At 42.1% G+C, this 288,358-nt stretch overlaps 2 protein-coding genes across 4 annotated transcripts; one reads left to right on the top strand and one right to left on the bottom strand.

Annotated features, from left to right (window-relative positions):
* Positions 1-38,522: 38,522 nt before the first annotated feature.
* On the top strand, positions 38,523-40,189 carry wu:fj16a03 (uncharacterized protein LOC335475 homolog). Its single transcript, XM_060924651.1, has 3 exons — positions 38,523-38,617; positions 39,439-39,546; positions 39,929-40,189. Exons 1-3 carry the CDS (start codon positions 38,572-38,574, stop codon positions 40,012-40,014), a joined length of 240 nt encoding a protein of 79 aa, XP_060780634.1. The 5' UTR covers positions 38,523-38,571; the 3' UTR covers positions 40,015-40,189.
* Positions 40,190-58,648: 18,459 nt separating this feature from the next.
* On the bottom strand, positions 58,649-279,380 carry LOC132889264 (echinoderm microtubule-associated protein-like 4). Of its 3 annotated transcripts, none has more exons than XM_060925584.1 (24): positions 279,073-279,380; positions 131,100-131,276; positions 112,390-112,522; positions 111,732-111,929; positions 104,043-104,183; positions 103,925-103,950; positions 103,732-103,764; positions 101,889-102,012; positions 97,994-98,143; positions 95,360-95,429; positions 92,396-92,506; positions 90,008-90,103; positions 89,544-89,678; positions 88,784-88,919; positions 87,679-87,827; positions 87,282-87,407; positions 85,385-85,516; positions 83,115-83,182; positions 82,909-82,997; positions 79,551-79,648; positions 73,425-73,512; positions 73,072-73,170; positions 65,969-66,099; positions 58,649-61,212 (listed from the first exon to the last, which is right to left on the bottom strand). In XM_060925584.1, the coding sequence occupies exons 1-24, from the start codon at positions 279,095-279,097 to the stop codon at positions 60,793-60,795; spliced, it is 2,955 nt and encodes a 984-aa protein (XP_060781567.1). In that variant the 5' UTR covers positions 279,098-279,380; the 3' UTR covers positions 58,649-60,792. The 3 variants fall into 3 exon arrangements, with proteins under 3 accessions (XP_060781567.1, XP_060781566.1, XP_060781568.1); XM_060925583.1 differs by lacking the exon at positions 279,073-279,380 and adding an exon at positions 180,203-180,528; XM_060925585.1 differs by lacking the exons at positions 131,100-131,276; positions 279,073-279,380 and adding an exon at positions 128,688-128,692 and having other exon boundaries at positions 112,390-112,524.
* Between the last annotated feature and the right edge of the window lie 8,978 nt (positions 279,381-288,358).

Genomic DNA, 288,358 nt, shown 5'->3' with positions numbered 1-288,358 from the left:
CAGGAGCAGCACGCAGCCCCCGAGTGTCCGGAGGGCTGGAAGCGGCCGAGTGCAGAACTCCGTCCGGCGACCCTCAGCGCCCCGCACCGCCTCCTTTTGCCCCAGCATCGCACCTTCACTCTTCCCTCACACTGCTTTAGCAAACCCTCAGGCTCTACCCTCATCCAAAACTTGAGTGGCCTCCGGTGGGCAGCATTCCTATAGTAGGTGTTGAGAACAACGCTCACAAAAACCCCGCTCCGTCTCCAGCCTGTTGTCCAGTGCTTCCTGGCCGAGCTAACCGTAACGCTAACGACGCCAGCCAGCTAGCTAACTTTGTTCAAGTCTTCAAGACTCGGGTCACATAAAGGTTACTCTCGCGTTATGCATAATGGGCTTTTTTTTATTATTATTGGTACCGCTTAACCTAGGGTAGGTTATTATGCGCACGTGTGGCTCATTGGAGTTGCCTATGGATAATGTGGTAATGTGGTCCTACCCCCCCCCCCCAAAAAAAAAACGAATTTGCATGATTCACGAGGGTCGCATTTTTATGCCTGAAAATCCGGAATTCCGGAAAAATCTGGAAGAATCACATCCTCGCTGCGTGGGTTTCCTCCGGGTGCTCCGGTTTCCCCCACAGTCCAAAGACATGCAGGTTAGGTTAACTGGTGACTCTAAATTGACCGTAGGTGTGAATGTGAGTGTGAATGGTTGTCTGTGTCTATGTGTCAGTCCTGTGATGACCTGGCGACTTGTCCAGGGTGTACCCCGCCTTTCACCCGTAGTCAGCTGGGATAGGCTCCAGCTTGCCTGCGAGTCTGTAGAACAGGATAAAGCGGCTAGAGATAATGAGATGAGATTATTATCGTTAGTAGCAGTAGTACTAGTTGCAGTATTTAAACTTAAAGGTCTCCTTGCATCGTTTTTTCTTTAATTGTGCGGTGGTCTCTAGTATGAATGAATGCCCTGTGAGCAGGTTTTGGTGAAAAAAAAAATGCTGTGGTTCTCCTGTTTCAGGCTGTTCTAGCTTGCTGGAGGAGTGGGTGGCGGGAGAACGACAGGATTTCAGCTCTTACTCATTAATATTCATGACATGTAAACGTCTTACCTCTGATTGGCTAATAGCACTGTGACGCTACCTCCAGTGAGTCAGAACAAGCAAGATGTGGATGTCTTACTATGGCGAGAGAGAAGGAACAAACCGCGAAGGGAAAAATACCGCGCGCTGACGTCATTGAGGTGCGACGAGAGAAAATAAGAAAAATTCAACAAATGTTTGGGTTTTTACTGAACAAACAAACGAATAAAATGAACGAGTGACAAAAAAAGAATGTGGATGTCTTTGTAAAAACTGTTTTGATTGGCTATTATGGTCTCAACGTCGATGTTTTGACCAATAACAATGTAGATAACACGAATTTTACATCACATTCAACGAGATTTAAACGAGACTAAAGATGGCGACTTACAAATAATGTGTAAGCATCGTTGGAGTTAATAAAGTTTGAACAGCATGAAGGGACATACCCCAACCCACCAAAATTAATTTAAAAAAATTCTCAACGGATTTGGCATAATATAAAAAGGTTGTTTTTTACTCAGAAAAAGCGGAAAACTCTCATCCCTGCCTAGCTTGTGACCATGTCATGCATGCTAACGTGGAGAATATGAACATGCTATTTTGCAACAAAAACCTTCGAACAAAAAGTTCATGTTTTACTTACAGCTTGTGAGCTGGTGGTCGATCGTCTTGACGGTGTCACGGTCTGAATTTACCACCAGTCTGAATTTACCAGGTAATTTTATACTTTAGCAGCCACGGTCTCAATTTACCGCAGTATAAATTTACCAACTTGGTCTAATTGGGCCTAGTCTGAATTTACCAGCCTAATATGAGATTTACGTTCATGTTCATACTTGAATTATTTACACTTTACCTTGATGAATATTGATTTGTTTAAGTAAGACTCCTCATGATTATAATAATTTAGTTATTCTCTCAAATTTACCAACTTGGTATAATTAGACTCCTGTCATTGGACCTAGTCAGAATTTACCAGCCCAATATGATATGGGATTTATGATCATACTTGATCCACAAATAAATTTTCACTTTATCTTGATGAATGAATGAATGAATGAATGAATGAATGAATGACCCGTGTTTTAGTTCCAGTTTATGCACTAAGTAGGCTGATCAGGACCAGCCAGCAGCCAGGAATGATGAACTTTATCTTCATGAATATTGATTTGTTTAAGTATATATGAAAGAACGAAGTCAGAATGTAAAGTGTTTTGAACAACTTTATTAACTTCATTTACACATATACTAATAAAATTCAATCCAAACCATTCTTGTCTACTGATAATCAAATCTCACAATTGTAGTCACAATTCGTGTTCTATTAGTCCACAAATGTGTTGAAATGCTCGGTACAAAATCGCAGCAAGAAATGGTAAATTTAGACTTCCCGGAAGTTTTGTTTTCACACAAGTTGTGACTCATTGCGTGGTAATGTTGGTGCATTGTGTGGTATGTTGGTGTAAAAACATGACCTACGTAGAACTAGTTCACATTGTCACACATACATTAGTGTAGTAAACAGTATATACAGAACAATTAAATTCAAACTAGATGCAGTTTTGCTCATTTGTACACCAGTCGCCTTGATGTCATTGTGGCCAAATATCCAGATCTAAGAAAGAAAGAAAACTTTATTGATTCCTGAAGAAAAAAGGTCTTCTCAGAAAACTAGACATTCAGATAAATCACTAAAGATAAATTCACAAAGGGCAGCACAGTGGTGTAGTGGTTAACACTGTCACCTCACAGCAAGAAGGTTCTGGGTTCGAGCCCAATGGCTGACAGGGGCCTTTCTGTGCGGAGTTTGCATGTTCTCCCCGTGTCTGTGTGCAGGGATGTGATTGGCCAAGGACAAAAAAAAGCAGGAAAATATACAGACCCATAATGCGACACGGCAGCAGTTTGGTGTGGTATAAACAGACAGTTTCAGAGAACTTTACCCATGAGATGTTATAATGACTCAGCACCCCGTTAATGGCCAAATGGAATTCAAGGTGAGCAGTTTAACTCCACACAGAAAGGCCCTTGCCGGCCACGCGGCTCGAACCCAGGACCTTCTTGTTGTGAGGCAACAGTGCTAACCACTACACCACCGTGCAGTCTAATAATAATAATTATTATTATATAATTATATCATATAATTATCATCATGATTATGAACAGGCCAAATCCCAAACGGCTCCTGGTTGAAGACGGAGTGCACTACTGTAGAAGCCTTTTTATACTTTCTATAGGGCGGTTTTGGAGAGAGCTGGGGGGCATTTGGGATTCAGTTAATTATTATTATTATTATTATTATTATTAACAAAAGAGCAGCTAGCTGTGGCTGAATCCCAAATGCCTCCCAGCTCTCTCCAAAACCGCCCTATAGAAAATATAAAAAGGCTTCTACAGTAGTGCACTCCGTCTCCAACCAGGAGCCGTTTGGGATTCGGCCTGTTCATACGCATGCGTAATAGCACTCGTTTATAGATGTGTTACTAACTAACTAACTGAGGTGGAAAGAGTACTAAAATATTATACTCAAGTACAAGTAGTGTTACTCTGATGAAATTTTACTTAAGTACAAGTAAAGTTACCAGACAAAAAAATCTACTCAAGTAAAAGTAAAAAGTAGATCATTTAAAATGTACTTTGAGTAAAAGTAAAACGTTACTTTTAACAATGGGTGTTTTCTGCCTCCATTGTGTTGTGCAAAAATGAAAAAGAAGAGGAAACAAGGATATATGTACATCTCAACCCAGATGTTTTATTTAAAGGAAGTGTATCAAATTGAATGCTTAGGATAATGCTGCATTAAAACTGAGACAAACAAAAAAGGTCAATACACACAGTCATGTCGTTTACATCGCCCTGACCACACACAAAGCATTGTACACGAAATATGAAAGTGAAATGTTGCACCGAAATCTCGTAGCTTGCCTGTGTGCACTGTGTGCTATTGAACAATTCAATTCAAACATTATTTGTTTTGCTTAGTATTCCTTTCTGGCCTGTTGGATGTAGAATGGTAGGAGGACTGATCACGTCAGGTTGGCGAGCTAACTTGCTTGCATGATTAGCCAACCGAATAACAGACTAGTTACCATTATGTTACAGTACCAACAGGTTGCTACTTCAACATTGGCAATGCCATCCACTATTTTTGGAATATAACCAGCCTATTGTCGGTTTTACTATGGAAAGGAAACATTATGATCAGGGGCGCAGATACGTTTTTTGAACTGGGGGGGACAAAAAACTGGGGGGGACAAAGCTGCCAGCAAACCAACCCCAACCCCGATATGCCTGTCAAACTTGTTGTGGGTAACCATAGCAACCAAGCTTGAGCTCGCAACCTGTGCAGTCTGCGCAGCTCAACCAACCGAATATCAGTCTTTGTTTTGTTTTATGTGAGTTGTTGCAACTATGTATACACTGCTGTGCACCTCAATAAACCGAATGGTAATTAGTCTTTTGATTTTTCCGTGAGGTTTGCCTTATGCAAAGAAAGACAGCATAGACGTTTTTTCCTCCCTATAAGTGGGGGGGACCGAACGAGGTGAATTTAAATCTGGGTGGGACGAATCCCACCCGTCCCACCCTCTATCTGCGCCCGTGATTATGATGCCAATGACAATACTTACCTCAACATGCTTGCGCAGATTAGACGTCGAATTTTTGTATGCCGCAATGGTTGTCTTCTTGGGCACACATAATCTGCATTGCATAATGAAACTGTCACCCCTTTTCTCTACGAAGCTGAAGTGATCACGTATGTAGGGCCAGGGGTGCACTTCATTACTGGAAGAAATTGCGTTTTCTGCAGGGTCGTCCACCACAGGTTCCTCAGTCTCCTCCATGTCCGCAGGGGCACTTTATCAACACCCGTGGCCCAGGGGCTAGGCCCCTCATAGGCTACCTGTCAACCCTACCCTTACCGTTGGCCAGGAAAACACTCTTATTTTATTTGCAATACGTGTCAAGCATTTACAGTGTAAGCGCGTAATTAGCCTAGAAGCCTACGATAGGTTACGTTTGGCTCAGCGTAGCTGCGCAAGGCCCACGCTCACATCGCTCAACACATCCGACCACAGAGGGAGAGAAGAACGCGCGCATTATCATTACAGAGCCGGTTCTGATTATTACCACGGACAGGACAGTGATACTGCATAACTTTCACGCAGGGGCATAGCCAGAGATAACCACACAAGCGCGCGTGCGCTAATGTAGACCTATGTGTTGTAAACATAAAACACACACACCTACAGACAAGTCCTTTTAAAAAATAAAATACATAAAAATAGCTCGGCGGCATGAAAACAAACATTCACTGCAAGACAAGGTGCCCTAGAATCGCCATCAGTTTTTAATATCTATATGGACTTTGTTGTCAGGATTGCACAGCATGAGATATCAAAACTGTACCCAGATACAGGCTTCAAGTTCAGATATTGCATTCCAAATGAGGTATCCACAAGAGAAATGCGTACGAAAGCACGAGCATCAGGAGAGGGTTGCATAACAGAGATTCTATACGCAGATGATCAGGCCATACTCGCTGGATCCATCGAGGAGCTTCAGAACATTCTTCAGTTGTATGATAAGACCTACACCCGCTTTGGTTTACAAATATCATATGTCAAAACAGAAACAATGGCTTTTAACGTCAATGAGGATATCAAATGTAAACCAAGTATCATTTCCCTTGGCGGCACTAATATTAAAAACGTCCGCACCTTTAAATATCTTGGTTATAATGTCAGCAACTGTGATGAATCCTCACACTTCCTGCATGCTAGGATAAGTGCTGCATTCATGAAATGGAATGAACTGAAACACGTTCTAACCGACCACCGAATACTACTAAGAACCCGTATAAAGTTCCTAGTGGCATGCGTTCAATCTCGTCTCCTGTACAGCACACAGGCATGGCAACTATCATCCAGTGAAATTCACAAAATTGAGGTAGTGTGGCACGGCTTCCTAAGGAAAATGATTAAAGGTGGATATAAACGAAAGAATGCCCCTGACCAAAAGAACACTACAAATGAAGATATAGACTGGAGCTACAAGATGTCCAATGCTGACCTCCGGAAACTGACAGGAACCCAGGATATAAAACTATCCTGCTACGTACAACAACTAAAATATATTGCTCATGTTTGCCGGATGGGCAATAACCAAGTGCAAAAGCAGCTCCTGTTTGACAAAAATGGTTACAAATGGACGAAATGGGAAAATCTGCTGGGCATAGACACCCAACAGATAAGACGTACGATGATGGACAAATCAAACTTTGAGCAACTGCTGCAACTGCTACAGCAGAAGCACCCCTAGAGAGTTTAACTTTTGACAGGGGAACATGATGATGATGATGATGAAGGTACTTGGCTCGGCGGCCACATGAAATGTAAACACCATGGACAGCGGCCAAACTCATAACTCTACAGACCGAAATACACGAAACCAAGTCCTACTAGGGTCTATTTTACCGATCTGTGTTCAAGCATCATGCAAGTCTTCCTTCTCCTTGAATAAGACCGTGCATTCAACTGCCTTTTTGACATGACTGCATCGAAATACCACTTGCAACAATATTTCACGCACTCCATCAAGAAAAAAGTTAAACATGATGAACACGGGCATACTGTTTTGAGCATACGATTTTTTAAAAAGAAACTAGCTACATCAAAGTCCTTCAATAAACCCATCCTTTAGCGCAAATGAGCTTAACCTAGTTCAAAGCATGACGCTAGCAGTAGTTGCATAAGGCAAAATCATGTGGGCCTTTCGTCAACAACAAGCCATGGCAGGCAAACATTAATAATCAAGTGTCCTTACCTTAAAACATTGTCTTGACCAGAGAACTTCTCAAGTATTTCACTTAAATCCACACGGGTTAACAACACACCCAACACAGCTAGCGAGAAATGTGGATCTGCGCTAGCTTTGTATTGCTATTCCCCTCAGTATGCTTACTCTGTCTGCTGCCCGAACTGTGACAATTATAGGCTACAATCTTTTCATCAATTTCTTCAGTAGATGCCGTTTTAGACATTTTATTATCCCCATCGAAATATACTATTATACTAACAGGATTATAACTCAAATTACACGACACGTATTCAAATCACAACTGATTTATTTTACTGTTGGACAGATCATAGCATATCTAGCCTAGCTGCACATAGCCTAGCTGCTGGTAGGCTGATAACTGATAAGTAGCTGATATTCTGAACAGATTGGTGATCCTTACCTTAAAGTCTGTGACTTTAGGCAACGATTCTATCATTACCTGCATCTCTTTTTTTTTCCTTTTATGTGCCCCGCTAACATGTGAACGCTTCATCTTTCAAAGCCTCTAAATTTGTGTCTCAGTAGTCTGTAGTCTGCAGTCTTTGGCGCGCTTTCGTGCGTGACGTTACATTTTGTTACATTTTATTCTGGTCCAGTTGTGGGTGTTCATTTCGCAAACCACATCCACCATGTCTCTTACAGCAGGCTACTGTGCGCTCATTTATTTCTAACCTTATTTCTATCTGTACATTAATGTAGGCCCACGATTCCGACAGTTTATTATTTTATTAATATTACAAGGCCCCTGATTGGCTGTGGCCCAGGGGCTTGAGCCCCCCGAAGGCCCCCCCCCCCTTAAAGTGCCGGTGCATGTCCGCCATCGTCTGTGTGAGACTCGCGCGTGCGACAACTGTCCTTCCCGTGATTCATTTCCAGAACGCATTTCCCCTTCTCCGTTTTAGCCTTTTGTTATTTTTTATTTATTTTTTTTTTTTTACTCAGTAACGGTTGTGATGTAAAATGTACCGAAGTACACTACTTAAAAGAAAACATACTTAAGTAAAAGTACACGCTTTAAAAATTACTTGAAAAAGTATAAGTACACAAAAAAGCTACTCAAGTACAGTAACGCGAGTAATGTAATTCGTTACTTTCCACCTCTGCTAACTAACTACAATTTCCAGTGAATTCAAACTGGGACACACTTTAAAACTACTACCTGGAAAACAAAACTGTTGATGAATTAACAAACTGATTAATTCCTAACTTCACTCGTGTGTACTTATGTTAGGGTGACCAGATTTCCCTAGTCTGAAACTGGGACACTTTTGCGCGCGACCATGCTCGTGCTCGCACACCTTTTTTTTACGTAAACGTGACTCAGAGAGGTGCTCTTATCATTTTGTTGAAGCTCACATTTATCAACATCTCACATGAAATAAAACAAACAGGCATTTTGTTATCTAGTAGCATAGTGGTATACAGATCAGTTAAATTATGGTCAGACAACAGATTTTGTAATGGCTGAGAATAGGCCAGGCTATGTCCATAGGCCAAATTTAAACTGATTTATTTCACCTGTTTGTGAGAACACCAAGAAGAATGCATATGCACATGTAGGCTATATCTCTAAAATTGTATGCACTATAGCATGAACTTAAAAAGCAGATATTTGACCTCAACATAGCCTAGGTCAGAATCAACCTTACTAACCATTCCCCACAACTGAATGAATAAAGCAAGAAGATGTGGACAAAAGTGAACACTTTAATGGAAGGTGCAACAAGCTGTTCAACACAGCAATATGGCCAAACTGTCAGAATGGTATGTTAAACAGAAACAAAAAAGAGACAAGTGATTTGAGAATATATACTACGGAAGCCGAGAGAGGCCCTTCATATAATCCTTTTTTTTTATTCACCTTATCCCGAGATAACGACATAATTAATTCAGGATCTCGAGAAAACAACACAACTAATTCGAGATCTCAAGAAAACAAACTGTTATTCCGAGATCTCGAGAAAACAAAACAATTATTTCATGATCTCGAGTAAACAGCTGAGAAATGGTTCATTCAGGTGCACCAAGAGACTTGTGATATGCGACTTTGGGGCTATTTCTCATTCTGTATAGACGCAACTTGGGTCATTAGAATGTCTGGAATAATCGATCACCTAATAAGGCAATATTTTGATCATGGGTTGACACAGGGAGAGATTGCATTAAGTCTTTTAATAAGGGATAATTTCAAAATTAGTTTGCGGCACCTCCGCAGAAGACTGGCCCGGCTTCGTCTCTACCGACAGAGATACAGTGATCCAGCTGAGATCATGAAATAATTGTTTTGTTTTCTCGAGATCACGGAATAATTGTTTTGTTTTCTTGAGATCTCGAAATAACGGTTTTATTTTCTCGAGATCTCGAATTAGTTGTGTTGTTTCCTGGAGATCCTGAATTAATTATGGCGTTATCTCGGGATAACAAGGTGAATAAAAAAAGATTATATGAAGGGCCTCTCTCAGCAGTAAAGGAGGAGAGGGGCGACAGCCCGAGGAAAGCCCCCACAGGAGCGCACAGCATTTGCAGCATAGGCTACCCAACTCAGTACAAGAACAAAACACTTACAGTGTGTGCAGTAAGCTTCGTGCGCATTGTTCTGCACCTCTCGGAGGAAGGGATAGGTGCCCTGTAAATCTCTGGAAAAGGTACATTTTCTTTTCGGCAAAATTGCTGCGGCATTACTGCTGCTAGCTGCTAGACAAAGAACATTCGCGCCAGTTAATGTTCATTTTATTGTTGCATGGCAACACGTTCTGTTGTCTGGAATAATGTGGCTAAATAAACACCCATGCCACAGGGCCAGGGGGCAGTAACCAGGAAAGTTTGCGATTCCTGTCAACTCATCAAAATAGTAAATGCAGACATTTCTCCACTAATGATTCCCACGCTGCTTAGTCGCAAACGTCACGAGTGGCGAAAACCGGGACATATCCATGTCCCGACAGACTTTTGTCGGGACTCGGGACACACAACCCCAAATCGGGACTGTCCCGGTAAAACCGGGACGTCTGGTCACCCTAACTTATGTAAAGTATTAAATTAGTTTGCAAGCTAACAGTGTAATGTGTTTCTACATCCAGGCTGCTTTAGCACACACACACACACACACACACAGCCAACATGGACTGAGAGAGGAACCCCCCCACACACACACACACACTCACCCAGAAGTTTCTTCACCTCATCTTCACTCATGTAAACGTTGACACTTGGGTGGTTGTCATGGCTGTTGGTGCTGATTATCCCGCTGGGTCTGGCGAGGCACAGGGCCGCCTGGAGCAGCAGGAGCAGCACGCAGCCCCCGAGTGTCCGGAGGGCTGGAAGCGGCCGAGTGCAGAACTCCGTCCGGCGACCCTCAGCGCCCCGCACCGCCTCCTTTTGCCCCAGCATCGCACCTTCACTCTTCCCTCACACTGCTTTAGCAAACCCTCAGGCTCTACCCTCATCCAAAACTTGAGTGGCCTCCGGTGGGCAGCATTCCTATAGTAGGTGTTGAGAACAACGCTCACAAAAACCCCGCTCCGTCTCCAGCCTGTTGTCCAGTGCTTCCTGGCCGAGCTAACCGTAACGCTAACGACGCCAGCCAGCTAGCTAACTTTGTTCAAGTCTTCAAGACTCGGGTCACATAAAGGTTACTCTCGCGTTATGCATAATGGGCTTTTTTTTATTATTATTGGTACCGCTTAACCTAGGGTAGGTTATTATGCGCACGTGTGGCTCATTGGAGTTGCCTATGGATAATGTGGTAATGTGGTCCTACCCCCCCCCAAAAAAAAACGAATTTGCATGATTCACGAGGGTCGCATTTTTATGCCTGAAAATCCGGAATTCCGGAAAAATCTGGAAGAATCACATCCTCGCTGCGTGGGTTTCCTCTGGGTGCTCCGGTTTCCCCCACAGTCCAAAGACATGCAGGTTAGGTTAACTGGTGACTCTAAATTGACCGTAGGTGTGAATGTGAGTGTGAATGGTTGTCTGTGTCTATGTGTCAGTCCTGTGATGACCTGGCGACTTGTCCAGGGTGTACCCCGCCTTTCACCCGTAGTCAGCTGGGATAGGCTCCAGCTTGCCTGCGAGTCTGTAGAACAGGATAAAGCGGCTAGAGATAATGAGATGAGATTATTATCGTTAGTAGCAGTAGTACTAGTTGCAGTATTTAAACTTAAAGGTCTCCTTGCATCGTTTTTTCTTTAATTGTGCGGTGGTCTCTAGTATGAATGAATGCCCTGTGAGCAGGTTTTGGTGAAAAAAAAAATGCTGTGGTTCTCCTGTTTCAGGCTGTTCTAGCTTGCTGGAGGAGTGGGTGGCGGGAGAACGACAGGATTTCACCTCTTACTCATTAATATTCATGACATGTAAACGTCTTACCTCTGATTGGCTAATAGCACTGTGACGCTACCTCCAGTGAGTCAGAACAAGCAAGATGTGGATGTCTTACTATGGCGAGAGAGAAGGAACAAACCGCGAAGGGAAAAATACCGCGCGCCGACGTCATTGAGGTGCGACGAGAGAAAATAAGAAAAATTCAACAAATGTTTGGGTTTTTACTGAACAAACAAACGAATAAAATGAACGAGTGACAAAAAAAGAATGTGGATGTCTTTGTAAAAACTGTTTTGATTGGCTATTATGGTCTCAACGTCGATGTTTTGACCAATAACAATGTAGATAACACGAATTTTACATCACATTCAACGAGATTTAAACGAGACTAAAGATGGCGACTTACAAATAATGTGTAAGCATCGTTGGAGTTAATAAAGTTTGAATAGCATGAAGGAACATACCCCAACCCCCCAAAATTAATAAAAAAAAATTCTCAACGGATTTGGCATAATATAAAAAGGTTGTTTTTTACTCAGAAAAAGCGGAAAACTCTCATCCCTGCCTAGCTTGTGACCATGTCATGCATGCTAACGTGGAGAATATGAACATGCTATTTTGCAACAAAAACCTTCGAACAAAAAGTTCATGTTTTACTTACAGCTTGTGAGCTGGTGGTCGATCGTCTTGACGGTGTCACGGTCTGAATTTACCACCAGTCTGAATTTACCAGGTAATTTTATACTGTAGCAGCCACGGTCTGAATTTACCACAGTATAAATTTACCAACTTGGTATAATTGGGCCTAGTCTGAATTTACCAGCCTAATATGAGATTTACGTTCATGTTCATACTTGAATTATTTACACTTTATCTTGATGAATATTGATTTGTTTAAATAAGACTCCTCATGATTATAATAATTTAGTTATTCTCTCAAATTTACCAACTTGGTATAATTAGACTGCTGTCATTGGACCTAGTCAGAATTTACCAGCCCAATATGATATGGGATTTATGTTCATACTTGATCCACAAATAAATTTTCACTTTATCTTGATGAATGAATGACTGAATGAATGAATGACCCGTGTTTTAGTTCCAGTTTATGCACTAAGTAAGCTGATCAGGACCAGCCAGCAGCCAGGAATGATGAACTTTATCTTCATTAATATTGATTTGTTTAAGTATATATGAAAGAATGAAGTCAGAATGTAAAGTGTTTTGAACAACTTTATTAACTTCATTTACACATATACTAATAAAATTCAATCCAAACCATTCTTGTCTACTGATAATCAAATCTCACAATTGTAGTCACAATTAGCGTTCTATTAGTCCACAAATGTGTTGAAATGCTCGGTACAAAATCGCAGCAAGAAATGGTAAATTTAGACTTCCCGGAAGTTTTGTTTTCACACAAGTTGTGACTCATTGCGTGGTAATGTTGGTGCATTGTGTGGTATGTTGGTGTAAAAACATGACCTACGTAGAACTAGTTCACATTGTCACACACACATTAGTGTAGTAAACGGTATATACAGAACAATTAAATTCAAACTAGATGCAGTTTTGCTCATTTGTACACCAGTCGCCTTGATGTCATTGTGACCAAATATCCAGATCTAAGAAAGAAAGAAGACTTTATTGATTCCTGAAGAAAAAAGGTCTTCTCAGAAAACTAGACATTCAGATAAATCACTAAAGATAAATTCACAAAGGGCAGCACAGTGGTGCAGTGGTTAACACTGTCACCTCACAGCAAGAAGGTTCTGGGTTTGAGCCCAGTGGCTGACAGGGGCCTTTCTGTGCGGAGTTTGCATGTTCTCCCCGTGTCTGTGTGCAGGGATGTGACTGGCCAAGGACAAAAAAGCAGGAAAATATATCGACCCATAATGTGACACGGCAGCAGTGTGGTGTGGTATAAACAGACAGTTTCAGAGAACTTTACCCATGAGATGCTATAATGACTCAGCACCCCGTTAATGGCCAAATGGAATTCAAGGTGAGCAGTTTAACTCCACACAGAAAGGCCCTTGCCGGCCACGCGGCTCAAACCCAGGACCTTCTTGCTGTGAGGCGACAGTGCTAACCACTACACCACCGTGCAGTCCAATAATAATTATTATTATTATATAATTATATCATATAATTATCATCATGATTATGAACAGGCCAAATCCCAAACGGCTCCTGGTTGAAGACGGAGTGCACTACTGTAGAAGCCTTTTTATACTTTCTATAGGGCGGTTTTGGAGAGAGCTGGGGGGTATTTGGGATTCAGTTAATTATTATTATTATTATTATTATTATTATTAACAAAAGAGCAGCTAGCTGCGGCTGAATCCCAAATGCCTCCCAGCTCTCTCCAAAACCGCCCTATAGAAAGTATAAAAAGGCTTCTACAGTAGTGCACTCCGTCTCCAACCAGGAGCCGTTTGGGATTCGGCCTGTTCATATCCATGCGTAATAGCACTCGTTTATAGATGTGTGTGTAAGTAACTAAGTAAGTAACTAAGTAAGTAAGTAAGTAACTAACTAACTAACTAACTAACTAACTAACTAACTAACTACAATTTCCAGTGAATTCAAACTGGGACACACTTTAAAACTACTACCTGGAAAACAAAACTGTTGATGAATTAACAAACTGATTAATTCCTAACTTCACTCGTGTGTACTTATGTAAAGTATTAAATTAGTTTGCAAGCTAACAGTGTAATGTTTCTCTACATCCAGGCTGCTTTAGCACACACACACACAGCCAACATGGACAGAGAGGAACCCCCCCACCCCCACACACACACAGACACTCACCCAGAAGTTTCTTCACCTCATCTTCACTCATGTAAACGTTGACACTCGGGTGGTTGTTATGGCTGTTGGTGCTGATTATCCCGCTGGGTCTGGCGAGGCACAGGGCCGCCTGGAGCAGCAGGAGCAGCATGCAGCCCCCGAGTGTCCGGAGGGCTGGAAGCGGCCGAGCGCGGAACTCCGTCCGGGCCGGCGACCCTCAGCGCCCCGCGCCGCCTCCTTTTGCCCCAGCATCGCACCTTCACTCTTCCCTCACACTGCTTTAGCAAACCCTCAGGCTCTACCCTCATCCAAAACTTGAGTGGCCTCCGGTGGGCAGCATTCCTATAGTAGGTGTTGATAACGACACTCACAAAAACCCCGCTCCGTCTCCAGCCTGTTGTCCAGTGCTTCCTGGCCGAGCTAACCGTAACACTAACGACGCCAGCTAGCTAGCTAACTGTGTTCAAGTCTTCAAGATTCGGGTCACATAAAGGTTACTCTCGCATTATGCATAATGGGCCTTTTTTATTATTATTGGTACCGCTTAACCTAGGGTAGGTTATTATGCGCACACGTGGCTCATTGGAGTTGCCTATGGATAATGTGGTAATGTGGTCCTACCCCCCCCAAAAAAAAAACAAATTTGCATGATTCACAAGGGTCGCATTTTTATGCCTGAAAATCCGGAATTCCGGAAAAATCCGGAAGAATCACATCCTCGCTGTGTGGGTTTCCTCCGGGTGCTCCGGTTTTCCCCACAGTCCAAAGACATGCAGGTTAGGTTAACTGGTGACTCTAAATTGACCGTAGGTGTGAATGTGAGTGTGAATGGTTGTCTATGTGTCAGCCCTGTGACGACCTGGCGACTTGTCCAGGGTGTACCCCGCCTTTCGCCCGTAGTCAGCTGGGATAGGCTCCAGCTTGCCTGCGAGTCTGTAGAACAGGATAAAGCGGCTAGAGATAATGAGATGAGATTATTATCGTTAGTAGCAGTAGTACTAGTTGCAGTAATTAAACTTAAAGGTCTCCTTGCATTGTTTTTTCTTTAATTGTGCGGTGGTCTCTAGTATGAATGAATGCCCTGTGAGCAGGTTTTGGTGAAAAAAAAAAATGCTGTGGTTCTCCTGTTTCAGGCTGTTCTAGCTTGCTGGAGGAGTGGGTGGCGGGAGAACGACAGGATTTCACCTCTTACTCATTAATATTCATGACATGTAAACGTGTTACCTCTGATTGGCTAACAGCACTGTGACGCTACCTCCAGTGAGTCAGAACAAGCAAGATGTGGATGTCTTACTATGGCGAGAGAGAAGGAACAAACCGCGAAGGGAAAAATACCGCGCGCTGACGTCATTGAGGTGCGACGAGAGAAAATAAGAAAAATTCAACAAATGTTTGGGTTTTTACTGAACAAACAAACGAATAAAATGAACGAGTGACAAAAAAAAAAGAATGTGGATGTCTTTGTAAAAACTGTTTTGATTGGCTATTATGGTCTCGACGTCGATGTTTTGACCAATAACAATGTAGATAACACGAATTTTACATCATATTCAATGAGATTTAAACGAGACTAAAGATGGCGACTTACAAATAATGTGTAAGCATCGTTGGAGTTAATAAAGTTTGAACAGCATGAAGGGACATACCCCAACCCACCAAAATTAATTTAAAAAAATTCTCAACGGATTTGGCATAATATAAAAAGGTTGTTTTTTACTCAGAAAAAGCGGAAAACTCTCATCCCTGCCTAGCTTGTGACCATGTCATGCATGCTAACGTGGAGAATATGAACATGCTATTTTGCAACAAAAACCTTCGAACAAAAAGTTCATGTTTTACTTACAGCTTGTGAGCTGGTGGTCGATCGTCTTGACGGTGTCACGGTCTGAATTTACCACCAGTCTGAATTTACCAGGTAATTTTATACTGTAGCAGCCACGGTCTAACCTTACCACAGTATAAATTTACCAACTTGGTATAATTGGGCCTAGTCTGAATTTACCAGCCTAATATGAGATTTATGTTCATACTTGAATTATTTACACTTTATCTTGATGAATATTGATTTGTTTAAGTAAGACTCCTCATGATTATAATAATTTAGTTATTCTCTCAAATTTACCAACTTGGTATAATTAGACTGCTGTCATTGGACCTAGTCAGAATTTACCAGCCCAACATGATATGGGATTTATGATCATACTTGATCCACAAATAAATTTTCACTTTATCTTGATGAATATTGATTTGTTTGAGTGAGACTCATCATGATTATAATATAGTTATTCTGTCAAATTTACCCACTTGGTATAATTAGCCTCCTGTCATTGGACCTAGTCAGAATTTACCAGCCCAATATGATATGGGATTTATGTTCATACTTGATCCACAAATAAATTTTCACTTTATCTTGATGAATGAATGAATGAATGAATGAATGACCCATGTTTTAGTTCCAGTTTATGCACTAAGTAGGCTGATCAGGACCAGCCAGCAGCCAGGAATGATGAACTTTATCTTCATTAATATTGATTTGTTTAAGTATATATGAAAGAACGAAGTCAGAATGTAAAGTGTTTTGAACAACTTTATTAACTTCATTTACACATATACTAATAAAATTCAATCCAAACCATTCTTGTCTACTGATAATCAAATCTCACAATTGTAGTCACAATTCGCGTTCTATTAGTCCACAAATGTGTTGAAATGCTCGGTACAAAATTGCAGCAAGAAATGGTAAATTTAGACTTCCCGGAAGTTGACCGGGAAAAAAAAAAAATCGGTCCATGCATGTGCATGGTAAATTTATACCAGCGCACAATCAGACCATGACGCCGGTACAGATCCAGGGATTAAATGCAACCTCGAAGCAAAACCACTACTGAAGGCACCGAAGTTTGAAAAGTGACTGTGGTTGAAATGATCAGAACACAGTACCTAACGCTGCATTATACTTCGCTGGTGTTGTTCCAAAGATAAATTCCAACCATTTATTCTTCACCTCTTCCATCTTGGGCAAGAAATGCAATGTTGATGTCTTACTGCCACAAATAACACAGGCACGAACTTGTTCAGACATGTTTTCAACTTGCTGTTAGGTCCTCTTCATTAGCTACTGACAAGATGGGCTCTGCTTATGGAATCAATTTTGTGCCAAAATGTCCATACAATACTTTTGAAATATCAAACAAAAACGACAAATCAAAATACAAAAAAAAAAAGTCAATTTTTTTAGACTGGCAAACAAGTTTTGTGTAATCGTGCAAAATATCAGTCTATTACTCTTCAGAAACCTTTTATTTTTGTTACGCATCTTTCTCAGTTTTGTTTGGCGTAATTTATTTTGGTTGCGATTCCAGCTTTCTCGTTTGCGCTCCCTGACTTTTTGCTTGCAGTTTTGGCACAAACTTCACGTGTGGGTGGGCTGTCCAGGAATGCATTCCCATTGGCTAACTTGTGTTTGACTGACAGCTACGCTCAGCCATTCCCTACTCGGATTCTGGCGGACTGTTTGACGAGTGACCGATCCATTGACGGTAAACAAGGATCGAGTGGACTTCAGTGGCGACTATGATACTGAATTAATTCAACAAAGTATAAGTACGGGACAAATGTGTTGTATGTCTTGCAGTAGTGCACATTATGCAGGTGTTTCGTGGCAAGTCAAATGTTAGACTTTGCTCCACTACCCAATATAATAGCTGTCTTGCTAACGTTAAACACACCTGCATAATGTGCACTACTGCAACACATACAGCACATTTGTCCTGCACTTACACTTTGTTGAATTAATTCAATATCATAGTCGCCACTGAAGTCCACTCGATCCTTGTTTACCGTCAATGGATCGGTCACTCGTCAAACAGTCCGCCAGAATCCGAGTAGGGAATGGCTGAGTGTAGCTGTCAGTCAAACACAAGTTAGCCAATGGGAATGCATTCCTGGACAGCCCACCCACACGTGAAGTTTGTGCCAAAACTGCAAGCAAAAAGTCAGGGAGCGCAAACGAGAAAGCTGGAATCGCAACCAAAATAAATTACGCCAAACAAAACTGAGAAAGACGCGGAACAAAAATAAAAGGTTTCTGAAGAGTAATAGACTGATATTTTGCACGATTACACGAATAATTTGTTTGCCAGTCTAAAAAAATTGACTTTTTTTTTTGTATTTTGATTTGTCGTTTTTGTTTGATATTTCAAAATTATTGTATGAACATTTTGGCACAAAATTGATTCCATATCTGCTCAGTGTTGCCAGATACTGCTGACGTTTTCCAGCCCAAAATATGTTCAGATCCGCCAAAATGCACTTAAAACCGCCCAATCTGGCAACACTGGCTCTGCTATCTCTCCTCGCGCTTAAATCCGAACTTCCTTCCCGTGGGCGGTTGCAAGCCAAGGTGGGCGAGGCCATGAATACTAATTTACGAAGTGACGCAAGATCGTATGGCTTTTTCAGAGCCGCTCATTTTTCCGACTATTTTCTTTCATAAGCTAATACAGGGAATGGGAGTAGAATTACATTTTCACATGCAGCATGCATATGCAAGTCGGAGTGAACTATGGTATTTCAAAAAGACCCAATATTAAACATTTTTGGTGGAAGGGCACCTTTAAGAATCTTGACCAGTGACAGAAGTTTTAATGTGTTCAAATTATTTCACTTTTCCTCTGTGTTTTTCTATTCAGGTCAGGACCAGTGAGAACTGGCTTTCCTCTTCCAAGGTTATGTTGACTGAGTGGAAACTGAGGAACAGAAGCACTATGCTGCACAAACCCTGGAGAAACCTGTCACTAAACTTTCTCTCTCATTAAAAAAAGATGCACTGAGTGCTGCTGTGATTATGAGAACATACGTAGGCTACATCAATGAAACTCTGCATGCTCATACGACTGAAAAAAGCTGGGTAGCATTTTATGAAGGTGTCATAGCACTTACAGTACGACATCATACATCAATATTAAAGCAATGGGCTTATAAGGGCGCAAGTGTTGAGGTCTTCATAAAACACTCATGGTGGGCAATAGTGGTGACCATGTCTTCTTGTTGCTGTACTAACTGACCTGTAACAGGATTTTAGCCAAGTAGTGATTTTGATCTATGGTATTTCTACAAGCATGAGGATATATATTTTTTAACAGAGAAAAGAAAAGCACTACACTTGCAGCATCTATGAAATACTGTAAATGTGCAGGTAAATGACAGTGGAATATCATCTCATCTCATTATCTCTAGCAAGTTTATCCTGTTCTACAGGGTTGCAGGCAAGCTGGAGCCTATCCCAGCTGACTACGGGCGAAAGGCGGGGTACACCGTGGACAAGTCGCCAGGTCATCACAGGGCTGACACATAGACACAGACAACCATTCACACTCACACCTACGGTCAATTTAGAGCCACCAGTTAACCTAACCTGCATGTCTTTGGACTGTGAGGGAAACCGGAGCACCCGGAGGAAACCCACGCAGACACGGGGAGAACATGCAAACTCCGCACAGAAAGGCCCTCGCCGGCCACGGGGCTCGAACCCGGACCTTCTTGCTGTGAGGCGACAGCGCTAGCCACTACACCACTGTGCCGCCCACACAGTGGAATATAATAAGCTTTTTTTTTAAAAATCAATTTGTCAAAGCTATTGTACAGAACAGCACTAAATAAACCAGATTATTCACCATTAATGCTAGAACAGCTGAAGCTGAGGAACACAGAGTTGAATCTCTGCACCTTTCACTTACACTGGTCCCTTTTGAAGGAAAGCTGCACCTGCCAGTCCTCATGTGTGTTTCTAGTCCATGAAGCATTCTTCACTACTGAGGACGAATTCTCACACATTGCTGTGGTAGAAGTAAAATCGCTTATTTCATGGCAATGATGGTACTTTGCCATCTAGAAAGGTTGCACATGATTACATAAATTGACATGTTTTGATTGTTAAATTCTCTCCTGAGTCCTCAGCTGTGATGGGAACTTGTTGCCTCATTTGAAATAAATAGAGAGAAAATGAAACATGAAATTACTTAAATAACTGTTTTATAAGTAATTTAGTAGGATAGCACAGATGCATTCTTTTCATTGTCACTATGGACGCATAAGTGTTAAAAGGTCTTTCTAGTGTGGAGAGTGAGGAATGAAGTTTCCTCCAGTGCTGAGAATAACAGGTGTAGGCAGTGGGGTAAGAACATTAGTTATGAGAGTCACTCAGACAGCAGCATGCAGGGTATCCAGCCCTTTCTTCTGGCACATCGTAGGAATACACTGAACGTGCAGAATGAATGACAGTTTGCTCTTCTCTCACTCATTATCCAGGCTGTTCTTAGATGTAGAACTGTATCTACTTTATTCTCTCTCTCTCTCTCTCTCTCTCTCTCTCTCACACACACACACACACTTTTGACTCACTCTCAATCTCTCTCCCATACAGTTGCTTTCTCATATTTGTTTGAAAAAAAAAAAAGATGATTTTCTTACTGCAAAGAGGAGAGGTGTTGAGAACTCAGGTGAGATGACTCAAACCCAAAAATGATCATGGCCTATTTATATAATCTCATCACAGGCCGTAGAGTGAAAATATGAGCTGCAAATTGGATCCACTAAAGAAGATCTGTGCCTGTGGACACAGGGCAGCTGGTAGGTCTCATGACTTGGAAACCATTTATATAACCCAACATTCTTACAATGAAAGGGCTATGGCACTCCGGTTGACTGCTTCAAGTCACACACACACAAAGTAATGTTGGGCAAATGCAAGATCACCTAATAAAAACAACTTGATCAGTGCTAGTGCTAGAAAGGTGTGCAGGGATGGAAGGAAGCAGCACAGTGCTTTTGTTTTCACACAAGTTGTGACTCATTGCGTGGTAATGTTGGTGCATTGTGTGGTATGTTGGTGTAAAAACATGACCTACGTAGAACTAGTTCACATTGTCACACATGCGGTACATTAGTGTAGTAAACAGTATATACAGAACATCTCATCTCATCTCATTATCTCTAGCCGCTTTATCCTTCTACAGGGTCGCAGGCAAACTGGAGCCTATCCCAGCTGACTACGGGCGAAAGGCGGGGTACACCCTGGACAAGTCGCCAGGTCATCACAGGGCTGACACATAGACACAGACAACCATTCACACTCACATTCACACCTACGGTCAATTTAGAGTCACCAGTTAACCTAACCTGCATGTCTTTGGACTGTGGGGGAAACCGGAGCACCCGGAGGAAACCCACGCAGACACGGGGAGAACATGCAAACTCCACACAGAAAGGCCCTCGCCGGCCCCGGGGCTCGAACCCAGGACCTTCTTGCTGTGAGGCGACAGCGCTAACCACTACACCACCGTGCCGCCCCATATACAGAACAATTAAATTCAAACTAGATGCAGTTTTGCTCATTTGTACACCAGTCGCCTTGATGTCATTGTGACTAATTATCCAAATCTAAGAAAGAAAGAAAGAAAGAAAGAAAACTTTATTGATTCCTGAAGAAAAAAGGTCTTCTCAGAAAACTAGACATTCAGAAAAATCTCATCTCATCTCATTATCTCTAGCCGCTTTATCCTGTTCTACAGGGTCGCAGGCAAGCTGGAGCCTATCCCAGCTGGCTACGGGCGAAAGGCGGGGTACACCCTGCAAGTCGCCAGGTCATCACAGGGCTGCACATAGACACAGACATCCATTCACACTCACATTCACACCTACGGTCAATTTAGAGTCACCAGTTAACCTAACCTGTATGTCTTTGGACTGTGGGGGAAACCGGAGCACCCGGAGGAAACCCACACAGACACAGGGAGAACATGCAAACTCCACACAGAAAGGCCCTCGCCGGCCACGGGGCTCGAACCCGGACCTTCTTGCTGTGAGGCGACAGCGCTAACCACTACACCACCGTGCCACCATTCAGATAAATCACTAAAGATAAATTCACAAAGAACAGCACGGTGGTGTAGTGGTTAGCACTGTCGCCTCACAGCAAGAAGGTTCTGGGTTCAAGCCCAGTGGCTGACAGGGGCCTTTCTGTGTGGAGTTTGCATGTTCTCCCCGTGTCCACGTGGGTTTCCTCCGGGTGCTCCGGTTTCTCCTACAGTCCAAAGACATGCAGGTTAGGTTAGTTGGTGGCTCTAAATTGACCGTGAGTGTGAATGGTTGTTTGTCTCGATGTGTCAGCCCTGTGATGACCTGGTGACTTGTCCAGGGTGTACCCTGCCTCTCACCTGTAGTCAGTTGGGATAGGCTCCAGCTTGCCTGCAACCCTGTACAGGATAAGTGGTTACGGATAATGGATGGATGGATGGATGGATAAATTCACAAAATAAGTATTATGATTATTATCATTAGTAGCAGTGGTACTAGTTTCAGTATTTAAACTTAAGAATCTTGACCAGTGACAGAAGTTTTAATGTGTTCAAATTATTTCACTTTTCCTCTGTGTTTTTCTATTCAGGTCAGGACCAGTGAGAATTGGCTTTCCTCTTCCAAGGTTATGTTGACTGAGTGGAAACTGAGGAACAGAAGCACTATGCTGCACAAACCCTGGAGAAACCTGTCACTAAACTTTCTTTCTCATTAAAAAAAGATGCACTGAGCGCTGCTGTGATTATGAGAACGTATAATTTCTGTCATTATGAAAAACAAGTCTCTAATCCAAAGAAGTACATCAAGAAACCATGTGGTTGCAGAAAGAGTAGATTTATTGATGATTCAGCAAACCATGGAATAAACGAGTTGGTCATGAAAGCAACTGATGTTCTGAGAGCTTGATACCCTTTATATACTCTGTTTGCCTTCTCTGGTATAAGCTGAACATTCTTACCATTTGCCATTTCTTCTTGTCTGAGGACAATGCTCATTCAACTACCTTCTTTTTTTTCTCTCTGACCTTGCATCATTATTCCTGATCTTGGTCTCTGTCTTTACACCCATTATATTCAATATCGCTGGCTATGTTCCAACTATGAACTCATTGCATGAGGTATTTTCTTCCCTTAACTTTGGCCCATTGTTCCTTCCATCCATCCATCCATCCATCCTCCATACCCGTTTATCCTGTGCAGGGTCACAGGCAAGCTGGAGCCTATCCCAGCTGACTATGGGCGAGAGGCAGGGTACACCTTGGACAAGCCATTCACACTCACATTCACACCTACAGTCAATTTAGAGCCACCAATTAACCTAACCTGCATGTCTTTGGGCTGTGGGGAAAACCGGAGCACCCGGAGGGAACCCACACAGACACGGGGAGAACATGCAAACTCCGCACAGAAAGGCCCCTGTCGGCCACTGGGCTCAAACCCAGAACTTTCTTGCTGTGAGGCAACAGTGCTAACCACTACACCCGTGTCGCCTGGCCCATTGTTTCTTAGTTTAATATATCCATCTCTGTCCTTACTTTACTAATATTCTAATATACTGTGCTTCTGAAGCAAAGCATAGATAAAATCATGTTCTGCTTACCAGAACAAGATATTACCCCTGGCAATCCATCCAGAGCATCTGCCACCTCAAACAAGCAACTATTTAAAAGAATAGTGATTTCTCAAAGACAGTGGTGCTTTATTACCTTAAATGAACTATTCCAGAGTTAAATGTCAAGTGATTCATTTTAAACATTATAACAGCTTTGTTTCAGTTACTTGTCACTCTTGTAGTTAATTGCCAAATTTGCTCAAATCCAGCCCTAAGAATTCTGGTCAGTTTTCAAATACGTTTCCAGCTTTTCAAGTGTCCCTAATAAAATGACATGGACACGATGGTACTACTACAACAGCTGATAATCCTGCCGACATCACTGAACTACTGAATAATTACTTTTATTCTGTATTCAAAAACCCCCTTTCAAGTGATGAGTATCTACGACAGTTTACACCTTTATCATTGGCATATAGTTGCCAATGAATTTAGTACCATCTCCTTCTCCCCTACTGAAGTGCGAGATGTTTTACTTTCATGTGCATGTCTTTGGACTGTGGGGGAAACTGGAGTGCCCGGAGGAAACCCACACAGACATGGGGAGAACATGCAAACTCCACACAGAAAGGCCCTCACCGGGCCGCTGGGCTCGAACCCAGGACCTTCTTGCTGTGAGGCAACAGTGCTAACTGCTACACCACTGTGCTACCCACTGTCACACCATAGTAATTTAACTGGAAATGTAATATGTAGGACTGTTTTTCCCATATGTTTCAAACATGGAGAATTGCTACATTTGTTTATGGGCTACTTAAAGGAGATATGCAGAGCCATGGCCTCACTTTCGTTTATAAATGCCTTGAGACCTCAAGAATGGCACAGGAATAGTTTTAAGCATAACAATAAATCTAATATAGTAATTTTTATGATTAAAGTGATTCATATAGGTAGCGGTCTGAGTGAATGACCTTGATGTCCGTAATGTCACTGCAGGAAGACTATCAGTCTCATCACCATTTCCGCTATACTAAAACATAGAGCTGACTGCAACTCCGATCCTCCATTTTGAGCTAATTTATCGACATGCCACGTAGATGTGTTGCTGGCCAGTGCAGCAAAATGACAGAAGGTGGATTTACGTTGCATTCATGGCCCAAAAATGTTCAAACTGCAAAGATTTGGACACGTTTTGCGAGAAGTTCACGGGCACATTGGGCGCCTACAAAGTGGTCTCTCCACTGCTCTGCACATTTTACAGAAGACTCATACGAGACCTCTGATCTGTTGAGGAGTGTTGGCTACAAGCCTGTATTGAAAGAGGGTGCAGTACCAACAATTAAATAAAACTACAAGAAAAGGAAAGTATTTATTTTATTATTTTTTTAAAAAAAGGAAAGTGAGTTCAGTTGCACCCGTTCTCCTGGAGTGTGAGCCAAGGGTTGTTGGTAAAACCCAGGACAGACATATCGCTCGGGCAGTGACCTCCCCGCGGTTGTTGTTAAAACCGGTGACATCCCGTTCAATCCCAGGTTTTAGTAATTGCCTGAGCCAAGCAGTAATGGCGGAGTATTCAGTATGGAGAAGATGGAGAATGAGTCAAGCAGCCGTCTCCGCTGGATATGCTTGCCTCAGCAGCAATATCTCGCCCTTACATGGAAGAAGCGCATGAACGGAGAACTGAACAAACAACTGAAAGTCAGATTGTTTCAAAAACAATCGGCCACAAGGTCAACTTTCAAGAAGCGAGAACACAGACGGGTAAGCTCTGCCTTTCATTTGGATACAAAACAACAAAAATGACACACATTGTTTACGCGTTTAGATTAATACATGTAACTTGTATTGTGTGTTTAAGTTACCGGTATAAGATTATTTAATTTGCTTCAGAATGTGATTGTCTCAGTTCATCTGATTATTTAATTAGCCTTTTATATTTTATCAGTGAAAATGCATGTATGCATGTTGCATAAGTTATAACACCTATCCTGTTTTAATGAGAGTCAACCCACAATCAGTGAAGTCAAATCAGTCTTAGTTGAGCAAGTCAAGAACGGTATTTCTTACTTTCACCATAAATTTTTATTTATACGTCTTTGGTCTGTAGCTGTCAAAGGCCTCGGCCTTAAAATCGGTTACCGCTGTGACATCACGAACTCAGGGCTGGCTGGCTCAGCGGGGCAGCTCAAATGCCAACTTTGCGGTCGATTTTAACTCATCTCATTATCTCTAGCCGCTTTATCCTGTTCTACAGGGTCGCAGGCAAGCTGGAGCCTATCCCAGCTGACTATGGGCGAAAGGCGGGGTACACCCTGGACAAGTCGCCAGGTCATCACAGGGCTGACACATAGACACAGACAACCATTCACACTCACATTCACACCTACGGTCAATTTAGAGTCACCAGTTAACTTAACCTGCATGTCTTTGGACTGTGGGGGAAACCGGAGCACCCGGAGGAAACCCACACGGACACGGGGAGAACATGCAAACTCCACACAGAAAGGCCCTCGCCGGCCATGGTGCTCGAACCCGGACCTTCTTGCTGTGAGGCAACAGCGCTAACCACTACACCACCGTGCCGCCCCGTCGATTTTAACTCTCAAAAATATATTTTTTATTCCCATTTATGCAGCGTATAAGAGTCAAGGATGGAGATACTAACCACTCAGAAATGTATTTGAAAATAAAGGCTCTGCGTATCTCCTTTAAAGAAACAAACTTCCATGTTTCTATGTAAAATAAATGCTGTTGAATAAACCACTAACAGAACTTGGCTGTCCCACATGGAGACCCACAAATCACAATACGCAATTATATTTGTACAGATGTAATTATATTCCATGATTCAAATGATCAGAGAGTCAACTAATTCTTTAATGTGATGCCAAGTTTAGACACTAAACAACTAATCCCTTGTGTTCTGACTAACCTTCTTTCAAAGGGAATTTGAAATAAGAGAGGAATGCAATCACAGTGGTTAAGATATAGTTATTGCACTTGAAGTGGGATAGAATAAATAATAGTAGCCAAAGTTGCTGTAATTGAGATGTCTTAAAATCAGTTCCATCAAAATGGATTGTACACAGGATGTGTCTAGTATGTATACTGTTTGTAGTGTGGCTGAGATCCAGTACACTTCCAGTGGTGGTGCTGTTATAAGAGGGGAAACAGCACTGCATATTTAGCAGAGTGACAACTCTGGGGTAAAAGCTGTTCTGCAGTCTGGTCACACGGGCATAAAGGGCCCATGGGTGCTTAGCAGACAGCAAAGGGGTGAAGATGCTGCGGCCGGGATGAGTTGGATCTCTGCAGATGTTCATAGCTTTGTGGCTACAGCAGGTTCTCTAGATTTCTTCCAGTGTTGGAAGCTGTGAGCGAGTGATCTTCTGGACTGTTTTGATAATGTGCTGAAGAGCCTTTCTGTTTCCTGTGATGATGGAATCTATAGTGCACCTGTAGAAGTTGTCCAGGAGCTGTTTTGGGAGTTTTTCTTTCTTCAGGCTGTTCAGGAAGTGAAGCCCATGAAGACATTTTTTTGCCCATTGTTGTTGTGTTTATGGATCATGACAAGCCGATCAGACCGTGCCGTCAGCAAACTTGATTATGATATTGGATGGTTTTGCAGTCGTATGTGAAGATGGAGTATAGGAGGGAGCTCAGCATACACCTATGGTGCTTCAGTGTTATGGGGTAGGAGGAGTGCTTACCCATGAGCACCATTTGTGATCTGCTGGTGTTAAAAAAAAAAAAAAATTCCAGAATCCAATTGCAGAAGTATGTGTTAAGCTTGTTTACTTTAGTGGTACTATCTATCTATCTAGTCTTGCAAAAGTATTCATCCCCCTTTGTGTTTGTCCTGTTTTGTCGCATTAAAAGCTGGAATTAAAATGGATTTTGGGGGGATTAGCCCCATTTGATTTACACAACATGCCTACCACTTTAAAGGTGTAAATTGTTGTTTTTTTTGTGACGCAAACAATAATTAAAGATGAAAAAAACAGAAATCTGGAGTGTGCACAGGTATCTCCCCAAAGTCAATACTTTGTAGAGCCACCTTTTGCTCCAATTACAGCTACGTCTCTTTGGGTATGTTTCTATTAGCTTAATATTGCCTATTCCTCAAGGCAAAACTGCTCCAACTTCCTCAAGTTAGATGGGTTGCGTTGGTGGACAGCAGTCTTCAAGTTATGCCACAGATTCTCAGTTGGATTGAGGTCTGTGCTTTGATTAGGCCATTCCAAGACATTTAAATGTTTCCCTTTAAACCACTCCAGTGTAGCTTTAGCAGTATGTTTAGACTCATTGTCCTGCTGGAACATGAACCTTTGTCCCAGTCTCAAACCTCTGGCTGACTCAAACAGGTTTTCCTCCAGAATTGCCCTGTATTTAGTGCCATCCATCTTTCCTTCAGTCCTGACCAGCTTTCCTGTCCCTGCAGATGAAAAATATCCCCACAACATGATGCTGTCACCACCATGCTTCACTGTAGGAATGGTGTTCTCAGGGTGTTGGGTTTGCGCCACATATGGCATTTCCCATGATGGTCAAAAAGTTCAATTTTAGTCTCATTTGACCAGAGAATCTTCTTCCATGTGTTTGGGGAGTCTGCCACATGCTGTTGGGCAAACTCCAAATGTGTTTTCTTTAATCAGTGGCTCTTTTCTGGCCACTCTGCCATAAAGCCCCACTCTGTGGAGTGTACGGCTTAAAGTAGTCTAATGGACAGATACTCCCGTCTCCACTGTGGATCTTTGCAGCTCCTTCAGTGTTATCTTTGGTGTTTTTGTTGCATCTCCAATTAATGCCCTCCTTGCCCAGTCTGTGAGCTTTGGTGGGCGGCCTTCTCTTGTCAGGTTTGTAGTGGTGCCACATTCTTTCCATTTTGCTACAGTGGTGCTTGAAAGTTTGTGAACCCTTCAGAATTTTCTATATTTCTGCATAAATATGACCTAAAACATCATCAGATTTTTACACAAGTCCTAAAAGTAGATAAAGAGAACCTAGTTAAACAAATGAAACAAAAATATTATACTTGGTCATTTATTTATTGAGGAAAATGATCCAATATTACTTATCTATGGGTGGCAAAAGTATGTGAACCTTTGCTTTCAGTATCTGGTGTGACCCCCTTGTGCAGCAATAACTGCAACTGAACGTTTGCGGTAACTGTTGATCAGTCCTGCACACCGGCTTGGAGGAATTTTAGCCCATTCCTCTGTACAGAACAGCTTCAACTCTGGGATGTTGGTGGGTTTCCTCACATGAACTGCTCGCTTCAGGTCCTTTCACAACATTTTGATTGGATTAAGGTCAGGGCTTTGACTTGGCCATTCCAAAACATTAACTTTGTTCTTCTTTAACCATTCTTTGGTAGAACAACTTGTGTGCTTAGGGTCGTTGTCTTGCTGCATGACCCACTTTCTCTTGAGATTCAGTTCATGGACAGATGTCCTGACATTCTCCTTTAGAATTTGCTGGCATAATTCAGAATTCATTGTTCCATCAATGATGGCAAGTCATTCTGTCCCAGATGCAGCAAAACAGGCCCAAACCATGATACTACCACCAGCATGTTTCACAGATGGGATAAGGTTCTTATGCTGGAATGCAGTGGTTTCCTTTCTCCAAACATAGCACTTCTCATTTAAACCAAAAAGTTCTATTTTGGTCTCATCCATCCACAAAACATTTTTCCAGTAGCCTTCTGGCTTGTCCGCGTAATCTTTAACAAACTGCAGATGAGCCACAATGTCCTTTTTGGAGAGCAGTGGCTTTCTCCTTGCAACCTTGCCATGTACACCATTGTTGTTTAGTGTTCTCCTGATGGTGGACTCATGAACATTTAACATTAGCCAATGTGAGAGAGGCCTTCAGTTGCTTAGAAGTTACCTTGGGGTCCTTTGTGACCTCACCGACTATTACACGCCTTGCTCTTGGAGTGATCTTTGTTGGTCGACCACTCCTGGGGAGGGTAACAATGGTCTTGAATTTCCTCCATTTGTACACAATCTGTCTAACTGTGGATTGGTGGAGTCCAAACTCTTTAGAGATGGTTTTGTAACCTTTTCCAGCCTGATGAGCATCAACAACGCTTTTTCTGAGGTCCTCAGAAATCTCCTTTGTTCGTGCCATGATACACTTCCACAAACATGTGTTGTGAAGATCAGACTTTGATAGATCCCTGTTCTTTAAATAAAACAGGATGCCCACTCACACCTGATTGTCATCCCAATGATTGAAAACACCTGACTAATTTCACCTTCAAATTAACTGCTAAACCTAGAGGTTCACATACTTTTGCCACTCACAGATATGTAATATTGGCTCATTTTCCTCAATAAATAAATTACCAAGTATAATATTTTTTTGTCTCATTTGTTTAACTGGGTTCTCTTTATCTACTTTTAGGACGTGTGTGAAAATCTGATGTTTTAGGTCATATTTATGCAGAAATATAAAAATTCTAAAGGGTTCACAAACTTTCAAGCACCACTGTATAATGGATTGAATGGTGCTCCCTGGCATATTCAAAGTTTGGCATATTTTTATAACCCAACCCTGATCTATACTTCTCCACAACTTTGTCTCTGACCTGTCTGGAGTGCTCCTTGGTTTTCATGTTGCTTGCTTAGTAATGTTGCAGAGTCAGGGTCCTTCCAGAACAGGTTGATTTATACAGACATCATGTGACAGATCATGTGACACTTTGTTTGCATACAGGTGGATCTTAATCAACTAATTATGTAACTTATGAAGTGAATTGGTGACTTATGAAGTGAATTTTCATCTTATTGTTTGTATCTCACACACACACACACACACACACACACACACACAAAAAAAAAAAAAAAAAATTACACCTTTTAAGCTGTAGGCATGTTGTGTAAATAAAATGGTGCTAACCCCCCCAAAAAAATCCATTTTAATTCCAGCTTGTAATGAAACAAAACAGGACAACCACCAAGGGGGATGAATACTTTTGCAAGACACCGTATCTATCTATCACAGACCTGTAATGAATAAACAATACCCAAACATAGAGGTCACACTGCTTCAAGTGTGAATGCCAGTGAGACAGCATCCTCAGTTGACCTCTTTGGAAGCGAACTGGTATTGGTCCAGACAAGGGGGAGTATACTTTTTACATATGTTTGGACAAATTGTTCAAAGTATTTCAGAACTATGGGGGTCAGGGACACACAAGAATATCTATTAAAGAAGACAGTTTCGAACCAACTCAATTTGACTTTGCAAGGATATACTGGTGATAATATCACTACAGAGACTGAATACTATTATAATTATTCCTACTCCATTCTGGCCTCACATTACAAACCGCAACTTAGACCTGTTTATGAATGGTAAAGGTTTGGCGTTAGTGGTCATAGCTTTCTTTATTCATGACATTCATGTGAAAACCAGCCATCCATTATCTGTAGCCACTTATCCTGTACAGGGTCGCAGGCAAGCTGGAGCCTATCCCAGCTGACTATGGGCGAGATGTGGGGTACACAACTCAATTTGACTTTGCAAGGATATACTGGTGATAATATCACTACAGAGACTGAATACTATTATAATTATTCCTACTCCATTATGGCCTCACATTACAAACCGCAACTTAGACCTGTTTATGAATGGTAAAGGTTTGGCGTTAGTGGTCATAGCTTTCTTTATTCATGACATTCATGTGAAAACCAGCCATCCATTATCTGTAGCCACTTATCCTGTACAGCAGGGGTCTTCAATCCTATCCACAAAGGGCCAGTGTGGCTGCAGGCTTTCATTCCAACCAAGCAGGAGCTACACCTGATTTCACTTGTTTAATCATTTCACCCTCGTCTCCAGTCAACAATCAAGTGAGCCTCCAATTTGGCTGTAATGAAAGCCTGCAGCTACACCGGCCCTTTGCGGATAGGATTGAAGACCCCCTGCTGTACAGGGTCGCAGGCAAGCTGGAGCCTATCCCAGCTGACTATGGGCGAGATGTGGGGTACACAACTCAATTTGACTTTGCAAGGATATACTGGTGATAATATCACTACAGAGACTGAATACCATTATAATTATTCCTACTCCATTATGGCCTCACATTACAAACCGCAACTTAGACCTGTTTATGAATGGTAAAGGTTTGGCGTTAGTGGTCATAGCTTTCTTTATTCATGACATTCATGTGAAAACCAGCCATCCATTATCTGTAGCCACTTATCCTGTACAGCAGGGGTCTTCAATCCTATCCACAAAGGGCCAGTGTGGCTGCAGGCTTTCATTCCAACCAAGCAGGAGCTACACCTGATTTCACTTGTTTAATCATTTCACCCTCGTCTCCAGTCAACAATCAAGTGAGCCTCCAATTTGGCTGTAATGAAAGCCTGCAGCTACACCGGCCCTTTGCGGATAGGATTGAAGACCCCTGCTGTACAGGGTCGCAGGCAAGCTGGAGCCTATCCCAGCTGACTATGGGCGAGATGTGGGGTACACCCTGGACAAGTCGCCAGGTCATCACAGGGCTGACACAGAGACAAACAACCATTCACACATTCATTCACACCTACGGTCAATTTAGAGTCACCAGTTAACCTAACCTGCATGTCTTTGGACTGTGGGGGAAACCGGAGCACCCGGAGGAAACCCACGCAGACACGGGGAGAAGATGCAAACTCCACACAGAAAGGCCCTTAATTGGATTAAGATTTTGTACTATGATTCAAGGGCATCAGTATTGACAAATCACATAGTGTCAAAACAATTTCCTCTCTCCAGAGGTACAAGACAAGGATGTCCCTCATCACCCCTCCTTTTTGTATTGGCTATAGAACCTTTGGCTATTGCAATCAGAAACAACCCTGAGATAACCGGTATTAATATAAATGATATTGAGAATAAAATAGCACTCTTTGCTGATGATGTGGTTGTCTTCCTGACCAACCTGAAGCAATCTGTACCTGCCCTATTGAGATGTATAGAAACATTTGGGAGTTTGTCTGGCTATAAAGTTAATGCAACAAAATCTACGATTATATTTTTGAAAGACTCAGAAAGACTAACTCCACCGCTATACACTCCCTTCCAGAATGTCCAGGATAGTTTTACTTATCTTGGTGTTAAAATTACACCAACAATAGAATCATTGATACCTACTAACTATGACCCCATAGTTGAATCTGTGATAGGCTCTATAAACAGATGGAAATCCCTGCCACTGTCCATGATTGGACGCATTAACGTTCTGAAAATGAATACTCTTCCTAAGCTCCTTTACCTCTTTCAAACCATTCCACTTGCTCCTCCTACCAACTTTTTTGCAAAAATGAGGCAGATCTTTTGTAATTTTATTTGGAACGATAGACGCCCCAGGTTACGCATGACTCTGTTGTATTTACCATATGATAGGGGTGGGCTAGGAGTCCCTTTTCTCCAAGGATACTATTGGGCTGCACAATTGAGAGCAGCTTCATACTGGTTTGATAGTACAACATTCCCTAACTGGGCAAGGTTTGAGGAGAATACAACCTCCAAAATCCCCCTCAAGTTATATCTTTATTCAGCTAAACTTTCTCTTTTGAAAAAACTTACCTTGAACCCTTTTGTTAGAAATACAGTGATAGTGTGGCATGATGTTTTGAATTACTTAAAAGAAAATGCCGCTCTCTCTCTCAATTCACTCCCATTTGGGGAAATAGAAATTTTACACCAGGTACCTATGATTGTGGCTTTAAGATATGGGCTAATAAGGGTATCAATAAAATATCAAATCTTTATGATAGAGATGTCCTTTTAAGTTTTACTGATATCAAGCAAAGGTTTAACATTGATGCCAAGCACTTTTTCAAATATTTACAGATTAGACATTTCATAACACAAATTCAAAATTCCTTAAGCCTGCCCTTCTTGAACTCTATTGAAATGATAGCTGTGAATTATTGTGGTACACCTGGACTTATTTCTCGGTTCTACCAAATTATTATTACAAAATCAAAAGAATCCTCAGATGATAAAAGACGTGCCTGGTGTTTAGATCTTAAGGAAGATATTACTGTTGAAGAATGGAAGTATGTATGCTTACAGAGCCAAGTTCAAACGATAAATACACGGTTTAAGTTACTTCAGTACAAATGGCTGATGAGAATATATCACTCCAGTAGTACAACATCGCATTGATCCTAACACACCTGATCTATGTGTTAAATGTGGTACACATAAAGGGACTCTATTTCATTGTCTTTGGGAATGCTCCATTATCCAAGAATTTTGGAAGGAAAATAATTACAATTTTGTCTAAGATTACTGATGCACATCTTCCACTATGTCCTAAGCTCTGTATACTGGGACTTTTCCCAGAAAATTGTGCACTCAGTAAGTATGAGAAATCAATGGTCATATATTGTTTACTTGAAGCAAAACATAAAATTGCTCTGTCGTTGAGATCAGTAGTATGTACAGGTTAAGGTGGTATTCCCTGCTTGGCATTTTGCCTGTCGCACCTCCTCCAGTGCACTTTGGGTCAGATGCAGGGTCGTCAGCTGGTGCCACCCTTCTCTGATGTTTCGCCCCCTAACCAGTACATCTCCAGGTGGGGGGGCAAGTGGCATCTTGGGACGTCTCCCTACCACTCCCTGCATCTAACCCTACTGGGGTGTCTGACCCCATCTACTGTCCTTCCTCCTTAACCACAACCAGTAGCTTGCTTTTTCCGCCTCTCCTGCTAGCTCCTTGATTGCTCGCTGCAATCTTGCCCCTGTTGTTCCTAGAGCATGGAGAAGCTGGATCGCCGACCTGGCAACGAAACCCCTGCACCCGACCTCCACTGGGTGGATGGATGCTGCCCACCCTGCCTCTTTGCACTCTGCTGCCAGCTCGGTGTACTTGAGCCACTTGATCTCGTGTGCAGATAATATTCCCTCTTCCCACGGCACGGTTAACTCGATGATGAGGACACGCTTGGCAGCTGTTGACCACATCACGATGTCTGGTCTTAGGATTGATTGCACAATCTCACTTGGGAAGGTGAGCTGCCTGTCCAGGTCAACACGCATCTCCCACGCCTTCCCAGGGGTTAGCAATGATCTTGCCTGACTGCCTTGTGGCTTTTGCTGGATCTCCCCTGGTCGTACGAAAGAGATGCTAGTCGTTTGGCTGCCTGCTGAGGAGTTAGCAGCTGTTCTTCTCATCTCCAGGTACTCAGCCAACTTTCTAAGCACTTGATTGTGCCGCCATCTAAGACGTCCTTGTAACAGTGCCACTCTGCATGATGCCAGGATGTGTTGAAGGCCTGCTTTGTCACTTTCACACAGAGGGCATCTGTCCTCGCTTCCGAACCATGTGGAGAGGTTCTGAGGGCACGGGAGGGTGTCGTACGCTGCCCTAACCATGAAGCTGAGCCGTGCCTGTGGGGCTTGCCAGATGTCCTGCCAGGTTACGACCCTGTGGATAATATCCTCCCACCGGGTCCATGCCCCTTGCTTGCCCTGGGACACAGCTTTGCTGAAGTACTGCTCTTGCTCCACACGGGCCACTTCTTCCACGATCATGGCCTTTCTCTGCTGTCTTGAGGCTTTTGACCAGAATCTTACTGGTTCCCCGAAGCCGACTCCAGCCCGGCCTTCCTGCACTCTCCCGGTGATCTCTCTGTGCTGCAGCCTACTGACAGCCTGATTCACTTCTGACTGGGCCCTCCATTTGTGCCCCGTTCTAATGGCTACTGCCACGGCTCTTACTGCAGGGTCCCTGGACTCCTTGATTTCAAACACCAGGCGGGCCTTTTCCTGTTTGTACCCCAGACACACTGACTTCAGCGGAAGCTGAAGTGCATTTCTTCCAAAGAGTCCTGCATTGGAGCAGCAGCGCGGGAGACCCAACCATTTCCTTATGAAGGTGTTTGCAATACTGTCTAGCCTGCTGACCATGGTGTATGGAATTTCACAGACTTTAAGTGGCCACATCACACGCTGGAATAATGTGAACTGGTAGCACCACAATTTAAACTTCCCAGGGAGTTGGCTGCTATCAATCCTGGCCAGGCCACGCCCCAGCTGTTGTTGCACCAGCTTGCCCATCTGCCTGTCAGAGAGATCAGCAGTGTATTCTCTTCCAAGGCTTCTAATAGGCTGTTCTGACAGCAGGGGTATCCTCTCCCCCCCTGCCCTGAACACCATCCCATCAGACCTTACTCCTCTCCTAATTGACAGGCTCCGGGACTTAGCTGGCTTTATCCTCATTCTTGCCCATTGCGTAAGCTCATCCAGGCATTTGAGGACCCTTGCTGTACACGGAGCGGTCTGTAAAATACTCGTCACATCATCCATGTACCTTCTCAGGGCAGGAAGTCTTTCTCCAGACAGCAGCCTCACGCCTCCAACCACTTGTCTTGCTCCACGGAGAATAAGCTCAAAGGCAGCCACGAAGAGTATGGGTGAAATTGCACAGCCCATTGCGATGCCCACCTCCAGCTGTTGCCACCTTGTTACAGAGCCTTCTCAGGTGAAGCACATGTGGAAGTTACCAAAGTATTTGGTTATGATGGTGCTAACAGATGTTGGGACGTGAAAGAACTCCATTGCGTAGTCAATCACCTTGTGTGGTACTGACCCATATGCATTGGCCAAGTCTAGCCACACCACATGAAGGTCAGTGTGCTCCCTCTTGGCCTGCTGGATCTGCTCCCAGATCACAGCTGAGTGCTCAGTACACCCTGGGAACCCTGGAATCCCTGCCTTCTGGCAACTCGTGTTGACATACTCGTTGCCCTTCAAGAAGCTGGTCATTCTCCTTGCGAGGATCGAGAAGAACAGCTTCCCCTCCACGTTCAGTAACGCAATGCTTCTGAACTGATTGATGGTGGTAGAATTCAACTCTTTAGGGATGAATACTCCAACTGCCTGCTGCCACTCGGCTGGGACTGACCCCTTTTTCCAAGCCACCCTCATGAGCCTCCACAAGATTTCAGCCACTTGTGGGCAGTTCTTGTAGAACTTATAGGAGAGCCCATTTGGTCCGGGTGCTGAGACTGATCTTGCTTTCCTCAGAACCTCTACAAGCTCGCTTCGTCTAGGTGGAGAAATGTCAAAGGCGATGATCGGTGGTGGTGGACGTGGTATATAGCCTGGGGAACCAAGTGGTGTGTCTCTGGCTGCGTCGGTGTAGTGGGTCTTTGCATATTGCTCCAGCTCTTCCTTGGAGATGTCCAGCTTTCCACTCCGTTTCTCATCGAGCAGCTGTTTGGCATACCTGAATGGGTCCTGGAAAAAGGCTCTTCTCTCCTTCTCCTTTCTCTTTCTCCGCTTCCTGATCCGGTCTGCATGGCGAAGTTTCGCAAGCTTCTGCTTTAGGTCATCCCAGAGTAGCTTGAGACCTGGTTTCTCCTCCGGGGTTGCTTTCCTCCACCTTTTCCGAAGGTGGCGTCTATTGCATAAGAGCTCCTCGATCTGTTTCTCCCTTCGCCCTTTCTGGGTTGGAAGTAGGCATATGGCTCGCTTCCCCGTGATTTCTCCGAACCTTTCTTTACACTCCTGAAAGCAGATGTTACTGAGAGCCCTCAGCTTGTCCTCAACTTTACCTCGCAAGGCATGTTCCAGGATGCCGCTCAGGTCTCTGTCAAGTTTGCTCCATGCCTCTCTCTCCTTTGCCGTCGGCCACTTGATCCTGCCGCGCTGCTCTAGCTGCTTGGGCTTACTTCCTGCTTGTGTGGCTGAATCAGGGACAGTATGTCCACCATCCAGGCTTGCTGTCTCCATCTCTTGCCCCGTCTCCTCTACTGTCGCCCTTCCCGCACTGTCGGGTCCTGCTGCACTGTGGTTTGCTCCCTGGCTTTGGGTCCCTTTCGTCTGACCTGCCGAAGCAGTGCGATTGTGCTGTCTGGGCTGCCTGCTACACTTCATCCTTCCTTGATGGATATGCAAGCCTCTGAGTGAGGTCACTTTCTGCCACCCACAACTACACTTCCGGAGGAACTTCTAGTAGTCCTTATCCATTCCGTTCATTGCCATTTGGTCCGTCCTGGTGGGCCCTTCTTCCACCCCGCCTCTCAAAGGGCCCTCGGGTTGTTTTCTCTCATTTGTCTTCGTAGTCAGTAAGGATCTATGTATAGGCCAAGTAAGCAAATGTGGGCTGAAGGACTATTACACTGTATACACAGCAAATTCCCCAGTGTAGAATTAACACTTTCAGAGTTAATTTGTGACCAATTGGACATATATAAACACTCTGGGTGTTAATTCAACACTGGGGATTTTGCTGTGTAGCCATGGAAAAATTGACATACATTATCAAGGGGAAATATAACAGATTTTTTAAGATCTGGGATTCGTTTATGGGGTTTTTGGAGAGAGAGAGGGTTTGTCTGGGACTGTGTAGTTTAATTTCTATTTTTGCTCATGTTTTTTTTTTGTCTCACTAACTAATGTTAATTTCCAGATTTTTACTTACTGTTGTCTTTGGTGACTGTGTCTGTTAATGTGCCTTCTTGTTCTTGTTGCTTTGTTTTGTTTTTGTATGTGTTTGTCAATTAAGGGAAAAATCAATAAAGATATTTGTTAAAAAAAAAAAAAAGGCCCTTGCTGTCGGCCACTGGGCTCGAACCGAGGACCTTTTTGCTATGAGGTGACAGTGCTAACCACTACACCACCATGATGCCCTGTGAAAACCACTTGTTACAGTAGAATTATTACAAATTTTGCATGAAATCAGCTTACACAAAGTATTAATCCAGAGGACCAGGATAGTGATCAGACAAAAACTATTATAGGCCACATTGAAAAGATTTGGTTGGTTGGTAGGCAAAGAGATTAGACCAAGAGACTTGACCAAGCACTCTTTTATACCGAGTCATTGCTTGATGCCATTATAAACAGTGACCCTATTCCCTCACTGACCCCAACTCTATTGTTTCAAATTCATTTTCATAATCCATTATGTTTCATAATCCTGGCTGCCAGACAAACTGACTCCCATAGCCTTGTGGAGATAAGCTTATTTACACACACACACACACACACACACACACACACACTCACTCTCTCTCGCTCTGTGTGTGTGTGTTCTCATGTTTAGCCACGTGTCTCATGTTCCATCCAAACCTGTATAAAGTTACTGTTTTCTCTGTTTCAAGCCAACAGACCAGTGAACAGAGAGCAACAATGAAGATCTGGCTTCTGCTGTTTCTGCTTCTGCCACACGTCCTAGGTACTGATGATAATCATAACTTTATTCTTCATACTTTCATTTTCTGGATGTAATTAAGGATTTGTTGTAGTAGTAGTAGTAGTAGTAGTAGTACAAAACATTTTAGATTTCTAAATATAACTTTTCCAACAACAACAAAAAAAAAAAGTGTTCGAGAAAAATGTTTGCTCAATATAATATTTTGGGGGTTAAAAAAAATCAAATTATCTCTAAAATTCAACCCATTTAATGTATTTATAATTTTAATATTCATCAAGTTCACAGAAAACATTTTGTAATTTTGTGTATTTAATGTAAAAAAACATGATTTGCACATAATGCGAAAATGCATTTTTCAAACTTCTCAGAAAATAAAAATTTAAATGTTCTTTATTTTCTGAAAGTTTTGTATCTATTTCGCAACAGTACAACTAATACAAAAATAAGAAAAAAAATCGATAATACTGTGCTGTCGTGGTTTTAAACAGTTTGAAATTTAATGAAGAGTTTTAAAAAGATACTATCCTGGGTATTACCACTGTTCTTCTGAAAACCTCTCAAGAACTGCCTTAGGGTTTTGCTGGTGTATGTGTTTGAGAAAGAAGCTCAATAATAACATAGTCGTGGCACTATGGAAACACGTTTGACATGAGAAACAAGTTAAATTGGATTTTAAGAAGTATAACTGTATAACTGGGTGAGGATACAGTGGTCTTGAAGTAATACTGGTGTCTGTTAATCCAATAGCAATATCCAGGCAATGAAAAGGTTTCTCTCCTGGAGATGACTTCCCGGTATTGAGACACAAGTGTGATTCATGATTTCAAATGATTGTTCCCTAGGTGTTGCAGCAATGACTAAAATTGACTGCTATGGGGAGGATTTTTTCACGGTGAGGAACATGGTCTTGCATTGTAGAAGCAAAGTTAAACAGGCGTGTTACACCAGATGTAAGCAGCACTGCACTTCACTGTACTTATCATAAATCGTAAATGGTTAAAGTGTGCTCTCTGGAACAACAGGGTACTGGTCCAGCAGAACTGTTCCACTATATGCAAAAGCTGATCAAATAGGTATTTGAGAGTATGTATGAATGAACATTAATTTCATCCTACATGAGTTTGTGAAAGGGATATTTCATCTGTAGAAGCTTTCAGTCATGACAGACAGCAATTATACAAAGCATAAAAGAAATATTTTTTGATTGATTTCAATTGAAATGTAGATTTTGTGTTGAAAACTATTTGGCATATATGAGACCTAGTCTTAATTAAACATTATTCAAACTATCCGTTCTTCATATCTGTTTCTTTCTGGATGTGTTCTGTCTAGCATCTGGAGAAAAGGGCTGCATTCAGAAAGGGTTCTGTCAGAGAGCTGGCTGGACATGCTGCTACACAGACCTCTGCAATGCCTAGCTTTAACACCAGAGAGAGAGAGAGAGCGCTAGCTGGGCATCAAGCGCTAAATAATAATAATAATAATAATAATAATAATAATAATAATAATGCATTTCTGTACTTCATTGACTCTTCTGCATTTTGTCTGTACAAACATGATTGACATGGCATAATAAAGGCGACATCTAAATAATTTCTGTATGAGTCACACTCATTTTAAAATACAGCACATTCTTTTTTGTGTATGCAAGGGAGTGAGGAGTTCAAGTTCCCACATCAGAGTTCTGCCATTTCTTCCTTGATTACCATGAACTGGCCTAGTGGCAGTGTTGTAGTTGAGTCACGAAACCTAGAGTCTGAATCCAGTCTCAAGTCCCCAGTGTTCAAGTCCAAGTCATTAAAAATATTTTGAGTTGAGTCGAGTCCAAGAACAAGACTCGGACCGCACCATTTGATGGTGGCTGTTTTAGCACCATTAACATTAGTTTGTTCCTGAACATGATGATGATGCCCTTTATTGTCACTAGTCACATGTACCAGCGAAATTAGCCGTCAACCTGTCCGTACATATACAACATACAATTGACATAGGGTAGATAGGACAGGAAGACAGGGATGAAGATAAAAAGGAAACACAACATGAGGAGAGATAAGGAAAAAAAAGAAACCCCCCCCCCACACTATGCTCCTGTCAGGAGTACAGTGTGGGAACATTTAAAAAACCTTTGCAGAAGCACACAACACCACAAGTACACTTTAAACACGGGACTTGAGGGGGGGAATCAGGGGTAGAGGGGGAGGGGGGAGGTAATCCAGCGCAAGCAAGCAGCCGTCCGCTCCTGCAGCCATGAAGGCGCTGGTCACGCACCCGCTTGTCACACCGGGGGTAAAAATGGTGACTGCGGAAAGTTAGAGAAGGAATGCAAGAGTGTCTCCCGGCAGTGACCTTCAGGGGGAAATGTTTCCTCAGCAACAGCCTAAACCAAGGTCGTAACATGACGTACAAACAGGTGAATGTGCACTCTTTTTATCAGGGAGTGTGCAATATTCTGTCAGAGATGGTTGGGAGACGGATGTAAGTGCAGAAGGTGTGTTGTTAATACAAGTGAAGACAGGTAAACAATCCAGAACGGCAGGCAAAATCATAAAATAGTGAAAGAGGCAATAGGTCGAGCAAGACACAAACAGGCTATCGTAGACTCGGCTGAATCAAAGACGAGAAACAGGAAATCAGGGATTGGGAAACCAAACAAGGAAATAAGGCTTGATAATGTGCTCTCACAGTTTTTATATAGGCGCGCTGATTGTGCCTTAATCCTGTGCAGGCGTGAGACGTTTACGGCACACACATGAGAGTCCACTTGGCGTGTGCGCTGTCCAGAGTGTGCCCAAAAGTTTATCTGATGCCCGCACCAAGGTGCGCAGGTGTGACACACTTGCACGAAATTAGTGTAAAAATGTATGTAGATATAAATATCTTATGGCAAATTATTATGGCATGTTACAAAAAATTAAGAAAAAATCAGAGTCCTCATCTCCAATTTACAAGTCTAAATGCAGTTAATTCACAACTCTGAGTCAAGTCATGAGTCCTTAAATTTAGGGCATGAGTTAGACTCAAGTACTACAAGCCTGTCTAGTGGTAAGCATGTCCGCCTCTCAACCAGGAGATCGCAAGTTCTACTTGTGGTCGGGTCATACCAAAGACCATCATAAAAATGTCAAACTCTTGTGGTTACCAGAGGACCAACTCTGCCCCCACTGTAACACTAGCTATGTAAGTGGCAAGAGTCTGAGGGCTATATAGACGGTGGCAATCTCCGTTTCATGCGCCTTAATGGCCTGGTTAATACTGGGATGGGAGACTTCCTAGGAAGACCATGTCCCGGCACAGGAGGGGCTCTGATGTGACTTTCTGACTTGTTTACAAAAGGTCCAGATAAGGAACAAATATGACTAAATTGTGACAACAGTTATCATTTAATGCTTAAACAGTTTATGGCGGTAAATAGAAGCAATTGAAGTGGTGTTTTGTAAAAGTGTTTCTTGTTACCACTTGTGAGTAATGCCCATGGAGTCAGCAAATTAAACTTACTGAATTTGGCACAGAGAGAATAAACAATTCTGTCCATTCCGTTTTTCATCATTTACTTTTTGTCATGACAACAACTTGCTAATCATTCATTAGGGTAAACAAAATAGAAAAATAAGTAAATGTCTCTAGCCTTGTACCTACTCTCTGGTCAAATGAGCCGCCTGCAGCTAAATGATTTATAGAAATGCACGATTGGGTAAGATTAGGATCTGCTACAGAAGAAACAATGATTTACAGTACTGTCCAAAATCTTCAGTACCTGATTTTTTTTCCATACAAACTTTGTTATAGATTTCTATTTTATGATTTCTACATTAAGTCAGTACAAAAACATTTTAGAGTCCAAATGTTCATTTCCCAGCACAAAATTAAATGATACAGGAGAAAAAAAAAAAGTTTGTATCTGAGCAACATATGTGAGAGAGCACTTTTCAGATTAACAAAGAAATCATCATGAAGGTTACTGGGTTTTGGTGCAAAATTAAGAAGCGAGTGTGACAGTCAAAGTGTCCAGAAGAACTGTGGCTGGTTCTGCAAGATGCTCAGTAAAACCTACAGCTCATTTCTTTATAAAAATGCACTCACTGTAATGTACCTGAGACTACTATATTTTTTTTTAAGCAAAGGTTCATCTTACACCAAACATTGACTTTTTTTCCCTGCATTACTGCTTACTGATGTTTATGGTAATTTTTTAATGTAGAAACGTTTAATTTCATTATTTTTGAAGGCATCTTTGCTCTACAGCATTCACGTGCCTAAGACTTTTGCACAGCACTGTACATACACATTAAAGTCACTGAACTACAGCCAGTTTTTCCAAGTACTCAGTTTGGTCTGCTGAAATACCTTGCTGGGTCTGTCTGCATCTGAACTCCACTTACCATAACATTTTTGTGACTTTATGTGCAAATAGTTAAATAGCACTATAACTGGTGAAACTGCCCTGGACTCAGAATGGAAGACAAGCCATTCTCCCTATTACAAGTTAATGTACCATCAAAATGATTTTGAAGCTGATATTTTAAGTTAATGCGAATGTTAAGTTCATGTTGTTTTGCAGTTAAACCTCTAAAGATGCATACTCATAAGCTCTTGTTAAAACATCATCCATCCATGATCCGTAGCCGCTTATCCTGTGCAGGGTCGTGGGCAAGCTGGAGCCTATCCCAGCTGACTACGGGCGAGAGGCGGGGTACACCCTGGACAAGTCACCAGATCATTGCAGGGCTGACACAGAGACAAACAACCATTCACACTCACATTCACACCTACGGTCAATTTAGAGCCACCAGTTAACCTAACCTGCATGTCTTTAGACTGTGGGGGAAACTGGAGCACCCGGAGGAAACCCATGCAGACACGGGGAGAACATGAAAACTCCGCACAGAAAGCCCTTCGTTGGCCACTGGGCTCAAACCCAGAACCTTCTTGCAGTAAGGCAACAGTGCTAACCACTACACGACCGTGTCGCCCTCTATTAAAACAAGTCATACTTTTTGACTATATTATATACAGTTATAAAAGAGACATTCACTATTTCCCTGTCCAGACTGACCCAGATAGGAATGTTTTCAACTCAAGGTTTCTTCCTATAGACTGTTTGCACTTACCGTACATCACGAATCTCCCATGATGCTCTCCAATTTTGCTGTGTCTGCCATCTTTGTGGTAAAGCGTCCATGGCGACTGAGGAGAGTACATTGGCGAACTGTAATTTTTTCACAAATATATCACGAATTGAGGAATAGCGACAAGGTCAGATACAGGGAAAAGATAAAGAATGTTCAGGAGCAGATCTGTACAGCAATGTTGTAGAGTATGAAGATGATGTATGGATGTGGCCGAGTGTGAATTATACAGACATCGTGAATTACCTGGTGTTAACTACTAGCTTCGTCACTGGGAAGCAAATGAAAGCGTACAAAAGTTGAGCGCAAGTTTACTGTAAGGATCTAGTAGGTTCCTGATGTGGGCAAATGTTACACAAAACACAACCCCCCCCCCCAAAAACTAATTATTGACGTCTTCTAAGGCAACATTTTACCGAGCTCAACTACCTACATTTTACTGGGGCTTTGCGCTATGCATTTGTAACTGCAATATAAATTGGAGTAGCGCTTACATGTATATCACTTACAGTAAGTCACATCTTCATATATATTTTGTCTATGATTCACATAAATGGTAGAAATATAAACTTGCCCTTTACGAAATGATCTGCACATACTCATACATATTTGTAGCTGGTCTCTTATGTCTGATCTGTTCGGATTTGCAAGCCATTGTCTCTGTTGTCTAAGCATGAGATCTTCCATTTGGGGTCTCATCTCATTCTCATTATCTCTAGCCACTTTATCCTGTTCTACAGGGTCGCAGGCAAGCTGGAGCCTATCCCAGCTGACTACGGGCGAAAGGCGGGGTACACCCTGGACAAGTCGCCAGGTCATCACAGGGCTGACACATAGACACAGACAACCATTCACACTCACATTCACACCTACGGTCAATTTAGAGTCACCAGTTAACCTAACCTGCATGTCTTTGGACTGTGGGGGAAACCGGAGCACCCGGAGGAAACCCACGCGGACACTGGGAGAACGTGCAAACTCCACACAGAAAGGTCCTCGCCGGCCACGGGGCTCGAACCCGGACCTTCTTGCTGTGAGGCGACAGCACTAACCACTACACCACCGTGCTGCCCCATTTGGGGTCTTTCTCGCATTTTAACCGTAGGTAAACTAAACAATCTGATTCCAGCCTTAGCAGAATTGTTTGAGCGGCCGATAACTGCGCAAATTTGTGGTATTTCATATTAAGGTACTCGTTGCTACGCATGTGTTATTCCACAAAGATGGCGGACATGGCTAAATCAAAGAGAGTCATGGGACATGTGACATGTGCAAACAATGTCATTTCAAGGAGATTTTCTTGCCACCATCACCTCGAATTTGTTCATTAGAGATAAATGTATACATTTCTTATATTAGGATTTCTGTAAAGCTGCTTTGTGACAATACTCATTGCTAAAAGTGCTATATAAATAACATTTAACTGAACTGAATCAAAAAGAAGAGAGAATGGACATTAATATTTATAATGCGATAATTTCTGCACCATAGAAGAAATAAGAACTCCGAAACCTTTCTGCAGCCATTTGAAACCCAAAAATAGAAAATAAATGCAATTTATTTTTCACCTAGCAGATATTGTTGAAGGAGGCCCTTGATGCAGAAATTGAAGGGTTTAAAAAAATTTTTTTTGAAACATTTTAGTAAGTTTTTATAGAAATGTTGTAATATTGCAACATTGGGCCAAGTTGGGAGTAGAATTTCTGTATTTGCACTCACATTGTCAGAACAAACATACAGAACAACTAAAGGTTTGTTTGCAGTGTGGATTGCTTCCAAAGCACTATACCAGTAAATATCATGAATAATAATTGCACAACAGTCATATGTTTATGAATCAATTTTTTAATTAAAAAAAACTAAATGAAAACTTTATACAAAACTGAATGAAAACTTTGTTAAAGAAACAGTGTCAAGTCAAGTTTATCTTTATAGCGCTTTTAACAATCAACATTGTCGCAAAGCAGCTTTACAGAATTTTAATGACTTTAAACATGAGCTAATTTTATGCCTAATCTATCCCCAATGAGCAAGCCTGTGGAGACGGTAGCCTGGGCCCGCCCATCCTAAGCGTGACGCAACACGAGGGCCTGTTCCGAGCTTAGTCTGGCCAGGCAGGCTATCTACAGCATTTCCAAGCTCCCAAAAAATCGGGAACCAATCAACTTTGAGCATCTCCAACGGCCCTGGGTAGAGGCGTGTTCAAGGCAGTGACGTAGTAGAACTGCGACCAGAAGCCATAGATTGTTTACAGAATCTATGCCGGAAGCGCTTCATTCACATCACGAACATGGAGCAGCAGCAAGCCTTTGACACAGCGGTAGATGCTGTATTGAAAGCATTCAACGAGAAGTTCTCATTGAAAATGGAGCAAAGAGCAGCCCTGGAGGTATTTATTGAAAGGAAGGACGTTTTCGCCTTGCTCCCGACCGGCTTCGGTAAGAGTTTAATCTACCAGTTAGCCCCGTCGCATCGCATATGTCAGAGGAAAGAGTGATGTGATTGGTTTAAGCTTCGTCACAGCCTTTTCTGGCTTCGACCAGTAGCAAACTGAGGCATTTCAGGGAGGCGGGTCAACCACGGGCTCTGGGAAACGGTTTGGCTTAATAGCTTGGCCAGACCAAATGCTCGGAGAGCTTTGAAGTCGCGTTAGCCAGGCTATGGAGACGGTGGCAAGGAAAAACTCCCTCAGATGACATGAAGAAACCTCGAGAGGAACCAGACTCAAAAGGGAACCCATCCTCATTTGGGTGATAACAGACAACGTGATAACATTTTAAACAGTTTTAACATGAAGTCTGTTTCGTTGATGTTATAACTCTTTATTGATGGAAACTTGAGTGCAAAACTGTTCATGACAACTACAGTCCTAAAGTTAGCAAGTCAACTGTAGTCCTCAGCCAGAAAAGCATTACTGTAAGTGTCCAGAGCGTCTTCCAAGTGTGGCTTTTGACTGTCCGTATGGGGCCGTCCTCCACAGGAGCAATGTGATGAGACTCCAACCAGACATAGGGCACCAGGATGGATCAGGCAGGTCTGAGGAGCAGGAGAGGTCAGCATCTTGATCTCAGGATTGACATGTAACTCAGAGGGACAGACAGAGTGGAGGGAGGGAGAAAAAGAGAGAAAACGCAGGTTGTTAGGTATGCCCAATGTCACCTGATGAGTAGGAACAATATACATTTTGCGCTGAGTACAAGCAGGGACTCCGGCAAAACTAACTATGATAGCATAACTAAAAGGGGAGAGCCAGAAGGTAGCACAGGCATGAGGGAGCCCCGGGACATACCGTAAAGCAGCAGCCACTACACCGTCAACAAACTCAAGTGAGCAAGTGAGTGGGGAGCTGACAGCATCCATACATCCCAGTTTACCAAAACACTCTATGCCTGAGGACCCTCCAGATCTACACCTTTACCTCATAAACACTATAAACAAAAGGCTTGACTAAACAGATATGTTTTCAGCCTAGACTTAAACACTGAGACTGTGTCTGATTCCCGAATCCATAACCATGTTCTGTCTGGCTTGTCTAATGTGTTCTCTAGTTAACATACTAAAAGGAGACCACTTACATTCCCACAGTCCAGAGCATTCACCCCTGTCCTTGAACCCATGCAACAACTATCCTCCAAAACATTCCACAACCAGTGTCTCCCCCTTTAGATATTTGAGCAAACAAATAAAGCCTAGAAAAAAACAGTTAACTATATTTTTTACTGATAAAATACAGGTATGGTTTCAAATACTGCTACTGAAAGACCACATCAAGAAATCATTTATTCATTCAGAATTACTCAAATCTGGTCTAAACTCAAAATGATAACGGATAAAACACATTTAGAAATTGTGAATCATCAAATACATTATATTTCTAAAAGTATTTTTTCCATATGTGAACATTTGAGAAGGGCAATGTCCCCATGTAATGTGCAAGGTGTACATGCTATTTTGACTACCATCCTCACCCAGTGTTGTTAAATTACAACAAAGACATAAGCTGAAAATCTAATTTGATTCATGCATTCCACAATAATTTAGTATTTACATGACCTAGACATTCTATCCATTCATTATCTGTAGCTGCTTATCCTGTCCTACAGGGTCGCAGGCAAGCTGGAGCCTATCCCAGCTGACTATGGGCGAGAGGCGGGGTACACCCTGGACAAGTAACCAGGTCATCGCAGGGCTGACACATAGACACAGACAACCATTCACACTCACATTCACACCTACAGTCAATTTAGAGCCACCAATTAACCTAACCTGCATGTCTTTGGACTGTGGGGGAAACCGGAGCACCCAGAGGAAACCCACGCAGACACAGGGAGAACATGCAAACTGCGCACAGAAAGGTCCTCGCCTCATTTGGGTGATAACAGACAACGTGATTGTAACATTTTTAACAGTAAGTCTGTTTTGTTGATGCTATAACTCTTCATTGATGGAAACTTGAGTGCAAAACTGTTCATGACAACTGCAGTCCTAAAGTTAGCGAGTCAGCTGTAGTCCTCAGCCATAAAAGCATTACTGTAAGTGTCCAGAGCGTCTTCTAAGTGTGACTTTCAACTGTCCGCATGGGGCTGTCCTCCACAGGAGCGATGTGATGAGAGGGAGTAAGTGGTAATGTGTAACTTAAACTATTTTATTTCAGAAAAGTAAAGAAAAATTTGATTTCCATGAAGGGGACCCGATAATGGAAAGACCAAGAAAACATAAGATATATGTGTTTGTTCTGTGTGTTTATTTGGCTGTGCTGAGAGCTCACAGTAGAGCGACTTTGGTCTGTTTATTTGCACTGTACATGTGCACGCAATCTTGCTGAGTCAGTGCGGCTTTGGTCCACAATAAACTCATTTCCCTTTCCCAAAAGTGCATACCTCAGGACACCAAACCTTACCGCACTACTTACCCACTGTAGATATTTAAAGTGAAACCTTAGTATGAGGACATCGAAATTCATTATACTGTACATTACTGAAGGGAAACTGAATTACATAAAAATGAATGCATATCCATACACACGCATGTACGTACAAGAAAATATATAAATACCACACAAAATTTAAGTACAAAATGATCACAATGCGCAAAGCTTCGAATTTTAAATCTGCTCAGCTGTTACAGGATGGCACAGCAGGTAGTATTGCTGCCTCACAGCTCCAAGACCCCTGCTTCAGTCCTGAGCTTGGGTTGCTGTGCGTGGCATTTTTCTGTTTGTTCATGTTTTCCCTACAGCCATAAGGGTTTTTTTTTTTCCCTCCAAAACCGGTCAGTAGGTTTACGTCTGCACACGCATGTGTGGTGCTCTGTGGACAGGGCTGTTTCTTGCTATAAGTGGTCACTTGTGGCTCTGTGGTTTTTAAAATGCACATTATATTTATTAAAAAAAAATCCTTAACATTAATAGCATTTAGCAGACACTCTTATCCAGAGCAATGTACAACATACCCAGAGCAGCCTGGTGAGCAGTTGGGGGTTAAGTGCCATGCTCAAAGGCACTTCAGCCATTCCTGCTGGTCTAGGGACTCAAGCCCATGACTCTTCGGTCCTAAAGCTACTTCTCTAACCACTAGGCCATGGCTTCCCCCAGTTGGTGAAAAAGATTAGGTATCAGACAGACAGACACAGGAGGCCCTCTTGTGGGTAAGAAAAGTATCAAAACTACCATTTACACAACTGAATTAGGCAATTATTGATGGCTTGACATTGACATTGTAATTGATTTTATCAACTTGCAAATTTGTATATATATATATATATATATATATATATATATATATATATATATATATATACACATATACACACACACACACTATATATACAGTGGTGCTTGAAAGTTTGTGAACTTTAGAATTTTCTATATTTCTGCATCAATATGACCTAAAACATCATCAGATTTTCACACAAGTCCTAAAAGTAGATAAAGAGAACCCAGTTAAACAAATGAGACAAAAATATTATACTTGGTCATTTATTTATTGAGGAAAATGATCCAATATCACATATCTGTGAGTGGCAAAAGTATGTGAACCTTTGCTTTCAGTATCTGGTGTGACCCCCTTGTGCAGCAATAACTGCAACTAAATGTTTCCGGTAACTGTTGATCAGTCCTGCACACCGGCTTGGAAGAATTTTAGCCCATTCCGCCGTACAGAACAGCTTCAACTCTGGGATGTTGGTGGGTTTCCTCACATGAACTGCTCACTTCAGGTCCTTCCACAACATTTTGATTGGATTAAGGTCAGGACTTTGACTTGGCCATTCCAAAACATTAACTTTATTCTTCTTTAACCATTCTTTGGTAGAACGACTTGTGTGCTTAGGGTCGTTGTCTTGCGGCATGACCCACCTTCTCTTGAGATTCAGTTCATGGACAGATGTCCTGACATTTTCCTTTAGAATTGGCAGTATAATTCAGAATTCATTGTTCCATCAATGATGGCAAGCCGTCCTGGCCCAGATGCAGCAAAACAGGCCCAAACCATGATACTACCACCGCCATGTTTCACAGATAGGATAAGGTTCTTATGCTGGAATGCAGTGTTTTCCTTTCTCCAAACATAATGCTTCTCATTTAAACCCAAAAGTTCTATTTTGGTTTCATCCGCCCACAAAACATTTTTCCAATAGCCTTCTGGCTTCTCCATGTGATCTTTAGCAAACTGCAGACGAGCAGCAATGTTCTTTTTGGAGAGCAGTGGCTTTCTCCTTGTAATCCTGCCATGCACACTATTATTGTTCAGTGTTCTCCTAATGGTGGACTCATGAACATTAACATTAGCCAATGTGAGAGAGGCCTTCAGTTGCTTAGAATTACTCTGGGGTCCTTTGTGACCTCACCGACTATTACATGCCTTGCTCTTGGAGTCATCTTTGTTGGTCGGCCACTCCTGGGGAGGGTAACAATGGTCTTGAATTTCCTCCATTTGTGCACAATCTGTCTGACTGTGGATTGGTGGAGTCCAAACTCTTTAGAGATTGTTTTGTAACCTTTTCCAACCTGATGAGCATCAACAACGCTTTTTCTGAGGTCCTCAGAAATCTCCCTTGTTCGTGCCATGATACACTTCCACAAACATGTGTTGTGAAGCTCAGACTTTGATAGATCCCTGTTCTTTAAATAAAACAGGGTGCCCACTCTCACCTGATTGTCATCCCATTGATTGAAAACACCTGACTCTAATTTCACCTTCAAATTAACTGCTAATCCTAGAGGTTCACATACTTTTGCCACTCACAGATATGTAATATTGGATCATTTTCCTCAATAAATAAGGCTACGTTCACACTGCAGGCTGAAGTGACTCAAATCCGATTTTTTCGCCCATATGTGACCTGTATCCGATCTTTTATTGACAATATGAACGACACAGATCCGATTTTTTCAAATCCGACCCAGGCCGTTTGGATATGTGGTCCTAATTCCGATTCCTATCCGCTCTTTTCACATGCGGCTTCAGTCTGAACCGCCAGGTCGCATTCATCCGACTTATACGTCATCAACAAGCCACAAACGTCACTATTCTGTGCTGAAGTAGGCGGCGGGTCTCTCAAAAAAAGTTACAACAACATGGCGCATAATCACGGGCGCAGATAGAGGGTGGGAGTCGTCCCACCCAGATTTAAATTCACCTCGTTCGGTCCCCCCCACTTATAGGGAGGAAAAAACGTCTGTGCTGTCTTTCTTTGCATAAGGCAAACCTCACGGAAAAATCAAAAGACTAATTACCATTCGGTTTATTGAGGTGCACAGCAGTGTATACATAGTTGCAACAACTCACATAAAACAAAGACTGATATTCGGTTGGTTGAGCTGCGCAGACTGCACAGGTTGCGAGCTCGAGCTTGGTTGCTATGGTAACCCACAACAAGTTTGACAGGCATATTGGGGTTGGGGTTGGTTTGTTGGCAGCTTTGTCCCCCCCCCACAGTTTTTTTGTCCCCCCAGTTCAAAAAACGTATCTGCGCCCCTGCGCATGACATCAATGCGAGGGACGCTTCGGGCTGTGAAGGTTCTGAATCTTCTCAGGGGAAGGACGTAGAGGTTAGGGAGCTGATTTCCATTTGGGGGGATACAGCTATTCAAGCTAGATTGGATGGGTCATACCGCAACCGGGCGGTTTTACTTCCGTAAACACTGGCCATGCTCACTGCATGTGACGTCGTCGTATCCTGCAATGCGCATGCGGAACACTTTTAGGTCGCTTTTCGTTCATACTGAGGATCACATACAAGTCGCATATATTTGTTAATGTGAACGACCTCACAAAAAAATCGGATTTCACAAAAAAATCGGAATTGAGCATTAAGCCTTGCAGTGTGAACGTAGCGTAAATGACCAAGTATAATGTTTTGTCTCATATGTTTAACTGGGTTCTCTTTATCTACTTTTAGGACTTGTGTGAAAATCTGATGACGTTTTAGGACATATTTATGCAGAAATATAGAAAATTCTAAAGGGTTCACAAATTTTCAAGCACCACTGTGTATAATAATAATAATATATATATATATATATAGGCGGCACGGTGGTGTAGTGGTTAGCACTGTCGCCTCACAGCAAGAAGGTCCTGGGTTCGAGCCCCGGGGCCGGCGAGGGCCTTTCTGTGTGGAGTTTGCATGTTCTCCCCGTGTCCGCGTGGGTTTCCTCCGGGTGCTCCGGTTTCCCCCACAGTCCAAAGACATGCAGGTTAGGTTAACTGGTGACTCTAAATTGACCGTAGGTGTGAATGTGAGTGTGAATGGTTGTCTGTGTCTATGTGTCAGCCCTGTGATGACCTGGCGACTTGTCCAGGGTGTACCCCGCCTTTCGCCCGTAGTCAGCTGGGATAGGCTCCAGCTTGCCTGCGACCCTGTAGAAGGATAAAGCGGCTAGAGATAATGAGATGAGATGAGATATATATATATATATATCCTTCTCACCCCCGGTGGGGTGGTGGTATCCATGTCATCCTCAAGCTCGGGTCCTCTACCAGAGGCCTGGGAGTTTGAGGGTTCTGCGCAGCATCTTCGATGTTCCTAGGACTGCGCTCTTCTGGACTGAGGCTTCAGATGTTGTTCCTGGGATTTGCTGGAGCCACTCTCCCAGTTTGGGGGTTACTGCCCCAAGTGCCCCCACTACCACAGGGACCACGCAACCCTTGACCTTCCACATCTGCTCCAGCTGCTCTTTCAACCCTTGATACTTCTCAAGTTTCTCATGTTCCTTCTTCCTGATGTTGGCATTAGCTGGGATCGCCACATCTATCACCACCACCCTCTTCTGCTCTTTGTCCACCACCACTATGTCCGGTTGGTTAGCCAGGATCTGTCAGTCTGGAAGCTGAAGTCCCACAGAACCTTGGCCCTGTTGTTCTCAGCCACCTTCTGTGGTATGGCCCATTGGGACTTGGGTACTTCTATTCCATACTGGTTGCAGATGTTCCTGTATACTATCCCAGCCACTTGGTTGTGCCTCTCCATGTATGCTGATCCAGCTAGCATCTTACACCCTGCTACTATGTGCTGGACTGTTTCAGGGGCTTCTTTGCACAGTCGGCATCTTGGGTCTGATCTACTCTGGCAGATCCTGGCCTCTATGGCTCTTGTGCTTATGGCCTGTTCTTGTGCTGCCATGATTAGTGTCTCTGTGCTGTCTGTCAGTCCTGCATTATCCAGCCACTGGTAAGATTTCTTGATATCAGCCACTTCCTCTATCTGACGGTGGTACATGCCATGTAGGGGTTTGTCTCTCCAGGTTGTCTGTTCCTCCTCCTCCTCTGCACTCTCATCAGGGTTCTGCTGCCTGAGACATTCACTTAGCAGTTCATCCTTTGGGGCCATCTTTCTGATGTATTCTCGGATTTTCGATGTTTCATCCTGGACCGTGGTCTTGATGCTCACTAGCCCTCGGCCTCCCTCTTTCCACTTAGTGTATAGTCTCAGGGTGCTGGACTTGGGGTGGAACCCTCCATGCATGGTGAGGAGCTTTCTAGTCTTGATATCTGTAGCTTCTATCTCCTCCTTTGGCCAGTTTATGATACCAGCGGGGTATCTGATGACTGGTAGTGCGTACATGTTGATGGCTCGGACCTTGTTCTTACCATTCAGCTGACTTTTCAGGACCTGCCTTACTCTCTGGAGGTATTTGGCTGTGGTTGACTTCCTTGTGGCCTCTTCATGGTTTCCATTAGCCTGTGGGATGCCAAGGTACTTGTAGCTGTCTTGGATATCACCTATGTTGCCCTCTGGTAGGTCAATCCCCTCAGTCCAGATCACCTTGCCTCTCTTTGAGACCATCCGGCCACACTCCAATCCGAATGACATCCTTATGTCAGTCATCGCTGTAGATCAGGGTGGTGTGGATCAGCGAGTCTATTTCTCGCTCGTTCCTGGCATACAGCTTGATGTCATCCATGTAGAGCAGGTGGCTGATTGTTGCCCCACTACGGAATCGGTGCCCGTAGCCGCTCTTCGTGATGGTCTGACTGAGGGGGTTCAGCCCTATGCAGAACAGCAGTGGTGATAGCGCATCTCCTTGGTATATGCCGCACTTGATGTTGACTTGGGCAATGGGTTTTGAGTTGGCCTCTAGGGTTGTCTTCCACATTTCCATTGAGTTCTGGATGAAGGTCCTTAGGTTCCTGTTGATCTTATACAGTTCCAGACATTCCAGTATCCGTGTGTGGCATTGAGTCATAGGCTTTCTTGTAGTCAATCCAGGCAGTGCACAGGTTGGTCTGTCTCTTCTTACAGTCTCGGGCGACTGTTCTATCAACCAGTAGCTGGTGCTTGGTGTTACTGCCAATTCCTTTCTGTGCCTTGCTCATGTATTGAGCCACATGCTTACTCATTTTTGCCGCAATGATGCCTGACAGGGCTTTCCATGTTGTGCAGAGACAGGTAATTGGCCGGGATGGGTCCCTTCTGGGGGTCCTTCATGACTAGGACTGTCCTGCCTTGGGTTAGCCATTCTGGGTGGGTCCCATCCCTCAGCAGCTGGTTCATCTCTGCTGCTAGGTGTTCATGGAGTGCAGTTAGCTTCTTCAGCCAGTACGTATGGATCATATCGGGGGTTACTGGTTCTTGTTCTGGGAGGTTGCTGTGGTCAGCTCTTAGGTCCACTAACCATTGGGCATCGGTGTTGTGTGATGCCTTTCTTTCCCATATGTCTTTCCAGTATTTTTCCACCTCAGCTCTTGGTGGGTCTGACCAGTTGTTGTTTCCCTGCCACTGAGAGTACACCTTGGCTGGTTCAGTGGAGAACAGCTTTTTTATTCTCCTGGCCTCTCCCTCCTTAGTGCATCTCTTCAACCGGGTGGCCAGAGCTGTTAGTCGCTGTTTGGCAGTTTCGAGTGCTGCCTTTATCTTGGCCTCTAATCGTCTTTTCCATGGTGGATACTGTTTGTTATGTCCCGAGCCCACCTTGTGTCCAAGCATCTCCATGATTACTGTTGCTGTACTGTGTATCAGCTTGTTGGTCTCAGTGATGGTTCTTGTGGATATTGTCTTCAGAGCAGCATTCACATCTACTAGTAGATCTTCTGAAGGTACTTGGCAACTCAGCTTTGGTATTCGTCAGGGTTTGGTTGTGGGGATGATGATGACGACATCTCCCCGCTGACCTGGCTGACCCCCATAGCATTTCATTGTATTTCATTAATCTAGTAGATTTCGATTACGGATCTTGGAACACTGGGCTAATAGCTGTTTCTTTGTTAGCCTTGATTGTGGGTTTCGAATGTGGTCCCACATTCGCTGCATGTATCCCCTCTCTCTGGGATTGCTTGTATAGTAGCATTCCAGCAATTCCTCGTCCATCGATGTCTTGTTCCAGTAGCCCATTTATCATCAGTTTGCCCTAGCAACTGATGCAGACCTTGTTGACCCGGGCGACAGTTATGTCTTCACTCATTCCTGAGGTAGGCTGATATATCATGAGGGGTCTTGCCTAAGGACCCCTACTGGATGATGTTTTGCCCCGACCGGGATTCAGTGGGCTAGTGGGGTAGTCAGTGAGCATTACCACTGTACTATCCAGCTGAGATATATATATATATATTTTTTTTAAAAACCACACACACACTGTGTGAGAGTTTCTTTGTAATGGTATTTTTCCTCCATGTTCATTTTTAAATATTTACATAAATTTGTATAATTTACTTTAAAAGGTTCCCTTAGAGGGACAACCCAAGCACCCTTAAGGATTCTAAATTTCAAATGTATTTGCTCAAAAAAAAAAAAAAAAAACACACACATCCATATCATTTTAAAATGAATGTTTATTTTCTAAAATCTTTAGTATTTTTCTGCCCAATGACAGGAATGCATGAAAGACATTGGCTCAAACACTGTTACAAGAAAAAAAAAAAAGGTTCATATTTGTTGTCAACTATCATTGCTGCAACCAACTTCATTATGTTTGTCACAAAGCTTTTATATGAAAACTGGCTCCTTTCCTACCTACTTAACCAATGCAGATCTGATCAAGCAAACTGGCAATTGGGAAAGCATTCTGGGAATTTGACTCCAGCATTCCTAGTCTGGAAAGGGCCACTAGCTGGAGATCCAGACCATTCCAGAAGAATTTTAATTTTCCACTCCAGTTTTGCATTGCATCACTCTTTCCTTCTTCCCCTCATTTTTTAAATATACACGGCCATTTCATGCAGGAACGGAGACTGTAGAAACACTTCAGAAATACAGACCATTGAGGAGGAAAAAAAAAAAAAGATTAGTCTGATTACTGAATGTCAGACATGGATCTGACCTGCCCAATAAGAGTCTGTTTATCCACAGTGCCGTGTCAATGATATAAAAAGTACTTCTGAATATCACACCTGCTGTTATCAAACAAAACACCTCTTCAAAAACCAAAAAAATACAATACATTTACCAATACCATATTCCGCACTCTCCCAAAAGACGACACAAAGCAAGGCCACTCGTGACATTCAAGCAACGTTCCTAATGAAGCCCCCCCCCCCCTTTTTTTTTTTACACCAACGTCAGGTAACAGTGTTCTGAATGTCACCTTCACTGTATTCAAAAACGATAAGTCAGTTTCACAAGTAAGGGTCCTAGAGGCAAAACGGATCCAAAGCATTTCCAAGTAAACCAAAATGTCCAAGAATAACATCCCCTTTACAGAAAAGCTGCTTTCTAACTGCAGATTCAAGGACCTGATTTCTCATCAGCTAAGTTTTCAGTGTGCTTCTGCAGCATCAGTGATCGCAGAACTGTCCAAAAGGCTTTCCTTGATGAACAATGGCCAAGTTATTGTACAGGATGCATTCCCACAGAGTTATATACATACAGAGGAACTATTATATACACATCACATAGTATCCACATGTGAATGTACAAATGGTGTCTGGAAATGGCAGCCTGTGAAATCCCTGAACTTAGCCTGAAGCTCACCTGGTCACAAAGACCAAGGGCGCATATATGTGTGTGTGTGTGTGTGTGTGTGTGTGTGTGTGTGTAAAAGTAAATTTGCTGTAATTCTAAGGAGGAGGTGATCAACACGGAGGCAAAAGTAGGAAAGGAAGGTGACCAGGTCTGACCCTGAGCAAAGGAACAGTGCCATTTTGCACTAAAGCTAAGTATTACAGCAAGAGCAAGTTCAAATCTGTCTCAAATTAAAAACAGAGGCATTCTCTGAAAACAGCAAAATTATCAGTTTTAAAAACGGTACCAAACCCCCCCCCAAAAAAAAACCCTAATAAACCAAAGGGTTTAAAAAACAAACAAACTGCAGACCAGCTGGAGACGAGCGGCTGTAGTAAAAGCACTGCTGCAGCAATACACCACACTGCACCACTTAGTAGGTACACATCACCTTTACCATCTATTCCAACACTTTTAATGCCAAAATGGCTTTCATGAACATGCACACCACCTACAACTAGACCAGTATCAAATACACTCAACTTTATATACCAAATGCTTCCATGTTTAAAAAAAAAAAAACCCACCCAAACATTAAAACACAGCATAAGTTCATCATTCACATCCAAAAATCTTTATATAAAAAACAAAAACAACTGCACGGTTCTGCACATGTATTTGATCCACACTTCTTAATACTCCCTAATGCCTTCATTATTATTCTTAGTTTCAAGAGAAATCATGCATTACCACCAGACCTCATGCCTTTGTACATCCTCAATCATTTCCAATCGTAATACTTTCAGCTCTCCCTTTCGATACCTTGCAGTGCTGCATGTGGACAGAAGAGGACGCCAGCAACATGTCAGAGACCAGGTCGCTCATTTATTGATTTACTTTTTAAAGTGGAGACCTGTATCAGGTTTTGAAAAAGTTTAGGCGTTTTCATATCAACACACACTTACCATCTTCCTTTCACATGAGTGCACCAATAGCTACATCATACGTAATGCAGGGTAGGACAGGGAGCAGGATGGGATAGGACAGGGAGCAGTGGTAAGTACAAGGCTACAATAGTGAGCAGAATGTTATGAAACAGAAGTGGCCAAGTAGTTTTAACTGGACAAAGCTGTGGGCAGAAGGTTTTGAGAGTGAGCAGGAGGTTATGAGAGTGAGCAGGAGGTTATGAGAGGGAGCAAAAGTGAGCAGAAGGTTATGAGAGAGAGCAGGAGTGAGTAGGAGGTTATGAGAGGGAGCAGGAGTGAGCAGGAGGTTATGAGAGGGAGCAGGAGTGAGCAGGAGGTTATGAGAGTGAGCAGGAGTGAGCAGGAGGTTATGAGAGTGAGCAGGAGTGAGCAGGAGGTTATGAGAGGGAGCAGGAGTGAGCAGGAGGTTATGAGAGGGAGCAGGAGTGAGCAGGAGGTTATGAGAGTGAGCAGGAGGTTATGAGAGTGGAACAGGCGGTTATGAGAGGGAGCAAGAGTGAGCAGGAGGTTATGAGAGTGGAACAGGCGGTTATGAGAGGGAGTAAGAGTGAGCAGGAGGTTATGAGAGTGGAACAGGCGGTTATGAGAGGGAGTAGGAGTGAGCAGGAGGTTATGAGAGTGGAACAGGCGGTTATGAGAGGGAGCAAGAGTGAGCAGGAGGTTATGAGAGTGGAACAGGCGGTTATGAGAGGGAGTAGGAGTGAGCAGGAGGTTATGAGAGTGGAACAGGCGGTTATGAGAGGGAGCAAGAGTGAGCAGGAGGTTATGAGAGTGGAACAGGCGGTTATGAGAGGGAGTAAGAGTGAGCAGGAGGTTATGAGAGTGGAACAGGCGGTTATGAGAGGGAGTAAGAGTGAGCAGGAGGTTATGAGAGTGGAACAGGCGGTTATGAGAGGGAGTAGGAGTGAGCAGGAGGTTATGAGAGTGGAACAGGCGGTTATGAGAGGGAGTAGGAGTGAGCAGGAGGTTATGAGAGTGGAACAGGCGGTTATGAGAGGGAGTAGGAGTGAGCAGGAGGTTATGAGAGTGACTCAATGAGCAGTGGCTTTTTTTTCCCTTTTTCAAAAACAGGCTGGACAGTAAGCACAATGTAACTGAAGCACCTTAGCATTGTGTCTGGTCTAAGTAAATAAAGGGAAGGTGATGAGTGCATATTGAAGAAAGATCTAGATTTAGGATCACAGGCTGATCATCTGAAAGTTGGAGGCGTCTTCTGTTCGGATTTGGTGCATCACTCTTTAGAATTAGCACATCTTTGTATAACTGGGAACAAAAAACCATGAGCATGAAGAGCCACAGTGTTTCTGCACACCGGCTCTTCTGTGTTATAGCTCAAGTTTAAAATACATAAAAAAACTCTTTCATCCTTTAGCCCACGAACCGTCACAATGCATTACTGAAGTGGTGAAAACCGCTCTGAGACAGAGAAAGAACAAGGACAGAGCTCTCTCCCACATTCTGACTAGGAAGGTGACCTACATGAGGGATCCTGAGTTCCTGTGGGAGGGAGGAAAGGAAGGTGCACCAACACCTTCTTGTGGAATGAAAGATGGCAAAGAAAGAAAAACAGCAACCAACAACAAAAAAGCCAGCTCATTCATGTGCATGTGATCTCACACACACACACACACACACACACGCACACATTTAAGACTCATTTAATTGAATCAAGATTTAAAAAAAAAAAAAAAATCAGTCCAATGAACAGGAAAAAAAGTCTGAAAATGAATCTAAAGCAACTTGAACAGAAAGAGAACAGGATTTAGAATACAGGCTAAAAACGAGCTGTTTGAATGTGAAGAGTTCAGATGAAGTCTGTTGGAGGAAAAACTGATGTTTGCATGATGATGTGTGCTGAAGACATTCAGACAGCCTGCTGATCTGATCTGCATGTGCTGTGCTGGGCAGAGCTTCAGAGACACAGGAGAAAATGGCTTTGAACGAACTGCAGCCTCTGTGTGTGTGTGTGTGTGTGTGTGTGTGTGTGTGTAATACGCCTCGCTAATCATGAACATTTATTATTAGCTTCATGCCATGCTTAAAATTTGTCCACGATGATGCGAACTTGCACAGAAGTAGCCAATGAGAGTGAGTTGAGTTCATTCGATGAGTCAGTGTTACCTGCCTGGCATTTTCAAAATATTCTTGGCTCAGGTAAAGATGCTATGCAGGCATTTCACAAAAAAAAAAAAATCCTCATTATTCACAAGAGTAAATGATTAGTTTAAAAGTCATAACATAATCCTATATTTCATTTCACTAATTTCAGTTATACTTTGCATTTACATTGACTGATATTTTGTTCTAAGTTGAGGTTCATACAATGATCTAATCTACTAAATCCGTGTTTTTGGTATGTGCCCCCGTATGTAAATGTGTTGGAGTTGAGCCTCATGTTTGCTGTAGTGTTTGTGTGTAATCACTATCCAGGCATGCTAGTGTCCGTTTCCATATTTCCAACATCTACGTACTCGAAGCACGATTCCTCCTGGGCAACACAACAGCAATACTTCATTCATTTTTGCTCCTTTTCTTCCTCTCGGACTAACGACATACAAACAAGCACATGTTGAAAGAAACAGAAAGAACCTGAAAAGATGAAAAGTTTAAAGAGCCCCTGTGCATGCGCTACAACCTTCACGGCAAGCCTAGTGCCTGTGGGTGGAGCACGCGAACCGAGACGAGGGCTAAATCACCTCGCCCGCGGGTTTTAAGAAGGTGGAGTGAAGGGTGTGCCCTCGTCGCTGGGCGTGGCTGTATCATCACTTGGCTCCAGACTGTCCTTTGGGCTCACGGTGCTGTCAGAAGTGGGCGTGGGCTCATCTGGGGGAGGCGGAGTTTCAAGGTCTTCTTGCTGTCCGTTAGGGGTGGCGTCCAGGGGTTCGGTGGGTGTTGGGGGTGGCGTGTTGGCATCCGGTTCCATTCTGGTGATGGACAGAGAGGTGGGTACAGCAGCCACAGGGGCCTGGACTCGTGTGCTCGAGTTGTGAAGGGGATCGCTCATGCCTACGCAGCGCCACTGCATGATGCTGGTGTCCTTGCCGCCTGTCGACACCAGGTGCCTGTCGTTGTGCATGAAGCTAACGTTGGTCACGTGACTGCTGTGGGCACTGTACTTATGACTTGGGGCCTGTGAGAAGAGAAGGAGTTAAAGTGAGCAAAACTAGCTGCTTTATTAGGAATATCTGTACACCTGCTCATTCAAGAACTCATCCGATTATCCAGTTAGCTGCTAGCAGTGCAATACTGGCATCAGAGAGGCTCGTTTCAACCGTCTAGTTTCAGCAAGGATTCCTGTCATAGCTGGCCATGAAAAACACTCATGCTTGATTTGAAGCTCTTTATCTGCAGCAGCGTGATTTTAGGTGTTACGCTGCTGCGACATGATGAATGGAATATATCTGATATACAGTGCCTTGAAAAAGTATTCATACTTCTTGAACTTTTTCACATTTTTCCACCTTACAACCACGAACTTAAATGTTTTTTATTGAGATTTTATGTGATACACCAACACAGAGTAGCACAAAATTGTGAAGTGAAACGAAAATGATAAAATGGTCTTTAAAATTTTAAACAAATAAAAATCTGAAAAACGTGGTGTGCATTAGTATTCAGCCCCCTTGTGTCAATACTTTGTAGAGCCACCTTTTGCTGCAATTACAGCTGCAAGTCTTTTGTGGTATGTCTCTACCAGCTTTGCACATCTAGACACTGAAATTTTTGCCCATTCTTCTTTGCAAAATAGCTCAAGCTCAGCCAGATTGGATGGACAGCGTCTGTGAACAGCAATTTTCAAGTCTTGCCACAGATGCTCAATGGGATTTAGGTCTGGACTTTGACTGGGCCATTCTAACACATGAATATTCTTTGATCTAAACCATTCCATTGTAGCTCTGGCTGTATGTTTAGGGTCATTGTCTTGCTGGAAGGTGAATCTCCTTCCCAGTCTCAAGTCTTTTGCAGCCTCCAACAGGTTTTCTTCCAGGATTGCCCTGTATTTAGCTCCATCCATCTTCCCATCAACTCTGACCAGCTTCCCTGTCCCTGCTGAAGAAAAGCATCCCCATAGCATGATGCTGCCACCACCATGTTTCACAGTGGGGATGGTGTGTGCAGGGTGATGAGCAGTGTTAGTTTTCCGCCACACATAGTGCTTTGCATTTAGGCCAAAAAGTTCAACTTTGGTCTCATCTGACCAAAGCACCTTCTTCCACATGTTTGCTGCGTCCCCTATATGGCTTCTGGCAAACTGCAAACAGGACTTCTTATGTCTGTCTTTCAACAATGGCTTTCTTCTTGCCACTCTTCCAAAAAGGCCAGATTTGTGGAGTGTACGACTTATAGTTGTCCTGTGCACAGATTCTCCCACCTGAGCTGTGGATTTCTGCAGCTCCTCCAGAGTGATCATGGGCCTCTTGGCTGCTTCTCTGACCAGTGCTCTCCTTGCTCGCTCGGTCAGTTTAGGTGGACGGCCATGTCTTGGTAGGTTTGCAGTTGTGCCATACTTTTTCCATTTTTGAATGATGGATTGAACAGTGCTTCTTGAGATGTTCAGAGCTTGGGATATATTTTTTTTTATAACCTAACCCTGCTTTAAACTTATCCAGAACTTTATCCCTGACCTGTCTGCTGAGTTCTTTGGTCTTCATGATGCTGTTTGTTCTTCAGTGTTCTCTAACAAACCACTGAGGCCTTCACAGAACAAATGTATTTATGCTGAGAGTAAATTATACACAGTAGGACTCTATTAACTAATTAGATGACTTCTGAAGGCAATTGATTGCACTGGATTGTATTTAGAGGTATCAGAGTACAGGGGGCTGAATACTAATGCACACCACATTTTTCAGATTTTTATTTGTTTAAAATTTTGAAGACCATTTATCATTTTCGTTTCACTTCACAATGATGTGCTACTCTGTGTTGGTCTAGCACACAAAATCTCAATAAAAAAAAACTTAAGTTTGTGGTTGTAAGGTGGAAAAATGTGAAAAAGTTCAAGGGGTATGAATACTTTTTCAAGGCACTGTACCATGCAAAAAAAGCAGTGATTATATTATTATTATTATTATTATTATTATTATTATTCATACACATCCAATGGAACAATTATAGATCCATTTACAAATTGTCAAAGTCGTTCGCTAGCACGGAAATTTTACGTGCAATACGTATTTTATGTCATTTTCAATTCACTTCGAAAGTTTACTGCGGGCGCTGCCGGGGAACAAAGAAATGCTTCTGTGCCCGTGCAGCAGAAAACTCACTAAATATTCGCATCAGCTCCAATGTGTGATGTCATGTTGTGTTGACAACCATGCAATATCGGAAACCATATTCAACGCTTGTTCTCCATTGAGCAGAGTGACGTAATACACGTAGGATAAGCGATACGCTAACAATACTGCATGCTATCAAGCCAAATGAATGAAACCTGCTAGAAGGGAACAGAACACATGTTTTTATTCCATGGAAAAAGTGTCCTGTATGTATAATAATACTGACTGTACTATAGCTTTGTTGAATTCTCGAACATGAGTGGTCAGAAGGTGGTGTTGATTAATTTTCTAGAACTAATATAAATCTGTGATTTGAATTACAAAGTGCTGTTTTAATACTTTATCATTTCTATAGAAGCAGCTGGTTCATAGGGACTTGTTTGGTGGATATGCTGCATAATTTAGGCCTAATATAATAAACAGCTAAATAACACTTTTTTTTAAGCTAAGAACATACAGTACCAGTCAAAAGTGTACTTTGGTACAAACTTTACTTTGGTACAGTATTGACTGGTGAAGCTTAGAGACGTGTTTAACATTGATGGAAGGAGCAGGCATCAGTAATTTGTAATCGCCAGTAAGTTTTCAGGACCTAGGACTCCGGTTCTTAATAAAAGACTCTTTATAACTGCTATAAAAAAAAAAAACCCACACAACTTGTACAGATGTTCTACCACATTTATTGTACAAGCTAATTCAAAAAAAAAAAAAAACCTAGAGCGGTGGCTACAGTTAGACAGTCCATAATTATCGACACCTTTTCAGATTTACCAGTAAAAACAATTTTACAAAAAGGTGGGTTTCAGTTACAACAGTTATTGGTTAATTAACCAACCAGAAGACCCGCCTCACCCTTTGATCTTGTCGTCTGATGACAACTCATTACCTGAGATGGATTCCCCCCCCCAGACAATCAGCAATTTGAGGAAAACCTGGATGGGTTTTTTTTTCTGTTTCATCACAGAATGGAATGGAATGTTTATAGAGTATTTGGAATCCTATTGCAATAAATAGAATTAGACCAGAATGAAATTCCTATCATATTTAAAATAAATAAATAAATAAATAAATAAATAAATAATTACATGCTTGAAATATTCAGATTTTTCGATTCCATTCAGAATTCTTTTTTTTTTTGCAGTTAGTTGTAAATCTCTACTACATATTACGATATCAGTAGACATTTTATATTTTGGTCGAGGAATGACATGCGATCTTTGACCTGTATTTTCATGTGTAAATCGAATGTTGACATTTATTGGTAAACTACAAAACTAGAAATTAATACAAACGACGAATGATTAACAAAATGTGATCTATGAAAATACTTAGAAAGTGGGTAGAAAGTGGAACAAAAATATTTTCTGGCAAGTTAAATGTTATCAGTTCATTTGTTTAAAAACATTAGAATTACTTCCTCATTTACGTCAGCACCGACATCGATATATTTATCTTATCTCATTATCTCTAGCTGCTTTATCCTGTTCTACAGGGTCGCAGGCAAGCTGGAGCCTATCTCAGCCAACTACGGGCGAAAGGCGGGGTACACCCTGGACAAGTCGCCAGGTCATCACAGGGCTGACACATAGACACAGACAACCATTCACACTCACATTCACACCTACGGTCAATTTAGAGTCACCAGTTAACCTAACCTGCATGTCTTTGGACTGTGGGGGAAACCGGAGCACCTGAAGGAAACCCATGCGGACGCGGGGAGAACATGCAAACTCCACACAGAAAGGCCCTCGCCAGCCACGGGGCTCGAACCCGGACCTTCTTGCTGTGAGGCGACAGCGCTAGCCACTACACCATCGTGCCGCCCCGATATATTTATATAAAATATATTTTGTACTAAATACAAGTCTATGTAAAATGAATTTTAAATAAAAGACTGTTTTGTTAACTTAATACCACATACCGATTTTTTTTTTTTTAAATAATCATCTGGATGTCAATAATTATGGAACGGTGTCACTAAATAATCAGGAATCAACTCGTCTTTTTTTTCCCCCCAGTGGAAGTTTGAGTAATTATTCATGCACAGTTTACATATTGAAAGTCTTTTCTACTTTTGCAATGGTCAAAAGATCGTTAAGGTGTCGATAATTGCAGCCGCTGCTCGACCTTTAACTAACAAAAAAGAAGAATTGCTGGTAAATTGCTTTGGTATAAGATGGACTTCAGGACATTGAAAAATAATCAGCCTTAGGAAGGATAGTAACGCACATCGACCGGTCATGGTTTATTATTTATTGAATTGAAGGATTATTGTAAATAAAAGAGTTGATCCCTGCAATGATTAAATATATGACTGTTTAAATAGCTGTTAACCTTAGATGATGTATTAAGTACTGAGAACTGTGATTATCATTTTACATCAGAAAACTGGGTGAGTTTAGCGTGAGCAGGGGATGTCGTACAGACAGCATATAACCGGATACAATGCTGAAGGCGCCCTGTGCTACAACACAACATTTCTGCCTTGTTTGGGAACCTATTGAGCAAAGACCATTTTAAATGAATGGTGTATATGCTATTATAGTAAGATGCATATATCTCTTGTAGTATCTGTGCTCGCTCTTTTCGGATGTTGGCTCTGACCTTAGGTTTGGAGCAGGGGTACTGGAACAGATGCACTTTGCAGAAATCATCAGCCAGAGCAATGACTTTCCTGTTGTGAGATCTGACCAGAGCGTTGATATCCGTTCCGTCTGAACCCTCTGGCCACACTCCTGTTCCGCAACAAACACAAAACGCCAAACACATCCACAGAGTCAGGGTTTATAGCACATGATGATCGACATCGAATACTTGAAGGACGGACACACACGCTGATACACACCATGCGCTTAAACATGCCTATACAGGGGTCCATCCATTAGCTACAAGTGTTACATACTCTAGTCTAGTTATTCAAGCTAATACAAGGACCTCTGTATATAGACTCTAGACATTAAAATCTCTGTTAGGATCTCTATCTGAAATCAGGTCACACGCACAGCGGTGGAAATCTTAAAGATGCCATCAGTAAGAGTGTTGCTCACTGTGGCTGGCTGAAGCACAATCTGCAAATCACTACAAACTGTTTTCCAACCAAATAAAGAGCTCAAGTATGCATGTGTGTGCACGCGCATGCACATGTCTGCTTGAGTTATTGCAGAAATGTAGTCAGCAGATCAACATGGCTTGACATGGAGCAGGTCTGAAAATTGCTGAGCTTAAAAGTCAGGTCTGAAGGCAAATTTATCATCAAAATTCTATTTATCTTATTTTATTAAATATAGAAAGGCATTTTTGACAGCTATTTTGCCACTGCTATAGCAAGTTATGAGTGTTTGAAATATGCTATGTAATATATCAGTCCGTATGTCAAAGTAATGGCCGTAAACGAGATTCATTGAGACCTGTGCGAGACGACGTAGGACGGAAGTAAAACACAGCGGAAATCAAAGCGACCAACATCTGCCAACGTTCCCTGTGTCTGAAATCGCTCACTCGTTCACTACTTCCTATATAGGGAATTACTATATGGAGGACTATATAGTGAGCTCATTGGTAAAATGAAAAAACACTTTTGGACACTAGTCCGTCGCGCTGGTATTTACGTCATTACTTTAGCACAATTAAAACGTGCCAGATCAGTCGGCTGGTGGGTTTTCAAAATAATAAATACATGCGTGTATTTTTGTGATAAATCCATATTATACTGAGTGTATTTCCCAAATTAATAAATAAAAAGTACCTGCATCTTTAAATTTTTTAAAATCAAGGCTGAATACTTTCTTCTTTGCCGCTGTCTTTTATGAAATCAAATTTGAGACTTTTAATTTGATTTCCTTCAGCGCAACCGCAATGCATGATGGGATATATCGCTTTGGTTAGTGACTATTGCCGCTTTTCCACTACAAACGCGGCTGAGTCGGGCTGAGCCGTGCCGTGCTGAGTTGGGCTGAGCGGGGCTGTTGGAGTTGCATTTCGACTACAACCGCGCTGAACCGTGCTGGCTGGAAGTGGGTGGACGCATTGGGTGGAGTTAGCGAAAGTGGGTGGACGTCAGGTGATGTCGTTAAGCAGCGCAAACAGTGACATCAGTGATCTTTTAAGCGGTAGTCTCACGACCCGGAGAGTAAACAATAAACATGGAGGACATGGAGTCGTTAGTGTTGCTGGTCTTGGTGCTGTGGCTTGTTGTCACCGACAACGCGGACAGATACTGGCAAGAGCGTATAGATGAGGCGAGGCGCATAAGGCTTCAGAAATTCTCGTAATTCGTAATTCTTCTCCTTCCGGGTTTGCGGTGTTTACAGATCCCAGCACGCTCGCAGGGTGTGTGTGGGCATGTGAGGACACTCCTCCTCACCAATCAGTGCACAGGGGAGTGTCTGCTCACGCCCCCAGCCTCACTCGGCTCGCTTCGGCTCGCTTCAGCCCCACTCCAAAACGGTGCGAGTTTTAGGGGCTAAGCAGGGCTGAAACGAGCTGAGTCGTGCTGGTTTTTGGTAGTCGAAATGCGAGCCGTGTCGGGCTGAAGTGAGCTGAAGCGGGCTGAAGTGAGCTGAAGCGAGCTGAAGTGAGCTGAAAAAGGGTAGTGGAAAAGGGCCATATCAGTTGTACACTGCTTTTTGTGATGCATTGTGGGATACTTTGAGTGCACTATATAGGGTGTAAATAATCCTCACTAAGGTTTCGGACAGCACTACAAAATGGCGTCCCCACTATATAGTGCCCTATTATAGTGAGTACGAAGCGATTTCGGACACGGGTTGTCAAAAGACGCGCGCGCCCTCTTTCGAATGCTGATGCAATCAAGCTGGAAGTTTTGTTTGTTTTGATAGCAATCAGGAAGTTTGAAAAAAGTCGGCAGTAACTGTCATTTAAACTCGTTTTTGTGCAATATTTCATTTGGAAAACAGATTTCAAAAAGGCGGCACTGACGCCTGGCTGACACTTCACGTTTTGAAGTCTCGCACAAGTCTCGTGAAGATCGCGCGGATAAGCGACGCCTGCCGTGGACCAAACGAACTAAATTCAACATGGCTAAAAACCGAATAGGCAGATAAGTATAATATTTAATTGCAATTAGTTGCCAATACAAGTCACGATATAAGGTTACTAAAACGTAATTCAATAACACGTTCAGAAATAAAGCAAGTTTAAAAACGACTCCAGTTCCCCTTTAAATGAGAGACAGACGAGACTAATGCTGTAATCTCAATTTGCCTACTTCCATGAGTACACTTCCATGTAGTACACTGTGCACACTATGTACTTACTTACGTAGTGTGTAAATCACAACAGGGTAGTGTTGTGTCAAATTAACTGCAATTGCTGCATAACCCGCTTAAAAAAAAAAAAAAAAAAAAAAAAAAAAAATTTGCTCATCTCTTAAAAATGAATGTTTTTAATTTTCCGCACTTGCATACACAGACATTTCAAACATGGAAATTATGCCACCGATGACAACGTGCCCTCCTCCGAAAAACAGGTTGGTGGTTCCTCCCGTTCCGTTCCGTAGCCAAGATGGTGACCAGTGAGGGTGAGAAGTGTGCAGCATTGCTTTTAGACCATTTTGAGTACATCATCCAGGTACTCGTAGTGCACTGCACACTTGTGCACTCAAAATAAGAAGTGTAAATATGGAAGTATGCAAATTGAGAGTCATGGTAAGAATAAAAAGAGGAACAACAAGAAGAGATGGATGTGGAGAGAAAGCACGCTCTAAACATCCCTAGACACAGAGCAAAACCCACAGCTCTTTCTGTGATCAGGGGTTACTACTTTGTGACATGCCACTCAAAATTTTAAACTGCAAGCAGAGCTTTAAAGCTGTACTGCCTTTCAGATTTTTCAAGTGTAGGTCATAAAAATAATTTTCCCCGACACAATTATTTTGTTTAGTGGACCAAAAGCTACTGAATTTGAATCACAAACTTCCAATTTTATTAGTTTTTTTTTAATAGAACAATTAAAGAATTTAGGGCCATGTGGCCCTAAATTCTCTGCTATTTTTCCTGTTTCACCAATTCAAGATACTACATCATGCATCACATGGTGGGTTTTCCCCGTTCACACAAGGCATTGTGGGATACAAATTTGGAACAGGAGAGAAAAATGGAGGACATGAGTGCGCGAATGAAACGTGAAAGACTGACTACAATAACGGAAAGTGAGAATATATATATATATATATATATATATATATATATATATATATATATATATATATATATATATATATGTGTGTTATTTACCAGCTGGGAGGTCCGTATAGTGAAATACTGTGACCAAGGTCTTGAAAGTATTGACCGAGGCCCTCTGGGCTGAGGTCAGTATTCAAGACTGAGGTCACGGTATTTCACCATACGGACCGAACTTAAGCTGGTAAATAATATATTTATTTTTTTCTTTACCAAATTCTAACAGAAAACGAGAGCGCCCGAAAGGGAAAACCAAGCAGAGCCGCCATTTTGAATCCTCATTCATGGCTGTAATGCAAACTGCTTCCTCCTCAGTATACAAGTGCACTTCCATGGCAGGAAAAAAAAACAAAAACAAAAAACAACTACACTACCGTTCAAAAGGTTGGGGTCACTTTGAAATGTCCTTATTTTTGAAAGAAAAGCACTGTTCTTTTCAATGAAGATCACTTTAAACTAATCAGAAATACACTCTATACATTGTTAATGTGGTAAATGACTATTCTAGCTGCAAATGTGTGGTTTTTGGTGCAATATCTCCATAGGTGTATAGAGGCCCATTTCCAGCAACTCTCACTCCAGTGTTCTAATGGTACAATGTGTTTGCTCATTGCCTCAGAAGGCTAATGGATGATTAGAAAACCCTTGTACAATCATGTTAGCACAGCTGAAAACAGTTGAGCTCTTTAGAGAAGCTATAAAACTGACCTTCCTTTGAGCAGATTGAGTTTCTGGAGCATCACATTTGTGGGGTCGATTAAATGCTCAAAATGGCCAGAAAAATGGCTTGACTATATTTTCTATTCATTTTACAACTTATGGTGGTAAATAAAAGTGTGACTTTTCATGGAAAACACAAAATTGTCTGGGTGACCCCAAACTTTTGAACGGTAGTGTACATTTTGCCGCCTATGTAGTCCCCTATTTATACAAAATTGAGTCATTCAGGATTCAGCTATGTTTTTGCTCAGCATTAGCAGCAGTTAGAGGTTTTTAGCTTTCTCCTGAAATGTTTTATTTTCAGAGGGAACTAAATTTCACTGGTATTATGAAATTGGAAGGCCGTCTACTTTTAAATATGGGTTATAATTAATAGTTATAGTACCCTGATATATACATCATAAGGAAGAGATAACTCTCCCACTGTGCTGTGCAGGAGACCACATTGAAAACTGTGAAAATCTGGCGTCACGTGTGTGACCTGGACACTAATTTTTGAGCTAAAAAAAAATTTACAAAAACAACCAGAGTAAGGATTTCTCATAGGGAAATAATACTACTATAGGAACTCTTCTTAAGAGAGAAAGAAAAGAATTTCAAATATCATGCAGGAAAAAAAAAACAAATTAAACGCATGAATTGGCTCCAACCGTTGTAACAAAACTTCGTCGATTTTACCCAGGAAAAACTATTGGAGCCAGAGTAGTGATAACACACTAAAATGTACCTTGTAAGGTTCTTTTTTTATTTCTCAGGTTAAATAAGAACTTTATTCATAAAATATTTATGAATTGAAACTACAGGAGTCTATATAAAATCTGGAGAACTCCGAGCCTATTCCCCGCTGTAGAGACAAGTGAAGCCATCTGGCCGCCATCTTACCACTCACAACAAGTGTATTTGGCTTACGTGTTAAACCGTCGCATCCGATCAAATTTGCCCCAAGAAAAGTATCTCCTGACTTTATTTCCTTTCATTACTTCCTCTTATTTTCTCAACTTTACCCACATTCCTTACATATCTTTATAGCGCTCCCTTTCATGATTTTTTTCCCCTTTTCCAGCTCAGTCTCTGATAATTTTTTTTGAATGGCTCTTTTACTACTATAATTATTTTTATGGAGATTATTTCAGTTTTTATTTGTCCTGGAAATCATATCGGACGCCGTCCGGGAAATAAGCCATTGACCGGGAAATATGACTAACCCTGATTTAAGAGTCCTTATCAATATACTCGCACTTAATTTAAACTAAACTCATAGTTAAAACAGACAATCATGCCCATTTTGTCAGTTTGTGCAAGTGGATGTGAATGTGTAGATGATCTACATCGTCAGTTGTGCTTAGCCTGAGGTAAATGAAAATAACTACTGACCAAACTAGAACAATAACATATCTCTCTCTATTTTGTATCCCTCACTGCCATTTCTGCCAAAGGCTCTGGTCCTTCTTTTATTTAGGTTACTGAGGCTAATTTACTCCGTTCATTTTTCTTTTTGAATTTGAGCCATTGAGCTTGAGCTCTCACATTCAATATCAAAACATGGCGAAGCCTTTGGTTTTGATCTGGGACATTTCCATCGAAAATCTGACACAGTCACAGTGTTCATCCCGGATATCAATGTCAGATTTTCAACAAGAACAGACAAGGCAGGTTTTCTGTTGTTTTCCCCTCCTTTCTTGCAAACCACTTTCTTGCAAAAATCCACGCAAACGGCACTGCGCACAGACATGTAAACATGATCACACACCATCAGTACACACAGGTGAAATGTCCGTCCACAACCTTTGACCTGACGGTTTGTACAGTTCACTGCTGCACATGCAGGCATTTTTATTGCAATTTTTCCTCACCAACTACGTAAAATAACTTGTCCAGTTTTGTGTAGCTCCCAGTAGTCTAAATGACCGTTCCGCTCCGTGATGTGAGTGGTAAGATGGTGGCCAGATGGCTTCACTCTGACGAGCCTATGAGCTCTGCAGATTTTTGTATAGAGCGCAGTGGTCTGGAGATCCCCATGACCTAGTGAGCTCAGTCTTAACACTTCCGAGTAGGAATTAGCGGACACCTGTTTCGTAACAGGTTGTAACAGTTGGACAGAGGGTTACGACTGTACATTTAAATCCAAATGAAAAATTTATCAGAATTTTTTGCCAAAAAACTCAATAGCAGTCAAATTTATATCCATTTAAAAACACACAAACACCTGGCTTTTATTCAATTTAAAAAAATAGCCTTTTAAACACTATCTGAACGTTTGTAGCTTAGATAGACGGGGGAATGTTACGCACATAACGCGATTTTTGATCGGCACTTACGTGGATTTGGGAAGAGTTACAATGAAAATATTTTTCCGTGTTAAACTTCGAGTTTAAGCCTTTCCATCAGAACACGAGAGTAAAAGTTTAATTTTATATCTTATTAGAGTGACATTGGATTGAAATACCAGCACCAAGTTTGTCACAAAATGGGTCTCCAGAACAGAATTTGACGAAGATACTGATTTTAAATAAATAAATAAATAAATAAATAAATAAAAATCCAACAAGCTACCTTGCTCATTTTATCAATGATATCTAAACAGACATACAACGAGCACAAAAATATTTGTTTTTTAGTTCTATTTATTCTGACTCATGCTACGCAACCACAAACCTGACATATGGCCAGGTTTGTAACCCCTTATCATAGAAAGAGCCCCATACAATTAAGAAATCGGTCCTAAGGACACATCTAAAACAAATCTGTAAAACTCCAAAGCCCGCAGTGCACAAACATTATACTGACCAAAGACATGGAATCCCAGCACACACGTGTACGTGGCCCAGTCGATATCCTTACAATCAGAGCGGTTACGAATCAGCTTACAGCCATTTGGAATGTCCCCTAAAGGAAAAAGCAAGATTGAGGAGAGAAAGTGTGTGCGCGCACACAGGTTTGTGTGAGAGAGATAGATAGAGAGAGAGAGAGAGAGAGAGAGAGAGAGATTTTATTGCACTTAAGGGTGCAATACCTTAAACTGTTGAGTAATTTCACAACAGGAATTTCACATGTGGACAATAAAATGTGTTTGATCTGAGGTGTGTGTGTGTGTGTGTGTGTGTGTGTGTGTGTGTGTGTGTGTGTGTGTGTGCACTCACAGTAAAGGATTTCATAGTCTCCTGAGTTGGACATAATGAACTTGTTGTCGGGGGACCAGTCAAGATGTGTAATGTAGCTGGAATGTCCCTGAAGAGAGGGGGGAAACAAAGTCTGAGAAACAAGGCAAACGTATCTGTCCGTGATCCAATGGCAATAGAGCCAAGTCACTTAACTTTGCGAATATATCCGAAACAAAATGTTAATTCAGGCTATCAGCTGCTGTTGCTGTTCATCTGCTTTTAAAGTCAATTTCCTCTCCTTCCTGCTTTCTCAAGCTGCATACAACCCATACAGAAACCCAGTGACCAATCAGACTCGGAGTCACACCCCATTCTCACTCACAGCGAACTGTATATTTTCCGCTATTATGCTGTAATGGTATCCTGTGGGAATGAGAGTAAAATGGCAAAAGTTGAAATGTTAATGTATCCCCTGGCAAGGCAACCTTGCAACATTTCTGGAAATCTTGTGTCACAGCTCCAGTGGGAATTCGAACCATCAGATCTGTGTGTTGTGACCGCTCGTCACATTGCTGGCAGTGATGTAAAAGTTGTAGTGATTTTGTGACCCCATTACTCCTACTGCCTCAGTGTAAAGCAACCGGTAGCAACCTCAAAACAACAAGCAAATGAAACCATGGCAGGTACCATGTGAGCACCGTATTCACAGGGGATGCGTTCCAAGATCTAATGCGGAGACCCGAAATAGCAAATAGGAGCAAACTATATATAAAGCTTGTTTTTCATGTACATGCATACCAATGAGAGAATTCTTTTTTTTTTGAGGGGGAATAATCTTTTGATTCACTTTAATAGGTTTCCTTCCCATTCTTTCACATGCAAATATTCAGCAAAATCTGCTGGAGTCACATTATCTTTCATATACAGTGTCTTGCAAAAGTATTCATCCCCCTTGGTGTTTGTCCTGTTTTGTTGCATTACAAGATGGAATTAAAATGGATTTTTGGGAGATTAGCACCATTTGATTTACACAACATGCCTATCACTTTAAAGGTGATTTTTTTTTTTAATTGTGACACACAATAATTAAGATGAAAAAACAGAAATCTGGAGTGTGCATAGGTATTCACCCCCTTTCGTATGAAACCCCTAAATAAGAGCTGGTCCAGCCAATTCACTTCATAAGTCATAAATTAGTTGATTAAGATCCACCTGTATGCAATCAAAGTGTCACATGATCCATCACATGATGTCTGTATAAATCAACCTGTTCTGGAAGGACCCTGACTCTGCAACACTACTAAGCAAGCAACATGAGAACCAAGGAGCCTCCAAACAGGTCAGAGACAAAGTTGTGGAGAAGTATAGATCAGGGTTGGGTTATAAAAATATCCCAAACTTTGAATATCCCATGGAGCACCATTCAATCCATTATAGCAAAATGGAAAGAATATGGCACCACTACAAACCTGACAAGAGAAGGCCGCCCACCAAAACTCACAGACCGGGCAAGGAGGGCATTAATCAGAGAGGCAACAAAGACACCAACGATAACGCTGAAGGAGCTGCAAAGATCCACAGCAGAGATGGGAGTATCTGTCCATAGGACCACTTTAAGCTGTACATCCCACAGAGCGGGGCTTTATGGAAGAGTGGCCAGAAAAATGTCACCGATTTAAAAAAAAAAAAAAAAAAAAAAAATCACGTTTGGAGTTTGCCCAACAGCATATGGCAGACTCCCCAAACACACAGAAGAATGTCTGGTCAAATGAGACAAAAATGTAATTTTTTGGCCATCATGGGAAATGCCACGTGTGGCGCAAACCTAACACCCTGAGAACACCATTCCTACAGTGAAGCATGGTGGTGGCAGCATCATGCTGTGGGGATGTTTTTCATCTGCAGGGGCAGGAAAGCTGGTCAGGACTGAAGGAAAGATGGATGGCACTAAACGCAGGGCAATTCTGGTGGAAAACCTGTTAGAGTCAGCCAGAGGTTTGAGACTGGGACGAAGGTTCATATTCCAGCAGGAGAATGACCCTAAACATACTGCTAAAGCTACATTGGAGTGGTTTAAAGGGAAACATAATGACCTAGTCAAAGCCCAGACCTCAATCCAATTGAGAATCTGTGGCGTAACTTGAAGATTGCTGTACACCAACGCAACCCATCTAACTTGAAGGAGTTGGAGCAGTTTTGCCTTGAGGAATGGCCAAAAATCCCGGTGGCTAGATGTGCTAAGCTAATAGAGACATACTGTACCCCAAGAGACTTGCAGTTGTAATTGCAGCAAAAGGTGGTTCTACAAAGTATTGACTTTGGGGCTGAATACCTATGCAGACTCCAGATTTCTGTTTTTCATGTTTGCGTCACCATAAAACAACAATGTGCACTTTTAACGTGGTAGGCATGTTGTGTAAATCAAATGGTGCTAACCCTCCAAAAATGCATTTTAATTCCAGCTTGTAATGCGACAAAACAGGGCAAACACCAAGGGGGATGAATACTTTTGCAAGACACTATCTTTGACCTGCACACTTAAAGCTGTATCGCTGAATGTATGAGGAAGGAAAAAGGGTGGAGGGAAGAGTACGACGATGACGACAACAAGCAGTGCTCCATCACCTTGTATGCTAGCCCACGTCAACATCAGCCTGCTGGGAAACTCCAACCATAACACCACTTCATCTTCCCCTGCCTGGCTCTCATCCCCCCACCCCACAGTGCCAGACACTGTTTTATTATGCAGCCGTTATCCAGCTGTGCAGACCCCTCCGTTTGTATACTGAACTACGTTTGATGTGTGTACACAGCCTCTGGTGTGAAGAAAGCCACAAGCTGACCTCGCCACAATGTCTCATGTTCCTCTACTGCGGCTTGTGTTCCTCTGGGTCTCATGCGAGCTTGCTGTTTTGCTGAACCCTCTGTCATTGCACACTCCCACTCAACATCAGCACAGCAGCCACATACAGACAAGCAGACACGCACAAGGACAGGACCGTATGCCAATAACCTTAACCTGCATTTCAGGTCAGTAACCTGACTTGGTAGTCGGGATTAAGAAAGCACCAGTGTGATACAGAGCATCCAAATCAGACCAACGTAGACCTGAAATAGTGGAGCAGATTTAAATATTTCATTTCAATCCACAGACATGAATTTGCTACATACTGGGAACGCATGTGATGTTGGCCTTTTTTTTTTTTTTAATTAAGTCATGACGAACACCTTTTAAATAGGTTTTGTATGAATTAAACAACATTATAACTTGTCTACAATGGCACCAACAAATCTAGTCCTTCATATTATTAATTTGTAAGCATCGAATAACCTTTTATTATATTTCAAACATGAAGGAAGCTCTGAAAGAAAGTATTTATATAACCTTAATCCTGTTTGGAGGAATATTTAACAGTTATTCCACGAAATAGAGTTGTACACGAGCTGATAGCTGACGAGGAGCGTAGCGCCGAGCTGGCTATAAGCCATGTACGAGGAGATTGAATGGAATAACTGTTTTATTATAGTCACATTCACTGGATTTTGAGAAAGAGCATTTTCATTTTTTGCAAATCTCATCTCATCATCTCTAAAAACTGTATACAAAACGTCCGACAAAATCATTTCCGCTGTGAATGTAAACAAACTGGAAAAATGACAGTAGCAATTTGTGAAAAAAAATGCTATTATAATAATTGAAAAATAAAGAGAGATACATTCTTACCATCAAATACTTTTATTCCATATTTTGTTAATTTTTTGGGGGGGTTTTGTTGTCAAGTAGAGTGTTTTTTTTTATTTCGTCCTTGGTTGGTTCAGCAGCACGCTCCGCCATTTTGTTTTTCTCGACTCACAGTATGTGCGCTGATAGCCTAGTAGTAGAGTAGCCAATCAGAGCGTGCGATTGCTCATCCAGTGAATGTGGATAGAATTTAAAATAAATAAATAAATAAATAAATAAAAGGTTGGTTTTGAATTATTATTGGGCATCAACCAGTACACAGACATCACAATAATGAGCCTGGTGACCTAAAATTCATCTTGATCAGTCTCATCTCATCTCATCTCATTATCTCTAGCCGCTTTATCCTTCTACAGGGTCGCAGGCAAGCCGGAGCCTATCCCAGCTGACTACGGGCGAAAGGCGGGGTACACCCTGGACAAGTCGCCAGGTCATCACAGGGCTGACACATAGACACAGACAACCATTCACACTCACATTCACACCTACGCTCAATTTAGAGTCACCAGTTAACCTAACCAGCATGTCTTTGGACTGTGGGGGAAACCGGAGCACCCGGAGGAAACCCACGCAGACACGGGGAGAACATGCAAACTCCACACAGAAAGGCCCTCGCCGGCCCCGGGGCTCGAACCCAGGACCTTCTTGCTGTGAGGCGACAGCGCTAACCACTACACCACCGTGCCGCCCATCTTGATCAGTTTTCAACTGAAATTTAAAAACAATGTTTGATTTCGGTAGTCATACTGAGCTGTATGTGCAGAAATTTTAATCAGACTGGAAACTACAGTACCAGTCAAAAGTTTGTACACCCCTACTCATTCATCAGTTTTTCTGTATTTTGACTATTTTCTACATTGTTGAACAATACTGGGCGGCACGGTGGTGTAGTAGTTAGCGCTGTCGCCTCACAGCAAGAAGGTCCAGGTTCGAGCCCCGTGGCCGGCCGGCGAGGGCCTTTCTGTGCGGAGTTTGCATATTCTCCCCGTGTCCGCGTGGGTTTCCTCCGGGTGCTCCGGTTTCCCCCACAGTCCAAAGACATGCAGGTTAAGTTAACTGGTGACTCTAAATTGACCGTAGGTGTGAATGTGAGTGTGAATGGTTGTCTGTGTCTATGTGTCAGCCCTGTGATGACCTGGCGACTTGTCCAGGGTGTACCCCGCCTTTCGCCCGTAGTCAGCTGGGATAGGCTCCAGCTTGCCTGTGACCCTGTAGAACAGGATAAAGCGGCTAGAGATAATGAGATGAGATGAACAATACTGAAGACATCACAACTATAAAATAACATCTGGAACATATATGGATTTATGTGGCCCCAAAAAAAAAAAAAAAAAAAAAGCGTTAAAAACCCAAAATATGTTTCAGATTTTAGATTCTTCAGAGTAATCAGCGTTTACCTTGATGATGCTTTGCACACTATTTGCATTATCTTAACCAGCTTCATGAGGTCGTCGCCTGGAATGCTTTTCAATTAACAGTTGTGTCTCGTCAAAAGTTAATTAGTGCGATTTCTTGCCTTCTTAATGTGTCTGAGATCAAACAGTAAATAATAAGCATACAACAAGTAGCCCTATTCCACAACTGTAGTAATCCATATTATGTCAAGAACCGCTCAACTACGTAAAGAGAAACGACAGCCATCATTACTTTTAATTAACAAAAATAAACCCTGAATTCGAAGGCGTGTCCAGACTTTTGACTGGTACTGTCTGTCAAGCCTGAGTCCAATTAAAAGTGTTGTGTGGACTGGATTCGATTGGATTGGAGCTGTCTGTCTCCTTAATTTCTCGTCCTGAGACGTTGAGTGAGAGTGAGCTACGAGAGAGAAAAAGCTGGCAGAAAGCAGGAAAGAAAAACAGGTCAAACAGAGGTGGGATTCATAACGTTCCGGCGAGTTCCAGCCCAGTGAGATGTGAAGCAAGTCATAGCTGATGCAGTGTCACGCTCCATAAACACTCCCCTCAACCGAGCCTCTGCTGACCTTTCCAAAGCTGCTCATAACATTCTGCTGTAGTACAGTCTGCCGTCCGTATCGGACTTACTGACCCCAAAAACACCAACACTCCCTTAACTCTTCATCTCCTGAGACACTAACCTTTATTTCCATCAGTTCTTTACAAGTGCAATAAACTGCACCGACTCTGACCGTCCCTCCTCCTTTCTCTCGAGCACTTACACTCGCACAGATCCCCTCACATTAAGATGTCAGATGTTACGACACCTCAGGGAGAAATACACTTACAGACAGCTGAACATGGTGAAGCTCAAGTCCCTGAGTGAGGGGAAACGTCCACACAAAGGCACATAAAATCATTCACTCCCACCTTAGGATTTTGCTGACTTCTAAATGAAGAGTCATTTTACTGCTTCTCTTTTAAGGGATGAGAAAGACACAGATGTGTATGCTTCAGCAAGACACTCACAGAGCATTTCCCATATCTGCTGTATTTGCGTCCATTATCCGACACTGTGTAGAGGTAAATGAAGTTATCATGTGATCCCACTGCCAGCAGCGTGCCATCTGGAGAAGAAGAGAAGAAAAAAAAAAAAAAAAAAAAAAAGGTGAGAGAGAAAATGCTAAGAGTTTTTGGTTTCCACTCTTTACACATTTTGCATATTAAAATTAGACGGCCTTTTGATTTCATAAAATTGGTGAAATTTAGTTCCCTCTGAAATGTGGTCATTGTGATGCATGTTTATTTCTGTAATATCTTTTCTTTTTTTTTAAATAAAAAGGATCATTCTGTGGCTGGGAAGTTATTTAATTTGAGGGGATTCCCTAGTAAATCATGTGCATGAAATCACTCGCTTCACGTTGTCAAGCAGACAGAGGAAGTCTGGTGTGCGCATGCGCAGGTTTACCTGCTTCTTTTTCTTTTCGGATGCCGCATGACAGAAAACCAGTATTGCATTACTGCCATCTACAGGTTTATCTTGACCGTGCACTGCCAGTTACATCATTCTGTCACTGAATGCACAGCTGATCACACCGAGGTGCTCGCTGACCGCCGATATTTATTAGTTTGGTCCTGCGTTTCTTTTCCTTTGCAACATAACGTCTTTTCTTCTCGCTTTCCGTTAGTCGGTCTTTCACGTTTTATTCACACACTCACGTCCTCCATTGTTCTCTCCTGTTTCAAATTTGTATCCCATAATGCCGTGTGCGAACGGGGAAAGCCCACTACGTGATGCATGCTGTAGTATCTTGTATTGAGTCATGGTGAAGCAAGAAAAAATATCTGAGAATTTAGGGCCATGTGACCCTAAATTCATTAATTGTTCTATTGAAAACAGATAATAAAATTGGAAGTCTGTGATTCAAATTCGGTAGCTTTTGGTCCAATAAACAATAATAATTGGGTGTTGGGGAAAATTCTTTTTATAACCTATTACTTGAACAATCTGAGAGGCCGTCTACCTTTAATAATAAACCTAGCAGTTTATACAGCCACATACGGAACACAACGCAGTAGTGCTGCGCGACGCATCTTTACCCTACAGCTCAGCTGAATTCTCAATTCTAATGGCTCACAAGGGGTCAATTCATTTTCTGTAACAGCACGACTCCTTTAATAAGTACTAACACAGACCTGTAAAGTGGATGCTTCACATAAGAGGAAAGAAAATGTGCGTAATTATGTTGAATTTTCTGTAAGCATTTTTGGAATAGAGGTAAAGCTGGAACTCATTTTTCCTGACACAACATGGGGGGGAGGGAACCCCTCAGGATGCTGGATTTGCAGTTTGGTAGCGTCACAACTTGCTTTTTTTTTTAAAATCACCACCACACTACCCTGTTTGTCCTTGATTATTTTCCTATAATGACACACCCCAAGTGTTTTATTGCTTATATAGCATGGTAAAAACTGCTTCACTAATCAAATTACTTCAAACAAACCCAGATGTTTACTCCTTATTCACTTTCAGTAAAAAGTTTTCTAGCTGCTGATATTTTCAGGCATGACAACAGCAAATTCTTATTTCAGCTGAAAGTCAGTCAGGGGTTTGAGGGTTCCAAGGTGGCACCTTGAGGGCGAAGCCCCCCAACGCTCCTAGGTTTTAGCAAAGTTTAAGGGCTTCCTAAACCTCCATCTCATCTCATCTCATTATCTCTAGCCGCTTTATCCTGTTCTACAGGGTCGCAGGCAAGCTGGAGCCTATCCCAGCTGACTATGGGCGAAAGGCGGGGTACACCCTGGACAAGTCGCCAGGTCATCACAGGGCTGACACATAGACACAGACAACCATTCACACTCACATTCACACCTACGGTCAATTTAGAGTCACCAGTTAACCTAACCAGCATGTCTTTGGACTGTGGGGGAAACCGGAGCACCCGGAGGAAACCCATGCGGACACGGGGAGAACATGCAAACTCCGCACAGAAAGGCCCTTGCCGGCCATGGGGCTCGAACCCGGACCTTCTTGCTGTGAGGCGACAGTGCTAACCACTACACCACCGTGCCGCCCCCTAAATCTCCATTTTGAATAAAATTGTCATATTTCACGTAATTAGATTTTAATAAAAAAGATTCTCACACACAGTACAAGAAAGTGACTCAACATCAAACCCACATTTTTAAAGTACGTTATTCCCAAAATGATAGAAATATTTCCACATTCAATCATGTTCCTGTAAGTATTTCTGAAAGCACGTTATCAAATGCATTTTTAAGTTTGTTTCAGACAGATGATACTGTACGGATTCAAGCGATGCCCTTAACAGCACCGAGTAACTGAAGTCGAAGTACTTACAAATTTGACTGAAATGCATCTCGGTTGAGGAAACTTCAGGTCAACATACTACATCCAACTGTGTTCAAAATCAGTAGTTCGAATTACAAGTCACTCACCACAAACACAACACAAAAATGTAAAATAGGAGTTCCTACTTGCTCGGAGTGCGAGCTGGACACTCTTACTTTTGTCTTAGTTCTTGAAGTTTCTTTCTTTCTTTCTTTCTTTCTTTCTCTTTGCTGCCAGTGCTGTTAGTCTTTCAATTGCTTTCCTTTTTTGTTGCTGTAGGTGGGCTGTTGGAGCTCTATTTTCTCCATTTAGTATATCATCTACGTATCGAGACCGCTGATTGGTTCGGGTCAGCCAATCGCTGCACGTTGTGCAAAATTTATGGCTTTCAAGAGCTTTTCCGGTTACGGAAAGAAGCTATTTGTGCCGAATGTTCCGTGGTTCACTTCTACACTGAGAAGGACTTGGCAAAAATTGAACCTCACCCCCAAATTTTCTCCTCAGAGTTGGACGATTCATAAGAATGACCCATTTGGCGAACAAAACCGCGGAAATCCATGGAAAATTGTCATCCCTGTATTTTATAATGACTTGCACGTCATATTTCTTTCTATTGTTCCTTCAATACACCAACACTGTTAGACTGAATCCCAAACTGCCTTTTTATTCCCTAGTCACTGTATAATTCTTATTACAGAGGGTAGTGCACGAAATGTCAAAATGAACACCATTTGAGATTCAGCCACAGAAAAGAAATGCCTACTGGAATCTGTTCAATACTTCGATTAGAAAACTGATACATAACTGTAGTTAAAAAAAAAAGTTATAAAGTATGCCATAAACGACATCAATTCAGAGCCCTTTTTCTAAATCCAGTGACCAGGCTCGTTCTTTTAGGAAGTCTGCGTTTCCATAAACTTGCATTAGACAAAGATATTACAAAGGATTTAAAAACATCAGAGTGCATTCAAACAGTGAAGTGTCTTCCGACAGCCGGAGTGTGTGTATAGTCTCACACACATTACAGTCACTCACCCACGGTGTAGCGCATCACTGACAGCTGCTCGTTGCCGTCTGTGTGGATGGCCACCAGGTCCCTAGTCTCAGCATCCAGAACGTACCACCTGCACACGCGTGCGCGCACACACAGGACATGAGTGGCTCATTGGAAATAGAATAAACACAAAAAACAAAATTTCAAAGAAGCAAAAGCTACAAATTAGAAGCAAATACTGACTTACTTCCCTGAATGAGTGCCAATGGCAACCACAGCACCGCTAGGGTGGAAGTCTGCACAGTGACCGTGCTCCTGCCAGAGATTATACAAAAATCACTTTTCATTTCGACTGTCGTCTATAGTACCAATTAAAAGTTTGTACACCCCTGCTCATTCATCGTTTTTTCTGCATTTTGACCATTTTCTACATTGCTGAACAATACTGAAGCCATCAAAACTCAAATAACATAAAGGAACATATATGGAATTATGTGGTAAACAAAAAAGTCCCCCACCCCTTTTTTTTTTTCCATGTTTTATATTTTAGATTCTTCAAACCTTGATGACTCTTTGCACACTCTTGGCATTATCTTAACCAGCTTCATAAGGTAGTCACCTGGAATGCTTTTCAATTAAGGCCCTGGTCACACTACAGCTTGTGATGGGCTTGCGAATACTTGATGAAAAATTGGTAGCATCATGCTATACACGGCGAATGTTCTCCGAGCTTCGCAAGTTGTTCTTTCTTGTTTCTCCGCCTCGTGAGTGGCCAAAAATGTCATGAAAAAATTCAACGTATGCACTGAAATTGGGTGTTGATGTTTTTGTCGGCAAGTTAAACAGCAAATACTCGCAGATGGGTTTGGGAATACTAACCGAAACTCAGGGGAGTCTTCATCAAGCCTCTGGAGATGTATTTGTCTCAAATCCATGTCCCGGATGCTCACGGGAGCTTCATCAACACAGCAGCTCGGCATAGCCTAACCTTCCCCAAGAATTAAAAAATTGCATTTACGTTCGGGGATCCTTCGGAGCACGTTGGGTTCATGCTTGGGCCCCAGTCATTATGGGAAACACCTGATGCTGATTTGAATGCAATCAGCATGTGCATATAAGGACACTGTTTTCACAGTGATTTTGCAAGTATTCGGTCAGGTATGCGGCGGTGGATGGATGTAAGTGCAGGAAGAGTGTTCATTAGCAGGTGTGATATTTACAAAAATGAACCTGAAAGCAGTGTCAAACACAGCTAGAAACAAACGTGACAGTGATGATAATACTTCGCAAAACCTCTGTGTCCTTATATGCACGTGCTGATTGCGCTCAAATCAGCATCAGGTGTTTCCTATAACGACTGGGTCCTGTGAGCGAACGTGGCTGCTCGAGTGCACGAAGGTGTGACAGTCAAGTGTTCGCCTGCTGTGACCACAAGTTTTAGCTCACCTGTACGTACATCACCATCCATCGTCACCAAAACGCCTCATTTTCATCCATAACCTATTGCAAAGCATCATGAGCTGTAGTGTGACCGTAGCTAAACAGGTGTGCCTCGTCGTAAGTTAATTAGTGCAATTTCTTGTCTTCGTAATGCGTCTGAGATCAAACAGTAAATAGCCCTATTCCACAACTGTAGTAATCCATATCATGTCAAGAACCGCTCAACTAAGTAAAGAGGAAAACGACATCCATCATTACTTTAAGACCTGAAGTGACTTAATTAATAAAAGTAAAAAAAAATCATTGAATTAGAAGGTGTGTCCAAACTTTTGACAGGTACTATACATCAAAGATGTCAAACTAAAGGCCAGCAGGCCAAACACACCCCTCGGTTTCATTTCATTCAGCCCATGTGAACTTCCAAAAAAAAAAAATGGCAAGGAAATTAACGTGAAATTAGTCAACATTTTCTATTCACAACATGCATGGACTCGCATCTCATACTGAAACGCCGGTTAAAATCTGACACCAATCTGTTGCTTCTGACGCAAGTCAGATCTGCATGTAAAAGGGTTCAGTGTGTCTTTAGTGCGATTCACTGACTGAGCAAAAACGTAGGACCCGGTGCCGAGACCACAAATATGTAGAAAACCGGAAAGTTCATGGAGCACAAAGGCAAAGGAGACGAAATTAGAATAAGGACAGTTATGTTCTTAGGGGAGAAGAGGAGGAATGAATCTGGAATGAGATGTTCAACAAGCACACAGATGAATATAATAAATCTCATCACCTAACAGTGCAGACAATTGAGTAGCTGCCGTTAGGCCTTTTTTTTTTGGGGGGGGGGGGGGCACCTACTATTCTATATTCAGTTACTGATGTTAACAGATATGTTAAAATAATAAAGAGCCTTAGGTTATGGCTCACAATCATGGTGATGTAGCTCAGGCAGAATTTGAGTTTGACATCCCCGATCGAGATCATGATTACAGTCAAGTCCAAAATGTTTTCAGCTTCTGTCAGGTTGTTCATATACTCCGCGTGTATGTGTGTGTACACTGCTACATGGGCTCTTACGTCCAGCAGTCTGGTCCATTCCAGCGAATGGTCCACCGAGTTCCACAGACACACCTGCCTGTCCTGCGCACAGGTGAGGAACAGGTCTTTAAACGGGTGAGAGGCCAAACCCCACAGCTCATCTGTGTGACCCTATGGGACAAGAGAGACCGAGACAATGCAGATGTCAGTGTGTGTGTGTGTATATGTGTGTGTGAGAGAGAGAGAGAACACCTGACAAATGCACAGTTGGTAATATCTTGCATAAGGTCGATCATTTAAAAGCCAGTTTGTGTAATTTGCATAAAATATATAAATCAATCAGTATGTCTTTTAAGCAAAACAGCTCAAGCAAACTCCTTCCATATGAGGTGCAGAGGCAGAACTGGCCAGCACACGCAGAGAGAGGGAGAGTGTATGTGTGTGTGTGTGGGGAATTCTTTCTCCAGTCTGTTTACACTAGTACAAAATAGCTGGCAAAAAAATGTGTGTTAAATCGTGGCCAATGTACTGTGGAAAAATCACAGACCGAACGCCACTGAGGCGGATACGAGCTTCTGATTCACATCAGTCTTCAGGGATTGCTGCTCAAAACAGCTTCACTTTTAGCCCCTACTGATGAAGCAGACCTCCACTACACACAGCCGCTATATCAGAGCCAGCTGTTTGTGTAAAGCAATAATCTCTTTAGCATCTTAAACTGCATTAAGAGACTGCAGAGTAGGGATAAGTAAGAAAATAAAGTGGGATTTACAAATTTCGAAAGTGAATTTAAAACAAGAGTGCTTGGAGATCACAAATATTCCCCACTGACAACTATATCTAAGCTATAAGGCCATAACTCTGGTAAAATGCGACTGAATCGAACGAAATTGCAATGTGTATTACCGATATACAACAAAGAATCCTGTAGAGTTTTGTGAAATTCCTCCAATTGTGAGAGGAGTTGATTTCAGAAGGTGCGCACCCTTCCCAGGATGGACGGACGGACACCACCATGACAAAATCCCACTTCGGGCCTTTCGGCCAGCGGAGGATTAAAAAAAAAAAAAAGGAACCACTAAATTCGAAGTACTATATACTAGACATGTAACAATTCACCAATTCATGATTTGAGTTGATTCACAATATTGGGTGCATGATTCAATTTTTGAGAAAATATTCAATGAAAATTTTCATTGCCGCAAAAAAAAAAACAACAACATTTATTTTCATATTCTTTATCAACTTAAATATACTTTTTGTTAAATTTATTTTTTTTAAAGCTTCATTTTTTTTTTGGAATAACCAGCAATAATTATTTACCCACATTTGTAAAGGTTGGAGTAAAATATAATAATATCCTATTATCTGAAATATTCATTTTATTAAAAATGAAAAAGTTAATAACAAATAAGCCTTTTCTTAAACTTCTATGAATATTTATCCCACCTGCATTTGCTTCTCTCTCTCTTTTTTTTAAAGCTTTCAGCATTCTGTAAAAAGCTCTCTCTCATTTTAAATCCTTTTTTTGGTAGCATTAGAACTGTGTTACTTCTGCCTAGGGTGAAGTCACATGCACTCCTGCTATTACTGCTGTCTAAACAATGCAATTTTAGTGAGGAAAAAATAATAACGATTCATTTTTTTATTTCATTAGTTCAAATCGTTATAAATTTCTATCATGATTTATCGTCACACAGTATATTGTTACATGCCTACGATACTGAAAAATAATACTTATTGGAAAAGTTTTTTGGGCTCGGATGTCAATGAAATGTTAATTCAGAGAACAAGGAATGATTGTTAGGTCATTACATTTTCATTTTAACTTTTATTAGTTTTTAGCCATTTAAAAAAAATTAATTAATTTAAAAAAAATGTAAAAACCTTTGGGTGAAAACTAAATTCAAGATCGAAAAAGCCAGAGATGTCTTACTTGCACTTCCACCTGAAAGCCATCATTAAAAGTGCCCCTCAGGATGAAGTTGCGTGATGTGCCGACGAGGAACTGCTCGCCCTTCCCCTCTGCAACGGCTCGAATGGTTCCATACTGATCTGGAACCTGAAGCGGCACAGAAAACAAAACCAGCAATGCAAGCCAGCTCTTTTCTCAGTGTTTAATAAAGATCAGTGGAGACTAACAAGTAACAACTGCAAATGTTTATACAGGGCTTTTAAAGCATGTGTTTGAGGATTTTTTTTTCCCCCTGAAAACACTGTGCATATGGGTCTGTGTGAGAACATGAGGATGTAGTTATTAATCATAGATCCTTCTCTGAATGCTAACAATTTTCACGTGCCTATGGTGTCAGTGTGTGCGTCTTGTGGCACACCTCAATGTCTCTCTCTGGGTTGAGGTCATGGTCCCACAGAATGATCTTGTGGTCTTTACCTCCTCCAGTCAGTAAAGTGCCATTCCTCAGCTGACACAGTGTAAACACACTGCCATCGTGCGCCTTGATCTGACGGCTGATCTGAAATGCTCCAGAGAGAGAAAAACAGAAATATTGTGTCAAGACTCTGCCAGGGTACCAGAAGTGTATTTAGTTTCAGTTATTAATCGCTGACAGGAAAGTAAAGTAAACTCCACATATCATACAACACTCGATATCTCATGTTAGTGTCCAAACCACATGAGAAGAAACAATAACTGGCAGCAGTCTGAGAAAAATAGAGATGGATAAAATACAGGATCACAGTCTGAAAGTATATATATATATATATATATATAATATAATATATATATATATATATATATATATATATATATATATATATATATATATATATATATATATATATATATATATATATATATATATATATATATATATATATATATATCTATATATATATATATATATATATATATATATATATATATATATATATATATATATATATATATATATATATATATATATATATATATATATATATATATATATATTTATATATATATATATATATATATATATATATATATATATATAATATATATATATATATATATATATATATATATATATTCAGAACATAACCTAAAATACCCCCTCCCCTCGTTCTCAGGGCTAAGTGGTATTTCCATTGCCCTGTTTTTCTGCACATTCGGGGTTATGACTAATCTGCAGCTCTGTGGAAACATGTTCAGGTCCATACATAGCCTACAGGGGGCAGTGTGTTAAAGAACACTACATCCCATGCTGCATGATTAATGGCATTGCATGATTAAAGGCATGATTAATGTTTAAATCCTGGCAGTATGCCTCATTGCAACACTGCTGAGCCAGTTCTTCAGCATGCCTCCAAAAACTATTAGCCCATTACAGGAAGACAAGAACCTGCAAGCATACACGCACACACTCAGGTAATAGCTTTGGTGTGTGTAAATGTGATAGACAGCATTTCAGAGAGACACAAACAAAGAAATGGCAATACCTTTAAGTCCTTTTCCTGGTGGTGGATCCGCTGTGCTGCGCGTCCAGATAAGCAGGACGCCTCCTGAGTCTCCGGTCAGAATGTCTCCGTTATTGAGGAAAGCCAGACACTGCACGAACTTGGGCTTTTCATATTTCTTTATTAAAAAAAACATATATATATATATTCACACTTACTGTGAGCCCTTGCACTCAAACACATCTGGTTACAAGGTTTAAAGCATTCATCATCATCATAAAAGTATAAGAAATGAAACTTATTAACGAGGACAGTGTCTGCATGAGCCATTCGGAGTCTTAGCAGCATCTAACAAAACAAAAAAGCTGTGCATTAGAATGGCCAAGATAGCTTAGTGGGATGTGTTCCAGGCTGCCAGATTTCAGCAGTATTTCCACCCCAACAACTGTCCTGGAAACAAACCATGATTTATGCACTACGCGTATTTGTTCTTTTATAAAAAAAAAATTAAAAACTAGCCCAATTTCTCACCTTATTAAAGCTTAGAAACGTGTTCTGACAACATTTAAATACCCAACGTGAATCACGATGGATAAAAATGAAAGGTAAATTTTAAAAGATTAAAAAAAGAAAATAAATCTACAATGTGTGTATTTGGATTACAATCGGTGGCCCATGTTAACACCGAATCATATGAAAGCCCATACTTGTGCAATCTGATAAAATTCTTTTATTACTGCATGAATCACTGCATCGGTACGAGTCTGCATGTGTTTATCTCCTTTCACATGTGTGTCCTCACCCCAAAGATGCCCTGCTTGCGAGCCAGAGAGTTGCCGCTCCACGTCCAGAAAAAGATGTGCGACTTGCCACAGGTGACGATGGTGTTTGCATCTGTTGGGTGGAACTCGACTGCTAGGACCACCTCATTGGTAGTCTGGGGGAGAGAGAGAGAGAGAGAGAGAGAGAGAGAGAGAGAGAGAGAGAGAGAGAGAGAGACGTAATGGGGTGTGGACAGTGGATAAGAGAAAGGAAAAAGCTAATTGCTGTGAATGAGCTGGTTAGGAAGGAGGCCACGCTGATGTCATAGCAAAACGAGGAAGCCATGAGAGTGAAGTAGAATAAAGAGGAAACGGCAGACAAAAGACTGGAACAACAAAACTGATGATCGGAAAGAGGCAGTTAGTGGGAAAGGGAGGTGGGGAAGATGAAAAGTGGTTCCAGGATGCAGACTGCACATGCAATACATACATTACTCCATCATACCTTAATCTCAGCAATTTTGGATTTCTTCTGCCAGTCCCACACAGTCAGCATGTGCTCATTGGAGTCGTCAACTACACTGAGGTGGACGCCAGAGTCCTGAACACACACAAAACACAGCTGCAATCAGAGCACTCAAACACTGATCCCATGTATCGGCATATGTCGGTCATATCGATACTTTCATCAGGGATTAGTCCAAGTGTTTTACAGGTCAGGAGTCAAACTGTACCAAGTAAATGAGACACGTTAACTCAAGTAATTAAAAAAAAATGCAATTAAAAAGAGTTTTAAAAGTGTTTTCACATATTAGTAGTTTTTTTCTTTTTTTAACCCATTGACACCTGAAACGCCTGCAAAAAACATCTGCAAATGCCTAAGCCAGTTTTTAGAAAAGGTCCCCATCTGCCTGACGGTTTTCTGAAATAAAAATAATTAATTGAAAACGCCTATGAAAAATTCAATATCTCAGCCTCTGAAGCACAAAGACATGAAATAAGTTGCATTTAAAAGATAAAATTCTCTGCTTTTATTGGATCATGCTCATTCAGCATTAACACTAACATTTTTATTAAAAAAACAAAAACAAAAACAAATCTGGCATGCGTCTTGAAAATAATGACAAAATCAACAATGCTGCGTTATGCAGCAACCAGCATTTGGGGCAATGTTGCGTTATGCAACAACCGGCGCTAGGGGCAATGTTGCGCGACGCAGCATCCGGCGTCAATGGGTTAAACAAATCAAACTCCGTCCTCTTACAGTGAACCAAAAATGCACTAACAGAAAAGCGATTCAGTTCTTTTTGCGTTCACATTGCGAGCCCATTTGAAAGAGGACTCCATTCTCTTTCTGGTTCACTTCAGCTCTGATAGGACCCCAGTCCGCCTTCTGTTCACACTACAGTTCCTCTGATGCTCACAGACTGTTACCTTTGTTTTTTCAGGGCGCATCAGTGCAATAGCATGTGATCGGTCTATGACGATCCTAGAGGGATAAAACACATTATTCTATCCACGTTCAATGGATATGAGCAACTGCACGCTCTGATATGCTACTCTACTACGAGGCTATCAGCTCATATACCAAGAGTAGAGAAAAACAAAATGGAAGACCGTGTTGCTGAACCAACCAAGGACAAAATAAAAAGTCTAATCAAAAACAAGCAAACAAAAAAAAGGCAACAAAATATGGAAAGAAAGTATTTGATGATAAGAGCACATTTTTTTTTGAAAGATGGTCCATGTAGTATTCTGCACCTCTACATGCCTCTACTCGAAAACAAAACCCCCAAAAATACAAAAAAAAAAATAAAAATAAAAAGCATTTGATGGTAAGAACTTTTTTTCTTCAAGAACTATTATTATTATAGCATTTTTCACAAATCGTTCCTGTCATTTTGCCGGATTGTTTCCATTCTAAGTGGAAATGATTTTGTCGGACGTTTTTGTATAAAGTTTTTATTTATCGAATTTGCAAAAAATAAAAATGCTCGGGCGGCACGGGGGTGTAGTGGTTAGCGCTGTCGCCTCACAGCAAGAAGGTCCAGGTTCGAGCCCCGTGGCCGGCGAGGGCCTTTCTGTGCGGAGTTTGCATGTTCTCCCCGTGTCCGCGTGGGTTTCCTCCGGGTGCTCCGGTTTCCCCCACAGTCCAAAGACATGCAGGTTAGGTTAACTGGTGACTCTAAATTGAGCGTAGGTGTGAATGTGAGTGTGAATGGTTGTCTGTGTCTATGTGTCAGCCCTGTGATGACCTGGTGACTTGTCCAGGGTGTACCCCGCCTTTCGCCCGTAGTCAGCTGGGATAGGCTCCAGCTTGCCTGCGACCCTGTAGAACAGGATAAAGCAGCTAGTGATAATGAGATGAGATAAAAATGTTCCGTTTCTCAAATTCCAATGAATGTAGATAAAATAAAACAGTTATTCCACTCAATCTCATCATACACGGCTTACAGCCAACTCGGTGCTATCAGCTCATGTACGACTCGATTTCGTGGCATAACTGAAATGGCAAAAAGCAAAGTGAACCTGACGCACTTTGTAGTCAAGGTGTGTCCAAATTTTTGACTGGTACTGTACGTGTTCGTTAAACTCATTTGCCTGGAGCATCTTCCATACAGCAGCGCATTAATATGAGCAGATTTGCCTTGCAGCCTGTAAAAAAAAAAACTAGCAGGGGTGTGTTCAAAAAGAAACACGAATATCTGGCTGATTAGATGGTCCATGTGGTATTCTGCACCTCTACAGTACATGCCTCCAGCCTCAGGCTGACCTGTCAGCCTGGTACACGCACACCTCATGCAAGAGACACCATGACACATCTGACAGTCAAAGGTCAGGAATGGGGGGGGGGGGGGGGGGGGGGGGAGAAGAACTATAACTAGAGACTCACTGCTTTAGAAAAAGCAAGGGATCCCACTCCTCTTTCAAAGGTGCCCAGGCCAACGACCTGTAGGGTCTGCAGAGTGACGGAGTCCCAAACCCTCACATGAGGCTGCAGCGGCTGAAAGAGAGCAAGAGACAGACAGGGAGAGGTTTTATTTTTAGTTAAGAACAAGATCAACTGTGAGCTACTGCTCACTTATGTATCCCCCCGCTCTCGCTTATATCAGAATGCAAGCAATTGAAGGAACAGGACATTTATTATGAATGTTGACTTCAACAAATAATTAACCCTGAAACAAGTAAGTAAAGAGCAGTGTCTCTCCCCAGGGATTTCAAATAGCATCTGGTAAACTGTCATTTTGAAATCGCATTTTGCTTCTTGAAATAGCGTCAAAATCCACCGTGTGTTTTATAAATACATTGTCGGTAAACAGGAAGTCAATGTGGGACAGACCTGAAAACAGTACACATGGTATAGAACCCCAGGCTGAAGCTTGTTACCAAATATCAAGCAGTTGTGATTTGTAGACGCTGAGAAAAGTCTTAGGGAAATTTTGTAAATCCACCCTGTGTTTTTCGTAAATACATTCAGTCGGTAAACAGGAAGTCGATGTGGGACAGACCTGAAAACGGTATACACGGTATACAACCCTGATTCCAAAAAAGTTGGGATAAAGTACAAATTGTAAATAAAAACGGAATGCAATGATGTGGAAGTTTCAAAATTCCATATTTTATTCAGAATAGAACATAGATGACATATCAAATGTTTAAACTGAGAAAATGCATCATTTAAAGAGAAAAATTAGGTGATTTTAAATTTCATGACAACAACACATCTCAAAAAAGTTGGGACAAGGCCATGTTTACCACTGTGAGACATCCCTCTGTCCCTCTGAGTTACATGTTGATCCTGGGATTGAGATGCTGGCCTCTTCTGCCCCTCGGACCTGCTTGATCCATCCTTGTGCCCTGTGTCTGGTCGGAGTTTTATCGCCCCACTCCTGTGAAGGACGGCCCCATGAGGACAGTTGAGGGTTATACCTGTTAAAACTGTTAATATTATAGTCAGGCTGTCTGTTGTTGCCCAAATGAGGATGGGTTCCCTTTTGAGTCTGGTTCCTCTCGAGGTTTCTTCCTCATGTCGTCTGAGGGAGTTTTTCCTTGCCACCGTCGCCACAGGCTTGCTCATTGGGGATAGATTAGGGATAAAATTAGCTCATGTTTTAAGTCGTTCAAATTCTGTAAAGCTGCTTTGCGACAATGTTTATTGTTAAAAGCGCTGTACAAATAAACTTGATTTGATTTGATGACATCCCCTTTTCTCTTTACAACGGTCTGTAAACGTCTGGGGACTGAGGAGACAAGTTGCTCAAGTTTAGGGATAGGAATGTTAACCCATTCTTGTCTAACGTAGGATTCTAGTTGCTCAACTGTCTTAGGTCTTTTTTGTCATATCTTCCATTTTATGATGCGCCAAATGTTTTCTATAGGCGAAAGATCTGGACTGCAGGCTGGCCAGTTCAGTACCCGGACCCTTCTTCTACGCAGCCATGATGCTGTAATTGATGCAGTATGTGGTTTGGCATTCTCATGTTGGAAAATGCAAGGTCTTCCCTGAAAGAGACGTCGTCTGGATGGGAGCATATGTTGCTCTAGAACCTGGATATCCCTTTCAGCATTGATGGTGTCTTTCCAGATGTGTAAGCTGCCCATGCCACATGCACTAATGCAACCCCATACCATCAGAGATGCAGGCTTCTGAACTGAGCGCTGATAACAACTTGGGTCGTCCTTCTCCTCTTTAGTTTGAATGACACTGCGTCCCTGAACATTTCAACGGATAATGTTCTCTGGAAATATTCCTGAGCCCATTTTGTGATTTCCAATGCAGAAGCATGCCTGTATGTGATGCAGTGCCATCTAAGGGCCCGAAGATCACGGGCACCCAGTATGGTTTTCTGGCCTTGACCCTTACGCACAGAGATTCTTCCGGATTCTCTGAATTTTTTGATGATATTATGCACTGTAGATGATGATATGTTCAAACTCTTTGCAATTTTACACTGTCGAACTCCTTTCTGATATTGCTCCACTATTTGTCGGCGCAGAATTAGGAGGATTGGTGATCCTCTTTCCATCTTTACTTCCGAGAGCCGCTGCCACTCCAAGATGCTCTTTTTATACCCAGTCATGTTAATGACCTATTGCCAATTGGCCTAATGAGTTGCAATTTGGTCCTCCAGCTGTTCCTTTTTTGTACCTTTAACTTTTCCAGCCTCTTTTTGCCCCGTCCCAACTTTTTTGAGATGTGTTGCTGTCATGAAATTTCAAATAAGCCAATATTTGGCACGAAATTTCAAAATGTCTCACTTTCGACATTTGATATGTTGTCTATGTTCTATTGTGAATACAATATCAGTTTTTGAGATTTGTAAATTATTGCATTCCATTTTTATTTACAATTTGTACTTTGTCCCAACTTTTTTGGAATCGGGGTTGTAGAACCCCAAGCTGAAGTTTGGTACCAAGTGGCTATGATTTGTGATTGCTGAGAAAAAGGGTGTTTTGGATGGACGAAGATACGGAAATACGGATGGACAGAGGTAAAGGTATAATGGCTGAATTTCAAGTGCATGTTTTTAGCGTGAGAAGACAGATACACAGGTGCCATGAGGAGGTGCAAGACTTCTTTGCTATAATTATGTACAAGAATGGAGGCGTTCTCTGGTTCTGTAAGTGTAAACCATCCTATTGTACCTTTGAAAGAAAGCAACCGTACACTGTGTGCTGTGAGAAACTGTACACTTAAGTTCACACCTACAGAGCTCACATGAATACAACAGATACCTGTGTGTGTGTGTGTGTGTGTGTGTGTGTGTGTGTGTGTGTGTGTGTGTGTGTGTGTGTAAAAAAAGCATGTATTGTTACACACTGAAATGTGAGAGAGAGAGAATACAGTCTGGTTTACCCTGCCATCCTTGTCCACTCCTGCGATCTGTCCTGTGGCAATGCGGATCTTATCTGGGTGAACAGCAAGACTGGCCAAGACACAGAGGACAGAACATATCAACCACAATTTTAAAAAATCATAACCGGCATAAATCGGAATGCACAGAGGAATTGTCTAGGACCAAGTCATTTATATCAGTTGTGTTGAGTAGTGTTTGGTGAGTCATTGTGATTTCAAGGTACATTTTGTACCCAAATCATCTTTGCTGCATAATTAACAACGAGAAATTAGGTACAGGTCAACAGAATTGTACAGATTCCCTATTTTCGTGATATTTATACATTTTAGGGCGGCACGCTAGTGCAGTAGTGAGCACTCTCGCCTCAAAGCAAGAAGGTTCTGGGTTCGAGCCTGTATGTGTGGCGTTTCCATGTTCTCCTCATGCCTGTGTGGGTTTTCCCCAGGGGCTCCAGTTTCCTTCCACAGTCCAAAGACATGCAGATTAGGCCAACTGGCTACTCTAAAATCACCCGTAGGTGTGAATGGCTGCCTTTCTCTCTGGGTCAGAGCTGCAACAGATTGGTGACCTGTCCAGGGTGTACCCAGTGTCTCATGTCTCAAAGTCAGCTGGGATTGGCTCCAGCTTCCCCCAAGACCCTCAGAAGGAGACGCAGAATAGACAATGATGGACAGATGTTTTATTATTTACATCACTGTTGAGTCACTTCTGCGTGAAGCTGTGACCGAGACTTCCACAGCAACCCAAATGACACGGAGTGATGCTTTAAACATTGTTACCTCTGCCAACTTTGTTGGAAGAGATTACATTTTCACTTCTGTTTGTTCATCTGTTCCCAACATAACAAAAAAAAAAAAAATGAACAGATTTTGAGGAAAGGTGAGTCATGGGCCAAGAACCAATTGATTAGATCTTGAGGCAAATCCAGATATGTATTGTATATGGATCCAGGATTTTTTTTTTTGGCCTGTTACCAATGCAACTCAAAAACCAGTGAACGGAATCTGGATGAAATTTGGTGTACATCTTTAGTATTATCCCATGTTCACATGATTTGACTGATATTGATCTGGATCAGGATCTAGATCCATTTTCATCAAGATAATTCAAAATATAGTGGATGGATTTTGATGAAATTTGGTATGTAGCATCGACCTAACCCAATTTAAAACTGGTTAACTTTTGGAAGTGATCCGTATCATCTTCTGGATCTCGGATCCAGAAAACTGTAATAAGGAAAGTATAGACCGGATTTCATCAAGTTAGTGATTGGCTTTCTATTGATACAAGAAGGGAAAATGTAACGTTTGATGATAAGCCGGATCCCAAATAAATAAATAAAATTTAAAAAAAAAAAAAAAAAAAAAAAAATTGTTAATACACGTAAATACTGGTTCATGTATAATCAAACTCCTGTACAAATCTAGATAAAACTGTTTATTCTATCCACATTCACTGGATATGAGCAATCATGCACTCTGATTGGCTACTCTACTACTAGGATATCAGCTCATATACCGGGAGTAGAGAAAAACAAAGTGGCGAAGCGTGTTGCTGAACCAACCAAGGATAAAATAAAAAAACTACTCGAAAACAAAACCCCAAAAAATACGAAATAAAAAAGCCAACGAAATATGGAATGAAAGTATTTGATGGCAAGAACGCTTTTTTTTTTCAAGAATTAATTATAGCATTTTTCACAAATTGCTCCTGTCATTATGCCGGTTTGTTTACTTTCTAAGTAGAAATGATTCTGTCTGTCATTTTGTATCAGGTTTTTATTTATCGAATTTGCAAAAAATAAAAACGCTCCGTTTCTCCAAATCCAGTGAATGTGGATAGAATAAAACAGTTATTCACTCAATCTCATCATACATGGCTTATAGGGCCATCAGCTCGTATACAGCTCGATTTCGTGGAATAACTTAAATATTCAGTAGGCATATACATATACGGACCCACATCCCAGATTAGTAAAACATCTGGATATTCTAATATGTAACTTTGCAGAGGTATGCACTCAACTGAGTGTCCTTCTAGTCTGCTTGTTTCAAGTTCTCTGAGAGAAAAGAGAAGAGAAAAAAAAAAGCATTCGATATTAGATAAACTAATGATCTGTTCTGTCCCAAGAACAAATGATTCCCGTTTTTAAAAAATAAATATAACCTGGAACATGTTTTTACTTTGCTACAAGTACAATAATTAAAAAAACAAAAACAAAAACAAAAACACCCACAATCTGTGTTATGTATATATGATGACAACTTATACAGTAACTAACTATGCCATCCTGTGAAATGAAAGAAAAGCCCAAATACTATAAGCAAGCAATCTACGAGTTTAATATCTGTCTACAGAAAGCACAGCAGCCATTTCCTGGACAAGTCACTTTCCCAGCTCTGCTTAACAGCTTAAAAGTTGCTTAACAAGGCAGACATTAACATCTCATTTCCAGTTTCGGCTGCTTATCTTTCACCAGCACACTTCAACCAGAAATGATAGCCAGTAAACATCCGAGACCAAATGCAATAAACCAAATGCAATCTGGTGACTTGTGTTTAATGTTCCACTCCATTTGCCAGCTATGGTTGATATCACTGTGTGTCAGCGAATCAGAATGAACTCCATCTCACCATTTCACACAGTCAGTGTGTCCCAAGTAGTGACGCTGTGTCCGCTCTTCATAGTTGAAAAGTACGACCACTGAGGCGATGAAGTAGACGATCTCCCCTGTGGGCAACAAATAAACATTTGCCCTGCAGTCTCGGCCCCTATAGCCGTATCTGCCATGAGGAGTCAAGGAAGAGAAAACAATCGAACCAAAACAGTTCACATTAACTGGTGCATTTCACTGGAGTGTTGTTTGAAAGGTTTCTTGGAAAACCTGATGAACAGGTAGTGCTGTAAGGAAACACCAACATAAATAATAATCATCATCATCATCATCATCATGTGTGTAGCAGTCTGGGTAAACTGGTCAGATGTCACCATTTTAAATGTTTTCCATGAGCAGACAGTAATATGTTTATCTTCCAGCTTTTGATAACATGCACCACTTGATCTGCTACTGGAAAACACAAGTTAGAATGCAGTAATGAATTACAGGTTTATAACATGGAACTGCTTTTATCGGTCTCGAGTCCCATCACTGAGGTCAAGGTCTCCTGCGCCATTTATTATCACTTCACTCGACTGATCTTTGTTCCTGCCAACACTGATGCTCAAATACCAAGTGGTTCATTCAGGTGACTATTTTATGCCATCAACGTCTTGTTATTGGGTCGTTTAACCATTTCAGAACTTTCTCCACAGTCATCAGTACAGCGTGTGTAAGGCCCTGTCCACACGGCAACGGATTCAGGTGAATCTGATAAAATTGTTTATCGTTTCGGCCTGGCGTCCACACGGCACCGGCATTTTGGGTGCCCCACAACGAAATCTTTTGAGAACGGGTTCCAGAGTGAAAAAATCTGGCAACGGCGCCGTTGCGAAGTCGTCTGGATGAGTAGAACGGGTTTGCTTACGATGACGTCACAACCACATGACTAGAACAAGCAGCACTCTCACGCGCATCATTCATAACAACAGAAATTGAAATTGTTTACACATTCACCTGACTGACCTGCCAGACAGACAATTTACACCTGCTTTGATGAACAGAAAGTACAGCCTTCCACACAAAGCAACAGTTACCTGACTATAATGGAGGCAGAGGGGAAAAGGGTCAGAAGACCCTTCAACAGACTGTTTTGTATGAACCACTGCATTGCATTCACTTTTGTACACAGCTTTTCTTTTAAATAAACAAGTAACTGAAGCATTTCTTGAATTTCTTTTTTTATTGGATAAGACTGCTTTTCAAAATGTTCACACACAATATAAAAAGTTATATAAATTATATAAAAATGCTTTTCAAAATGTTCACACACAATAAGAAAATTAAGTTATATAAAACTATGCACACTAATAAAACTAATTTGTACACACAGAAGGCACGATTTCCTCGCGTAGTCGCAGCCATCTTCTTCTTGTTGTGTGTTTGTTCCTGTGAGTGCTTCACGCCGGGTAGAAGAAGGGATTTATGCGTGTAACAGACGTTGCGTTTTGTTCACCAGTCTTTTTATTCTGAAGAAATGAGAGACAAATACACTGCTGAGGACGGACTGCAAACGTCCAGTGGCATTGGCGCTTACATTTCCACAACGAACTGAAAGAGGCCAGCGCCTCGTTCCCATAACTACCTGCGCTCTTAAAGGGCCAGCGCAGAATTTCCCCACCACTACACAATGGCAAGTGGAAAAAAATAAACCCGTTACATGCGCATGCGTCCTACTTCTTCTATTGTTCTGGTGTCTCCGATGGGACCGTCTTACAGCGCACGTAGAGGTGTGGCATGTGTATTGCATCGTTTTCAGCAAGCGTTGCGTTGCCATATGAACCTGATATTTTACTGATCCGTTGCCCATGTGGACGCGATATTTAAAAAAAAAAAAAAATCTCATTGCTGTTGTCGTGTGGATGTAGCCTAAGAGCTAGTGTCTGGTTTGATGACTGTGTAATGGCACAGGAGCATCACAGACATTTAACAGCCCGTATCGGATTACAAGCAGAGCCTGATTCCTATTTTCATAACACCACAAACTTGAGCAACAACTTGATCAAAGCATGACATTCATTGTATGAGGAAATCGCACTTAGCGAGCAAGGTTTAAGACATCTTTAGATACTGGCATTTAGTTTTTGCTGAAATACATTTGTGCTTAATTAAAAAGAGGAGGTCAAATTATGCGATGGAAGGAATTTTGAGTTTGTTTTTACTTTTGCCAGAATTCAGTCAGTCAGTCATCTTGATCAGTTTTTTCCATTCCGCTAGATACATGGAGAGATTTTTACTCAATGTGTTCCTAATCATTTTCAATATCTGGGCTGGAACCAGTAGCAAAATAATATTCACACAATCCATCCTGTAGCTTAACATGCACTATTCAGCAACCAGATTAACCATTAAAAAAAAATCCATTCAAACTAACTGGGATACTATGATAACTAGATACAAAGTAAAATTGGCTTCTGTTGCATTACAAAGTTAATCTTGCGATGGTACAGTTAAATAACTTGCCATCTTTTAAGTGGTGAGTGCTCATAATAATTACTACTATTATTTTTTTTCTTGGGGAGGGATGTTGTATTACATGAACGTGAGTGTTTTACTGGAAAATATGTCACTCATATTTTTCATACAAACTACATCTGGGACATTTTTCTATATGCCACTCGTGAGGATATGAATTGTTCTGATAAATTTGGGTACTTTTTCTTTGTGAATGTGTCTATATGATAAAAATCACATGCTGGCTTGAAGATACGAAGTTTATCTTCTCGTGTTGAAAAACTCGCATTTTTCATACAAAATACATCGCGGATCTGAGTGACAGGTTTCACAATATTTCACTCAGATGACATCACTCCCCCAGTGTTTTCCCACTGACTTGATGCGCATTTTCAAAATAGCGAACTGGTTCAAAAATTAAAATTCTTTTGATTAACTTGCATATTTTTTTGTGGATGTGTCCATATAATACCATGTAGTATACTCTCATATATATATATATATATATATATATATATATATTTTTTTTTTAAACACACGTGCGCGCGCACACAGACAGTACTGTGCAAAAGGCATATGCAAAGGAATGCTGTAGACCAAAACTGGCTTAAAAATTGACATTAAATGTTTCTACATTCAATAAAAAAAATTAAAAAAAATTATAGCAGTAAGCCTTAATAAATGGAAAAGTAAATATTTGGTGTGAGATGACCCTTTGCTATTATAATAAAAATAATAATAATAATAATAATAATAATAATAACAACAACAACTCACAGGTACAGTGAGTGCAGTTTTATAAGGAAATGAGCTGTAGGTTTTACTGAACATCTTGCAGAACCAGCCACAGTTCTTCTGAACACTTTGTCACACTCGCTTCATTTTGCACCAAAACCCAGCAGCCTTTATTATGTTTTCTTTTTTAATCTGAAAAGTGCTCTCGTATGTAAATATGCTGCTCAGATACAAACTTTTTTTTTTCCCCCCTTAACATTTAATTTTGTGCTGGAAAGCAAATGTTGGTAACTCTAAAATGTTTTTGTACTGACTCGATAATGTAGAAATCATAAAATAGAAATCTATAATAAAGTTTGTATGGAAAAAAAAATAGGGTGCCTAAGATGCTTGCACAGTACTGTACATTTGCTCCTTTAAAAAAAAAAAATTATATATACACTCAGATGTGCTGGATATTTTAACATGAGCCACAGTCAGTTACAGCATATATGCATATATATGCTGTAACTGGCTGTGGCTCATGTTAAAATATCCAGCACATCTGAGTCCAGGACGATGTTTCCCAGCTGCACACATATAAATCAATGCATTCAGTTATCGCTCTTATTATAGAAACCAGAGACGCGTGACATCAGTCCAGGCCTCAGCAGAGACACTGCAGAATGTTCTGGAAAGGATACACCCACTCCAGTTTGAGTCTCTCTGAGGGAAGCTCAGTTCGCACATCATCGTAGTTCTTTACGTCAGACGGGATGAACATGGTGATCGGTCGTCCTCGCATGAACATTTTGATATACTCTTCCTCTGTGGAAAGGTCACAAGTGAGAGGTCAAGGGCTCCCTTACACAGGTGAGACCATTATCCTTGGTTTAGCAGTGCAAAGTTAGTCAAATAAATAAATAAATAAATAGGTAAGTAAGTAAAGTAGGTAGGTAAGTAGCTAAGTAGGTAAGCAAGTAAGTAGTTAGGTAGGTAAGCAAGTAAGAGCTAAGTACTGTAAGTAGTTAGGTAAATAAGTAGCTAAGTAAGTAGCTAGGTAGGTAAGCAAGTAAGAGCTAAGTAAGTAGTTAGGCAAGTAAGTAGTTAGATAAGTAAGTAGGTAAGTAAGTAGCTAAGTAAATAGTCAGGTAACTAAGTAGCTAAGCAAGTAAGAAGTTCGGTAAATAAGTAGCTAAGCAAGTAGCTAGATAGGTAAGCAAGTAAGAGCTAAGTAGGTAGTTAGGCAAGTAAGTAGTTAGATAAGTAAGTAGATAAGTGGCTAAGTAAGTAGCTAAGTAAATAGTCAGGTAACTAAGTAGGTAAGCAAGTAAGAGCTAAGCAAGTAGTTAGGCAAGTAAGTAGTTAGATAAGTAAGTAGATAAGTAGGTAAGTAAGTAGCTAAGTAAATAGTCAGGTAACCAAGTAGCCAAGTAGGTAAGCAAGTAAAAGCCAAGTAAGTAGTTAGACAAGTAAGTAGATAAGCAAGTAAGACCTATGTAAGTAGTCAGGTAAGTAAGTAGCTAAGTAGGGAAGCAAGTAAGAGCCAAGTAAGTAGCTATGTAAGCAAGCAGCTAAGTAGGCGAGTTAGTGCAAGTGCACTGAATGTATGTGTAAAATTATATCTTAAATATCTTCCCTTTTTCTGACTTGTAAATCAATAACGGTTTAAATAACTCAGTGAGGAAGTCTGTCCAGTTCATGAGCCCTTAATTCATTCTCAAAATCCAAGCAAATCAAAAGAACAATTTAGTGTCGTGCAGCAGGCCAAAAGCAGCGTGTTCGATGCCCAAACTAGGCTGGGATTAAAGAGAAGAAAGGCAGAAGCATGAGGAGAGAAAGATGAAATTGCAGAGTCAAGAGGAGAAGGAGTGAGTCTGTGAGACTTTGAGGGTGTTTTGTGGTATTCCTCTTTCCCTTCTCTCCCATCTAGCTCAGTTCAGTTTTCTTTTCATGGGCTGAAATTCTACATCCAGACCTTTTAAAAAAAAAAAAAAAAAAAAAGGACAGTGTTCCCTTAAATGTTAAAAAAAAAAAAAAAAAAACTTTTAAAAACAAATAAATGCCCAAATGTCTTTGACACACCAAGCTAATTCCTTGGGTCGAAAGGTATTTATAAGCATACCAGTGTGATGATGTGTCTGAGTGATCTAGCAGTAATATCCCAGAAAGAAATGCTCCGTGTGAGGAGTTTAATGACATTGTCTTGAGATAAAGCTGTGAGTCATTGCTTGACTAATCAGATTTCACTGGCTAATCAATCAAAGTGCCTCTTTTTAGACCAGATGAACCATTTAAAACCACAAATGGAGACACTGGCTTTTCTCATTAGCCCTGTCTCGAAGGAAAATATACCAGTTCCATTTGATGATTAAAGAAAGACGGAGAGACAGAGAAATTGTATGTCATGGTAAAAACAGATGAAAAACAGAGAGAGAAAGAGAGCGATGTAAGTGACAGGTGCATGTAGCCCAGCCAAAAGCAGGAGACGGTGAGAGTGCGCTCGTTTTGACGGCCGCTTCTTTCCTGCAGGCCGGGAAAGCTTACCTTGACTGTTTTTCTCACGGGTTGACATTTTAGCTGGTTATGAGACAAACAAACACGGGATGTTACACACCAGGAAGAGAACAGCTATAACGATCTGACAAACAAAACTGACGGCAGTCATTATAAGACGGGCGGAGGAGGGTGGTGGGTGTGGTGCTGATGGAAGAAGAGGAAAAACAAAAGAGAGCTTTACCTTGGCTGATAACTGGATCTCTGTGTCTGGGGATAATAATAAGAGAGTAACGTGATTACTTCCATAACCAAACATTCTTTAACACACAGGTGCTCAGGGGTGTTCAGAGATTACTAACTTCTCTGCGTTCTTCACAACTTTGGCCAGCAGTTTGGAAGTGGAGGCGGCTTTGACCAGCTTGTTCCTGCTTTCCTCCCCGCTCTCCCATGTGCTGCTCTGAGAGCGCTCCATTCCTCCACCACGCTTTGCACTGTGGCCCCTGGTGATGAAGCAAAAAGCACAAAACGCACTCTAGTGTCCACTTTTGTGGGGGGAAGGAAAAAAAAAAACGAGGAGGAGGAGAAGAAATGATGCTGCGTCAAACACAGGCAAAGAGCATGTGTTAGAATTTCATGGAAAGGCATGCAAAGATCGGAGGATTGCTCCCCATTGATTTGGAGAAAAATTTCCAGAGATTGGAATGAATTAACTAACAGGTTCAGAGCGCCGTTTACAGCGATAAAGCCACCCTCCATATGTGCATGCCTTTCCCTAAGCTTTGGTTGATCTCAAACCTGGAATGACAGGAAAAAAGGAAAATTGTGCCTTCGTGATGGACAGTGAGCGTCTGTGCATGCGGTTGGCCAGGCGTAAAGAGAAAGCACTCTCCATTCAGCGGTTAGCATACACACAGGAGATCTGAGACGAAAACTCCAACCCCAGTCGTTTGGTACAATGGCCAGCAAAAGTAAAAAGGAAAAGGCAGTCAGACAGTCAGTCAAGACGACAGCGAAAGCACAAATAACTAGACGAGAGAGAATATAGACAGGAAATGGACTGGGATAAAAAAAATAGGAAGGAAAGGTTAAGGAGAAGAGCAATCCTCATGCGCAGCCGTGCTTCAAGAGAAAACGTTAATATCAATGAAACACTCTTGAGCTGTGGATCGCTCCGATGATGTCCTCCATTCAGCACATCTACATTACTGTTTAAAAACCTCTCATATTTTATTTATCAAGTACTCAATGTAGATCTAAATGATCTAAACTAAAAATACTGCTGCTTTATATTGCTTAGATGTTTTCATGTTCAAATTAAATGATATACAGTATAGCATTTATTCCTACATATAGCAATTTAGTAAACGTGTACACTGTTAAAAAAGATTTGCTGTTTGAAGTTAATTATTAATAACTGGGCTGCCTTAAAATTTTCAGGGCACTGAAACTCGTAGTCAAGTTAGCACATCGAGGCAATCAATTCTTTGCTTGCAATCACGTGACTTTCTACCTCCTGGTTCACCTCCAGTTTCCAAGTGACAGGCAACGATCAAAGATAGCATCCAAGCCAAGTACGCGTCCGTCGTCATCTTGCGGAAGACGTTCTAAATCTGACTGTTCACAGACTAGAACCAAAAGCAAACACGAGATATCAAGAAAAAAAAAATTTTTCCTTGTTTTTATGGACTGGACCCTTACGGCTTAAAAAAGACAGACTTTTTAAGCAATTTCAACAACTTTCCGAACGTCCAGTTTCTGGACATTTCCAATTATCTGGTTGTCCAAACATCATTTTACACGAAGAAGCAAATGAAAGCTTTTAGAAGTCTTGCAGCCGATAACTTGTTTGTGGCTGGGTTCATGACGTTGGAATAAGACTTCGGAAGGACAATAATCGTCATCTTTTTGCAAAGGTGAGTAACGTAAGCCAACATGTAGTATGTGATTCAAGTCGGAGCTGCTGTAGGCATTTTTACAACCATAACTTACATTTCATTTCATGACATTTTAAACGTAGCTCAGACCAGGCTTGTAGTACTCGAGTCTGACTCGTGCCCTAACTTTAAGGACTCGTGACTTGACTTCAACTTGGACTCAGACTCTTGCGTTAACTGCAATCGGACTTGTAAATTGGAGATGAGGACTCAGATTTTTTTTTCTTTATTTTTTGTAACATGCCATAATAATCTGGCATAAGATATTTATATCTACATTAATTTTCATACTAGGGGCGGCACGGTGGTGTAGTGGTTAGCGCTGTCGCCTCACAGCAAGAAGGTCCTGGGTTCGAGCCCCATGGCCAGCGAGGGCCTTTCTGTGCGGAGTTTGCATGTTCTCCCCGTGTCCGCGTGGGTTTCCTCCGGGTGCTCCGGTTTCCCCCACAGTCCAAAGACATGCAGGTTAGGTTAACTGGTGACTCTAAATTGAGCGTAGGTGTGAATGTGAGTGTGAATGGTTGTCTGTGTCTATGTGTCAGCCCTGTGATGACCTGGCGACTTGTCCAGGGTGTACCCCGCCTTTTGCCCGTAGTCAGCTGGGATAGGCTCCAGCTTGCCTGCGACCCTGTAGAAGGATAAAGCGGCTAGAGATAATGAGATGAGAATTTTCATACTAATTTTGTCCAAGAGTGTCACACCTGCGCGCCTTGGTGCGTGCATCATATAGACTCTTGGGCGCACTCCGTAAACAACTCACAGCTGCACAGGCTTAATCAGCGCACCTATATAAAAACTGAAAACACACTTACTTTGCAAAGTATTGAGTTGCGTTCCTGACATTACTGAGCCTTATTTTCTTGTCTGGTTTCCTGATCCCCAATTTCCTGTTTCTCATCTTTGACTCTGCAGAGTCTACAATAGCCTGTTTGTGTCTCGCTTGACCTGTTTCACCGTTTTACGATTTTGTCTGCCGTTCTGGATTATTTACCTGTCTTCACCTGTATTAATAAACACACCTTCTGCACTTACATCCGTCTCCCAACCATCTCTGACAGAATACTTCGCAATCATGTTCAGGAACAAACTAATGTTAATGGCGCTAAAACAGCCACCGTCAAATGGTGCGGTTGGAGTCTTGTTATCGGACTCGAGTTGAAAATTTTTTTTTTTTTTAAATGACTCAGACTTGAACACTGGGGACTCGAGCATGGACTCAGACTCTAGGTTTAGTGACTCAACTACAACACTGGCTCAGACTTATGAATTGACAATACTGGACAGCCTGAAAAAAAAAAAAAAAAAAAACAATCGAGTTTCAATCGAGGCCGACCTACAAACTAGTTTAATCGATTCATCAACGGTTTGTTTTACAACATCCAAAGCATAAGAAAACTCATCTAACGTTAGAAATTCTGATTTTAGATATGCAAACTTGATGTACGTACCGTACCTTTAACAAAATGATTGCTGCAAACATGACCATATGGACTCTCGATTCCTTTCAAACACAGTAAAAGGTTTGCGAGTCATTTTTCATGGCGTCTTTGAGATTTTTCGTTCTTCCACCCTTGTGCACAACTTCTTTTGGTATCCTATAATACCTTTGTCTTTTTCTCGAATTGAACATCCAAATACAGAGCAACAATCTGGCATATGTGGAGGTGAAACACAAGAAGCTACTGCAAAGCGGCTGTAAACGAATACGATGCCTGCCTGTTAGCTGGAAATCTGAATACATGATGAAGTGGATTGCTACTGGAAGTGACGTCTATCGCAAAGAAAGAATTTAACTCCCTATATGAGTTTCAACTAGAAGGGCACTCTACCAAGTGCACCTCCACCAAGCCACATATTAGAATATCCACCAGAAATAAATAAATAATCCTGGATCCACATACACATCCGGATTTGCATCAAAATCTAAAATCAATTGTTCCTTGGCCCATCTTTCCTGAATAAGTCATCAAAATCCGTTCACTACTTTTTGAGTTAGGTTGGGAGCAGACAAACACATGGAGGCAAACACACAACCTCCTCCAACAAAGCTGACGGAGGTAATGAACTTACACTTTTAAGGCAGCCGGGTTACTAACTTTAAGCTAAAAACAACAAATCGTATTTATGTAAAGGTATTTTACATAACTGATTAAATGATGGCGCACAAGTGGTTTAGGATCATTTGTATGTGAAGTAAATACAATTTGTTTCCATGTCGGACACAAATTGAAGCTGTTCTTAAAAGTAGACGGTCTTTCGATTTCATAAAATCTGTGAAATTTAGTTCCCTCTGAAATTTGGTCATTGTGATGTGTTTATTTGTGTAATATCTTAATTAAAAAAAAAAAGTAAAATAAATAAAAAACCAGGCCATTCTGTGGCTGGGAAGCTATTTAATTTGAAGGGATTCCTTAGCAAATGTGCATGAAATCGCTCGCTTTGCGCAGTCAGACAGAGGAAGTCCGTGTGCACATGCACAGGTTTACCTGCTGCTTCTTCTTTTGGGTTTTACAACAGCTGGCATCCAGTGTTGCATTACTGCCATCTACAGATTTACCTTGACCGTGCACTGACTGTTACATCATTCTGTTGCTAAACGAACAGCTGATCACGCCGAGGTGCTCGCTGACCGCCGATATTTATTAGTTTGGTCCTGCGTTTCCTTTCTTTCGCAACATAACATCTTTTCTTCTCGCTTTCCGTTACTGTAGTCGGTCTTTCACATTTCATTTGCACACTCGCATCCTCCATTTTTCTCTCCTGTTTCAATTTTGTATCCCACAATGCCTTGTGTGAACCGGGAAAGCCCACCACGTGATGCATGACGTAGTATCTTGAATTGGGTCATGGTGAAACAAGAAATAACGGGAGAATTTAAGGCCACATGGCCCTAAATTCGTTAATTGTTCTATTTTTAAAAAATAAAATAAAATTGGAAGCCTGTGATTGGAATTCAGTAGCTTTCGGTCCACTAAACAAATAATTGGGTGTCGGGAAAAATTTTTTTTTTGACCTGCACTTGAAAAATCTGAAAGGCCGTCTACCTTTAATGGCAAAAAAAAAAAAAAAAAAATCTTGCATGCGCTCCTTTATAATCAAGTAGCATATATAGGTCAGTTATGCTGTTTATAGGTTTGAAACCTTGTGTTAAAATCCCAGTAATGCTTATTACTTATTATCCCAAATTCAATTTCACTCTTGCGCTCGCTCTAATTACTGTGTTCTCTGGTGCTTCAATTCGAATTAGTGGAGGATGTGTTTGCATGTAAACATGCCAGTTCCTGGAGATATTAAGAAGGAGTCATGAATGATCCACTGCTTGCACACGCACACACGTGAACACCCAGAAATAGTCCATTACTGGCCCACGGCAAGAAATATCTGACACTCTCACACTTCCTTCCCCGTTAACCTTGAGCAAAAAGGGAGCAGAAAAAGGGGATTACTTCAGGGTCCAGAGGATCAGACATGCTTCCCAGTCTAAGTGCTGGATCAGTAAATATTTGTCCTTTACGCAGAGTGACAACTTGAATCCCACTTCAGCAGGAGTCAACAAGAGTGCCAGTGCATTGACAGATCACCTTGCAGCTGCTTTCTTTGCGTCTTTCAAACAAGCCACCTCTCAACAGTCCTGCTTCTCATCCACTACCAGCGCTTGAATCGAACCTAATGGCAGTTTGATCATATCTGAGGCTAAATAATAAAAGCTATGGCACTAAGCACCATGTGGTCCTGCAGCGGTTCCATAAAACCACTCAGCCGTGCAGTAGTTATGTACTTGCATTAATGCGAGTGGAACGCTCATAAGCCATGTCTGCACAATAATACAATTGTTTGCAGATGCCTGCTCTGGCTAATTGTCCTGGCCATGACCCAGGCCTTGACTAATAATTTATTACCTGTACAGTCCAACTTCCGCAGATCAGATCATGAAACTTTCATTTTAAGGAAGGAGCTAACTGTTTTTTCATGGCTTAGGCTAACTGGATTAGACAGGCTGCATGGGCAGTAGGAAAAGCTCAGTAAAAGCTTATTAAATACACCCCGATTATAGTGCCTGTGGTGTCGGAGCACACTTGAGCCAATGCATAAGCCTGATTGCTGGTTACACATCGAGAGACGCGTTCCAAACTCAGAATGTCACATGAGAGCTAATGCTTGGTTGCAGATTTGGATATCATGCACAGATCTGGAGTACTGTTTCTGCTCTGAGATCAGATGACTAATTAGTCCAGAGGGGGAGTCAATCCCACTTTTTTTTTCCAGGCCTGCTTCGTATACACTTGCATGGTTTCCTTCAGAGACTATTTAAGAGAGTTAGTCCATGAAATCCAATTGTACATGAGCTGATAGCCGATGAGGTACGTAGCACTGAGTTGGCTATGGACCATGTACGGCAAGACTGAGTGGAATAACTTTTTATATATTTTATATAAAATATCCACATTCACTGGATTTTGAGAAACGGAGCATTTTTATTTTTAGCAAATTCAATAAATAAAAACTTTATACAAAAAGTCCAAGATCATTTCCGCTTAGAACGTAAACAAACCGGCGAAATGACAGTAGCAATTTGTGAAAAATGTGATAATGCTTGGAAAATAAAAAATACGTTCTTACCATCAAATACTTTGATTCCATATTTTGTTGCTTTTTTTTTTTTGTATTTTTTCAGGTTTTGTTTTCGAGTTTTTATTTCGTCCTCGGTTGGTTCAGCAACACGCGCCGCCATTTTATTTTTCTCTACTCACGGTATATGAGCCAGGCTTGTAGTGCCCTAATTTTAAGGACTCGTGACTTGACTTGGACGACTCGGACTTGTGCATCAACTGCATTTGGACTTGTAAATTGGAGACAAGGACTCAGATTTTTTCTTTATTTTTCGTAACATGCCATAATTTAGCATAAGATATTTATATCTACATTAATTTTGAGACTAATTTTGTGGAAGAGAATGCACATTCACCTGTTCATACATCATGTTCAGGAACAAGCTAACATTAATGGCGCTAAAATGCCTGGAGAGAATGCTCCTAGGATTGTCCGCTTTGCTTATACAGACTTCTCATGCAGTGGAAAAAAAAAAGGCACTGCTGTGTGTTCCATATGTAGAAGAACTATCGAGGAGATGACGGGGACAACCTCGAACTTCAATCGTCATTTGGCAAGACTCCACCCAGAGAAGTGAGTGACACGCTATGTTCTTTGCCCTGATGATAGCAGGGCTTGCTTGCTGAGCGATGAACTAGCTGGCGTTAACCCTCTCTCATGTTATTTGCCCTGTTGATAGTGGGTGGGGCTTGCTGAGCGATGAACAAGCTTTTTATCTGTAGCCTGTTAACTAAAATAGGGCAGTCAGGCAGTAACGTTAATCCAACACAGCAGCAGAGACAGTTTCACATAAAGGCAGCATCAGCCACCGTCAAATGGCGCGGTTGGAGTCTTGTTCTCAGACTCGACTCGGATCAATAGTGGACTCAACTTGGAATTTTCTTTAATGACTTGAACACTGGAGATTCGAGACTAGACTCGGACTCGAGGTTGAGTGACAACTACAACACTGATATGAGCTGATGCCTAATACTAGAGTAGCCAATCAGAGCACACGATTGCAGATATCCAGTGAATGTGGATAGAATAAACCCAATTACATGCTCGTCATATTTTGTAAGGATTGGACAGCTGCAAAGATCAGAATGAGTAAGGGAAGAAGGAGGGGAAGGGAAAAACAAAAAAAAGACGACATAGCTTCTTCTTCCCCAAGTGTAGCTTGTGTCATCATTGACGTGAATATTTTCCCCCCATCCACCATCCTTAAATTCCAGTTGATCCGTTATTTTACGTTTCATATCTTCATTAGTAAACTAATGAAACTAGCAAAAGCCTGAGCATTAATGTTAATCCCTAATAGATTATGACATCATGTATCTTTGTTTAAGGCTTTTGTGTAAATCTGGACTACAAGCAAAAGGACTCCATTGTTCCAAAGCAACAGATTGATTTGGGAAGCATGTCTATCCTGTCCCTTAGCCAGAAGTAAAGTGCACAGAGAGAGAATGCTGCCAGAGCGTTGCAGTACACTGGAGAATTGCTGCAATAGACGCTGGGAGGAACCTTTTGGCTGGGGAGTACCCCTTGCTCTCATGGGTGGCCCTCTGGGGATGGAGGGGATGAGGGGAAGGGGGTTGGCTGGAAGGGGATGGTGCCTGTGGTGTGCTGGGTGTTGAAGGGGGTTTATCGTTAGCTTGTGGTGGCTCTTCCTTCTCCTTGATCTCCTCTAGTGGAGGCTTGTCTTTTCTCTTCTCCACACCGCTGCAAAACAGGCCAACCAGGTACAAAGGAGGTCAGGAATAAAAGAATAAAGGGATGGCATTAGAAGTTAAATGGTCACAAACACTTAAAATAAATTGGTGGAAGGAGAAAGTAAAACAAATACACTCGATTACTTCCTTCATCTTTAGCATACATCAACAATTCCTGTGTAAATTGCAGCTTCGACAAAAATGAGGAAGCTCCGAGAGCAGAACTTCCAGGTCAAAGGTCCAAGCTGACCATAGCTGGCAGGTTTGCTGCAAGTGTATGGATGGCAAATATTTACAAATCATGTAACCAAAATATTAAATGCTGTGGAACAAATAGATTATTATGAAGTCAGAGATCTGATATAAACAACGGATTAGAAGTGGTATTTATGGGGGGGGGGGCATGACATGGTACGAGTTCAACACTGTGATTAAAGCGCTGTGTGCTTTTGTACATTTTGGAAGTATACCTTTTGGCTGCAGAGGACAGTGTCTCTTTCCTGGCTACGGAAACGTTGGAGCTGTCTCTGTGAGACTTGCGGCTGCTGGAGCCACCGTTAGCGATACAGGACATGGAGAAAGCCTCACGCAGCGGTGTCTGACCTGCACAACACATCCAGAGACAGGTCACTTTGATACAGCGTGGATAGTACACATCTACAGTACCAGTCAAAAAGTTTGGAAACACACTAATTAAATATCTTTTCTTTATTTTATTAATTAATAGTCACTTCATGTCTTAAAGTAATGATGGATGTCGTTTCTCTTTATTTAGTTGAGCGGTTCTTGACGCGTGGATTACTACAGTTGTGGAATAGGGCTAATTACTGTATTTATTATTTACTATTTGGTCTCAAAACACATTAAGAAGGCAAGAAATTGCACTAATTAACTTTTGAATAAGTACAGTTGTTAATTGAAAAGCATTCCAGGTGACTACCTCATGAAGCTGGTTAAGATAATGCCAATAGTGTGCAAAGCGTCATCACGGTGAATGGTGGCTACTTTGGAGAATCTACAATATAAAACATTTGACTTTTTTTTTTTTTTTACCTACCACATATATGCAATTTTATTCTATCCACGTTCACTGGATACGAGCAATCGCACGCTCCGATTGGCTACTCTACTACTAGGCTATTAGCTCAGAGCTCATAGGCATTAGCTCGAGTAGAGAAAAACAAAATGGTGGAGCGTGTTGCTGAACCAACTGAGGACGAAATAAAAGCTCTGCTCAAAAACAAAACCTTAAAAATCATCATCAAGTATTTAAAAGAAACAGACATGGCTAAAAGAATAGTCCCATTCCCCCCAAATATCTCCCTGTTCCACACTCCAGCCCAGTTGGTGGCCGGAATGCACCTTTACGTTGGTTTGCCAACCGCCAAAACACCTTAAAGAAGCAGCAGCAGCAGCCCCCCAAAAAATACCAAAGTATTTGATAAGAACATTTATTTTTTCGCAGTCCGGTTTCCATCAAATCTGCGCTCTGACTGGCTGGCAAGCAGGTCCGTATCCTACGATACGGACCTCGGTTACGGACCTCTGGCGACTCACTCGTTCACAACAACAAACATAGTAGCGATTTTTGTCAACATTTATCTTTTTTATAAGATTTATTTATAAAAGATTATCAAAAATCTTAAATTTTTGCCAGCATTTCTCAGCATAATAGCATTAATTTTACAGCACGGATAGCGATAATGACAGGCTTCACAGCGAAAGCGAGTTTTACTACCCTGAGAAAGAAGAAATAAAACATTTCAGGAGAAAGCTAAAAACCTCTAACTGTTGCTAACGCCGAGCAAAAACATGGCTGAATCCTGAATGACTCAATTTTATATAAATAGGGGACTACATAGGCGGCAAAATGTAGTTTTTTTTTTTCCTGTCATGGAAGTGCACTTGTATACCAAGGAGGAAGCAATTTGCATTACAGCCGTGAATGAGGATTCAAAATGGCAGCTCACCTCGGCTTTCCCTTTCGGGCACTCTCGTTTTCTGTTAGATTTTGGTAAAGAAAAAAAATATATATATTATTTACCAGCTTAAGGTCGGTCCGTATGGTGAAATACCGTGACCTCGGCCTTGAATACTGACCTCAGCCCAGAGGGCCTCGGTCAGTACTTTCAAGACCTCGGTCACAGTATTTCACCATACGGACCTCCCAGCTGGTAAACATATATGTATCTTTTTTTCTATTTTTCAAGAATTATGATAGCATTTTTCACAAACTGCTACAGTCATTTCGCCAGTTTACATTCTAAGCAGAAATTATTTTGTCGGACGTTTTGTATACAGTTTTTATTGATCGAATTTGCAAAAAATAAAAATGCTCTGTTTATCAAAATCCAGTGAATGTGGATAGAATAAAACCACTATTCCACTCACTCATATCATACATGGCTTATGAAGAAGAAGAAACCTTTGTCACATGCACACTTCAAGCACCGTGAGATTCATCCTCTGCATTTAACCCATCTGAAGCAGTGAACACACGCGCGCACACCCAGAGCAGCGGGCAGCCGCACTACAGCACCTGGGGAGCAGTCAGGGGTCAGGTACCTTGCTCAAGGCCACCCCATGTTAACCTAACTGCATGTCTTTGGACTGTGAGGGAAACAGGAGCACCCGGAGGAAACCCATGCTGACACGGGGAGAACATGCAAACTCCACACAGAAAGGCTCTCGTTCGCCGCTGGGCTCGAACCCAGAACCTTCTTGCTGTGAGGCGACAGTGCTAACCACTACACCACCGCGCCGCCCAACTCGGTGCTATGCAGTGGTTGCGTTAGACTTTTTCATTGTCCGTCATTTTGACGGACAGGGTCGTAAAAATTCCGTCATTGTCCATTATTATCGGTCATTTTATTTTAACTTTTAAATGACAATGTATATAGGCTATAAATGCTACATATTTAATAACTTGTGTTTTCATGGACTCATTTTCATTTAAAAATTAATTCACAGAACAAGCTTGTATTATTTAATCATTTATTTATGTATTTACGATGCAAAAAGATGAACAGAGATTCTGACGTTCGGTCACTCGTGAACCCGTTTTCCCTCCGCTAAAAACATTGCGGCTGTTGTGCCTTAACGGGCATATGAACAATGTTATTTTACAACATAGCAAGACAATTGCAGTTAAAATATGAACAGTCCACTACAACGATTTAAGTGACAATCTAATTTGACCTGTTTGCGTGAGCTCAAACCTTCCTTCTGGCCCGCATAGATTTAAATTGGGAGCTCGCTTGTGCATAATCAAAGTCGTCAACGGAGACTGCTGCCGAGGCAATTGTTATTCAATTTTGCGTCTCTGCCTCGGACAGACGACTTCTCATTGACGTTTTAATTTTATTCTGAAGGCTGAACCCGCGCTCTGCTGCGACACTGGAGACTGGAATAACCAGCGCCACTTCAGCCAAAGTTCTGAAGTCGGGAAACATTTCTCCCAGGGAAGTGATCAGAAGCCGGCAAGAGCCTCTGAAAGTTGGATTTCCCGACCCTGCTAGTACTCTCTTCATAGGGAGGAAATCCTCCAGCATGCGGTCTTTCTGCACCAGTGGTGCAGCTGCACCCCGCGGTGACCCGTAGTGGGCTGACACGGAAGGTCTTAAATAAAACGAAGTTATGTTTAAATGTTAGTTTATCTACCCGTGCTCTCATTAAAATGATAGTTTAGCAGATATTCGAGCAGTGATGTTCCTAAGCTTCCTAAGCTTGCTGGGGAAGAATACAATAAATCGGCATTTGTTTCATTTTAAAAACAAGAAAACAACTAGCCTAAATGAGCGCTATTGCATTAAGACGTACAGGCAGGGAAACGACACAAACAACCCAATGCATCTCTTTTTTTAATAGCAAAAATGACGTGTCTTCTGCAGAGAAGGGAAACATTAATCCATCTCACTGTGCTAGTGGTTAGAAAAGTCCTAGCGCGGTCAGGAGCGCGATGGGGGGAACAGCCTTGCGCAGTGGCTACAGTGTATACATGAGTAGCCTATGCACCGAACATCAAGACTGCCGCAACGTCGGCTCAGATTGAAAGTGACGGCAGTGAAGACTATGTATACTGTATGTAAGAAAACTCTGCCACAACTTGTCAATCATTTCAATTGTGTGTTTCATTATTGTTATTATTAGGCTATTATTGGTAATGGTAACGGTAAACATCCGTCAAAATGACCGACGGCCTTCAGATTTTTCCGTCATAGCTAAAAAAAAAAATCCGTCAATGACGGACAATTGTCGGTTAACGCGACCTATGGTGCTATGCGCCTCATCTACGACTCGATTCCATGGAATAACTTAAAATGCTCCACGTTATTTCATAGTTCTGATGTCTTCAGTTCTGTCCTACAATGTAGAAAATAGTCCAAATACAGAAAAACCTATGAATGAGTAGGGGTGTACAAACTTTTGACTGGTACAGTATGAGCAACATTTGAGCTGCTAGACATATCTGTAATCACTGTTCTACTGGATGAATATTTCTACTCAAACACTGGCACATTTCTCATCATGTTTAACCGAAGTCATCTGATGAGTTCTGGCGAAACGGCAGTAGCGAGTAGAGGACAATGAAAAGGAGGACGGTGATGTAAGATGATTTGCAAGTCGAGTTAAGGAGGACAGAGGGGAGGGAGGGGAGGTAGAACGCGCAGGATAAAAGACAGCTTATTAAGGACAGGATGCAGACAAGCTAATTGGATCATTAAGAAGGGGTTAGGCCAGGCAAGCTGAGCTCGAGAGCCGCCACTCCTTAAAGAAAAACAGGACAGGACACACAAAAGCAGCATCACATGAGGCGAAAAACGGCAGCCAGAGCACACGGACTACTCTTACAGAATCTGAGGACGCGCAAATCTAAAATCTTAACCACCCTAGAGAGGAAATGCGTCCTGAACCATGCCTAAAACGGGGCATGGATTTAACAAGTGTACAGGAAAGTTTTCTGAAAAACAAGACTTGACTGGCAGAACATGTAGTAAAATTTATGCAATGGAATCTCATGGCTTCTCATGAACTTGGCAATATTATCCAACTCCGCTTCAGCCATCTTAAATTTTACACGATACGTTTATTACTCTGGCACTAAATCTGTAAGAACAGAAAAGCTGGTTACGGGATGAGGATTCAGGTCACCTGAACACATGTCGGGGCAAATCTGTGGATCTTGGGGATTGTCCTGGTGAAACTACGAGCGGTGCTAGAACTTAATAACTTAATGAGCAAATCTAACCTTAGTATGCCATTCTTAGGGGAAGCTCTAAGCCCGGTGCAGCAGTTTGCGTCAGCCAGGCTATTTAAAACCTCACTTGACGTGACGCGTTCTTGTAAAGGTCCGAGTTAATTGCACTCAGCGAATTCTCGCGCATCTTTTTTCGTCATAGCAGAGATACGTTTGTAATTATTGTACGACTGTTCCCTGTAATCTTTGCTGGGTAGATTTGATTGATTACACTTTCCTGAGCGGATGCGTCTGTGTGTTTGGGTTTGCATGTGCCAGAGGAGAGGTGATCTGGTGCCATGGCCCAGTTCCTCAGTCCATCAGCTCACAACAAAAACAGATGCAACATGTGGCTGCTCTCTTCAGACTGCAGTGTGCGTGTGTGCGCGCGCGTCTGTACAGTCTCAGGAGGTCCCATGTGACCGAATGTAATGAAGGAAATCTCTGCCTTCCATCCACAGCATATGACCGACTTCCTCCTTCTTTTTCTCTGCCAATACATTCTCGATCACAGTCAAATCCTGACAAGATCATGAGACACTATCAAGGCACAGGCGGGGGGGCTAACGGTCTGGGGGCGGGTACAAAAAAAATAAAAAACACCCAGGTGTAACCATTAGCAGCTCTCCAGACAGCACGGATAAACAAACTGTAACAGAGTACTAATCACAGTCAGAGGTTATCCATCTCACACTAAGAACACAATGAAACACCATTTCACAGCCTTACAGCTGATCGAGTGAAGTCAATATTGTGCTTTAAACATCAGCAGTATTCGGCTTAAAAAGAAAAAAAAAAAAAAAAAAAACTTTTAATGCTTAAATATTATTATTTTTTTAAAGTGCTCCTGTTTTATTTCATAGCGAAGCTTTCCGTTTCCACATCTAATAGAGGAGACCAGATGTCCACTTTGAACACAGAACAAAAACACACGTGTACACATATTCCGTTTGCATCCATGGACCTGTTTTTTGGGGGCACGGTGGTGTAGTGGTTAGCACGGTCGCCTCACAGCAAGAAGGTTCTGGGTTTGAGCCCAGTAGCCAGCAAGGACCCTTGTGTGTACATACACGTCAACCTATACGGAATGTCCGTATTTTATACGGATTTGATTCAATAAACGTCGTATACGGGCGTATAAATAAAGTTATACGGATTCTTAAAAAAAAACTTCAATATTTATTTAGAGCTATAATCAATTCCCACGATGATAAAAGAGCGCATAACATTTACAAACGTACTGTACACCACAGACAGCCAGTAAAGAGTCTTATGAAATCGCGCGTTATCTTGTGGTAGCGAGACTTCGTTCCACTTTTGATCATGCGCACACTGCATTGCGAGAATCCCGCCAACCGTGAAGTCATAGACATATAAACATAGACGCCGCCTTCTGCGTAGAATCATACGTCATCCTCGCCACCATATTGGATGTGGCAAAGTGGAGATTCTTCAGCCGTCTCTGGTATAGCGTCTAGACAGTAGCCGAGAATAAAGATGCCTCATTCATGTGCTGCGTTTAACTGTACCAACAGGTTTACCGTCCAAACGAGATCACATGGGATTACCTTTCACAGGTGAGACTGGAAAAATACTTTCATTGTATTTGGTCATTATAACGTAATTTTACGAGCAGATTTTTCTGACTTTGTGGCTAATATGAAGTCTCGCGCATAATAGCCGCTCGGTGAAACCTGTCTCCAAACGACGAAGTATTTTCTTCGTAACTACGCTGATAACACTGTTTTTGTCAAACATTGGAGCTTTGTATTCATTCTGAAGGTTTATTGTTATTAATATTGAATAAAAAGTAACTGGGATATATCATTGTTAATTCATCATTCAAATTTTAGGTAAATTATTTTAATTTGCATCTTATACGGATTTTATAAGGGAAATACGGATTTTGGAGGTTGGTTATACAGGTTTGATTGACCAAAGGTTGACATGTATGTGTGTATGGAGTTTGCATGTCCCCCCGTGTCTGCATGGGTTTCCTCCAGGTGCTCCGGTTTTCCCCACAGTCCAAAGACGTGCAGTTAGGATAACTGGCCACTCTAAATTTATCTGACTGACTGTCTGTCTATGTGTGTGTGTGTGTGTGTGTGTGTGTGTGAGAGAATGGTTGCTTCCCCAAGCCCAGAAATGGAAGGGTTGTGGCAGGAAGGGCATCCAGTGTAAAACTATGCTCCAGTTAATATGACATGTGGATCAATAGGGTCTGCATTGCAGCCAGCGACCTCACACATGTAAGTAGGATGAGCTGGAAGAAATGAGAGGAGGAGATCCATGGACCTCTTTTTAAAACCATGCACGTCATCATTCCGCTAATCAGGCTTGAGATCGGAGAGGATAAATAAAATTAATCCATGAATGTCTGAAAAGCATCCCTTCTCGGACCAAAACGCACCTGTAGCTAAACAATGTGAATAAATAAGCTAAATAAAAGCATGCGATTGGCCGTAACAAGCCTCAACCTCTGCTACTGAACCTGAGCTGGGTCATGTTTAGAAACCTCAAGGTCGCTGAAGTACAGTATGCTCCGTTACACAGCTTTTTCAACTATGAGGTTCAGTCAGCTGAAACACTCTTCAGGTGTCCGCATCCAGACTGCACTATATTTCTCAGAGTTATATTTATATCTCTTCTACTGTAATGAATTATAGTGAGTTATACCTCACTATCCTGGTGTCGCCCAGAAGGGTATGAGTTAGTGTTTGAATCTGGTTCCATTCAAGAGGTCTTTTCCGTGTTGTCTCCTTGCCACGGTCACCTCTGGCTTGCTCATTAGGGATCCAAGTGCATATCCAGATTTTTGTAAAGGTGCTTTGGGAGAACGGCTTGATCCCAGTTCCACCTCTTGGCCCTACCCATCCGTTTTACATGCTCCAGCATATAGAAGAGTGTCTCATTTCTTTTGGGAATTGAGTGGTAGTGGTCATCTAGTTCTCCAATTGGCAACGTATTTTCAGACGCAGACTCCAAACAGAATGGTTGAAGAAAACTCCCAGAATGCTTTATGAACTGAGGCAGTGTGATACACAACGTGGCTTACGGTGCAGGGAAAGAAGAAAATAAATGTATAAATCCTTGCAAATAATCTGTACTTTATTTTCTTTGTTCAATAAAAATAAATTATGGTTTGTTTTTGGGGTTTTTTAAAAGCCCACTATACAGAACAGGAATGCTTATATCACTTGTGCTACTGATGACATAATGAGTGATGTTCCATCATTTCCAGAACTTTTTGAGCTCTGAAGTCAATTGTATGCGCCATGCATGGCTGCACTTCCAAGAGCTCTGTAGAAATTTTCAATTTTTATACAGTATCCCACGAGAAAATGCCTTTAATCCATACAAGATTACATTAAAAAAAAAAAAAACACCCTTAGGACAAGAAAGTGGCCACGATATAGAGGAAGAAGAGCTGGTCGACGTGTACAAGCGAAGGAAAGGAGCCGTTGCTATAATATCCTGTGTGTTCAACCGAGGAATGTCAGGCATGCTCAGGCTAAATCGCGTTCCAGCAACCCTGAGAACTGCATAAACATTACTACGAAGTCAGGTCCACAGATTGTAGATGGACAAACTTTCCATTTTGTTCCATCAGTTTTTTTGTCTAACATTGTGTCACTTTTCCCCAAAATGGATGAAGTTAGCCATGTTATTCAGAATGCAAATTTCAACTTAGTTTGCATAACAGAGACTTGGCTACAACAACATAATCAGGATTCTGTGGTGGTAATTGATGGTTACACTCTAATGGCCCTTTTCCACTACCCTTTTTCAGCTCACTTCAGCTCGCTTCAGCCCGACACGGCTCGCGTTTCGACTACCAAAAAACAGCACGACTCAGCTCGCTTCAGCCCTGCTTAGCCCCTAAAACTCGCACCGTTTTGGAGTGGGGCTGAAGCGAGCCAAACCGAGCCGAGTGAGGCTGGGGGCGTGAGCAGACACTCCCCGTGCGCTGATTGGTGAGGAGGAGTGTCCTCACACGCCCACACACGCCCCACGAGCACGCTGGGATCTGTAAACACCGCAAACCCGGAAGAAGAATTACGAGAATTTCTGAAGCCTTATGCGCCTCGCCTCATCTATACGCTCTTGCCAGTATCTGTTGGCGTTGTCGGTGACAACAAGCCACAGCACCAAGACCAGCAACACTAACGACTCCATGTCCTCCATGTTTATTGTTTACTATTCGGGTCGTGAGACTACCGCTTAAAAGATCACTGATGTCACTGTTTGCGCTGCTTAACGACATCACGTGACGTCCACCCACTTTCGCTAACTCCACCCAATGTGTCCACCCACTTCCAGCCAGCACGGTTCAGCGCGGTTGTAGTCGAAATGCAACGCCAACAGCCCCACTCAGCCCAACTCAGCACGGCACAGCTCAGCCCGACTCAGCCGCGTTTGTAGTGGAAAAGCGGCATTATTCAATGAGACAGGCAGGATGCTTCTCATGGTGGAGTGTGTATGTATGTCAAGGAATCCATCCCTCTCACTGTTCTTGAAGATCTCGAAGACGAAAGTGGTGCTTTGGAAGTTTTGTGGGTTAAAATGCGTCCATCTAGACTCCCATGAGGCGTAACATGCATCATCACTGCACTTGTTTATCATCTGCCGAAGGCCGATCATTTTTAAATGCTGGAGTATCTAACGAAGTGTTTGATCTGGAGACGTGATTTCCGAACTGTGGGCTATTTGTGCTTGGTGACTTGAATCAAATGAATGATGTTAGGTTAAAATCCAACTTCAACTTGAAGCAAATCGTCCATTTCCCTACCCGTGGGCGGAACATTCTTGATAAGGTCCTCACCAACTTAAAGGACTACTACAAACCACCTATCGAGCGTCCAGCTTTTGGTTTGTCCGACCACGTTTCTGTTGAAGTGAAGCCAAAGCAGAGAATTAAAACATCCCCAACAAAACAATCATCTCTAGGGATTTGAGGATCAGTAATCTTCACGCAATGAGGACCTATCTGGAGCAGGTTTAGGATTAGCGCCGTGGACTCCTGTGAAGGACAGCTGTCGATGCTCCAAACGATCGTCAAGACTGGCCTCGACTCTTTACTTCCACTGAAAACCAAAACAGTGTACCCCACAGAGCCACCATGGATCAGTCCTGCTCTCAAGAACATGATCTCATTCATTCATCTCATTATCTCTAGCCGCTTTATCCTTCTAGAGGGTCGCAGGCAAGCTGGAGCCTATCCCAGCTGACTACGGGCGAAAGGCAGGGTACACCCTGGACAAGTCGCCAGGTCATCACAGGGCTGACACATAGACACAGACAACCATTCACACTCACATTCACACCTACGGTCAATTTAGAGTCACGAGTTAACCTAACCTGCATGTCTTTGGACTGTGGGGGAAACCGGAGCACCCGGAGGAAACCCACGCGGACACGGGGAGAACATGCAAACTCCGCACAGAAAGGCCCTCGCCGGCCCCGGGGCTCGAACCCAGGGCCTTCTTGCTGTGAGGCGACAGCGCTAACCACTACACCACCGTGCCACCAAGAACATGATTTAAAAAAAATAAATAAAAAAATAAAAAAAACACCAAAGCACTCTCAGCCAAAGCAATCATACTGAATTTAGATACCTGCAGGACCACATCAATCGTGAATGCAAGAAATGTCGATCCAAATACTATAAGAGAAAAGGTATAGCATCTAAAAGGAGTGTTCCCTGTCAGATTGGTGGAAAGAAATAAAGTGACTGGGTGGCATCATGAACTCCTCTGGAACCAAAGACAATGTGCTGAAGTTCGTCAGTCACCTTGAGGGATTGCGCGATTTACTGCCTACCGACCTGGCAAACCACATCAACACAGCCTTTTTAACTCCTACAGAGGGGTTTGTACCACTTACCCACAATCCCTTTCAAGACGACGACAGCTCTGTGAGAAATGAGATCCCACCTGGATCGGAGTTGACTTTTCTTTGCAAGCTATCAGCGCTCAACCCCGCCAAAGCCCAGGGGCCAGACGGGATCCCAGGATGGTTGTTAAAAGAGAATGCTGATCTCTTTGCAGGCCCAGTTGCAGAAATTCTCAATTCTTCCTATCGAGAGAGCTGTATGCCTCCAACTTGGAAAGAGGTGGACATTGTTCCAGTTCCAAAAGAGAGGCCTATACAAGACGTTAACAAGCATCTGCACCCAATTTCGCTCACTCCAATCCTAAAATCGCAGATCACCACATGGTTGAAGGGTACGTCAAACCAACGGTGTTGCAAAAGATCGATGAACGCCAATTTGGAACTGTGCCTCACTCGTGTACCACGCATTAGCATGTTGCATAATTGGTACACCAGCACGGATGGAAACGGAGCCACGATCCGAGTGGTTTTGTTCGACTTCCGTAAAGCTAATCGACCATAACATACTGGTTAGGAAACTTTCGACATATGATATTCCAATGCAGATCAAGAGCTGGATTGTTGATTTCCTGATGGACCAAAAGCAGCGTGTCAAATTAGCACAAGACTGTTTTTCTGAATGGCATTCTGCGTCTGCTGGCGTCCCTCAGGGGACCAAACTAGGTCCCTGGTTGTTTCTCATTATGATCAACGACCTCAATGCACCGATTGACATGTGGAAATATGTAGAGGACACCACGATCTCAGAAGTAGTGGAGAAAGGCCAGGAGAGCAACATTCAATCTGTTGTGGACACTATTTCCAGTCAATCTAGCTCTGAAGGATTTCAGCTGAATGAAACCAAATGCAAGGAACTCAAGATTAGCTTTGCAAAGAACAAGCCAGATCTCGAGCCGATAGTAGTTAATGGTAAGTCCTTAGACACAGTGAACAGTGTCAAAGTTTTAGGTCTGAGCATTAGCTGTGACTTAAAGTGGAATGTACACATACAGGAGTTAGTTAAGAAGGCCTCTGTTAGATGGTATTTCTTGAGGCAACTCGAGAGATCCTCCATTGCACCAAGTGAGTTACTGTTTTACGTCACCTGTATACGACCAATCGTCGAATATGCCTGCCAAGTCTATCACCGTGCCTTACGGGAGTACCTAAATGATGACCTAGAAAGGCTGCAGAAACGGGCTCTTAAAATCATCTACCCTGGTTTGTCTTACAGAGAAGCCCTTGGGCAATCTAGTCTTTACTCACTTGTTGAAAGAAGAGAGGCAATAGCATCCAAACTGTTTGGTGAGACTACCTCTAACCCGCAGCATAGGCTCTACAAGCTCCTCCCTGCAAGGAACATTTGCACGAACACATTAAGGAACTCCAGGAAGTTTGCCTGCCCCCTTGCAAGACTAAACGTTTTAAGAATAGTTTTCGAATGAGTTTTGCATTTACATCTTCATTCATTATCTCTAGCCGCTTTATCCTTCTACAGGGTCGCAGGCAAGCTGGAGCCTATCCCAGCTGACTACGGGCGAAAGGCGGGGTACACCCTGGACAAGTCGCCAGGTCATCACAGGGCTGACACATAGACACAGACAACCATTCACACTCACATTCACACCTACGGTCAATTTAGAGTCACCAGTTAACCTAACCTGCATGTCTTTGGACTGTGGGGGAAACCGGAGCACCTGGAGGAAACCCACGCGGACACGGGGAGAACATGCAAACTCCGCACAGAAAGGCCCTCGCCGGCCCCGGGGCTCGAACCCAGGACCTTCTTGCTGTGAGGCGACAGCGCTAACCACTACACCACCGTGCCGCCCCGCATTTACATCTTAATATTTTAATTCTAGTCAAATTTTAAATGAATAATTTTTATATTTGTGTATTCCCCCCCATTCTTATGTATTTGTTAACTTAAACGTAATTCAGCCAAATGGCTGCAATGTTTTAGTAAATAAAAGCATCTATCTATACTAGCTAAAGATATTGAAGGGCCACCATCCAGTCGAGGACACTCCAAAAACTAGGGGTAGGGCCGGGGGGGAGGGGGTTAATTACCTCCACCAACATTGTTTTACTGAAATTGAGGAAAAGTGAGCCATTGGCTCATTTGATGCAAATCTGAATATGTGGCTTAGTGGAGGTATGCACTCTACCGAATGCCCTTCTAGTTGGGATTGGACCAATGTCCATCCATCATCTGTAACCGCTTATCCTGTGTAGGGTCGCAGGCAAGCTGGAGCCTATCCCAGCTGACTATGGGCAGGAGGTAGGGTACACCCTGGACAAGTCACCAGGTCATCGCAGGGCTGATACATATGCCGCTTTTCCACTACAAACGCGGCTGAGTCGGGCTGAGCTGTGCCATGCTGAGTCGGGCTGAGTGGGGCTGTTGGAGTTGCATTTCGACTACAACCGCGCTGAACCGTGCTGGCTGGAAGTGGGTGGACACTTTGGGTGGAGTTAGCGAAAGTGGGTGGACGTCACGTGATGTCGTTAAGCAGCGCAAACAGTGACATCAGTGATCTTTTAAGTGGTAGTCTCACGACCCGAATAGTAAACAATAAACATGGAGGACATGGAGTCGTTAGTGTTGCTGGTCTTGGTTCTGCGGCTTGTAGTCACCGACAACGCCAACAGATACTGGCAAGAGCGTATAGATGAGGCGAGGCGCATAAGGCTTCAGAAATTCTCGTAATTCGTAATTCTTCTTCTTCCGGGTTTACGGTGTTTACAGATCCCAGTGTGCTCGCGGGGCGTGTGTGGGCATGTGAGGACACTCCTCCTCACCAATCAGTGCACAGGGGAGTGTCTGCTCACGCCCCCAGCCTCACTCGGCTCGGTTTGGCTCGCTTCAGCCCCACTCCAAAACCGTGCGAGTTTTAGGGGCTAAGCAGGGCTGAAGCGAGCAGAGTCGTGCTGCTCTTTGGTAGTCGAAACGCGAGCCGTGTCGGGCTGAAGTGAGCTGAAGCGAGCTGAAAAAGGGTAGTGGAAAAGGGCCATTAGAGAAACAACCATTCACACTATCACACCTACGGTCAATTTAGAGCCACCAGTTAACCTAACCTGCATGCCTTTGGACTGTAGGGGAAACAGGAGTACCCGGAGGAAACCCACGCGGACACGGGGAGAACATGCAAACTCCACACAGAAAGGCCCTCGCCGGCCACGGGGCTCGAACCCGGACCTTCTTGCTGTGAGGTGACAGTGCTAATCACTACACCATTGTGCCGTCCCGGACCAATGTCTAGTGTTAAAACTTCTATACCAATAAACGTGACCTGAACTTAAGTATAATGACACGCACAAAATCTTTTATTTCAAATCACAAATATGGTTCCTGATGTAGAGACGGTACTGCTTAAGGCACCATGTTGAGCAAAGTGATGAACTGAAAATATGGCAAGGAAATGAGAATTTTGTGGGAAAGGATGGGAACAGAACATGACATGAAACAGAACTCGACTCAAACGTCTCAGTGAGTGTGATGCACAATAGAAAAGAGATGAGGAGTGGAACAATGCACATTTGTATTAAAAAAAAAACAACAACACAGGAGCTTGAAAGAGACGTGTCGACTTATGATGTGTCCTTAACTCTCGCTTCAGTTTTTCCACAAAAACAGAGATACAGTGACACGCACGTGGGATTTCTGAGGTCACACTGGACAACAAGTCTGACAATAGAGAAGTTAGTCTGCTAAGATTATGTTGCTGTTCTTTGCTTAAAGTTGGGAAATATTAATTATTTTAAAAAATTATTCTCAATTCCTCCATTTTCACCAAATTGGACTGTTACTTAAGGTTGGAATTTGGAAAGAGTGCGATAGTGATCACAGCGTGCTCAGCAAATGCTCTGTGGTCATTTCATGGATCGTGTTATAAAGGTTCTGCTTCAAGCTGATTCCTGATTGAGGCTTTATGGAGCTACAAAGTACAGATCAAAAGTCGTTGCCATTTGTTCCCCTGCGGGGAAGAGGAGAAGAGAACTGCTAGGAAATACACACACCTACTCACTTTTTCAATCTCTTGTGGACATCCAAACTATAATTAGAAGAGCAGTGATAGATGGTGGGAACTGTTAAAGCATGAAAAATGTGTTAGCATGCATCTATAGACCCCACACACACACACACACACACTTGATAGTTGCTACTGGTGGCAGCACACAGTGGGAACGGGAAAGGAGGAGGTGGAGAGCGGATATGGGCGAAGACGGTGCCAGAAGCGTAATTTTTTTTTTTTTGGCACAAAATGTTTTTCCTTTTCTTCTTCTCGGTTTTGTTTTTCAGCATACAACAAAAGGTCTGGGTGCTTTTCAGCTCCCCTGGCTGGATTCAAAGTTGGTGACTCAAGTTAAAAAAATTTATGTTGATTTTTCAAAGGAAAAAAAAAAAAGTTACTCATATTTAGAGTCGGGTTATGCAGCTGCTTCAGTTCATCTGTCGGGAGGCTCATTCTGACTGAATAAGTAAATCAATAAAAATTAACAAATAATGCTAGATAACAGTCATAGCAACAGTAGAAAAGACAGCTGACAAGATTAACTGTGAGCTACTGCTCACTTGCGTATCCCCCCGCTCTCGCTTATATCAGAATGCAAGCAATCGAATCATAATTCACTTATTATGAATGTTGACTTCAACAAGTAATTAACTCTGAAACAAGTAAAGAGCAGTGTCTCTCCCCAGGGATTTCAAATAGCATCCTGGTAAACTATCATTTTGAAATCGCATTTTACTTCTTGAAATGCCATCAAAATCCACCCTGTGTGTTTTATAAATGCATTCGGCCGGTAAACAGGAACTGGATGTGCGACAGACCTGAAAATGGTATACACAGTGTACAGTAGAACCGCAAGCTGAAGCTCGGTGCCAAATATCAAGCAGTTGTGATTTGTAGTTGTTGAGAAAAGTGTTATGAAAATTTTGTAAATCCATGCTATACGTTTCGTCAATACATTCAGTTGGTAAACAGAAAGTCGACACGCGACAGACCTGAAAATATACATGGTATAGAACCCCAAGCTGAAGCTCAGTACCACATACCAAGTGGCTATGATTAGTGGTTGCTGAGAAAAAGGGTGTTTCAGACGGACGGAGATACAGACAGACGTAAACCAGTATCTCTCCCCCCCCCAGAGTGGGTGTCTCATCTCATTCTCATCTCATTATCTGTAGCCGCTTTATCCTTCTACAGGGTCGCAGGCAAGCTGGAGCCTATCCCAGCTGACTACGGGCGAAAGGTGGGGTACACCCTGGACAAGTCGCCAGGTCATCACAGGGCTGACACAGATACCCATTCACACTCACATTCACACCTACGCTCAATTTAGAGTCACCAGTTAACCTAACCTGCATGTCTTTGGACTGTGGGGGAAACCGGAGCACCCGGAGGAAACCCACGCGGACACGGGGAGAACATGCAAACTCCATACAGAAAGGCCCTCGCCAGCCACGGGGCTCAAACCCGGACCTTCTGGCTGTGAGGCGACAGCGCTAACCACTACACCACCGTGCCGCCCCAGAGTGGGTGTATAAAAAATAAAAAAAAAATAATAATAATCCATGGTGACTTCTGCCGCACGCAAAACTCAACCTCTTATGGTTAACAAAATCACACACAGGCAAAAGCTTCAGCTCCTTAAGAGTTGGTGTTCTGTGATCACATTTATTCTACCCAGATAGAATCCGGGCAGCAAAATTCTGGACCAACTGTAATTTGTGAATATTTGAATTGCTGGTACCTGACCAGACAGTAGAACAGTAGAAAGGCTTAGTAAAAATTTGAGTTAAATGATTGTAAAGAGTGTCTGTCGATCAAAAAGGTGACAAATCCTACTTATAAATGACTAGTCTGCTTATTAGATCTGCAGCTAGAGTCCTGATGTTTTCATCAAACGATAAGTTCTTATCGACCATAATGCTGAGGTCTCTAACTGCGTGAACGACGAGTAGCTCCTTCCCCAGGAACGTAATAGCCGGAATAGGCGTCTGACTGAGCATCTTGCTTGATCCAAAAACACCAGATCTTGGCCTTGTCAGGATTAAATCAGCAAACTGTTCTCACAACACCAAACAGCCACCCGCAGTATATCTTGCTTGAGGTCATTAAGCCCTCTGTTGGAGAATGAGACATAAAGCTGGATATCGTCAACGTATGACTCCATATTACATGTCTTGCAAACTGATGGTAGATCATTAATATACAGGTTGAAGAGCAAAGGACCGAGAACGGACCCTTGTGGAATACCCTGCTTTAGACCCAAGGGATTTGAGAGGGAACTATTTAGATATATGTACTTTTTGTCTCCTACCTGTCAAATAACTTTGGAACCATGCTTGGGCTATCTCGGAAAATGTCCGCAAGTAATTTCTGACGGTCACTACTATCAAACGCCTTGCTAAGGTCTAGCAGCAGAACAGCAGTTCCCTTTTTCTCATCGATGGCCTTATACAAATGACTAGTGAAGAGAACCCCCAAAAGTTTCTGTTGAGTAACGTCTCTTATTTCCACTTTGATGAACCAAGAGTCAATTATTAGATGTCAAATAGCTGACAAACTGGTTACGTGGAGTACGGCCCAAGACCTTGGCCAGTACAGGTAACAAAGCTATAGGATGATTGTTACCAGCAACCTCGTGGTACCCTTCCTTCAGATGGGCCACCACCTCAGCTTGCTTCCAGTCTCCTGGGAAGCAACCACTCAAGATGTTAAACAGGCCAGTGATTACAGGCAGGATGGATGGGAGGCAGGCTTTGATTACTTTCATGCCCACTTTGTGGTACCCTGGTGCTTTGAACCTTTGTCGTACCTCTGGCCTTAAAATGCACCATTTACACAATACACTACTGTATGTCCACTGGGCAAATCTGATGTTAGTAAAAAGAGAAGGTGGGGAAAAAAAAAAAAAACCTCTACTCAGACTGTTTTTGGAGAAAAGAAATGTGCACAAACGATGCACAAATTAACCAGATATGTCTAGAGCCATTTGGTCGTTAATGGGGTGTTGGATGAGGTCACGTCATTAAACCATTTAACGGTTAATTTTTCTAAAAAAAAAAAAAAGTGTTTAAGTACACATTTTTATTTCAAACTATGCACAAACGAATTGAAGTACTCGATCGTATTTATGCCCCGTGTCCGAAATTGCTCACTGGTTCACTACTCCCTATATAGGGAATTACTATATAGAGGACTATATAGTGAGCTCATTGGTAAAATGTAAAAACGCTTTCGGACACTAGTCCGTCGCGCTGGTATTTACATCATTACTGTCGCACAATTAAAACATGCCAGATCAGTCGGCTGGTGGGTTTTCAAAATAATAAATAAACGCATGTATTTTTGTGATAAATCCATATTATACTGAGCATACAGTATTTCCCACATTAATCAATATAAAGTACTTGCATCTTTCAGTTTTTTTAAATCAAGGCTGAATACTTTCTTCTTTGCCGCTGCCTTTTATTAAATCAAATCTGAGACTTTTAATTTGATTTCTTTCAGCGCGATCACAGTGCATGATGGGATATATCGCTTTGGGTAGTGGCCATTGGTTGTACACTACTTTTTGTGATGCATTGTGGGATACTTTGAGCACACTATGTAGGGTGTAAATAATCCTCACTAAGGTTTTGGAGAGTGCTACAAAATGGGGTCCCCACTATATAGTGAGTAGGGAGCGATTTCAGACACAGGGATGGTCTTATCATACAGAGTACCAACTTTACAGAAGCGCACGCGCAACACGTAGCTACAAATCAACAAGAATCCAAACTTTATAAGCAGTGTTTTGCACACAGTTGGAACAAATCTTTCACTCAAACACAGCATGGCAGGAATCCATTTTGGTGAAAACAATCCTATTATTCATTCTACTGGAGCGGAGTTCGACAGAAGTTTGAGAAATTAATTCTCCTGTGCGACAACTAAAAGTAATAGTAATTCTCCTTAACATGATACTTCAGTAATATTGTCAAGCATGATAAAAGATTAGCTAATTATACTGCAATATGAAACTAATGTTGACATATTATTCTAACACACTGTGCTCCCTTACCTTTGGTGTTCTGCTGCTTCTTGGCCGCCATGTCCTCGGACTGCGCAAGGCGTCGGAGCACGTCAGCCAATGCAGCCTTCATCACTGTGAGCTCATCCTCCTGCTGCTGCACACGCAGTTCCAGAGAAGACAGCCGGTCCTGCATGTCCGATACACTCGCTGCCGAGATACTGTCATCTGAGAGAGAGAAACACATTCCATTAGCATGCCATCTGTCATCATGATAAACAACGTGACTTTGTGCAGACTGTGCAGTTTTCATTGGAGTAATTCAGCCATGTACAAAAGTTCAACACTCCTTTCCATACCAGACTAATATTTGTGTGACTCCAAAACCAAATAAACCATCATCTCTAATATCTTTTGTTGTTTTTAGTTTTTAGCCAACCTAAACAGAGAAGTATTTCGATAGCCAAAGACTTAACCCATCATAAATCTCTAGCCACTTCTTAGATGTGGTTATTGTGGCTAATAAGCTCGTCAAAAACTGATTTCCTGGTATTTGCAGAGCACAATGGTGAGTTGTTCATGGACATGGACACACATGAAAGCCAGTTTGGTTAAGATATGAGATCTGATGTGCGATCTTTCCTTATCTTACCAAAATGTTGGCAGAAGAGAAGAGCATTGCTTATAACCTGAGAGAAAGAAAGAAAGACTTTCTTGATGTTAAAGGTCCCATGGCATGAAATTTTCACTTTCTGAGGTTTTTTAACGTTAAAATGAGTTCCTCTGACCTTCTTAAATCACCCTAGTGGCTAGAAATTTCATAATGTGTAAACCAAACTATGCCCAACATTTGAGAATGGCGCGTCAAAACGGCGCGTTGATAAACTCTTCCCTTTACTACGTCAGCAAGAGAGATGATCCCCACGCCCCCCCCTCTGGATTCCCACCCACTGTATGGATTGCCCGCCCAGTTGTAGTAAGTAGACTATAGAGGACACAACATGGCGTCACCTAAGTGAGCGAAACATGGAAATTGTGCTGTACATGGATGTGACAACACAGAAAAGAGTCTGTTTTTACTGCCGACGGGAGAGCCCCTGAAGACGCAGTGGCTTAATTTTATTTACTTCAATAATACGCCGTCGAGTCTACCTAAGACGGTGTATGTTTGTCGGAAGCATTTTCCTGAGGAATGTTTCCACAACTTGGGACAGTATAGGGCAGGTTTTGCACATCAACTGTCACTGAAGCCTGGGTCCGTACCAAGCATCCCTGCCACATCAGCCACAAACACCGAACAAGTAAGTGTATAACTGTTAAGTCGTTTTGCCGTGTTTTAAAATCGGTGCCACGTTAGCCTTGCAATGGCTACATTAGCTGTGCAGCTAACCGCTTCCTGCAGTTAGCCAGGTACTCTGCGCTAGAAAACCAAAAAGCATGCAGCATGCTCTGTTATAATAGCCAATCAAAACAGTTTTTACAAAGACACCCACATTCTTTTTTTTTAAGTCACTCGTTCATTTTATTTGTTTGTTTGTTCAGTAAAAACCCAAACATTTGTTGAATTTATTTTATTTCCTCACGTCGCACCTTAATGACGTCAGCGCGCGGTATTTTTCCCTTCGCGGTTTGTTCCTTCTCTCTCGCCATAGTAAGACACCCACATCCGCTTGTTCTGACCCACTGGAGGTAGCGTCACAGTGCTGTTAGCCAATCAGAGGTAACACGTTTACATGTCATGAATATTAATGATAAGACCTGCCCCCACCCTCTACCCTTCCCCGCCTCCTGCTTCTCATTAGCAAAACGACGCACTGGGAAAAGCGCTGAAATGGGGCTTTCTCCCAGGAGGCTAGATCTACGTGCCGAGGGTTCATTTCGAGAAAGGCTGCGGATATAACATCCGGAAACCTCCACGAGCCCGTTTAAAGCATCAACAAACCACCATGCCATGGGTCCTTTAAATGATTGACGTCATCAATCGTGTTTTGTGCCATTTCTCACAAATACTGTGAGCACCTTCATTATTAGGTCTCAGACAGTACAGTGTGACCAAGTAAATGGCAGAATTTGGCCCTGGCTCGCGTGTGCGCGTGCATGTGTACTACAGTAAGCTATGTAGAGTAGCTGTGGTTTGAGCTCAGACTCACACCAGCCCACACTCACTTGGCGGAGCATGACTGCTAATGAAGAGGCCCTGCATTCTCAACTGCGGTTAGCTAGTTAGTGGGCCCCTCACTGAGCACCGCCTGTCTTTGAAATATACCGTACATGCATGCATGCACACAATATATTCTCACAGGCAATGCATATGGCCCCACATGGTACAAGACTATGATAAAAACAAGGCAAATAAAGAAATCCCTCATCTATATTTTTATAAACACACATGCACATACAACCAGTCAAAAGTTTGGATACACGTATTAATTCAATGATTTTTCTATATTTTTAAGTCACTTCATGTCTTAAAGTAATGATGGATGTCCTTTCTCTTTACTTAGCTGAGCAGTTCTTGACATACTATGGATTACTACAGTTGTAGAATAGGGCTATTTACTGCATTTTTATTTACTATTCGATCACGAATGCACTAAGGCAGCAAGAAACTGCAATAATTAACTTTTGATGAGGCACCTGTTAATTGAAAAGCATTCCAGGTGACGACCGCATTAAGCTGGTTAAGATAACACCAAAGCGTCATCAAGGTAAACACTGGCTACTTTGAAGAATCTAAAATATGAAACGTTGTTTAACACTTTGTTTACCACATATGGAACATGTATGGAATTACGCATGTTATTTCATATAGTTTTGATGTCTTCTATATTGTTCTACAGTGGTGTAGTGGTTAGCACTGTCGCCTCACAGCAAGAAGGTCCTGGGATCGAGCCCAGGGGCCAGCAAGGGCCTTTCTGTGCGGAGTTTGCATGTTCTCCCCATGTCTGTGTGGGTTTCCTCCGGGTGCTCCGGTTTCCCCCACAGTCCAAAAACGTGTAGTTTGGTTAACATAGAGCAGCCATGGCCTGAAGGTTGGGCTAAAGTGCCCTTGAGCAAGGCACCTAACCCCCAACTGCTCTGGGTATGTGTGTGCGCTCACTGCTTCAGACGGGTTAAATGCAGAGGAGGAATTTCACCATGTGCTCAAGTCTGTGCTTGAGTGCGTAACAAATAAAGGCTTGGCTTCCTTCTTCTTCTAGATAGTCAAAATACAGAAAAACCTATAAATGAGCAAGAGTGTACAAACTTTTGACTGGTACTGTGCGTCTGCACACACACACATCCCCTTTGAACTGATAAAGCACAGACGGATCCACACATTCCCCACACACACACACACACACACACACACACACACACACACACAGTACTGCAGAGTGCAAAACACAGACAGCTAGTCTTAAGGTCACAGAGTAGTTATTGTAGCTGCCTGCGTGGGAGTAGAGGGAAGAGAAAGGGCTGAGGAATGCCCTGGCGCCCGCGCGCACACGTCCGGGAACGAACACGCAGGTCAACATGGCTACTCAACACAGAGCCTACAAGATCATCTGATCAGGACGAGAGAACACACGCACACAAAATACAAAGAGGAAAAAAAAAAAGCTCTCTGTAGCTTTGATCCACACAAATTAGCACACACTCGAGCCAAGTGTAACTACTGCATAGCTCCAGCCGAGCCAGCAGAGAAATCAATCAGCTCAATCTGGCAACCGCAGGCATTGTGAGGACCAAAGGAAGGGAACCGGCTTCCTAAAGCCTTCCAGACATTTCTCTGGTTTGAGGTTCTGTTGCCAACTCCGTTCCGTGAGAGGGGGGATAATCACAGATCATTTCTTTAACTTCACCATCTTTTACCTTCTACTTTCCCCGAGAGACTTCAATCAGAAACTATGAACTAAAGGAGAAACGCTCACTTAAACTGATAAAGACCTTCTGAGGACAAATCCTCTACCTGAGATAAGCAGGTGACCATCATGAAATGGGGGAAATGACTCGTTTTTATCATACAAGCAAGATTAAAAAATAAATAAATAAATCCTCACCCCACCCACACACTACCAACAAAACAACTAGGAAGAGTGTGATGAAAGAGTAAGAAGCTGGTGATAAAGTTGGACGAAATGGGAAACATATCATCACAGTTATTAGGTGAATCAGTTTATGACGCAGTATACGAGCATCAGGGCCAATACTGGCCTGAAAGCACTGCATCAATAACATACCTGGATTTTCCCAGTGCATTCACTGACATGCTTTATGCCATGAACGTGTTGCATGTTGACCGGCGTCATGTATGCAATCGCAGGAAATGTTAAAATCCTGACACATTTTAGGACCTTTTTTTAAATAAATAAATAAATAAATGGTGCGTGTCACCACCTCCAAATGCCATGCACGGAGAGGCTGCGGTTGAAATTATGGATTCTCTGAGGTGACTGGTATAGTACTATTTTGTGAAAGATGCAGCCCCAAAGAAAACAGTACTATCCCAGCCACTGAAAAGAATTCATAATTTCAACCAGTGCCTCTCACTGCATGGTATATTTGATTTATATCCCCTTATCAAAAGTAGCAACTACAAAGAATTAGAAATAAACCTGGGGGAGGGGAGGAAAAAAAAAAAAAAAAAAAGTCTAACTCTGTCTTGCTAGGCATGATCATGATGCGTGGATTTACACACACACACACACACACACACACACACACACACACACACGTGACTCAAGCTGTACGACCGACTCGAAATTGTGAGGTCAGTTCATGGTATATCCAAGATTTATTCTATCCACAGTCACTGAATATGAGCAATCGTGTGCTCTGATAGCCTAGTAGTAGAGTAGCCAATCAGCTCATAGACCAGGAGTAGAGAAAAACAAAATGGCGGAGCATGTTGCTAAACCAACCGAGGCCGAAATAAAAACTCTACTGGAGAAAAAAAAAAAAAAAAAAACACAACTAAATATGGAATAAGAGTATTTGATGCTAAGAACGCATCTTGTTTTTATTTTTCAGGAATTATTATTATAGCAACATTTTTCGCAAATTGCTCCTGTCATGTCGCTGGTTTGTTTACATTCCAAGCGGAAATTGTGTCAGACGTTTTGTATAAAAGTTATTTATCGAATTTGCAAAAAAATACAAATAAATACTCTGTTTCGCAAAATCCAGTGAATGTGGATAGAATAAAAACAGTTATTCCACTCAATCTCATCATACATGGCTTATAGCCAACTCGGTGCCAAGTGCCTCGTCAGCTATCAGCTCATGTATGACTCAATTTCGTGGAATAACTTAAAATACCATGACTGACTCACACCATATCTTTTTTTTTTTTTTTAACACCTCACGTGGTGGCGGCACGGTGGCGTAGTGGTTAGCGCTGTCGCCTCACAGCAAGAAGGTCCTGGGTTCGAGCCCCGGGGCCGGCGAGGGCCTTTCTGTGCGGAGTTTGCATGTTCTCCCCGTGTCCGCGTGGGTTTCCTCCGGGTGCTCCGGTTTCCCCCACAGTCCAAAGACATGCAGGTTAGGTTAACTGGTGACTCTAAATTGACCATAAGTGTGAATGTGAGTGTGAATGGTTGTCTGTGTCTATGTGTCAGCCCTGTGATGACCTGGCGACTTGTCCAGGGTGTACCCCGCCTTTCGCCCGTAGTCAGCTGGGATAGGCTCCAGCTCGCCTGCGACCCTGTAGAAGGATAAAGCGGCTAGAGATAATGAGATGAGATGAGCCCTCACGTGGTGGAACTAATTTTATGGTCACGCGAGCCATCTTTGACCAATCCCTGCACGGGAATTTTTTGATGAGGGATACAATTTCTAATAACAGCATGTCCTGAAGTGTGTTACTCCTCTTACACCACACAGCAATTTACTCACGATTATATTATTTTATTGTTGTGGAACGTCCATGAAACAAGTTTGCTCTCAGTTCTACTGAATCAGTTTTTTTTTCTCTCTCCAAGTAAATAATTAATTACTTGTCATGTTACTGAGAAAATGCCAACCTCCGTCTCCGACTTTCCTGTGTCCTTCATATCAAAACTCTAGTCCGAATTCCTACCAGAGCCACTGTTACAAAAGAATGTGATTCAATAGTGCACTTGTGCAGATGTTTTCATTTCCTTAAAGGGTTTCAGAGTCAATTGTAGATATTGGCTTCAATTAAAAGCCTTGATAGAAATATTGTATTGCAGGATATCGATCAGAACGTCTTAGAACAATACCTGAAGACATTCAGTGCATTCAAAAAGCACTATGAAGTTTTATTCCTGTGAAAACAAAAAAGTGAACTCTCAAGGTTTCAGGAAGTCTGGAAAATGCACCAAGGCTGGCCAATGAACACAGCGATTCACCTTCTAGGGTCCCCACCCACTCTTTCCTCCTTTTAGACCAGGTATTTCCTTTAAGATGCCTTATCAGCAGAACTCCTGCACCAGGGAACGGGGGGGGGGGACCCCAAAAAAAAGATAAACCAAAAAAAAAAAAAAAACCCCAGAGAAAATCCCTTCAGAAATGGTAGATTCAGGATTCAGTACCACAGCCGTTTGTATAGGAGAGAAGGAACGAGAAAGAGAGGGAGAGAGAGAAAAAGACAGGGTTTTACAACTGAGCTGTAATTATTAGTGGTGAGTTATACCACAGAATATAGAATAATGACTAGTGTTGTGTTGGGATGTAATGATGCATCGTGGGAATGTACAATTCACAATGTGGAAAATCAGCCTTTGATTAATTATACTGTAGAGCTAACACAGCTGCACTGGTTGAACATTACAGGTGCCAATATACGGGCAGTTTTACAATCATGGGGACAAAAATGCAATTTTCGTACCGGCAGCTCTCTCAAAAACGTAAACAACCAGATACAATTATATTTCACTGTGACTACATTTACATGCACATCCAAATCTAGCTGCTGTCGGTAATCGAGCTGAAGGTCCCAGCAGGGTGCCAGAGAAATCCAATCCTACATGCACACAATGAAATCGGGCTATTGTGTGAGGTGCATTGTGCACCCGAGCCACAGGTGGCGCAACACGCCCCATCGTGTTGGTACACTTCCGGTTGTCGTCATGAAGAAGAGCTATTCAAGAGTGTAAACAAAGTTATCAGTTCCGTGTTCTCCATTGCGCGTTTTTCTCCCGTCCATGAATTTTAATATATTCAACTCCTTAAGCTGAATGAGCAGGAACTCTGTCTCCTCATTGCTCCAGAAGTGCACGTTTCTGCTTGCCTGTGGCAGTGGGGGCGTGGTCAAGCGCCGGTCTGTGACAGGAGGGCGGAGCCAGGGAAGGTGAGTGGCAGAATCACTTCACCTGACGGTAATTAACCTGTGTGTGTGTGTCTTCCCAGTAACCGCGCCCTATTTAAGGAGGCAGAGGGAGAGCAGAGGGGACAGCTCATCCCGGGACTAGAACACAGCGCGCGCGTGCGTGTTTTTCTCTCAAGAATAAAAGTAGGCTGTTAAACTGAAAAGTCTGACAATAAAAAGCCTATTAGTACCAGAAGCTTTGTCCTGCCGTCCTCTGTGCTCCACCCACACTTCAGAGAGCTCTACATTGCCATTTTCTCTTCTTCGTTTGTTCCTCCTGACCTCTTCTGCTGCTCGCTACTACTGTTGTCATGCCGACCGAGGCTGTTGTGTTTCCCGCTTGTGGTCTCGTCACTCGTCACTTCCGGAAGTAGCTCGACAACTAGCTCGATAGGGTATACATGCACAAAGTAGCTCGGCAGAAATCGCATAAACTAGGTCGTGTAGCTCGATTCCGAGAAATCAAGTTCGGTTCAATTTCAGCCGAATTAAGGTGTATACATGGCATTTTGAACTTCGATTTCAGTCGAGCAACGGCAGAAATTCGATTCTCTTTATGTGCATGTAAACGTAGTGTGTGTCTTTTAATGTAGTGAGGCAGCAAAAGGAGACTGAAATTGAAAACGGAACGGAAATATCGCTTCCCAGTATCATGCAGTGCACATTTAAAGGCCAACATTTATGCATTTTCTCGTCTTATTTTACAAAAAAAAAAAAAATTAATTTTGAAATGTTGAAAAACTTTGGAAGCTGGAAGTTACATCCACATTAGTACAGGTATTTTTATCATGTGAATAGACCATGCCATCATATTTATTAAGATTAACTTTCCTGCTGGAGCTATACTGCAGACACAGACGTTTTAAAGGAGAACTTGAAGTCATTTTAAAACTCGCTTTATTTCTTAATTAACATGTTATTCAATTATATGTTTTCGGTTTTAGTAACCTTATATCGTGGCTCGTATTGGCAACTAATTGCAATTAAATATTATACTTATCGGCCTATTCAGTTTTTAGCCATGTTGAATTTAGTTCGTTTGGTCCACAGCAGGCGTCGCTTATCCGCATGATCTTCACGAGACTTGTGCGAGACTTTGAAACGTGAAGCGTCAGCCAGGTGTCAGTGCCGCCATTTTGAAAACTGGTTTTCCAAACAAAAATATTCCACAACTAGATAGAACTCGACGCCAACGGTGTCGATGGGGATGCCTCCGCCCGGTAGACTACACGCCTTATTAAGTTGTGATTTGGGGATGGACATTTGACCTCACAGTAATCTTGACCTGGTGAAATTACTTGTATCAGCCTTGGAGATATTGTGTTCACAAGGTTTTCAGACAGACATTTGACCTCATAGTGACCTTGACCTTAGACCTTTTGATCTCAAAATCTAATCAGATCACATTTGTCCCAAAGCGCACAAATGGTGAAAGTTTGGTGAAATTCCTTTCATTAGCCTTTGAGATATCGTGTTCACAAGGTTTCGGGACACACGCACGGACAACCCAAAAACATAATGCCTCCTGCACCTTACGGTGGCGGAGGCATAAAAATTACTGCCTACTTTTTTCAAACTTTCCTGATTGCTATCAAAACAAACAAAACTTCCGGCTTGATTACATCAGCATTCGAAGGAGGGCGCGCGCGTCTTTTGACAACATTGGCAGATGTTGGTCACTGAGTTCTGCTGTAGGTTTTACTTCCGTCCTACGATGTCTCGCACAGGTCTCAGTGAATCTCGTTTACAGCCATTGCTTTGACATATGGACTGATATTACAGAGCATATTTCAAACACTCATAACTTGCTATAGCAGTGACAAAATGGCTATCAAAAATGCATTCCTATATTTAATAAAAAAAAGATAGAATTTTGCTAATAAATGTTTGCCTTCAGTTCTCCTTTAAAAATTGCATGACATTTCCACCCCCCCCCCCAAAAAAAGGAAACCAGATAGAACTCGACGCCAACGGTGTCGATGGGGATGCCTCCGCCTGGTAGACTACACGCCTTATTAAGTTGTGATTTAGGGATGGACATTTGACCTCACAGTAATCTTGACCTGGTGAAATTACTTGTATCAGCCTTGGAGATATTGTTTGACCTCACAGTGACCTTGACCTTAGACCTTTTGATCTCAAAATCTAATCAGTTCATGTTTGTCCCAAAGCGCACAAATGGTGAAAGTTTGGTGAAATTCCTTTCATTAGCCTTTGAGATATCGCGTTCACAAGGTTTCGGGACGGACGCACGCACGGACAGACGGACAACCCGAAAACATAATGCCTCCTGCACCTTACGGTGGCGGAGGCATAAAAAACCCCTCCACCCCACCCCCCTCACTATAGAATACCTCCCACTCGCAACAAAATTTGTCAACTGGAACTGTGTGAACTTTTAAAAAAAAAAACCCTGCAACACCATGATTCAAATTCCTATTAGGCATTCATCTCAATAATATATAAGGTCGAAATCCATTTGGTGCAATTTCATGGAGTGGAACACCAGCCACATCACCAGATAATGACATATGTAAGAAAATAAGTATCTTTAAGACCTTGGTTTGGGATTATTTTCCTTCATGCACATTTTCAGATGGTATACTGGTAATGCTCACTGACTACGACGCAGGAGATCGGGGTTCGAATCCCGGTCGGGGCAAAACATCATCCAGTAAGGGTCCTTAGGCAAAACCCCTCATGATATATCAGCCTACCTCAGGAATGAGTGAAAACATAACTGATAGAGTCATACCGGCTCAGACGTCGCCCGGGTCAACAAGGTCTGCGTCAGTTGCTAGGGAACCAGGGCAAACTGATGAGAAATGGGCTACTGGAACAAGACATCGATGGACGAGGACAGAAAATACGGATCTGCTGGAATGCTACTATACAAGCAATCCCAGAGAGAGGGGATACATGCAGAGAATGTGGGACCATTGGATACTTCGAAACCCACAATCAAGGCTAACAAAGAAACAGCTATTAGAGTGTTCCAACATCCATAATCGAAATCTGCTATCACAACTAGAGATTAATGAAATACAACAACGATGCTACGGCAAGGGGGAGCCAGGAAGACAGGTCAGCGGGGAGATGTCATCATCCCCACAACCAGAGATTGGGTACCAAGCCCCAACAGCTAACAGCCTCAACACAAGAGCTGCTGACCTGAGAAGGAAGATCGTGACCCAACTGGAAACCTGGAGCCCCCGACAAATACCGAAGCTGAGTTGCCAAGTACCTTCAGAAGATCTACTAGTAGATGTGAATGCTGCTCTGAAGACAATCTCCACAAGAACCATCACTGAGACCAACAAGCTGATACACAGTACAGCAACAGTAATCATGGAGATGCTTGGACACAAGGTGGGCTCGGGACATAAACAGTATCCACCATGGAAGAGACGATTAGAGGCCAAGATAAAGGCAGCAAGGAGAGAAGTTAGCCAGCTAGCTGAACTACAGAAAGGGAACATGGTGAATAAAGGGGCGCCCAGGAAGTACAACTCACTCTCCATACCAGAGGCACTCGAAACTGCCAAACAGCGACTAACAGCTCTGGCCACCCGGTTGAGGAGATACACCAAGGAAGGAGAGGCCAGGAGAATAAACAAGCTGTTCTCCACTGAACCAGCCAAGGTGTACTCTCAATGGCAGAGGAACAACAACCGGTCAGACCCACCAAGAGCTGAGGTGGAAAAATACTGGAAAGACATATGGGAAAGAAAGGCATCACACAACACCGATGCCCAATGGTTAGTGGACCTAAGAGCTGACCACAGCAACCTCCCAGAACAAGAACCAGTAACCATCTCAATGGCAGACGTCCAAGAAAGAGTGTCAAAGATGAAGAGCTGGACAGCACCAGGCCCCGATATGATCCATACGTACTGGCTGAAGAAGCTAACTGCACTCCATGAACGCCTAGCAGCACAGATGAACCAGCTGCTGAGGGATGGAACCCACCCAGAATGGCTAACCCAAGGCAGGACAGTCCTAATCATGAAGGACCCCCAGAAGGGACCCATCCCATCCAACTACCGGCCAATTACCTGTCTCTGCACAACATGGAAGGCCCTGTCAGGCATCATTGCGGCAAAAATGAGTAAGCATGTGGCTCAATACATGAGCGAGGCACAGAAAGGAATTGGCAGTAACACCAGAGGAGCCAAGCACCAGCTACTGGCCGATAGAACAGTCGCCCGAGACTGTAAGAAGAGACAGACCAACCTGTGCACTGCCTGGATTGACTACAAGAAAGCCTACGACTCAATGCCACACACATGGATACTGGAATGTCTGGAACTGTATAAGATCAACAAGAACCTAAGGACCTTCATACAGAACTCAATGGAAATGTGGAAGACAACCCTAGAGGCCAACTCAAAACCCATTGCCCAAGTCAACATCAAGTGCAGCATATACCAAGGAGATGCGCTATCACCACTGCTGTTCTGCATAGGCCTGAACCCCCTCAGTCAGATCATCACGAAGAGTGGCTACGGGTACCGATTCCGTAGTGGGGCAACAATCAGCCACCTGCTCTACATGGATGACATCAAGCTGTATGCCAGGAACGAGCGAGAAATAGACTCGCTGATCCACACCACCCGGATCTACAGCGATGACATAGGGATGTCATTCGGATTGGACAAGTGTGGCCGGATGGTCTCAAAGAGAGGCAAGATGATCCAGACTGAAGGGATTGACCTACCAGAGGGCAACATAGGTGATATCCAAGACAGCTACAAGTACCTTGGCATCCCACAGGCTAATGGAAACCATGAAGAGGCCACAAGGAAGTCAACCACAGCCAAATACCTCCAGAGAGTAAGGCAGGTCCTGAAAAGTCAGCTGAATGGTAAGAACAAGGTCCGAGCCATCAACATGTACGCACTACCAGTCATCAGATACCCTGCTGGTATCATAAACTGGCCAAAGGAGGAGATAGAAGCCACAGATATCAAGACTAGAAAGCTCCTCACCATGCATGGAGGGTTCCACCCCAAGTCCAGCACCCTGAGACTATACACTAAGCGGAAAGAGGGAGGCCGAGGGCTAGTGAGCGTCAAGACCACGGTCCAGGATGAAACATCGAAAATCCGAGAATACATCAGAAAGATGGCCCCAAAGGATGAACTGCTAAGTGAATGTCTCAGGCAGCAGAACCCTGATGAGAGTGCAGAGGAGGAGGAGGAGGAACAGACAACCTGGAGAGACAAACCCCTACATGACATGTACCACCGTCAGATAGAGGAAGTGGCTGATATCAAGAAATCCTACCAGTGGTTGGATAATGCAGGACTGACAGACAGCACAGAGGCACTAATCATGGCAGCACAAGAACAGGCCATAAGCACAAGAGCCATAGAGGCCAGGATCTACCAGAGTAGATCAGACCCAAGATGCAGACTGTGCAAAGAAGCCCCTGAAACAGTCCAGCACATAGTAGCAGGGTGTAAGATGCTAGCTGGATCAGCGTACATGGAGAGGCACAACCAAGTGGCTGGGATAGTATACAGGAACATCTGCAACCAGTATGGAATAGAAATACCCAAGTCCCAATGGGCCATACCACAGAAGGTGGCTGAGAACAACAGGGCCAAGATTCTGTGGGACTTCAGCTTCCAGACTGACAAACAGATCCTGGCTAACCAACCGGACATAGTGGTGGTGGACAAAGAGCAGAAGAGGGTGGTGGTGATAGATGTGGCGATCCCAGCTGACGCCAACATCAGGAAGAAGGAACATGAGAAACTTGAGAAGTATCAAGGGTTGAAAGAGCAGCTGGAACGGATGTGGAAGGTCAAGGGTTGCGTGGTCCCCGTGGTAGTGGGGGCACTTGGGGCAGTAACCCCCAAACTGGGAGAGTGGCTCCAGCAAATCCCAGGAACAACATCTGAAGCCTCAGTCCAGAAGAGCGCAGTCCTAGGAACATCGAAGATACTGCGCAGAACCCTCAAACTCCCAGGCCTCTGGTAGAGGACCCGAGCTTGAGGATGACATGGATACCACCCCCCCCCCCCGCCGGGGGTGAGAAGGAGATTTTTTTTTTTTTATATATATACACACATATATACACATATATACACACACACACATACACTGCCTTGCAAAAGTATTCATACCCCTTGAACTTTTTCACATTTTTCCACCTTACAACCACGAAGTTAAAAGTTTTTTATTGAGATTTTATGTGATAGATCAACACAGAGTAGCACATAACTGTGAAGTGAAACAAGAATGATAAATGGTCTTCAAAATTTTTAACAAATAAAAATCTGAAAAATTCAGCCCCCCTGCAGCAATACTTTGTAGAGCCACCTTTTGCTGCAATTATAGCTGCAAGTCTTTTGTGGTATGTCTCTACCAGCTTTGCACATCTAGACACTAAAATTTTTTGCCCATTCTTCTTTGCAAAATAGCTCAAGCTCAGCCAGATTGGATGGAGAGTGTCTGTGAACAGCAATTTTCAAGTCTTGCCACAGATCCTCAATGGGATTTAGGTCTGGACTTTGACTGGGCCATTCTAACACATGAATATTCTTTGATCTAAACCATTCCATTGTAGCTCTGGCTGTATGTTTAGGGTCATTGTCTTGCTGGAAGGTGAATCTCCTTCCCAGTCTCAAGTCTTTTGCAGCCTCCAACAGGTTTTCTTCCAGGATCGCCCTGTATTTAGCTCCATCCATCTTCCCATCAACTCTGACCAGCTTCCCTGTCCCTGCTGAAGAAAAGCATCCCCATAGCATGATGCTGCCACCACCATGTTTCACAGTGGGGATGGTGTGTGCAGGGTGATGAGCAGTGTTAGTTTTCCGCCACACATAGCACTTTGCATTTAGGCCAAAAAGTTCAACTTTGGTCTCATCTGACCAAAGCACCTTCTTCCACATGTTTACTGTGTCCCCTACATGGCTTCTTATGTCTGTCTTTCAACAATGGCTTTCTTCTTGCCACTCTTCCAAAAAGGCCAGATTTGTGGCGTGTACGACTTATAGTTGTCCTGTGCACAGATTCTCCCACCTGAGCTGTGGATTTCTGCAGCTCCTCCAGAGTGATCATGGGCCTCTTGGCTGCTTCTCTGACCAGTGCTCTCCTTGCTCGCTCTGTCAGTTTAGGTGGATGGCCATGTCTTGGTAGGTTTGCAGTTGTGCCATACTTTTTCCATTTTTGAATGATGGATTGAACAGTGCTTCTTGAGATGTTCAGAGCTTGGGATATTTTTTTTATAACCTAACCCTGCTTTAAACTTCTCCAGAACTTTATCCCTGACCAGTCTAGTGAGTTCTTTGGTCTTCATGATGGTGTTTGTTCTTCACTGTTCTCTAACAAACCACTGAGGCCTTCACAGAACAAGTGTATTTATGCTGAGAGTAAATTACACACAGTAGGACTCTATTAACTAATTGGATGACTTCTGAAGGCAACTGATTGCACTGGATTGTATTTAGAGGTATCAGAGTACAGGGGGCTGAATACTAATGCACACCACATTTTTCAGATTTTTATTTGTTTAAAATTTTGAAGACCATTTATCATTTTCGTTTCACTTCACAATTATGTGCTACTCTGTGTTGGTCGATCACATAAAATCTCAATAAAAAACTTTTAAGTTTGTGGTTGTAAGGTGGAAAAATGTGAAAAGTTCAAGGGGTATGAATACTTTTGCAAGGCACGGTATATATATATATATATATATATATATATATATATATATATATATATATATATATCTCATCATCTCATTATCTCTAGCCACTTTATCCTATTCTACAGGGTCGCAGGCAAGCTGGAGCCTATCCCAGCTGACTACGGGCGAAAGGCGGGGTACACCCTGGACAAGTCGCCAGGTCATCACAGGGCTGACACAGATACCCATTCACACTCACATTCACACCTACGGTCAATTTAGAGTCACCAGTTAACCTAACCTGCATGTCTTTGGACTGTGGGGGAAACCAGAGCACCCGGAGGAAACCCACACGGACACGGGGAGAACATGCAAACTCCACACAGAAAGGCCCTCGCCGGCCACGGGGCTCGAACCCGGACCTTCTTGCTGTGAGGCAACAGCGCTAACCACTACACCACCGTGGCGCCCTATAGTCCCCGACACCAAGTTTAGGCTTCAATGTTTCAAAACCCACTTTAGTTTTATAATACTTATTAATATTTTTGAAAACGTACTAGTATGGACTTATTTTATCAGAGCAAAGTGTATCATTTCTCTTTGAAACACATAAACCACACAAGCCTGAAGTAAACCATGTCCAAATTTGCATCAAAATCATATCCTGTCCATCATGATGATCTTTTGCCAGTAACACAATGCACGTCTATCTAATTCAATTTATTAAAAATTTAACATTGTCTGTTAAAATGAACAGGTTAATCAGTTTTTGCTGAAAAAGTCAAATTACATTTATAATTATCAACCCCATGAGAGACGCTTTTGTCCCGATGACAAACTGCCCATCCAGAAAGTGGAAGCCGTATATAGAGAACTCTAGATTGCAAACACCACACATTTAACAGTTATTCCATGAAATCGAGTCATACATGAGCCGATAGCTGATGAGGCATGTAGCACCGAGTGGGCTATAGACCATGTACAATGAGATTAAGTGGAATAACTTTTATTCCATCCACATTTCACTGGATTTTGAGAAACTGAGCATTTTTATTTTTTGCAAATTCGATAAATAAAAACTTTACCCAAAACGTCCAACAAACCAGCGAAATGACGGGAGCAATTTTTGAAAAATGTGAATTCTTGGGGAGAAAAGATACATTCATACAATCAAATACTTTTATTTCACATTTTATTGCTTCTTTTTGTATTTTTTGTTTGAGTACAGTTTTTATTTCGTCCTCGGTTGGTTCAGCAACATACTCGGCCATTTTGTTTTTCTCTACTCACAGTATATGAACTGATAGCCTTGTAGTAGAAATGTCATTTGTGTAGCACAGTTAGTGTGAATGAAGGAACTAACGAAGAGTCAGGATCAACAAGGCACAAGTGGTTTTTAACTCGTCAAAGAAAAAAAGTGTGGAGTTCCCATGCCCTCTCCTGCAAAACAAAGCTCAGGATCTCCAAATCCAATGTGAAAAGCATCCTCTTGTATGGATCAGAGACATGGAGAACTACGAAGACATCTCACAACAAGCTACAAACCTTTAACAACTCGTTGAGAAGAATTCTGAAGATACGATAGACAGAGTAACAAACGAAGATCTTTGGGAACGATTAGGTCAGGAACCCATTCAAATACAAATCAGTCGGCATAAATGGAGATGGATTGGCCACACCTTGAGGAAACATCCAGACAGACAGGGTTACAAGGCAAGCTTTAAAACGGAATCCCCAGGGCAAGCGGAAAAGAGGACGCCCCGAAAACACCCGGAGGAGTGATGTTGAGGCTGTGATGAGCTGGGGCCACACCTGGAACACACTTGAGAAGCTAGCCCAGGACAGGACAAGATGAAGGAGGGAGATCGTCGATGGCCGATGCTCCAGGAGGAGCTAAGGGCCTGAGTAAAGGTATATGAGCTGACTGTCTACTCCACTACTAGGCTATCAATCAGAACACATAATTGCTCATATCTAGTGAACGTAAATAGAATAAAATACGAGTTAAAAAGTGCTCTTCAGCAGCTTTAAAAGGACTCCAGCCCCACATTGCTACAATCTCCTGTGCCTGAGAAAGACGATCCAGAAGACAGTCATTTTAGCCGACTTTGGAGCTCTATTTCAGGTTAAAATGACCCTCAGGCACTGCTACAAACCTCATTATGTTCCTAGCAATCATTTTTTCCGGGTCAGAGACTTTGTTTATTCAATCAAATGTGTAAAATAACTTTAGATAAATACTATGGACCGGTAGTACATTTTGCACATAATATTAAACCTCTGTTTGTAGCAGTTGATTTAGTTTTATAGTAATCCAAATGTGCGCGCACAGTCTTGCACTGTTTGTAATCCAGAAATAAAAAGGAGCCTTTTTAGTCTTCATTAAAAATATTCTGAGAATCTAACAGAATCGTGAAGCCACGAAACTGAATCATGATTGAGTGCATCTCCACACCCCTAGTGTTGTGACGGCATGAATCGTCTGTGCGTCTGTATTTGCGTTCCCCCCCCCACAGATGACCCTAGCGTCAGGGAATGTCTGCGTGTATATCAGAAATGCCTCGCTTGTTTCTACCTATGAGTACTTACAAGCCAAAAGGAAGGAACAGCTTCTGAACTTGTCATATTTCACAATAACCCACCACATTCCTGGGTGTCCTCGCCCCCCACACTTACAAACGTGTATACACGCTCGTCCTTATAACGCCCTACTTACTCATACACTCCTGCGGGTATACTGTATATGCACATGAGGAAAGGAGCACAAATGGTGTTCTTTCTGTACAACAAAACATCCTCACAAAACGTACATGCTGTACGCTTGGCGTGTCACAATCCCTGTAGTGTGTGCTTAATATTGCCTGCAGGTCTATAGAGGAAGTCCTCAGGCAGAGATAGCAGATATACAGGTCAGATAAGGGCTCTGCTAGAAATGTGTCGCAACCAGCCATATTTCATACACACACACACACACACGAGACTAGTATGCTTTGTTATTATTCAACAACAAACATTTCGAACACAACCAGGTGGCCATATTTCTCCCTAAGAAAGATCATGTTCACTTTAGCTCCATCTCAAATGACTTGCACCCAAGAGTGAAACCCAAAATGTGAAATTTTTGTGCAAAAAAGAGCAGCACACTCCAAATGTAGCCCATTAGCAAGAAAACATCACTGTCTCTGTTCGCTCATTCATATTGCTCATTAAAATGCTTGTAAAGAAGCTCATAATACAAGGAGGCACGTCTCAACTGTCTGTGTGTGCGGTGGCGCCGGCACGTGCGTGTTGGTGTACATTTCCCTCTTTGTGCCTCAAACTGCAGTCAAATATACAGACATCATGACTGTAGCCAAGGATAAAGGCTTGAGGTGCGAGTGCGTCAGTGTGCGCATGAGGACTCTGCATGTGCGCACGCTGTCCAGGGAAGCCGTAACCCAAACAAGACTAATATACGTGAGAGCAAAACACAATGAGTGAATCATGGGATGCAGCGCTGGGCTGGGACTCTTAAAAAAAGACGATGATAGAAAAGCTATGACTAAGCCAAAAGACGGCCTTCAGATTGCACTGGGCAGCTTGCCAAGACATGCTCGAGACAGATAAGAACAGAGGAAAAACAGTTTGCTGACTTGAGTGAAGAACGAGAGACAGTGTAGGAAGAGCACATGTTCGACTGTAATTAAGGCATTTTGACCTTTTTTGTGCAATATGAAGAGAACAGGCATGTAAAAGCACGCTGGATACACTACTCATCTTAGAAAGAACCAAGAATTTTTTTTCTGTTCTATTTCCTTATAAATGCACCATGGGGAGCCTGAGAGAAACGGCATTTCAATCCCCTGTATGTATACTTGTACATGGATGTACTGACGAGGCTCTCTTGAATCTTGAAATGATCACAGCTTGCATTTTATTATTTTTTTTGCAGGTTGAAGCATCTCAAACCTCATCAGAAACCTCAAATGTGTCAAGATACAACAACAAGAGCATGCAAGAAACAGCAGCAGCTCTGAGAGCACAATATCCCTGGCTACAATATATTGCTAACGAAATTGCAATATGCGTGTTACCGTCCTATAACAAAGCCTTTTGCCAAGTTTCGTGAAATTCCTCCAAAAATTGCGAGGAGTTGATTTCAGAAGGTGAGAGCCCTTTCTGGGACGGACAGACGGACGGACTTCACCACAACAATCCCCCTTTGGACCTTGCGGCCAGCAGGGGGCCATAAAAAGTCAAAATATATTTGGCAGTGGCAGTCTGTCGCTAGCGAAGATAACCGCTTCATTAGGATGCGCAGAAATGCAGATGGGCCGTGAGGCCCACACTAGAGTCGTCCGCAGCGGCGGCATGAATGGCCTCTCTCCTCTCCTAATGAAGTGCCTTGCACAGTAAGGTAAGGCAAGTGATGCTGTGCCCCCATCGTGTTCTCTCTGGACCTCCAGACCTGATGCCAAGTGATGCACAAAAGTGCTCCAGACTTGCCGAGTCATGCCATCCATTGGCCATCTGAGTGGCTCTTCCGCATGCCATCTGGTGGTGCGCCATTGACCTTGTTGGGTTCATCTGCCACATTGCACCAAAACGTGCCCTGCTGCCAGCACCTTATTGGTGATGTACTATTTAACCCATAGCTGGAACCCAGGCAGGTGCTACCACTCCGGGTCAGGGCAGACCTGGGAGCAATGGTGATTAAGGGGTAACTCCACGTTCCCCAATACTCAAGTCCTCCTGGACCTGAGACTCCCCACCGGGTGCAATTTAAAGTCATACACAGGGCTAGTTAAACACTTTACATTCAGTATTCTTACACGCTTTACCTTCAGATATACTACTTTGTCAAGTCCAATCCCAAATGCAACATCTAGTTCATGCTAACTTAATAGTGCATTAACTCAGATGAAAGGTAACGGTTCATAATCAATTACAGTGAATATAGTCACTGCCTCAGACACTTGTCTGATGTCGGTTATACACGTCGCAGGCCACTGCTCACCATGATGGTGCTAGGTACTAGTTACAATCTTGTTGCACTCATTTTCATGTACAATAGTGACAGAGCAAGGCAGTCACTAGATTAAAGCAAGTTTGAGGTGTGCCGTGTCCAGGAGCTTAAAAGGTATTAAAGAGGTTTTTGTGAAACAGTTTGAGACAAGTAAATAAGTCAGCCATCCTCGCATGTTTGTAGAGGGTTGATCATGTCTGAAAACATTTTCTGTCCCCTTTTAGCAAACATTACCCTGTCATAATTATAACCTCTGGTTAATGATTGCCAGACACACAGTAGTGATGAGCGGTTTCATTGTCCTGTGACCTAATACAGCCATTTATTAGTGCCACGCATGCATAAATTGCCTTTTAAACTCTTTAAATGGAAAACAGAACACGCACACTGAGAAATATTCACTTACACCCATCACAGATTAGAATAAAATGTACTCCAGCAAAAAACACCAGCATCTCCAGTAACTGCTTTATCCTGGTTCGAATCTTGGTGGATCCCAAGTCTGTCTTGGGAACACTGGGAATTAGGCAGGAATACACCCTGAATGGGACAGCATTCCATTACAGGGCTCCATGCGCACACATTTCGGGATCATTTAGAGCACCCGGTAGATATACAGGCACATTTTTTTGTGGTTAGGAAACCAGAGAACAAAACGGTTGCAAATAGTTCAGAGGGCCAAGCCTTCAAATAAGATTGTTTATTAAAACATGAAGATGCAGCAATTTCATAAAGACCAAAAAAGTAAAGGAGATGGAATGTTGTGTTTGATAACTGTATATTAAAATGTAAACATATATGTACGGTATGACCGAGCTGGGGGAGGGGGCATAATCTCAGTTTATAAAGTCATACATCTGTGGGAGGAGGGGTCACCCAAACAGAAATTCCAAGATTCAGTAGTCACAAATTTATACATTTTTTTTCATGCTTCCCGGCTGCAGTGCATTCTGGGAAATGTAGTCAAAATTCTCTTAGCGCTTTATTCTTTTATATTGTGTGATCAAGGAGGAAAGGCTGCATTTCCTACAACTCTCAGCTCTACCATTTCAAAGTAGCAGAGATTTGGGCCAAGTCTAGTCAAGTCAAGTTTATTTGTATAGCGCTTTTCACAACAGACAGTCACAAAGCAACTTTCCAGAAAATTAAAGACTTTAAACATGAGCTAATTTTATCCCTAATCTATCCCCAACGAGGAAGTCTGAAGAGACAGAGGCAAGGAAAAAATTCAGACGAGACGAGAAAGAAACCTTGAGAGGAACCAGACTCAAAAGGGAACCCATCCTCATCTGGGCGATAACAGATAGCATGATTATAAAAGAACTCACTTCTATAACAGTGTCCTATGTAGTCACAACTGTGAAACCAGTAAAATCATTATAGTTTTATAGGAAGTCTGTTTTGCTGAAGTTATCAACTCTTCATTGATGGAAACTTGAGTGCAAAACTGTTCATGACAACTGCAGTCCTAAAGTTATGTAGTCCTCGGTCATCATAGCAAAACTAAGTGTCCAGCGCCATCTTCCAAGATAAGAGGAAACCGCACACTATAAGGAACAGGAAACCGTTCTTGCACAATAAGTCATGCATTTATAAACAGCGGAGACAAAAAAAAAAAAGGAACAAGATAAACAAACCTGTGTGGATTATACATTCATCTTCTATTGCGTCCAGAAAGAGCAACAATCACATGCTTACTGGCTGCAGTGCATTCTGGGAAATGAAGCTGAAAGTCTCTTAATGCTTTATTCTTTTGTACTGAGTGATCAAGGTGGAAAGACTGACCCTTGGCTTACTGAGGTAAGCCAAAGCCAAAGTATAAACTGAGATTATACCCCCTCCCCCAGCTCGGTCATACCGTACATATATATATGTTTACATTTTAATATACAGTTATCAAACACAACATTCCATCTCCTTTACTTTTTTAGTCTTTATGAAATTGCTGCATCTTCATGTTTTAATAAACAATCTTATTTGAAGGCTTGGCCCTCTGAACTATTTGCAACCGTTTTGTTCTCTGGTTTCCTAACCACAAAAAAATGTGCCTGTATATCTACCGGGTGCTCTAAATGATCCCGAAATGTGTGCGCATGGAGCCCTGTAATGGAATGCTGTCCCATTCAGGGTGTATTCCTGCCTAATTCCCAGTGTTCCCAAGACTGACCCTTGGCTTAGCCATGATGCGAGTGGTGTGATGTTGATCCACCATTGCAGAGTGAAGCGATGTGCTTTCTTTGCCAAAAAAAACACACAGTATCCAAAATTGAGGTGCCCCCCCCCAAGAATATTACCCTCTTACCCAGCTCCATTGTTTTTTTTTTCCGTTAATCTACAATGGCTCCAATATGCTGTTGTACATAGGCTTATTGAATCTAATAAAATCACAAACATCTATACGACTAAAGGAAGGCTGTCTGTCTCTGCCTGTTCACATGCAAATCGATACCTATGAGCCTGTGTTACCTTCTGGCTCTCCGCTTTTAGTCATGCTGTCATAGTTAGTTTTGCCCGAGTCCCTGCTTGTACTCAGCGTAAAATGTATACTGTTCCTACTTATCAGGTGACATTGGGCATACCTCACAATCTGTGTTCTCTCTTTCTCCCCCGTCTGTCCCTCTGAGGGCATATTCACACCTATGTTGTTTGGTCCGGACCAAACGAACCAAATTTCCCTTGGTCCGGACCTTTTGGGTTGGTCTGAATACAAACCACCGAACTCTGGTCCGGACCAAACAAGCGGACCGAGACCGAGCTGCAAGGTCGGACTCGGTCCGGACCAAAGGAACCCTGGTGCGGACCTTTTGGAGGTGTGAAAGCAGACCGGACCTAATGCGACAGTTTTGCTTTTTGTACCTCGGGAGCTTCCGTCGTTTGTCAAGCATTATGGGAAACAGAGTCTTGACACTCCACCGCAAAGTGCAAACACTGTTTCGGTTGTCAAGGGAACCTTACAACAGTCGTTCAGTCATTCAGACCAGTGGTAGGCTAGACTACAGAGTACAAAAAATGAGTAGGGGGCAAACGTGGGCCGAGGAAGAAACGCGCACCCTTGTGGATATATGGGCAGATGTCCACATATCTGAGCTTTTGGAGAGAACAAACAAAAATGCTGACGTGTTTGCTGTATTCAGTGAGAAAATGAAGGAGAAGGGGTTCACGCGCTCCCCAGAACAATGTCGGCTAAAAGTGAAGAAACTCCGTCAGACCTACATTAAAATCAGGGACATTCTTTCAAAAAGTGGCGGTACTAGCGACTTGCGTGAAGAGCCAGAACAGTCACAACATGATGTGCGCTCATCAGCGCTATCCTCCGTGACTACTTTTGAACTTAACGCTTTGTGCGCGTGTCGTCTCTGACCAATAGCTGAACGACCTCAGGGCGCGTGGCTTTGTTGACAGATTTTGGTCCGCTTACTAAAATGCACAGTGTGAAAGCGAACCGCACCAAAATGAAAAAATAAAAAAAACATTTGGTTCGGACCAAAGCAAGTGAACTATCGAACTATCCTGGTCTGAATACACCCTGAGTTACATGTCAATCCTGAGATCGAGATGTTGACCTCTCCTGCTCCTCAGACCTGCCTGATCCATCCTGATGCACTGTGTCTGGCTGGAGTTTCATCACATCGCTCTTGTGGAGGACGGCCCCATATGGACAGTCGAAAGTCGCACTTGGAAGATGCTCTGGACACTTACAGTAATGCTTTTATGGCTGAGGACTACAGATGACTTGCCAACTTTAGGACTGTAGTTGCCATGAACAGTTTTGTACTCAAATTTATCAATGAAGAGAGTTATAACAACATCAACAAAACTGACTTCATGTTAAAACTGTTAAAAAAAATGTTGTAATCACGCTATCACCCAAATGAGGATGGGTTCCCTTTTGAGTCTGGTTCCTCTCGAGGTTTCTTCATGTCACCTGAGGGCATTTTTCCTTGCCACCGTCTCCACAGGCTCGCTCATTTGGGATAGATTAGGGATAAAATTAGCTCATGTTTAAAAAGTCATTAAAATTCTGTAAAGCTGCTTTGCGACAATGTCAATTGTTAAAAGTGCTATAAATAAACTTGACTTGACACAGCTCGACACATATACTCCATATTTGCACATGGATCAGTGATACCCCAGACTGGCCCCAAGACAACAATTTTCGATTTTCCAAAACGGTGGATTAGTGCTAATCCAAACACACCATTTCCCATAGACGACATACTCGCACCAACACTGCGCACAGCCTCGGCAGGGAATCCCCTCCCCCATTCGCCTGACAGTTTTGATTGTACAGAAGAAGAAGAAACCTTTATTCATCACATGCACACTTCAAGCACAGTGAAATGAATCCTCTGCATTTAACCCATCTGAAGCAGTGAACACATGCACACACCCAGAGCAGTGGGCAGCCACACCAGAGTGCCCAGGGAGCAGTCAGGTACCTTGCTCAAGGGCACCTCAGCCCAAGGCCGCCCTATGTCAACCTAACTGCATGTCTTTGGATTGTGGGGGAAACCGGAGCACCCGGAGGAAACCCTCGCAGACACGGGGAGAACATGCAAACTCCACAAAGAAGTTGCTGGGTTCGAACCCGGAACCTTCTTGCTGTGAGGCGACCATGCTAACCACTACACCACCGTGCCGCCCAGAACCTCACAAATCAGCGCTCCTCACCAGAGACTTCCACTAGCGTGGAGTCTACGTCACTGAGGAGACGCGGGGAGCAATTTCATCTCTGTGAAGAGCGCCATTCAGAGGAAAATCACGTTCATGGACAATAACTACTAGTTTCAATTCATCCTGATCAGTATGAACGACTAATTCATCCAGTTTTATTTGTTACAGGTCTTATCGTATCTACAATGGAAGATTACGTCCAGTCATTTGTCTGGAGCACCTGACAGCATTTCCCAACCTTTGCTGAGCCGCAGTAACCTAGGACGTTTTCATAACATTAATACAAGTCAGTTTTTGTTTGCACACCCCCCCAATCACCTCCATTGCACCACACAATGTCAGTCAAAGGGCAATTCTTGGCCATACCGAGGAACAAAAGCGAGCAGACTCTCACTGTGATCCATGCTAATACAGAATTAAACGATAGAGGCTGCCCGAATTCTTTGCCGTCATGTAGAGAGGCGAGGTCCCTCAAGAAGTGATGTCACCCATCCCTCTTCTCACTTACTGACAGCACGACACGAAAGGAATGAAGCAAAAGGAATGAATCACTACTAATGAGCTAGAACAGCAAGCGTCACTTAAGGACATTCAAATCATACTCATCATTATGGAGAAAGTGAACACACTTATTGAGAAGCCATTACCAAAACGCTCACGCTGCATCAAAGGCCTGAATTACATGGTCTACAGCGAGGCATAACACGCCACTTAAATATAGCCTATCGTTTCATCACTCAGATTCCATTACACTTTATTAATAGCATCTCTGACAGTTGTGCTTTCTAGTTCTTCCTGGCTATTTGAGAAATGATGACACTGACATGCACTACAAACAGGTTTTTTTTTTGTTGTTGTTGGTTTTTTTTTTTTAAATCTTAGACACAAGCAGCTTATATAGAGATGTACTGATGCATGCAACACTATCTTAGCCTCAAGCCAACTGAGGACAGAGCTGACGTCAACTGAGGCTTCAGCCAACTCAGTGTGCATTCTACAGTATCTAAAGACAGAGGACTGAATAAATCAATCAACGCTGAGCAACCGGGACGAGCAGATTTCATGTTCAGGCTATTTGTTTTATTCATTTTATTGACAGGGCCAGCTTTAATAAATTCTTTGTTGGTGGGAACATGGTATGAAAAATTCTAGTAGGTAGGCAGCAGCAGCAAGCCAAATAATAATAATAACAATAATAAATAATAATAATTTGGGGAGGGCGGCACGGTGGTGTAGTGGTTAGCGCTGTCGCCTCACAGCAAGAAGGTCCGGGTTCGAGCCCCGTGGCCGGCGAGGGCCTTTCTGTGTGGAGTCTGCATGTTCTCCCCGTGTCCGCGTGGGTTTCCTCTGGGTGCTCCGGTTTCCCCCACAGTCCAAAAGACATGCAGGTTAGGTTAACTGGTGACTCTAAATTGACCGTAGGTGTGAATGTGAGTGTGAATGGTTGTCTGTGTCTGTGTGTCAGCCCTGTGATGACCTGGCGACTTGTCCAGGGTGTACCCCGCCTTTCGCCCGTAGTCAGCTGGGATAGGCTCCAGCTTGCCTGCGACCCTGTAGAACAGGATAAAGTGGCTACAGATAATGAGATGAGATGAATAATTTGGGGCGGCACGGTGGTGTAGTGGTTGGCGCTGTCGCCTCACAGCAAGAAGGTCCGGGTTCGAGCCCCGTGGCCGGCGAGGGCCTTTCTGTGTGGAGTTTGCATGTTCTCCCCGTGTCCGCGTGGGTTTCCTCCGGGTGCTCCGGTTTCCCCCACAGTCCAAAGGCATGCAGGTTAGGTTAACTGGTGACTCTAAATTGACCGTGGGTGTGAATGTGAGTGTGAATGGTTGTCTGTGTCTATGTGTCAGCCCTGTGATGACCTGGCGACTTGTCCAGGGTGTACCTCGCCTTTCGCCCGTAGTCAGCTGGGATAGGCTCCAGCTTGCCTGCGACCCTGTAGAACAGGATAAAGTGGCTACAGATGAGATGAGAATAATTTGCCCCTTCAAGACCACCAGGTATTCGCTGAGAAAATTTGCTACATGCTACAGCAATTACACAGGCCCAGTGTCCAAAAATCACTCACTCGTTCACTACTCCCTACATAGGGATTGCTAAATACAGTGGTGCTTGAAAGTTTGTGAACCTTTTAGAATTTTCTATATTTCTGCATAAATATGACCTAAAACATCATCAGATTTTCACACAAGTCCTAAAAGTAGATAAAGAGAACCCAGTTAAACAAATGAGACAAAAATATTATACTTGGTCATTTATTTATTGAGGAAGAATAATCCAATATTACATATCTGTGAGTGGCAAAAGTATGTGAACCTTTGCTTTCAGTATCTGGCGTGACCCCCTTGTGCAGCAATAACTGCAACTAAAAATTTCCGGTAACTGTTGATCAGTCCTGCACACCGGCTTGGAGGAATTTTAGCCAGGGGCGTCAGAAGCATTTTTAATGTGGGGGGGACACACTGGTGGGGGTCTGGGGGTCCTCCCCAGAAAATTAATTAATTAGATGTCATTTCCTGCATTCTGGCGTATTTTTAACAGGTTGTTAAACACCTAATTTTACCTACAAAAAAAAAAAGTCACTCAATTCAATGACTATTTTAGAGACTCAACAATAAGTCCTGATTCAACTAGTCCATATATTCATCAGCCTGTTTTTAAACCCACTGCTCTGCCTAAGATAACGAGATGAATGTGACAATTTATCACCAACAATGACTTTATGGGTGCATTTTACTTTTTATTTTGTGTTTCCTTTTTTATTTAGTTTTAGATGTAACACAACATGCCACTGTGCCAAGCAATAGTGACACTCAACTGCATGTTTAAAAATAAGAATATTCATAATTTCACACAATGAACAGGCATGACATGGCATCATGCAAACTTCATAACACAAAATCACAGTGTCAAGCAACGGTGACACAAATACCTTCACACAATGAACAGGTGCAATTTTGTTAACCACCAACAGTGACTTTAGTGGGTGCATTTTACTTTTTTCCGATTTAGTGATACTCATAACTAAAATGACATGGCATCATGCAGTCTTCATAACACAAAATTACACTGTCAAGCAACGACACACAAAAGAGAACTTCACACAATGAACAAGTGCAGTTTTGTCAACCTACATGCAATGGTGGTACTACAGTAATATTTACAGATTAGTATAACAAATAGATTTATAGATAGAACTCCTTCTTACATTGGTGCCACCACAATTTCTACCACTTCATAACTTTTATCCCCCTTTCCTTCACAATCCACCTGGAATAACATCCATCTCTCTCCATTGCTTTCCTTTCTACTATTCCTTCCCCATACACTGATTTCCCAGGTTACTTTCCAGAAAACTGCGTGCGGGTAATGCCCGGAAAACCTGGAGTGGATTTTCAGTGGTATATGTATTCTCTTATCGATCAAGTGGAATGGATTCTTTCACAAAGCAATAGAAACGGCGCTGGGTGAACTAATATTTTATGTTAAATGCATATATGTGTGTGTGTGTGTGTGTGTGGAGGGGGGGGGGGGGGGGGGGGGTCCAAACGAAGAATTATGAAATGTGAAGGGGACAAGTCGCCTCATTCAATGGTGGCGACGCCCATGATTTTAGCCCATTCCTCCGTACAGAACAGCTTCAACTCTGGGATGTTGCTGGGTTTCCTCACATGAACTACTCGCTTCAGGTCCTTCCACAACATTTCAATTGGATTAAGGTCAGGACTTTGACTTGGCCATTCCAAAACATTAACTTTATTCTTCTTTAACCATTCTTTGGTAGAATGACTTGTGTGCTTAGGGTCGTTGTCTTGCTGCATGACCCACCGTCTCTTGATATTCAGTTCCTGGACAGATATCCTGACATTTTCCTTTAGAATTCACTGGTATAATTCAGAATTCATTGCTCCATCAATGATGGCAAGCCATCCTGGCCCAGATGCAGCAAAACAGGCAAAACCATGATACTACCATCACCATGTTTCACAGATGGGATAAGGTTCTTATGCTGGAATGCAGTGTTTTCCTTTCTCCAAACATAACGCTTCTCATTTACACCAAAAAGTTCTATTTTGGTCTCATCCGTCCACAAAACATTTTTTCCAATAGCCTTCTGGCTTGTCCATGTGGTCTTTAGCAAACTGCAGACAAGCAGCAATGTTCTTTTTGGAGAGTAGTGGCTTTCTCCTTGCAACCCTGCCATGCACACCATTATTGTTCAGTGTTCTCCTGATGGCGGACTCATGAACATTAGCCAAATGTGAGAGAGGCCTTCAGTTGCTTAGAAGTTACCCTGGGGTCCTTTGTGACCTCGCCAACTTTTACACACCTTGCTCTTGGAGTGATCTTTGTTGGTCGACCACTCCTGGGGAGGGTAACAATGGTCTTGAATTTCCTCCATTTGTACACAATCTGTCTGACTGTGGATTGGTGGAGTCCAAACTCTTTAGAGATGGTTTTGTAACCTTTTCCAGCCTGATGAGCATCAACAACGCTTTTTCTGAGGTCCTCAGAAATCTCCTTTGTTCGTGCCATGATACACTTCCACAAACGTGTTGTGAAGCTCAGACTTTGATAGATCCCTGTTCTTTAAATAAAACAGGGTGCCCACTCACACCTGATTGTCATCCCATTGATTGAAAACACCTGACTCTAATTTCACCTTCAAATTAACTGCTAATCCTAGAGGTTCACATACTTTTGCCACTCACAGATATGTAATATTGGATCATTATCCTCAATAAATAAATGACCAAGTATAATATTTTTGTCTCATTTGTTTAACTGGGTTCTCTTTATCTACTTTTAGGACTTGTGTGAAAATCTGATGATGTTTTAGGTCATATTTATGCAGAAATATAGAAAATTCTAAAGGGTTCACAAACTTTCAAGCACCACTATAGAGGACTATGTAGTGAGCTCATTGGTAAAATGAAAAAACACTCTCGAACACTAGTCAGTCATACCATTATTTACATTGTTCCTCTCGCACAATTAAAAACGTGCCAGATCAGTCGGCTGGTGGGTTTTTGAAATAATAAATACACGCATCCATTTTTGTGATAAATCCATATTATACTGAGCGCATTTCCCACATTAATCAATCAATACAAAGTACCTGCATCTTTTAGTTTTTTTTAAATCAAGGCCGAATACTTTCTTCTTTGCCACTGCCTTTTATTAAATCAAATCTGAGGCTTTCGATTTGATTTTTCAGCGCGACCGCAATACATGATAGGATACATTGCTTGGTTAGTGACCATACACTACTTTTCGCAATGCATTGTGGGATACTTTGAGTGCACCATCCTTGACTTGCAAGTGACGTCAAAGCAAAATAGAAACCCGGATGTCGGCCATGTTGGTGGAGATAGAAATGCGGGGTCAAGCAACATTCCATACAACAACAGTCACGCGTGCACAATTTCGTTTTTCCACTGCTTTAAGCGTTCTTTTAGCTCTGCCATATCTTTGTGCTGTATATGGTTGTGGTCACATCAGTACTTGTGACCGTGGCACGTTCTGTTTTTTAGAATTCCATCCGTGATTCGGAAAGAGGGCGAGGAAACTCTGAGGCTTAGTACGAAGACGAGACAAGACGAGCACGGCTGAACAACATCGGCAGGGCTGATCTAACGGAGGCTGAAACCAAAATGTCTCATGTTTGCAGTAATCACTTTATCTCAGGTGAGATTCAAAAGCTCTCAATAATGTCATGGAAGAGTTTTATTTTGTGTTGCTAGAATCTTGCTATAAAATGAGCGTTCTGTTGTTGTGGTTCACTTGGTCGTTGTTAAAATTATAAACACGTGTATTACCATTTCGCTTCTAGGAGCGCCAGCAAAATTATACGATAGAAACAATCCAGACTGGGTACCCACTCAGAAAATGGGCAATGTTTCATCCAAGGTCGGACTTGAATCTTCAGCAGCCAAACCAGATAGAATGTGATATCTGGGTACTCTATGGTTAAGTAGAAGCGTCTTATCTTCAGAAAAGTCTGACTTTTTTTTTTTTTTAAATAATATGGGTCAAAACCACACACACACACACACACACACACACACACACACACACACACACACACACACCTTCTCCTTGTATCGAATTTTCGCTTGACTGTTCAAATCATAGTAATACTGATAAAATTCTGCATTGTTTACAGACACGCTTTCAGCGGCTGCAATCCTAGTTGCTTTGTATATCCACCATCATGGCAGACGCTCATGGCCGATTCTACCGTAACTGGATCCATTAATCACTTGCCCAAAAAATAAGAAATTTTTCTTGTCCTTTTTTCAGTGAGGTAATATTTTCAAGATTGAAAATATGGTATTTGGTCTTCTAAAACAGCACGTCATTTAAAAATACACTGAGTACATCAATAAAAGATTTTTAAAGAATAAAAGTTCTATTTCTTTGACATATCTGACAGACATAACTCCCATTTTAAAAAATCACTTTCATTATCCCTGTTGCTATCGTCAGTGAATTTCTGTCAGACGACCTGACGATAGACTCAACCATTATGGATCTTTGGTAGTTATCGTGTGGAAGCAGGCTTTATCATTTTTGGGTGTCAACAGATAGAGTTGAAATAGATTAACAGCGAAAAAACTATTTCGTTCACGAGAGAAGCCCACAGTTATTTTTTAAAAATGCTATCGTCAGTCTGTCAGTCAAATGCACCTGACGATAGCAAAATTCAAGCCCTCACCACGCACATGTTGACCGAAACAAAGAGGAAATTCTACTGCGCATGATTTTTGTGACAGCAGACATTTACTTCCGGGCAAGACTTGGAGTTCTGACAGCTAGATTTCATCAAATAAATCAAGGTAAGATTTTCAGTCAGCTATCCTGACGATAGAAATTTTTGGCGATAGTAACATTGAGAATATATTTGTGCATTCATATTTAAAATTTTCTGGAGGAAAACTATCGTAAGTTGAGATAAATCAGAGCCACTTGCGACCCTTTCAGCCGACAGGCCATTTCAATGTGTTATTTCCCCGTGAAAGTGACACAGTCGTGTCTGTCGTCACTGTTCTGACAATTATTGTTGATATTTCAATTTTGAAAATAAATTCTCTATTTCAATATTTTATTTTATTATTTGGTTCTAGTGATGAGGTATTTAATATTATTACTAAATTTGTCAGATTAATAATGTAAGAAACAGTTTTGTTGCTATTGTCATCTAGAGTGTCTGTCAGAATATGATGGTAGACGTTAGTTTGTCTGTCAGATTTTGATGATAGAAACCGATGTGTTTCTATTGTCATTTAGCATGTCTGTCATGTCAGGCTTTTATTAATTAGTTACCAGGACTACTGTCCTAAAACTTACTGTGAATGTCCAAGACCCCAAATGCTACTAGAAAAACTTAATAGAATGATCAAAATAATCAATTCAGCAATTTAAGGAGATAGGACTTAACTGGCCTCTGTTATGGTAGAATCTGCCTCATGACGTAGCACATTTTGATCGCGTGGTCGCAAGTCATCTATATAGGGTGTAAAGATTCTCACTACAGATTCGGACAGCACTGCAAAATAGTGACCTCACTATATAGGAGTGATTTCAACACAGGGAGGGTTTTTTTGTAGTTCGCTAGCTTTAGATTCCAACTCTGACTCAACATTTTTCACTTCACTTCACTGCATTTGTCCTCGTATCTCTTCCTTCGGAGTATTAGATTTTGTAATCGTTTGAGCCATGAGTGTGCGAGATTTGCTTTCGGCCTGCAGAAATCAGTTCATTTGTGAAGCATTGGGCAAATCCAAGCCTTAAACTGTAGCTGGTTTTATCCTTTCCACAGATGAAAGATTTGGCTGTTTCTGAATCCGGAAACATTGCCTGGAACAACTCAAACCCCTTCATTGGATGTGTATGAGTGGTGCTGTACAGCAGTGTTCAGACACCAGAGCAACTCCGCCTGCAGCATCGCATTCCATCCAAATGATGCTCGAAGGTCACTCGATTTTCCGATGGTAGTGGTGGTCACTATAGCAGCAGTTGTGTTGCTTGTGGTGGTCGTAGTAGTTGCTGAAGACGTTACTTTGTTGGTCACGGAAAAGTAACTAGACGCAGTTAACTGCGGTCTGCCTTTTACAGCCGATTTGTGGCTAATCAGCCTGCATGGGAGATTTAACACCATCAACACCTGTTATACCTTTTTTTTTTTTTAAACAAAACAAAAACACTGCAAAATCCTTCTCCATCTTGACCATCAATGGGCTGCAACCATGTCCTGAGTTTCTCGTTTGCCAGCCACTTTTGCTGGAATTTGCATTTCCCCATTTCTTCTCTGCTCCAAGTTTTCCTCCTCCCAGTCCAGCCCACCACTGTCCAAATATCCAGCGCTACGGCAATTCTGCACCGAATATACCCTATATATTCAAAATAAATTAATTTTCTTGAAAACTCCTGAATTTTTAATGCTACTGGGAATCAAATATAATGCTTTTTAATGCCATTTAAGGCCTGAATTTTCGCAAAATCCATTTAATGACTTCATGCACCGTGAAAACCCCGTTATAGCAGGAATAATACACTCACCGGCCACTTTAATAGGAACTTCCTGTTCTTGGCTGGCAGGAGTGGAACCCAATGTAGTTTCCTGCTGTTGCATGCTGAGATGCTTTTCTGCTCACCACGGTTGTAAAGAGTTGCTATGGAGTTACTATATCCTTCCTGGCAGCTCAAACCGATCTAGCCATTTTCCTCTGACCTCTTATCAAGGTGTTTCCACCCACAGAACTGTCGCTCATACAGCTGGTTTCTCGCACCATTCTGTGTAAACTCTACAGACTGTTGTGTGTGAAAACCCCAGGAGATCAGCAGTTTCTGAAACACTCAAAGCACCCACGCCACAGTGAAAATCACACTTTGAGATCAATTTCTGATGTTTGAAGTGAACGTTAACTGAAGCTCTTGATTTGTATCTGCATGATTTTTATGCATTGCGCTGCTGCCAGAGATTGTCTGACGTGGATGGGTGCTGCTTGTAAAAAGTGACCACATGTATGTCTGTCTGTCATTCTCACACACACACACACACACACACACACACACACACACACACACGACATCGTAGACCATTTTACAACATGGCACCATTTCTTTTTTTACCATCAAACATGTGTTGACAATATAGCTTGCGATTAAGTGATAATAAAATATTTTTTTCTGTATGTCTGTGTCGCAGAAACACATCGTACAGAGGGAGGATGGCGATAATGACAATGTGAAAAAAGGAGACAAGGAAAACGGTAACAAGAATCCATGGAATTGGCGGTGGCTGGAATTTAAAGTCGGAAACGAATATCTTTATGAACACATCCAAAAGATCAAGGAACCAGGCAAGGCGTACTGCACATTATGCTGTCAGGATGTAAAATACAGATTGGGAGGAAGAACATGCTTGGTCGATCATGTGCAGGGAAAGAAACACGCAGAACTGGGGAAATTAAAGCTGTCAAATTACAGATTGCCAGATATTTATATATTGTTTTCATATTTGTCTGTTAATACATGATACTTTTTACTAAATGTTTAGTGTTCTAACTTATTTTTAATATGCCACGCTAATAGTCATGTGAATGTATTGAGAATGATAGCCTTAGCATGATCTCACACACACACGCACAATTTTGCATTTAGAACGTAAATGTGACTTAAAGGGGAACTGAAGTCATTTTTAAACTTGCTTTATTTCTTAATTAACATGTTATTCAATTACGTTTTCAGTTTTAGTAACCTTATATCGTGACTCGTATTGGCAACTAATTGCAATTAAATATTATACTTATCGGCCTATTCGGTTTTTAGCCATGTTGAATTTAGTTCTTTTGGTCCACGGCAGGCGTCACTTATCCGCACGATCTTCACGAGACTTGTGCGAGACTTCAAAACGTCAAGTGTGTCAGTGCCGCCATTTTGAAAACTGTTTTCCAAACGAAGTATTGCACAAAAACGAGTTTAAATGACGATTACTGCCTACTTTTTTCAAACTTTCCTGATTGTTATCAAAACAAACAAAACTTCCGGCTTGATTACATCAGCATTCGAAAGACGGCGTGCGCATCTTTTGACAACGTTGGCAGATGTCGGTCACTTTGATTTCCGCTGTATGTTTTACTTCCGTCCTACGATGTCTCGCGCAGGTCTCAACGAATCTCGTTTACAGCCATTGCTTTGACATATGGACTGATGTATTACAGAGCATATTTCAAACACTCATAACTTGCTATAGCAATGACAGAATAGCTGTCAGAAATGCATTCCTATATTTAATAAAATGAGAAATAGAATTTTGATAAAAAATAAATAAATAAATAAATATTGCCTTCAGTTCTCATTTAAGGGATTTTGTTCCCAAATACATCCGCACCAGTAAAAGTTGCAAAATACAGTCCAGTGCACAAGAAAAACTGTTCTACAACCCTGATGTTACTACGACGACATTAGTATGCACTTGCTGAACGATAAAGAAAAGTGACTTAATAAATATCAAAATGTGCACAAGAACACCACACAACTCCGAGTCAAAATCAAATCTGAACTAAAAGACCTTGTCAAGGTTGTAAATATGATATGGCTCGTTACCAGAAACCGAATGAATGAATCCTCAGAAGGATTTAAGCACATGTTCATTTTTCACCGTCTGTATGTAATGCACATCATTAGCTCATCACAACTCTAATTTCAAATACACTAGCTGATGCTTTTTAGAAGAGTTTATTGGTCTCCTGGGTGAACATAAAATAGGACTGGGCAGCACACTGGAGCGCTCTCTTGCCTGGTGGGCTCGCTTACGAATTTATCATCATGTGTCCACATCTGGATTCAGGGACATTGATTGAATACCGTTTTTCTTCACACGGAGATGAGACAGAAGCACATTTGCACGTACACAACTCCTCTCTGGAGATCCAGAACTGCACCACGTCATACTGCCGGTGTGCTGCGTAAATGTGGACAGGAAGTGAGCATGTTCTCACCAGAGACATTATACACTCGCACATTTGAGAGCACACATTTGCATGCAGTTTGTCGACTCGGGGGACTCTGGGGAGAACCTGCTTAGCAAGATAAAAGAGCCGTATTTTGGTGAGCAGCCAGGGCTTTCCTTTTCATGCTTAATGTAATGTAGTGATCTGGATGTCACACACACATCTGTGATATTCAAAACCTCAACATCCTATAAAACAACGGTTCACTTTGGGGTCACTTGGTGTCTCTGTGGCCTGCACGTATAGAGATCTTGCATGTGATGTCACAGACGATCCAGATTGCAACAGACACCATCTTGTCGGTCAAACGCCATATTTCAGCCTTCTACTTCATTCTGGTTCTACTTCTGCTTCTACTTCTACTTTTTCTTCTAGAAAACCCTACTATATACAATTCTACTACAACGGCTGTGGCTACAAGCTCTCCCTGCCTGTGCACAGTTTATGTTTTTTGTGTGTATTTTTGCGTGTTGTTCATCTGTACCGGACTTCAATATCCACTACAACTGTATGGACTTACTGGACATTGGTTTTCAGCAGAAAAATGACGGTTTGTAGCGATTTCCATCGCATGCACAACGTTCTGGACGAGATAGCGAGACCACCGGGGTCTCCGTGGATTGTTATCGGGTCTGGCAGGCAAAGGAGGCGGCGTCGGGAGAGGAAGCAAAAGCGAGGCTGCAGGCAGACCCGGCCTGTTAACTAAGCTCAGAAAACAGCCACTCAAATCTCCACTGCTAAGCCTCTACCTCTCCAACGCCAGATCCATGGTAAACAAGACAGACGATTTGGAATTACAGCTGGAATTACCTTATTCTATTCTATAATCGGCTGGTCAGTGCTATACTAGATACTACTGATATATCTAGTATCAATACTTAATTGACTTACCCGTCCAATGAGGATTGTTATTTTCTTGGTTTACAAGATGTTTAGATCTGAGGGCGGCTGACAAATCCTGAATTTCTGTAAAGATAACTGTGCAGAGATTTATAAGCACGCAGTGCTTCACCACTGAACAGTGAGGGAAAGTTAATGAGGTAATTATACATGTCTGGGTATTCCACCTCTGGCAGTTCAATATCCACTGACACGGTCGTGAAAACTACGTCCGGTAAGCCATAAGGGTCACTAATCTGTAGGTCGTTTATTTTAGACATATATCTAGTTATCTGTTCATTAGAAAAATGAGCCGTGTAGTCCGTCGGTTGAAATTGATCCATTTTGTACACGAGTGCAGCAGTATTCAGCGGTGTTTTTTACCGACAAGATGGCGGCTGTGTACTTTCCGGTCACGTGACTGCAAGATCTCTATACAAACTGTAGCGCTGCTCTGAAGACATTACACCAATCTCAAATCTCATTATGCATGCACAGAACGCTCATGAATTTTGATTGGCTGGCACATACACGTCTCAGTTTATAGCATTTTGATATACTAAAAATTTAAAAACTTGGATTTTCTTATCTATAGTGCTGTGCAAAAGTACTGTACTTTGGCACCCTATTCCCCCCCCCACAAAATTGTCACAGATTTCTATTTTATGACTTCTACATTGAGTCAAAACTTTACAAAAGCATTTTAGAGTCCAAACACTCAGTTTCCAGCACAAAATTAAATGCCACGGGTGCGGGGGGGGGAAGCTTGTATCTGAGCAGCATATTACATAAGAACACTTTTCAGATTTAAAAAAAAAAAAAAAAAAGGTACTGGGTTTTGGTGCAAAAATAAGAAGCGAGTGTGACAGTGTCCAGAAGAACTGTGGCTGGTTCTGTAAGATGCTCAGTAAAACCTACAGCTCATTTCCTTATCAAACTTCACTCATTGTACCTGAGGCTATTCTTATTTATTTTTAAAGCAAATGGTCATCTCACACAAATATCGACTGTTTCATTTATTATGGCTTACTGCTGTTTATATATTTTTTTTTAAATATTGAAACTTTTCATTTCATTATTTTAAGGCATTTTTAGTCTCCAGCATTTCTTTACATGTACCAAAGACTTTTACACAGTACTGTACATCTGTCATCATAACACGTGATTTTGCCAAACGTTAACACATTATAAAGGAAATTTAAAAAAAAAAAAAGTTCAGCCAAAATGATGCTGTTTTCCTTCCCAGTTACTTTAAAAGACAAACAAGAGTGCTCTGAACTAGACCATAACTGGCGACTGAATTGAATGAAATTGCAATATGCGTATTACCGACATATAACAAAGAATCCTGCCAAGTTTGGTGAAATTCCTCCAAAAATTGTGAGAGGAGTTGATTTCAGAAAGCAAGCACACCTTGATGAAACTGCCAAAGTACAAGTTTGTTAATAAATCAAGGGCAGAACTCTGGTAAAATTTGCCCAAATTAAACGAAATTTCAATATGCATATAACTGTCATATACCAAAGCCTTTTTCCAAGTCTGGTGAAATTCCTCCACAAATTGTGAGAGGAGTTGATTTCAGAAGAACGTCCACCCTCATGAAATTGTCAAAGTACAAGTTATTTAATCAAGGGTCAAAACTCTGGGGAAATTTTTCACAAACGAAATTAAATCGCAATACATGTATTGCCGTCATATAGCAAGGCCTTTTACCAAGCTTTGAGAAATTCGTCCAAAAATGAGAGGAGTTGATGTCAGAAGGCAATATTGAAATTGTCAAAGTATAATTTTGTTAATCGAGGGCCACAGCTCTGGTAAAATGTGATCGAATTGAAGGAAATTGCGATATGCGTATTTACCGACATATAACAAAGAATCCTGCCAAGTTTCATGAAATTCCTCCAAAAATTGAGTGTATTGATTTCAGAAGGTGAGTACCCTTCCCGGGACGGACGGACGGAAAATCACTATGACAATCCCCCTTTGGGCCTTTCGGCCAGTGGGGGATTTAAAAAAAAAAAAAAAAAAGCTATTTTTATTTTGGAAAAAAATTCAATAAGTCTGAATAATGTTTCCTGAAATGAAATATTTTTTGGATTACAAATACATGTTATTTTTTTCTTTTCCATGCAATTATAATGTTTAAGCCTTCTCTTTTCATCTGTAATAGATCGATGAATTAACTGATGAATATTCATGGAACAGTCTGTCCACTATGTTGGAAAACATTTAACAGCTACTACATAAAGTACCAATTATAACGCTCAGCTCTTTTAGTAACCTCAACAACCAATGTTTTTAAATGACTGGGACAAGGAGCTAATCGATGCATCTGATTTGGAAATATTTACCAACAAAATGTATTCCACTTGATATCGGTCCATTTTAAATGAGTTACGCGAGTCAGAGACCTTTGATCTTGCTGAAAATGACCAGAGTACTACTGACCAATCAGTAAGCGTGAATGTTTACGACAGTTTGGTAGATTCTCGTGTAAAACTGTTATGAAAAGGTCAAACATGGTTGAATTTCATCTCAAACGTTACACAAGTCTTCCGTGAGACGCAAAGCTACTTGAATCCGTTGCATTTTAGATTCAGTTGAAGTGTTTTATTTTAGAAAACGTGGTCATAACCTTGACATACATTGATGTTTGTAAACACATGATGCAGTACGGTACAACGTTGATAGTATTTTCTTCCAATCTTCAAAATTCGAACAGACGTTCAGCTAAATTAGTACCAGGGTTTTTTCTAGAAAAATTTAGTATGAGGGCGCTCACCATGGCGAGGGAGCGAAGTGGGGGGGGGTATGGTGCCGGTTGTCCCCCCCCCCCGCCGTGCAAAGCCTTTGAAAAATGCTCCAATGGGACATTCTGAGGCTATCTGAGAGGGAAATTGTAACAAATTGTCTGTCAACATTGAAAAAGAAAGAAGTAATCTTCTTCTGCCCTGGACAGTCTTTTGCTTTCTTCCGTTTCGTGCCGCGGGATGACATCTTTAAATGCCCAAGTGTCAACAAAAACAACTCGCGAACTACTTCTGTCAAAAGCTCCCACGCCGGTGGGTGAAAGGTCATTCAGTCTCGAGAAATCTCGCTCTACAAGTCAGCTGACCTTGTATGTAACCCATGTCAAATCTCGCGAGAGCAGCCGCGACAAGTAAACAACTCAACATGGCGCCTCAGTCTGGAAAACGCCAATTCGGATTGTTTTTGCACCGTCTGGCGGTGTATCTACTATGATTGGAATATTTTTGGAGCAATTATAACGTATTTGATGATCAGACACATTGTCACGTAGTGTTGCTGGGATGTTTTCACGGAGTCGGTAAGGGGGCGCACGCTGAGAGTAAGAGGGCGCAGCGCCCCTGTTCCCCCGTTTAGACGAAAGCCTGAGTACATAAGACAGACGGACGTGTTATACAATTTCGTTTGTTTTTCAATAAGGCAGACAAGTTGCCAGTGCAGATCATAACTGTTTCTGCCACAATCGGTATCCCATTATTGTACAAATCTGCAGACGTTGAGTAAAATTAGGATACAATGTGGGGTAAATGTGTAAAATGCAGGTTACACATAACCTGACTGACATTTGGTCAGTCCGTGTTACACAAATTAGATATTCTGAATAATATATTCTAGTCTTCGTCATCATCAACAACAACAGGCTTTGAGTGGTCTATCAGATATGTTCCATTCAGCTAGCATGATTCTAACTGAGTCAAAGACGAGTTCAATATCATATCCGATAGACCACGGAAAAAGGCCAGCCAATATTATACATACACACTCTTCATATCTGCATTCTCAAAGGCCAGCACTAGCTTACCTGTGACTCTGTGCTGTTAGTGCGGCAATCCAGTTAGCTTCCAGCCGGTGTAGCAGTAGCGTTAGCAAATACCAACACGAGCTTACCTGCGACTTGGTACTGTTAGTGTGGCAGTCCAGTTACCTTCTAGCTAGTGTCGTGTTAGCGCAGGCCAATGCTAGCACAGTCAAGCCAAATATTATTGTTATTTTCCCTGTGCAATTTATTTTGTTACTTTTAAAACAAACAAATGACAACTACACACAACAGAGCGACCTGGCAGCCAAAATTCTCTCAAAATATCTTCCACTTTTAACAAAGCAAACCTCACAGCCATGTTTGTTTACAGACTGTCACTCATTAGCACAGAAGTTTTACATCCCCGATGTGTCCCTTTTCCAGTTTTTTTTTTAATGTCTATGCTTCTCTTGTAAATGTGTGTGAATATATAATGAAGTTTTGGTTGCCTTTCAGATGTTCAGCATGTCTACAGTTTCAGTTTATTTATTTAGTGCTAAAACAGAGCACTGGATTAATCCCGTCCTCTCTTTCCCAGCCGACAAAGAAATGACTGTGTGCATGCGCAGCAGAAAAAAAAGTTGTCATTGGATCTTCGCATGAGCTCCGACATGTGACGTTGTGCTGTCTTGACAGCGTGCAATATTATAACAATACTGCATGCTCATTCTCCACTGGGGAGAGTAGCGTGATACATGGAGGATAAGTGATATATTGCACACCAGCAATAAACCCGCTAGAAGGGAATGGAATGTGTTTATTCCATGGAAAAAGTGGCCCGTATATATAATAATAATAATAATATATATTTTGGCTCCTTTGTCCTCTTTACATAGCTCTAAAACAAATGAGCCATGTACTTTTGTTGGAGCTAAAAGAGAAAGAAGCTTCATTCTGAATAACATTCCAATGTGGCTCGAGGACAGAAAGCAGCACGGGATGAAGACGAGAGAAGGACGAACGGGCCGCTCTGAAATCATGCGTTAGCGATTCATTGTTCTAGCCCTGGGCTAGGTGTGAAATGCATCCACGCAGACGCTCCAGAGGACTTGGAGTGCACTTTTAAAGAGAACAAGTGGAGAAGAGGAATGGTGTGATGTGCTCTCTCTCTCTCTCTCTCTCTCTCTTTCAATTCTGTGACTCCGACCCAAAAATGCAGACCTTTAAACATAAGACGAAGCAAAAATGACTGCCCTAGTGAAGAAGCAGGAAAGCACCATCACACACACTGCACCACTGGGGAGGTCCATGAAGTGAGCATGAACACACATTCTTGTGTTGCTTTTCTTCTGGAATGTGTGTGTAAACGCCAGTGTGTCAGCGTGGCGAATGTCACAGCGTGGCTCTCGGCTGCTAGACTGCAGCTCGCATTCAGCTTCAAACCATTTCATGCGTGTAGAGACAGGTTTGCTTAAAAAGACATTAGCCTGAACGACCGAGCCAAAAAAAAAAAAAAAAAAACCACACACGGGGGAGGAAAGGAAAACCGTGTCGGAATGAGACACAGGCCCTGATTACACTTGGTACGAAGATCCGTCTCGGGTGACCCGATCACAAGTGGACAGCCGGGACGGATAACCGGTTACAGCTGGAAGTTTCGTTTGTCCTATGCATGTCTTCACTGAACACATTCCTTCAGTAAACAACTTCTTAGGTCATGTGTGTAAGAACACACACACACACACACACACACACACAGTTCTAAAGAACTCAACCCCACTGCACTGGCTATAAGCTCAGCTATACTTGTATAAGGAATCTGCAACACAAGCACGCTCTCAAATAGAGCAATTCCGTCAAACTACACAATGTTTCTTTGAACAGTGACGTCTGATGAGTGAATACACTCTGCCAAACTCAAAATGGGCCCGTTCCAAACCAGACGCTATTTTAAAACGCTGACATCAAGGCCTTTGTTGCAAAATCATACAATTTCTGCAAATAGTTCATCAATGTGCCAAAATGGACTTCTTTGCTGTATTTGAAATAGTTTTGTATTATGAGATTCAAATAGTTACGAGAACGAGAAGACATTCAGTCAATATAGCAACAATCAATCAGAGCTCGTATTGACAGCAGTCATAAAGCATGTGTACAAGAGGAGACTTCTTGGAGCAAGTGTGCATGTTTTAATATAATGATTTAATTTAAAGGAGAACCTGAAGTCATTTTTGAACTTGCTTTATTTCTTAATTAACATGTTATTCAATTACGTTTTCGGTTTTAGTAACCTTATATCGTGACTCGTATTGGCAACTAATTGCAATTAAATATTATACTTATCGGCCTATCCGGTTTTTTTTTAGCCATGTTGAATTTAGTTCGTTTGGTCGACGGCAGGCGTCGCTTATCCGCACGATCTTCACGAGACTTGTGCGAGACTTCGAAACGTGAAGTGTCAGCCAGGTGTCAGTGCCGCCATTTTGAAAACTGTTGTCCAAACGAAGTATTGCACAAAAACAAGTTTAAATGACGATTACTGCCTACTTTCTTCAAACTTTCCTGATTGCTATCAAAACAAACAAAACTTCCGGCTCGATTATGTCAGCATTCGAAAGAGGGCGTGCGCGTCTTTTGACAACGTTGGCAGATGTTGGTCGCTTTGATTTCCACTGTACGTTTTACTTCCGTCCTACGATGTCTCGCACAGGTCTCAGCGAATCTTGTTTACGGCCATTGCTTTGACACATGGACTGATATATTACAGAGCATATTTCAAACACTCATAACTTGCTATAGCAGTGACAAAACAGCTGTCAGAAATGCATTGATATTTAATAAAATGAGATAAATAGAATTTTGATAATAAATTGCCTTCAGTTCTTTAAATCGTATATGTAAAACACCCATTTACATGCATCATCAGTGGGACTGGGCAGTTTAAAAAGTAGCTTGATGCTGCAACACTGGTGACGAGGTGTTTTTTTTTTTTTTTTGAAGCTACTGCCTCAGAGGCTGTAGCTAGACCTGTCACGATACATTTTGTTGGACAATATATTGTCTCAGAAATTATTGCGATAAACAATAATTATTGTTGACGTCTTTTCAAGACAATTTTATGCCACTAGTAAAATAACAATCATGCAAATACACCCTTTCAAAGAACAGTCAACTTTTTAATTAAGTCAACTTATTCAAGTCAACAGTGGAACGTAAAAATATAAAATAAATAACCTAAAGAAATAAAACAACAAATCAAACAAAACCAGTCACAACAAAAACAAATAAAATACAATCTATGGCTCTTAAAAATTGCACTTAAGTAAATATTAACTTGGCCCAGGGTAATAAAGACATTCTTTTCTTCACAGGCAACATTCTGCCAATCTAGTTTCTCAAAAAAGATTAATACCCAGATTTGAAAAAAAAAAGGGGGGGGGGGGGGCAAAAATAACGTATTGCCCGCTGTCATTTGGATTAAATTAACAACAATTAGAACGAGATAACATGTAGGCAAGGGTGTAGGTTTGGTATTAACATTGGTGGGGACACAAACCCAATGCCAACCCCCAGTGACGCCAACTTCAGGTCAACATTAGAGGGTCACAATATTTTGTCAAGAGAGTCTCCATCATCTCTCCAAAGTCCAGACTTTTAAAATTTGAAGTTCAGAACTGTAGTAATTCTCATCTCATCTCATTATCTGTAGCCGCTTTATCCTGTTCCACAGGGTCGCAGGCAAGCTGGAGCCTATCCCAGCTGACTACGGGCGAAAGGCGGGGTACACCCTGGACAAGTCGCCAGGTCATCACAGGGCTGACACATAGACACAGACAACCATTCACACTCACATTCACACCTACGGTCAATTTAGTCACCAGTTAGTCTAACCTGCATGTCTTTGGACTGTGGGGGAAACCAGAGCACCCGGAGGAAACCCACGCGGACACGGGGAGAACATGCAAATTTCACACAGAAAGGCCCTCGCCGGCCACGGGGCTCGAACCCGGACCTTCTTGCTGTGAGGCGACAGCGCTAACCACTACACCACCGTGCCACCCCCTGTAGTAATTCATTAATAATAATAATAATAATAATAATAATAAGCAATTCATTTGATTAATTGCAAATCTTGCATGTGAAGATTAACTCATTCTACCAATTTGCAGATGTGTTTTCCAAGCGAATAACGCATTGACTGTCGGGAGGGTGTATGTTCTTTTCCCCTCATAAATGGAAGTAAAACACATCTGGAGAGGAGGCTGGCAGGGGGAGTCGGCTCTCTTCTGTGTGATCTTTAACTAGTTTTAGAATGCTAGTTTAAGTTGATATGTGATTGATCTAACAGTAAAACAAGACGAGGGCTCGAGAACTTTGACACGTCGAAAGGTTACAATTTTACTTGGCAACAGAATGTATCTGAATTCTGATTGGCTGTTATATTATTGCCCTTTTGTTGTCTTCTTGAGCCCAGAGCAGAGGGAACGACAGGGTTCTACAGAGAAAAGTTTTTAGCCGACCGCTTTCAAATGAAGCCCCTCGAAAACACATCAGTTCAGCAGATGTGTGTACTCGGTATGTGACGTTTTCAAAAAGAGAGGCAGGAGGAACCAAACATTTCTGATCAAGAAGGCGGAGCCTGTTATGCTTATTACGTGAAAATGTTTGATTTGATTAAAAGGTGTCTGGGCCACGAACAACGTCCACATCACCATCGGGTTGTTGTTTACATGTGTCATGTTACCCGAACTCGGTCAGGGTTCTGCAGGTCTTAACTGAAGCACTTCAGATTCAGGGTTAGCGGGCTGCTAAAGTTTGCAGGCACTTCACAAGCAAGACTCGGTGCAATATTAGCCAACATTATTAAGGTGGGGTTTACATTAGACCGTATCAGCGGATCATCAGATTAACGTTTTTAAAACGATTAGTGTGCACACAGCAACACCAATACACGATTCGCCTGCACACAGCAACACCAATACACGGATACGCTCGGCTCCGCAGGCATCCTGCGCTCCAAATCACTCCACCCTGAACAGCGAGTGCCCTCTGGAGGGTGCGCACTCCGGCCCTGCGCAGCTCACAGAGCGCGCGAGTGAAGTGCACAAGCAGTGATTCGGGACTGAGCCGCTGTGTGTGATCCCAGTGCACATCACTTACCACTTGCAAGTGGAAGGATGGCAAGCCTAAAGACCATCATAACTACACAATGGGCAGTATTTGCATCAGTATTTGCAGCATTTTCATACTTTTATACTCTTTAATGAAAGGTGATACAAGGCAGAAGTCCGCGCCGTTTTTTCAGCAGTCGCGTCACATGACCAACGCCAGCGAATCAGGAAGGTGGATGTCACAGTGACGTTGTCCAATGACGACGCCAGCTAGAGCTCAGCACAGCGTATCCGCGTATTCTCAATGTTTACACAGCACCGGACCAGACACAATCTAGACTGAATATGTGGACGCTGGCGGATTCCCGTTTCCCGGCGTTTCCAGGCGGTTTAATGCAAACGGACAGTGCATCCGCGAAGAAAACGAGACAGATATGGTCTAATGTAAACTTGGCCTAAATCATATCAAACTGTGCTAATGTCTTTGTGACCTTAATGAACACCGGTTGCTGTCGGTATCAAGTCGGATTGTTATTTACATGCCACACAAACTTTGAAAAACAGTCACGTTTACATGTTGTCGTTTTTACACACTGAACACAAACTGTTGTTAACCGATTCATTTTACAAGCTAATCCAACGTTACATTCCTCAAGTACCGTTTGCTAACTAGCAACCGGTCACTGCACTGCAACCGCACTTGCTAATTGACATGGTAGCCAAACCTGTTTGCTGTTTTTGCGACCACGCCCCCAGAGCAGATATTCATAAGCGAATTTTGTGTGGTTTCGCCCAGTGGAAACCTACAGTAACCATTTGTGTACCATGCATGGAGCGTGATGATTTTTTTTCCCCCTTCTTCAATAAGAAATATTGGTATGGACGCGTCCATACCCAATTCTACGCCTATGGTCTGTACAACGGAGCAACGTGGTGTTGTCTTTTCCCCCCATTCAGTGGATCCTCTGGCTGAATAACTGTTGCATGCTGGGAGGCCCCACCTCTGACAGAGAGCCGCGTGAGACGACAGAAAACAGCGCGGTGTTTCCAGTCAATGGGTCAAGCTAATACTCTGGCGACTTCCCTATGTAGATGTACAGTGCGTAAATGGCAAATTCGCGGTAAAAAAACAAAAATTACAGAGTTCATTTTCATTTACCGTACAATAAGTCGGTATATCAAATATCGCGGCAGACCTAGCTGTAGCCACTATGTCATTGTATTGTAAGAATGAGTAACAGCGCACGGCACATGCAGGTGTTCGTATTAAAATGGCCGGTGAGTGTATACAATTCGGTTCACCATTCGAAATAAATGAACTAGACTAAAGAAAATCACTTTCAGACATGTTTATGTTTATTACTGAGGGAAAGTGCGTTCCTATTTTAAAATATACTCCAGGTCGTCCCCCTTTCCTCACCTTCTTCAGCCAGTGGTCCCATGTGTGACGTCGACGTGACGCACTTCCGTGTTGTTACAGGAAGTTGTCAAAAAGAATACTGAGACCACTGAGCTCTAGTGCCAGGCCATTTCCAGGAAATAAGAGTTTGGGTCATGGCGACTGCGTGTGTATGTCAGCCTCAGTTCGGAAATTTCAGTTTCGAAAACTGTAAGCGGTAAGAGTAGAATAATATAAAAGTACAGACACTTGGTATATCTTACTTCTGTGATTTTTACATTGTTCATTTTTGGATTACGCTTCATTTTTTGTGGTTACTGCCTCAGAGTAAATATATATGCTATATTTATTGTATGAACATGGTATCGGAAAACAAATTTTATTTATAAGCAGTAGCCACATGTACCCATAGGGCACCTTTTTTTTTTTTTTGCTCTTCACAGTACATGAGGTCTGAACAAGTCTGTTTTACTGAAGTGCACAACTTGACCATACTGCACACCAGCTCCAGTGTTCCACACGACAACTCTAAATCTTAAAGTAGACGCTATAGGAAAGCTCCAACCGAGCACATCTCTCACACACAAATAGTGCACAGCAATGTTACTGCACCATACTGAGCATTGCTTTCACTATACTGTGAGCCAAATTTATTAGTTCTACTCCAGTACTCTACTAAACACCCACGTGATTCATGATCGCACAATACAGTAACCGCATGTGTATGTGGGTCTCTTAACCAAATGAGGAAACAGTGTTGCGTTTGTCAGCGTGCCTGTAGAGGGCGATGGAGAGAAAGTGCGTGAGAGGCAGATCAATGAAAAAGCACGATGGAAGGAGATCAAGTTTAATTGCTGTGCTTTGACTGATCATCATGGAACGATCTACCAACACTAGCATCGTATGTATTCCTCATCACGTTTCTACATCCGTTCTCATATCACTATTACAAACTTTACAGTTCAGGATGCTTCGGTTTGCTAGAGGTGCCGATAGAAAGCTCCCAAACTAATAAAAATCGCTCGTATAACTTGTATTATATTATCTATATACCGTATATCCATTCAAGTACCTTTGCGTTCCAAGTTTCACCATGAGTTAGGAGCTTTTATTAGCTATTTTACGTCCATACGTTTTGGTTTGTAACTGACGAGGAAGGTGCAGGAGAGGCTGAGGAACTGGGAGAGGGGGAGGGAAGTGAGTGAGAAAAAGCAACAGAGTGAAGATTAAAGAAGAGAAGAAGAAAACGAAGGCTAGGGGAAGGGAAGAGAGGAAAAAAAAAAAAACACACACCCACAGTACTGTACAAAACAATGTGCTGGATTGAGTTCACCAAACTGCAACCTGGAGCTTTAACTGTAACATTCAAATGAATGGCAAACGTTACAAGAACGCACAGGGAGTCCTGCCAGATGTTGCTGCACTGGTTACTCATTGACCAGCAGTTCCTACAACCGCCATATTATTATGACAAAGAGAGGAAGTAACACCCGTCCTCAATGGCCCATGAACTCACAGTCACACTGCACGCGTGTGTGTGTGTTTCATATCCTCTGTACTGAGAGCCAGACAGCTCATGCTCCACACACACACACCGAGAGAGAGAGAGAGAGAGAGAGAGAGAGAGAGAGAGAGAGAGAGATCCCCCCCCCCCCCCAAAAGGCTGGGGCTGGAGTAGGGGTGGCCAATGTTGTAGCGTTTAAGAAATTTTGCAACACCTGAAGACATTTTTACGATGCACAATATCATTACGCAGATAATCACAATACTTAGGTTTATGAATTTCGGAAAACAGGAAGTCAATTATACACCTTAAATCATTCAACAAAAGTAGCATTAATCATGGTAGATACATGAAGGGAAAAAAAAAAAAACATGGGTTGTTGGGATTATAAAATTCCTAACAATTAAACACACACACACACACACACACACACACACACACATACTGTGGCACCATTCATTATGATATCAAATTTATATTCTTATATTGTCCAATCGCCCAGCCTCAGTGGGACTCAATGGTCCAGTGTGCTATGAATGAAACACCACCAAGGAAGCCACAAAACACACACACACACAAGCACACACACACACACACACACATATCTGCACCCAATTTTCTCCTGAAGAGAGGAGAAGAAAAAAATAAAACGTGCAACAAGAAGGGATACTCATATTTAACTTAAAATAAATAAAATAAAACATTGACCCCATACACAGCGAGAGCGAAAATTTAGACCAAGCCCCACACACTCCATTCCTTGATCTAGATTCATAAGCGCACATGCTCGAACACACGCGCACGCTCTCTCTCACACACACACACACCTCCCCTGATCCTGTTCTCTTACCCGTACAGTGGTTGTTCAGCACGACTGTAGAATTGCAGGCGGGAGCCACGCTTGCTGAATTGTCCTCCATTCTTCCTAACACGAGCGCACGCGCGTGTATGTGTGTGTGTACACAAGTATATACGTGTGTATGCAATCTCCTTGTGGCTGCACGTTGTGCGTGCAAGTTTCCCCTCTCTTATTCTAGCTTGTGCAAGTCCTGTTTCCTCTTTGCAAAGTTTTCTCTCTCCGTCCTTTTCTACAGAAAATGTAGAAATCCTGCCTGCTCTCACGCTTTCTTCCTCCCTCTCTCTCAGCTCTGCACACGTCTGCCCGCACGCACAAAGCCTACAGAGCGAGTGAGCGAGCGAGTAAGAGTGAGTGGCGAGAAGAGGAGGAGATAATGGATAAAAAAAGAAAATCTTAGTTGGCGCAGGGAGTGGCTAAAACTCTGCTCACACAACTTTAACCTCTGCCGTTCCGCCACGCACTCACACGTGTGTGATTTTACTCTGCGCTGAGGGAGAGTGAGAGGGGGACGCAGAAAAAAGGGAAACCACATGGAGGGGTCAGAGACTTACCACACACACAAAAAAAAAACGTAAGTCAATTTAAAACAAGAGCTCTACTGATTGCATGAGACTGCACATCAAACTGTGTTAGGAAAAACTGAATCTGCAGTCACGTACACTCACCGGCCATTTTAATAGGAACCTAGGAAGACAAGCAGCTCATATATAGAGAGAGATGTACTGATGCATGCAACACGCTCTTAACCTCAAGTCAGTTGAGGACAGAGCTGACGTCAACTGAGGCTTCAGCCGACTCCAAGTATGCATTCTACGGTATCTAGACACAGAGGACTGAATAAATCTTGAATGCTGAGCAACCACGACGAGCAGATTTCATGTTCAGGCTATTCATTTTAGTCATAGTTGCAAAGAGGACAAGGAAGCTGTTCTTATACAGTCGCAGGAATACACACTCACCGGCCACTTTAATAGGAACTTGTTCTTGGCTGGCAGGAGTGGAACCCAATGTGGTCTTCTGCTGTTGCATGCTGAGATGCTTTTCTGCTCACCACGGTTGTAGAGAGAGATTATACGAGTTGCTACATCCTTCCTGGCAGCTCGAACCAATCTGGCCGTTTTCCTCTGACCTCTCTTCGGGTCAGCCAAGATCAGATGGACCTTATAGGTTCCAAAATAACAAAAAACCCAAGGTTACCCAAAATGGTCAAAACTGTGATATTATGGGCTTGAACATATTGGGGTCCCATACAGGGCTCGAAATTAACTTTTTTTCTTTGTGTCCCCCAGTGGTCCCGAATTCTGTGTTGTATTGTCCCGAATGGAAGCAATAGTGTCCCCATTTTTTTCCTCTCTGAAATAACCAGTGGTTAATATCATCATATGAAGTTACTATTATATTTGTAACTATGCGATTTTGAACCCTTTATATCATTTTTACAATAAGTCACAAGACACAAGCGACACATGTCCAATACATCATCTACTTCAAAATTACAGTTATTGCATTTTCAGTTTATTAAACTTTGGCGATCTCACTGTATGAATAGATACCCGTTTATTTAAAGGGGCCAACTAGCTCATTCAGAAAATGTTTCAACTCCCTACATCTGCAGTACACTTTAGCTGAAAATAAGACCCCTTTTATGTTCATTTCATCTACTTATACCTTGAATATCTGTTGGCACTTATAAGGCCAACTTATAATTTTCACCATTACTGTTATCCATTTTTATGAACTTTCCGTTATCCGTTTTTATGAACTTTCGCTGCCGAAATGTGGGTGCAAATGTTAGCAACATCAGCATAGTGCCAGGTCCGAGCCTAGTTGTGCTGCTGACTGACTAAACTTTCTGAACTAGAAAGACACCAAGAAAACTCACTCATTCTGTTGAACGCTATCTTCCGTCAATATCATCCACATCATTCCTGTTGTATTTTATAACGTGTCTAACAGTGTTCATTAAGTTCATTCAGTTGCTAGCGTTGCCTGCAGACCAGGCGATGACACTTTGGATCCTGAAGGTCCCGGAGACGTTATGTCTGGGCTTTCAGTTTCTTCCCCGCGGTCGGTCCGCTTCAACCACTTCAGCATTTTTGTTCTGGCAAGAGTCGGCGCAGCGTGTGCGCTAGCAATTCCATTCCAAGTCCATATAATGCGGACACCGGCCGAAGATTCTAGAACAGAATGCGCTGCTCTGTAGCCTGCGGATGCAGGTGCATCGAAAGTGTAGCTACTATGTATTTTTCGCTGTTAACGTTTTAAAATTAAAAATGACAAATTAGGTGAATGTCTACGTATGTGTTACGGGTTTGTAAATAATATTAATGTAGAACATTTTTTCTAGATCTATTTTTTTCCATTGTCCCGGGATTGTCCCAGATATGATAATTTTGTGTCCCGATGACATTTTTTATGGTCCCCGGGACGTCGGGACACCGTTAGTTTCGAGCGCTGGTCCCATACCTAAAATTTCATGTAGCATTATCTTTCCGTTTTGAAAATATACCTCATTTTATACATGCCCCATTCTGCTAGGTTGTTGACGTTACGGACACTACATTATAAGGCCACTTTTGGCCGGCAATAGGGGAGGCCACTCAAACGAGGTTCAACTGTACATGAATAGCCGTCTCAAAAACAAATGTTAAAACGCACATTATGTAAAAAAATGTTAACAAGCCAGGGCTGTATCTTGAATGGTCAAAATATGTCTTGGTAACATCTTGATTATAATAATTTAGTGTTCAAATAGTTGGCCTGTGGGGTCTTAATTCAATCAATTACAACTTTGAGAGAAGAATATGATTAATTTGCGTCATTCTCATATGAAGGTTTCATTTAAATTTGTCAAGAAGTCTCAATTAACTGGCTTTACCAAAATATCAATTTGGCGTTACGGACACTACATATTGCAAATATATCTATTAATATAACAACTAAAGATGTATGAATATGTAACTAGAGCCCTACATGAGGCCAACAGGACCAAAGCATGTCATAATCACCAAAAATGGTAAAAAATTCTGCAGCATTCTGTTACAGCAAGACCGTTACGGACACTACAGAAAACAACGGAAATGACACGCAAAATCTTTGGCATGTGAATTTTGCAAACATATGCCCCCAGCAACAAGGTTTTTGTATCAAATCATATCACATACTACATAAAACGTCTGTATTTAAAGTGTTTATTAAAATGCATTAAATAAGATTTCTCAGGCCATTTTCAACTTTGCAGTGACAAAGAAAACAAATTAGGTTCAGCACCCCCCATTGACAAAACTATTGTGAAAGATTTCATTTTTATCGGAATTCCGTGATTCAGCTGTCAATTTGTTCCTCAAAAATCTGCTGATTTACTAAAACAGTTAGTGTTTGACAAATTATTGCCAAGTTTAAGCAGCAATGATGCATTCTGGGATATTAAATCAAATGAACATGCGTTACATGGTGAAAATGTGCAATATGAAGAGTTTATCTGATAAAAAAAACTGAAACATGGATTCAGTGGTGGTAAATTATGATCTGGCTTTGAAACGTCATACATTGGCAATGATAGTCTACCATTACAACATATGAAATAGTTTAATAAACATAAATAGAAGGCTGTTACATGATCTCAAACAAGTAGGTACATCTGATTGTGGCTGACCCGTCTTATCAACAAGAATGTTTCCACTCACAGAACTCAGTAGTTTTTGTTTTTCGCACCATTCTGTTGCCGCTTTTCCACCAAAGCAGTTCCAGGGCTGGTTCGGGGCCAGTGCTTAGTTTGGAACCGGATTTTCTGTTTCCACTGACAACTGGCTCTGGGGCCAGAAAAAACAGTTCCAGGCTAGCACCAACTCTCTGCTGGGCCAGAGGAAAGAACCGCTTACGTCAGCGGGGGGATGGAGTTGTTAAGACCAACAACAATAACAAGACCGCGAAAGATCGCCATTTTTAAGCGACAAGAAGCAGCAGCTGTACAAACGCGAAGTCATCCATTATTATTATTATTGTTGTTGTTGTTGTTGTTGCTGCTGCTGCTGCTTCTTCCGCGTTGTTTTTGCTTCAATATTTGCGCCAAGGTTTATGCAAACGTAGCGACGTAACTGACGTATACAGCGACGTAATGACGTGGCTTCCTTTAGCACCGCGAGCTATGGAAAAGCAAACTGGTTCTCAGCTGGCTCGCAAGTTGAACGAGTTGTGAACCAGCACCAGCACTGGCCTCGAACCAACCCTGGAACTGACTTGGTGGAAAAGGGGTATGTGTAAACTCTAGAGACTGTCGTGTGTGAAAAACCCAGGAGATCAGCAGTTTCTGAAACACTCGAACCAGTCCATCTGGCTCAAACCAACAGTGAAAAAGTCACACTTTGAGATCAGAGTTTTCCCATTCTGATGTTTGAAGTGAACATTAACTGAAGCTTTTGATTTGTGTCTGCATGATTTTATGCATTGTGCTGCTGTCAAGGAATTGGCTGATTAGAGAACTGCATAAAACAGCAGGTGTGTGGGTGTTCTTAATACAGTGGCCAGTGAGCATGTCAAAATCAGCAGGCACTTTCAATGAATACTGATCGATTACATACTTGCCAGACAGTGGAGTTACATAAAATCACCAGCTTGTAGTTCAAGGCAAGTGCATGAAACATTAAGATCGAGTTTCCAGCTTCATTATTTACATATGAACACTTCTCATGGAGGAACGTAAACACCTGCAGAACAGCAGTTACTAATTTAAACAAGAATGTTCTGAGAGCACAATATCCCCCGCTGGCAACTAGGCCATAACTCTGCGACTGAATTGTAGGAAATTGCAATATGCGTATTACCGACATATAACAAAGAATCCTGCCAAGTTTTGTGAAATTCTTCCAAAAATTGTGATTTCAGAAGGTGAGTACATGTCCGTCCATCCCGGGAAATCACCACAACATAATCCCCCTTCAAGCCTTTCGGCCAGCAGGGGATTATGATGAGGGAAGTTGATTTCAGAAAGCAAGCACACCTTGATGAAATTGCCAAAGTACAAGTTTGTTAATAAATCAAGAGCATAACTCTGGTCAAATTTGCCCAAATTAAATGAAATTTCAATACATGTACACTACCGTTCAAAAGTTTGGGGTCACTTTGAAATTTCCTTATTTTTAAAAGAAAAGCACTGTTCTTTTCAATGAAGATCACTTTAAACTAATCAGAAATCCACTCTATCCATTGCTAATGTGGTAAATGACTATTCTAGCTGCAAATGTCTGGTTTTTGGTGCAATATCTCCATAGGCGTATAGAGGCCCATTTCCAGCAACTCTCACTCCAGGTGTTGTAATGGTACAATGTGTTTGCTCATTGCCTCAGAAGGCTAATGGATGATTAGAAAACCCTTGTACAATCATGTTAGCACAGCTGAAAACAGTTGAGCTCTTTAGAGAAGCTATAAAACTGACCTTCCTTTCAGCAGATTGAGTTTCTGGAGCATCACATTTGTGGGGTTGATTAAATGCTCAAAATGGCCAGAAAAATGTCTTGACTATATTTTCTATTCATTTTACAACTTATGGTGGGAAATAAAAGTGTGACTTTTCATGGAAAACACAAAATTGTCTGGGTGACCCCAAACTTGTGAACGGTAGTGTATAACCGTCATATACCAAAGCCTTTTGCCAAGTTTGGTGAAATTCCTCCACAAATTGAGAGAGGAGTTGATTTCAGAAGAACGTCCACCCTCATGAAATTGTCAAAAGTACAAGTTATTTAATCAAGGGTCAAAACTCTGGGAAAATTTTCACAAATGAAATCAAATCGCAATATGCGTATTACCATCATATAACAAGGCCTTTTGCCAAGCTTCAAGAAATTCGTCCAAAAATTGTGAGAGGAGTTGATGTCAGAAGGCGAGCGCACCGTCATGAAATTGTGAAAGAACAAGGTTGTTAATCAAGGGCCACAACTCTGGTAAAATGTGACCGACTTGAGCAAAACAATGTGTACTACTGACATAAGGCCAGGTTTCGTGAAATTCATCCCAAAAATTGAGACAGGAGTTGATTTTAGAAGGTGAGCACCCTTCCCGGGACAGACTGACATCGCCACGACATAATCCCCCTTCAGGTCTTTTGGCCAGTGGGGGATAAAAATGACATTATGCGCTGTGTCATGATCACTACAGAATACACCTCAGCCGGTATAATAAATAGCGGGCAACCTGACTGAGGGCGAAAACTGAGTCCAAGAGTCTCCAATACCCTCGAGATGGTGGTTGCAGGACAACCCTGCCCACACCCATATATGGCAAAAAAACAACAAATTAAAACCAATCATTTCTAGTTACAGCAATTGTATTTCATCGGTTGTACCAGAGCACATCACAGAGTTTGGTTAAAACTAACTTGTAAGTGCAGAAAGTAAATTCTTGGTCACCGCTGGATTGTCTTATTCTCTCATCTGGCCGAAAGGTGATGGGCTTATACCGTCATGTGTTGTCCGTCTGGCATCATCCACGTTTCACGAAAGTCACTTCTCTCTCAATTCTTCACAGATTTTTATTCTTTTTGGCAGGAAGGTAGGTCTGCCTGGGGTGCATGTAGCTTCTACTCAGATTTACATAATTACAATTATTAATGAAGATATGGAGTAATCAAGTCCTAACGAGCAGTTTCCACACAAATCGCTTCTCCTCCCTCAATTCTTCACCCATTTTGATTCTTTCTGGCATGAAGGTAGGGGTACCTAGGGTGCATATAACTTCTACCCAGATTTGCTTAATTACAATTATTAATGAAGTTATGGACTAATTAAGCCTTAATGAGCAGTTCAACAAAAATCGCTTCTCGGTCAATTCCTCGCAGTTTTGGATTATTTCTGGCAAATAGGTCGGTATTCCTAGGGTGTATATAGCTTCTGTATATAGCTTGCAACATTTATTGCGCAAGGTGGCCCACTTTAGATCGTTCCTTCTGGACTAGACGGGGGCCAGAGTGAGCTACGTCGTCATTGACTGTCTTGTTTTTATTTTATTATGGCTTTCAACAGATATTCACCGGAGATATTTTCAAAATCGTCATATTAAAATGTGACATTTCTCCAGCACTGCAACTAAAGCAGGGAGTAGAGACAAGGGAACATCATGTGATTCAGGCGATGAGCAAACAATACTTGGGCAAAACTCCAAACTTGTGAAACCAGGAACAAACCAAAAGAGACTGAAAACATAGCTGCAATAACAGAACAAAAGCTCGCAGGTAATCAGTGCGCACCGCCATCTTGCTCCTACTGTTTACTCCCATTGTGAATTGTTCAACGCCCTCCGTTCATGACGCATCCTTGATTACAACGGTTCCACTCAAAACTGGTGAAAAACGTGGGCTGGGTCACTAGCTGGCACCAAGATTCAAAGAATCCTGAATGGAACCAGTTCAAGAACCTGGTCCCTGTTGGTTGAAATGGGGTACGAGTGGAACTGAGAGTCCTTGAATAGTGTGACTGTGATTTTGCACGCAATCAGAAGTCTGGTGAACGTGACCGTGAAAGAATCTGTGCTGCTTGGGTGTGCAGTCCAAGGCAGACTGGTTTATAAGCCGTGGTGCATTCTGGGAAGCACAGTGTGGCACAGACTCGGGGACCAACATGCCAAACAGAATGGAGTGAGACGACGGGGAAACGATTGATAAAAATATAATACTTACATTCAACTTATTTTTATGATCAAAAACAGGCCTTTAAAATAAATAAATATAATAATTCACTGAAAAGCATTTTATCGTGATAAAGGTTTCCGATTCTGTACATCGTCCATTCCTGGGTTGAATCATAATGAACACGTATTGATGGGATGCTGCATGATCCCACATGAATATATTGTCAGTGCCTTCAGGCCCACAGGAGCCGAACTGTTTGCCATCGTCAAGCTAGAGGATGAAAACGGATGAAAAGCAGTTTTAGCGGTTCACTCTATAGTACCACTGCACTAGTTTAAATACCACGGTGGCAGTTTAATTTAGGTGAATAGTTTAACGTGGTTTAGTTTTTCACTCTCGGTTCAAATTGAAAGACGGCTAGTAACGCACAAATGCTCTGTTCACCAACGCACCACGTGTGCGTGTGTGCATCTGCCTGCTCGGCCCCACTAATGGCCCTGTAATGACCTGCACCTGGTTCAAAACACATCCCCTACGCATCCTGTTACCCTGAGGCTGTGGCCACACTAGGAGCCTACACACATGTGCGTGTGTTAAATCAGACCTTGAGAATGCAGCAGAAATGTTTATTGTGCATGTTTACATGCAGTCAGCTCATACTCATACTCACGTTGCACTTAGCGGAAACCTCTCATTAATCTGACTCTCGAGAGTCAACAACAGCTTTAAAAACCAGAATGAGACAATTAGCCTGTGCTTATGGAGGAGACATTGAGAACAGCAGCCTTTATTTGTCACATGTGCACGGTGAAATTCCTCCTCTGCATTAAAGGAACAGTCGACTGTATTTCCATAATGAAATATGCTCTTATCTGAATTGAGACGAGCTGCTCCGTACCTCTCCGAGCTTTGCGCGACCTCCCAGTCAGTCAGACGCGCTGTCACTCCTGTTAGCAATGTAGCTAGGCTCAGTATGGCCAATGGTATTTTTTGGGGCTGTAGTTAGATGCGACCAAACTCTTCCGCGTTTTTCCTGTTTACATAGGTTTATATGACCAGTGATATGAAACAAGTTCAGTTACACAAATTGAAACGTAGCAATTTTCTATGCTATGGAAAGTCCGCACTATAATGACAGGCGTACTAACACCTTCTGCGCGCTTCGGCAGCACATTGATGTCTGAGCTCCGTATCAATGCGGATAAACATGTTCCTGTTTTGGGAGCGAACACAAGACACAGCTTTATCTATTTGGCAGATCAGACAACAGAAGCTAAGAAGGAATTTTAAGGCAACCTTCACACTGAACTACCAAAGGAGGCAAAATGCAAAACACGTATTCTGAGACTATTTATTTTTGTCGATCGTAAAAGCTACAGACTCCCCCAAAACACGATTAAAAGGTAGACAGCCTTTCACATTTTTCAACCGTAGGTCATAAAAATAAAAATTTTCCCTGACACACACAATTAGTTTTGTTTAGTGGACCAAAAGCTACTGAATTCGAATCACAGACTTCCAATCTTATTCATTTTTTTTTTTTAAATAGAACAATTAATTAATGAATTTACAGCCACGTGGCCCGAAATTCTCCGCTATTTTTTCCTGCTTCACCATGACGCAATACAAGATACTATGTCATGCATCATGCGGTGGGGCGTTTTTTTCCCGTTTGCGCAAGGCATTATGGGATACAAATTTGAAACAGGAGAGGAAAATGGAGGACGCGAATGAAACGTGAAAGACCGACTACAGTAACGGAAAGCGAGAAGAAAAGACGTTATGTTGCGAAGGAAAGGAAACGCAGGACCAAACTAATAAATATCGGCGGTCAGCGAGCACCTCGGTGTGATCAGCTGTTCGTTTAGCGACAATGATGTAACGGTCAGTGCACGGTCAAGGTAAACCTGTGCATGCGTGCACAGACTTCCTCTGTCTGCGTGACGTGAGTGATTTCATACATGTTATTTGCTAAGGAATCCCCTCAAATTAAATAACGTCCCAGCCACAGAATGGCCTGATATTTTGTGAGATATTACAGAAATAAACATGTTTCACGATGACCACATTTCAGAAGGAACTAAATTTCACTGATTTTATGAAATCGAAAAGCCATCTAGCTTTAATATCATTCAACTTGATTGCCAGAGTTGGAATCTCTCAGCAATTCCTGATACAAATCAATCATCCCAATCCTACTGGCATGGCTTTTTTTTTTTGCTTTTAAAATTTTAAACACAACCACGATACAGTACACCATGGAATAAACATGCATGCATTATCGGAACTGAAAAAAAAAAAAAAACATTGCAATAAATTGCCTTTTTAAAACCTGATCCTACAGGAGCAAAAGATCCAGTCTGAAATACTCCTCACACATGGTCACACACAGACAATACTTCACATTTTCCAAAACACATCAGAGAATCTATTTCTATTCAGACTTTTTTTATTCCCCGATTTTCTCCCTAATTTAGATATGGCCAATTCCCACCCGCCAGACAGCTCTCCATCACCACATGACTGCTCCCAACCAGGGAGGATGAAGGTCATCATGAGGCACACGAGGCATCTTTTAATTAATTAACTAACTAATAAACATAAATGCAGGGAAGGTTTTAATTATGAACTTCAGCAGTCCAAACATTTGTTTTAGACTTCTTAATTTATCCGTGATGCATCATCCATATTAAACCCGTAACTAATCTGTAACACACAAACGTCCGTGACCAATCCGTAAATTAGCAGCATCCGTATTAAAATACGCAACCACTCTATTTTGTATCCTTTATTTTATTATATTATTTCTGTAGTCTGTGACTTATCTGTATTATAAATCAACCATTGGAATGTGTCCATGGGGTGTTTTGAACTCCAAGTTGTGTAGTATGACCTGGAATAATGTGCTACTACTTGGGGGGACGACACACTTCCATGACTATTCTTCAGTTGCATGGATTTATTTACCCGAGTGTCAGGACCAAGTAACATTAGTTGTGGTGTGCGTGCTCCAGACTGGAGCTAAATTCAGGCATAGGTATAGTCATTGTCATAGTTATAAGTATAGTTATCGGTGTTGTGGGACCAACACCACAGTGTAAAAATATAGAGTCAAGTCATTTCAACAAAGCTACAATATCCGTGTGTCCGAGCTCAAAATATCACTTCCTTAAAAGAATACATGCTCTTTTTATATACACTAATTCTTGCTCAACTTCATGAAGGGTGCCAATAATTCTGGAGGATACAGCCAATGTACGGCACGTTAAAAAAGTTTTTCTTGGTTACATAAAAATGCTCAGGATGATTTGGACTGTTATAGGAGACGACATTCCAGTGTGATTTCACCATGTCACACTGACACACTTCCAGTGCAGCAATGTAGTGAAAGTAGGTCACGAGTCTCACATGAAGACCCTCACACTCTTCGACACAGATAGTGTGTTACAGAGCACAACTACCGTCCTCATCTACAGCACACTGACGGATCGGAGTGAAGAAATCTTAGATTTTTTTTTTAAAAGTATTTAAAATGTGCCATAATCAAGTAACATTCTTCAAGTACAGTTATTTTCATATTGACAGAGGTGCACTCATTACATGCATTACATTATATAATATAGACACACCAGCTGGGAGGTCCATATGGTGAAATACCGTGACCGAGGCCCTCTGGGCTGAGGTTAGTATTTCACCATAAGGACAGACCTTAAGCTGGTAAATAATATATTTATTTTTTCTTTACCAAATTCTAACACGGCGGCACGGTGGTGTAGTGGTTAGCACTGTCGCCTCATAGCAAGAAGGTCCGGGTTCGAGCGCTGTGGCCAGCGAGGGCCTTTCTGTGCTGAGTTTGCATGTTCTCCCCGTGTCTGCGTGGGTTTCCTCCGGGTGCTCCGGTTTCCCCCACAGTCCAAAGACATGCAGGTTAGGTTAACTGGTGACTCTAAATTGACCGTAGGTGTGAATGTGAGTGTGAATGGTTGTCTGTGTCTATGTGTCAGCCCTGTGATGACCTGGCGACTTGTCCAGGGTGTACCCCGCCTTTCGCCCGTAGTCAGCTGGGATAGGCTCCAGCTTGCCTGCGACCCTGTAGAAGGATAAAGCGGCTAGAGATGAGATGAGATCCTAACAGAAAACGAGAGCGCCTGAAAGGGAAAACTGAGCCGAGCCGCCATTTTGAATCCTCATTCACGGCTGTAATGCAAATTGCTTCCTCCTCGGTATACAAGTGCACTTCCATGGCAGGAAAAAAAAAAAAAAAAACATTTTGCTGCCTATGTAGTCCCCTATTTATACAAAATTGAGTCATTCAGCCATGTTTTTGCTCGGCGTTAGCAAGTTAGAAGTTTTTAGCTTTCTCCTGAAATGTTTTATTTTATCTTCCTCAGGGTAGTAAAACTCGCTTTCGCTGTGAACACTGCCGTTATCACTATCCATGCTGTAAAATTAATGCTATTCTCCTGAGAAATGCTGGCAAAAATTTGCAAGATTTTTGATAATCTTATAAATAAATCTTATTAAAAAATGTTGAGAAAAAAAAAAAATGCTACCATGTTTGTTGTTGTGAATGAGTGAGTCGCCAGAGGTCCGTAACTGGGGTCCGTATCATAGGATACGGACCCGCTCGCCAGCCAATCAAGGCGCAGGATTTGATGGAAACCGCACCACGAAAAAAATAGAGGACATTACACGGTGGTGCAAAGATATCAAGTTTATCTTCGAACATATATTTCACTAGTGAGTGAAAACAAAATGGCACAGTGGTGTAGTGATTAGCACTGTTGCCTCACCGTGTAAGAAGGTTCTGGGTTCGAGCTCAGTGGCCGACGGGGGCCTTTCTGTGTGGAGTTTGCGTGTTCTCCCTGGGCACTGTAGCATAGTTACCTACTGCTCTGGATACATGTGCGTGCGCGTGCTCATGCGTGTGTTCACTGCCTCAGATGGGTTAGAGAGGAATTTCACAAAAAAAAAAAAAAAAAAAAGTGTACGCATGATGAATTGTTAAAATATTTTCAACGAGAAAAGATAAGCTTCATATCTTCGTGCCACCCTGTAAATGTTCTTTATACTATACGGACACACACACACACACACACACAAAGAACTTTAATTTTGAACTGGTTTCCCATTGACAACACGCGTCAAGTCTGCGGAAAAACACTGGGAGTGACATACGTCACTCAGATCTGTAATGCATTTCATATGAAAAATGAGAGTTCTTCAACACAAGATAAACTTCATATCATCAAGCCAATGTTTGATTTTCTTTTTGTTATATAGACACACAAAGTACGCAAATTTATCAAAGCAATTCATCAATTTCCTCGCAAATGACAGAGATTTAAGTCACAGTTTTGGTTCTCAATGTCCCGGATGTAGCTCGTAGGAAAAATACAAGTGGCGTATTTCCCAGTAAAATACTCATGTCTATGTAATATACATACAGGGACACTTTCAATGGAACAAAAACACATGTTCTATTCCCTTCTAGCAGGTTTCATTCATTTGGTTTAATAGCATGCAATGTTGTTAGCATGTCGCTTATCCTACATGTATTATGCCACTCTATCCAATGGCGAATGAGTGTTGAATATGGTTTACGATATTGCATGGCTGTCAAGGCAACACTACAGCACACATCCGAGACGTAAAAATTCCGTGTAAGTGAGTGACTGACAATTTGTAAACAAACATGGCTGCCAGGTTTGCTTCGTTAAATACGGAAGATTGAGAGAATTTTGAAAGAGAAAGATGGAATGAACACGTGAAAGCAATGGTGTATGTATAATAAATATTGGCTAGCTTTTTTTTTCGTGGTATAGCAAATATATTCCACTCGTCTTCGACTCGTTCAAGATCATGCTAGCTGAATGGAATACATCCTAGTCTATATATATATATATATATATATATATATATATATATATATATATATATATATATTTTTTTTTTTTTTTTTAAATTATACCAGTGTGGCTGAATGCTCTGATCCCATTGGTCAGACGAGGTCATTATTTTTGTATAGACCAACAGTTTAATATGAATGTCAAGTTTATATTAACGAACACCTTCTAAAAGTCTTTACACATACAGGGTGATACAAATAAACTAGGGATGTTAACCGATGACCGTTTGACCGGTGGTTGACCGAATCAACGTTAACCGGTTAATTTTTTTTTGGTTGTCGGTGAAAAAAAAAAAAAAATCAATCGTTTTGAAGCTGCCGATTTTGGAGCTGAGAACCTGGAATTCTGTGTTTGTAAACGCTTGGGGCATGCAATGCGGTGTAAGGACGACAGCTGACAAATCAGAAACACCCATTCAGTCATGTCCCACCCTCCCGCCCCAGTTAAAGACAGCTGACAAATCAGAAGCACCCATTCAGTCATGTCCCGCCCCAGTTGAACACAGCTGCCACCAGTGTTGACAGATTGGGCGGTTTCCCGCCCATTTGGGCGGTTTTAAGTGAATTTTGAACATACTTTGGGCTGGAAAACGTCAGCAATATCTGGCAACATTGGCTGCCACTCGGCGAAAGAAAAAAGTGTAGACACAGGCTTTTTAGCTTACAAATTACTATTCTGTTTTGTTTTTTTTTTAATTATTATTAGAAGGCACATTGAGTTTAGTCCTGCCTTGGCCAGTGCATTCTGAAAGCATGTTGTTTCGGTCTGTAGCCAACAATGCATGTTATTGCAGATCATCTCTCCACACAAACTAAAGGCGCAGATGCCGACTTTTTCATGGCTTTTTCATGGACTGTAACGGCATTTGCTTATGTAGTAATTTTAATACACAATTTACTCTGATGAAATTATTCAGACACTCCAACGCCCCCCCCCCCCAAAAAAAGAAATCGGATCTGCACGAGCCGTGAAAAAGGCGCGCCGTTTGCATCCCTGTTTAAACTCATAGGTTAACTGACTTTAACCGGCTAATGAGGCTCGGTGGTCGGTCAAGATTTTTTTTTAGTTTTCGCCATCCCTAAAATAAACAATGTGAAAGTGTGTGTGTGTGTGTGTGTGTGTGTGTGGGGGGGGGGGGGGGGGGGGGACACTAGTAATATTCATATTAAACACGACGATTATGTGAGACATAGTACCCATCCTGAGAAGCCAGCGAGCACGTGGGGAGCTTGACCGCTTGGTTCAGGAGTTCCTGACACTGATCTCAAGCTTGATCACATCACAAATTTGGCTATGGGCCATAGACTGTACAACCCACTGCGTTCACTGTTCCCTTAGATTTTGCCTTTAAAGTCATCATCTTTATCATTATGGTTGCCCTTGCCAAACACAGCAGTGTGATATTTTGAATTTTGCAGACAAAATACATTTGGGGGGGGGACCCATTCGAACCTGCCATGGGGGGGGGACACACCGCCACACAATACTGCCCCCCCAACACACAAACATTACCCTTTGATGTCAAAAAGTGTTCATTTAAGTAAGCCTAATTTATTTGTATAGCGCATTTAACAAATGGACATGACCACAAAGCAGCTTTACAGAAATGTACACATTTTAAACACATGAATTTATCCCGATCCAGCAAGCCTGAGGTGACTGTGGCAAGGAAAAACTCCCTGAGACAACATGAGGAAGAAACCTTGAAATGAACCAAACTCTAAAGGGGTTTTAGAGTTTGGTTCCTCACTTGGGTGTGAATAGATCGTGCGATTATAAATAGCTCACTTTCATAAACCGTGTCCTACATGAGCAGAAACATTTATGGAATACGTAAAAATATACTGTTTACAGCAGTGTCTCTCAACCACTGGGCCAATTTTTTTCAAGTTTGAAGCCAAATGCTAAATAGTTCCGGATGTTGTAGTATCCCAAATCCGGTAGCTGGTTTGCCGTGCACTTTTCAAGTGGAATAAGTACATATGTGGGCAAGTTAAGAAGAACAAGCCTTTATTTTTTGTCATGTTCCTCCTCTACATTTAACTCGTGCGTGCGCGCACACATGTATACAGACACAGGAACGTGCACACAGTGTGAGAGGGCACATGCGCAGTGAGTAGAATAAATAAGTTTGTGGGTAAATTATATGGCTTTGTGATGCCTGCTGGAAGAGAAGAAAGATGGAGGATTGAGAATCGAGCAGCTGTCGTTTGTTTACACCCGATACTAAAACTCGTAGCATCCTAGCAACCACCACAAAGTCCAAAAATTCTTCCTTGCCCGGGCAAAAATGATACAGGATTGATCTTATGTCCTGATCACAAGATCTTTAACCCAGTCACATATAAAAAAAATTGTACACCTGCATGCTCTCCCAGGTTTTCAGCTGCTTGTCTGTGTAGAACGATGTCTGCAGCACCAGGTAGTTTGAAATGTCAGGGAACTCAGCAGATGGATAATTTTCCAACTCAATCCATCCATCATCTGTAGCCACCTATCCTGTTCTACAGGGTCACAGGCAAGCTGGAGCCTATCCCAGATGACTATGGGCAAGAGGCAGGGTACACCCTGGACAAGTCGCCAGGTTATCCAACTCATAATGAATACCTTTATTTAAAACAATTGCTGGTAGGGTCGTGCATGTACAGATACAAATTATTACAAAATACAATACTCTTTAAAAAATAAACACCCCACCCCAATTTGATTATCTTCACATTAAGTTAATTAATAGTATACATAACTACTGTCTATTTAGTTACGGCGACAATAGGATCAAAATTTAATGTCAAATTTAGCTAGTAAATTTCTTTCATAGGAAAAATCCTTCTTGGTTAACGTGTTAGAATCTAATCCCACTGAGTGGTTTCTATATCCACTTCTTGGTTTTAATAACTTGTTTGCTGAACACAAACATGGCAATAAGTTCTTGTGTTAATCAACCAGACGCCACTTTTGGATCACTAATCCCTTCTGACTGAGAATGCCCTGCATGCAGGGTTTTAATGTTGGCTTCTGGCACATCCATATAGTTTTAAATACAATATCTACAACTAAAAACAGTTTGATTTTATTGCATTTATTTAGCTCCTGGGCTCCCGTCTGTAACAGGGAGTGATATTGCATCCCATTAATACACTTTACAATAGATTATTCGATTCTAATAGAATAGAGGAGCCAAAATAATTGGGATCTTTTTAATGGGCCCCGGCTCGTTACAAGTATGAATAGGTGGACCTTAAAGCAGAAAAGGTTGAGAACCCCTGATGCTAGTGTACACTTGACCATGTTATCATATAGTGCACTCACAGCATCTTATGATTTCTTTAAGGGAAGAAAGACTGGGAAAAGACAAAAAGACACAGATGTGTTAGCAGTGTAGAAATAATGTGATCAGGTGAACATCCACCCTCAGGGGCCACTTTAGTAGGCAAAGTCGAAACTCCGTACAGTTCATTATACAGGTACCATCTTCAACCGCTTGACTTGGAAGATGAGTACAGATATTTAAAGCTATTGATGCATGTAAAATATGCCAGACAAATAAAAACTTATATTTTTCACTTTAACAGGGCATCTAGAGCATGCATATTCATATACTCATACACAATGCACTCTTTTCTGTCTGTGGGATTACCATACAAGGCCCTGAAATTATGAGTTTCAAAAAAATAAATAAATAAATAAATAAAAAATCCCTCCAACATGAGGCCTGTGCCACACCCTGCATGGCAGTATGCCCCTGGTGCAGACCGCACCATCCACACCCAGCTGCCCGCCAAGTGGAAGGCACAGTCATCTCTAGAAAAGAAACTGAGACTCGTCAATGGTAGAGGATGACGCACTTGAACAGAGATGATGGAAAGACCCCACAGAAAAGACTGAGACAGAGAAAGCAGCAGCAGCAGCACACACAGGATGCTGCTTTCAAAGTAAAATGTGCCACATTCTCCGAAAAACACACTCGCCGCAACTGCACGCAACCGATTACATCAAAGCCACAGTGTGGTTCCTCTCAGCACAACTGCACTCAAGATGAATAACATGCCTACAGCGGCATGGACATGCGGCTTTCAAGAGACTAAAAAGAAAATCTGAGTCAGCTCCAGCATGGCACTTTGCAGCTACATTACATGTAAAGAAGCAGAGATGTTGAGATGATAGGATTTTGTGGTAAAACACAAACGCACCACAGGATGCATTACTTTGAAAGTAATAAGTCATGCAAACATGAAATTTCATAGAAACCGTTACCCATCCTAGATTCTTACTCCGCAGAAAAAGCAAAAAGTAGGATTTTCAATTACAGATCATTTAGTTGGACTGGAAATGAGCTACGATTCGAATGCAGCTTAAATTTCCTTGGCAATAGAGAATGCACTCACGGATGTCTCGTCTCATCTCATTATCTCTAGCCGCTTTATCCTGTTCTACAGGGTCGCAGGCAAGCTGGAGCCTATCCCAGCTGACTACGGGCGAAAGGCGGGGTACACCCTGGACAAGTCGCCAGGTCATCACAGGGCTGACACATAGACACAGACAACCATTCACACTCACATTCACACCTACGGTCAATTTAGAGTCACCAGTTAACCTAACCTGCATGTCTTTGGACTGTGGGGGAAACCGGAGCACCCGGAGGAAACCCACGCGGACACGGGGAGAACATGCAAACTCCGCACAGAAAAGCCCTCGCCGGCCACGGGGCTCGAACCCGGACCTTCTTGCTGTGAGGCGACAGCGCTAACCACTACACCACCGTGTCGCCCACTCATGGATGTACCCAAATGAATTCTTGATTTCCTAGCAAAGGGACAACTCCTTTCCAAGGGCTCGACCAGCCCTCGGTTAACGTCTACAGCGCAGCAGGTGGCAGGATTCAGGAACAAGCTACAGTTACTGCATTAAGGTGTACCATGGCACCAAAACAAATATGACCCAACTGCCAGGCTTGTAGTACTCGAGTCCGACTTGTGCCCTAATTTTAAGAACTCGTGACTTGACTCGGACTCGTGCATTAACTGCATTCGGACTTGTAAATTGGAGATGACTCAGATTTTTCTCTTTAGTTTTTGTAACATGCCATAATAATTTGACATAAGATATTTATATCTACATTAATTTTGTGCAAGAGAATGCACATTCACCTGTTCATACGTCATGTTCAGGAACAAACCAACGTTAATGGCGCTAAAATGCCTGGAGAGAAGCCTCTAGGATTGTCTGCTTTGCTTATACAGACTTCTTGTGCAGTGGAGGGGGGGGGGGGAATGCACTGCTATGTGCTCCATATGTAGAAGAACTATTGAGGAGACGACGGGGACAACCTCAAACTTCAATCGTCATTTGGCAAGACTCCACCCAGAGAAGTAAGCGATACGCTATGTTCATTGCCCTGTTGATAGCGGGGGCTTGCTGAGCGATGAACAAGCTTTTTATCTGTAGCCTATTCACTAAAAAGGGGCAGTCAAGCCATAACGTTAGTCCAACACCGCAGCAGAGACAGTTTCACATAAAGGCAGCAGCAGTCATCATCAAATGGTGCAGTTGGGAGTCTTGTTCTCGGACTCTACTTGAAATTTTCTTTAAAATGACTTGGACTTGAACACTGAGGACTTGAGCCTGGATGCGGACTCTAGGGTGGGGTTTACATTAGACCGTATCAGCGGATCATCAGATTAACATTTTTAAAAACGATTAGCGTGCACACAGCAACGCCAATACACGATTCGCATGCACACAGCAACACCAATACACGGATACGCTAATCACATGACTAATTCGGCACGCAAGTTGAGAAATGTGTCAGTGCGGCTCATCGCTTCCTCCTCAGTGGCTGCGCTCCAAATCACTCCACCCTGAACAGCGAGTGCCCTCTGGAGGGTGCGCACTCCGGCCCTGCGCAGCTCACAGAGCGCGCGAGGTAAGCGCATGAGCAGTGATTCGGGACTGAGCCGCTGTGCGCAAGTCACTTACCACTTGCAAGTGGAAGGATGGCAAGCCTAAAGACAATCATAACTACACAATGGGCAGTATTTGCATCAGTATTTGCAGTATTTTCATACTTTTATACTCTTTAATGAAAGGTGATACAAGGCGGAAGTCCGCGCCGTTTTTCAGCAGTCGTGTCACATGACCAAACGCCAGCGAATCAGGAAGGTGGATGTCACAGTGACGTTGTCCAATGACGACGCCAGCTAGAGCTCAGCACAGCGTATCCGCGTATTCTCAATGTTTACACAGCACCGGACCAGACACGATCTGGATTGAATACATGGACCCTGGCGGATTGGCGTTTCCAGGCGGTTTAATGTAAACGGACAGTGCATCCGCGAAGAAAACGAGACAGATACGGTCTAATGTAAACTTGGCCTAGGTTTAGTGATTTGACTACAACACTGCCAGCTGCCATGTTGGAAAATGATTCTTCAAATCTTGTTCTATTTGATTCAGACACTTTCTCAGGATTTCATGGATTCATTCATCTTCGGTAGCTGCTTTAATCAGTGTTTAAGTAACACACACACACACACACACACACACACAGTATATGAACAACAGGGAGTGCTACATATGAGCTTCGTTCGGGATGTCTCAACACCTTAAATGCAACACAATCAATATGCAAATTATTAGAAGGTGACGTGTTACCTGGAAGTATTCAGCTAGTGTTAGTGAGAAGAGAAAAAAAAAAAAACACCATTGCTCGTTATGATCCATTTCAATAGGTTTATCCAACATTAGACAAACTGGCGAGAACATACGATCATGAAGATTGAGACCTGGATACTAAAATCTCACTTGTGACGAGCAAGCATTTAAGGTGGCAGGAGAAAAGGGGGAATATTCATGCACAGAGTCCTCCAGAAAACCTGAAACAGCCAGCTTTATATTGCCTTTGGCTCTGGCATGGAGGGCCATGGCATGGGGGAGGGGGTGTCTGAGAGCATGCCCCCCCAGAAAATTTTGAAATTTACATGCCTTCTGGTGCATTCTCAGCTAATAAATTACTGTTTCCCTGTAAAATATTTGCAAAATATGTATGAAATTTCCCTCCAGATGTGCGCGCGCGCTTGGCTTTCTCAGTTCCCCTCTGCAGTACGCTGCCTGGCTCTGTAACATTGACTACTAGGTTACACCATGTTACACAAGGCCACCATGGAACGCCTGGCCTTGTGAGCTCTCGCATACAATTTTCCTCTCCTAATGAAGCGCCTTGCACAGTAAGGTAAGACAAGTGATGTCATGCCCTCATCGTGTTGTCTCTCTGGGCCTCCACACCTGATGCCAAGTGGTGCACAAATGTGCCATAGACCTGACTGGTATGGAAGTTGTCCCGCAGTAATGACCGACTTGCTCAGTGATGCCATCCATTGGCCATTTGAGTGGCTCTTCCGCATGCCATCTGGTGATGTGCCATTGACCCTGTTGGGTTCATTTGCCACATTGCACCAAAACATGCCCTGCTGCCAGCACCTTATTGGTGATGTACTATTTAACCCATAGCTGGAACCCAGGCAGGCGCTACCACTCCAGGTCAGAGTGGACCTAGTAGCAATGGTGATTAAAGACTAACTCCACTTTCCCCAATACTCAAGTCCTTCTGGACCTGAGACTCCCCACCGGTTGCAGTTTAAAGTCGTACCCAGGACTAACGGCAGGACTGAAGGTCATACCCAGGACACTAACTATGGCGTAACTTAACTACATGTACTACAGAGTGATCACGTGGTCCAGCTCAGCCAATCAGAGCGCAAGAGTTGATCAATGAATATAGTCTCACTTCTGGTCATGCTAGACCCGAATCAAAGACAATTTTGTGGTGAAATAACTGGATTTGCAAATTATGGGCAGCGGTAATCATAAAATCACCTGAACACTAAAAGGCAAGTTTTTTTTTTTTTTTTTCTGGGCTCGAGTAGCTGGCGCAGACCGTCTGTGTAGGTGAGGAAAACTGCTGGTCACTGGCACCTGTGGACATCTCTGCGTGCATACTCATAAATCCTGCAGAGTTTAACGATGCTGAAAGTGTGGAAAGGTTTGTAATCCATTTTAGTAGCTTTCTGAGCATTAAAAACAAAGGTTACACTACATTAATGGCATTTAGCAGACGCTCTTATCCAGAGTGATGTACAACATACCCAGAGCAGCCTGGGGAGCAGTTGGGGGTTAGGTGCCTTGCTCAAGGGCACTTCAGCCAATTTCGCTGGGTCAGGGAATTGAACCAGCAACCTTTTGGTCCCAAAGACACTTCTCTTACCATTTAGCCATGGCTTCCCCTGGTTTAAAGATTTATGGTTTAAAAATAAGTTTAAGGGGTATTTAAGACTTGATTAATGGTACTTTTGTAAGGGTGTACTTGCACTAGGTGATCCGTACCACACTGGTCCAGATCACCTGATACACTTGAAAGAGCTGCGCTCGAGCACAGCGTGATCGCTAACCGCATGGAACTCGAGTGCTATAGCATGCATTTTTCAATCCATTGGTGAATCTTTGGATTAAAATCACAGGTTTGGTTCCCACTTTATTGATGAACACTGCATTGTGATGATGGAAGCGCACTCAGGATTGAATGTGAGCTCAGGCCAGCAGGGGAGTGGAGGCAACGGCTCTCAGGAGTGGGACAAGGCAATCAATCATTCCTAGCATGACTATGCCCTAAAGGGCTCAAGTGTGGAGAGAAAAGTAAACTTTTGACATTTTCATACCAGTCAGAAAAACCAAAATCTACGGTTCAATCCACTTGCTGTAGTTTGATGAACTGATCAAGCCCTCCTGCTGGATGACCGCAATAAATATTCAAAATGCTTTTTTTTTTCTTAAAACAGGTAAGGAGTTGTAAACACATCTGATATTGCGCAAGAACAGATTTCACATGCTTTCATGCCCCACAAGGTCAGTGACACGCTTTCGTCATCAGTCCGTCAGTGTGTTCACGCTGCCTGGTTTTTGACTAATGTCTGACTAATGGTTTTTGACAGGACGTGCTCAGGCCTGTCTGAGGTGCTGAGAAAACTCTGCTAATCTCTCTGGCTAAAAGGATACCCAACTCTACACTGCCATCTTGGCTCCTTGGCTTTAGGATGTAGTGCCAGCTGCAAAGCCATGCTGGTATCTCTGCATTGGTGTTGGTGCAGAACGCAGTGTTGAGGTCACGTCTTCCTCTCAGATTTTTGCAGTCTCATAGCTGCACTCTGAACAGACAGACAGATGTTCATTCGTGTTTGTATGAGTGTCTGAAAGAAAGAATGTGTACAAAAAAAAAATCCTTTGAAATCAAATGTGTAAAATACAGATTTATTTCCTGTACATGATGCAGGATACCGTAAAGCACAACAGAACGGTTGTATTTCAAGCAGCTCTCTCAAAACACAGATGTGTACAGGGTCAGGTTTGACCCAAAAGGAACCAGCAGAGAATCAGGTGACTCAGAGAGAGGGAGAGCGAGCGAGCTTGCACAAGAAAAAGGAGAATGGTTCAACGGTAATACTATAGCGCCTCATACAAAACCATGCATCCTTACACATCAATCTATTCCCAGACATCAGTTCTGTTTGGACTTTTGTGCTTTGCAATGGGCTGGGCTCAGAACGGTCGCTCGGCTGTGATACAAACCGACAGAAACGGAGTGCTGAAGGCCGTTCATGTGGAAAAAAAAAAGGTTTAAAATGGCAAAACGGAACACGGCAACAAACCCTGAACTTTATACACTGTTCTCATCCCACCACCCAAGCACCCTTAAGGTCTGAAAGCTGTTCTGCTGCATCCTGTTGCAAGCTCAAAGACAGAGGCATCCTGCCCCCCTGTAGTACCCCCGCAGCCGGGTGGGTGAGTGAATGAGGCGCCCACCGTTGCCCCTCTTGGCAGCATTGTCTACATTCCTGCCGTCTCTGTTTCTAATTAGCCTGGCAGAGTGCGAGTGCAGCGGGACTGGGAGTACGATTACCGTAACATTTATTACACTCCTACTATTCCAATATATAAATATTATTTCACCGTAAATAGAAACTATACCCGAACTAGCTGCATTTTTTTAAAAAATACAAATAAAAAATGGTGTCACCTAGGGAACAAAACCAGTGCAATGACCGTTCTATACTCGAACAAAACTATGAAAGCAACTTATGAAATTTGCTGCACTGCACTTGTACGCGCCACTGGATTTAATGCCGATTTCTGCTTTGGGTCCCAAGTGTTGCATTCACAATTACAGTAAGGAGGAATTTTTATGCACACGATGAGATGACCGCCAGCCACATGCCAGAAAAAAAAAGTTACGCTACGTTATTCAATCACATACCTGTTCACACTAATGTGGCTCTGCCAGAAAAACAAACCTGCGTGGCATGATCAACATGTGACCAACAGGATACCAAAAATATGAGCAAATCGGAAATTCATTTTATGCTTACGACACTGAAATCTTTGATAATTTAAGAAACGTGTCATGCGCATGGACTAGAGTCCACCAAAATCTTGAAAACGCCGTTAGACGCCCATGTCTGATAAAATGGCACTGATAAGAGAGACACCATCAATGTGTCTGAAATCACTCACTTGTTCACTACTCCCTATATAGGGAATTACTATATAGAGCACTATATAGTGAGCTCATTGGTAAAATGAAAAAAAAAAAAAACGCTTTCGGACACTAGTCCGTCGCGCTGGTATTTACGTTATTACTGTTGCACAATTAAAAAAACATGCCAGATCAGTCGGTTGGTGGGTTTTCAAAATAATAAAATACAATAAAAAATACAAATACAATGATGGGATGTATTGCTTTGGTTCGTGACCATCAGTTGTACACTACTTTTCGTGATGCACTGTGGGATACTTTGAGTGCACTATATCGGGTGTAAATAATCCTCGCTAAGGTTTTGGACAGCACTACAAAATGGCGTCCTCGCTATATAGTGCCCTATATAGTGAAGAGGGAGCAATTTCAGACACAGAGTATGTACTCTACACTATGCCTGCCAGACCCATTTTTCCTTCCACTTTGCTGAGGAGGACGCACACGATGTTGCTTTTAAATTAGGCCAAACTACAAAACCTTAGAGGGCAGCTATTCTTATGCTTTTGAACGAGACTGGTCTCATTTCATGAGCGCTGATCCTGCACGAGGAGCCTCCCTTAAGCAGCCCTTTCAACTCGGACTACAGGTGTATAGGAGTATGTTGAAATGGTGATGTGCACTACATGGCCAAAAGTCTGTGGACACCTGACCATTATAACCCATATGTTGGTCTTTTCTAATTCCCACATTATAATTTCCATTCACTTGCAGGGTTTCTTCAGTGAAGGAGACAGACAGACAGGGAAAAAAAAAAAAGTAGTAGGCAGCTCTGGAATTTGTGGCAGCGAAGCCGCCACGGTGTGCCAAAGGCTGGGGAGGGTCTGGGGGCATGCTGCCTGAAAATTTTGAAATTTGCATGCTTTCTGGTGGCTGCTGGTGCATTCTTCATTAATAAATTACTAACCATTTCCCTGTAAAATACTTACAAAATATGTACCGGTATGAAACTTCCCTCCAGATGCGTGCATGCTTGGCTTTCTCAGTTCCCCTCTGTAGTATGCTGCCTGGCTCTGTAACATAACTACATATCCTACGGTATGGTCACATGGTCCAGTTCAGCCAATCAGAGCGCAAGAATCGATCAACAAATATGGCATTGCTTCTGGTCTTGCTAGACCTGAATCAAAGACAATTTCATGGTGAAATAATTGGATTTACAGCAAGTTATGGGCAACAACAGAGACCATATTAAAAACAAAATTGCTCCAACGGTGAAAGGCAAGTTTTTTTTTCCCCCTCCCCCAGGACCGCTAGTGACTAGTAGACATCTCTGACTTGTTCAGCTGGACAACACCCCTGTACACAAAGTGAGGTCCATAAAGACATAATTTGCCAAGGTTAGAGTCAAGTCAAGTCAAGTCAAGTCAAGTGGCCTGACCACAACTGCCCTGAACACCTCTGGGATTAACTGACTGCTGCCCTGCCTCACAAATGTCTGCTCTTGTGGCTGAACGAGCAAGCGAATCCCCACAGTCACACTCCAAAATCTAGCGGAAAGGCTTCCCAGAAGAGTGGAGGTCATTACAACAACAGTAGAAGGGAAACTAAATCTTAACAAGCACATAGGCAGAGTTCCACATAGTTTGGCCATGTAGTGCATCATAGATCATATTGTTATTAGTACACGCCTAACTTAACATGACATATACCTTCACTTCATCGGGAACACCCAGTGCAGCCGTTGGGCTGTTTGGAGGAGGCGTGTCCTAATTATGGCAAATGTGTGTTGATGGCATACATACCTCAAAGAGCAACATAAACTCAGTTTTGCTCAACAAAACTGCTTTCACGAGGGCCCTGACGTACAAGTACAGTTCTCACTGTGCACTTTTAAGCCTCATTTCTGGCACATTTTAGCAACTCAAATGCTAGACACAACAGCTTTTTTTTTTAAATTAATAAATGAAACAAACCATGCAGGCCAAATGTGCACATCATGACTCAAATCAGGAAGTGACCTACATGCCTAACCTCCAAAAAAAAGGCTTTTCTCCAACTGGGTCACACCTAGCTCATTTCAAGTAATAATATTTTTCTTTGCATTTCATCAAATGCGAAAGGAAAGGTTTATTTGTTCCTCATTAGGCATTTCACAAACACCTAATAAAACCAGAGTTGCTCTGCTACTAAATGGAGCTGGAAGGGCCATTACATAACACCATGTGTTTTAACTATACGTAAATCCACTGAGCCAAAACAGAAGTCGAAATGCATTAAGTAGATCAAAGTGCAAAGCCTTCAAAATCACATTTATATACACAAACTACATAATGATTCGCTTTTCCAACATGCCTCATTCATCCCGGCCATTATAAACTGGAATCGTCGCAATAGGAAAGGATATGTACACTGCACACACGGACCTGCTCGATACATCAATATTAGTTTCAGTGCTCATGGAAAGTACCCAAAGCTTCCCCCCCCCCCTTTTAGGTTGTAGGACAAAAGCTAGAAAGTGCAAACTAAATTTAAAAAAAAAAAAAAGTATTATGTAAATAAATTGAAATTATAGTTCAAATTTAGCTTTCGTGTGTGATCATGCTCATGTTTCCGTCAGCAAGAAAAGCACCTAAAGCACAGAGGTGATGGTGTGTGGAGTCCAGATGTCTGTTTAAAGGGGAACTGAAGTCATTTTTAAACTTGCTTTATTTCTTAATTAACGTGTTATTCAATTACGGTTTCAGTTTTATTAACCTTATATCGTGACTCGTATTGGCATACATTACATTACACTTCTCAGCCTTTCCGGTTTTTAGCCACGTTGAACGTAGTTCGTATGGTCCACGGCAGGCGTCACTTATCCACGTGATCTTCACGAGACTTGTGCGAGACTTCAAACGTGAAGCGTCAGCGCCGCCATTTTGAAAACCGTTTACGCAGCGGCCAGGTCGCCATATCATTCCAATTTAGATTAATTTTGAGATTTGCCAGCTTCATCAGTGATGGAGATTATTCCATACGACTTTGAACCATTGGTTAAATAAACAATGCTTTCAGACACTGGTCCGTCGCGCTGGTATTTACGCCATTACTGTCGCACAATTAAAACATGCCAGATCTAGAGATGAAAGTGGAGCAAAAGAAAAAAATCCTGAAGTTTTGAAAGTCAAACGAAGTCAAACGTAAAAACAACACGCAAAACCCTGCATTCTAGTCCTTATTCACTAAAACAAGTTATAACTTTTAAGCCTTTTTCTTTCATGTACATTAATGATTAACATGTCAAAAATATCAAATTTAATTACCCTAGTTAATGAGTAATTTTCAGGAGTGCATTTAGAAAACGTGGTGATTTTCCTGCTACACGGTTTGAAAAAAAAAAATCAGACGGTTGAAGGTAAACTCAGCAAAATCCCAAAACAGTACTGTTAAAAAGTAAAGGTCTGTTAGAGTTTCTAAAGCTTTCAGGTTTCAATGTTGGGGACATTGAGCCTCGTTTATCAGTCTTTTAGTAGAGTTGGGCGTTTGCAGAAGCTAAAGTGAACTAAACATTTCCAATTCGTATTTATGCAAGTTGAAGCCAATTGTTTACATTAGTTCGTATTGTCTGTAAATTTAAACACACCAATGAATACCAAATTTCTCATGTAAATCAGGGGCATAGCTAGGATTTTTCAGGGGGGTGTGTGTGTCACACACTGACTGGCAGCCTGAGTACATTATGTAACAAAAAATCATTACCATTGCTAGTTTTAGGTAGCTTAGAAACCGGCTCTTCCATTATTGCTGTTTCTTCCACGTTTTCTTGATGTTGTGTTCTCGGAACGGCACTAAAACTTAGCTTCGAAACCACAAAATGCAACTTTGATGGAAAAAATATATAATAAATTGCTGACCTCTCTTCACATCGAAAGGAGGAAAGTTTTGCTTGTTTTGACATGGCGAGTTAGTAACAAGAGGAAATACTTGTAATTCGCAACTAAAAAGACTGCAGCTACACTGGCAGCTTGAACATGCTTTCTAGTGTGATTGTGTTGCGCAGACCGGTGTCAGTCCTGTGCACCTTAGCACGTGCACCTGAAGGCACGCCTTGGGCACGCGCGCCATTAACAAAGAACACCTGTCTTTAAATCAATTAACTATGTTTGGGCTATTTAAGGACTGTGCCCATGCAAGGACGATGCGAAGTATTACACCGCGTCTAGGAATGCAAAAAATCCGAAAAATCAATTTCTCCATTCGGGAAACCGGAGATTTTCAAGAGTTTTGTCAAATATCCGGATTTCCGGGTAAATCCGGAAGACTTTCATCTATACAGATCAGTCAGCTGGTGGGTTTCAAAATAATAAATACGTGCATGTATTTTTGTGATAAATCCATATTATACTGAGCGTATTTCCCACATGAATCAATACAAAGTACCTGCATCTTTTTTTTTTTTTTAAATCAAGGCTGAATACTTTCTTCTTTGCCGCTGCTTTTTATTAAATCAAATGAGACTTTATTAGATTTTTTCAGCACAACCGCAATGCATGATGGGATATATCGCTTTCATTAGTGACCATTGGTTGTACACTACTTTTCATGATGCATTGTGGGACACTGAGTGCACTATATAGGGTGTAAATAATCCTCACTAAGGTTTCGGACAGTGCTACAAAATGGCGTTCCTACTATATAGTGCCCTATATAGCGAGTAGGGAGCAATTTCGGACACAGGGAAAACTTCCGGCTCGATTACATCAGCATTCGAAAGAGGGCGCGCGCGTCTTTTGACAACGTTGGCAGATGTTGGTCACTTTCATTTCCGCTGTACGTTTTACTTCCGTCCTACCATGTCTCGCACAGGTCTCAGCGAATCTCGTTTATGGCCATTGCTTTGACATATGGACTGATATATTACAGAGCATATTTCAAACACTCAGAACTTGTTATAGCAGCGACAAAATAGCTATCAAAAATGCATTTCTACATTTTATAAAATGAGATAAATAAATTTTGATTAAAAAAAAAAGTTTGCCTTCAGTTCCTCTTTAACTTAAGAGGAACTGAAGGCAAAAAATTTACACTTCCACTGAAATTCACCAGCTTGTTCCTTAATAATAATTATAATAATAATAATAATAATAATAATAATAAAGATGCAACTTGCATAACTGGCATTAATTAAGCTTAATTTGGTTTAAAATATCTGTATGGACAGGTGTTTGCTGTTTGTGGAGTGACAGAAGCTGGCAGTTAGCGTAGGTGTTCGCCCACTTATCTTGGCAATTAAACGATGACGCATGATGACGCAAGAGGAACGCTTAAACCACGTCGGCTGGCACTCAGTTGGACCCATCATCTCGGAGTACAAGGAAGTCATGCATCATGGCTCTACATGTTGGAACAAACTTACCATAGATCTTCAAGCAGCTGTGTCACTTTCTTTGGTGTTCTGCCTGAAGGCAGGTCTGCTCTGACTGCTTCCTTCCATAGGGAAGGATTAGGATTAGTGGTTTCCCGTTGCCCTCTACTAGATTATTATAGGTTTTCTCCTCTCATACACATTCACACCTATGGACAATTTAGAGTAGCCAGTTAACCTGGAGGAAACCCACGCAGACACGGGGAGAAAACATACAAACTCCACAGAGAAAGACCCCTGTTGGCTACTGGGCTCAAACCCAGAACCTTCTTGCTGGGAGGCAACAGTGCTAACCACTACACCACCATGCAGTCTTCAAATAATGACCAAAGCGGTCATCATCTTAGTCCATGACGTAGTATCACACTAGTATCCCGTACCAGGATCTGGTCTTCCCAGGAAGTCTCCTGTCCCAGTACCAACCAGCTCTCAAGGCACATGGGTGTAACTAGGGTTACAGTGGGGGGGCTGGTCCTCTGGTAACCGCAAGAGTTTGATTCCCTACTCACTTCTGTATTGCAGCCTGCCTTGCCAGATGGCCATAGGTACCATTTTTATGATGGTCTTTGGTATGACCATCCCATGAGTAGAACTTGTGATCTCCCAGTCGAGAAGCGGACATGCTAACCACTAGGCCAACTCGCAGTAGTGAACTTGTATACAGATTGCTAAAGACTTCAAAATACTTCTACTCTGGATAAGAAAGTCCATGCTAAATACCATAAATAAATGGAACCACCTTGCAAAGTTTCTATCATGCTGCTTGCTCCAAGTGTGCCTCTTAAAGTGACTCGTGAATACGTCGACACACTGATGTCTCGTGGTAACATTTAGAACCGAGAAATGTCATTATTTTTAGTCCTGGGTTAGCTAGAAACTTCTTGCATAACTATGAATTCCTGGTCCTTACTTCTTTTTCATTTCACATGGTGTTTTGCAAACATGTATAGATTACATTAAGGGATCATATCTGGAGGTTTTTCCCCACACCTCTCACACTACGATACTGTAAGACAGCAGAACTAATTATAATTAGCCTAACAGGACATGCTTAAATCATGGCCATCAAAACATGCTCATGTCAGGGTTTCCCCTTAAGCATCATAGCATAGCAGCCCGCTACGCTTAATTTAATCGACCAATACGCTTGGTGACATGCCGCTACTCACTAAACCGTCACCATGACTCTTACAATTTAGGCCTACAGTATAAAGCTAGAAATCAACAGGCATGGGTTTTGAAAATCAAAACTGTCTATGCAAGCCCATGGCCCTGAACTTGACCCAAGTTCACGGCTGAGGTCCGTGAAGGGTATTCCATGCTGATTGGCTGAGTTTGTGCACAGTATTACATGTTGATTGGATGAGCGATGTGCAATTAATATTCACAGGTAACTTATGCAAAAAATAGCGGAGTCTTCAAGCGGTGTACGAGTGAGCAAAAACACCGACGGGTTGCAGCTTCATTATGGAGTTTTTCACAAAGAAAACTGCGGAAAACATCTCGGCAACAGTGGCAGACCCTAGTTGAAAGACTGCAACGGCCAGTTCGCTGCATGTTACTAACCAGCTCGAGTCCGATAGTGAGAATATTTAGTCATCTGCACTATTGCCAAAATTTAACCAGCAACGTGTGCCATGTCGCATCACCATTCACTTTGTTTGATGTGAAATAAACTGCAGTCTCGTTTGGAACAGGACACTGCTTAGGAGATGCAAGTGGGTATTGCATTGACTGTTTTTAGGGTGGGAATTCAGGAAAATAAGTACAATACAGACTCCCCCCCCAACATATTGAACTGGTTTATTTAAAATTAAAATGGTCTAAAATGTCACCAGAAGCCACACAATGAACCCTTATTTCAAAATTTTCTGGGGGAGCAGCGGTACTATTCTTTCCAGTTTGTCCTGGGGGAAACCCTGTACGTTAAGACCTTTTGTAGTAGCAGCAGCAGCATAGGACAGAAAATCAATTAGACCAATATTATATCGTCTCTTGAATCGAGGTAGTTCAGAGGTTATCAAACTGGCACACTGCACACTGGATACAGATCCAGCAAAGTACCAAACTGAATTAATAAATACTAGGCAGAAGCTTGACTTTGGTAGCAAATCCTGTGCTGTAGCTAATCAAAAACCATATGCATTTATGTAAACTAGACAAGTCCATTTCCTGAAGAGAATGAATGAGAGTGTGATTGCTCCACCGCAGCCCAAAAAAAGGAAAAGTCCATTTCCTGAAGAGAATGCAAGTGTGATCGCTCCACCACAGCCCAAAGGACAGATGGACATGTCTGGGGAGTTGGCCTGAGGTGGGTGGGTGGAAAGCAAGAAAATATTTCATGCATGTGTCTTGGGAGTTGACCTGAGGTGATGGATGGATGGATGGTTAACTGAAGGCAGCTCACCTCATCAGTCCAGGAACTAGCCAGAACTTTTAGGTTTTCACATCCTTACATTGTTTCTTTTTCCTCATTTAGCCTCTCTGGTTTGATTCACAAACTTAGAACATGGTTTGTTTACAATAAGCTGATGAGGAAGACATTTAAAGCCGAACATACAAAAAAAAATAATAATTGTGCATGGCATTTTCCTATGTCCCGTAAGAACAATAACATGTGGACAAGGTGTGATCATTCTGATGTGCTGAGGGTCGCTGTTCTCAATTTTGGGACCAAATATCCTTCCTCTCGAGGTAAACAGTATGGCTGTACAGAAAGAGCCGAATGTGAGGAGCTTTAACCAATTAGCATAACTACGGAATTGGGTCACACCAAGATGGTGACATGCTGAAAACATCGAGACTCTGCATCGACCTCAGAGTTTTTTGAGTCGCAGGAATGTAATGTGTGGTTAACATTTGCTGCACGGACCAGTTCACGATAGACCAATACGTCTTTATTCAAGTTGCTGCTTGTGTGTTATCGTTTCTTTCTCGGTCAGATCAAAACCTTAGGTATACTCAGACTCCCCAATCCAGGACAAGCGCTGCAAAGTCTATGCCAGATTTGTGCCAGTTTCAACCTTCACTCGATTCCAGCGGCTGAGCGGTCCCTTCACGACAACCTTTTGGTTTCCATCGCTTTTCTGGTGCGCATTCTAACTGATCTGTTTTCATATTTTCCTTTTTGCTGGTGGGAGAGCAGAGTCCACCATGTTTACCCATGCTGATTTGTTTTGGCTAAAAAGTAGGCCCACGGCCAACGGTGGCCACGTGATATTGTTGCTCGCTTTCTGCAATCTCCGGAATCGTAAAATGCAGAAAGCTTTTTATCTTGGTGAAACATTTACACACAGGATACACGGTGTGCAGCAGCTCAACGCCTCGATTTCAACTCGAATCAACTTCAACTCGACACGAAACATCTCAAAACTCCAACAGCAATAGAAATCGAACATTTCTGCCCAGAATTCAACTTTGCAGTCAGCATCTTTAAACTTGAACGCGATTAACCAGGACATTTTGAAATTACAGGGTTATTAAGAGTCATTAAAGAGCATATTCTGGACCAATTTCAGGGTTTTTTTTTTTTAAATATGAAATAATGTCCCTTTACACACTCATCCAGAAGGGTAAATTTTACACAAGGCCGTCTGTCTACAGCAGAAAAAAAACAAAACAAAAACAACAAAACATGTCTGGAAAAATCCCAAGAGAGTCTGGAGCCAGATTCGTGACATCACCTGCGGAAGCACCAGCAGGCTGCGAGAGCTTTGCACAGTTTCAGTGCACAGCCTGTGTAGACCAAGCGCTCCCATTTCTCTCTCACTGAGTGCGTTTACATGCACATAGAGAAAATCGAATTTCTGCCATTGCTCGACTGAAATCGAAGTTCTAATTGCCATGGATACACCTTAGCTAGGCCGAAATTGAACCGAACTTGATTTCTCGTAATCGAGCTACACGACCTAGATTATGCGATTTTTGCTGAGCTACTTGGTGCATGTAAACCCTATCGAGCTACGTAGTCGAGCTACTTACTTCAGCACTGCCCCTTCCGGAAGTGACGAGTGAGGAGACCACAAGCGGGAAACACGACAGCCTCGGTCGGCATGACAACAGTAGTAGCGAGCAGCAGAAGAGGTCAGGAGGAACAAACGAAGAAGAGAAAATGGCGAGCAGAAACGTGCACTTCTGGAGCAATGAGGAGACAGAGTTCATGCTCATTCAGCTTAAGGAGTTGAACATATTAAAATTCATGGACGGGAGAAAAACGCGCAATGGAGAACACGGAACTGATAACTTTTGTTTACACTCTTGAATAGCTCTTCTTCATGACGACAACCGGAAGTGTACCAACACGATGGGGCGTGTAGTGCCACCTGTGGCTCGGGTGCACAATGCACCTCACACAATAGCTCGATTTCCTTGTGTGCATGTAGGATTCGATTTCTCTGGCACCCCTGCTGGGACCCTTTGCTCGATTACCGACAGCAGCTCGATTTGGATGTGCATGTAAACATACTGATTGTCTTGTCTTTTGGGAAACGATGAGTACTAATCCCATCAAGATTGGTGTTGCTACACCCTCCTACAATACATCTGTTAAACATTTTAATAATTACACAATAACGTTGAAGAAATTTGCAGAAAACCACCAGGTCGTTTTCTCATGAACAAACCAATCAAATTTAAAATAAATAAAAATATATTTAAAAAAAAAAAACACAACAGCCTATACACAAGTGGTATCATCAGTCCGTTGGGCCATTTCCCCCAAACAGATGGAAGATAAGCAGGTAAATATATTTTTAAATAAACAAGCCACTACTTTATTTTGATTCATTCTCTAATCCTGCATTGCCATAATTTTTGTCGAGAAATGCAAACAAATTGATCGAGAAGTCACGCTAGACCATAATGTTACACTATAGTCAAGTATAGCATGCACTTGTACACCTCCGCTGTGCTTGCAGAAAATGACATCACGCACGAAGGCGTTATAGCGGCCTCCCTGACAAAAACTAGTCCCGTCTATTTTCATCACTTTAGTGATATTATTCAGAACAAAATCAACATGCAGCTCTTTTTTTTAATATAAAGGACAGACAAAGACTGACCTTTAGCTCAATTTGTTTATTTGCAAGACATTTTCTTTAAAAAGGTACCGGTAACTGCTGTCACCATTAAGTCGTGCTCATTGCATATCCAGACCTTTGCAAGAACAGAATATTACTCCATGTAACAACTTTTACTTGAACACCCTCGAGCTAGTGGTTAGGCTCCTTAATGTTTACACAGAACAATTAAAAAAAAAATATATAATATTATATATATATATATATATCCATCCCTTCTCACCCCCAGCGGGGGGGTGGTATCCATGTCATCCTCAAGCTCGAGTCCTCTACCAGAGGCCTGGGAGTTTGAGGGTTCTGCGCAGTATCTTCGATGTTCCTAGGACTGCGCTCTTCTGGACTGAGGCTTCAGATGTTGTTCCTGGGATTTGCTGGAGCCACTCTCCCAGTTTGGGGGTTACTGCCCCAAGTGCCCCCACTACCACGGGGACCATGCAACCCTTGACCTTCCACATCCATTCCAGCTGCTCTTTCAACCCTTGATACTTCTCAAGTTTCTCATGTTCCTTCTTCCTGATGTTGACGTCAGCTGGGATCGCCAAATTCGTGGTTCGAATCCTGGTCGGGGCAAAACATCATCCAGTAAGGGTCCTTAGGCAAGACCCCTCATGATACATCAGCCTACCTCAGGAATGAGTGAAGACATAACTGATAGTCATACCGGCTCAGACGTCGCCCGGGTCAACAAGGTCTGCGTCAGTTGCTAGGGAACCAGGGCAAACTGATGAGAAATGGGCTACTGGAACAAGACATCGATGGACGAGGACAGAAAATACGGATTTGCTGGAATGCTACTATACAAGCAATCCCAGAGAGAGGGGATACATGCAGCGAATGTGGGACCATTGGATATATATATATATATATATATATATATATATATATAATAAAATGTGTGTGTGTGTGTGTGTGTGTGTGTGTGTGTGTATGTATGTATGTATGTATGTATGTGTGCGCTAGTGAGCACGAAAACCGACCAAACCTCCTTTTGTGCAAGAAGTCATATCCTGTGGCATTTTGCAGGATGGTAAACCACTGAAACACGGTGATGGTGCTGTACTTTATGTACATTATGATACAACAGAAAAACCCAAGTGTGTGTGCGCGCGCGCATGTTTATTTTCAAACTGCTGCACAGCTAATGATTAAAGCAGGGGGAAGAGAAAACAGAAAACCTGACAGACTTGAACAAGGTGTTTGAACAAGGCTTTGGGTCTCTTTAACTGCCGGTTGTACAGCTCGAGCTCAAGTCTGCATGCACGCGTGCACACACGACTGGCAAAATACCAACGAGTTCAGCGGAACTTTCGGCTGGCTCTATTATTACACCTTTGTTCCAGTGAAATCACAGGTTTGCAGGCATTACAAATGCAGAAATGCACGAGGAGTCATGCGGCTGGTGAATCTCATCACAACCTGGATCATTAAGCTCTAGTTTCTTGATGGATCTGAATCTTTACAGCCTTGCTCATCACCGCTCTGTCTGTCTCTGTGTGTGTGTGTGTGTGTGTGTGTGTGTGTGTAGTGAGTGAGTACACACACGCAAGTGTGTGTAAATACCTGCTTCATGATACAAAGGCTGGGAAAAATTTCTTCTCCCATAGCACATGAGGAAATTCATCAAGCACTCAAAAGTATATAGACAGACAATAAGCCCTGCTCTACACAGGTAGGCAAATGATGAGGGTTTCGCCAGTTTGCGTGCACGCACACACAAAAAAAAAAAAAAAAAAAAAAAAAATCAATAAAACTCCACAACCCCACTATATAAAACTTGTCATTTATTTGTGGTGTTTGTGCTGAAAATATTTTGTGCTTGTTTGATTTTTTTTTTCTTCCACCCTTCTTTAAATATTACATGTTAAATTCATTGTGACGGAACTCTGTGGCACAAAGGAACAACAAATTTTATTCAATTTCTTTTTTGGCAGTGTGCCACAAAGGGACATTCGTAGCAAAATTAGGAACAAGTACATTTTGGGACTGTTTCTACTTTCTTCCATTAAAAAAAAAAAAAACCCCAACCAAGCAAACAAAAAAAAAACCCACACCTTAATTTTCATGATTTCTCCTCTTTTGGTGGAACTTGGCACTCTGTTTAAAACGAAATTGAATAAAACTTATGTCATCTGGCATAAAATTGTGCTGATTAGATCTTTGTTTATCACGAGTTACTAGGTTACTTTTTTTTTTTTTTAATTATGCCTTCATGCCAAATCTATCTAATTTAAATAAAAAAAATTCAGATGACATTAAGCTGTTATTACTTACATATCAGATTACCGGTATTACAAAGATGAATACATCAGATTGCTGATGTGAAGTAACTGGTTAATTAGCTTGTGGTGGGGTTTGTGTTTTTTGGACTTCAGCCTTCCACATCTGGCCATGCTGAAGAGTCATCCAGGCTCAACTCACTACTGCATGCATCATGGGGGAGGCATGCCCTAATGATTAGAGAAGCAGCTTTGGGACCAAAAAAAGGTTGCTGGTTCGATTCCCTGGACCAGCAGGAATGGTTAAAGGTGCCCTCAAACAAGGCACCGAACCCCCAACTGTTCCCCAGGCTGCCCTGGGTATGTTGTAGATCGCTCTGGACAAGAGCGTCTGCCAAATGCCATTAACATAATGTAACGATACAGACAAGAAGAGTGTGAGGAGTCATTAAAGAAGCACTAGCTTCACTGATCAGACGAGAGCCCTTAAAGGAGATACACAGAACCATGGCCTCATTTTTCGTTAATAAATGCCCTGAGACCTCAAGAATGGCACAGGAATCGTTTTAAGCGTTAACAAATCTAATATAGTAATTTTTACAATTAAAGTGATTCATATAGGTAGCGGTCTGAGTGAATGACCTTGACATCTGTGACATCACAGCAGGAAGTCTATTGGTCTCATCACCATTTCCGCTATACTAAAAGTACAGAGCTGACTGCAACTCTGATCCTCCATTTTGAGCTAATTTATCACCATGCCACGTAGATGTGTTGCTGGCGGGTGCAGCAACACGACAGAAGGTGGATTTACGTTGCATTCATGGCCCAAGAATGTTCAAACCGCAAAGATTTGGACGCGTTTTGCGAGTTGTTCACAGGCACATTGGGTCGTTATGAAGTGGTCTCTTCTCAGCTCTGCACATTTTACTGAAGACTCATACGAGACCTCTGATCTGTTGAGGAGCGTTGGCTATAAGCCCGTATTGAAAGAGGGTGCAGTACCAACAATTAAAGGAAAAGAAAACAAGAAAAGGAAAGCAAGTTCAGTTACACCAGTTCTCCCAGAGTGTGAGCCGAGCAGTAATGGCGGAGTACTCAGTATGGAGAAAACGAAGAACGAGTGGACCAGTCGTCAGATTTCTCCGCTGGATATGCTTGCCTCAGCAGCAATATCTCACCCTTGCGTGGAAGAAGCGAATGAACGAACAACTGAAAGTCAGATTGTTTCAAAACAAATCGGCCATGAGATTGGCCTTCAAGAAGCGAGAGCACAGACGGGGTAAGATGTGACTCATTTGTTTCCCTGCATTTAGATGAATACATGTAACTTGTATTGTGTGTTTAAGTTACCGGTATAAGATTATTTAATTTGCTTCAGAATGTGATTGTCTCAGTTCATCTGATTATTTAATTAGCCTTTTACGTTTTATCAGTGAAAATGCATGCACGTACATGTATGTTGCATAAGTTATAACACCTATCCTGTTTTAATGAGAGTCACATGAGACAGTCAGTTCAATTCCATCCAATTCTCTAGACGGCTTTGTTCTCTGGATTTATTTCGTATGGTGGGGGCCTCCGTGGCCGACGTGTTACTATCGGATTCATTTTCTGATGGTTCGAACTGATGTGGTTCTCTACGTGTATAGCAGTAGCATGTACACACACTCCAATTTCAGGACTATCACAGTCAGATGTATTACTATCTGAGGAATCCAAAGAATCTCCAATAAATCCAAACGAAGTGGCCACTGCAACCACTCTCGCCTGCCGAGTCTGGCTTTGGTCTGTAGCTGTAAAAGGCCTCGGCCTTAAAACCGGTTACCGCTTTGGCATCACGCACTCAGGGCTGGCTGGCTCAGTGGGGCAGCTCGAATGCCAACTTTGCAGTCGATTTAAACTCTGAAAAATAAATAAATAAAAATATTTTATTCCCCATTCATGCAGCATACAAGAGTCAAGGATGGAGATACTATCCACTCAGAAATGTATTTAAAAATTAAAGGTTCTGCGTATCTCCTTTAAGCAGAAGGACAGATTGAAGATTTGAGGGTGTGAGATCAAATCTTTTTCTTAAGACTATGATAAAAGACTGTTTATTCTACAGACTTCATTTCACAACAAGATCTATTTTACTCCACACTGGCTGTGGGGGAATTTATAAAAAAAACACTTGCATTTTATATATAAGTGCTGTCAAAGTTAACGCGATAACGCGTTAACGCGATCTCAATTTAACGCGATTAAAAAAAAAAAAAAAAATAGTGCCGTTAACGCAAATTCTAATTTGGCCCTGCGAGTCACCCGTAGTTCCTGTTGAGGCTTGTCGCGCGCTGCTTCAATAAGAGTACGTGTGAGTGATGGAGAAAGGCATAGACATATAAACATCCTCGCCGCCATATTGGATGGGGCAAAGTGCCCCATCCAATAAAGATGCCTCATTCATGTGCTTCGTTTAACTGTACCAACAGGTTTACCGTCCAAACGAGATCACATGGGATTACCTTTCACAGGTGAGACTGGAAAAATACTTTTCAATACTGTTCCTTCAGTCTTCAGTTTCCCAGCTCAGCTCCACCGGGTAGGTGTAGAGTTATAAGCAGTGAGAATTAGAGAATACACTGCCACACTATGATGAACGTTTTTGAACGTTTTTATTTTTATCTGTTTTTTTCTTCTTTTATGGCAAATACTTCTCTTCAAAAGAAACTAATGAAGAGTAAAATAAAACTTTTTTTTTATTTTCACAGTGATATGCACTTTATTTTTCATCCCTTGGTTTTCTCATCTAATATGGAAGTTATGGATGTCAGTGGCTGTGACGTGTTATGCTCTGCAATAAAAAAAAAAAAAAACCATTGGTACAAAGCAAGCCCATTCACTTTATGCTGATAAGAGAATTACAAGGGTTTTTCATGTGACAAAAATGTGCGATTAATCGCGAGTTAACTATGACAGTCGCGACATTAATCGCGATTAAATATTTTAATCGCCTGACAGCACTCATATATAGTGTGTGTGTGTGTGTGTGTGTGTGTGTGTGTGTGTGTGTGCAAGCAACGTTTAAGGAGTGTCTTACGGATAAAAGCAGGAATTTCACGACAGAGCTGCAGAGAAATTGAATCAGTCCCGACCCTGACATGCTGACACTCGTGAAACTCGAGGGCTGCAATCAGGCTCATCTCTCCCCCCATTTTCCCCTCTTTCTCTCCCTTAGAAACTTCTGTATCTTGTGGGAGGGGAACAACTAACAATAATGTAATTGAAACTGAAACGCTGACCTGAAAAGAGATTCTCAGAAGACACACATCTGCACTCAGAGACTGATTTTTTTTTCTTTCTTTTGGGGGGGGGGGGGGGGGGGGGGGGGATGCATGGACCAGTGAACATCAGAACCCCAGCCAGTGAAAGACTGGCATCTGCAAAGAGCATCCTGCTGCACTTTTTTTTTTTTACTGCTTCCTGCTCCTTTCCACATGTGTTTATCAGAAATGGCACTAGCTCCCTTTTCATGCACCCACCAACACTGATTGTTTTTAAACGAGCCTCTAAAAAATCCTTTAAAAGCTCAAACACACTGCTGGACTAGTTGTCTTGTCATCAGTCTGCTTCTTACTTTCTATTCATCTTACGATTTAAAGTACGTTTCGTGAGCAAATCTACATTATCACACCTTTACGAAATATCCAAAAAAAAAAAAAATCATGGCTCACAATTTGAGATCAAAGTCCTCTTGCTTTTCTAAGCCTACCGAGAGACATTCAACTGATTTGACAGGTGTCCAATTTAAACAAGTTAAAAAATAACCACAGAGCTGTAAACCCTTACGTGCACCTCCAGCACGCCTGCTCTTTAGCCAGTGAAACAGCGCCATCCATCTGTCACTGGCCTGAACTCAGGCCCACACGGTTCTCCTCTAGCATGGCCCACCTGAACGCTGTGGAAGCAGCTCTTCTGGCCAAGTTGGATGGGATCTTTGTGGAAAAGTACCAGAGAGAAGTGGGCAGGAGAGACCTGCAGAGATCTGAATCACTCAGCGTTCCCAAAGTGCACACAGTCACCACTGCGCTGCAGGGACACGGTGAGGTCAGCATGCACCAAAACACAGGTCCTGCACTTCCACTGTCCCCCAGTCTGTGCATAAAGAAACCCAGCTCCTTTATACTGTTTGAGTCAGAAGGGGTGTTCACACGGCAACTTTTACTCCGGTGTAGCACCGGGGCTGCCCCGGTAGAGCGTTCACACGGTACAAAGTTATACCGGTGTAGCCCCTGAAAGCTGCTTAAACCGGTGCAAATCTAACCCTGCTCGGGAGGTGGTTTAAGAAATTTACTCCGGAGTAAATGCTAGTTTGCGGGGCAGCACCGATATAAAATGGGACGTCTGAACGCTACAGGGGTAGACTCGCTACGCGTGAGGAGAGTTGATTACATACGGGCATTGCATAACTTGCATCCTGGTATTTTGCGCTTCCAAAATGGCGAATATCAACAACAACAGAACTGCGTGTCTTCCAGTGTTGCCAGATTTGGCAGTTTTAAGTGCATTTTGACGGATTTGAATATATTTTGGGATGGAAAACGTCAGCAATATCTGGCAACACTGGTGTCTTCATCCACGTTGTTTTCCCGGCGCTTGGTGATGCCATGACAACCGGGAAAAAGAAGTACATTTTCACGCATGCGCATATTTCATTTCCGCATTATTACTATCGGAAATGATAGTAATAATGATAGGAAATGATAGTAAGAAAAGGAAATATCAAAACTTTATTACTATCAAAGGAAATGATAGTAATAAAGTTTTTGCTACTATAACACGGTCGCAGAAACTGCCGTGTGACCGCAAGTGGGGCTGCACCGGTGCTAACACGCTTCTCTCTAGTAAGCAGGGTTGTGACGTGTGAACGCTGCGCAAAATTTACACCGGTGTAAGATATATCGCAACAAAATACATCGGTGCAGCATCGATGCAAATATGTGCCGTGTGAACACCCTAAGAGGGGGGGGGGGGGGGGGGATGGACAGGGAGAGAGAGACACATACAAAGAAATGGACACACACGATAAACAAGATAGAGTGGTGCTTGAAAGTTTGTGAACCCTTTCGAATTTTCTATATTTCTGTATAAATATGACCGAAAACAACATCAGATTTCCACACAAGTCCTAAAAATAGATAAAGAGAACCCAGTTAAACAAAAGAGACAAATATTATACTTGGTCATTAGTTTATTGAGGAAAACGATCCAATATTACAAATCTGTGAGTGGCAAAAGTATGTGAACCTCTAGGATTTGCAGTTAATTTGAAGGTGAAATTAGAGTCAGGTGTTTTCAATCAATGGGATGACAATCAGGTGTGAGTGGGCACCCTGTTTTATTTAAAGAACAGGGATCTATCAAAGTCTGATCTTCACAACACATGTTTGTGGAAGTGTATCATGGCACGAACAAAGGAGATTTCTGAGAACCTCAGAAAAAGCGTTGTTGATGCTCATCAGGCTGGAAATGTTTACAAAACCATCTCTAAAGAGTTTGGACTCCACCAATCCACAGTCAGACAGACTGTGTACAAATGGAGAAAATTCAAGAACATTGTTACCCTCCCTAGGAGTGGTCGACCAACAAAGATCACTCCAAGAGCAAGACGTGTAATAGTCGGCGAGGTCAAAAAGGACCCAAGGGTAACTTCTAAGCAACTGAAGGCCTCTCTCACATTGGCTAATGTTAATGTTCATGAGTCCACCATCAGGAGAACACTGAACAATTGTGTGCATGGCAGGGTTGCAAGAAGAAAGCCAGTGCTCTCCAAAAAGAACATTGCTGCTGGTCTACAGTTTGCTAAAGATCACATGGACAAGCCAGAAGGCTATTGGAAAAATGTTTTGTGGATGGATGAGACCAAAATAGAACTTTTTGGTTTAAATGAGAAGCATTATGTTTGGAGAAAGGAAAAACACTGCATTCCAGTACAAGAACCTTATCCCATCTGTGAAACATGGTGGTGGTAGTGTCATGGTTTGGGCCTGTTTTGCTGCATCTGGGCCAGGACGGCTTGCCATCATTGATGGAACAATGAATTCTGAATTATACCAGCGAATTCTAAAGGAAAATTATCAGGACATCTGTCCAGGAACTGAATCTCAAGAGAAGGTGGGTCATGCAGCAAGACAATGACCCTAAGCATGCAAGTTGTTCTACCAAAGAATGGTTAAAAAAGAATAAAAAGTTAATGTTTTGGAATGGTCAAGTCAAAGTCCTGACCTTAATCCAATCGAAATGTTGTGGAAGGACCTGAAGCGAGCAGTTCATGTGAGGAAACCCACCAACATCCCAGAGTTGAAGCTGTTCTGTACGGAGGAATGGGCTAAAATTCCTCCAAGCCGGTGTGCAGGACTGATCAACAGTTACCGGAAACGTTTAGTTGCAGTTATTGCTGCACAAGGGGGTCACACCAGATACTGAAAGCAAAGGTTCACATACTTTTGCCACTCACATATGTAATATTGGATCATTTTCCTCAATAAATAAACGACCAAGTATAATATTTTTGTCTCATGTGTTTAACTGGGTTCTCTTTATCTACTTTTAGGACTTGTGTGAAAATCTGATCTTTTAGGTCATATTGATGCAGAAATATAGAAAATTCTAAAGGGTTCACAAACTTTCAAGCACCACGGATGGACGGAGGGACGGTAGGAAGACACACACAAAGAAATGGACAGAGACACAAAGACGGACACAGAAAAAGAGACACACACACACACACACACTACTGCACTGCAGGGACACGGTGAGTTCAGCATGCACCAAAACGCACAGGTCCTGCATTTCCACTGCCCTCCACTCTGTGGGCATAAATAAACCCAGCTCCTTTATACTGTGTGTGTCAGAGAGAGAGAGACAGACAGAAATGGACAGAGAGCGAGAGACACACACACACACACACACACACACACACAAAGAAATGCACGCACACACACAATTAGACAGAAATGGACAGAGACAAAGAAACAAAGGGACATTAGAGAGAGAGAGAGACACAAAGAAAGAAATGGACAGAGACACAGAGAGAGAGAGAGAGAGAGAGAAAGATGGACGGACAGACAGACAGAGGCCAAGAAAGAAGACAGACCAAAAAAAAAAAAATTCATAATAAATAAATACACAAATAAAATAGCAGCATGCATGCATGAGAAAAAGAAAAAGCAAGACAGAGAAATGGAGAAAGAAAGGAAGACAGAGGAGAGAGAGAGAGAGAGAGAGAGAGAGAAAGTGTGCACGCGGGGGGGGGTAGACGTGCAAGAGAGAGATCTGCTGTAGATGAATTCTTCCCTGATTAACACTAATGGTGTTCCACACAGTGCTTCCTGCCCAATGGTTTCTCCTGTTAGAATAATTAAAAATAATGATGCATCAACACTACAACACATACACAATTAAGCACAGACCAAGAAATGTTTAATCCAAACTATTATAGACTCCTATTTCACACCCTAATCACATTTTACACACTGCCCCTCATGTTCCAAGCTCTACATGAAACCTTGAAAACTTAGATTTCACACTAAATTGTTTCTCCGTACATCTTAATTCAGAAACCAACTTGGACAAGGGCAAGAACTTGACTCTTCCCGTTCTGACTGGGGCGTACAATACCCAAATATCAATAACGTACAGAGATCAAACCCACTCAGTTAGCAAAACCTCCCACAGACCACACACTGATGACAAAAACCCCAAGAGTGCTGCTGTATTTCCTCCAGTGTGAGCCCTCAGCATTCATAAAGTCTGATGCTTTCCTGGCAAATACAAACACCAGAGTACCAACGCCATCACCCTTTTTATTGGGCTGCACCACATCGGTGATAAATAATCTGTCTGTCCCACAATCCTGTCATTAAGTTGTCCATGGTCTACAACGGTCTAAAGCAAAAACAGAGCCAGACATCTCTCACTTCCTGTGGACGTCTTAACTACTGAACTTTCACATAGACAAATTTCTACCTCCCGCTTTTCCTGCCTACTCCTTTCTTTCATTCATCGCTCCATCATCATTCATCACTTCTTTGTACTCTTTAGCTTATTATTAATTATCTGGCATCAAGATGTTTGTTTAGTAGGGATGAACAGATTTTGCACCGAGTATTGGTATAAAGTAGCCTGGCAAGCCAGACTAAATGTGAATATTTAGTCTGGCCTCGATCCGTAGACATTTCCGACGGGTGTAGGAGGAACAAACCGCTTTCAAACTGTCTCTGTGCGTATAGGCCAACGCTCTGACCAGTCAGCGCAACAGTGACTGTGACGTAGTCAGAGCGACAGAAAGCAGTGGGGGAGGCCTCGAAATAAATAATTTTTCAAAATGCGTATTAATTAATAAACAGGTTCTAGATATTAAGAAGTTTGGAGATAATGACCACAAGTTTGGAGTCTGTACCACATACTTAACATACACTCATTTTTTTTCCCCCAAGTGTTTTTCAAGGGTTTGCTTAAACTGTTTTTGAGAGTTTTTATTTAGTGGTGTTTGGTGAAATAATTTCCCTTAAATTTAAAATAACGGGAAAATAAGAAACAATCAAAAAGTAATGTTTCAAAGCTGTTTATTAATTCTTAGTACTGCACAAACTAGCCCATCCTTTTGGCTACGAGCGGAGCAGTTGGTAGATCAGACTTTTGCCATGGCCGGTCGGCAAAACAGCGAAAACGTCCTTCTTGAAAAGGAATGAGCGGAGAGCCTCTTCCTGCTCATGTTTCAACGAAAACTCCAAGTCTAATTCTTCTAAAACTGATTCCAAAGCGGAGTCAAACGCGCGCTGTTCACTAGCCGTAGCCATCTTTCCTGTTGTGCTTTCTCCAGCGTCGCGCAGCTTTGTCGTCACTCCTGCAAAAGCCCGCCCAAAGAATCCAAACAAAAACCTTGCGTTGTGATTGGCGGGCACGATTTGATGCCTGGGGTGTTTTTGTTTATATGGTGCGAGGCTAGACCCATTCGCTAGGCAAAAATATTTTTGGCCGCTAGGCGGGTGGGTCTAGTTTACTAGGCTAGGTATAAAGGCCAATATCTGTCTAAAATGCTGGATCAGCATTGGATTAAGGCGGCATGATGACGCAGGGTCTGGGCTTTGATCCTGAACTCCGCTGATTGTCTGCGTGGGGTTTCCAGGGTTTCCCATACATAGACCATTGTGTGGCGCAGCACCACACAATGGATTCCTATTGCCACACAATCAGACTCGCAATTTTGAAAAAAAAAAATAATAAAAAATCTGTTGCGTATCGTTCCGTTCATTTATAGCGCTCTTTCTTCTCGTTCACACGCACACAGAGAGAGAGAGAGAGAGAGAGAGAGGCATGTATACAGGCCTGCCGTTGCGCATAATGACAGGTGTCACGGTCTGATTGTGCGCTGGTATAAAATTTACCATGCGCAGACCGATTTTTTTTTCTCGGTCAACTTTCGGGAAGTCTAAATAATTTCTTGCTGCGGTTTTGTACCGAGCATTTCAACACATTTGTGGACTAATAGAACGCGAATTGTGACTACAATTGTGAGATTTGATTATCAGTAGACAAGCTGTTGAATATGGATGAGGAAACCATCATTTCCCAGTCACAAAATGAAGATCAGCAAAAACACAGTCCAAAGAAGCACGAGACCAGCGAGTCGCCATTTTCAAAAGAAAGATGACCCAATTCTGACTAGGTCCAATGACAGGAGTCTAATTATACCAGGTTGGTAAATTTGAGAGAATAACTATATTATAATCATGATGAGTCTCACTCAAACAAATCAATATTCATCAAGATAAAGTGAAAATTTATTTGTGGATCTAGTATGATCATAAATCTCCCATCATGTTGGGCTGGTAAATTCTGACTAGGTCCAATGACAGCAGTCTAATTATACCAAGTTGGTAAATTTGAGAGAATAACTAAATTATTATAATCATGAGGAGTCTTACTTAAACAAATCAAAGCAGACCTGGGCATTTTACGGCCCGCAGGCCACATCCGGCCCTTTGGTTCATTCTGGCCGGCCCGCATAAGGTTAATTAGAAATTACAAAATAAACGTATTTTCTAATTTTACCTCATGCATGGACTGAATGTGCATTGCTTTTATTTTGAAGTTGTGTTCAACAAAAACGCAATGCGCGCGACATGAACATGACATGAAATCCCACGAAACTTAATCGCACGATAACTACTTCCGTAATTTGTCCAGACCAACCACAAACTTGTACGCCATCCTTCAAACGGTCCAGCCAATCACATAGTGTGACGTCACCAGCAGGCGCCGGAGCCCGAGCCGATCTGTAGATCTGATACCTACACCGAATCGACGTTGTTGCGAGCAGGTCACAAGAAGACTTTAGCCCCCAAAATGTTTGCAAAAAGAAGAAAGGTAGATGGCGAATGCAGGGCTTTCAACAAAACATGGACTGCTAAGTATTTATTTACTGAAGTCAGAGATAAAGCAGTGTGTTTAGTTTGCGGAGAGCAGATCTGAAAAACTCCAAATGAGGTGATTAGACTACAAATGTGGGCATCAGTATTATAATATGATGTATCTTGCTTGATATTTGGAGTAGAAAGACAATATTGTGATGTCTTTATTGTGTTTTGGGGTGAATGTGACTGGGGAAAAAAAAAAAAAAAAAGGGTACAAACGTTCACATTTTGTTAACCATCGTTTTGGGAAATTTGATTGAATAAATTACATTTTTTGTAAGGCGACCTCATTTTTCCATACTCATAAGGCCTCTGCATGCTCTTGCGACAAGGCTTTCGCAGACAGCTTTTCGCAGACAGTTGTAATTTATCGTTGAGCGGGGAGTAATAGGCGTGTGCAATGTTATTCACCGCCACAACGCAAGGGGGCGCGAAGTTGCGAAATCGCTAGGAGTAGTTGGTGGGTGTGGTTAGTGGAGTGTTTATCCTCCGGTTACTTATAATGACTAGAACTGGAGTCGTATAGATGTACGTACTTCCTCACTTCCTCGATCAACCGCTCTTCGTGCTGCTCCATCTTCGCTCGTGTTTTAAAAATGGCGGTCGTGAAAACAAAACAAACCGGGAAAGTAGGGAAGCGGAAGTGCGTGTACAGCGGATGTAGAGTGGACCAATCAGAGCCCTCTTGTCTGCGACGCTGTCTGCGAGGCTTCTGCGGTGGTCACAATTTTTGGGAGGTGCGCACAGAGCGTCTGCGAAGGTGGGGGGGCTACGCAGACACCGTCTGCAACGCTATCTGCGAGGACTGGGTTGTCAGCATAAAATTGGCCTTTACCAGTCTTAGCAGCTTGTAAAAACAATGTTATTTACTGCTTTATATAAAGAAATACAATTAATATTCTGCAGAATTTAGTTCAGCCTTTTGGTCCGGCCCTCCACAAAATTTTCTGTTTCTCATGTGGCCCCATGGAAAAAAATAATTGCCCACCCCTGAGTTAAAGTGTAAATAATTCAAGTATGAACATAAATCTCATATTAGGCTGGTAAATTCAGACTAGGCCCAATTATACCAAGTTGGTAAATTTATACTATGGTAAGGTTAGACCGTGGCTGCTACAGTTTAAATTTACCTGGTAAATTCAGACTGGTGGTAAATTCAGACCATGACACCGGACTGCAAGTAGGCCTGTTAGGCTAATTAAAAATAAACGCAGCCTTCCCGATTCGCCTTCTGACCCCTTATTTTAAAAGGGAGCCTACGTCATGCTCATGATGAGCTTTATCATAGCCTTCTTGGCTTACAGGAAACGGATATCCCTGAGTCAGGCTATAAACCAATTTTTATGCATACAGTAGCAGTTTGACGCGAGGAACCGGCCTTATTGCATTATCCCATTTATCCCGCTTCAGCATTCATGCAAGTTATTAATAATGGCTTGATGTTCACAATAAATAAGGATTTCCCACTAGCCTAAATAAAAATGTTATACTCGTGGGGATGCCTAGTTGATGCTATCTGAAGCATAAAATCTGAATATTTTAAGAAACAATGCGATAGTTGAGATAGGCTACTGTAGGATGCCCATAGGCTAATAACTTCGTATTTATTTGACTATTATAATTTCATTGACTCTCAATGTTTGCTGCTTTAACCCAGATGAGTATTGAAAATTTTTTTCTGAATTGCGAGCGGGATTTCTCAGCTATGAATAGGGTAAGCACATAGAAATTCAGTATTCCTTTGTATATTTTTTGATGTAATGGAAATTTTTAGTGCTTTGGTGATGAAGAAAATGTACTTTTTTATCCATAGATTAAAACAGACCTCAGGAATAGGCTCTAAGGGCAACACCTGGGAGCCTGCTTATGAATCTCCATAAATGGTCCCGATCCCAATGACTTCCCTTACGATAGGGCACTTGAGTTTTTTTTCAGGAAGCCACACAGAATTAAATGTTCTGATAGGGCATGCAGGCTTTGCACCAATTAGGGTAATGCTTTTTCATTATTGTTAGTTGCCTTGGTGTTACCTTAAGTGGTTTATCTAATTATGATATTTTATTTTATTATTATTTTGTTGTTACATTATATTATTTATTTCATTTTAGTATTGGTTGAGGTAAGTGTTGAGTTCAATATTTAAAATAAAAACCTCCAGCTTGTTTTTTTGCAATTTATTCCTTGAATGTCAACTAAAGAATGATTGAAAGATTGCCACCAAAAAGGCAAAAAAAACTAAAGGTAAAAAACTTCAATTTTGGTGAGTAATTTTCATAAATTTAAAAGACAGGTTTTCCACCAACATCAAGCCCAGCAAACTAATGGCCTGCCCTGTAATGTAAAGTTGGGTCGAGGAATGAAACCAGGCAGGGTTCTGGTAAAAATTGTTTTAGCTGTCTTCTCTTAAAGAACTTAAAAGAATTTAGATTGAACTGAATAATCTCAAATGCTTCTTGTAGCTTTAAAATAGTCCCAGCAGGTGACTCTGAAGAAAAATACTGTGTGTTTGAACACCGCCCGCTGTAAACACTTTGCATACACCCCAATGACCGACTCCACCGACTGCCACGACACCACCGCGCACGATTCCCTCATCGGCACAGTGGAGCACCACAAATTGCTACCTGGTCTGTGGGAAACACTGGGTTTCTATACTTGTTCTACTGTGTGTCCATGTGGGTTTCCTCCAGTTTCTCCCTCACACACACACACACACACACACACACACACACACACTACTCATTCAGGGCATTTTCCCTCCTCATGATCCCAGAATAGGCTCCAGATCTGCCCCGACCCTAATCAGAGCACTGAACTAGAAACCTTTGAAAAACATCCCCTAATGCAATCTACAGACTAATTTTATGACGTGTAACAAAAGGGGTGTTCACACAGCAACTTTTACTCCGGTGCAGCACCGGGGCTGCCCCGGTAGAGCATTCACACTAGGGTGCATCAGTTGCCCTCACTTTCATAAAATCTGCTGCATTTTTGTTTGGGTGTTCCTTTTCACCAATAAAGACATCCTGTAAAATGTTTTGACCATATTCAAAAGTCTAATGGTGGCACCATGAGGTTCATTTTTTGCCAAAAAACACTTATTTTATGTTTTCGCGTAAGGTTTGAATCACAATGTTGGACTCCATTTATTGATTTCTTGTGACCCAGAGATCATGTTAAGAACCTTTGCAAGGGATTGAGAAGCATTAATGTGATTCATAATACATTTGTATTGTTTAAAAGTAGTTGAACAATGATTCAATGAACAGCTAAAACTCAAACTGTGCTTGATAATAGATTTAGAATATGTACTAAAAAAGGTGTATCCAAGATATTTGGTATACTCTATAAGGTGCCATAATGTTTCATGAAAAGTAATGAAAATTGTCATAAAATAGCAGCTTTTTCTAGCCTGGGAAATCCCATGCTGCTTTGCACAATCGTTCCGATCTGAAAAGACAGCATGGAAACTATGGTCTAAAGGCTCGCCTGAGTTAGGGAGCCAATCAGAGAGTGGGGAGGGGTGGAAAGACGGTGACGCATACTACTCAACAAACGGAAGCTTGTAGTTTATTTGGGACTGTTTACGGATCACATTTAACATGGCGGCGAGCGATACAAACCAAACTTTCGATCAAGCTTTAGACACTGTTCTGAATAGTTTAGAGCAAAAGTTTGTTTTAAAATGGCAGTAATCGTTCGGTGCCATTGTTTTCCTATTTTTGTTTTGCCTTCTCTTTCCTTCTCTTCTTCGTCGCTCTAACTACGTCACCGGGTACAACTGCCATGATTGGCCATGGGCCATGACTGGCCATACGCCAAATGATAGACATTTGCAACGTCCAATAAACGGCCATTGACAATCGTAAACCACACCTCCCCTACGAGAAATTCAATAGGCGGATTCCAGACCATATTCCACTTGTGATATGGTCTGGTGTTAACCAGACTAAGCTTTTTCCATAACTTTGAGCTCCTGGTGCCACCATTAAACTTTTGAATTTTGTCAAAATATTTCACCCAGTGTGTTTTCTTACCAAAAGGAACATAAAAACAAAAATGCATCATGATCGGAGGAACTTTTCATTTTTAGGGGACAACTGATGCACCCTAGTTCACACTGTGCAAAGTGATACCGGTGTAGCCCCTGAAAGCTGCTTAAACCGGTGCAAATCTAACCCTGCTCGGGAGGTGGTTTAAGAAATTTACTCCGGAGTAAATGCTAGTTTGCGGGGCAGCACCAATATAAAATGGGACGTCTGAACGCTACAGGGGTAGACTTGCTAGTACGTGTGAGGAGAGTTGATTACATACGGGCATTGCATAATTTGCATCCTGGTATTTTGCTACGACTATGATATTGAATTTACACTTTGTTGAATTAATTCAATATCATAGTCGCCACTGAAATCCACTCAATCCTTGTTTACCGTCAATGGATCGGTCACTCGTCAAACAGTCCGCCAGAATCCGAGTAGGAAATGGCCGCAACAGCCTCCGGGGGAATGGCTGAGCGTAGCTGTCAGTCAAACAAGTTACCCAATGGGAATGCATTCCTGGACAGCCCACCCACACGTGAAGTTTGTGCCAAAACTGCAAGCAAAAAGTCAGGGAGCGCATACAAGAAAGCTGGAATCGCAACCAAAATAAATTACGTCAAACAAAACTGAGAAAGATGCGGAACAAAAATAAAAGGTTTCTGAAGAGTAATAGACTGTTATTTTGCACGATTACACGAATAATTTGTTTGCCAGTCTAAAAAAAAAAAAAAAAAAAGACTTTTTCCTTTTTTTGTATTTTGATTTGTCGTTTTTGTTTGATATTTCAAAAGTACTGTATGAACATTTTGGCACAAAATTGATTCCATACGCTTTCACTTTACAGCATTACTATAAGAGTTACAAACAAAAATCAAACAACCTTTCAAACAGCTGTTAGTTACATCTTTCATGGCCATGAGTGTTGACGTGCACACAGTGCCATTAGGACTATGCACCTGTTCCTGATTAGAGCTCAATCACAGCGCAGACATAAGGACTCTCGATAAACACACGGACTTTGCGAAAGCCTTGTATTTTGGATCACTTTTGTGTTTTGGGACTGAGTATTGTATTCCCTCTGATATCCGGTCTGTGCCTCACTTGACCACTGCCCGTTTTTCAACTCTGCCTACATTTTAGATCCGTTTGCTAGTGTGCTTTCAATAAAACAACTCTTTCTGCGATTACATCCATCTATCACCTTTAAATGACAGAAGCTGTCAACTGTCCAACAAGCTAGTGAACTAATAAAATTGTTTTAACTAGTTTTATATGAAAAAGTGTCATGAATATTTTCTGTAAAATGTGTGTGTTAGTAGATAATCCCACTTTTTTTTTTAAAGGTAAATAAAAGCGCTGGATAAAAACCCATCGCTATTACATAAATCAAAAGTCCCTCTCACACCAGAATCTGGTCTTCCCAGGCAGGTAACCGCGAGAACCTGCAAGAGTTTGACTCGCCGCTCGCATCTGGATTGCAGCATGCCTTGCCAGATGGTAGCAGGTACCATTTTTATGATGGTCTTTGGTATGACCCGACCAAGAGTAAAACTCGCAATCTTCTAGTTGAGAGGCGGACACAGCTGTTTGAACCACTAGGCCAACTCGCGGTCTCTTATGTAAATAAAATTTCGTTGTCCAGTGATCATGAGACACACTGCTGTGCACTTACGATCAGGTTCCCTGTGGTGGTGCATATTCTTTGTACGATGTTGGTACATATGAACAATCACAAAAGCCATCAAAAATCAAGTCGATGCATTACCATATTCTCTTAAGTCTGGAGCGCCGCTCTGCTAATAACATCTGTATGCACAGAGACTATCAGTATGGCGTATTGGCTGATACTAGGAGTGCTGACATATTACCATTTGTACAATATAGTCATTGGTCATCTTTATGAAGCTATTCAATTTCAATATTGTCTAATCCAGCACACGTGCTCCAGATCAGCTCGGCAAGCTTCAAGCTGAAACGCAGCGAGGGAAAACTCTACAAATGTGATCAATGATCAGGGGCTTAACACAGCAACACCATGCTGTCAGACAGACAGCGTGCTCAACTTTCTTTATCATGGTGAAGTGACAGTACAATCTTTTCCTCCCAGAAAACATTTCACTTTCTTCCAACACTCAGTTCACGATTGTTCCATCAGCCTGAGAGCACAGAACTAAAAATCAAGACCACATGAGAAGTTTGGGTGTCCTTTAACCCTCTAAAGCCTACATAGACAAAGAAACACCTGGACAGAGAGGAGTTTTATATATTTTTGCCAATCCTGAGCGTATTCTTTCAGTCAGCATCAAGTGCTATACAGTGTCTTGCAAAAGTATTCATCCCCCTTGGTGTTTGTCCTGTTTTGTCACATTACAAGCTGGAATTAAAATGGATTTTTCAAGGGTTAGCACCATTTGATTTACCTGGGCTCACGCTAGCTGCTCGCACATCCGCAAATTGCGAAGTTTTATTCCAATTTGCGAAAAGAAAATCATCTGTATTCACATTTTATGCGAAAGTCATTTAAAGTTTAAGCAAAATCCATCAAACAATTGCGATTTCTCAAGATAAACAGTACCTTTCAGGGCCTGAATTTGGGCGCGGGATTGCGGGTATCGCGCATATATTTTTTTTAATTCCCACACCTTTAACGATTCTAATGCGAGAGATTTCCGCACACATTACTGCATTGCCTGACAACGTCAATCTAATAATGGATCAGTGTGAATGCGCGACTACCTTCTGTTCTCAAGGTTACTTGAATTGAACCCTCCTTTTACTGACTGACCCCCCTCTCCCCCCGTAGCCTACTCAGAAAAAAACCAGCAGACACAGACAGTTCACACACACACACACACACACACACACTTCCTCTCTCGGACTTTCGCTGTAAACCACATGGACCGCTGGCTGAAACGTACAAGTGCAGTGGCAGAAGTTTCCCCTGCTAAGAGGAAAACTCCTGAATCCGATGGTGGTAATAGCAGTGTGAGTGATACCGTTGAGAATACTGCTGAGAATACACAGGACGAGACAGCTAACATTAACGTCGACGTTGCAAAGGGGATTAGATCAGAGCATGGCTATAAGAAAAAAGTATTTACAAGGAAAAGCAAAGGACACTGATGCTGACAAAAGGGATGACCACTAGGAGAAAGAGTAGGAAAGACTACATCTCATCTCATCATCTCTAGCCGCTTATCCTGTTCTACAGGGTCGCAGGCAAGCTGGAGCCTATCCCAGCTGACTACGGGCGAAAGGCGGGGTACACCCTGGACAAGTCGCCAGGTCATCACAGGGCTGACACATAGACACAGACAACCATTCACACTCACATTCACACCTACGGTCAATTTAGAGTCACCAGTTAACCTAACCTGCATGTCTTTGGACTGTGGGGGAAACCGGAGCACCCGGAGGAAACCCACGCGGACACGGGGAGAACATGCAAACTCCGCACAGAAAGGCCCTCGCTGGCCACGGGGCTCGAACCCGGACCTTGTCATCAGGGAACCTGCCGATGACATCACACGCGGAAGTCCTAATGCAGTTAACGCACGAGTCCGAGTTGAGTCACAAGTCCTAAAAATTAGAGCATGAATCAGACTCGAGCACTACAAGCCTGGTATGAGCATTCAATACTTGACATCGGGGGGGGGGGGGGGATCCACCCCTCCCAGAGCGTCAGCAATGCAGTAGCTCACACAGCTGTACCATGAGAAACCAGGCTCGTTTATAATCAGCCAAGCTGCTCTTCATTGAGAAGAACAATTTGATCTTCCAAACAAAAAATATCCGAGTCCTCGTCTCCAGTTTCCGAGTCCTAATGCAGTTAATGCACGAGTCAGAGTCAAGTCACAAGTCCTAAAAATTAGAGCATGATCAAAATGAAAAAAAATCAATTGAAACATGCAGGAGGAGGAGTAGCAATTTTCCTGAAAGTTTGTTAAATCGGCCTAATTAGCAACTTGTTAATGAGAAGTCACAAAACCAGGGAGTAACTTTTGTGCAGACTGATTAGATTTTCCAAACAAAACAAACCAGAATCAAAATCCACTGAAAACTCAGGGAGGAGGAGTGATTTTTGTGAATTGTGGACAGACAGATGTGCAGACATGATGGCAATAGCTCACAAGAGTCTTTTTTTTTTTTTTTTTTTAAAAAAGGGGGAACTGTGTTGAACTCCAAAGTCAACCAATGAATTTTTATTTCCCCAATGTGAAATGTTTTTGGAGCTCCATAAGAAGTACACTTCTTCCTCAGCAAGTTACAACTCCGTGACGTCTCAGTTTTGACACGAGGAGGCGTGGAATTACTGCACACGCCTCCCAGCACGGGAGTCAGGTGTCGGGAAACTTCTCCTGCAGTGAGCTTCTGTTCCAGCACCGTGATTGCGCGCACTGTAAATCAGCCCTGGTTATTATAAAAACGCCATTCAAGTTGAATCTCACGTTTCAGACAATTTAAAAGCTCATCTCCATCCTAAACGGCTCAAAAGTTATTTAACATTGTGTAAAACGTGTCTGCATTGCATCGATGCAATGTTTGCTTTGTAAGGGTTAAATAAAATAGTCCTTTAACAAATTAAAAAAAAATCTCCAAACAGTAATGTTCAGTTCTATGTTCGCACTCTAATCTGATGTGACACACTGACTCATAATGTCGCGTGCAATTTCCTACCGTTAGCTAGCAAGCTTTCAGTTGCATTTATTTTTGAATGCGTATAAATACGTCCATCTTAGCTAGCTCGTGGTCATCTGGGGGGGGAGACACCAACACTTCAGTCTGTACCTTGTGTCAAGACAAATGCTATTACTCTTGGTGCAAACTCCAATAGAAAACCGCATTTGAGCAGCTAAAAACCATAAGCAATCTGAACTATTACAACCAAAATGTCTTTAAATCAAATGGACTAGAACGGCGGCTACAATTAGACACCTTTTCAGATTTACCAATAAAAACAAATTTTACAACTCCGATTCCAAAAAAGTTGGGACAAAGTACAAATTGTAAATAAAAATGGAATGCAAATGATGTGGAAGTTTCAAAATTCCAAATTGTATTCAGAATAGAACATAGATGGCATATCAAATGTTTAAACTGAGAAAATATATCATTTAAAGAGAAAGATTAGGTGATTTTAAATTTCATGACAACAACACATCTCAAAAAAGTTGGGACAAGGCCATGTTTACCACTGTGAGACATCCCCTTTTCTCTTTACAACAGTCTGTAAACGTCTGGGGACTGAGGAGACAAGTTGCTCAAGTTTAGGGATAGGAATGTTAACCCATTCTTGTCTAATGTAGGATTCTAGTTGCTCAACTGTCTTAGGTCTTTTTTGTCGTATCTTCCGTTTTATGATGCGCCAAATGTTTTCTATGGGTGAAAGATCTGGACTGCAGACTGGCCAGTTCAGTACCCGGACCCTTCTTCTACGCAGCCATGATGCTGTAATTGATGTAGTATGTCGTTTGGCACTGTCACGTTGGAAAATGCAAGGTCTTCCCTGAAAGAGACGTCGTCTGGATGGGAGCATATGTTGCTCTAGAACCTGGATATACCTTTCAGCATTGATAGTGTCTTTCCAGATGTGTAAGCTGCCCATGCCACACGCACTAATGCAACCCCATACCATTAGAGATGCAGGCTTCTGAACTGAGCGCTGATAACAACTTGGGTCGTCCTTCTCCTCTTTAGTTCGAATGACACGGCGTCCCTGATTTCCATAAAGAACTTCACATTTTGCCACAGTCCATTTTAAATGAGCCTTGGCCCAGAGAAGACGTCTGCGCTTCTGGATCATGTTTAGATACGGCTTCTTCTTTGAACTATAGAGTTTTAGCTGGCAACGGCGGATGGCACGGTGAATTGTGTTCACAGATAATGTTCTCTGGAAATATTCCTGAGCCCATTTTGTGATTTCCAATACAGAAGCATGCCTGTATGTGATGCAGTGCCGTCTAAGGGCCCGAAGGTCATGGGCACCCGGTATGGTTTTCCGGCCTTGACCCTTACGCACAGAGATTCTTCCAGATTCTCTGAATCTTTTGATGATATTATGCACTGTAGATGATGATGTGTTCAAACTCTTTGCAATTTTACACTGTCGAACTCCTTTCTGATATTGCTCCACTATTTGTCGACGCAGAATTAGGGGGATTGGTGATCCTCTTCCCATCTTTACTTCTGAGAGCCGCTGCCACTCCAAGATGCTCTTTTTATACCCAGTCATGTTAATGACCTATTGCCAATTGACCTAATGAGTTGCAATTTGGTCCTCCAGCTGTTCCTTTTTTGTACCTTTAACTTTTCCAGCCTCTTATTGCCCCTGTCCCAACTTTTTTGAGATGTGTTGCTGTCATGAAATTTCAAATGAGCCAATATTTGGCATGAAATTTCAAAATGTCTCACTTTCGACATTTGATATGTTGTCCATGTTCTATTGTGAATACAATATCAGTTTTTGAGATTTGTAAATTATTGCATTCCGTTTTTATTTACAATTTGTACTTTGTCCCAACTTTTTTGGAATCGGGGTTGTACAAAAGGTGAGTTTCAGTTACAACAGTTATTGGTTAATCACCCGGAAGACCCTCCTCACCCTTTTAGCTTGTCGTCCGATGACACGGCTCGTTACTTGAGATGGATTTTTTTTCCACACGATCAGCAATTTGAGGAAAACCTGGACGTCATCATCGCAGGTAAGCATGGTGAAAAGATCATGGACATGTTTTTACTTCTCAAAAATTCACCGATATTTCATGATCTTGTTGAAACCTACTTTATTTCTTACTCTTTCATTTGGCAGTCACCATTTTGTATCTAAATGTGCGTTTGAGAAGTCACGTGAGGTGTCGATAATAGTGATCACTTTCACCGGTGTCCACCATTATCGACACCCTGTGGAATTAAGTGACTTACAGCTGTTATGGATCGATCTTTGTGTAACATTAAGGTAGATTAAAATTACTTTAAAAAAAAAAAAAAGCCCACCACACATGCTTGAAATATTCAGATTTTTCTATTCCATTCAGTTTGTTTGGTTTTTTTTTTTTTAGTTAGTTGTAAATATCCACCACATATTGGGCAATTCCATGTAAATGTCAACCTCACCATGCAAAAATAAAGCAACATGTAATACATCAAAACCACTCCCAGAGATATCACCTAGGCCTGTATTTTACAGATGTGAATAAGTTGAACCAATTTGTAACCAACCTAATAATGTTACTGTCAGTCTTTCTTTCTTATAATGTAAACCCCAAGCTAAAATCAACTTTGATCATGTACAATTCTATATTATTGCCACAAGCCACAGAAATGTATGCTAAAATCCACAAAACAGCAAAACAATAGCCATCCTAAATATTATTTAAGAACTTTGATAGTTTTAGCTGATATTTAGAGAGTTTTTCAAAGGGTTATGGTGGTTAAATTGCTGATTTTCTAAACATATGCCATGTCTATTTCAGACAATATCAGTAGACATTTTATATTTTAGTTTGAGGAATGACATGCGACCTTTGACCTGGATTTTCATGTGGTTACAATGTCAATCGCCTGTTGACATTTATTGGTAAACGGCAAAACTAGAAATTAATACAAACGACTGATTAACAAAATGCGATCTACGAAAATACTGAAAGTGGAACAAAAAGATTTGACACAGGTTAAAACATCAGTTCATTTGTTTACAAACATTAGAATTACTTCATTTACATAAGCACCGACATCCATATATTTATATAAAGATATTTTGTACTAAATACAAGTCTATGTAAAAAATTTTTAAATAAAAACTACAATTTTGTTAATTTAATACCACATACTTAGCCTAGTAAACTAGACCCACCCACCTAGCGGCCAAAAATATTTTTGCCTAGCGAGTGGGTCTAGCCTTGCACCATATAAACAAAAACACCCCGGGCATCAAATCGTGCCCGCCAATCACAACGCAAGGTTTTTGTTTGGATTCTTTGGGCGGGCTTTTGCAGGAGTGACGACAAAGCTGCGCGACGCTGGAGAAAGCACAACAGGAAAGATGGCTATGGCTAGTGAACAGCGCACGTTTGACTCCGCTTTGGAATCAGTTTTAGAAGAATTAGACTTGGAGTTTTCGTTGAAACATGAGCAGGAAGAGGCTCTCCGCTCATTCCTTTTCAAGAAGGACGTTTTCGCTGTTTTGCCGACCGGCTATGGCAAAAGTCTGATCTACCAGCTGGCTCCGCTCGTAGCCAAAAGGATGGGGCTAGTTTGTGCAGTACGAAGAATTAATAAACAGCTTTGAAACATTACTTTTTGATTGTTTCTTATTTTCCCGTTATTTTAAATTTAAGGGAAATTATTTCACCAAACACCACTAAATAAAAACTCTCAAAAACAGTTTAAGCAAACCCTTGAAAAAAATAAGTGTACGTTAAGTATGTGGTACAGACTCCAAACTTGTGGTCATTATCTCCAAACTTCTTAATATCTAGAACCTGTTTATTAATTAATACGCATTTTGAAAAATTATTTATTTCAAGGCCTCTCCCACTGCTTTCTGTCGCTCTGACTACGTCACAGTCACTGTTGCGCTGATTGGTCAGAGCGTTGGCCTATACGCACAGAGACAGTTTGAAAGACAGCGGTTTGTTCCACCCACACCCTTCAGAAATGTCTACGGATTGAGGCTAGACTAAATATTCACATTTAGTCTGGCTTGCCAGGCTACCACATACTGATTATTTTTAAATAATCATCTGGATGCCGATAATTGTGGACAAAAAGGTGTCTATAATTGTGGAATGGTGTCTGTGGACGAAAGGTGTTTAATTGTAGAATGGTGTTGATAATTGTGGACAAAAGTGTCGTAATTGTGGAACGGCGTCACGTGATCCGATATGCCAAGTAATTGGGAATCAACTCTTCCCCCCCCCCCCCCCCAGTGAAAATTTGAGTATATTCATGCACAATGTATGGACTGAAAGCCTTTTCTACTTTTGCAATGGCCAAAAGATCATTAATGTATGTCGATAACTGTAGCCGCTGTTCTATTGCTCACGATTTTGGGAAGGGAGCGGGCAGGAGAAGAGCAACAAGCTTCAATTTTAATGTTTTTGGCGACTATAGCATTCGATATTATTATTATTATTATTATTATTATTATTATTGACTAGCCGCATTGACATTTCTGCTGATTTGGTTTCTTTTTTGCAAGATATTAACAATTTAATGCTTAATAATGAATGAAATCGGTGTAGTCTGAGCGCTAGTTACTGATCCACTCCAGTTTATCTTGCATTGAAATTACGCTATCTTTTTAGTCTTATCTTTGTCGGAAAAGTGCTGTGTGTTGTAAAGCTCAAAATATTTTTGAGATGGGAGACGAGATATGAGGCTTCAGAAACGCACCCAGCGTGACCTGGCTTTAAAACTCGAACCTGCATACTTTTGCTTCTCTTGTTTCGCCTCTTTTTTCATGTCATGCACCAGAGAAGAGTAAACAATATGCTCTTAACATATTAAGCTTTAAAAACAAAGTGCGTATACACTGTCGTAATCAGAGTTCCAGATAGCTTTTCAAGAAAGCAGGGCACCAACGATTAATCGCCGGTAATTTTCCACACATTACTATAGACAAAGAATCAAATCATGCAAAATTAGCCACACTGGGCAACTACGCAAGGTAGATTACTTTTACAAAATAAAAAAGTAAGCAAACCTGAAACTTTAGTTAACCTGTTTAAGGCAATGAGTCATAATAGTATTATAGTACTGTATTATTAACTACTATTAATTACTAGAACAAAAGCATTTAAGTGATTATGTAAAACTATTGCGGAGACAATGCACACATTCAGGAATGTAATTTCTCTACTGTTCCATTTGTTACCATCAATTTTATTAAATCTCTAAAGAATCCCTGCAATCCCCAAGTTGTTTTTCTAAACATGCTGACTATTTATAAAATTTCGTTTAAAAAAAAAAAAAGTGCAGGCCATTTTGTATGAAAAAAACAACTAATCCTGAATGAAGACCTTGCTGCCGATTAACATCTGTCTGTACCAGGCCCAGTGTAACTGCATTACATTTAACATGACTATCCTGGTTCATAGATTATTATTATAGAACACACCATAATATTTAAAGAATACTGGCTGGAGCTGAGTGGTATATCAGATATATTCCATTCAGCAAGCATGATATTGATCGAGTCGAAGACAAGTTCAATATCAGGCTCACTGAATGGAATACATCTGATAGACCACGAAAAAAAAAAGCCAGCCAATAATATTATTATACATTCGATGGAACAATTAGATTTTACAAAAAAGTTAACAGGGGAGGGTAACTTCCCAATATAGAATGCTGATTCTGATTGAATGTAATTCAGTGCTCTGTCAATCCAAATGTACAAAAAGTCAAAGTTCTAACAATAAAAATGGTCCAAGTCCAAAAAGCCTGAACAACCCAACTTGTACTGTATACAAGTTATATCCAGGTTGACAGTTCAAGTTCAAAGTTACTTCTGGTTGTAGTTAATTGTTACATTGCAGTTGTTCAAAATAGGGATGTTAACCGATGACCGTTTGACCGATGGTTAACCGAATCAACGTCAACCAGTTAATTTTTTTTTTGGTTGTCGGTTAAAATAAATAAATAAATAAATAAATCGTTTTGAAGCGGAGAACCTGGAATTCTGTGTTGTAAACACTTGGGGCATGCCATGCGGTGTAAGGACGACAGCTGACAAATCAGAAACACCCATTCAGTCATGTCCCGCCCTCCCGCTCCAGTTGAAGACAGCTGCCACTCGGCGAAAGAAAAGTGTAGACACAGACTTTTTAGCTTACAAATTACTATTTTTAATTATTATTAGAAGGCACATCGAGTTTAGTCCTGCCTTGGCCAGTGCATTCTGAAAGTATGTTTCGGTCTGTAGCCAACAATGCATGTTATTGCAGATCATATCTCTCCACACAAACTAAAGGCGCAGATGCCGACTTTTTCACAGCTGAATCGTGCAGATCCGATTTTTTTTTGGGGGGGGGGGGGGGGGGGGGTGTTGGAGTGTCTGAATAATTTCATCAGAGTAAATTCTGTATTAAAATTACTAAATAAGCAAATGTCATTACAGTCCATGAAGCATAGGAAGTATGAGAAGAAAACAGTAAATCAGAAAGCTGCACACATTTGCGCAGCTTCCGCGAAAACGTGCGCAGCTTTCTGATTTACTGTTTTCTTCTCATACTTCCTATGCTTCATGGACTGTAATGACATTTGCTTATTTAGTAATTTTAATACAGAATTTACTCTGATGAAATTATTCAGACACCCCAACGCCCCCCCCCCTAAAAAAAAAAAATAAAAATAAAAAAATCGGATATGCACGATTCAGCCGTGAAAAAGGCGGCATCCGCCAAAAGGCGCGCCGTTTGCATCCCTGTTTAAACTCATAGGTTAACCGACTTTAACCAGCTAATGAGGCTCGGTGGTCGGTCAAGATTTTTTTTTTTTAGTTTTCGCCATCCCTAGTTCAAAACAAAAGGGCTTTGCTGAGTGAAGTTCTCTTGTAAAGTCTCTGTCACTTTCTCATCTCCAAGTAGAACTTTGACAGTATTCCCACTGTCGCTCTCTTTTTTTTCAGTTTTTCCTCTTGTAAAATGCGTGAAGAATATCCAGTGAAGTTTTGGTAGCCTTTTGGGTGTCCAGCGCGCATCTCTTTCAAAATATCTCTTCTGATTTTAATGAAGCGAACCTCATGGCCATGTTTGTGTACAAACTGTCACTCACTAGCGCGGAAGTTTTACATCTCTAACATGTCTCTCTTCCAGTTTTTCAAATGTCTATTGATATGTTTTTCTCTTGTAAATATGCGTGAAGAGTATATAATTAAGTTTTGGTAGCCTTTCAGGTGTTCAGTGCATCTTTAGTTTCAGTTTATTTATTTAGTGCTTAAACTTGGCACTGGACCTTCTCTCTCTTTCCCGGCCGACAAAGAAATAGGATTGTGCGCATGCGCAGAAGAAAAGTTGTCATTGGATCTTCGCATGAGCTGTGACGTCGTGTTGTCTTGACAGTGTGCAATATTATAACAACATTGCATGCTCATTCTCTATTGGGGAGAGTGGCATAATACATGGAGGATAAGCGATATGATAACATTGCATGCCAGCAATAAACCCGCTAGAAGGGAATAGAATACATGCTTTTATTCCATGGAAAAAGGTGGCACCTATGTATCTCATCTCATTATCTCTAGCCGCTTTATCCTGTTCTACAGGGTCGCAGGCAAGCTGGAGCCTATCCCAGCTGACTACGGGCGAAAGGCGGGGTACACCCTGGACAAGTCGCCAGGTCATCACAGGGCTGACACATAGACACAGACAACCATTCACACTCACATTCACACCTACGGTCAATTTAGAGTCACCAGTTAACCTAACCTGCATGTCTTTGGACTGTGGGGGAAACCGGAGCACCCGGAGGAAACCCACGCGGCCACGGGGAGAACATGCAAACTCCACACAGAAAGGCCCTCGCTGGCGACGGGGCTCGAACCCGGACCTTCTTGCTGTGAGGCGACAGCGCTAACCACTACACCACCGTGCTGCCCACACCTATGTATAATATGGATTATTCTAGAATAACTGACATTATAGCAAAGATGGACAGCTTTGATAAATCCACCAACAGGTTCCCAACTTTCACATAGCCAGTCGATTTGTGCAAAAAATTTTCAAACTAATTTAAAGGAAAAAGTTTGAAAGATGATTTCATTAGGTGTTGACCTAATAAATTTAGCTTCGGTCATACCTGCATTTTGCACAAATCACAAGTAATATGGTGCATTGGGATTGTTTAAATTCATATTCGTGCAAAAATTAGAGAACATAGATCTAGAAAATCCCCACCACCTAAAAGACGATCATGGGCCAAATCTAGACAAAAGTTCCCGTAAGTCAATAGGCCAAAAGTTTTCTATAAAGATCTAACATTTAGACTCACTGCTGTATTATAATATTAAGAGCAGATCTAACAATTAGGTCTATTTAAAATTAAAAAGTAAACGGCTGCAATCCAATTGCAATCCGCCTCAGCTAGGTCCAACAACAACAGCAGCAGCATTAATTGATTATTATTAGTCCAACACATTCACATTAATGACTAGATTTTCTGTAGCGATACATCGAGTCTTACTCTATCAGCCCTAACTTTTTTTGACTGAATTTGTTTAGTCCTACAATTTCTAGATGTACTTGCATTCTGGCAAACAGAGATATTCGGTTCTCAGAGTCCCTTGCAGCTTTAACCAATTATTTTCTCTTCACACTTGCGTTTATCTTGCTTCACTGACTCGTTATTGTAATATATAGATATTTAGACACTTCCTAAAAGCACAGTGCCTGAGGAGTGCATGCGCAATATTTGCAAGGAACAGAATAATAAAAAAAATAAGCAAAAATAATCCAGTTTCTCCACAAGACTTGAATGTTAAAGGGGAACTGAAGGCAAATTTATCAAAATTCTATTTTTTTCATTTTATTAAATATAAGAATCCATTTCTGACAGCCATTTTGTCACTGCTACAGCAAGTTATGAGTGTTTGAAATATGCTCTGTAATATATCAGTCCATATGTCAAAGCAATGGCCGTAAACGAGATTTGTCGAGACCTGTGCGAGACATCGTAGGACAGAACTAAAACGTACAGCAGAAATCAAAGTGACCAACATCTGCCAACGTTCCCCGTGTCCGAAATCGCTCACTCGTTCACTACTCCCTATATAGGGAATTACTATATAGAGGACTATATAGTGAGCTCATTGGTAATATGGAGGAAAAATTAAAAAAAAAAAAAAAAAAAAAAAACCACACCACCACATGCTTTCGGACACTAGTCCGTCATGCTGGTATTTACATCAGTGTCGCACAATTAAAATGTGCCACGTCAGTCAGCTGGTGGGTTTTCAAAATAATAAATACATGCATGTGTTTTTGTGATACATATACTGAGCGCATTTCCCACATTAATCAATACAAAGTACCTGCATCTTTCAGTTCTTTTAAATCAAGGCTGAATACTTTCTTCTTTGCCGCTGCCTTTTATTAAATCAAATTTGAGACTTTTAATTTGATTTCTTTCTTTCAGCACGGACAGCACTACAAAATGTCGTCCCCACTATATAGTGCCCTAAATAGTGAGTAGGGAGCAATTTCAGACACAGGGGTTGTCAAAAGACGCGCGCGCCCTCTTTCGAATGCTGATGTAATCAAGCTGGAAGTTACGTTTGTTTTGATAGCAATCAGGAAAGTTTGAAAAAAGTAGCAGTAATCGTCATTTAAACTCGTTTTTGTGCAATACTTCGTTTGGAAAAAACAGTTTTCAAAATGGTGGCACTGACACCTGGCTGACACTTCACGTTTTGAAGTCTCGCACAAGTCTCGTGAAGATCACGCAGATAAGAGACGCCTACCGTGGACCAAACGAACTAAATTCAACATGCCTAAAAACCGAATAGGCCGATAAGTATAATATTTAATTGCAATTAGTTGCCAATATGAGTCACGATATAAGGTTACTAAAACCGAAAACATAATTGAATAACACGTTAATTAAGAAATAAAAGCAAGTTTAAAAATAACTTCAGTTCCCCTTTAAGCTTAATTCAGTCACAGGCATCGAGAATTCTCGCACTGCAATTTCAAAGAATAAAAAAAAATAGTGATCACACCATTTCGGTGCGGCTTTTCCTCAAGCAAATTCCAAAACAGTTATGGACTTCTATTCTGTTGTATTGTTGTGATTGTAAGAAAGCAAGACAGTTAAAATATTTTAGTACCAAGCTTAGAAAAGCAGCAAAAATGCTCAAAACTAAATTTTATTAGGTGACCCGGCTGCACACGTGTCGGGGAATCACGCCAAAACCACAGGGTCAAGAGGTCTCCCCCCCCCCCCGTCAGCATCTCTTAAATTTGTGAAGAATAACGTGAACTGTCATTTTCAATAAAATACGTTGGCAAATAACCTCACGTTATCTTTCAAAAATAGCAGGGAGCGCCACCATGAAGACAAAATGGTTGGCCGAGCGGGACTCCGACCCACGCCAATATATAGTGTGCTGTGACTGTCAACGTGTTCCTTCCACTGGAAGTCAGTATCCTCTATTAGGGCACACTATTTCTGTGATGGAACGCATGTCAAGGGCACTTATGAGTAAGGTGTATATAAATTTGGGCATGGCATTGGTATTTGAAGGCAGGGCGTGAGCTCTGGAGGGCAGGGCATGGCACACTGTTCAAATAAATTGGCTGGAACACTGGTGATAGTCACAGATAACCAGGAAAAGGATGCTTTTTTTATATAAATAAAGCTTTTTATTCACTCCCCCATTGCTTTACACCACACGTACATTGAACTGTCCAGTTAGACGGTCCAACTTCAGCTGGTCCCATCCACCATGTTTTTCACAGTGGTGCACATCTGCGTGTTAAATTTTCTTGATGAAAATGAAATGTGTTGTCGTGCCAGTAGCATGTGTGGTGTGGTATGGACTGAAAACACAAATATCACTACGTACTGCTCCCACAATTCAGCTGCAACACGTCTGGTGTGAATTCTGGGTGCGAGGAAAAAAAAATATATATATATATATATATGCCACAGTGCTCAGTTACGCACATCACAAGTCTGAATGACCTCAGCAACAAGGGGGCTGTCGAGAAATAGCAAGATTTAAAATGTTTACTACAGAAAACACAAGCATGATGCAGTACTATGGACATTCCGAGCTGATGAGTTTAATTGCTCGTCCAATCGATCATAATCACAGCTCCGACTTGGTAAGTGAAAGAGATTCATGTTAGTGCAGAAACTTAAGATTAGCGTGTTTAATTTTGGCGTGTTCAGATTAAAATGGTAAAGTAATACGAGTCGACAAGTACACAGACTACCGATAATCAGTCAAAAAGTTTGGACACGCCTTCTAATTCAATGTTTTTTCTTTATTTTTATTAAGACATGTCATGTCAAAGTAATGATGGATGTCGTTTCTCCTTACCTAGTTGAGCGGTTCTTGACATATGGATTACTACAGTTGTGGAATAGGGCCATTTACTGTATTTTCATTAATTATTTACTATTTGGTCTCACATTAAGAAGGCAAGAAATTGCACTAATTAACTTTTGACGAGACACAACTGTTAACTGAAAAGCATTCCAGACGACGACCTCATGAAGCTGGTTAAGATAACGCCAATAGTGTGTAAAGCATCAAGGTAAACGCTGGCTACTTTGAAGAATCTAAAATACGAAACATTTGTTTTTAACACTTGGTTTTGTTTACTACATAATTCCCTACATGTTCCAGATGTCATTTCATAGTTTTGGCATCTTTGGTATTGTTCTACAATGTAGAAGATAGTCAAAATACCAAAAACACCCCAGAAGCACAGTAAAGTCTTGCCTGCTCAGAAGCAAGCAAACATAATTTCACACTGCATTAAGATAAAAGATCAAAGTTCACTTAAAAAAAAAAAAAAAAAAAAACACACACACACACACACACACACACACACACACACACACACACACACACACACACGGTGGGTGAGAAGGCCTCTTTAGGGTGGATGTTAAATAGTGGTCTTCATTACATACAGTTCATTACTTTTGGAGATATCTGAAAATATCGAAGTCTTTTGTCAAATTTATCATAGATCAAAAAAATAATAATAATAATAATAATTCACCCCGGGGTAGAAGCCCTTGTCATGGCCATTATGCAGTATGGGCACAGGATCACCTTTACTTCTGGAGATATTTGAAAATGTCAAAAGTTTTTACAGACAGATGATAAAGTGACCGCCATGTCTCGCAAAACTGCTACACAGGCGATACCCCCCCCATGAATAAGTAGGGGTGTCCAAACTTGACTGGTACTGTAGATACAGAAGGGGGAAAAAAAAAATCCATTACACCGAACAATTATCGAAACTAAAGTATTTTCATCGATTCAGGGAGCGGGAAAGACCGTAAAGTTTAGCATTTCAAGAACTCTGAAAAAGGCCAGACGCTCACATTTGTTGGTGACAAATGGCTAAAAACAAGCCGTGCAGCCCAGACTCTGAAAAACTCCGAACCAACACCAGCTTGCGCTCTCTCACACACACAATTTTAATCTGCCACAGCAATTAAACAAACTAATCTCACTGTTTAGGCACGCCTATGCAATAATCCAAGTCACTCACATGACAGCAGTGCAGCACATGAAGTCATGCAGATCAAGAGCTTCAGTTAATGTTCACATCAAACAGCAGAAAGTGGAAAGAAAATGTGATCTCAGTGTCTTCACTCGTATAATGGTTGTGTGCCAGAAGGGCTGGTTTAAATATTTTAGAAACTGCTGATCATCTGGGATTTCTCTCTCTCTCACACACACACACACACACACCTGCCTGTAAAGTTTACACAGGACGGTGCAAAAAGTGAGCAGCAGCTCTGTGGGTGGAAACGCCTTGTTGACGAAAGAGAGCAGGGGACAATGGCCAAAACAGGAAGTCTGGTTGGTTCAAGCAACCACTCTTTACAAGGGCGTTAAGCAGAAAAGCATCTCAACTCAACTCGTCAAACCTTGAGGCAGATGGGCTACAACAGCAGAAGACCACAGCAGGTTCCAATCCTACAGTAATTTGAGGCTACAGTGGGCACGGGTTCACTGAAACTGTGCAGATCAAGACCGAGGGGAGGAGGCCTTGTTTTTCCCCCAATCTTCCACTGTCTGGTAGTTGGATAAGATTATTGGCGTGCTTTTTAACCGTGCAGGTCATTCACCAATAGCTAGCTGGTAGTGTTGTTATACTCATATCATCTCTAGCCGCTTTATCCTGTTCTACAGGGTCGCAGGCAAGCTGGAGCCTATCCCAGCTGACTACGGGCGAAAGGCGGGGTACACCCTGGACAAGTCGCCAGGTCATCACAGGGCTGACACATAGACACAGACAACCATTCACACTCACATTCACACCTACGGTCAATTTAGAGTCACCAGTTAACCTAACCTGCATGTCTTTGGACTGTGGGGGAAACCGGAGCACCCGGAGGAAACCCACGCGGACACGGGGAGAACATGCAAACTCCGCACAGAAAGGCCCTCGCCGGCCACGGGGGTCGAACCCGGACCTTCTCGCTGTGAGGCGACAGCGCTAACCACTACACCACCGTGCCGCCCTTGTGTTGTTATACTGAAGGGGTAAAATTTATTATCTTTTAATAGCTCAGCAATTAGCAATACATTATAAATCACAAGTCCTCATCAGTGGTACAATAAAAATAATAGGGGCAAAGTCTTACGCATGCCTACACACATAAAAGCAGATAGGCAGCTGCATGTGTGATTGATAATTATTTTAAGTGTTTCAAGCCTGCGATATCCTGACTGAATTAATACCATATTTCCTCCTAACTCCAAGCATGGCCAACAGAACTGTTTATGGGTCTGTTCTCTCCTCTTAGAGCACACACCGTGCATTTCATCTTTACGTTCTACTTCAAAGGAATTTTGGGGAGAAAAAAAAAAGTTAATGCATAATTAACCTTGTTCACATTCATTACATCATCGACTGTATATCATATGCAAGGTGCATCACTGCTGGTGATGTGCTACAGATGTGTCAGCAACACGGGGTGAAAAACATCCACCTCAGCGCACATGAATCTAGTTGTGTTTCACTTGGCGTGTCTCCTGAAATACTGCATGATTCTACGCTCTGGATTCTGTCTAAATCAGCCCAAGTCTTGCTTCTTCCTACCATTCTGTGTATTTTTCTTAAGACCATTGATTGTCTTGTTCTGCTTGGTTCCAAAAAAGTCCAAAACTAGGACATGTTGTAGAGTGCATACTGCCGCCAAGCCACATAATATCAAACTCAAACTTCACTTGAACCTAAGATAATACTAAAGCTTTTCAAGGACAGATTTTCTCTGTTTCCAGTTGAGTGTACACCGTGCGCATTCTGGCTGCCACTTCTCACTGGAGAGGATTATTTTTTTCCTTTTTTGTGTAGTTTGATGTTTGTTTGGAGTGTTTTGTCCGCCAGTTGTGGTGTAGCTCCAGACCCAGTTTTGGGCGTTGGTTCCCTCCAGGCCTTGGTCCGCCGTGGGTGATGCCTGTGTTCCTCGCTATGGACTGCAGGGAGCTCGTTGCTCTTTTTACCATTGTGGTTGTTCAGGGCTTTGTGCGGCAATGCTTTTGTGCTTGGCGTGGTGTTCCAAGCAACGTTGCCCGGTAGCATCGCGGCAGCTGTGTAGGTGGTGCGAGACATACCGGCGCTGTGTGGCAGCACTTCTATGCTTGCTTTGTGGATCCATGGCACGGTGTTCCAAGCGATGTTGCCCGGCTGCGTCACGGCAGCTGTGCAGGCAGTGTGGGATTTATTTTCATGCGCCTAGTGGGACTGTGGTAGATATGCCATTGGAATGGCATCCTGACCCTCTTTTGGTGGACGCACCCCAAATTGTAAAGCGACCTTGGGTGTGAGAAAAGTGCTATATAAATTGAAGTAATAATAATAATAATAATAAAAAAATGCTGTACACCAAATTATCAAAATCCATTCGTTACTTTGAGTTACATTGGGAAGAGATTAAAAAAAATCTCTCTCTCGGATCCACATTTGCATTAAAATGCAATCAACTGTTTGTTTCTTGCCCCATGGGCCACCTTTTCTCTTTTTTTTGGTTATGTTGGGAAGAAGCAAACAAAAACGGAGGTGAAAACAACCACCTCCAGCAAAGCTGGCGGAGGCAATAATGCACCTTAAGAAATAGAATCTGATGTGGACGCAAAAATAAAGATATCCTGATGGTTTTGGGGGTTTTTTTTGGAAAGACTTTGCCCTGTTAGCCCGTATATACACCAGTCACCCTTGATGTCAGTAACTGCAGTAAGTCTATTCAGTTCAAACATTACATAAATTCTATCCAAATCATAAGCAGCAGCATCTTCTCAGCATGCCATCACAGACACTTACTGTAAACTTTAGCCCACTCTTCCCCTGACTGGGTCACTATTTAACTGGAGCTAGTCCACACCTAGCTTGGTGTTCTATCCTACTGCACATAGAACTGTTGAATTGTCCACTGTGACACCACCAAACACGGTACCACCCTTTCACCGCTCTGGGGTGGGTTTCCCCAAAAGCATCATAGTATAAAGATCATTGTTAAATTGCAGAGTGAGCATCGCAATGAACACCCATACTTCTAGTTAAGAATCTCTTCACATTAAGAGGCTTTTGGGAAACACACCCCTGTGCTGTTCTTCTAACCCATTTTACATGACACTACTCTCTCCATGCTGCTCGTCACGCATCCTGTTCACATTCTCATCCCATTCTTGGGCTACATCCACAAGAATGCATTTTAGTTCTAAAATGAAAACCATTACATCCAGACAAGTCAGCGTCTTGGCTCCATATTGGGTATAATCTCCGTACATACTAACACGCCTGAAAACACACATCACATGACCACTCACATGCACTGGGTATGTGTGTGCCAGTATAAATCAGCTGATGCTGCTCGTCTTGTTCCAGAAAAGGGTCACGTGACATGGATGTGACAAATCAGGGAAGGACACGTCGTGACAGAAGATCCAAATCAGGAAACGAACATGGGCGTCCAATTCATCGTTTCCAAACATCTCCGTTTTTACCCATCTATACATTAAAATGCTACCCCACAGTATTTCCAAAAGTGTCTGGTTTTGGAGCTTAAAAGACACTACTCCAGAGTAGTGTGGACACCAAGCATGAACGTTGCGAAAAAAAAAAAATCTTAAAACTAAAAATGTATTAGTGTGGACGTAACCTTAGAAACACCTAGTGCATCCCTATAAGCATTTCTGGTCCAACACATCTGACTAATAAAATAAATATGGGTGTCATGGGTTGAATAAAGTGCACACAAGTCCAATTTGACCCCCAGCCAAGTCTCACCATTGTATGCTGTCTGTCTGTCTGTCTCTTACACACACACACACACCAAAAGCCTGACTTATGACCTGCTGAATACACTGCAGGTTAATTATATGGAGTGCTTTCACATGTTAAGCCAGGCAGCCAAACCAGTTTAGGTCAGATGATTTGCTGAACCAAGAGCCTGTACCTCAAGACATCTCTGCCTCTTTATAATGGCCTGATTCTCAATCGGATTGAGGTTCAGGCTTTACTGGGCCACTCCCCAACATATAGGGTCACTGTCCTGTTGGAAGGTAAAATCTTTCCCCCCCCCCCCCCCCCCAAGACTCAAGAACACTGAAAACAGACTATTCAGGTTCTTCTCAGATTGCCCTCCATTTCTATTTTGCCCCAAAATCCTCAGATCAAATCACACAATATCTGTTGATGACGTGCATCCCCAAACATGCTACCCACACCATGCTTCATTATTATCAATTTGTTGTTCTCAAGGTAATCAGCAGTTTTCCACAAAAAACAACCCCACCACACAGCACTTTGTGCCAAGGTCAAAAAGTTCAATTTTGGTCTCATCAGACCAGGCAACATCTTCCCACATGTTTACCGAGTCTCTAATACAGAGCCCCCCCACAGTAACACCTCGCTCAGGCTTCTTCTTGCTGCTCTTCTATAAAGCCCAGCTTTGTGAAGTGTCCAGCGTGAACCATTTCTCCCACTGAGCTGTGCATCTATCCAGCTCTTTCAGTGTTTCCATTGGCCTCTTGGTTGCTTCTCTGACTAACGTCCTTCTGACCCGGTCACTGGCTCCTGGTGGACAGCCTCCTCCATTCAGAGTCACAGTTGTGCCATGTTCTTTCCATTCTTTTTTTTTTAAATAATGGACTTTGACGACCAATAGGATGTTCAAAGTTTCAGATATTTCTATCTCTGATCAACACCTTTCAAAAACTGGGGCACACTTATTTTCATACCTCATTGGTCTTCATGCCATGTCGTACCTTTTAGGTAGGTTCTCCAACAAGCTCTGGAGAAACTGGTGTATTTGTAAAATCAAGAGAATAAGTGGACTCCGTTCAACTGCTAATCTTCCTAACCTTTCCTCATTTCTGATGGCAATTGGCTACATCGGGAGGTTTCAAGTTTTCACAGCAAGAGGATCACAACTTAAAAGAATCACAACATTAAAAGTTGGTGATTTGGGAATAATATGGAAATTAATTAGTTTCACACATTTCAAAATTATGGACTCGCACACACAAAAAGCCTGACTTATGACTTGCTGAATACACACTGCAGGCTAATTCTATGGCGCTCTTTGACAAATTAAGCCAGGCATCAAAACCCATTTACGTCAGATGATTCACCTCACCAAGAGCCTGTACCTCAAGACATCGCTGCCTCTTTATAATGGTTTGATATTTATCCCCTTTCTCTCCCTCATTCTCTGTCTGTCTCTCTCTCTCTCTCGCTCTCTCTGTGTGTGGGGGGCCTGGCTTGGTGTGCTACAGTAGGATAAGAATATTTGCTTTTTCTGGATAGATTTCACTTGAATCTGGGTTTCATCTATTAAACATATTGCTCAAGCCTACATGAAGTAAAGGACGGATTTCATAATACATACATACGAAAAATTCTCGTTTTGCTTTATTATAATGGACATAATGTTGGTGCAGTAGTTGGCACTGGTGGCTGACTGAGGCCTTTGTGTGGAGTGTGCATGTTCTCCCAGCACCTGTGTGGGTTTCCCCCGGGTGCTCTGGTTTCCCCCACAGCCCAAAGACATGAGGATTAGGTCAACTGGATCCTTCAAGTTGTCCATAGTTGTGAACGTGAGTGTGAATGGCTGATCGTCTCAGTGTTAGACCTGTGATAGATTGGCGACCTGCCCAGGGTATCCCCACCTCTCGCCTGAAGTCAGCTGGGATTGGTTCCAGCTTCCCTCATGACCCTGATAGATGAGCAATACAGATAAGCAGTAGTATGGATGGATGAATAAGCAGGAAATCATGCTGCCATATTTGTCATAATCAAAACAAGTAGAGTACCCACACTAGGGTGGGAGCAAAAATACTCCGTGTTAATCATGGAATGCACAGGAGTTTAACTAAACAATATGCTTCATGTGATGTGCAGTAAAGAGGCCTCTCTGATGAACACGTTATCATCAAGTTGTCATTTTATAAACCAGTGTTTTAGTCGAGTCACTAAATCTCAAGTCCGAGTCAAGTCCAAGTCATAAAAAAAAAATAAAATAAATAATAATAATGGGCGGCACGGTGGTGTAGTGGTTAGCGCTGTCGCCTCACAGCAAGAAGGTCCGGGTTCGAGCCCCGTGGCCGGTGAGGACCTTTCTGTGTGGAGTTTGCATGTTCTCTCTGTGTCCGCGTGGGTTTCCTCTGGGTGCTCCGGTTTCCCCCACAGTCTAAAGACATGCAGGTTAGGTTAACTGGTGACTCTAAATTGACCATAGGTGTGAATGTGAGTGTGAATGGTTGTCTGTGTCTATGTGTCAGCCCTGTGATGACCTGGCGACTTGTCCAGGGTGTACCCCGCCTTTCGCCCGTAGTCAGCTGGGATAGGCTCCAGCTTGCCTGCGACCCTGTAGAACAGGATAAAGCGGCTACAGATAATGAGAGGAGATGAATAATAAAATGTTTATTCAAGTCGAGTCCAACACCCCAACTGCACCATTTGACAGTGGCTGTTTTAGCGCCATTTGCATTAGTTTGTTCCTGAACATGACGTATAAACTGGTGAATGTGCTTCTCTTTATCAGGGAGTGTGAAGTATTCTGTCAGAGATGGTTGGGAGACGGATGCAAGTGCAGAAGGTGTTTATTAATACAAGTGAAAATAGGTAAACAATCCAGAACGGCAGACAATATCATAACAGTGAAACAGGCAATAGGTCGAGTGAGGCACAAACAGGCTATTGTAGACTTGGCAGAATCAAAAGATGAGAAACAGGAAATCGGTAAAGTGTCAGCAACGTAACTCAATACTTCGCAAACTAAGTGTGCCTTCAGTGTTTATATAGACGTGCTGATTACGCCTTAATCCTGTGCAGCTGCGAGTCATTTACGGTGCGTGCGCAAGAGTCCACCCGAGAGTCGATCTGATGCACACGCCAAGGTGCGCTGGTGTGACACGGACGCAAAATTAGTACAAAAATTAATGTAGATATAAATATCCTCTGCCAAAGTATTATGGCAGGTTACCCCAAAAAAAGATCAGGAATCCTCGTCTCCAGTTTACAAGCCTGAGTCATCAGTGCTCAAGTCCAAGTCACGTCACAATTCCTTAAAATTAAGGCACGAGTCGGACTCGAGTACTACAAGCCTGTTACAAATGGACACAAATCAGTGGCACAAATCGGTGTAGTCTTTCATACAAGAACAGAGAAAGCATCCTGACTCGATTTATTCACTTTGTGCACGCATGGACAGAATCCGTGCTAGTATGTGTGTGTATGCATGCAAGTCCTTATCAGCAAACAGACACCAGTTTAGTCGCAAATCTCATCACAATGTAAATGTGAGCGCAAAAAAAAAAAAAAAGGGGAGGGGCACAGAGCTTGATTAGATTACATCAGTGGATCTCTGGAAAAAGCTCCACACTTGACCTTCCTCAGCCATGCTGCAGTGTGTGTTGAGGCCGATGCTGCCTCATTATCTACATCGCTCACTGCAGGGGCGCCGCCAGAAATTTTGGGTCCCCCAACTTTGCCCACCCTTGTCACAATTGCACTATTGTCATTATTTGACTTTTGATAGCTCATGGACCTTGAGTTTGTGACTGTTATTACATTTTATGTATTAACCTACCAGGGACTAGATGAAAACTGGTCAGTGACTAATTCTGGTGCATTTACAATCACAAATGAAAATTCAAGATTTTGCCACGTGCCTTCTTGTGCTAGGACAATTGGTAGTGAAATGTGTGATGGGACTGCTAAGCAACACTTTAATCTAGCAAACTGTATATGGCGCTCGCTCATTAAAAACTTCAATTCTAAAGCATTTATGGGTTGTATTGCTGCTTACTCCTTCTCCAAAGGGTTGTTCAGTGGTTTGGTAGGGCGGAGGTCCCCCTGAGGCTGAATCTGTGCATATTTAGGGCACCCCATTAGTTATGAAACTGGTTATTAGCACTAGTTATTAGCACCAGCATAACGTAATATTTCATCTTGTTTATCGCACAAGTCAGTTCAGTTATTAAAATGGAAAAAATGTCACTGTACAAACTGTAAAAGTGTTCTCTTGATAGGCTAATCCAACCACGTTCATACTGTTCATTTACCATTCGCTAATATTTTGAACACGCATGTGAGCGATAGCTACCTTTCTTTGGGAAAAACTGAGTGACCAGTTGCCTGCCTCTCCGGTCCCTCTCAGCTGCCGTTCTTTACGTTTTTCACAGCCACTCTTCATATTTAGCGATCATAGACTGTACGCACTCCACTGCGGGCTGCTGCTGCACCGCGACACAGCAGCAAGTAGCGTTGCACTGATCAGCACACAGATTTAATGCATCGCGCTTCTACCAGAACTGGACCATACCATTTCGCAAAAGGGGGAGGGTTAAATGACAATATGTTGAAGAACTCAAGAAATAGACAACCTTGTTCAATTAGCTCATTTTACCAGATGGAATATTGCATTGTTATTTCAAAAGTCTTATTAAAATCATTAAAAGCATATTATCAGCCCCTTAAAGGGCCCCATGGCAGTGCTGGGCCCCTAGAATTGTTCTAACCTTTCCCCCCCTGGCGGCGCCCATGATCACTGTACAACACGAACGAGCAGGCACAAGCTGTTGTACTTGCTGCTCCTTATTCTAAACACAATCTACAACAGTCTTCATCCCTGATGCACACAAACACACGATCCTTGATGATGCGTCTCTCTGCAGTTGTGTATTCACCTGTTTATTAGGTGCCCTTGAGTGAGGCACCTAACTCCCAACTGCTCCCCGGGCGCTGTTAACATGGCTGCCCACTGCTCTGGGTATGTGTGCGTGCTCATTGCTCGCATGTGCACTGCTTCAGATGGGTTAACCCAGCCTTTCTCAACCAGGGTGCCGTCAAAAATTATATATTCTAACATTTTATTTATTTCAATGAATTAAAATTCCAAAAAAAAAACAATAGTTACACTAATGCGGATCATCGACGCCTCATGCATCATCAAAATTTCTCACGGCCACGTCACAACGTCACTGCCGGGGTCAGCGTATAGTCTGCGTATATTTTATATGGGGGTGCCTTGAGAATTTGCATAAATTCTGAAGGGTGCCATGACTGAAAAAAGGTTGAGAAACGCTGGGTTAACCCCTGTATGGTATTCGGGTCTGTGGGACCCGTTTTCACTTATATATATATATATATATATATATATATATATATATATATATAAAAACTGCTCATGTATTGTTTGTAATTGGGGTGAAGCGCATATATATATATATATATATATATATATATATATAAAAAATTAAAAATAAATATATATTTTTATATGTGCACTGCTCATGTATTGTTTGTAATCGGGGTGAAGCAAACATCTGTTAAGTATTTAATGTAAAATTGTGTCGTCTGAATTTAAAAAAAAAAAAAAAAAAATGCAGCGGGTCCACCAGACCCACGAACACTGGCTGAGTAACAAAAATATGAACACCACACAAGAGTTAAATGCAGAGAGGAATTTCACAAGTGTGTGATGAATAAAGTTGTTCTTCTTTAGAGAACCAGAACACCAGCAGCAAGTCTATGGATTAACTATAGAGTAGCACAGAACAAAGTGAACCCTCAAACTAATGTTTCATACATTCGTTTCATTATTCACACAAAAACAGGCTAGCGTAGACTCGGCAGAATCAAGAGTCGGCCAAAAACAGCAGAAAAGGAATCAAATAGCTCTTGAATTTTGTGCCACTCATACTACAATCACGAGGAATGTTTTTTGTACTGTTACAGAAGTGAGAGTAAGGCCGCTTTGGTTTATGCTTTACTGAAGCTGAAATTCATTCACGGATTCTTCTTCAGTAAGCACTTTATCCTGGTCAAAGTCACAGCAGATTTGAGGACCACTGGGCACGAGCTGGGAATAAATGCCAGTTCATTGCAGGACACTATGCACCTAGGGGCAATTTCGAACGGTCAGTCCCCCAACCGGTACGTTTTTGGAGGTGGAAACAGACCATAAGCTGAGCTTGATATCCATCCCTGGGACTATGTGGCAGTAACGTTACCATCTTTTTTGCAATGTACAGGGACACATTTTACCAAAAATATGTTTCAGCTTTAAATTCATTTTTTTCAGCTGTATTTATTCAGTGCATCCCCAACACCCCCTCTCTCTCTCTCACACACACACACACACACACACACACACACACACACACGTTTTCCTCTTCATTCCAGATGTAATGTAATCCATTGTTATGAGGGAAAAAGGGGTGAGGAATGCACCGAGTTGGAAGACAACATTCCTGCATCTGGAAGCGCTCAAACACATGTGCGTCCCCTTCCAGATTTTTTTTTCCTTCTCTCCCTCTCTCTGCTTTCCTTCTCCTCTCGTTTCCTTCTTCACCAAATGAAATACTGCAATCTGATCCTCTGCTCATCTTCGCTGATAAAATTCAGCTCTGCAGAGCAAAGATAGCATTATCACAGGTCACACATTCTCATCTCATCCCACAGTTCACACTGTCACATGACTGCTAAGCGTAAAAGTACCTTAGTACTGAATATGGAAAAGCAATAGATCAAATTTACAGAGTCATAAAAACGGTCTCAGAAGAAAACGCATCAACCTTTAATAGTGGTCGAAACACACCCAGTTCAAAATGAGAGCTCAAACCTGAGAGGGCTGTAACCCAGAGCTGGAGCGATGTGTGCATGCTTCAGTGCACGCTCACCAATCTGATCTAATGATGCAGGATTTCCCAAATGATGAAAAGCAGCATTCGTTTTGTACTTTATATATTCTCATGTGGGCGGCACGGTGGTGTAGTGGTTAGCGCTGTTGCCTCACAGCAAGAAGGTCCGGGTTCGAGCCCCGTGGCCGGCGAGGGCCTTTCTGTGCGGAGTTTGCATGTTCTCCCCGTGTCCGCGTGGGTTTCCTCCGGGTGCTCCGGTTTCCCCCACAGTCCAAAGACATGCAGGTTAGGTTAACTGGTGACTCTAAATTGACCGTAGGTGTGAATGTGAGTGTGAATGGTTGTCTGCGTTTTTATGTCAGCCCTGTGATGACCTGGCGACTTGTCCAGGGTGTACCCCGCCTTTCGCCCGTAGTCAGCTGGGATAGGCTCCAGCTTGCCTGCGACCCTGTAGAACAGGATAAAGCGGCTAGAGATGATGAGATCTTCTCAAGTCAGAATCCCTGCTCAGTGCTGGTAAACTGCTTGTGTCACTCACGTGGTAACCATAGTGACCAAAACACAAAGCACAACTAGCATTTACGCAGCAAAGATCACACTACAGGCATCACAGTGATACAGTAGGTAGCGTTGCTGCATCTCGACTCCACCAGCGTTTCCTACGTAGACTCTGCTTGGGCAGTGCACGCGGGTATATTAACAGCCACCAAAGTATATATTTGGCGACACATTTTAGTAAATAAATTATGAAGAACGAGATAGATAAATAATAAAAACAAATTATTATATTGCATGAGGCATTTCTGGTAAAATTGTGCGCTCTGACTGGTTCCTCAGCAGGCAGAATTTTCCTGTAATGCCCGTGGGCGATTACAGACTGACTTTCCAAGGCGCCGGCTTTCAATGCTACGAAAGAAAAGACAAGGTTAATTAGAAATCAAAACAGAATTTTTAAAAAGTGGCCAAAACACAAGACAAACGAAAGTCACAGAATTATTCAAGAAATGAGCAATGAAGAGCATTGAGAAACCGCTAACAGAAATTCAGTTTTGAAACCGCTAGCTGTTTATTCTGCATGCGTCTTCAACTACATTACAGCTATGACGTGACTGAAAGCAGCATCACGCCTCATTATAATGGGGGGGGGGGCATATAACCCTTATTAGCCTCGCTTGATCGGTCTTTACAAGAAAGCATCAGACCTCGGTCTTTTTGTACAGACCGGATCAGTCCATACTGCCAAGACCTCAGTCTGATATTTTCTTGTTAAGACTGAGCAAGCGAGGTTAATAAGTGTTACCAGGCAAAACAAACCTCGCCCGGCAGCACTTATGTTGATAATGGTAATGTTTCTCAATCATCAGCTGTCAGATTATAGTCCTATGAAAATCCATGACCTTGAGTTTGACATTTCAAAAAGTCATTCAAGGTCAAGGCGGCAACTGAAAGCCCATATGGGACTTCTTATACGCTGATAATGGTAACCATCTGGCTATCATGAACTATTTTTAAAAGTTACAGCCCTTTGAAAACCCATGACCTTCAGTTTGACCTTTCAAGGTCACTGAAGGTCAAAAGATCATGGTACCAAATGAAAGGCCATAATGGCATGTCCTGTAAGTTGATAATGGAAAATATCTGTCTAACATCAACCATTTAAGTTACAGCCCTCTGAAAATCCATGTCCTTGAGTTTGACCTTTCAAGGTCAAAGATCATGGTGCCAAATGAAAGGCCATATGGGAGGAGTTCCTATATGCTCAAAAACATCTGTCTATCAGCAACCGTTTAAGTTATAATAGAAAATGTTATTTTGACCAAAAGGTTGACCTTTCTGGTGACCTTGACCCGATCAACCCCAAAATTTTAAAATCAGGTAATCTACGGACCATTGCTCATCTACCTTGAAAATTTGAAGTCAATCAGTGCAACCGCCTAGATGCTAGATTGATAACACACACACACACACACACACACACAGATTACAATACCTCACCCTGCTTACTCTGTCGCGGGCCAGGTAATAAGGAGTTTATTACTCACTGATATTCACTGAGCCTGAGGCAGATTACTGTTTTAGTACAAATACACCAATGATTATTTAAAGGCCATATCACGGGTAAATTCAGGAGCAAGATCAATGTAATTCTCCTATTTTATATTAAACTTTGGTCAAATATCTGTAACATTCTGCATTCTCTGCAATTTTTTTTACCTTGCGCAATACCAGAAAAATTCAGTTGAAAATCAAGCCATTTGAGGCGAATTGGTCCGCCTCTGAAAAAACTTGCCATTTGGATTTCCCGGCAAACATTGATTTTCGTGTGAGTGTGAATGGTTGTCTGTGTCTATGTGTCAGCCCCGTGATGACCTGGCGACTTGTCCAGGGTGTACCCCGCCTTTCGCCCATAGTCAGCTGGGATAGGCTCCAGCTTGCCTGCGACCCTGTAGAACAGGATAAAGCGGCTAGAGATAATGAGATGAGATTGATTTTCGTGACATCATCTGCAGGACGCCTCCCTCTGAATCCTACGTCAGCGCTGGTTTGTTTATGAGAAAACGACCTGGTGGTTTTCTGCAAATTTCTTCAACGTTATCGTGTAATTATTAAAATGGTTAACAGATGTATCGTAGGAGGGTGTAGCAACACCAATCTTGATGGGATTAGTGCTCATCATTTCCCAAAAGACCGGACAATGAGAGAGAAATGGGAGCACTTGGTCCACACAGGCTGTGCACTGAAACCGTGCAAAGCTCTCGCAGCCTGCTGGCGCTTCCGCAGGTGACGTCACGAATCTGGCTCCAGACTCCCTTGGGATTTTTCCAGACATCTGTAGACAGACGCGCCTTGTGCAAAATTACCCTTCTGGATGAGTGTGTAAAGGGACATACTTTCATATATTTAAAAAATAAATAAATAAATAAATAAATAAATAAATAAATAAAAATAATAAATAAATTAAAAAAACAAATAAAAACTGAAATTGGTCCAGAATATGCCCTTTGCAATATATAATTTATTTCAATCTTCAAAAGCGGCATGCAGATATAACGTGCGCAGACTTGGATCACATAAAATGGTTTATTTCGAAATAGATAAAATAAATCACAATGGAACATTTTCTTTCATAATTTCCAATTCTTCCTCACACTGAAAGCGATCGGCTGCCATTTTGCTGAGAGTCACTCAAGATGATTATCGAGAAATAGTCCGAATTTCTCAACCAATCAGTGCGCTATTTTCTATAAAGTCTCCTCCATATTACGTACTGTATCACTAAAAGGAACTGTGTCGTCCTGGAATAATAAACAGAGCTTACACACTGTAGACAACCTCGATGAGTATATACACTTCGTGTTCTTTTCAAATGTTATGACAACATGGAGCACCTAAGGCTGTTTGTTTTTATTGTCAGAAAGAAAAAAAAATAGAATTTCCTTTTAAATTTTGTATTTCTTCATTGCAAGTCAAAAAATTAGTACATAAAATAAAAAGGAAAAATAAAAAGCCCGTTTTTCTGAAACCTGTGGTCGTCACTGATGGATAACATGCAGGATTTGGTGAGCAGTGCGAGTACAGCAGATTCGAACGCAATCCGAAATCTCATAGGCCATTTTTTGTGCTGGCACAGAAACGAAACAATGAAAATTTTATATCATGATTACAATAATCATGAAAGTATGACCGTTATCAGTATCATCATAGTATTAAAATGTGTTAAAGTACAGATACACAAAAGTTTTCACCAAGGTTTATATGGGGGGAGGGGGGGATTGACAATTTATAGCATTAGGCACTTTATTTGCATAAACTTTAAAACAGTAGGGCTGCCACCAAAAACTATCGATTATTTTACAGAATCGTAAAATAACAAGCAGTACTCTGTGCTCCGAGACACTGGGGGCGTGTCCACTTGAGGCGCTGAAACCGCACCCAAATCACAGAAACGGTGCCGTCTCCAATAACATCTGACTGCAGAGTCACAGTTTTAGGCCAGTGGCATTCAGCACATACACTTTTGGTTTCTCTCAGCAACCGTTAGGCTAATCAACATTTCAATCATTTTAGGGTTAGGATCAGGTTACAGCACTGCAAATCTGCAGCTAAAGGCTGATTTAGCCATGATTTAAACATGCCTTAGCCTCTGAAAGGCTAAGAAACCTCTCTCCCCTCAGAAAAGCACCGTGTGGCTCTGTGCCAGTCTGTCTCCGATATACAAAAACCAGCACGATATAAACCAGCTAAATTCTGAATTAACTTTTCCTCAGTAGAGCTGGTGTTTGTTTCAGTCAAGCTAGCCAAGTCTGCTTTTAGAGCCAGAGGTGCACATGGTCACTTTAAACTTAAGAAGAAAACCTCAAAAAACTCGCCCAAATCAAAAAATAAATTAAAATCCCATAAAAACAATATTTGCTTCCATTTCTTTTCTGTTGAAGTTCAATCCATGAAGGAATCCATTCTCAACTAGCATTTAACAACACCGTGTACCTGTCTTGTGGCTGAACTTGAGCTTTAAAAAAAAAAAGCAGCGTGCGTTGAAAACACTTCAAATCAAATAAATTACATTAAGAATAAATAAAACACATTTTCTTTTACTTCTTTTCTGTCAAAGTTCACCAATCTGTTCTCAACTAGCATTTCGCAACATGGCACAAACGCAGAGCGCACCCGTATTGTGGCTGAACTTGGAAAAACAGCAGGGCGCATTTAGATGAGCAAAAACGTTAAAAAACATTTTTAAATAATATTTTCTTTAATTTCGGTGGTTCCATGGAAAAGTTGCAACTTGGCATTTTGAAAGAAAACAGAAGAAGTGATGAATAATGGTGGGTGGGCATGAACTTGAGTACAATCTGGAGAATTATCCAATCAAAATAAACAGTAAAAGAGGTTATGCTGAATTTGGTTCCAGTGAGTCAGTCATCGAGCCATGATTTCGGAACCCAAAAATGATGAAAAACTTAAAAAAAAAAAAAAAAAAAAGTCGAACTCCACAATTCAGTACTGCATAGTTCAGTCTTTTCACCAACAGTTTTCCTCCAAATTTGTTTCACACAGACCACAGTTTTAATGCTAATTAATAACTGCTGGGAATTTTACTGGAGGTTTACTGAGAAACTGGTAACTGTTTCATCCCTACTGGCAGGCAATGCTGGCCCTTTCCACCAGCTACAGTACCATCACAAGTATATTTCAGATCGGAGCGAAACACTGCCCAGGATCCCTGGCTCAGTCTTGAGAGCTTAGGTTGCTGTCTATGTGGAGTTCTGCATGTTCTCAGTGTTCGTACGTGTCTCATGTGGGTTTCTCCGGTTTCCTCCCACCTGTCAACATCATGCCAATAGGAGGATTAGCCAAGATAGGTGTAAAAGTGTTTGTGTGAAAATGGTACCCTGTAATGGACCGGCATTCCATCCCATGTGTATTCCTGCTTCATGCCCAACACTCCCAGAATGGGCTCTGGGTCCAAGTCCAATAAGATGTAGTCCAAGTCAACACTGAGGATACAACTAAATGCTGCCATTTCTTCAGTCTTAAGAAGCATTATGAGGAGTCACCGCACACTAACGTGTAGGTTTATGGATGCGCAAAAAACACCCCACACCACTAAAGGGTCCCAATAACCAGCAAGCCATCATTACTATTAAATAATTGTATGATCCAGTTTGTGCATTTTGTTCTCTAGCCTGTCAAACACCAGATAAAACACAGCAATAAATAGTTACACACAGTGTGAGTCAGCGCCCGAGATGACTCACTCTCACCTGATTTCACAGACTTTAAAATCCAAAAATACAGAAAAAGCTCAACACCACATCCCGGCTAGAAGGAGTTCTCAAGCAAGTTCACATCTTTAAACCTGTTAAACAGGCTGCAAGAATCACAAGGAGCAAAACTGTTCATTCGGACACTATAGACAGTAATGCAGCGCAGTGGACCGGCATACAAGTTATACACAAGGCTTTCTCTCCAGAATCTTTTTTAGAAGCAAGATACAGCATCTGTGATCTTGTGCTGTGACTAACGAAACCACGGCTTCCAACAGGAAACTAAACATAGCAACTGCCACTACTCACCAGAAAAATGTGAGCAACGCAGGACAAAAATAATCCAATAAGTAAGTAAGTAAGTAAGTAAGTAAATAAAAAAAATCAACGGTGTGAACACAGTTACTGCAAACTCTTCAGAGGGGATCCCAATTGGCACAAAAAGAAGTGTGCCCTTTTGCACAGAGGTCACAAGTTCAAATCCCAATAATGCCACAGTCATTTCAAGAAAGCACTGGCTGTGCTATCTGGGTGGGATGGGTTTCATATTTACCCCCTCCGCTACCAATCACAGACACTATCCAACCACGGGCGTCTGTGAGCCTATGTATGAGGAAGTGGGCAGATAGCGTTTTCCTCAGAGCACGTTACGCCGCCCTGTGACGCTGCACGAGCAGCAGTTCGAAAAGATGTGGTCAGCTGGCTTTGTGTGCCTCTGAGGAAGCACGCAATAGCCAAAAAGCCTTTGTCACATGTACACTCAAGCAAACAGTGAAATTTAACCTCTGCATTTAACCCATCTGAAGCAGTGAACACGCACACATACCCAGAGCAGTGGGCAGCTATGCTACAGCACCCAGGGAGCAGCTTGGGGTTAGGTGCCTTGATCAAGGGCACTTCAGCACAACCTTCAGGCCATGGCTACCCCATGTTAACCTAACCGCATGCCTTTGGACTGTGGGGGGAAACCCACGCAGACACGGGGAGAACATGCAAACTCCACACAGAAAGGCCCCGGTCAGCCACTGGGCTCGAACCCAGAACCTTCTTGCTGTGAGGAGACTGTGCTAATCACTACACCACCATGCCACCCACCAAGCCTTTGCCCTCTCTGGCTGGTAGCTGCCACGTGAGCAGGGACACTGAACTAGAGGGTGGGAATTGATCATGACTAAATTCTTGAGGGGGAGGAAAAAGAACACATGCTGAAAAATTTTATTTATAGTATACACACTCAGAAAACAAAGTATGTTATTGTACCTTAAGGGGTACAGTGGCTTGTCACTGGGGCAGGACCCTCTAAAGTACCATTTATATACTGATTGGGAACATGCATGTACATTTTGACCCTAGAAAGGTACACACAATTACCTTGAAGTCCAAAAATGAGCCTTAGGGGGTACATTAGTGCAAACTAAACTCCTACTGTACCCCCATTTCTGACAGTGTCCCATCATACCAATACATCACAAATACATACCTTCCATCCTGCCTATACCATTGGTACATACTGTTTTAAAGCATTGCTGGTGTGCCGTTTAGTTACTGTAAGAACTAAATACCGAACACGCATCATAACAGTAATACAGAATGCACAGATGCGCTCAAGTGCAGGAGCTACATGTGCACAAGCCCACACACGGACATATTTTGGCTAAGTAGCAGGAAGCAGAGGTGGGGGTTGAACCTGGCTGAAGGGGAAGATCAGGACACTATTTATATCACAATGTTTGCCACATGGGGTTTTAACATGGCAGGTTAAAGATGGAGCAGGAGCAAAATACTAAAAGAGAGCTTAGAGACACTGTGATAGTGGCCATGGGGGCGGGGGGGGGGGGATAAAATAAAACTTACTCGAGCATAGTGATGAGCTATAACGGTCACTGCACATAGCTCCAATTGCAGAATTGTTTAAAAAAAAAAAAACTGCACGCTTAACAGTTATTCCACAAAATCAGGTTGTACATGAGCTGATAGCTGACTAGGTGTTTAGCACCAAGATGGCTACAAGTCATGTATAACAAGACTGAATGGAATAACTTATTCTATCTACATTCACTGGATTTTAAGAAATGGAGCATTTTTATTTTTTGCAAAGTCGATTAATAAAAACTTTATACAAAACATCCCACAAAATCATTTCCGCTTAGAATGTAAACAAAAGCGAAGTGACCATCGCAATTTGTGAAAAATGCTATAATTATTCTTGAAATTTAAAAAAATAAATAAATAAATAAATAAATAAAAAAGGATACGTCCTTACCATCAAATACTTTTATTCCATGTTTTGTTGCTTTTGTTTTCAGGTCGAGTTTTTATTTCATCCTCGGTTGGTTCAGCAACACGCTCCGCCATTTTGTTTTTCTATACTCATGGTATATGAGCTGATAGACTAAATAGTAGAGTAGCCAATCAGAGCGCACGATGGCTCATATCCAGTGAACGCTTTTCATTTGTGGCCCAGCAAAGAAGTACAGGGTTTCCCATACATAGACCATTGTGTGGCGCAGCGCCACACAATGGATTCCTATCGCCACACAATCAGACTTGCAATTTTGAAAAAAAAAAAAAATTCCGTTGCGTATCGTTCGGTTCATTCATAGTGCTCTTTCTTCTCGTTCACGCGCGTGTGCGCACACACAGAGACGGAGGCATGTCCACAGGCCTGCCGTTGCGCATATACCCGGACTGCAAGTAGGCCTGTTAGGCTAAGTAAAAATAACGCAGCCTTCCCGATTTGCCTTCCGACCCCTTATTTTAAAAGGTAGCCTACCGTCGTGCTCGTGATGAGCTTCATCATAGCCTTCTTGGCTTACAGGAAACGGACATCCCTGAGTCAGGCTATAAACCAATTTTGATGCATACAGTAGCAGCTTGACGCGAGGAACCGGCCTTATTGCATTATCCCGTTTATCCCGCTTCAGCAATGACTTCCCTTACGATAGGGCACTGGAGTTTTTTTTTTTTTTTTCAGGAAGCCACGCAGAATTAAATGTTCTGATAGGGCATGCAGGCTTTGCACCAATTAGGGTAATGCTTTTTATTATTGTTAGTTGCCTTGGTGTTACCACAAGTGGTTTCTTACATCTAATTATGATATTTTATTTTATTATCATTTTGTTGTTACATTATACTATTTATTTCATTTTAGTATTGGTTGAGGTAAGTGTTGAGTTCAATATTTAAAATAAAAATCTCCAGCTTGTTTTTTGCAATTTATTCATTGAATGTCAACTAAAGAATGATTGAAAGATTGCCACCAAAAAGGCAAAAAACTAAGGTAAAAACCAGAGATGCACCGATTGACCGGCTGCCGATCGGAATCGGCCGATTTTCATGTGATCGGCCATTACCGGCGGCCGGCCAGTCAAAATTAAAATATGCCGATTTTCTGCCGATCAAAACTTGCATATCACAGAGATGAAAGTGGAAATACTCGTAATTTGCAACTAAAAAGTCTGCAGCTACACTGGCAGCTTGAACATGCTTTGTAGTGCGATTGTGTTGCACTTGCACAGAACAGTGTCAGTCCTACGTGCCTAATGAGCTCCGGCGCGCGCCGTTAACAAAAAAAAAAAGAAAAAAATTCACTATATTTGGATATATAATATATCCAAATAGGGCGGCACGGTGGTGTAGTGGTTAGCACTGTCGCCTCACAGCAAGAAGGTCCAGGTTCGAGCCCCGTGGCCGGCGAGGGCCTTTCTGTGTGGAGTTTGCATGTTCTCCCCGTGTCCGCGTGGGTTTCCTCCGGGTGCTCCGGTTTCCCCCACAGTCCAAAGACATGCAGGTTAGGTTAACTGGTGACTCTAAATTGACCGTAGGTGTGAATGTGAGTGTGAATGGTTGTCTGTGTCTATGTGTCAGCCCTGTGATGACCTGGCGACTTGTCCAGGGTGTACCCCGCCTTTCGCCCGTAGTCAGCTGGGATAGGCTCCAGCTTGCCTGCGACCCTGTAGAAGGATAAAGCGGCTAGAGATAATGAGATGAGATATATCCAAATATAGTGAATTTTTTTGTGCCAGATATTGGATGTGAAAAGAAGAAAATGTTTGTGGTTGTGTGAATTTCCCAATTACAGGAATTAAATACGTTAGCCTATTACCAAACATCTAGTTAGATTTGTACAAAGAGAGAAAAAAATAATATTTTTATATATATATATATATATATATATATATATATATATATATATATTTTTTTTTTTTTTTTTTTTTTTTTTTTTTTTTTATTTTTTTTTTTTTTTACAGCCTTGGTTGCACTTGATTCCATTGGAAATTACTCTACAAATACACATATGACAAAGATGATCGAATGGCTATGGTATAAGTATGACTGGAAATTATTTTTGTATTTTGATACTGAATGAAGAAATGGGTTGTTCCATAAGGCATAAGTTTTCAGATCTAAATAGGCTTATGAAAGTGTGTTCCATAGCAGTAGGCAAATAACATATGAGGGGGAAGTTGTTTTTGTGCCAGATATTGGATGGGAAAAGAAAAAATGTTTGTGTGAATTTCCTATTTCAGGAATTAATATGTTAATACCAAACATGAAGAAAGATTTTACAAAGAACAATGTCTTTGTTTGTTTTCAACCTTTGAGGTGTTAAATTTATTACTGAAAATCTGGCAGAATGTTCTATTAAAGAAAAGATAAAAAGAAAATAGTCTTTGTGTGTGCTGTGAAGTGGTTTGAAAAAATGAAATCGGTATCGGCAGGTCACACTCCATGGAAAATTGGAATCGGCCCAAAAAATTACAATCTGTGCATCTCTAGTAAAAACTAAACTTTAACTTCAATTTTGGTGAGTAATTTTCATAAATTTAAAAAGACAGGTTTTCCACCAACATCAAGCCCAGCAAACTAATGGCCTGCCCTGTAATGTAAAGTTGGGTCGAGGAATGAAACCAGGCAGGGTTCTGGTAAAAATTGTTTTAGCTGTCTTCTCTTAAAGAACTTAAAAGAATTTAGATTGAACTGAATAATCTCAAATGCTTCTTGTAGCTTTAAAATAGTCCCAGCAGGTGACTCTGAAGAAAAATACTGTGTTTGAACACCACCCGCTGTAAACACTTTGCATACACCCCAATGACCGACTCCACCGACCGCCATGACACCACCGCGCACAATTCCCTCATCGGCACAGTGGAGCACCACAAATTGCTACCTGGTCTGTTGGAAACACTGAAGTAGGATTAACAACCAAAACAAAAAGCACACTTCACAGTGCTGCAACATACCTCAATGCCAAAACTACAACACAAACAACTAGTTTTGCATCCCACCACCCGCTGCACTACACAAATCAGCCAGAGACTGTGTTTGGCAGTTGAACGGTTTTCACTAGGCACTGTGCATAAATTTGCATGCATGGATGAACGCTTCACAATCAGGAAGACACAAATGTTGAAACACTCATGAAACCAAGAACAAACTGTAGAACAAAACTGTCATTTAACTGACCTGCTTCCTACACAGTTACCTCGAGACTCGAATATCTTTTACATGCAACGTGAGGACAGATCACATCTCATAGCTGAAACATTAGCAAGGCAAGGTTTTTGTTGAAACAAAGTTCTACATGAGAAAGTTTGTTAGAAAAGGAATCATTCAGTTTCTTTAGTCTGCATTAATTAACTTACCAAGCATTATTACATCAGGGTTTCTCAACCTTTTCTGCTTTGAGGCTCATCTGTTCATACATGTAATGCGTCGGGGCCCATTAAAAAGGTCCCCAATTATTTTGGCTTATCTATTCTATTAGAACCTAATACGCTATTATAAAGTTGTATTAATGAGATGCAACATCTCACTGTTACAGATGGGAGCCCAGGAATTAAATAAATACAATAAAAATGCCAATTGTAGGTATTGTATTTAAAAAAATAATAATAATAAAAAAAATAATAAAAAACTGTATGGATGTGCCAGAAGCCAACATAAAACCCTGCATGCAGGGCATTCTCACTCAAAAGGGATTAACGATCCAAAAGTGGAGTCTGGTCCATTAACACAAGAACTTCTTGCCAGGTTTGTGTACAGCAAACAAGCAAGTTATTAAAACCAAGAAGTGGATATAGAAACCACTCAATGAGATTAGAGCTTAACACGCTAACAAAGAAGGATTTTCCCTACGAGTTGGAAAATTAGCCATTCGTTGAGTTCCGACATCTCAAACTACCTGGTGCTGCAGAAATCGTTCTACACTGACAAACAGATGAAAAACTGGAAGAGCATGGAGGAGAACAGCTTTTTTATATGTGGCTAGGTTAAAGAGCTGGGGATCAGGACACTACAGGATAGACAGTGGTAGACGGATCTAAGTGCAGGGAGAGTGTTTATAAGCGGATGTGATATTTACAAAAGCAAAACAGAAAGCAGAGTAGTTAAACAGCGGTATAAACATGGCTAGAGACAAATGTGACCATGATACTTCACAAAGCCTTTGTGAAAACAGCTTCTGTATCTGTTCACCAGACTCAAGCACGCAATGGCTTGACTGGGTCCCGTGAGCATGTGCAGCTGCTCGAGCTACTCCAGACTCAAGCACGTAAAGATGTGACAGTCAAGCCAACTACTGTGTGACCATAACTTTTAGCTTACGTGTATATCGCCACCAAAATGCCTCATTTTCATTGATAACCCATCACAAAATATTACGAGCTGTAGTGTGACTGTAGCTTAAATGAGGCGGATGTGACTTCAGATGCAACCCAGCAACTGCACCCTACTACAAGTAAAAAATTAACTTCAACTTGCCGGCGGCGGGGGAAATCGCGGCCCACTAGATGGCGCTTCACGGCCCAGTGGTTGAGAAACACTGCATTACATTACATGAGTTAAAGGAGAACTGAAGACAAATTTATCAAAATTCTATTTCTCATTTTATTAAATATAGGAATGCATTTTTGATAGCTATTCTGTCACTGCTATAGCAAGTTATGAGTGTTTGAAATACGCTATGTAATACATCAGTCCATATGTCAATGGCCGTAAACGAGATTCATTGAGACCTGTGCGAGACATCGTAGGACGGAAGTAAAACGTACAGCAGAAATCAAAGTGACCAATATCTGCCAATGTCACCAAAAGACGCGCACGCCCTCTTTCGAATGCTGATGTAATCAAGCCGGAAGTTTGCTTGTTGTGAGAGCAATCAGGAAAGTTTGAAAAAAGTAGGCAGTATTCATCATTTAAACTCGTCTTTGTGCAATATTTCATTTGGAAAACAGTTTTCAAAATGGCGGCGCTGACACCTGGCTGACACTTCACGTTTCAAAGTCTTGCACAAGTCTCGTGAGGCTTGCGTGGATAAGTGACGCGTGCCGTAGACCAAACGAACCAAATTCAACATGCCTAAAACCCGAATAGGTCGATAAGTATAATATTTAATTGCAATTAGGTGCCAATACGAGTCATGATACAAGGTTACTAAAACCAAAAGCGTAATTGAATAATATGTTCATTAAGAAATAAGGCAAGTTTAAAAATGACTTCAAGTTCTCCTTTAACACTTTTCAGCCTGGTTATTAGGTTTCTGAATTGTTCAGCCCAGTGGACCAGCTAATGAATCCTTTAACCACTTTTTTGGTAGCTTGATGCAACCACTGAAACCATGTAAATGTGTGTGTGTGGGGGGGGGGGGGGGGGGGCCCCACTAGTGACCAACACAGAGTGGTGGCTATGTTATCCATCCATTATCTGTAGCCACTTATCCTGTACAGGGTCGCAGGCAAGCTGGAGCTTATTCCAGCTGCCTATGGGTGAGAAGTGGGGTACACCCTGGACAAGTCACCAGGTCATCGCAGGGCCGTGGCTATATTAGACTCGGTGTAATATGCTGCTTTGATTTTGAACCAGAGCTGGTTAAGACTTTACGAAGCATTTCCTTTTCTAGCTGGGACTGAGCTCTCCACATGACAAGAGTTTGACAACGAAAATTAAGCCACTGTAACCTGTAGCTCATTGTGGTTTCATAGTCCATGTTAACATTGTACCATCTTGTACTTTAAATTCAATACACAAGTCGTTCGGTCACAGACCACAGACAAGCAATGCTTACAAGCCAGTAGAGAAAAATCACTGATGGTATCCAACGCTTATGACGACTGTAGAGGTGTCGAGGTGGAACAGCCCTCACATAACATTAGCTCTACCTTTGACATTTCCTCCACTTTGCACAGAACCGCAGGATGTGGAATCATGAATGTCACACACACATGCACATGCGCTCGAGTTGCGTGTGGATGACACCACAGCAAGTTCCTGTCTGTCACACTTGTGGTCGTTCCGCGCCAGAACTGTTCTTAGAATAAGTACGAATGTGCGTCAGAGCAGAATACCTGTACCTGGCTTTTTCACTTAGCAACAAAGACCAAACCAAATATCAAGCTAGCTGACAAAACCAATGAAATAAGCATCAAAGGAACGCAACATGAACAGATAATGGAATATGATCTGAAAGTTTCTCTGTACATCATGAGAGAGAGAGAGAGAGAGAGAGAGAGAGAGAGAGAGAAAAAACCCAAACCGCTTCGACCACTGAATCAGTTCTTCGTGAGTGAATGTAGGTCAGACAAAACGTCACCACAGTGTTGACCTTGGAAATATTGAAACATGCAAAAGACCCTTCTGACAAGTCCCTGCATCATTTTATAAATGCCATGAGCTCCAGAACCAACCTCAGATGTTCCAGACAAAGGTGTAAAAAAAATAAAACTGTCAAAAGGATACGTCAACATAAAACCACATACAGGTTATTGTTTTATATACAAAACTGAGCTTATCACAAGTGCAAAATGTATCTTAAATGGAACCCCATCACTGGGATGTAACGCTACAATATTCAACAATAAATATGATACAAATTTATGACAATTCGATTGAATTAAGGGGGAAAAAAAATTGCGATTATCATAAGGCTGCAGAATCTCTGTTGTTCCCAACTATAATTATTGTGTTGAGACAGCAAAGGGCACAATAATGTAAGAGTAGGAATGCACATGACTTCACCATAGTCAGAAGTAAAACAGCTCTAATACTGCCAAAGAGACACAAAAATGATCTAAAACGTAAAGAGCTGTTGTGAGATTGACCGTACAAACAGATTTAACAAGAAACCAGAGCTCCCCTTTTAGACTGCTGAAAGCTAAAGAAAAGAGAAGCAAAAGGAGGTAGTGCAAATGTTCATAAAGGTTTACTAAGAAAAAGGACTAATTGTTAAGTTCATTTTAGTTCATAGGATATTAGATTTTATTCCAACCTTAAAAAGGGGGGGGGGGAATTGTTGGTTATTACAAGTATATGGCCTTTCGATTTCATCAAACTGGTGAAATTTAGTTCCCTCTGAAATTTGGTCATTGTGATATACGTTTAATTTCTGTAATATCTCGATTAAAAAAAAACTAGATAAATTAAAAAAAAAAAAACCCAACCCCAGGCCATTCTGTGACTGGGAAGTTAATTAATTTGAGGGGACTCCCAAGCAAATAATGTGCATAAAATCGCTTGCTTCACACAGTCAAGCAGACAGAGGAAGTCCAGTGAGCGCATGTGCATGTTTACCTTTCGGCATAGTCTCATCTCATCTCATTATCTCTAGCCGCTTTATCCTTCTACAGGGTCGCAGGCAAGCTGGAGCCTATCCCAGCTGACTACGGGCGAAAGGCGGGGTACACCCTGGACAAGTCGCCAGGTCATCACAGGGCTGACACAGACACAGACAACCATTCACACTCACATTCACACCTAAAGTCAATTTAGAGTCCCCAGTTAACCTAACCTGCATGTCTTTGGACTGTGGGGGAAACCGGAGCACCCGGAGGAAACCCACGCGGACACGGGGAGAACATGCAAACTCCACACAGAAAGGCCCTCGCCGGCCCCGGGGCTCAAACCCAGGACCTTCTTGCTGTGAGGCGACAGCGCTAACTACTACACCACCGTGCCTTTCAGCATAGTCTTCTTTTGGATTTTACGGCAGCTGGCATCCACAGTATTGCATTACTGCCATCTACAGGTTTACCTTGACTATGCACTGACAGTTACATCATTCTGTCGCTAAACAAAACTGATCACACCGAGGTGCTCGCTGACCGCCGATATTTATTAGTTTGGTCCTGTGTTTCCTTTCCTTCGCAACGTAACATCTTTTCTTCTGGCTTTCCGTTACTGTAGTCGGTCTTTCACGTCCTTCATTTTCCTCTCCCGTTTCAAATTGGGATCCCACAATGCCTTGTGCGAACGGGGAAAGCCCACCACGTGATGCATGACAGAGTATCTTGTATTGGGTCATGGTGAAGCAGGAAATAATGGTGGAGAATTTAGGGCCAAGTGGCTCTAAATTCAATAATTGTTCTATTTTTAAAAAATAGGAAGTCTGTGATTTGAATTCAATAGCTTTAGGTCCACTAGACAAAAATAATTGGGTGTCAGGGAAAATAATTTATGGCCTAAACCTGAAAAACCTGAACGGCGGTTTGCCTTTAATTTAAACCCGCCCAGCTGATTTTAACTTAAAAGGAATACAAGTTGATAAAGAAAACGAAAATAAATGCTGCATATTTTTGGTAATAAAATTTTATTCATTTAATATATTTTCTCAAAAGTATTGTGGGAAAATTTAGTCATGAACCCAATATAGTGAATCAAATGGAGAATTAAGTGAATCATTACATGCCTACCGTAACCTAGGAAACCATAAGCATGCATGGGCACAAAGTCACACCTCTCCCACACCAAGCCTGCTAGCCAGGAAAGTGTCGCCATGGCAACACAAGCTAACTCAAACTGCCTACCACCATACTAAATAATGGAGTAGTTTCAGGTATTATGGGATGCATTCATAAGCCCTGAACGAAAACAATTCCTTAGTCAGTTTTCCACTAAAATGAAGTTATGGGCAGACAGTACAGTATTTACTGTCCACAACCGTACTGAAAAGATTGTGCCTGTTAATCAGCTGACTTGTACAAATGAAACCGCTTGTCTGTCCAAACTGAAATGCAAAGTGCCATTTATCCATGTATTTAAAAAAAAAAAAAAAAAAAATCCACATAATGAAAAGTCTTAAATTGGGGCACTCAGCATGTTCTCCCCAACGCTTTTAGCATTGCATTTTATGCAATTTTGGTCCATTTGTTTTATTTGAAGAATCCAAAGCGTAGTTTTCAAGAAATCCCCCATATCACTACAGAAAGGTTTTTTAAAAAAAAAAGTTTGTTAAAAAGCCACTCTGAGGATATCATCCAATAAATGTAGTTTGTACAATAAATTAAAAATATGGCTTTATTCCTAGAAGGAATCCTGTTTTCCTGATCAGTACGGGACTTCATTTGATGTAAAATATATTTTTAAGGAAGAAAGGCAAAAAAAAATTTAACTATCATTCATGAGTTCTCATGGCCATCTCTAGTGGGAGATGCAAGCAAAAATGCACCCAACACCAAAGGCATGCCACATTTAATAAAACAAAGTAAGGAAGAATCTACCATGGGAAACTGCAGATGTGACCATGTGTGTAGCACTTCACATTAAGACAAATTAATTTTAAAAATAAATAAATATAAAAAGGTACAACTGCTCATGGAGTTTTCTTCTTCTGGCTGCTCCTGTTAGGAGTCGCCACAGCAGATCATCATGATCCGCACATTTGATTTGGCATAGGTTTTTACACCAGATGCCCTTCCTGACGCAACCCTCCTGACGCAATCTAGGGGCTGGCACCGAGTATGCACTGGGTATGTTACCTAATCTGCATGTCTTTGGATGGTGGGAGAAAACCAGAGCACCTGGAGAACATGCAAACTCCACACAGAAAGGCCCCCCGTCAGCCTCGAACCTGGAACCTTCTTGCTGTGAGGCGACAGTGCTAACCACTAAACCACAGTGCTACCCTGTTCATGAACTTTTCCCTCTACCACTGTAGAGAAGGCATACAAGGTTACACAATCCTCCCATCACTACCCAGCACCCTAAAACTACATAATTATGAGGTGTTTTCTGCTAATCTCTCACTAACTAACTAACCCAAGATGTGACGGACATGTTTGTTGGACAGAGAAACACAATGGCTGGTTTCAACAACCTGTTTATCAAGTAAGCCTAGATCACAGTGACATCTTGGCATATGATTTAGGTTTAGTTAACTCAAACACATTTGGGAAATACATCATCTCATCTCATTATCTCTAGCCGCTTTATCCTGTTCTACAGGGTCACAGGCAAGCTGGAGCCTATCCCAGCTGACTACGGGCGAAAGGCGGGGTACACCCTGGACAAGTCGCCAGGTCATCACAGGGCTGACACATAGACACACAACCATTCACACTCACATTCACACCTACGCTCAATTTAGAGTCACCAGTTAACCTAACCTGCATGTCTTTGGACTGTGGGGGAAACCGGAGCACCCGGAGGAAACCCACGCGGACACGGGGAGAACATGCAAACTCGAGCCAGGACGCTGGGTTTGAACCCAGAACCTTCTTGCTGTAAGGTGACCGTGCTAACCACTACACCACCGTGCCACCCTAGTAGGCTAGTTTGAGCATTGGGTGCCAACCATAGCAGTAACAGGCTGTTACTAAGCAACAGACTGAAGTGAAATTCTGCACTGACCGTTATACTGCATCAGTGATGTTTACGAGGACAATCCCAAGCCTACCATTAACTAACACACAAACCTCTCATCTCATCTCATTACCTCTAGCCGCTTTATCCTGTTCTACAGGGTCACAGGCAAGCTGGAGCCTATCCCAGCTGACTGCGGGTGAAAGGCGGGGCATACCCTGGACAAGTCGCCAGGGTGTACCCCGCCAACCATTCACACCTACGGTCAATTTAGAGTCATCAGTTAACCTAACCCGCATGTCTTTGGACTGTGGGGGAAACCGGAGCACCCAGAGGAAACCCACGCAGACACGGGCAGAACATGCAAACTCGACCCAGGCCGCTGGGTTCGAACCCGGAACCTCCTTGCTGTAAGACGACCACCGTGCCACCCTAGTAGGCTAGTTCGAGGATTGTGTGCCAACCATAGCAGTAACAGGCTGTTACTAAGCAACAGACCGAAGTGAAATTCTGCACTGACAGTTATACTGTATCAGTGACGTTTACGAGGACAATCCCAAGCCTACCATTAACTAACACACACACACACCTCTTCGTTTTAAACACACAACAGCAGCTAAGGTCACATATATTATATATTATATACACATCAACATAAATAACATGTATCTCGGCTGAAACGTGTATACCGGAAGAACACTTCACATATTAAAGGTAGGTACAAGGTGGAGACAGAGATTCCTTTTCCAATCAGTGCATCTGACATCTGTGTTCAAAGTGAAGGACACATCACATCACACACCTTTTACTCATAAAGCAGATATGCTATAGAAATAAGTCTAGACTGTTGCTCCATAGTGGTAAACAAATTAACCACGAATCTCCCTCACGCAGGTCTGTCTGTCTGTCTGTCTGTCTGTAGCACGTCGTATAAACTGCACTGTCAGGGTGTTTATGTGTCTTTACTGCAGCAGGGATGGAAGCACACTGCTGCAACACAACAACCCCAGGGTTTCTCTTCTTCCTCTAGGAGCCATAAAACAAAGAAAACACACACACACACACACACACACACTAAAATAAACTCCGAGCGGTTAAGACACTCAATGAAAGAAAGAGAGAGAGAGAGAGAGAGAGAGAGAGAGAGTTAAACAGCACATGACATGCCACTAATATACAACATGCATGTATCCATCCTCAGGTTGCTGGTGTGTGGTTGGTATTTGTACACATCCTGCATATATATATATATATATATATATATATATATATATATATATATGCATATAAAAAAATACATGCATGCTTTTTACTTTAGCTCTACTGCGGCTCTAAATTGAGCCTGCTGCTGCTGCAAAGCATTGCATTGCTATTAATAGTATCCAGAAAGGCAGAGCATGCCTGGGGCCAGTGCTATAGCACTCACCTAAACTGCCGGCGAAACCGTCCATTTTCAGAAGAGAATCTAAAAGCAGAGAGACGGATTTCTGATTGGGAGTCCGCCCTTCGAAAAGAAAGAAAGAGATGGATGGATGGATGGCGCAGAAGAATAAGGAATCACACTGAATGCGTTCTCTCCGGATGGTTCACACTTAACCGGGGAAGAACTGGTGATGCTCCAACCTGGAAAAGGCCGAGAGATGAGGGCAGCTCCACTCAGAGCTCCCCGAGCACAGCTTCGAGCTTTCCGCGTTTCCGACTCCGCCCGCTTTTGGCGGAGCTTCCCTTCGAACCCGCTGTTCCAGCTGCTCGCCTCGAGTTCCGCAAACACGGCCCGCTTTACCGGAATATTTTAACTGTGAAATTAAATACACGCGTCTGATTGGTTCGGAACCCTTCGTTCTTACGTCTGTCAAGGACAAAACCCCGCCTTCCAAGCCGTCAGTCCATCCCGCCCACATTTGCAGGTCCTTGATTTGGAAGCTCACTCGAGCCCCCGCCCCTTTTGATTACCCGACCACGCCCCTGTGAGGCCGTGATTGGCTGGAAAGCACCAGTGGCTCGCCGCGCTGCTCTGTTTTCTATCACAGCGTGTGTGATGTCGGGTTATGGAGTGTGTGAGTGCCCTGCGTCCCCTCTGACATTTCTCACATTTCGGCGTGTTTTAGTTGTGGAGTGGGATCTCAGTGTCGCCTATATGGCTATAGGAAAGCACGAATTAGAAAATAATTACAGTATTTTTATTTTCCAACCCATATTTTCGCATTTATGATTATTTTCATTTCAATATAGGAGCTGCAGTGATAAATAAATAGTGGAAATCCAGTTTATATCCATCCATCCATTAACTGTAGCCGCTTATAGTTACTGGGAGACCAAATGGTCTCATAAGACTGTTTTCTTTGGATTGTTTAAGAAATATTGACGTTGGGTTGTCAAGACTGTTCCAATTTCCAAATTATAGACTAAATATACAGTTATGGGCCGCACGGTGGTGTAGTGGTTAGCGCTGTCGCCTCACAGCAAGAAGGTCCGGGTTCGAGCCCCGTGGCCGGCGAAGGCCTTTCTGTGTGGAGTTAGTTTGCATGTTCTCCCCGTGTCCGCGTGTGTTTCCTCCGGGTGCTCTGGTTTCCCCCACAGTTCAAAGACATGCAGGTTAGGTTAACTGGTGACTCTAAATTGACCGTAGGTGTGAATGTGAGTGTGAATGGTTGTCTGTGTCTATGTGTCAGCCCTGTGATGACCTGGCGACTTGTCCAGGGTGTACCCCACCTTTCGCCCGTAGTAGGCTGGGATGGGCTCCAGCTTGCCTGCGACCCTGGAGAACAGGATAAAGCGGCTAGAGATAATGAGATGAGACATAATATTATGAAAGTTGATAAAACAATAGGGTGGCACGGTGGTGTAGTGGTTAGCGCTGTCGCCTCACAGCAAGAGGGTCCGGGTTCAAGCCCTGTGGCTGGCAAGGGCCTTTCTGTGTGGAGTTTGCATGTTCTCCCCGTGTCCGCGTGGGTTTCCTCCAGGTGCTCCGGTTTCGCCCACAGTCCAAAGACATGCAGGTTAGGTTAACTGGTGACTCTAAATTGAGCGTAGGTGTGAATGTGAGTGTGAATGGTTGTCTGTGTCTATGTGTCAGCCCTGTGATGACCTGGCGACTTGTCCAGGGTGTACCCCGCCTTTCGCCCGTAGTCAGCTGGGATAGGCTCCAGCTTGCCTGCGACCCTGTAGAACAGGATAAAGCGGCTAGAGATAATGAGATAAAATAATAACTTAAACGCATAGTGTAATTTTAGTATTTTACCATACTTATGATGAAGTTATGGTAACTTGGCACTGCATTAACTATGTTGATATTATGCTGGCTGAAACGAGGATTCGTAATGCGGCGATTTGCATCACAGCATACGCCGCAGCGGTGCAGCCGCATGGACTCTGGGGCCTGTGATTGTATTGCCCAGACCAGTTGGTCTCCTAGTGGAAAATCCTTAAAAAATGCTCTGCTACAGGGTCACAGGGAAGCCAGAGCCTATCCCAGCTGGCGAGAGGCAGGGTACACCCTGGACAAGTCACCAGGTCATCACAGGGCTGACACAGACAACCATTCACACCTACAGTCAATTTAGAGCCACCAATTAGCCTAACCTGCATGTCTTTGGATGAAACCGGAGCAAACCCATGCAGAGCATGCAAACTCTACACAGAAAGGCCCTCGCCGGCCACTGGGCTCGAACTCAGGACCTTCTTGCTATGAGGCGACAGTGCTAACCACTAACACCACCGTTCAGTGTGAAATCATGATGCTAGAGGATATTCTCTGCCACTGGATAGCTTCCGGTGAGACCACCATTTCTGATGAGACCACCCCACCTGTCAGTAGCCTGAGTAAAAGTAAAGGATAGTTTTAAGTAGTAAAACCCAAATATTTGTATATTTGCTTGTTTATTTGTAATTTGAATTCAACATTTTGGAGATTTCTGTAATGATTTAGTCTGGTTGAATATTGTGCAAACCAAATGTATGATAAATACAATGTCTTACAAAAGTATTCATCCCCCTTGGTCTTTGTCCTGTTTTGTCGCATTACAAGCTGGAATTAAAATGGATTTTTGGACTGTTAGCACCATTTGATTTACACAACATGCCTACCACTTTAAAGGTGCAAATTGTTGTTTTATTGTGACACAAACAATAATTAAGATGAAAAAACAGAAATCTGGAGTGTGCATAGGTATTCACCCCTTTTTGTATGAAACCCCTAAATAAGAGCTGCTCCAACCAATTCACTTCATAAGTCACATAATTAGTTTATTAAGATCCACCTGTGTGTAATCAAAGTGTCACATGATCTGTCACATGATGTCTGTATAAATCAACCTGTTCTGGAAGGACCCTGACTCTGCAACACTACTAAGCAAGCAACATGAAAACCAAGGAGCCTCCAAAATAGTTATTTTAAAAAATCCCAAACTTTGAATATCCCAGGGAGCACCATTAAATCCATTATAGCAAAATGGAAAGAATATGGCACCACTACAAACCTGACAAGAGAAGGCCACCCACCAAAACTCACAGACCGGGCAAGGAGGGCATTAATCAGAGATGCAACAAAGACACCAAAGATAACACTGAAGGAGCTGCAAAGATCCACAGTGGAGATGGGAGTATCTGTCCATAAGACCACTTTAAAGGAACAGTCCACCGTACTTCCATAATGAAATATGTTCTTCTCTGAATTGAGACGAGCTGATCCGTACCTCTCCAAGCTTTGTGCGACCTCCCAGTCAGTCAGACACACTGTTACTCCTGTTAGCAATGTAGCTAGGCTCAGCATGGCCAATGGTATTTTTTGGGGCTGTAGTTAGATGCAACCAAACTCTTCCACGTTTTCCTGTTTACATAGGTTTATATGACCAGTGACATGAAACAAAGTTCAGTTACACAAATTGAAACGTGGCGATTTTCTATGCTATGGAAAGTCCGCGCTATAATGACAGGCGTACTAACACCTTCTGCGTGCTTCGACAGTGCATTGATACCTTCACTCCTGTTTTTTTTTCTCTCCCCCGCCCCCCCCCCCCAACTTCCGTCAATACAACCAACGTGACCACCAAGACAAGTAGCCTGCACTCCTTGGAACACAGTCTAGTCAGGGGGGCGGAGGAGGGGGGGAGAGGGGGAAAACAGGAATGAAGGTATCAATGCGCTGTCGAAGCACGCAGAAGGTGTTAGTACGCCTGTCATTATAGCGCAGACTTTCCATAGCACAGAAAATCGCCACGTTTCAATTTGTGTAACTGAACTTTGTTTCATGTCACTGGTCATATAAACCTATGTAAACAGGAAAAACGTGGAAGAGTTTGGTCGCATCTAACTACAGCCCCAAAAAATACCATTGGCCATGCTGAGCCTAGCTACATTTCTAACAGGAGTAACAGCGCGTCTGACTGACTGGGAGGTCGCACAAAGCTCGGAGAGGTACGGATCAGCTCGTCTCAATTCAGAGAAGAACATATTTTATTATGGAAGTACGGTGGACTGTTCCTTTAAGCTGTACACTCCACAGAGTGGGGCTTTATGGAAGAGTGGACAGAAAAAAGCCACTGATTAAGAAAACACGTTTGGAGTTTGCCCAACAACATGTGGCAGGCTCCCCAAACACATGGAAGAAGATTATCTGGTCAAATGAAACTAAAACTGATCTTTTTGGCCATCGTAGGAAATGCCATGTGTGGCACAAACCTAACACCCTGAGAACACCATTCCTACAGTGAAGCATGGTGGTGGTAGCATCATGCTGTGGGGATATTTTTCATCTGCAGGGACAGGAAAGCTGATCAGGACTGAAGGAAAGATGGATGGTGCTAAATACAGGGCAATTCTGGAGGAAAACCTGTTTGAGTCAGCCAGAGGTTTGAGACTGGGATGAAGGTTCATGTTCCAGCAGGACAATTACCCTAAACATACTGCTAAAGCTACACTGGAGTGGTTTAAAGGGAAACATTTAAATGTCTTGGAATGGCCTAGTCAAAGCCCAGACCTCAATCCAATTGAGAATCTGTGTCATAACTTGAAGATTGCTGTCCACCAACGCAACCCATCTAACTTGAAGGAGTTGGAGCAGTTTTGCCTTGAGGAATGGGCAAAAATCCCAGTGGCTAGATGTGCTAAGCTAATAGAGACATACCCCAAGAGACTTGCAGCTGTAATTGCAGCAAAAAGTGGCTCGATAAAGTATTGACTTTTGGGGGGGTGAATACCTATGCACACTCCAGATTTCTGTTTTTTCATCTTAATTATTGTTTTTTTTTTCACAATAAAACAACAATTTTCACCTTTAAAGTTGCAGGCATGTTGTGTAAATCAAATGGTGCTGCTAACCCTCTAAAAATCAATTTTAATTCCAGCTTGTAATGCGAAAAAACAGGACAAACACCAAGGGGGACGAATACTTTTGCAAGACACTGTATAATGTTTGTAATTATTATACATACAGGACACTTTTTTGATGGAATAAAAACACGTGTTCTATTCCCTTATAGCGGGTTTCATTCATTTGGTTTGATACCATGCAATATTGTTAGCATGTCACTTATCTTACGTGTATTACCTCACTCTACCCGGTGGAGAATGAGCATTGAATATGGTTTATGATATGGCATGGTTGTCAAGACAACATGACGTCACACGTCACAGACGTAAAACTTCTGCAGTAGCAAGCGATTGTGACAATTTGTCAACAAACATGGCCACCAGGTTTGCTTTGCTAAATACGGAAGATTTTGAGAGAATTTTGAAAGAGAAAGACATGTTGAACACCTGAAAGGAATGTGTATGTATAATAATAGTAATATCGGCTGGCTTTTTTTCATGGTATATCAGATACGTTCCATGATATTGAACTCGTCTATGGCTCATTCAGTATCATGCTAGCTGAATGGAATATATCTGATATACCACGGAAAAAAAGCCAATATTATTTAAACATTCAATTCAGTACCTCTACCGCTAAGTTGTCATGATGTTTCAGAGGCGTAATTAATTTATATAAAGAAACTAGAAGGGCTTTTGTTAGAGTGCATGCCACCAAGCCACATATTATCAACATCAAAATCAAATCAGTTCAACCTAGGATAATACTAAAGCTGTAAACCAAATTTCATCAAAATCCATTCACTACATTTTGAGTTGCATTGGGACAAGACAAAAAAAAATAAAAATCCTGGATCCATATACATATGTGGATTTGCATCAAAATCTCATTGATTGTTCATTGGCCTATCATCACCCATTTCTCCTCTCCACTGTAATTCCTTACCAACACAGCCTGACCTACAGTGAAGAACCTTACTTTAGGAGAGTTGTTTCATTTTGCATTCTCTGAGAAAACTGGCATTTGATCAGTAACAACCTGGTTTGCAGCTATCTTTTCAGAAATAACTCGGCTGGTGTCTTTCACTAGTGATTTCTTGAGGTGCTGCATTAACCTTTCAGCTAAAGCATTACTGGCAAGGTGGTATGCAGACGATTTGATATGTCTTACTCTGTTTTAATTAGGAATAACTCAAATTCTTGTGATACATACTGAGGTCCGTTATCAGTTACTACTCCTTTTGGCAAGCCATAAGCATAAGCAATAAACAAATTCCTCAGTTCTTCAGTCATTTTAGCTGAGGAAGTAGTGTGTATGTGTGAACTATCTCTGATCATCAAACATACTACCGAGAATATCTGCTTGTGGTCCTCAGCAAACTCAAGCTGTATTCTCTCCCAGGGACTCACAGCCCATCATCATGTATGTATTGGTGCAGTAACAGGCATACTACGCTCCTGTTTACAAATTCACTCACTTCATGCTCAACATGCTCATCTAACGTGACCTACCAGAAGAGACTTCTGTCCAGATTTCGGGGGGGATTTCTCTCCAATTTTCTCCCTAATTTATTCCTGGCCAATTCCTACCCACCAGACAGGTTCTCCCCGATCACATGAAAACTATCAATCCGGGAGTGCAAGGATCATCACGTGCTTCCTCCGAGGCCCATGATGCCAGCCAACTGCATCTTTTCAAACTGCCACTCACTGCAATGTTAACTCACAGACAATGACCATGATTGTAATTGAGAGGGGTGAGAAAATTGGCACAGGCTTAAGCTCCTGGTCCAGAGGTGGACAAAGTACCCAACTTCATTACTTAAGTCAAAGTACAGATTCCACTGGTCAAATGTTACGCCAATACAAGTGAAAGTTGTACAGTCAAATTTTTACTTAAGTTAAAGTACTGAAGTAGTTGCTTTTAAAAATACGTATTAAAAGTAAATTTTCTGTCAACGCGTCGTTGTATTATTGCCATAATGCTTACAAAACCCAATGCCTCTGAAGCAACTGACTGGATTTATTGACTAACTTATAGACCCTGTAGAATAAACGCCTGGTAGAATGTTACAAAATGAAATACAACTTACAACCAAGCAGAATCATCAATAAGATGCTAGCTAGTTTTTCTCTTTGGCTACTGGTAAAAAAATGTAGTAGCTATAGTAATTATGCAAGGTCACAAAAGCTGCAATGTTAATGTTACCAAAGACAGAAATGTGAATTCACAAAATGAACGCATGCTGTGCCATCATGGTGGTTTAACGTTAAGCTAGCTAGTCAGTGAAACTCCACCTGATGCTAGCAAACTCTTTTCAAACTCGAAATCATATTGGGTAGCTAATGTTACTAGAAAAGAAAGATTTCTACATTCTGTTTATTTGGCAAGATTATACTAAAACATATTTCTGAAAGGACTTCAGATAAGTTAACGTTATTCATGTTAGCATAACTCCATTTTTACATGCTAACTAACAGTGTCCAAGTTAACTAGCTATGTGTGTGGACAAGGCTACAGCAACTTGGCGGGCAAATCCATAGAAAGTCATTTGACTAACCAGACTGCATAGCTATTGCAATGCTATCGCTAGCTCTAAAAGCACAGACAACTTCACTGCAAGCTTTTTATTGAAATAAAATGTTTACATACGTTTACATACAACTATGCTTCTGCAGGTTGGACGGTGAGTTTTTGGAGGCCTTGATGTGGTTCGTTTTAAGCAAACAATGCAAACATTTAAAACGAAATGAATCTTTAATCCTTTCCCCAGAGCATTCCCTAGAAGAACCGCCTCCTTCCATTCTGCTGTCAATTGGTCATGTTCAAATAATGCTTCTGAGAAATCACTGAACTTGATTTTATACGGTCCATGGACGTGACCTTAGTGATTACTAATAGGCTGTCTCAGTGTCCACTGTGTAAAAACCATCACGTTTTAGAAAAGAAAAAAACATCCACTTTCAGAGGTGCTTCATAATAACGAGTAACGAGGACCTTGACAGAAATGTAGTGGAGTAAAAAGTATGATATTTGTCTTTCAAATGTAGTGAAGTTAAAGTCACAAGTTTCAAAAAAAAAAAAAAAACCTCCTCAAGTAAAGTACAGATACTCAAAAAGTGTACTTCAGTAAATGTAATTCATTACAGTCCACCTCTACCTGGTCACGGATGGCATCATCAGAATTCAAACTTGCAATCTCCAGATGATAGGGTGACTGCTTTTCTGTTGCACCACTCAGGAGCCAGGGATTTCATTTTAACTATTCCCCAGTTGTGTGTTATACCACAGAGGTGTTCACAGAACTTCATAACCCCAAGTAATGGAACTGATGGCCCTGTCACACTATAGCGTTTTGTTCGACGTTTGGTTGCGTTTTTAAAAATTTGAGAAACGCCGGGGAACGTCGACGTTCTTCAAATTAAGTTTCTAGGTCAACGATGTTGTAACGTTCTTGTAACGCTTGGGTAATGCTCAGCCAACGTTCTCTCAGTGTCAGGCGACGTTTGTGGTCCAAAATAGCAGCAAAACCTAGCGTTCTCATAGCGTCCACAGCGCTTTGATAGCGTTATCATAGCGTTTGGGTAGCGTCTGCCTTGCGTCCAGGTAACGTTCTCGACGTTTGTCCAGCGTCTAGCTGACGTTCTCGACGTTTCCACAGCGTCTGCCTAGCGTTCCTGTAGCGTTCGAGTAACGCGTGGAGCGTTTGTGTGACGTTCCTGTGACGTTTCGCCAACCTGCGGCTGGACGCGCAGTATAAAAGGGGGGGCTTTTGGCCAGAGTGCATCACTTCCATTTCAACCACCGCGCAGTCAACATCGCAAAACGAACGAACGAAACGAAAAGAAGTATGCCTCCCAAGAGCAAGAGGGCCAGCAGCAGAGGTCGGGGCAGCAGCAGGGGCCAACGAGCAGCATCCTCTCCCAGCCAGGAGGTTGTTTCCATCACTGCAGAGGTCCATCCCCCTCCTGTTGAAAGCGAGGCTGACAGCCAGCCAGCAGGCAGCCAGCAGCAGAAGCAGCCGAAGAACAAGAGGGCAACAATCACCCCCTCCAGGTCCCAGTCGCCATCTCCAGCCTCTCCAGGGTCTCCAGGGTCTAGCTGCTCCTCCTCCTCCTCCTCCAGAAGCTTGTCAGCAGCCTCCTCACAGGACAGAGGCAAGAGGAAGAAGAGCGACAGGATAAATTACAGCCTCTCTGAATCTGATGAGGCCATCATGGTCGAGTCGTTACAAGAGAACCGGACATTGTGGGACTCTAAGCTCCAGGCTTACCACAAGATCACAAACAAGGAGAAGTTGTAGGAGGCCCAGGCAGAGAAGATGCAGAAGACGGTGAAGCACTTGAAGGGCTGGTTCCGGTCACTGCGGGATAAGAACACCAGACTCATGAAACACAAGAGC

The sequence above is a fragment of the Neoarius graeffei genome, chromosome 7 (genome assembly GCF_027579695.1).
Source record: "Neoarius graeffei isolate fNeoGra1 chromosome 7, fNeoGra1.pri, whole genome shotgun sequence".
Taxonomy (NCBI): Eukaryota; Metazoa; Chordata; class Actinopteri; order Siluriformes; family Ariidae; genus Neoarius; species Neoarius graeffei.
Note: the sequence above shows the minus strand (reverse complement) of the source record. Positions and strands in the feature narration are given on the sequence as shown.

What these genes read in the sequence shown, in the direction of transcription:
- wu:fj16a03 (XM_060924651.1), top strand. Translation starts at nt 38,572, where the DNA reads ATGAAGATCTGGCTTCTGCTGTTTCTGCTTCTGCCACACGTCCTAG. An exon ending in GCTTCTGCCACACGTCCTAG is followed by an intron (nt 38,618 to 39,438) that starts GTACTGATGATA and finishes ATTGTTCCCTAG; the next exon opens with GTGTTGCAGCAATGACTAAA. An exon ending in ACAGGCGTGTTACACCAGAT is followed by an intron (nt 39,547 to 39,928) that starts GTAAGCAGCACT and finishes TGTTCTGTCTAG; the next exon opens with CATCTGGAGAAAAGGGCTGC.
- LOC132889264 (XM_060925583.1), bottom strand. Translation starts at nt 180,272, where the DNA reads ATGGAGGACAATTCAGCAAGCGTGGCTCCCGCCTGCAATTCTACAGTC. An exon ending in GCTTTCAGGTGGAAGTGCAA is followed by an intron (nt 85,517 to 87,281) that starts GTAAGACATCTC and finishes CTTGTCCCATAG; the next exon opens with GGTCACACAGATGAGCTGTG. An exon ending in GCTGGGATTCCATGTCTTTG is followed by an intron (nt 66,100 to 73,071) that starts GTCAGTATAATG and finishes GTTGCGGAACAG; the next exon opens with GAGTGTGGCCAGAGGGTTCA.